Source organism: Panthera pardus, unplaced genomic scaffold (assembly GCF_024362965.1).
Source record: "Panthera pardus isolate Hobbes unplaced genomic scaffold, ASM2436296v1 HiC_scaffold_13, whole genome shotgun sequence".
Taxonomy (NCBI): Eukaryota; Metazoa; Chordata; class Mammalia; order Carnivora; family Felidae; genus Panthera; species Panthera pardus.
The window spans coordinates 21,532,103-21,820,460 of NW_026526688.1; the positions used below are offsets into that span (position 1 = coordinate 21,532,103).

The 288,358-nt window shown below is 37.8% G+C and overlaps 4 protein-coding genes, 1 long non-coding RNA gene and 1 pseudogene across 18 annotated transcripts; 3 read left to right on the top strand and 3 right to left on the bottom strand.

Annotated features, from left to right (window-relative positions):
• Positions 1–5,913: 5,913 nt before the first annotated feature.
• On the bottom strand, positions 5,914–52,213 carry VPS37A (VPS37A subunit of ESCRT-I). 2 transcript variants are annotated; one of them, XM_019466738.2, is made up of 12 exons: positions 51,800–52,213; positions 31,875–31,949; positions 29,885–29,999; positions 29,180–29,280; positions 19,844–20,069; positions 17,846–17,916; positions 14,213–14,340; positions 14,073–14,131; positions 13,927–13,995; positions 9,778–9,921; positions 8,748–8,828; positions 5,914–7,167 (listed from the first exon to the last, which is right to left on the bottom strand). In XM_019466738.2, the coding sequence occupies exons 1-11, from the start codon at positions 51,922–51,924 to the stop codon at positions 8,748–8,750; spliced, it is 1,194 nt and encodes a 397-aa protein (XP_019322283.1). In that variant the 5' UTR covers positions 51,925–52,213; the 3' UTR covers positions 5,914–7,167. The 2 variants fall into 2 exon arrangements, with proteins under 2 accessions (XP_019322283.1, XP_019322285.1); XM_019466740.2 differs by lacking the exon at positions 51,800–52,213 and adding an exon at positions 46,828–46,848.
• Positions 52,214–52,308: 95 nt separating this feature from the next.
• CNOT7 (CCR4-NOT transcription complex subunit 7) lies at positions 52,309–69,413 on the top strand. 5 transcript variants are annotated; one of them, XM_019466744.2, is made up of 7 exons: positions 52,311–52,469; positions 54,019–54,233; positions 56,076–56,269; positions 61,061–61,222; positions 64,114–64,258; positions 66,550–66,660; positions 68,227–69,413. In XM_019466744.2, the coding sequence occupies exons 2-7, from the start codon at positions 54,117–54,119 to the stop codon at positions 68,353–68,355; spliced, it is 858 nt and encodes a 285-aa protein (XP_019322289.1). In that variant the 5' UTR covers positions 52,311–52,469; positions 54,019–54,116; the 3' UTR covers positions 68,356–69,413. The 5 variants fall into 5 exon arrangements, with proteins under 5 accessions (XP_019322291.1, XP_019322289.1, XP_019322290.1 ...); XM_019466745.2 differs by lacking the exon at positions 52,311–52,469 and adding an exon at positions 52,749–52,769; XM_019466746.2 differs by lacking the exon at positions 61,061–61,222 and having other exon boundaries at positions 52,309–52,469.
• Positions 69,414–73,717: 4,304 nt separating this feature from the next.
• Positions 73,718–142,407, bottom strand: ZDHHC2 (zinc finger DHHC-type palmitoyltransferase 2). Of its 2 annotated transcripts, none has more exons than XM_019466741.2 (13): positions 142,052–142,407; positions 118,264–118,290; positions 117,079–117,173; positions 106,505–106,625; positions 99,271–99,340; positions 98,488–98,520; positions 89,840–89,960; positions 87,248–87,380; positions 84,690–84,816; positions 84,299–84,391; positions 80,503–80,615; positions 78,162–78,236; positions 73,718–75,680 (listed from the first exon to the last, which is right to left on the bottom strand). In XM_019466741.2, exons 1-12 carry the CDS (start codon positions 142,176–142,178, stop codon positions 78,196–78,198), a joined length of 1,101 nt encoding a protein of 366 aa, XP_019322286.1. In that variant the 5' UTR covers positions 142,179–142,407; the 3' UTR covers positions 73,718–75,680; positions 78,162–78,195. The 2 variants fall into 2 exon arrangements, with proteins under 2 accessions (XP_019322286.1, XP_019322287.1); XM_019466742.2 differs by lacking the exon at positions 142,052–142,407 and adding an exon at positions 127,540–127,683.
• A 3,304-nt stretch (positions 142,408–145,711) lies between these two features.
• LOC128776496 (uncharacterized) lies at positions 145,712–159,475 on the top strand. Its single transcript, XR_008421560.1, has 5 exons — positions 145,712–145,790; positions 154,767–154,894; positions 155,421–155,569; positions 158,095–158,177; positions 159,363–159,475. It is a non-coding gene; the product is annotated as an uncharacterized LOC128776496 (long non-coding RNA).
• A 12,220-nt stretch (positions 159,476–171,695) lies between these two features.
• On the bottom strand, positions 171,696–282,187 carry MICU3 (mitochondrial calcium uptake family member 3). Of its 8 annotated transcripts, XM_053900914.1 has the most exons (16): positions 253,947–254,031; positions 253,331–253,444; positions 232,499–232,652; positions 225,464–225,495; positions 219,650–219,728; positions 215,821–215,868; positions 212,889–212,971; positions 210,232–210,303; positions 207,070–207,108; positions 196,172–196,267; positions 190,285–190,385; positions 189,645–189,816; positions 179,637–179,745; positions 177,422–177,579; positions 176,309–176,377; positions 171,696–174,599 (listed from the first exon to the last, which is right to left on the bottom strand). In XM_053900914.1, exons 3-15 carry the CDS (start codon positions 232,545–232,547, stop codon positions 176,309–176,311), a joined length of 1,107 nt encoding a protein of 368 aa, XP_053756889.1. In that variant the 5' UTR covers positions 232,548–232,652; positions 253,331–253,444; positions 253,947–254,031; the 3' UTR covers positions 171,696–174,599. The 8 variants fall into 8 exon arrangements, 6 of the variants coding, with proteins under 6 accessions (XP_053756889.1, XP_019322295.2, XP_053756887.1 ...); XM_019466750.2 differs by lacking the exons at positions 253,331–253,444; positions 253,947–254,031 and adding an exon at positions 281,589–282,181; XM_053900912.1 differs by lacking the exons at positions 253,331–253,444; positions 253,947–254,031 and adding an exon at positions 277,856–278,209.
• Positions 253,948–255,308, top strand: LOC109277377 (chromobox protein homolog 1-like; annotated as a pseudogene).
• Positions 282,188–288,358: the final 6,171 nt, after the last annotated feature.

Below are 288,358 nucleotides of genomic sequence, written 5' to 3' on the forward strand. Positions count from 1 at the left end.
ATTGTTTACTCAAAAAATTAAAAATGGAACTACCAGAAGATGCAGCCATTCCACTTTTAGGTATTTATCTGAAGGAAACAAAAACACTAATTGGAAAAGACATGCACTCCCATGTTCACTGAAGCATGATTTATATTAGCAAAGATACTGAAGCAACCTTAATATGCACAATATATGGATTGAAGAAGTGGTATTTATGTGCATGCGTGTGTGTATTATGTGTGCATATATCTATATACACACACAGCAGAATATTATACAGCCATAAAAGACTGAGATCTTGTCATTTGTGACAACTAGGATAGACCTAGAGGGTATTATCCTAAATGAAGTAAGTCAGAGAAAAACTAATACTCTATGAATTCAGTTATGTGTGTAATCTGAATAGCAAAACAAATGAGCAAACAAAACAACACAGGAATAGACTCATAGATATTGATGGTTGTAGAGAAGGGGGAAGCAGATAGATGAAATAGCTGAAGGGGATTAAGAGGTACAATCTTCCAATTATAAAATAAGACAAGGGATGTAATGTACAGCACAGGGAATACAGTCAGTAATACTGTAACAACTTTGTATAATGACAGACGGTAATGAGACTTACTGTAGTGATCACATCATAAGGTATATAAATATGAAATCACCATGTACACCTGAAACTCAACAATACTGCCTGTCGATTATCATCAACTAACATAAGTACAAACTGTCCTTGAAAAAAAAATGAACCACCATATGATCCAGCAATTCAATTTCTGGAAACAGATCCAAAGGAAACAAAAACACGTAACTCTTAAAGGTATCTGCGTCCCCATGTTCACAGCAGCATTATTTACAACAGCCAAGACGTGGAAATAACCTAACTGTCCAACGATGGATGAAGAAGGTGAGTATATATACACAATGGAGTATTATTCAGCAATAAAGAACAAATCCTGCCACTTGTGGAAACATGGATGGACCTTGAAGGCATTACTATGCTAAGTGTAATAAGTTAGAGAAAAGCAAATATTGTATGATCTCTCTCATATGTGTTATCTAAAACAAAAAACAAAACAACTCATTGAAAAAGAGATCAGATTTATGGTTACCAAAGGTGAGGGTGTGGGAAGGGGACTTGGCAAAAGGTGGTGGAAAGGTACAACCTTCCAGTTACAAGATGAAGAAGTACTAGGGATGTAACACACAGCATAACGAGTATAGCTAACACTGCTGCATGATATATATTAAGACAGTTAACCCTTAACAACTCTCATCACAAGGACAAATTTTGCTGTTTTTGCTTTTTTAGTGTAACTACTGTAGATGAGATGATGGATGCCAAGTAAACTTATTGTAATCATTTCACAATGTATATAGGTCAAACCATTATGCTATATATCTTAAACTTACACAGCCATGTACGTCAACTTCATCCCAATAAAACAGAAAACAGAGAAAGGGCAAGAAAGCTACATCGCTGAAATCTCTAACATGAAAGGTTTGGAGGCGATATAGCAATATATTTAAATAAAATAATACAGTATTCAGTTGACCCTTGAACAACATTAGTTTAAACTGCACAGTTTCGGGGTGCCTGGGTGGCTCAGTCGGTTAAGCGTCCGACTTCAGCTCCAGTCACGATCTCGTGGTCCGTGGGTTTGAGCCCTGCGTCGGGCTCTGTGCTGACAGCTTGGAGCCTGGAGCCTGCTTTGGATTCTGTGTCTCCCTCTCTCTCTGCCCCTCCCCCACTTGGGCTCAGTCTCTCTCTCACTTTGTCTCAAAAATAAACAAAAAAAAAGTTTTAAACTGCAAAGTTCCACATATATGTGGAATTTATTTCTATGAATACAGTACAGTGGGGTAAATGTATTTTCTTAATGATTTTAACATTTTCTTTTCTCTAACTTACTTTATTCTAGGAATACAGTATATAATATGTGTAACATACAAAATATGTGGTTATCTATGTTATCAATAAGGCTTCTAGTCAACAGTAGGCTACTGACAGGTAAGTTTTTGAAGAGTCAAAACCTGTACGTGGATTTTTGTGCAGGAAGTGGGCACCCTTAACCTCCACATTGTTCAAAGGTCAACTGTAATTATTTATGTATTAATCATTTAAAAACAAAACTTTAATACGTTAGGGACTTGTAATATAAAAGTACTGTTAATGTAAATAAAACACGTATAATTCCTTAAGAAAATGTGAGCATGCTCTGAGGAATATTTGTTCATTTTCTGCAACTTACTGTATGTAGTAAGAATACTGTGTTAATGATACTTAGGATATACTTGTAATGGATCTTGCATTTTTATAACACAACTCACTACATGCCATTCTTGTAGTTATCAACTCTTAGAAACTTCTTTGCCTAATATCGAGGATGAGATTTTAATTTCTTCTGTTTGGCAGTTTATATCTACAAAAATACAGAAATAAAGAAAAATTAAAAAAAAATTTTTTTTAATGTTCCTATTTTTAAGAGAGAGTGAGTGAGCAGGGGAAGGGCAGAGAGAGAGGGAGACACAGAATCCGAAGCAGGCTCCAGGCTCTGAGCCATCAGCACAGAGCCTGACACGGAGCTCGAACTCACGGACCGTGAGATCATGACCTGAGCCGAAGTTGGATGCTCAACCGACTGAGCCACCCAGGTGCCCCCAGCAATAAAAGAAAATTTTTAGAAATGAGTAAATAGGGGGCATCTGGGTGGCTCAGTCAGTTAAGTGCCTATTTCAGCTCAGGTCATGATCTCGCAGTTTGCCCCACATCGGGCTCTACGCTAATGGCATGGAGTCTGCTTGGGTTCTCCCTCTCCCTCTCTCTCTGCCCCTTTGCTGCTTTCTCTCTCTCTCAAAATAAATAAACTAAAAAAAATTAACAAATTAGAATACGTACACAAAACTATACATTTATTTTAAAATACAAATAGTATGTGATATTTTAAAATGTCTTTAATGTGATGCCTTTCACATCAGACACAAACTTTTTTCAACCTCCCCATTTTACAAGATACTGTAATTTACACAATATGTTCATTTAGACTACTTATTAGAAGTTAATCTAACACTGGTATTTATACAAAAGGTTACATTTATTGCATATTAAAAGTTTATTATGCTTTCACAGGGTCTTGAAAGAGTATGGCTAATCCAAGACTAAAATCGCTAATGCTGGAGAGGATGTGGAGAAACGGGAACCCTCTTGCACTGCTGGTGGGAATGCAAATTGGTGCAGCTGCTCTGGAAAGCAGTGTGGAGGTTCCTCAGAAAATTAAAAATAGACCTACCCTATGACCCAGCAATAGCACTGCTAGGAATTTATCCAAGGGATACAGGAGTACTGATGCATAGGGGCACTTGTACCCCAATGTTTATAGCAGCACTCTCAACAATAGCCAAATTATGGAAAGAGCCTAAATGTCCATCAACTGATGAATGGATAAAGAAATTGTGGTTTATATACACAATGGAATACTACGTGGCAATGAGAAAGAATGAAATATGGCCTTTTGTAGCAACGTGGATGGAACTGGAGAGTGTGATGCTAAGTGAAGTAAGCCATACAGAGAAAGACAGATACCATATGGTTTCACTCTTATGTGGATCCTGAGAAACTTAACAGAAACCCATGGGGGAGGGGAAGGAAAAAAAAAAAAAGAGGTTAGAGTGGGAGAGAGCCAAAGCATAAGAGACTCTTAAAAACTGAGAACAAACTGAGGGTTGATGGAGAGTGGGAGGGAGGGCAGGGTGGGTGATGGGTATTGAGGAGGGCACCTTTTGGGATGAGCACTGGGTGTTGTATGGAAACAATTTGACAGTAAATTTCATATATTAAAAAATAAAAAAATAAAAAAATAAAATAAAATCGCTAATAGCATAATTTCATTAAAAATTTTTTTTTTTTAACGTTTATTCATTTTTGAGAGACAAAGAGAGACAGAGCATGAATGGGGAAGGGGCAGAGAGAGGGAGACACAGAATCTGAAACAGACTCCAGGCTCTGAGCTGTCAGCACAGAGCCCGACACGGGGCTTGAACTCACGGACCGCAAGATCCTGACCTGAGCTAAATTCGGACACTCAACTGACTGAGCCACCCAGGCACCGCTAGCATAATTTCATTTTAAATCAAACATGAAGAGTTTTATTTAGGGCAACTGGTTTAAAGCACAGGTAATAAACCAATGTAAAACTGACTCAAAGCAGATTACTTCCCAACTAGTAATATTCAGAGCTCAAGTGACTTGTTATTTAGTGATATGGTTCAAGAAAATTTAATGATATGAAGTAGGTAAGAACTCTGATCACAATTTAGCAATCAACAGAGGAACTTTTTTTAGAATAAAGGTAGGTGAAGACAAGGGAAACCTTAGCATACGATTTTATTTTTTAAGACCAGTTTACATTCTTGCCCTAAAAATGAATTCCAATTTTCATTGAAATTCCTTCAATTTAAGCATATGTAACTTGTGATCAAACTTACCTGTTAAACAACCTCTACTCCAATATAAATGTCCTAGTCTAGTTTATTCCTAGAACATCTTCCAATTTGGAGACAGGTATATTTTTTTTTTTAATTTTTTTTTTTAAACGTTTATTCATTTTTGAGACAGAGAGAGACAGAACATGAACGGGGGGAGGTGCAGAGACAGAGGGAGACACAGAATCGGAAGCAGGCTCCAGGCTCCGAGCCATCAGCCCAGAGCCCGATGCAGGGCTCGAACTCACGGACCGCAAGATCGTGACTTGAGTTGAAGTCAGACACTTAACCGACTGAGACACCCAGGCGCCCCGGAGACAGGTATCTTTACTGGACATCCTATTTATTTAGAAAACTTTCTTCTATTTTGAGATATCAGTGTTTAAATTTCTACCCATGACAAACCTCTACTCTGAATATTCAGAGTAATAATATTCTGAATTTAATATTCTGAATAATATTCAGAATAATATTCAGATTTCCATCTGGTCTTCTATTATATGTTAAAGTAAAACCAGAAACTGCCTTGGCAGCCATTTCCCCCCCCTGTTATGACTTCTCCAGATGACCAGTTTTTAGAAGAAAACAACATGGCCATAAAATTACCCCCCAAATCACTTACTTTCCATTGCAAAAGAAAACCAAAGTTCAGAGAATTATTCAAATGCAGACTTTCTTCTATCTTGGACAACTTACACAACCTATATCTGAACTAAACTGTCTGTTGGTTAAATGCAGATATTCACCATCAAACTTTTTTGTAATGACTAGGTTGTAAGGAGGCTGTCTAATTTTGGAAGGAGAAAGCAAGCTATGTTAACTGGTAGAGAATGAAACTAGGCATTTTGGCTTAAAGAGTAAGAAACACTGAGATGAATTATGTAATTATGTAGAAGAAATTTACTGTATAAGAAAACTTATGTTTTTTGTTTGTTTTTGTTTTGTTGTTGTCTCTGTGGAGGGGAAAGGAGATGAGCACCCAAGCACCTAAACCATGTTTGAGTGGCTGTTTTATAGTATTTCCACAGGGACTTTTTTTGAATAGATGTTTAAGTACATTGGTAGATCAAATGGACTGATGTCCCTTCAGAATGACTGTGGTCTGCGGGTCTCTTGCTATGGGTTCTACAGTTTCTAAGAAAGCTACCCGATGGTCTGCAAAAGACAATTATGTCCTCCAGTGCAGTGACTGCTGGGACAACTGGAAGTTCTGCTGGTCTGTGTGTAAGGAAAGGTTTCTAAATACCCAGAAGGCTGCCACAAATTTAAGACACTTACCTGAGTTCTTTCGTCTACAAATCCTTAAAAATAATGTCTGGTCATTTTGAAGATTAAACAGCATGCCCTTAGTACAGCGCCAGTGAGACAGGCAATTAATGAAAGTTAATTTATTTATATATTTATAGTCCATATGAATACTTGCTTTTCCATAAACACAGACTAAGAATTAAGTATTTGTCAAGTCTAAGAAAATAATTTTATTCTTCCTAAAGTTCTATTGCCAGAACATGTAGAGAAAGAAAAAGAATGAAGAAAAAAAACACTGTACCAAATACTGGCATTTGGAATGACAATACATACTGGGATGAAATTTAAATGAAAATATGTGTTAGGTTGTTTTGTGATTTAGATACCCTTACCAAAGCCTCAGATACATATAGTTCCAGATTTTCTCCTTTATTAGCTTTCACAGCTACCTATAAAATGTGTTCCTTCTATAACATTGTATAGAAGCAAACTGCTGAACGTAGCACAATTTAAAAGGAATTTTCAGTAAAATTAAATAAAAACTAGATTGCCTAAAAGTTAAATATTAATTTTATTACTAAAGCTGTTCTCTATGAAAAGCTAACTCACAGTAAAGATCAAAAGAATTCATTGACTTCTGTGTCTAGAATTACTACTTATCAACAAAAAGATTTTTTTTCACATTAGGAATTCAGAAAGTATATTATTATCCAATCACAAACCTATTAGTTACTTATATAAAAACATTATTATGAAAGGTTGTTGGACTAGATGAAGTGGAAGGCAATCTTTTTCTATTAGGTAAAATATATATTTACTTGTATTGCTTCTTAAATGTATCTTTAATTTTAAAAATTAAATCATGTATGAGCAGCTGATGTATTCTTTTCATTTAGTGTTATTAAAAGTTACCTTTTTGAGACGGCACATTTGTAGGCATGGTGTTTCCTGAAATTATGAATATTTAAAAACAAATGTTTTTTGAAAATTTATCATCTGGAAAGAAGGAAAAATAAGGCTTTCTACAGTTGAAAATAGTAATTTTTCAAAAAGGTTGACAGGAAAAATATCTAAACAAACCATTCTTGATAAAGAAAGGAGGCAGTTTCAAATTAAAAATATAAATTTAAATGAGGCAATTTTTATAAAATATTGATACTAGCTAAAATCACATGCATAGGTACTTAATAACAGAGGACCAGCAGTGAAACTTAAATATGATAGGATTTATCAACAATAAATAAACATTTATAGTGCAAATCGTGCAGAAAAATTTCTCAAAGCAAAGACCATAGCAATCATTCTAATCTGTACAAAATCAGTCTCAGTTCTGTATACAATCTATACAGGGTATCTATGAATTCAGTCACTGTGATGAAATACCAATTTGCAAATCATACATATTAATTTGCTTATTAGTCTTGTGTCATTTCTGTCTTGGTAGGTTTTCAGGAGAATCTGAAAAGAAAAGAACATAGAAAACCCTAAGATTTAACTTAAGATGATAAATTCTCATCTCTTGATATTCTCTTCCAATTCAGACATGTCTATAAGAAGATAACTGGACTATGAGGGAAAAGAGGTGGGGAAAGGATTCTAGCATGTTCACATAAACAATTACTCAGTGCCCACTCTCTTCTTAAACTGTGATATGAAAAATCAACCCCTCCCCAAGGGAGTGACAGTATGATTTAAAAAACAAGATATAAAACAAGTCAATGTTGGCACTAACGTCACGTACAACTAGATGAAGAGAAGGGGCAGATGAGTTTGAGGTGGAGAGAAGAAATTCCTGCCATTTCCCTCGCTATAAATGCTCCCAGGGAGGTTCCCATGCTCCCTTCTCAGAGTGCACTGCTTCAGCCCACCTGAATGAGCACAGGACCACAGACATGACGCTAATCTGCTGGCCAAGCTGCTGCCGGGTCAGCCTATCTGCTGGGGATTTGTAGTGAAACCCCGGTTAGTCGCCATGAGCTACTTGAACTATCCTAATATGGTCAGGCCTGTGGGCGGCAATGGTGGAGCATGTCTAAGTGTAACAAAGAAAGGCTCTCTGAAGAGCAAGGTGGGGGAAGCACATGAGAGTGAGAGACAGAAAAGAACAGAGATGCGAAAATGAGAAACAAGCAGCCTTGGCAAGGGTGTGAGAAGAAGCCTTTGGTTATTACAGCCTCCTGCCCTGTTTTCAAGCTCAGCATCTGAGCTGTCCTTTCCTACATCTTGGCTCTACAAACTATCTCTGCATTGTTCAATAACACAAGCTTTTACTCAAATTTGGTGGGGTGGGCAATAGTTTTTACAACCAAATCACTCCTAAAACTAGATAGATGGAGAGGAAAAGGAAGAGAGTGTTGGGACTGAACAAAGACACAGTAATAAGAGAAAGAACATCAAATGGAGAACATATGGGGAAAATGGAAAATTAAAGTGGGTGCTCTCGAATATATGCCAGATTATAGAGGGCTTAAAACCAGAGAGAAATTTAATAGTGATACTGCCATTGCTAAATTCTAGAGCAGAGAAATTATACCATTGGCTGGTTTTAGGAAGATCATTCTGTCAGTGCTCTATAGGAAGGGGAAAGCCTCAATTCAGGGGACTGGCAAAACATTTACTGGAATAATCCTGGTGTGAGATGGAAAAGAGACAGACTGGAAGTTCATCTAAAAGGAAGAAATGACAAAGGAGACTAGTGAGAAATGTCAACTAAGTGATACGGTTTACTCCATATACCAGCTAAGAGAAAGATACTAATCATAGATATTTATAATTCTACATACAGAGCTGTCAAACACTAAAAAACAAACAAACAAACAAAAAAACAAAAAAGAAATTCATTTAAGGCAACAGCACAGTGACAAAATATCCAAAAGATTTCTATTGGTTAAATGCTTATGTATATAAAATTATACATAATGTATAACACAGAGCATTTTATATGTTGCATGTAACACAAAAGCTAAGACAGAACTCAACAGGCACTGGTAAGAATACTTCACTTAAAGAATACTCAAACTTTCTGGAAAACAATTTACCTATAGTGGAGCATGGAATTGGCTGTGCGTTGTTATTGCTTGTTGAAGTTTCTCTTCCTTGGCTCTTCTACAGTGGCAAATCTAGAAGATTTAAAGTACCAGTCACTTCTCCAATGATTTACTTACTGCTTCCTACATTAGGACAGAATTCATATAAGTATCCTTTAACTTGTTGACATTTTTTACTTTTGAATGTTTAAGGTAGCTCAGAATTTAAAAATCATCACCCCACAAACATTGAATTGTATTTGGAAGATAACCTTTGCCTGTAAACTTCCAGAATGTAAAATAAACCTCTTTATATCAATTCTCTGATTATGTAATTTCAAATATCTGTGTTTTAAAAATATAAAAATCCTACTGTTGTTAATCAGGAAGATTAATAAAAACTTCAAGGTACAGTTATATAATATCAAAGAAGAATAAACTAGAAATCAACGCCTCGCAAATGCTATAACCATAGTTTTTAATGTGCCTAAACTTCAATTTTCTCTGATGGAAAATGGGGATAACAAAATCTGGCCACGTTCCTTAATAGGATATGCATATATATCATACACATTTTATAAAGTTTATTAAGAAAAGGTTACTTTTAAAATGTGATGTTTCAGAGAAATTAGGTAAATATTTAGAACTTTATCGAAAGGCAAGATACTGTTAAATAGACTTTCTTGATCTTTCTTTAAATGTAATGAAAATCAGAACAGAAAAGAAACTATTCCAGAATGTTCTCAATAACATTTACAAGTTTTAAAATAACTAAGTATACATTATTCCCTTTTGAAACAACTTGTTGAACATAAGAAGGTGCACAGCCTACAACCATTGACTAGACTTTAGCTGATATAGTAGCTTTAGAACAAAATCATAGTAAGATGCTGCTATCATTCTTAAAGAACAGAGGTTCTTTCGTCTCTTCTCATGGCACTCAAAACTCCAGCTCAGTACTGCGCTAACGTTTGCTCATGAATACAGTTAAGTAATTGGATATTACACTGTCCCTTGTCCTCAATTGAAGAGTATTACATACTGTTCTCTTTTCCATGAAGCTACTGAGAAAATCATCTATTTCGGTTTTTCCCTCTAAGAAATCTTCAGCAATATTATCAGATTCTTCCTCAGCTTCATGAGCAGCTACTTTCAATCTTGCCTGCAAGGCACTCGCACTACAGCTCTGAAAAAGAAAATCAAGCGCTCAGTTTATTTACACCGCTCAGAAAAATGAGACGGGAAGGGAGGAGCAATTCATTGTACGCCTTATGTTGAGTCTTTTTGAGGAAATCTGCTACCACCCAAGTCCTCAGCTTTTGGAGATAAGGGTAGATACCTACCACAAAAAAACCCAATCCAAAGCTGCAAACCAGTAAATGAGGGAAACTGGGCCAATCAATGTCTTCTGGGGATTTAGGAATTAGGTCATTGTGGTAGGCACCCTCTAAGAGGACACCTAATTATCCCCAGCTCCTGGTGTTGCTGCCCTTGTGTAAATCACCTTCACTTGAGGGTGGGCGGCACACAGGGACACACTTCTAATGAATATGGCGAAAGCGATGGGAATAAATTCAACCGAAAACGCACAAGACCTGCACAAACACTGCTGAAAAAACTGAAGAAGTCATGAATAAGCAGAAAGACATCTCGGGTGCATGGACTGGAAGACTTAATACTGTTAAGATGACAATACTACCCAAAGTGTTCTACACAGTCAATGTGATTCCTATCAAAATCTCCATGGCATTTTGGCAGAAAAAGAAAAACCCATGCTAAAATTCATCAGAATCTCAAGTGACCCCAAATAGCCAAAACAATCTTGAAAAGGAAGAATAAAGATGCATATTTGCTGACTTCAAAACTTATTACAAAGTGACAGCAATCAAAACAGCGCTGTACTGACCTAAGAGACATGTAGACAAATGGAAGATCAAGCCCCAAGATACACCCTCACATACATGGTCAAATGTTTTCAAAAAGTGTGCCAAGACCATTCAGTGGGGGCAAAGACAGTTTTGGACAAATAGTGCAGGGACAACTGGATCTTCACATGCCAGATGAAGGTGGACCCTTATTTTACCTCACATATAAAAGTTAACTCAAAAAAAATTAACTTAAAGTGGACTGAAGACCTAATTGACAGAAAGAAGACTATTTTTAATAACAGTCATGCTAGTGGGTGTAATGTGGCAACCCACTGTGATACATCACGTACACGAATGAACCGTTTTCTTATCACCCTTGCCAACACTGGTCATCTATCTTTGCAAGTCTGGCTCACATGGATGATGTAAAATTTGATTATTTTTATCACTGACAGGCTGAATGTCTTTTCAAACGTTTCCATTTATTTATTCATTGAATATTTATCGAGTATCTACTATGTGCCAAGCACTGGACCCGGTACTGGGTATATGGGGGAATACAATACGGCATGTTTCTGCGCTGATTGCAACAACGGTCTAATGAAATGATTTGTACGCTTTAGAGTGAGAAGACTGACTCATCGTCCCCAAAGACTCTGAGTGAGCACATCGAGACACAAGCGTAGGAATCAAAGTTGTATTTTTTAAGTGTTTCAACAATCATTTCAAGCAATTATAAGTGGCACAGAAGACAGAGTATACCCGTAGGCTTATTGGACATTCATATTTCTTTTTGAGTTTCTTTTTCTTTCCTTTGCCTATTTGTCAGGACTCTTTATGGGCCACTGGCATTCGTACGTGCTACATATGCTACAAATATTTGTTTCCTTTTCTTTTAATTTTGATATTATAATCTTCAGTATATGCATGTTTTAAACTTATAGACAGATAAACAAAATTAATTTTTTTTATGCTTCTGCCTCTTGTATGATACTTGGAAAGCATTTTCCCACCATAATCTCATAATTACCTTTCATAATTCTGGAATATTTTAAGTGTGTATGGTGTGATACAGGGATCTTCTTTCTAAATGGACTGCCAATTAAATAATTTATTAAACTCTCAATTTTTTCTAACCCATTACTCATATACACAAGTCTATTTCTGAATTGCACAGTCCGCTCCATAAAACTATTTTTCTCTTCCTACAAAAATAATCTTTTAAATTATGAGGTTTTATAGTGTTATTCTAACACCTGGAAAGCGGGGGGTGGTTTCTTCCCCCATTGATTCTTTTTGTTCAAGCTCTTCCTGACCACTTTTAACCATTTAGTTTTTCAGATGAACTTTAGAATAAGCAAACTGAAAAAACAAACAAACAAACAAACAAAAAAAAAACAACTCGGGATTTGACTAGAAGTACATTAGAGGCACCTGGTGGCTCAGTCGGCTAAACATGTGACTCTTGGATTTTGGCTCAGGTCTTGATGTTGTGGGTTGTGAGTTCGAGCCTGACATCAGGCTCTGCACTGAGAATGCAGAGCCTACTTGGGATTCTCTGTCTCCCTGTCTCTGCCTCTTCCCCACTCGTGCTCCCTCTCTCAAAATAAATACATAAAATAAAACTTGAAAAAGAAGTAAATTAAATTTTTTGGGGTGCCTGGTTGGCTCAGTCCATGCTGAGCATGGAGCCTACTTAAGATTTCTTTCCCTCTGCCCCTCTCCCCTGCTCACGCACTCTCTCTATAATAAAATTTTTTTTAAAGTAAATTTTTAAGTTATTTTGAGAAGAATGAAATCTTTATAATAGTGGATTCACCCCATGAATATTCTAGGTTGCTCCATTTACTCAAGTGTTCTTTTTTGTCATTCAGTAAAGTTTCCTAACTTCCTTCACCGGGTTCAGTTCTAGGTATTTTACAGTTCTGTTGCTATTGTAAATGAGTTTTTTTCTCTACCTCACTTTGCATTAGTAGCTGCTGGAATTTCGGGGGAAACTTTCTCAATATGCTAGGATTTTTGCTTATTTGATTTTTGCTTGTTTTTGGTAAACAACTATTTTATTTTTTCTTTTATACTGTACCTCTTTTTTCTTGTCTTGTTGCAGTGGCCTGAACCTTTCCAGCATTGCTAAACAGGAGTTATATTGGGGCATCACTGTCTTATTCCTAATGTTAAGGGGATCTTGAAAATGTTTAGCAATTCAGATTTTTGCTGTTGGTTTCTAATATTCTTTATCAAGTTAAGGAATTAATTTCTATTCTTAGTTTACTAAAAATTTATAAAGAATCATAGGAATATTGTGAAAAGCTTATTCAGTATCTACTAAACTCTAATGTGCATCCAAGAGTATTTCATTGGATTCTCTCAGATTTTCTGGTTAAGAGGGAGGACAGTTTACATTTGATTCCTGACTCTGACACTTTCTATTTATATGACATCAGGGAAGTTATTTAATATCCCTGTGCCTCAGAATGCTTATCTGTACTATGAAAAAGTAGTACCAACGCCTACCTCCTAGGATTTTGAGGGAACAATGGGCAATATATGAAAAGAACATAGTGCAGTGTAAGTTGAATTTTATAAATGCTTCAAGTAATTTTATAAAGTGATTTTTATTTTTTATTTAATTGGATTTCTAGCAAAGAGTCTACTATTTGTGGTGAGTTAAACTTTATAATTTCATGTCTTCCCGTTTGCTAAGTTTTCATTTAAGGTATCTGTACATAAGCTTAAAAGTGAGACTAAAGTTCAAGTTTTTTGTTGTTAGATTTTATTATAGAAGGTAAACTGGCATTATAATAACATTCCCAGAAAAGTTATTTATGGGGCTTTTTGTATTTTTCTGCTTTGGAACCAAATATGCTCTTGCATCAGAACAAATCATTTATAATGCCCCATAACTGAGAGCTATTCATCTCACTTAAAGGTATCAAACCTTATAAAGAAAGTCACCTAATAAATGCTTTCTGATAATGAAAGTAAGAATGTGGCTCATGCATATTGAGATTAAAAATTCCTATGGGGTTCCTGGGTGGCTCAGTTAGTTTAGCGTCTGAATCTTGATTTAGGCTCAGGTCATGATCCCAGGATCATGGGATCAAGCCCCATATTGGGCTCTTTGCTGAGCATGGAACTTAAGATATTCTCTTTCTTTCTCTCTCTCTCTCTCTCTCTCTCCCCCTCCCTCCTGCCCTCCCTCCCTCTCTCCCCCCCTCCCCCCCCCCCCAGCCTCTCCCCAGTCTTGCACTCTCTCCCTTAAATAAATTCATTAAATGTAAAAATAAAATCTTATGGTAAAGGAAAAGAGCTAAACATCTTACCTCACTAAGTTCATGCTGCCTTTGCATCTTCTTTTCAAAAGTAGATTTCAGTTGTGTAAGCAACTCATACTAAAAGATTTTAAAAAAATGTTATTTGATTATATTTTTAAGTTGTATGAATTTCTTTAAAATGGTAACTAACTCACCTTATCTAAAACAATTTGCCTTTTGGCTTCCAAGCTGGGCTCCAAAAGAAGATTTTTTCCTGTAAGATAAATTTCTGGTTTATTTCTAGGTTAAAGATCATATTCTTCTCAGACAATTTAAGAAGTAAGGAAAGACATACTTGCTAGCTCTTCAATACTTTTTACTAAGTCATCCTTGTCGGTAATGATCTGTTTTAGTTGAGGCAAAGTCACAAATTGTTCCAGTAATATCTCCTCTTGTTCATTCATATCTGTAAGCTGTGATACACTGGCAACACAACAGAAAAGTTCATGAGTGTCAGTCATCTTGTTTTCTCCGTGATGACATATATTCACAATTTTTCCATTTTATTCAGTTGACAGGGCTCTAAATAATTTCTGAACTATCAGTTTTTATATATGTGTGTAAGAATGCAAATTATGACCTTAAAAGCAAATAAAGTATCAACCAACCACAATGGAACACAAATTAGTCCAAGTGTAGCATCCAATCATGACAGGAGAGTAGGGTTCATGAATAGTCACAACAAGTTAACTTGTCTGTACCTGTTTAGCTAAAAGGTGTGGGGTTATCATAATAAAAGATGGGTATTTGCATATGTGTGTGTACAGATGCATAAAATATTTAAAGAAAAGCAATCATGGTGGACTAACCAAAAGTCAATATCCATAGGGTGAAAGCGGGAACTGGATGGGTGGATAGGAATGGAAGCTAAACCTTTATTAGTTTTGACTAAAACTTTATTAGTTTGACTACAAGGATTAGTTTAAACCTTGATTAGTTTTGATTAGTTTTGATCCATATTAAAGCATTATATAATTTAAAAAAATAAATTAAAAGAAGTCTATAAAATTCAGAGTAAATAGAAATAAATGAAACTGGCTTTTATTAAAGCATTATATAATTTAAAAAAATAAATTAAAAGAAGTCTATAAAATTCAGAGTAAATAGAAATAAATGAAACTGGCTTTTTTCTAAGTTACATACCATCCAGAGAAGTATTATTCAGAGACTTTAAAAAATAGTATTAGGCTGTACATTTCAGCCACAAAAGAAATACAAAAACACAAAAGTATAAAAAACAAACTCTTATCCTGAATTCAAGAATCACAGTAATAATATTGATACTGTAGTTTTGAAAAAGAACAAGTGCCTTTCAGACAAAGGACTTTAGGCCTGAGAAAATAAATTTCATGATGATCCCATGGCATCTTTGTTTTGTCAGAAAGGACACAGAAGCCAATGTCAAGAATTTGCTAGTGACTAAAGACAGAATGTTTAAGTATCAAAAAGAATAATGACTGCAATAGACTGAAACATATCAAATACAGTTTTAAAAAAATCTACGAATTCTTAGTAGAAAGTAGATTCTACTTTAAATTCTTAGTAGAAAGAACTACTTTCTGAAAGAACAGAAACAACTACAGAAACAAACCAAAACCTTTGCGTATCAGAAAGTTGGCAGCTTGTGTGTGCATCAACTCAATATTCTGAAAATTGATAAAAAACCAAATAAGCATTTGTCTTTCTGTTCCTATATGAAGTGTATTTAAATACAACTAAATAGTTGATTAAGAAAGTTCATCTTCCTGGGGCTCCTAGGTGGCTCAGTCGGTTAAGTGTCCGACTTTAGCTCAGGTCTTGATCTTGTGGTTCATGGGTTCGAGTCCTGCGTCGGGCTCTGTGCTGACAGCTCAGAGCCTAGAGCCTGTTTCGGATTCTGTGTCTCCCTCTCTCTCTGCCCCTACCCTGCTCACGCTCTCTCTCTGTCTCAAAAATAAATAAACATTAAAAAAAAAAAAAGTTTTTAAAGAAAGTTCATCTTCCAGAATTCTGGCCTTTTCTGGAAGTAGAAAATCACATTTGCAACCTTTAACAAAATAACGGAGAGCCAATAATTTAGATGTTTCAACCTGTCTCAGTCTTAATGTCACTAAAAATAGGGCAACCAGACATCATCGTTGCCTTATATAAATGATATAAAAGGAAGTATGTACTAATTATGATATAAGTATTCTTGCCAAAAGAACTGAACCTAAATCTTTTTTTTTTTCACCACTGAGGTATAAGTGGCATATAACATTGTATGTGGTTAAGGTGTACAGCTCAATAATTTGATAAAACTGAACCTAAGTCTAATTAAAACTCTATATCTAGCTACCAAATAGGGAAATAGGGAAATAGAAGAACATCTTCACTGGTACTACAACGATGCAATTAGGCAAAAACAGGATATAGGAAATTCTATAAGCCAAATAACCAATTTCTTCAACAAATATATAATAACATGACATGTATATAACTTATATTACCACATATATGTATTTACATGTGTATATGTGTGTGTGTATGTGTGTGTGTGTATATATGTGTATATATATATATGTATGTATACATATATACATATATATATATATATATATATATACACACTTACATATATACTGATAAAAATGGGGGGAAATGGTTCACAACTAAAAGAAACATAATAAATATGGTAATCAAATATAATAGGTAAACCTTGTTTTGATCCTGATTCACCTAAACTACCAATGAAGAGATTTAATTATTAAGATCCTGGGGTAATGAGATACTATTAAAGAATTATCATTAATTTTGTTAAGTATGATGCTATTGGGGTTATGGTAAACACAAAATCCTTACCTGGTAGAGAAATTTAGTAAAGAATTGAGTAAAAATGCTATGTTTGGGATCTGGTTTAAAATAATTCTGACCCATACCCACACTTCCCAAAAAGGGCTACAACGGTATACGATGCAAGACAAGCAAAGAGGTTCACCTTTTTGTATTTGTGACATTTTCATAATAATTTTTTTTAAAAGAAGAAAAAAAAGAATCCTTTATAACATGGGAAGAATAACAGTACCTACTTTATGGGGTTGCTGCAAACATTACAGTGCTTAGAAAACCTTAACATGTATGTAATATAATATAAATCTTCACTATTATCAGCAGAAAATAATAAATCACTACTTCCTAAAAATGACTGAAACACTGAGTCAATTATGGTAAACATTTTTTTTTTTTTTTTAACTGTAGGATTTCTCATGGGTATCTGGCTGTACATCCCTGGTAGGAGATATCCCAAAGACAAAAAGAACTACAAAAACAGATTTTTGATTACATTCAGAAGCATTAGTAATAACAGTCTTATGCATATTATAAATCTTCAATGCGGTATAAAGGATGTAACGTTTCCCAAATTTGAGTGGCCACAAAACAATTTTTCATGAAGTGTCTGAGAGAAGCAGTGTTCCATGAAAAATAGGACCTTAAACTTGAATACTACAAATTTATTTCCCATCAATTTGAATACAATTTGGCTTGTAAAAACACTGTGCTATTACTTTATGAGAACATTAATATGTTTCTCTATGTACAAAGTTCTACCTACAAAAGGAACAATGAGAAGGTCTAAAATAGGCCAAGAAATATTTGAAATCGCTGGAGATAATGTACTGAGAAATAATTTTCACAATAACGTAAGCCACAAAAGAGAAAGGACATTGTTATCCTGGAAACTATTATATCATTCCCAGTATCTAGAAAAATCCCTGGGTACATAGTCAATAAGTTCAAACTACAAGACATAAAAGTGATTTATAAAACTGTCCCACTAAGACAACCACAATACAGAAATAGTGAAGATAAAAACAACCCAAAAAACCCTTTTTCTTTAACATGGATAATGACTGTGATGATCTGGTCAAATAGACAATGAATACTAACGTCACTCTCCCAAGATTTTTACCTTAGTTCTGAGAGTTCTGGAAATGCATCAGGGACGTCCGGCATCTTGTAACCAAAACCATTTTGGCTTATCTAAAGAGAGTTTGAAATGGTATTAAACTTTAGCCATCTTTTTTGACTGCTCCTATTTACTTATAAATGTAATTTTTAATGGATCACATCTTACAATTATCACCTTCATCTTCTCATCTTTGCACTTTACATTGTCCTTATTTTTCCCCCTCCTTTTTTTTTTTTTTTTTTTAAAGTTTATTTATTTTGAGAGAGAGAAAGAATGTGGGCAGAGGGGAGCAAGAGGCAGAGAGAGAGAGGGCGCGAGAGAGAATCCTAAGCAGGCTCTGCTCTGTCAGCACAGAGCCTGATGCAGAGCTTGAATTCATGAACTGGGAGATCATGACCTGAGCCAAAGCTGGACCTTTAACCGACTGAGTCACCCACGTGCCCTCCCCTTCTTTCTTTATTTTCTTATTTTTCAGCATACCTTGTATATATAGGGTTAATTTTTTTTTTCTTTCGTGGGATCATGTGAGTAGCTCTTTCCTGGGCAAGTATATGACTGCTAAATAAAACTTTTAACTGTATCTGTAACAAGTGCAGAGAATTATCTGTGGATTTCACTGCTACATAAGAATACATTTGTCTCATCTGAAAGACACTGAATATAAACAAAATTTAGTAAATTGGCAAAAGTCTAAATAGTTGCATAACTAAGTTCCACAAGACAGTAGGGGAGATAATAGGCAATCTGTTGTTTAAATTAAAACAACTTTTTAAAATTGAGGATCCTTGGAAAGTTCTCTTGTAATTTTGTTAATACTAATTATAATAATTTTCATGATATTCATAATACTTGTTCCTAATATTCATTAATATAATGATGAAAGGTATCAGAAAAACAAAGTCCACTTGGGTCTATATTCTTAATTATTTACAAACACCACAACTAGTACAGTTGAATAAAGTTCTACAATATTTGAGTATTACTATGGGCGAGACTCACTGAAGGTTAAAATGAAGGTTTTTAAATCATTTTATATGTGTTATTCACATAATCTCTCAATAACATTCCACATGGTAACAGGTACCACTTAATTTTTTTTTTTAATGTTTATTTAGTTTTGAGAGAGACAGAGACAGAATGCACGTGGGTTAGGGGCAGAGAGAGAGGGAGAGAGAATCCGAAGCAGGCTCCAGGCTCCAAGCTGTCAGCACAGAGCCCAACGCGGGGCTCGAACTCACGAGCTGCGAGATCGTGACCTGAGCCGAAGTCGGACGTTCAACTCACCGAGCCACCCAGGCGCTCCCAGTTACCACTTAATTTAAGAACAATTTTTTTAAACCAGTGAGACACTTGAAGCCCTTAGCAAGGTAGAGAGCAGACCCTCCACAGTCTGAGAACTACTTCTCTTTCATGATCACTTCTCGTGCCTTCATGTCTATTTCCTCTGTGACAGCTAGAGAGATCTATTAAATGCAGTTTCACAAGAATGCAATTTGGTTTATGCCTCCAAGACTTTGTCAATACTAGTGCCTTTTCACAGAAAACTTTACATAACCCCTCTCGTTCTGACAAATTCATTACCATCTGTCAAAATCTGGCCTCAAACATAAACAAATACATTCACTTATCTGCCCCATTTTAATTGAGCACCTACTCTGTGTATCAGGGGTGGTTTGAGGCACTAAGGACAAAGTGGTGAAAAAGCAGAAACACATTTCTTATAAAAGCATCGCTTCTAGTTCTACCTCAGTTTCTAGGAGTACTGTATCTTCACCGTAATTCCAAACTACCTCTTCTACTCTACTGGAAGTTTCATATTTGCAATTATTTGATAATTTGCTGGTCACTTCTGAGTTTGTTACTTGAGCTGAAAATGCGATTTAATCTTTTTATCTTTTGTGCTTTACTTAGTGGCTGCCACAAGAAGGCATATGATAAATATTTGTTGACTGGACGATCTCAAGGATACAAAATGTCTAGAAAACTGAAGATACCCACCGGTGCTGAAGTGTCTGTTGTGGGAACAGGTAATGGCAGATTTGAAAGGACGCCAAAAGAAGGAGCAGCGGGTTTGGCTGTTGTGTAACTTGTTGTTGAAGAAGAAATAGTGTCAGCAACAGACAAAGAAGTGATAGTCCTGTTAGCTTCTTGTGGCGGATATGGAGGAAGAAATGGAAAACCCTGAGATGCGTAAGGAGGCATCCCACTTGGATTACTGTATAGGCTAAAAAGAAAGACAGAAAAAACATTAGATTAGACATTAGGGGTAAACCTATAAAACTATTCCCACATGGTTCTAAATAACAATGGCCATGCAACAGAGATAGAATCTTGTTACTATAATCATATAACTGACTTAAAATATTATATAAACTGATAAAATATGACGCCACCCCAATAAATGTGGTTTCCATGAAAAAGCACAATGTTTTAGAAAGCATAATATTCAACCAGTCAGAGAAGAAGTGAACAGACAGGCTCTTTTTGAGTTTGAGCATTCCGTTAGCATTAATCACTATCTTCATAAGAAGAATGGAGGACGTTTAACCCAGAAAACGTATTCAAGACAGGTTGCTTGGATCGTAGCTCTCATTTTATCTGGAAAAATATGACTGCTTTTCTAAAAGATTTCAAAGGAAAATAGTTCAGTGCAGAGAAGAACTGCTAAAAACAAATATAAAACATAACTCATTTTATTGCGCTTCACAGATACTGTATCTTTTAAAAAACAGTGTTTACGACAACCATGCATCGAAGTAAGTCTAGTGGCACTATTTTCCTAACAGCATCTGCTCATTTCATACGCTGGCATCACATTGTCATAATCCTTGCAGTATTTCAAACTTTTTCATTATTATTTTTGTTATGGTGATCTGTGATCAGTGATCTTTGATGTTACTATGGTAACTGTCTTGGGGTGCCATGAAGTGCACCCGTATAAGACAATGAACTTAACTGATAAATGTGTGTGCTCTGACTGTGCCACTGGCAGGCTGGTCCCCATCTGTGTCCCTCTTCCCTGAGATGTAATATTGGAATTAGGCCAATTAATAATCCTACAATGGCCTCTTAAGTGTTCAAATGAGAGCCACAGGTCTTTTACTTTAAATCAAAACCTAGAAATGATTGAGCTTGGTGAGGAAAGTGTATCAAAAGCCAAGACAGGCAAAAAGCTAGGCCTCTTGGGCCAAACAGCCAAGTTGTGAATGGAAAGGAAAGGTTCTTGACAGAAATTAAAAGTCCTATTCCAGTGACACACGAATGAAAAGAAAATGAAACAGACTTAATGCAGACGTGGAGAAAATGTTAATGGTTTATACAGAAGGTCAAACCAGCCGTAACATTCCGTTAAGCCAAAGCCTAACCCAGAGGAAGGCCCTAATGCTCTTCAGTTCTACGAAGGCTGAGAGAGGTGAGGAAACTGGATTAGAAAAGTGGGAACTCGGCAGATTTTGGATCGTGAGGTTTAAGGAAAGAAGCCTTCTTCGTAACACAGAAATGCAGGGTGAAGCAGCAAGTGCTGATGTAGAAGCTGCAGCAAGTTCCTGAGAAGATGGAAAATAACTAATACAGGTGGCTACACCAAAGAATGGATTTTCAATGCAGACAAAACAGCTTTCTGTTGGAAGAAAATGCCATCTACGACCTTCTAAGGTAGAGAAAAGAAGTTGAAGTTGATGCCTGGCTTCAAAGGTCCAAAGGACAAGTTGACTCTCCTGTTGGGGGCTAATGCAGCAGGTGATTTTAAATCACCATTCAAAAAAAAATCCTAAGGCCTTTTAACAATTAGGTGAAATCTAGATAGAGAGTTAAGATGGAAGAGTTGTATGGAGACTTTGAGCTTGTCTCATCCCTGAAACACAGATCAGCATCAAACAATTTTGAACACCTAGGAAAATGATCTGAGGATTAATCCAACAATCTGTGTAATGTGAGCCAGAGAACTTGGCAGGTACATGGTACAGAGAGGTGAATTGGGGGAGAGAAAAACCATGGAGCCATACAGGGTAGGGAACCATATTCACGCAGAGAGGACAGAGAGACAAAGAAAAAGAAGAGTGCAGCACGCTGAAATGAAGGAAGAAAACAGCTGGAGAGAAAGAGAGAAATAAAGAGTGAAAGCACTCACAGGGGACTGCACAAGAAACCTGTTCCTCAAAGCCACTGACGGGGAGAAAGGAGAGGGTTACAATAGGGCCAGGATTCTAGAAACAGTGGAGCACAGAGTCTGAAGTTTCGGAGCTCAGGGCCTGGAGGTGCCCTGGTGAGGAAGCAGGACCAATCCCCAGGAGCAGGCAGTGGGGTCTGAGGGTTCCGTGTGCCACACAGGGAGAAGCAGTTGCCCTACCTACAATGAACTGCATACTGCCATACGTTTTCGCCGAGGGCAAAAGTCCCAGCAGACCCCAGAGTGCTGCCACATTTACTGATATTGGAACAGAGATGCCAGAGTGCAGCAAAACCTGGCGCCAGCTGTGTGTTGTGATTTACCGTAAACTCTTGAGCCTCTGCCACTGCGTGATCGGGCAAATGTTTTCTGGGACAAGATGGCACCTGGCCATTGCTTGATGAGACCCTTCCCCCAGAGAATCAGCATGGGTCCAAGTAGGGAGGGTCTCTGAAGTGTGGGTTTTGAAATGCAGTCCCATGTGAGATAAAACTCTAGAAGGAGACAGCTTGGACACAGACAGGGTAAAGGCGGGGAGTGGACGGAAACCTGAGGCAAAGGAGCGGTGCTTGAATGTGTGTCTGTAAGGGCACAAAATGCCCATGCCAGAGACCAAAGAGCTGGGTGAAGCCATTTCCACCTTTAGCGCACACGTATACACACTTAGGAGCTGAGCAGTGCCACCAAATGGACAATGGAGCCGTTACACCAAACCCCACCCATTTGTAGTCTCCAGGCACATGCCCCAGAAGAGCAGCACAAATCCCTTCAAACTGCTTGGTCTACTGTTCCTTTACTTTGCTTCTGTTTTTGCCTCTGTTGTTTTCTTTTTTCTTTCATTTTTTTTCTCTTTCACGGGTAAAAAGAGTTCTATTTTCTCTTGAAAATTTTGATACTACTTTATTTTATTCCATTTTAATATTTAAAAATTTTTTTAAACTTTTTTTTTTCCTTTCTCTTTTTTCTCTTTTCTATCTAGCTTCTTTCAAAAAACAGAATGAAACGTACCTGGCATTGGCTTCCTTTATTTGATTTTGTTTTGTTAATATTTTTTTAATTTTTACTTTTTATTTTATTGTTTTTCTTCTCCTAAAATGACAAGACAGAGGAATTCACCCCAAAATAAAGAACAGGAAGAAATGATGGCCAGGGATTTAATCAACACAGATGTAAGTAAGATGTCTGAACTAGAATTTTAAACCATGATTATGAGAACACTAGCTGGGGTTGACAAAAGTATAGAAGACACCAGAGAATCCCTTTCTGAAAAAAATAAAAGAACAAAACTCTAGTCAGGGAAAATTAAAAATGCTAAAACCGAAGTGAAATATTGAATGGATGCTGTGATATACGAAGCAGAGCAGTGAATCAGTGATATAGAAGATAAAATTACAGAAAACAATGAGGCAAAAAAGAGGGAAAATGGGCAAAATATTGTAACATAAAACTTAGAGAACTTGACGACTTATTAAAAAGGAATAACGTTTATATGATAGGAGTCCCAGAAGATGAAGAGAGAGAGAAAAAGGGGCAGAAGATATATGTGAGCAAACTAGAGTGGAAAACTTTCCTAATCTAATAAAGGGCACAGACCTCAAATTCCAAGAAGAACAGAGAACTCCCATTAGATTCAACAAGAATTGACCATCAACAAGGCATATTGTAGTGACATTTACAAAATACTTAACAATTTAAATGCATATTATTTATTTTTCTTGTCTGATTGCTGTGGCTAGCGTTTCCAATACTATGTTTATTAAATAAAATTAGCGACAGGACATCCTTGTTTTGTTCCTCATTTTAAGGGAAAAGCTCTCAGTTTTTCACTACCGAGTATGCTATTAGTTGTGGGCTTTTCATATATGGCCTTTATATTTCGTGGTATGTTCTCTCTAAATCTACTTTGTTTAGAATTTTTTTATCATGTATGGATGTTGTGCTTTGTCAAATTATTTTTCTACACTTACTGAAATGATCATATCATTTTTTATCCTTCCTCTCAGTGATATGATGTACCATATTGGTGGAGTTTTAAATATTGAACCACCCTTCCATCCCAGGAATAATGCCACTTGATCGTGGTGAATGATTTTTTAATGTATTGTTGGATTTGGTTAGCTAGTAGCATTTTATAAAGGATTTTTGCATCTATGTTCTTCAGAGGTCAGTTCACTTTTTTGTGGTGTCTTTTTTCTGGTTTTCTGATCAGCCTAATGCTGCCTCAGAGAATAAATTTGGAAGTTTTCCTTCCTCATGTATTTTGTGGAATAGTTTGAGAAGAATAGTTATTAACTCTTCTTTAAATGTTTTGTAGAATTTGCCTGTGAAGTCAACTGGTCCTAGATTTTTGTTATGTTGAGTTTTTTGATTACTGATTCAATTTCCTTGCTAGTAATTCATCTGTTCAAATTGTCTGTCTCTTCCTGTTTCAGTTTTTGTAGGTTATATGTTTCTAGGAATTCATCCATTTCTTCTAGGTTGTCCCAATTTGTTGGCAAATAATTTTTCATAATATTCTCTTACAATTGTTTGTATTTCACTCATTTGTTATTTTGTTTATTTGGGTTCTTTCTCTTTTTTTTGATGAGTCTGGCAAGAGGTTTATCAATTTTATTGATTTTTTCCAAAGACCCAGCTCTTGGTCCTGGTTTCATTGATCTTTTCTACTGTTTTTTTGTTTGTTTTAGTTTCTGTATTATTCACTTCTGTGCTAATCTTTATTATTTACTTCTTTCTTCTGGTTTTGGGTTTACTTAATTCTTTTTTTTTTTTTTTTTAGCTTCATTAAATATAATGTTAAGTTGTTTGAGATTTTTCTTCCTTCTTGTGGCAATCTGTACTGCTATAATCTTCGCTCTTAGAACCACTTTTGCTGCATCCCGAAGACTTTGCATCATTATGTTTTCATTTTCATTTGTTTCTATGTAATTTTTAATTTCTTCTTTGATTTCTTATTTGACCCATTCATTGTTTAGTAGCATGTTATTTAACTTCCATGTATTTGTACTTTTTCCAGACCTTTTTTTTGTGGTTGACTTCTAGTTTCACAGCATTGTGGTCTGAAAAGAGGCATGTTATCAGTTCAATCTTTTCAAATTTGTTGAGACTTGTTTTGTGGTCTAATATGTGTTCTAGTCTAGAGAATGTTTCATTGTACTTGAAAATAATATGTATTTTCCTGCTTTAGGATGCAATGTATCTATCTGTTAAATTCATCTGGCATGGTGTGTCATTCAAAGCCACAGTTTGATTTTCTATGGATGATATGTCCATTGATTTTAGTGGGGTGTTAAGTCCCCCACTATTACTGTACTAGTATCATTTAGTTCCTTTTTGTTTGTTGTTAACTGTTATGATTTGGGTGCTTCCATGTTGGGTCCATAAACATTTATAACTGTTATATCCTCTTGTTGGGAAGTCCCCTTTATTATGATATAGGACCTTCTTTATCTCTTGTTACAGTCTTTGTTTTAATGTCTATTTTGTCCAATATAAGTATTGCTACTCCAGCTTTCTTTTGACCTCCATTTGCAAGATAAATGTTTCTCCAACCCCTCACTTTCAATCTGTTGGTGTCTTTAAATTACTTTTTTAATGTTTATTTTTGAGACAGAGACAGAGTATGAATGGGGGAGGGTCAGAGAGAGGGAGACACAGAATCCAAAGCAGGCTCCAGGCTCTGAGCTGTCAGCACAGAGCCTGATGCGGGGCTTGAACTCACGGACCGTGAGATCATGACCTGAGCTGAGGTCAGACGCTTAACCGACTGAGCCACCGAGACACCCTTGTTGGTGTCTTTAGGGCTGAAATGAGACTCTTAGAGGCAGCAGATACATGAGTCTTGTGTTTTTATCCATTCTGTCAGCCTATGTTTCTTGGGGTAATTAGTCCATTTACATTCAAAGTAAGTGTCAATTGTATATGTATTTATTGTTATTCTGTTACTTGTTTTGTAGTAGTGTCTATTGTTTTTCTCTGATCCTTTCTTGTCTTGCTGTTTCCTGGTTTGCTGGTTTTTGTTTTTTTGTTTTTTGTTTTGTTTTTTTTTTGTGATATGCTTGGATTCCTTTCTCCTTATTCTTTGCTCACTACTTTCTTTTTAATATTTATTTTGAGATAGGGTTGAGGGATAGAGAGAGAGAGAATCCCAAGCATGCTCCATGCTGTCAGCTTGAGGCCCAATACAAGGCTCAATCCCACCTACCGACAGATCATGACCTGAGCCAAAATCAAGAGTTGGAAGCTTAACAGACTGAGCCATCCAGGCACCCCATCTATTACTGGTTCTTAATTTGTGGTTATACAAAGCATAGGTTTAAAGGACATCTTCTGGATATAGGAGTCTGTATTAAGTTGATGGTTGCTGATGTTTGAACCCACTTACTCCTCTTCCCCACGTTTTAGGTATATGGTATCATATTTTACATCCTTTTGTGATCCCTTGACTGATTTTTACAAATATACTTATTTTTCGTATTTGTAGTCTTTCTTTTCCACTCAGAGGGTTCCTTTTAATATTTTTTGTAGGGCTGGTTGAATAGTCATGAATTACTTTCGTTCTTGTTTGTTTGAGAAACTATTTCTCCTACTATACTGAATGATAGACTTGCTGGATAAAGTATTCATGGCTGCAGATTTTTCCCTTTCAGCACTTTGAATATATCATGCCGCTCCCTCTGGCCTACAAGGTTTCTGCTGAAAAATCCACTGATACCCTTATGGGTTTTCCTTAGTATGCAACTGTCTTCTTTTCTTTTGCTGCTTTTAACATTATTATCTCTTTCTCACTACTTTCTGCCATTTTAATTACTATGTCTTGGTATGGATCTCCTTGAGTTGATTTTTAGAGGGGATCTCTATGCTTCCTGGGTCTGGAAGTCTGTTTCCTTCTGCAGATTAGGGAAGTTTTCAGCTATTATTTCTTCAAATAAATTTTGTCTCCCCCCCCCCCCCCTTTTCTTCTGGAATCTCTACAACGTGAATATTCTTATACTTGACAGTCATTGAGTTCCCTAAGAGTAGTCCCAATTTGCATCAATTTTTTTTCTTTCATTTGTTCAGCTTGGTTACTTTCCGTTACTCTTTCTTCTAGATCATTAATTTGTTCTTCTGCTTCATCTATCGTGTTATATATTCCAATAAGTCCATTTTTAATTTCACTTATTGTGTTCATCTCTCAGTGGTTCTTTTTTATCTCTTTGTTAAGGGTCTGATGTCCTCCACTCTTCTCAAGGCCAGCAAGTATCTTCACGATCAATACTTCAAATTCTCTAACATGCCTACTACTCATATCTGTTTTACTTAGGTTTCCTGCTGTGGTTTGGTCTTGTTCTTTCATTTGGGACATATTTCTCTGTCTCCTCATTTTGTCTAACTCTCCGTGTGCTAGGAAGGCCAGCTACATCCACGAGATCCTGCAGTGTCTTGCAGTGCAGTGCCTCCTGTTCCTCAGGACCTGGCACTCGGGCGGGGGAGGGGGGGGAGGGGGGGAGGGAGGGCGGGGCGTGCCTCTGTGTGTTGTGTGTGCCCCGTTGTGTTCCTGCCACTTTTCCCTTCAGTCCAGTTTTCTGCAGTGGCTTTCTTGGTCTGCTGTGGGTAGTGTTTGGTCCCAGGGGAGTGAAGTGCACTGGTCTGCCTGCTAAATAAGACCTGGAGCCTCTGCTGTGGGGACTGAGCTGGCCTAAGTGGACCTGCATAGAGTGCTTGGGCAGGGCAGGCACTTTTAACATGTTTTGCTTTAGGCTTTTGCAGCAAATGCCTTAGGCTTTTGTGTATTGGGGTGCTGGCAAGGGCTGTGCAGGTCTTCTGGGGGAGGGAACTCACAGTGCTGGGGACTGAAGCAAGTGTGACTGGTGAGGGCATATCCAATGAAGCATGGGGCGGCAGGCCCTGGCATAAGCAAGTTACATAGCAAGTGTTGGTGCCACACTGGTTCCCACAGCTGTGTTTAAGCTGAGGGGACGGGCAGAGAAAAGACATGTGCTAGCTCCTTTTTTCCTAAGTGGGGCGGGGATGAGGGGTCCTGAGATCCCTGTTTCTCTGGACAAACTCTGTGATGAGTAAATCACTCTACCTTCTGTGTGCCCCAGGCATTTTTCAAATTGCTGAATCTGTGCTGTTTCTGTTCAGGATGTTTGGAGTGTTGCCTCTTTAAAGGCCGGAACTCAGCTTCCTAAGGACCTCTGGGTTCTCCCAGAACAGAGCACAGATTTTTACAATACCAGGCTTTATGTCCCACTGGTTGTAAGGGACTGCATACATTTTTGCATATAGGAGAGAAGTAAATTCTTGTTGCCAGAAGAACTGTGGCATTTTGTATTTTCAAAACATCTACAGATAGATTTCTTGACCTTTGCCACTCTATCAAGAGATGGGAGTCTAGTCCCCTCCCCTTTGAACCTGGATGGGACTTTGTGACTGACTTTAACTGCCAGATGTGAAAATTAAGTGAGCCTTCAGAGTATTTCAATCCCTGGATTTGCAACCACAACAGTTAATGCAAAAGATGAAACAAAGACGAGCTGTCTCTAGTAGTCTCTAGTCAAACTGCAGATTCACAAGGAAAATACATGTTGTCAAGGTTTGATGATGTGTAAAAACGATTTGAAAGGTATTTTTCAGAGCTGCTGAAAGATGTGGAAAATTAGAAAGATAAAATAACCAATGGAAACACAGAATTATCATCTCCAAAAAAAAAGCAAAAAGTTGTATCATAAAAGAAATGTAATCATGACCAAGTACATGACTTAGCAACAGGGAATATTTCCAGAATCAAATTAATGAAAATATCAAACATGCAATTTAAGTAAAAATCATGACCTCAATCACTGAGAGACTGGAAGGAAAGGAACGTTTGTGAAAGATAAAGTCTCATCAATCATAACAGAAGGCTGATACACCTAAAATGAGAGAATTAAGAGATGTGTGTTTATATTATATTTACATTATTCAGAAAGATGAAGGTAAATATTAGAGAAGCAGCTAAAAGAAGAAAACGCAGCTGCCTCTCAAAAGTATAAATTTGTCTGTGTGAAGGTGGGAATGTGGAAAAAAAGAGAACTGCCTTTTAACATCATTTGAAATTTTAAACTGTATTATGTGCACTCCGATAAAAATAAGTAAAAATAAATATATACATATAGGTTTTTTGTTACAAATATACTTACTATGAAAATGCTGTTGAAGAAGGAGCTAAAACTGGAGGATTCTTCCAAAACTCATCCAATAGACTCTGAATAATTTTTCCAAGATCTGAATGCATTGTAAACTGAAAGTAACAGTATACAGGAAGATTAAAATCACTTTCAGAATAAGTCTTATTAGGATAATGTCATCCTAAAACTTAATCTTAAATCCCCTTCTGCAAGTCAGGAAGTAAATGAAAAACAAAGGATATTGTGTCAAATGACCATATGAGTAATCTACAACTTCTAATATTTTCCTATACACTCGATACCATAAATCAGGTTAAAAATCTATTTAACCAATAATGGAGCTAAAATATTTCCACACTTTTAAAAATAATTTTAACGTTCAATGATAAATTCTGAGAGTACATATAAGTTACAGTTCCTCACATTAATCAATTATTTATGTATCCTAAGAACTTGGAGGCATATTTGAATTTTATCCCCTCCTGACAACTATGGAAGATCTACTATGAACCAAAGTTCTAATATCAACAGGTCCTCATCACAGAAAAACAAATAACTTTCAAATCAATATTATCTATTAGATATAGTGACTTTTTTTTTCTCGGAATTGTACTGATTCCAAATGAGATTTTAAATGCATTTTAGATTTCTGAATATACAGCAGAAAAGTAATACACCTGTTATACTACTCTGAAATAAATTATACTGTATACATACGTTGTTTACTAATGGAGAGGTAACATAGACTCCTTGTTTATCCATTAAGTGATGTCGTATTGGTGGATAAACACTGATCACTGGTTTTTCCTGAGGAAACTGTGGAGGGAGCAATCTGTTCAATGTAGAACAGATGAAAAACAAAAAGACAAGGGTTATGTTATATAGTCATTAATGCTAAAACAAAGTTAAAAGCAAATTAAATTTTCATACTTTAATTTGGATTAATTATTCACAGTAGTAAGTGCTCTCTTATGGTTGTTGATTGAAAATATACAAAAGGATCTACTTTGGCAACAATATCATAAAGTAATTCAATATAGTAAAACCTTCTTAATGTGGAATATGGATACCCTGAGTTATAGAATGTTCTTTACACCAAGTCAATTAATTGCTTTCAAACACAATAAACCAAGCTACGTAAAATCTCAGATAAAAGTCAGATCAGGCTATTTGTACGAGGTGAACCACGGTAACTCAGTCTGGCTATCAGCTGGAGCACAGTTTCTGTCCATATAATTTCCTCGTGGTTTTCCTACTTTTGAAATACTGCCAAGAATTATTTCACCATCTACTGAATTTTTAAAGAGTGAATAGATAAAAGCCAAAGTACTACAATTAAAACACTGTAGCTATCATCATGCCTTGGTTCTATAAAGTTCTCTTCTAATTGTCCCCATTAACACATCTCTCCCAAGTCTGAGGTCAATCACATGGTTTCAAGTAAAGAACAGTAAACTCTCAATACAAAAAAAAAAAAAAAAAAAAGGTGAAAATCTGAACCTTTCTGAACTACCACAAATTTAAAATCAGAGATCGAAGTCTTAAAAAATGGGATTTTACTGGATATGGATACTGATTTCCAAATCTCTCAAGGAAGAATATGTCCCTTTAAACGGTCTCTCTGTTCGCCTGCTGGCTCAGATAACTATTTATTTTATAGCACTGTCAAAAAGAAAACTGGGTCCTTTTTGGCTTTTCCTACTAAAGCATATGGGGGACAAAACTACTTCATTTATATAAAGACGTTAAAGTAGTTTGGTAAAAAAGGCAATGAATGGTCTTTGAAGCACAACCGATCTGGGTTTGTAATCCTGACTATGCTGTTCACTACCTATGTGTCTGTAATTTGCCCAATTTGCAGGACTGTTGTGAGGATTCAAAAAGCTCCTCTATATCAAGATAAGCCAGCATCATGCTTGGGACTGTTATACGTTCACACTTTCATTCACTTATTCAACTAGGATTTCACAAGGCCTTTTCTGTGCTGGCACTGTGCTAGACGGTGAGAATATGAAGATGAATAAGCCATGCTTCTTGTCTTCCAGTTAAGTGCTTCTTACCCACAAACACCTGCTCCAGCACCCAGCCCCCTACTGCAATCTGAGAAAGTAGTAACTTAATACTTTCATGCTGAAGACTAATAACTGCACTTATGGTTAAATGGGGAATTCAGCAATCATCCTGTCCAATCTTTTCTCTCACGAAGAAAATTTTTAACTTGATTTTTTTTCTTTAATCAGCAGATCAAATTGAGCCTTGAACTTTTCTGGCTGATGTAGTGTATCTGTTGCTGAAAACTAGACTATTTTAACTTGTTTTTGATATAAAGCTGAATAGATCTCTAATGGTTTTCGATACACAATCCCTTTGATTGTCCTTATCATTCTTTCTTTCAGCCTACCTCCAGTTAAAACTTTAGTGCAAATCAATAAAAATAATTATAGTACTAAAAATCATTACATCTTTTCATTGCATTTCTTTCTTCTTGTATAGTTTTTTCTTACAGCAATATCATTATAATGATGTCTTTAAAAAATTTTTGTTTCACGAAATTGCATTAACTTTTTTAGAAGTTACAGTTACTAGAAAGGGAAAGGTTTAAGCAAGTTTACTTTAAGCAATTTACGTCTAATAACTAAGAAACAAAATAATGAAAAGACTTTTAAACGCACTATTACATAAAAATATAGGATACAATTCTACTCACATATTAATGTTAATTGTCAGGTTGTTTACGGTGAATGGCAACCTGTATTCCACATCTTTCTGTATTTCAGCTATACTGTAAGAGAAAATTTGAGAAAAAAGTTTACCTGAAGTTACAAAACCATTAATGTTAAAAAGAATTTTATATGTTTTTAGAGCCTACTAAAACTATCAATTTTAATCACAGAATCTAGACAGCCAATATAACTCGCATCTTAAGGGAACAATTATCATAGAAAGATTTATCAAGTAAGCAGGCAAAATATTCTGAGATATCCAAGTGTGTGTGGATACAGTGCAGATAGATGTTGAGGCAAAATAGCAGAGAAAAACTCCTATTAATACTAGATTGATTTACTATAATTTTATCTAATTCATCATTACTATAAGCAACTGTTATCCTCTGGTTAACACAGGTCAACAAGACATCTGGGTTCTGATCGTAACTCTGCCACTATTCAGCTATATAGACAGCTAGGGAAGTCTGGGTCTTAATATCTTAAACTTAAGTCTAGATAAGATGTCTCCTACAGTCTTATGACAGACTGCTGGCCATTTTCCTCCCGTTCTTCCTAAGTAAGAGAAGTCTAATTTTATTTTGAGTAGCAACATTCTAGCCTTTTTTGGCAGCTAGTTGTTGGTACAGACTTAACCTCCAAGATAGACATAGGGAGGTCGTAGGGTCAAACTACTAGGAAAGCATCTAAAAGAGGGGACAAAAAAAATGAGTAAGAGTCTATTTGCCCTTCCTGCCTGGACCTGATAGCTGCACTTCCAACAGCCATATTGGACCATGAGTGACCGTGAGAATGGAAGTCATACACTAGGGAGAGCTGAGCAGAAACAAAGAAGTAGCTTGAGTCTTTAATGACTACAGTATTGTCAACTGAATTTCTTTTTTGTGAGAGGAAAAAGTTTTATCTTGTGTAAGTCAGTATTTTGGGAGTTTCTGCTGGTAGCAGCAGAATAGAACTGCCAACTAATATAATTTCCTTACACTTTAATGCTCTATACTTAGAATTAATTTATTATTAATTGTAGGGACACATTATTACAACTACAATCTAGCAACCAAATCTTTTGGAAGCTCACTTCAAGTCCTAATGAACATTCATAGTATTTCCAAAGGGAAAAATGTGAAGTAGTACTAATGAGTTAAAGTTAGGAAGAATCTTAATATTCAAAAAGGCATGAAACTTTTCCAAGCATTAATGCTACTAAAAGATCTAGCATTTACGTAATAATTTACTTTTTGTTCTTTTGATTGCTTCAACTAAAGCTCTGTACTCTGACATCCTATGGAATGGGGTTAGAATTGAGAAGAAGAAACAGCTGAGAAGAGACTCAAAAAGATATTCAGTATTAGGACTTAAACAGTGTTAGACAGGTTTTTCTTTGGGATTCACGTTTGGACACTAGGATACTGACAACCTCCTCAGTTGTAGGAAAACTGTAGAATCAATTAAATGGCTTCAGTTTTCTATTCCTCTATATTATTTTAAGACCCGAAGGTGTAACTGCTTCAAGGGAATGCTGGTCACAAAAGCATCCATCAGTTTTAAGCTAAGTAGAGCATCTTCATGGTTAAAAGCATGACCTCCAAAGTGAGGCTTCCTGGGTTCAAATTCTCCCTCTAAACCATTTACTTGTGTGACTATATGCAAACTACTTATCTCTCAAATGGAAAACAGGGATGTTTAAAGTACCTATCTACCGAAAACATTTGTTAGATTAAACGAGAGAATACACGTAAAGCCCTCCACAAAATACCGTAATTGTTCAATACATGTTAACTATTATTAACTATGCGTTTTGAACATGCATCACAGTTGCAGCCTGTCTACATTTATAGTACCGAAGTTTTAAGTCAGTTTTTCAGTGTATTTTTATAGAAAGTAAATTAATTTGATTAAAATAATTTTCACTTAATTCAATGGCTTAGAAGTGTTCAATGCATTGTCCTGATGATTAAAGTGTTGACATTATTATTAAGTTTTGGCAAATTTCCTTCACAAATGAGGTATAATAGATAACTGAAAGCAATACTCGTAATATTAGTGAAAGCTGAAGTATGAGTAAACAAATTCCAACACAAGTTAGTCATGGTAATTGTTGGAGTTCAGGACATACTACTTCAGCATCTTGATTATTTTCAGCCAAAGGAGTTTGAGAAAATGTGAGAAGCAGGAATGTTACTCTAACCTCCTCCCTGCCCCATCCTTCTTCCTTGAAACATCATAAAACCCTCATATGACATATGCCCTTCTTATATCAAGAGGAAAGGAACATCCTTACCTCCAAAGACAAAGGGACACCAAGAAGAACAGAAACAAAGAAGCCTGGCGAAGCTGGCCCCCACCTTGTGTACTACAATTACCTCGTATTCTTTAACCCATCATATTCCTCCATTACTGTGCACTCTTAATCAATCCTAGCATAAAATACTCAGGTCTAACTATTTCTTTGGGTCTTCACTTCCTTTTTAAGTTTTCCATCTCATGTAAAACTTCTATTAAATAAGCTTATATACTTTTCTCCTGTTAATCTGTCAGTTTAATTTTCAGACCCAGCCAGATATCCTGAGAGAGTTGAGGACACCATTTTCCTCTCCTGCACTAGCTACATTAGACAATATGGCAAATATCTGTTTACTTAAGTAAAAGAAGAATCATTCCCTGAATATTCACAAATGTGATTTTTGAAGTTTTTGCTATTTTAAATAACTTTTAAAAAACTTATTTTAAAAATGATTCATTTTCATTGGGAAAAAACAAAAAGAACAAGCAAGGAGAACATAAAAATCAATCCACTAACACATTGGTATATAACCTAATCTTTCTATACTCAGAGCCTTATGTAAAATGCAACTGTACTGTCTACACAATTTGTAACTTGCTCTTCTTGAATCAGTAAATGCTATTTTACATTGTCTTTTTTTAAATGGCTGTATAATGTTTTACTATCATGTTTAATCTACTTTTTATCAATTATTGAGATTGTTTCTAGGTTTTACTGTTATAAATCACACTTTGATAAACATTCTTTGCAGACTTATCTTTCAGCTAACAGGCAGTAGCATTCTGGATATAAACACACACACATATTTTAAAGTAATACTGTAATCACACTACAAGAGCAAATTTGAATGACCTTCCATTAATATTTTTATGTTCTAGGTTCTCTCAGACAAGTGAATTACTGTGGTTTTCAAACTGAAACAACAAAGAACTCTGCTAGAATGTATGATCAAGTGGCATCCTCATTTCTTTGATAGTCCCTAAAACTATAAACAAATAGACCTTGAAATGCAATATAGGCACCAGTTATGGTAAAAAGATTCCTTTACAAAACGATCATTTATCTCTGACTATATTTTGGACTTTATATTTTGTGTACAGTTGGACTTCGTAAGACTTAGTTCAATCGAACAGCTACCATATAGCCGCCATCTTGCAAAGAAACAAATACAGAAATATGTGTGGTCTTTGAAGGGGCGCACAGCATGAAGAAAAAATCGAGGGACTAAAAAAGACCAGTTCAAGCATGCATGTCCCAGAGTTGAGTAAATCAAGAAACGTTTACAAGTGAACCTTGCAAATAAAGGATGCAGATGCTTAAAGATGGTAGAGATTAGACAACTTCCCTTTCCCACCTAAATTTCTAGACAATATCACAAAAGCCTTTAAAAAAAACCCAAAGCTGTAACAGTGCTTTGCAAAGAGTAAGCAGAGAAGAAATTCTGAGGAATCCGTAAATGATAAAAAGATGGGATTAGATTTAAGGAAAAGGGTGATAATAAGGAAAAAGGCAAGAAAAAGTTAGTATATACAGGAACTAATGACAACCCCCCAAAATAAGACCAATGCAAAGCAGGAGTAGTCTGAAGGTCCTGCAAGCCCTTGAAGAAAGCCAATGCAAACCCAGAGTGTGGAGGGCAGGGCAGAAACATTTCCCAGGGTAATGAATGGGAAGGTGTGTGGAACAGAAGGTAGGACAGATCACTCTCTTTTCCCTGCTTGTTCCAACCAACAGTCAGTCATCTCTGTATCTAGAACAACACGGTGAGGCAGCAGTGCCTTAGGAAGGTGCTGACTTCCAGGTAGCCTCCAACGCCCAAAGACAAGTATCAGCTTGTCCCATCTTGGAGCAAATCATTCTTTTTTTATTCATCATCAGAGGCAGGCTATCATAAACAGAGTTCAATATCTACCAACAAGTCAACAAGAAATCTCCAATACAGAAATGAACACTTCAAAAGAGGCCTGAACAAAACAAAACCATGCAAGGCAGGCACCAAACTCAACAAGCCCAAAATACAAAAACTTAAGGAAACAGAGTTAATTGAGCAAACAGAAGACTCTAAATTTCTGTAATTTATATTCTTAAAGTAACAAAAGAAAACAACACTTGCATTCACATACACACAACACAGTTGACATGAAAATGAAAAATTAAGAAACTGAAAATTTAAAATAAATAGCTCAAATAAATGGTTCGGCGCTCTGTTTGGAAAATGTTTCATACTACCTTCTCTTCTTGGAGAATACTGACACGTTTTTAGCATATTAAAGGCTTTGGGAAATTCTAAAGCACTCGATTTTCTTTTCTTAGTCTGTTTGACACGGAGCATGTATTTCACAGTACTCTTTGAACAGTGTTCTGTGGAACACAGGATAATGAAACAGAGGTGCAAAGAGCTAGAGGAACACAGAAGAAAGCACCTAACCTAAACAAGGGTAGGGGTGGTAGGGTCTTCAGGGAAATAATATATCTGAACTACAGTTAAAAGTCAAGTAAGAGTTAACACCTAGGAAAGAGAATCAGGGAAACAAAGTGGACACTCTACACAGAAGAAACACCACGGGGAAAAACTTCAGGTGTGAAATAACACCGGGGCTCTAAGTATTCACATCCTTTGCCATTGAAAATCTCACACCCCCGCGGTCTCATTAAAAAGAAAAAGAGAGGCCCAAAATACAGACACTTAGGCTAAGTCACCATACTAGGTCTTAATACCTAACCTGACTGTAGCCTCAACCTCCTCAGAAATTTGTCTTAACCAGTCAGGAATTTTCTGAACAGCACTAAATGAGATTATCTGTCACATGGGCCCCCTCTATCACTTCCAAGATGAGGTAATCCACCTAATTAGACCCCCTACTCTTAACCCCAAGGAAAGGTGACCTTACCTGGTACAATCCTTTTCTTTTATTTTGCTAATAACTTCTTTGCTCCACCACCCTTCCTATAAAAACTTTCCATCTTGTACAACTACCGGGAGCTCCCCTTATTTGCTGGATGGGATACTGCCCAATTCATGTATCATCTAATGAAGCCAACTGCATCTTCAAAATTTACTTGGTTTTGTCTTTTAACAGACTGGGTGGCAGCAACAGGATCCGAAGAAGGGAATTTCCAAGGACAAGTGGAAATAAAAAGAAACACAGGCGTGGCACTTCAAGGACCTTTGGTGAGCTCCTCTCTCTTTGAGCTCCACCTTCTTTGCATTTGAACTTGGATCTAATTGGTTTCCAGTACAGAGTTAATGAGTCAGTCTGCACAGACAAGAGGCTCTCACAGAACTCCAGTCCTTTGCTTGGTTCAGTCTACAATTTCATATTGAAATCCCTTTCCCAGTTCCAGTCTACAGTCCCCACTGACTGGCGTTTGCTGGGTTTGGTACTTTCCCCAATTCTAACCCACAGTCTCCATTTACTAGCGTCTGCTGGTCAGCCTACGGTGGCAACTGGTGGTGGCCACTGGCTGGGGTTGGTGGCCACTGGCTGGATCTGACTTAAGAGCCAGGCTGGGCCTGATGTGAGCTGGACTAGGTCCAGTGTGAGGCCTCTGGTGTTGTTTCAAATAATGGCTGATAAGAAAGTCTCAGAAGCCAGAAATAAGGCTGCAAACATTGGTGGCCATGGGTCAAGCATTTACATTCAAAGGCTATTAGAGCACTCACCACCTCAAGAAGACTTCTGTGATAGAATAAGTTGGTCACATTCATGGGTTAGAACTGACACTAGGTCACCCACCAACCTGAAGGCAATTTCTATGCAATGAGGTAAAACACCGCACAATTCCCAACTCCATGTCATGTCTCTCTTAGGTATTAGTTTGACTTCGAGAAATCGAGAGGCTTAGCTAAAAAGTGGGATCTTTTATACGTAGAGTTGACCAGGCCACATTCTGGCATACACCTGCTTACTGTAGGTCTAAAAACTGTAGTCCCAGAAGTTGCAAATATTTAGTCAAATAGCAAGATCTTACTAAAACCAACCTAGAATTACAATGGCCATTAAGGTAAATACTCCAATTAGAGAAATAATTTAAGAAGTGTTCTTGGGGCGCCTGGGTGGCTCAGTCGGTTAAGCGTCTGACTTCGGCTCAGGTCATAATCTTGCAGTCCGTGAGTTCGAGCCCCCCGTTGGGCTCTGTGCTGACAGCTCAGAGCCTGGAGCCTGTTTCAGATTTTGTGTCTCCCTCTTTCTCTCCCCTCCCCCATTCATGCTCTGCCTCTCTCTTCTCAAAAAATAAATAAATAAATAAATAAACTTAAAAAAAATTTAAAAAAAAGTGTTCTTGAAGAACACTTGAAAGTATTCTCAAATAGAACGGGATACCTATTTTAATTGGTAGGCAGAAGCCTTCAAAAGGTTTCAAAATTCCAAAAGTTTCATTGATTCACTGTAAAAGGACAATGAAAAAGAAAGGCACCTAAAACAAAAGACTAACATATAAGACTGACATTACTTCCTATGGCCCTCTGCTCTCCTTTATTTGAGTACTCTTTCTAGGAATCCTCTATCCGAATTGCCTTTCCATTCTGAAGAGACTATTAGTTACTTTTTAAGATAAAGACCATCCCAGGATGCAGGCAACCCCTACAGTTAACTAAGGGTCATAGTTAAATAATTTCTTAAACCCATAGAGGATTCTCAAAAAGTTTTGTAAATAAATTATGTCCTGAACCCAGTAGAGAGGGGAAAAAAAAAAATCCCTTTCCTTTCCAAATCTAGAACAATTGGTTATTGATCCTTGTTCTCCCAGGGATAGCTACTGCCTTCTTGATGGTCTCGTTTTACATCCTAAGAATTTGGCTTGGCTTTCAGCCTGTCTGGGACATGCAGGTTCTAGATCTTATAAAGACAGTATCTTTTGTGCCCTTTTTGAGGATGCGGCTAGGATCAATGAGGTTGTTTAAAACTGCCAGAAATGTTAACTGTATGTCTTGGCTGAGACTTGACAAGATACTTGAAAGGATTTCCTAACTCTATGATCAGAAATCTGTCCAAATTAGAAGCTGGTATTCAGAACCTGAGAAGAATTATTAATTAATTAATTAATTTTTTTTAGGACTTCTCTAAGCTAAATGCACCCAGAGCAGGAAAAAACACTCAAACATAAGGGGATGAGTATGAGTATCCTTTGATATCATTTCGGTGGCAACTTAACTCTTTGAGGAATTAAAAACAGCTACACTTGTTTTAAATATATGTTATCACCTAATACCTGTTGGAACAGCTAAAATCAAAGACAAGAAATAACAAGTACTGGTAAGGATGTGGTGAAAAAGGAACCTTCACGCACTGTTGATGGGAACGTAAACTGGTGCAGCCACGGTGGGTATGGAGGTTCCCCCCAAAAAGTAAAAACAGGAATACCATTTGATCCAATAACTCCACTACTGGGTACTCATCCAAAGAAAACAAACACTAATTTGAAAAGACATGCACCCCTGTTTACTGAAGCATTATTTATAGTAGCCAAAATATGGAAGCAATCTTAGTGTCCACTAACAGAAGAATGGATAAGGAAGTTATGGTATATGTATACAAGGGAATATCAGTCAGCCATAAAAAAAAAAAAAAAAAAAACAAAAAACCGAGACCTTGCCATCTGAGACAACATGGATGAATCAAGAGGTTATTATGGTAAATGAAGTAAGTCAGGTTGAGAAAGTTAAGTATCGTATGATTTCATTCATATGTGGAATCTAAAAAACAAATGATTAAAAAAAAAAAGCAGAATCAAACCTTTAAATACTCAGAAATGATGGTTGCCAGATGGAGGGAGGCTGGGAGAATGGGTAATATGCATGAAGAGGAGTGGAAGGCTTCCAGTTTTGGAATGACTAAGTCGTGAGAATAAAAGGCACAGCACAGGGAATATTGTCAATGATATAATAGTGTTTTATGGTGACAGATGGTAGCTACACTTGTGGGGAGCACAGCATAAGGTATAGAGAAGCCGAATCGTCATGCTGTAGACCTGAAATTAATGTAACATTGTGTGTCGACTATACTCAAAAAACTTCTTTCAAGTGTAAGAATTCAAACTTTCATACTATACTAAAATTCAGCCCTAAAATTAAAAGATAATAAAGAAAGACTGAGCTGCAGCTTTTTTTTTATATGTAGTGAATTTTGTTTCTGCACTTATATTCATGGCAACAATTTAAAGCTATAAGCTATGAGGTCTGCGTCTGTGTTTATGTGTCTCTTTCTATAGAGAGAACTTGTAGTAAATGTGTGGTATTTTCTATCTCCAGTTGGTGTTCTTAAAATTAATTTGTAAATTTAGTTGGCTTAAAGATCTACTTAATTGGTTTAGGGAAAATTAAGTGCTTATCTAATTAAATTCTCAGAAATATAAGAGAAACACCCAAATGTTTTTGAAGTTCTAGGATAATCTTCTACTAAATTAAAGCTAGTTTAGATTCATCAGTTTAATTAAAACAGGCATATCTTTAGAGTTATCAACATTGAATACAATGAAGATAAACATTTTATTCTACCTGAATTACTAGTTTATTACAGCTGTTGTAATTTGTCAGCAAAAATAACTTAGAACGATGGCTCATTGTGTCTAACGTCTCAAAGTTTTGTGGGTAATCTAAACTTGATTGCTGGAGCAAATGATTTAGATGTAAGTGGCATAAGAGCTTACATATAAAATAATTATATTTTATGGTAATGTGCTTAAAAAATTTTTCCAAATCTCTCTAGCTGGAAATTTTAGGAGTCTTGCTAAATTAAATTAAATGAGGGAATGTACTGAATATTTACATTATTTCCCAGTAAGATAAAATACTGTTATTGAACATAGGCTTACCTACTTTTGGCTATTACAGAAAAACTAAAAGATATTTAGTTTTGTTAATTCTTCATTGGAAAACTGAAAAAAGCACATACTTCTAGAAATTATGAAATGTATTCATAATTTGTTCATCTAAAAAATGCTGGTATGATAGTTCAAAATTCCTTCTTAGTTTTGACTAGAAATTAAGATTTCTAAGGGTTAAGAATTCTATTTACTGTTATTAAAGCTACTAGAAATAAGGGAAACATCTTTGTATGTAAACAAAGTAAAATGGTTAAGAGAACGTGTAAGAAACGGAGATGCATTTTTTTGTTGAGGGAAAAGAAAGTAATTTTGTCCTAAAGAGTTGGTTCTTTAAATTTTTTTTTTTTAACCTTTATTTATTTTTGGGAGAGAGAGAGACAGAGTGCGAGTAGGGGTGGAACAGAGAGAGGGAGACACAGAATCTGAAGCAGGTTCCAGGCTCCAAGCTGTCAGCAAAGAGCCTGATGCGGGGCTCGAACCCACGAACCGTGAGACCATGACCTGAGCTGAAGTTGAACCCCCAACCGACTGAGCCACCCAGGGGCCCCAAGAGTCGGTTATTTAAAGAGAAAGAACAGGACAAAATCGGAATGTGAAAAACAGAAAACTTATAAAGCTTGTGAAAAAGGAATTTTTGGAAAGGAACTTTATGAGTGGTCAGGCCTAAGATTAAAATGAGTTAAGTTTTGATAGCAATAGTAGGCTGATACAAAATTAGAATTTGATTTTCTCTGTTAAAAGAACAAAGTTTTTTTTTTTTTTTGGACTTCCAGTCTGCTTTTGATAACAGATTGTGAACATTTCTTTACCTTCTGAGTATTAAGTCTCATAATGATCTGTGATCCTATTTAGGCAAACTTTAAAACCCTTTTTTGATATTTTGACAAAGTTCCCAAAACCAAATTCTAAATGAAGGCTTTTTTGACATGTAAGAAATTTTGGAGTTCTTCCAGAAGTGTTCTTCGAACACTCCAAAAAAATAATTAAACTAATTAGATTTCTTTGATATATTAAGTTACGTGGGAAGCATTATCAAGTAAGAATACTATGTCTTCTTTATATTGTATTTGTAAGATTGTGGCATGTGTGCATGAAGTTCATTTTGCTTCTATAAAAACTGGCCCCCACATGGCCAGATTTTTGCCATCCTAATGACCTTGTAACATGGCAAAAGTCTGCTCCTGAATCAGAGAAATTAAGATGGGTCAACAATGGCTGTAAGATAAGTCAATAGATGGGGCTATGGGAAACCAAAGTTGGCTGCTTGGTAATTCCCAGCTCTCAGGCAAATCCCATTTTTTGGTTTTTACATTCCTTTACCCACTAAAGTACATTTAAGGTGACTGCAATTATGAATCAACACTGGTAGGCAGACTTCTACTTGTCAGGTCCATAATCCTGGAAAAACAATTTTTGTCCCAAAAGGCCTCAGACCTCCTCTCTCCGGACCCTTTGAATACCTGCAAACTGATGTCATTCAACTGCCTCTTAGTGTGGGTTATCAATATGTTCTTGTTATTGCACATGTTTTCTGGATGGTTTGAAGCCTTTCCCTGTTGCAAGGCTAATGCCCCCACAGCGGCAAGGAAAAAAGAATATATTTCCCAGATAGGCTATACCTTCCACAATATCCAGTCAGTGATCAAGGCACCCATTTCACTCGACAAATTATACAAGCCTTCATGAAAAGTCTGCAAACTTCTTGGAATTTTCACTATCTCTATCACCTTCAATAAGGCAAGGTCAAAAGAACTAATGAGATGCTTAAATTTAAAATTTCCAAACTTGAAACTACTGGACTTCCCTAAGGTACTGCCTTTGATCCTGGGGGCTATTCACAGTACCCCATCTGGAAAACAAACTCACTCCACATGAGACAGTCACTGGTAGACCAATGCCTACTGGTATACAACATTCTGTTGATCCCTTGTCTCATGTTAGTATAACCGACTACTGTAAACCTCGAATGTCTTACGCTCAACCTATCATTAACACGTTAAAAAATCTTTTCCAGATCCCAATTCAATGGATCCTATCCTAAAAGCATGGTGACTGAGTATTCTGAAAACAACATCAGAGGAAGGTAGCACTTAAGCCTTGTTGGAAGGATCCTTACTAAATGCTCCTGACCAATGCTCCAAAACTAAAAGATGCTGGAGACCTCAGAATCAAATTAACAAGAAAGCAGCTGACACTGAAGGAGACTGCTTCTGCCCAAGGCAACATACCAAAACTTACATACTTTAAACATGAAACCATGAAACCCTTTCTCCTTTTCATTTCCTTTATTCTGGCATTTGCCTGCAAAGATAACACCCTCATCTGTATCTGCCTGGTCACTACTAATGGGGGTAAACCTCTGAAATTTATAGCAAAATTTTATTTCAGGCTAGGAGAAAATGTAACTGTGCCCCTAACTTTTCACAATCAAAATAATACATTTCATTGGTTGACTCCCCTGAATTTACACTGTTGAGTTAGAAAGGACCTACCAGGAGGCTTTCATGATTCAATGTTCACTCCTTTTGGCAGGTCCCTACCACCCTGGCTAGGGATAAATGTAAATGAGATTATGATCAGGAGCTTCCTAATTCCTGAAATTGCAGAATCCACTGCTAAAGCAATAGCTGTCCAGTAAAAATCCTTGCATTCTCCAGCCAAAGTTCTTCCCCCCCCCCACCCCCAGAGTTCTTAACAATAGGATATCCCATGATTATCTTTTAGCTGAGTATGGAGGTTATCTGCTGTGGCCAACTTCACCTGCTGTATGTGGATTAGTACTTCTGGGAAAGTTGAAAATTATATAAAATCACTGAGCAAACCACTTGTCCTAAAAAGGGAGATTCCTTCAACAGGGTCTTTCTTTCTTTCTTATTATTGTTTTTGTTTTGTTTACTTATTTTTTGAGAGAGAGAGAAAGAGAAAGAGAAAAAGCATGCTCGTGAGCAAGCTGGGGAGGGGCAGAGAGAGAGGGAGACACAGAATCCTTAACAGGCTCCAGGCTCTGAGCTGTCAGCACAAAGCCCAATGTGGGGCTCAAACCCATGAATCGTGAGGTCACAACCTGAGCCGAAATCAGAAGCTTAACCTACTGAGCCACCTAGGTGCCCCCAACATGGTCTTTCTTTGATTGGTTTGGGTTTTGGGGAACATGGCTTCAAAGTGTAATCCAAACACTGGGAATTATCCTGTTTACAGTTATTATAAAAATCTCTCTGGTGAACTGTATCTTCTCAAAAGCTTTAAATGCATGTTTGTGGTTGCTAAGTACCAAGTAGATGATCTCCTTGAGACTGGAACCTTGGAGAAGTGAAGAGAAAGACCCTGTGCCCTGTTAATACTCTAGGCAAATAGTTAGGAATCCCTGGAAAAACAAAGATGAGACATAGCTTTGGAGACAAAAGAAAAGTCATTTTAGGCCCCCACCTCTTTTCGTGACCTGTACACCATCAACAAGCTCTACTTGCCCAAGGAGCACTTCTTGCAGAACTTCCTAGAAGGCACTTGGATTGCAAAGGAATGCAAAAAACCTCAGTAGTTAAGGATTTTAAGGAAAGAAAAGCGAATGCAAAAAGCAACATTCTCTACCAGGGAGGAAATAGCTTAACCAGATCAGAGACAATAAATCAACCTCCCAGTGTTGGTTTAAAAGTACAAAAAAAAGTTGACTGAAGGCACATTCTTTCTTGAGTCTTCGTTTTTTGTTTTTTTTTTTTTTGCAGGATTTAAAGCTTATTTATTTACTTAGAGAGAGAGAGAGAGAGAGAGAGAGAGAGAGAGAGAGAATGGGGGGGACAAGGGGAGGGAGAGAGAGAGAGAATCCCAAGCAGGCTCTTTGGGGCTTGATCTCATGAACTGTAAGATCGTTACCTGATCCGCAATCAAGAGTCGACCGCTTAACTGACTGAGCCACCCAGGTGCCCCTTTTTTGCAGTGTTTTACCTCCGCGTTGAGCACTGGGACAGCAGACTAACTTGGAGCCAGAGAATTAATGATGCTGACCCTTGCTGGTCCTCGTAACTTCAATCAACTTGGCCTCTGTCAACTTAGGGTGACTTCTGCCAATTCTGTACTGAACTCTCCTTTGATGGGCTCCTCCACCAATACGCACGCACCCTTAGCTTAAAACTTTCTTAATTTTGTTGTTCAGACAGACACTGCTTTGGGAAATATCTCCAGTGTCTTCCTTATGTGTTGCAAATAAAATTCTTCCTTTTCCACTCTTTCAGGTGGTTCTATCTTTTTACGACACCCAAGAGGTGAGTTCAGTTTCAGGTTACAGTAGCAAGGTGTTAAGCAAAAAAGCCAAGACCTGTGGATGTCACAAGAAGGAACAACAAAAACTTCTTGAACTTCAGAGCCACAGCTGAGAGAGGCACTAATGCCTTAAATTTTGACCACAACTCCTGGTTAAGCTGAGAATTTGATCAAAAAGGGAATGATTGTTAAAGTAATCTACCTAATAAAACTCCTTGCCCTTCCACCTAAGGGAAGGTGACCGTACCTGAAACAGTCCTTTCCTTTTGCTACTAACTTACTTGCCCCACTCTCCTTCATATAAAAACCTTCCATTTTGTACAACTCCTTGGAGCTCCCCTCTACTTACTTGCTAGATAGGATAGTACCCAATTCATGAACTAAATAAAGCCAAATAGATCTTCAAATTTAACTCAGTTGAATTTTGTTTTTTAACAATCTGTTGACACTTTCCATCAGTCACATCACCATCTTCTGTGAAAACTAGGCATTAAGCTAAGGAGGTTGGGCTTTTCTGGGCAAGAATCAGGAAACTACTGAAAGGAATATACGGTCAAATTTGAATTTTAGAAAGGTTATTCTTGGGGCCATGTAGAAGAAAAAAATTAAAACTGAAATCAGAAAAATAGTTAGAACCCAGTGTAGTAGGGATGGACTGAGTGATGGATAACCAGGTTTTTGACTTAGGGAGCAGACAGTAGACAGCTTGGAAGGAGTTCAGGGGGAGAAAGGGAAGAGTGGATGTGGCTGGATTTAACTAGCAATAGGGAAAAAACCGCATGCTTAATTTTTTAAAACAGGTATGGACTGATGCTACTAAGGGGAAAATTAACTAGAGGGAGTACTTGAGCTGTTACGATCCACTCAGGAAAAATTTTCTTAAATAGTATTATGATGCATTATGTCATATACTCTGCAACTGTAATTTTTAATCACTGGTTATAAATGGACTATGTCAGATAATATATCAAATTAAGATTCATTTAATTATGGGACTATTTGCCATACATCACTTTAAAGTTCATTGTAAGAGCTCAATGTTTCTTTATGGAGTCACAGAGTTCACATTTTATAGACCTCTGCAGCTTCCATAGGCTAAGGCATAGCAAATTCTTGTAGGATTTTTTATTGTAACAAGTTATTAAGGTGATTTTCTTCCATAAGAAGTTTTAATCTCAAGTACTTACAAAAGATAAAGTACCATCGCTTGTAGTACAATAGGGAGTAACTGTAACCCGGGAAATGGAGACAGGAAAGCCCAGGGAAGGAGGCACCTACTCCCCAGGTCAAAGCAAATGTTGCTATATGGAAGAACTATTGTCAGATCTTCCAGATCTCTTTATTTTAAAAGAAAAGTTGGAGGGGGAAGGGGTTATATAGCAAATCTCTAAATCTGCTACTCAATTTTGTCATGAGTCTAAAAGTGCTGTATAAATAATGTCTTATTTTTTTTTTGAAAGTTGAAAATTTGGGTATTTGAATAAAAAAATCTCAAATTATACATGCCAGCAATGGACCCATATTTTAAAAAATACGTAATACTGAAACAGATTAAAAACACATACACATACCCTTTCATTATAGATTTGTTGTGTTACCAAGTTCATGTAGGAGTCCTTCTGAGCCAACACTTAAATCCATAGAAAAAAATTACGGAATTTAGGTTTACTCAGACACCTATGAGGTTAGAGGAGAAAGTCTTATTAACTGTGAGCAAGGGGTTAAATTTAACAGTTATAGGGTAGAAAATTATACAGTGGGAGACTCTCCAAGGAAGTTATAAGGCTAAAGGTTTGGGCAATCAGAATAATGGTATCCAGGGATTGGCAGCCAAAGAAAATTTCAAAATAATTTTCAAAGACTATGTAGACTGGCACCATCATTTTTAAGAAACAAAAATAAAATCATTGTCATTTACACAGTACCTACTAGTTTCCTTACATGTGATCTATCTAAAATCCTTCAAAACAGGTACATTTCATTTGTGAGGAAACTATCCAAAACGGACTTGCTTACTGAATGGCAAGTCAGAAGTATTCCTGACAGAGGCAAATGAGTTATAGGTGGGCTTGTGAAGGATTCACAAACAATAAGCTGGCAAGACGCATACAGGCTAAGAAGCAAAGGTTCCATGCATACTGATTCTATGCGGTAGAAAGCAAGAATGTAATTCGCCGTAGGCTCACATTGTACCAGGTACTCTAATAAATGTTCATATAAAACACTGAAATATTAACACTCTTTCATTCATGACAGGAATCACAATTCCTGATTTTACAGATGGGAACTGGAGGCTCAGAGAAGTTGAGTAACCGGCCAAAAGGTCACATTGCCATTGTGTGTTAGAGCCAAACTGGAATCCAGGTCAGTTTGATGACAAAGCTTTCATGCACCTGAGTCAGGCTGCTTTTTCCAATGTCAATGACTTTTGCGTACTTCCATTTATGTTGCTCAAATTCATTTTGTCTTTTATCTCTAAGACAGTGTTCGTATCCAGGAACCTGAGGAACCAACACAGACTTTCACAGCTGGGCAGGGCAGTAAGAGATCAGGCAGTTAATCCTCTTACTTCAGGGGTCCCTAAGGCCTATTAAGGTTACACGAGCATCCAGTGTTGCAATGCTGTTAATGATCTATCAGTGACTCCTAACTGCTGGTTCAGAGCCTCTTTCATTAAGACTATTCATCATAATATAGGGAAAAAGAAAAAAAGCAATTCTGACAAACGTAATAACTCCCAATTAGATTTTCTTATTTAATATAAAATAAAAATAGCACCAGAATTACCATGTTATTATTAAATGAATGCACAAGTCTTTTACTTGAGAGACCTGATATCCCTAACTAAAAGGTAATAAAGAAAGATTACTATTTGTATAACTTTGAAATTACATAGTTAATTACCATTTCCAACACCCCTCCAAATTATTGTTTTAGAGCTAAAGAAAGAAAATAGCTAATTAACTTAAATATTGTTAAGAGAGGAGAGACCAGGATAGTTAGAATAGTTAACTGTTAAGACCATCAGTTTTCAGTATGTTCTGATTGTGGTACAATGCAGGGAAATAATTAACAGCTTCACTCTTGAAGCATCTTTAAATATTGGGATTAGAGAGTATCACTTGGGATAGTTTCAATTTCAAGTCCTGTAATTGAAAACCCAGGTTGAAAGGGGCTTAAACAGTAAGGGGTCATTAATCCTGAAGAAGAGTAAGTCCAGAGTCATCACACGTTCCAAAATTGGTTAATTCAGCATCACAGTATTATTATCATGAACATCCCATCTTTCTACTCTACCACATTCAGTAGTTAACCTGCCTTTCGTGATCCAAGCAGTTCCAAATGTCCCATGAAGAGAAGAATTTCCTTTTAAGACATCTCTATTACTCAGAAAATGTTTTGAGCAGCTCCCCAGCCGACTTCTCCAACTCCTGTGGAGCGAGATTAGGTCAAGAGTCCTGCTTCCACAATAACTTGCAGGGTAAATGATTGGCTTAAACAGTCATTATTTGCCTCCTGGAGTTGAAAGAGCACAGCCTCCCTTAAGTATGTGATCCTGCAGACTGGGAAAGCAGATTAAAACTGTTGTTCTTTCAATAAGCAGAGGGGGGTGGATTAGGGTGGGAAACCAAAAGTTTCCTTCGGAGTGTGCTTCTTTAGGAAGTAGAAGAAACAACAGAATTAATTCTACTCCTGCCCACAAAGATAGGAATGTTAGTGGTAAAATGAATACTGTGATCACTGTTATTCAGAAGGTGGAATCTATTACTCGAGCCTAGCCTACATAACTTCCAGTTTCCATTTTCATACCAGACAAATGTTATTATGCTTTGGTTAAAACTTTTGTTTGTCATCTATGACAGTTTCCCATTTGCCCTGACTTACCAGTAAGATTAACATGAGGAAATACACATAAAATGCAGCCAAACTTTAGGAGAGGCCTGAGAAAGATGAGGTAAAAATTTCCTAAAGTACCTAAAAAAGGAGTTTACATTCATTTAAGGAAGGGAATCAAACAGACTATTTCCTGAAACGGAATTTTTTTAATTATAAGGAGTTAAAAAAGAAGGTAAGAGTTGGAAGGTGTAAGAAAGAACGGGGTTACTGAGGAGGGCAGAAGCTGGATACTTTCCTTGCTAGGAAAGAGCTGCTGACCTTATATCTGAAGAAGGGATAGAGTACGAAACATTAGGGAAGTGGGCCTAATCTCGCATGCAACGAGATATTGATATTCGTAATTTAGGAAGCTTTTGTGTTACTCATTAAAATATCATCTGAGGGGCACCTGGGTGGCTCAGTCGGTTGGACGGCCGACTTCGGCTCAGGTCATGATCTCGAGGTCCGTGAGTTCGAGCCCCGCGTCGGGCTCTGTGCTGACAGCTCAGAGCCTGGAGCCTGTTTCAGATTCTGTGTCTCCCTCTTGCTGACCCTCCCCTGTTCATGTTTTGTCTCTCTCTGTCTCAAAAATAAATAAAACGTTAAAAAAAATAAAATAAAACAAAATAAAATATCATCTGAAATACTCTTTCAACTTTTGCAGAGGGCACCTTCAGATTACCCAATCACAGTGTCTTACTGAACAAAAATCTTTATAAGTTGTAGTACTGAATTTGGCTACTGAAGCGACATATTGTCATATACTGCATAGACAGATCATTTTCACCAACTAGCTTTAAAATGTATGTCATGAGTTCAAATGGCAGATTTAACAAGAACAGATGGATGACACTTTTTTCTGGCACTGTACTATTCTCTGAAAACTGGAAATACGTGACCTAATCGTCCCCAGAATTATCCAAGTATAGTTTATAAATGTGAAATATTTCAATAAAACGAAACTACAAGTATTTTTATAAAAGAACTTAAAAGCTTAAGCCAATTCCAGAACTCCTTAGATTAGCAAATCTTATTTTAGAATGTCACCTTATTTGGGAGACCAAAAAAACCCACAAGAAACTTCAGATCAGTTACTTCCCTTATTTACTGCCCTTGGCAGCAAGAGGCTTTAGAGTATTTTAAAAAGTCAACGCCAACCTCAAAGAATAAAAATTTGCCAGCAGTGAGAATATTCAACGGTATCTATTAAAGACTTTAAAGTAATTAATTCCAAGGTGTGGTTCTACTATTTTAGCAACAGTAGTACTGGTTCAGTATATAGACAGTCTTCCAATGTGATACTAAGAAGACAAGCTTTAGTTATGTTCCTTCAAAATGAGTCAACTTATTTTATAAGCATATCTTGTAACAGCAGCTCTTACAGGTTAAGACAGAACACGAAAATAAGGCTGATTTGAAAAAAAAATTAAGACTGATTTTTAAGAACTCTATGACAAAGCCACCACTCAAACAAATGGCATGACACTCTCTTCTGTTCAATACCATATATTTTCACCTTTTGAAAGTTCTCAACAAGAGAACAATTGAGACAAAGAACTGAGAAACATCTGAAGTTCAATCAGCAATAGCCCTTAATTTAGCCATACTAATTTTGCTGTGAATTTTTCTTTTAACAACATATTTAATTTAAAACTACTCTACACTGTAACTTCCTTGCTTGGGAAAAATTATTAAAGTGACAGAAAAAAATGGCCCTTAAGAGCTCATTCAACAGGAATTAATTTTATGGCCTCATATATTTTTTAAATGCATGAAAAGTCCATTTAAAGAAGACTTGGGTTTGACTGATGTTGGCATCTTTACATTAAAAGACATGTTGTGACATTGTTCAGTAACGAAACTTGCACAATTCATATAAAGAGGCAGTTCCAAATTTTGTAAGCCATTAGAGGTCACAAACATTTGCAAAAGGCTGAAGTTTACAGTAAAAAACCTCTGAAATAATTTGAATTGCAATATATTTCTAACCTGACCATGCTGAAATGACAAACTCATAAGAAGACAAATTAACATGAATAGAAGGCAATTCCTGAGTGTGGGAGCAAGAATAATAAAGTGACAGATGGAGACTGGAAGTTTGTCAAATTGGGGGAGGCTGTGGGAAGAGGGTAAATCTTAACGACTTAGGACGATCGAGTTTGTCATTCCCAGCCGAAAAGAACTCACTAAAACCTTTGGTTTCTCTTTCCTTTTGTTACTTTTTTTTTTTTTTCCTCCAAAAACTTTTACACTTTGTGAAACCTGGAGATTACTCTTCTTTTTAGCCAAGTAGAGTACTTTGACAATTCTGCCAACGTGGCAATCAGATGGGCAAGGGGAAAGGCTAGTGAGGAAGCAAAGAAAGGGATACTGGATACAGAACATAAGACAGATTACAGCCAGCAGTGATGTGTCAGGAGGGATGAGTAAGTCGGAATTGGAAGGGCTGAGCCGTGGTGAGGCAAGAGAGAGCAAGAAAGGGTCCAGAAGGAAATCCTGAACATGGGTCAGGGATAGGAGAGCAAGGGGGTGACTCAGGACAAAGGGGAATAGGTCAAAAGGAGGCAGCTGGCGGGCAGTAGGCCTGAGAAGCTGTGAGTGTGGCGAGAACCAGCCCACCCTCCCGCCCTACTTTCTCCTCCGGTCGGCGAGGCAGCGACCAGTCACCTGGAGTGTGAATTCCGGAGGGACTCTATGAGGCGCTGCTTCTGCTGCTGGAGGCTGGTGAGGCCACCGGGGGACCCGGCTGCGGAGGAGGAAGCGCTCTTGGTCAGGGGAAAGAGCCAGCTCATCCTCCACGGGTCCCCGGGCCCGAGGCCCTAGACGGCTCTGGCCTGCTTCTCCCAGCTGCTCAACCCGGCGGTTCCCCAGCGGCAGGAGGAGCAGTCCGAGACGCCCGAGTCCCAAGTACCGGGCGGCCGCGTCTTCTCCTAAGCAAGCCAGCTGAGGGGTCCTTGCGTCCTGGACGAACCACTATGACTGTGGGCAGCTAGAGGAAAGTAGCCGCCCGGGACAAGCAGCGCTACCTTCACGGTCCAGACACCCAAACCAATCAGCCCGGCAGCCCGACCGCTCGGTGCTCCACCACCCCTGCTTCCGTCACCAGCGTGCTCCGCCCCCTTTGCGTGGCGCGTCATCACCTAGCGCCCCCGCCAGGACGTGCGAGAAGCGACGGCGCAGCACGGAGCGACGCAGCCCCGGCTCCCCTTTCCCCCTTGCTGGGCGCGAGGTGTCTATGGGGCACCCGCTGCTGCCGCCGCTACCGCCACCGCCACCGCCGCTGGTTGCTGTCTCTATGGCGAGGAGGAGGAGGAGGAGCGCGAGCTCAGCGACACAAGTAGATCTTGCGTCTGCCGGGGGGAGGGGCGGATTGGGGAAATCGAGAGGGGGCGGGAACGATGAACCGGAGAGGGTGAGAGATGGCGCCAGCTGGAACGCGGCAGGCGAAGGAAAGAGCTAGGCGGCGGGTGGAAGGGGGCAGGGTAACGGACTGAGGGTATGTCAAGGGGGTGGCGCGGGGTGATGACGTAAAGGCTTTGTACCTGGGGCTTCGACGCTGTTGGACGGAAATTGGGAGTGGAGGGCGGTGGCCTAGATCCTCAGCTCCTCGTATTTCTTCTCGCAACAGTTCTTTGGAGTCAGTCTGGCTCCAGTAAATGGTTATCAAGCACCTTCACACTGGCCCTCTGCCAGGGAAGAGAGTTATCTATGACTTGAATGCCTCTGTGCTGTTCTCTCGTTTCTTTGGGAGGCTGCAGTACGGAGATTCTATCCAGTAATGAGAAGGCCTCTGGTGCCTCCTCGGGGCTTCTGGAATTGTTGTAGAGAGAGAGAGGTGGATTGAAAGCATTGTTAAGCCACAGGGTCTTGCTGAAGTGTGTGTGTGTGTGTGTGTGTGTGTGTGTGGCTGGCTGGGTGGGTGTGTGTGTTTAGCGGAGGGGGAGGGTAATATAGGAGCGGGGGGTTCCCTGGATCTTTAGTTTTCTGTTCTTGCAGCAGTCCAGGTTACATTTGTGACTGAAATGTTGGCGGGGGTGGGAGGGGGCGATCATAATTCCCTTTCTTACCCTTGTTTGTTAGGATTTTTCAAACTACTGTGAAAAAATTAAGGAGCATTTGTAATTTTCCTGTCCCCAAATCAAAATGTTGGTCTGTACTCTATCATTATGTACTGTGATACTGTGTTTATGGACCAAAAACGTGAGATGTGTGTTTGGTAACCAGGGGAAAAAAATGCTGTGGTTTTAGGAAATTAGAAACAATTTGAAATGCATATTCTCTATTGGTCCCTCTCTTTTTCCTTCCTGCAGTTATGGACATTCAAATAGTTTCTGTGGCTATTAGTTATTTTTCAGATAGATTTTGTTTGTTTTCGTTGTTGTTGGTTTACTAAAAAGTCCCTTCCAATCTGACTTGAATAAATGCCAGTAAAGTAGATTTTGTAATCAAATCAGATTTTGAATGTTCTATTAGTAAAAGCAAACACTACAGTTTTCCTAGTGACATCTGATCTTGTCACATGTGTATCAGTATTTAGCTTTTCATTTTTTATCTGGAAATGGATGTCTTTATAAAATTTTATCCAGGGAGTGAGTTGAATTCAAAGCAGTCTTCAATTAATGGAAAGTTTTTAAAAATGACTAGTATGTAGACATAAAAAAATACTGTTTTTACTTAACATTGATATTAGAACCAGAAAACCTATGTTGTGGTCCTTTTTTCCTTACCGATTAGTTATGTGCTTTTAGACAAGTCACTTCCCAAACTGATTTACATATGAGTCAAAGACTTCGAATAAATAATCTTTTAGATTTGTATCAACTCAATTAGTCTGTGATTCAGATTTCTGATATTGCTGGTTTTTATTTTGGTTTTTATTTTGACAGGTACAAAAATAAAGGATACAGTATTTTATGAAACAAACAAATCTTCAATCAAGTATAACATTTTGATGCTTGGCATCTAGACTTCTTGTGCCCTCACTATGCCAGCAGCAACTGTAGATCATAGCCAAAGAATTTGTGAAGTTTGGGCTTGCAACCTGGATGAAGAGATGAAGAAAATTCGTCAAGTTATCCGAAAATACAATTATGTTGCTATGGTAGGCCTTTGATCAAATCCTTAAAATGTTTCTTATAAGAGGGGAAGAGGGTTTTGAAAAGTCTTGAATTCAACCCATCTGGTTGATTTTTTTTTTTTTTAGGGCTTAATTTAATTATAAAAAGAAATTTTGTCCATTTCGTCCAGCCACAGATCACCTGGAACACATCTGCAATGGGACAAATTGGGTTTATTACTCATTGCAGTGAGGGAAAATGCATACCACTGGAACCATGGGACATTTGAGTAAGAGTGTTAGAAAAGACTTACAGGATTTGGGCTTGTGTCAGGTGGCTTTAAGGATTAAGGAAGCAGGGCCTTGCTCTGAATTGGATGCTGTTGGGAAGCTGGGATAATTTTGTGACAGGGTATCTTAATAAGGCCAAACTAGAATGAGAGAAGACTAGAGTGAGACTAAAGCTATAAAGAAGCAGCGGTTACTTATATTAGCCAAGGTAGAAGAATGTTTGATCAGTTTTGTGGTTTGGACAATGTTTATGTTTTTGTCTGTGTTCAGTCATGATTAGAGTGGTCTTGCCTGGTGTTAAAGTGTGAAACTGTTTATATTCAGCAGAACAGTAGAACCTAGCTGTGAGTGCCAGTTCAGCTCCTAGCAACACTAAGGCTAACTGATAATACCAGATGAGCACCGCACTCAAAAGCTTGGGAGCTCCTGCATGTCTTTCTGAAAAAAAAAAAAAAAAAGATCTCCCAGTGAAATATTACTGACCTGTGGTTTTTTCTTGTTCTTGTTGTTTGAATCATCATTGGAGTTGCATGAACACACTGTGCTGTTAAGCATCTCTGCTTTTGCATTTATTATTCAATCTACCTAGATCGTCTATTCAGTTAGTTTTGCTGCTTTACTACTGTATCTTGTCCATATGTTAGTTATTGTACTGTTTTCTAGATTGTAAGTTCTGTGAACAATGGGTTATTCTCTTAGTCATCCTCACAACACACACAGCATAACACATAGCGTCCAGTAAAGTGGTTGTTGAGTTGGACTAAATTTAGAGAGGTTTTAATTTCTTTACTGTTTCTTAGGGACTTGATATTCAGATTTTTTCTTAGGTTTTCAGTTTGAGTTTTAAAACTAAAGTGATGTATGATAGTATCCTCTTCTCAGTATTTTTAATGCAAATAAATAAATGCGTTTGTGTGTGTAGGGGCAGGTTGACTGGTAAAAAAACAAATATTTGAGTGAACACATATAACCTATTTAATAAAGGTGTATTTACCCATAATTAGAAATGGTTTTTTTTTTTTAAGTCCCACAAAATAGAGACATGATAACATGCTACAAGAATAAGTGGCTATCATGCAGTTTTTGATGACATGCTTTCCCTAGAGTATAAAGACGGAGTACTGTCTTAGCCCAAGAAGGGACAGGGTTTTGGTGTTTAGACAGACCTTGTCTGAGAGAAACAATTGGAGAGTGTGATGAATTTTCCATTTTTATTAACCAGTTCTTCATTGATTTTAATGCTAGCATTCTGCGGGCATAGTTTCACATACTCCTTGAAAAACATGAATGTATGATTTTTTCCTTTTCCTTGGGAATAGAGTACTTGGTTGCGTTGAGCATTCATATCTTATATGTAGTAATTTTTTATGGATGTGATATTTAATATTAAAAAAAGCCATTAAATTTGTAGAGTTTTACGGTTTTAAAAAGTAACAATTTTCATAGTTAAAAGGTAATTTGTAATTGAATATGAATGTATAGAATATTCTCTAGAATGGGATTCTTTGACTTGTACCAAAAATGATTTATTCTAACAATCTGTGGATTGTGGTTTTGACCATTTAGTAAATAATGAATCTTAAAACTATTTTACAGGATACCGAGTTTCCAGGTGTGGTTGCAAGACCTATTGGAGAATTCAGGAGCAATGCTGACTATCAGTACCAACTATTGCGATGTAATGTAGACTTGTTAAAGATAATTCAGCTAGGACTGACATTTATGAATGAGCAAGGAGAATACCCTCCAGGAACTTCAACTTGGCAGTTTAATTTTAAATTTAATTTGACGTAAGTGGGAAATAAATATAACCCAAACTTTTTTTTAGCTTAATTGTAGAAACTGATTTCCCTCATGTATGGTGAATGAAATGCTAACTGAATTTGGCTCAGTTATCCTATAAATATTTAAAGCTTAAAATTCAAAAGATTAGATTTCTTATGGGACAAAAAAATTAGGATACAGGAGACTTAATATTCAAATACTTTGAATTATAGAGATGTTATTTGAAAAGTATGACTACCACTTTTTTTGAAATTTGGAAAACCTTGGGTATTGAACATACTTCTTGATAGAAAAAATAACGTTGCATTAGTTTTACTTTTAAACTTTGTGCGCAGTTTGAAATGTATATCTTTGTTGTAGTGGTTATCCCTGTGAAGAGATTTTTATTACAGTCAAACTCCAGTTTATGAATTGATTACATGTTAAAAGTAGTAAGACATTTCTTGGAAACTTGGGTGCATTTTCCGGTGAAATCGGTGTTATATAATATAGTCCCAGATCAGCCCAAAAAAACCTCTCGTAGCTTACCTATTGGAGAGAGAAAGGTATCCTTGAACTTGGTATTTCTTTCAGAAACAGTTCAGAATCTGCAGTATTCTGAATCTAGAATCTGAATTCTGACTCAAGATTTAGGTTAAAACCCAGTTTCCTTACTTGTAGTACTTCTGTATCATTTGTAAGAGTAGTCTTGATAGCTTAGGGAAGTTTAGAGTGGTGTTGGGTGAGGGCAGATTGTTTACAAACTTAGTGTGAGGTGGGGAAATGTTTAATATGTTCTTACTAAGTTACGATACTCTAGTATATCCTTCTGTTTGACAGCTTGTACTTGCGTAATATGATCTTATATCTGGTTTAAAAAATAGTAAAAGAAGCTGTGGGACATTTAATGGTACTGCCAGTGTAAGAACCTCCCGTTGTCTGTACAATAATCTGATAGTTAGCATATCAGATCTAAAAAGCAGGGCTGGTGATTTTAGAGTGTAGGGTCAGTGGTATACTATGACTTCTAATTACATAATGTTTAGCCTCACTCTTTGTTTTACTTTGTTGGATTTCATAATGTATGCCAGAACCTTCTCAAGGGTAAAAAGTACTCCTGTCTATTCAAACTGGTAATAATCTTTTACAAGTACTACAAAAGATAACTGTTTTTAAAATTAGTTCTTAGCCATTTCATTTGTTCCATGTTACTTTTTCCCCAAGCTGATCATTAGGACATTGTTTTTTAACTAAGTTATTGTTGTGATGCAAATACATGAGTAGGAAGTAACCCTTCCCTGTCTTAATTTTGGTAAAATTGACATTTTCCTTTTTTAGAAACATCTTTGTCATAATAACAACTGCCTTATTGCAATCTTTGAAGGACTTTTTTTCTTATACAGAGAGGGCTGCTTGTTATCAAATTTATACTAATTTATTCCATGTATACTAATGTTAATGTCTGAGAAGTTGAAGGAGAAGAATATAGTGAATCATGTTATTTAAGTAGAACCGATTAATTGGAAGGTAAACCTGGGACTACCTAATGTGGAGATAGAGTACCATGAATAGAATCTTGGATATTTTAAAGAAAGATGAAAATTGACTTTTTTTATTGAGTGCCTAGATGTGTCAGCTGTGCTAGGCATCAGGGATATAGTGTTGAGGAAAGTTGCTCGGGGTCTTTATAACTTAGCGTTCCTGTAACTTGGCTGTCTGCTCTCCACCTGCCAAAGTCTGAGAGTCAGAATTGTTAGATAATGATCAGTGTATGGGAATTCTCTCCAAACTGAATTTGGAGTTGATACCTAGAATGACAAATGAAATGAGATACTGACGAGCTGTGCAGAAGAAAAGCTCTCTCAAAGGAGATGGGAACGAATTTCTAAAAAGTCATCAATTTGATGGTTATGGTAATTCTTGGTATTTGAGAGAATCATTTTAATAGTGTAGTAGAGGTTATAGGAGATTGTGGGTTCAGTGGCAACAGAAAGGAAGGTGATAATTCATTTAAGCAAAGTGGCAGTGAAAAGGACAAATAGAGACCACCGTAAGTAGACAGGACAGCAGAATCAAACAGGGTGGTTTTGATTTTGTTTGACAGATAGTGCACAGGCATTTGAAAGCAAAAGAGCAGTTGTCAGGTGTGGACATGCAGGCTCTTCCTAGTGTCTTTCAGGTAGCCTTTGCAGATTTTTAGAGCGTATTATGTGTTCTTGGTTACTAAACTTAAATATTAAGTCTAATAACCCTCTGTGTACTTGTGACAATCTGTATTCTAGTTTGCCTTTGCTCATTTTAGTGTAAGCTTAAATATTAAAGTATGCATGTTTTAAAATGTAAAATACATGTTGAACCAGGAATGATTGAGGTTGGAAGGCATTTCCAAATTGAATCTTTAATCTGCTGTGTTTAAAATTGTGAATTTGTGTAGTAGGTTAAGTTTATACTTGTAGGTATGTCAAAAAAGTAGGGGCACCTGGTTTGCTCAGTCAGTAGAGGATGTGCCTCTTGATCTCGGAGTCATGAGTTCAAGCCCCACGTTGAGCATGGAGCCTGCTTTGAAAAAATGGTGAAAAGATAGATATTTATTGAATTTAACATACCTAGTTAAGCTAGTTTCTGTTTTTAGGATATTATTTGAGATGAGTAGCCTTGTATCTGCTTTTTGGGAAAACCTTTTTTAGAGATTGGTACATGACTTTTCATTCCTGTTCAGTTATTAAAACTGGCTATTTTGCCACCTTAAACTTTGATAGTGTTAGGAGAAATGACATTACTGTTCATTGTTGTTCTGAACAGATTGCTGTAATCAGTAAGCCAACCCTGCACCTGCAGCAGTTCTTACAGTTTTGACTAGACTGTATTTTAACTACTTTCTTGAGATTTGCATATTTTAATATTTTTCTATGCTTACTGGGATTTTTGAGGGTGGGGAATGATTTCAAAACTTGAAATGGATACTGTGGGAAAGGGACAGTCTGTTGATTTGGAGAATTGAGTTGTAGCAATTATGAAGCTTCCCTTACCAACAAGAAATTTTCTTCATCCTATTTAGAGATTTATTAGTCTACCTGTATGGAACTTCCAGCTTTCTCTCTAATGAGTTGGGCATTATAAAACATAAAATAGGTTCCAAATTTTAAAATACTTATCCAAAGAAATTAAATGACACTACATTAACTTAATCTGAATTGTGTGAATTATACAGAAAAAAAGAGATGATTTTGGTTGATTATAATTTGCTAAAGCATGCCTCTCCTTGCAAGCGTCAGAGGTTGATGAGTGGGATGTTAGTTGTTTAGAGTACGTATATTTATTTTTTAGGATTATTTTTTATTTACTTATTCTGAGAGCACACATGCGAGTGCAGGGAGGGGCAGAGAGAGAGGATCCCAAGCAGGCTCCGTGCTGTCAGCACAGAGCCCGACTTAGGGCTCAGTCCCATGAACCATGAGATCGTGACTTGACCTGAAACCAAGAGTTGGATTCGTAACTGAGGGAGCCACCAAGGCTCCACAAGGTACACATTTTTAGTGTAATAAGGCCAATAATATCTGCTGTTTAATGAAAAAACTTTGTGGTAGATTTATTCAGATAGAAATTTTGACATAAAGTGATGATTGCGGTTCCCCCCTTTTTTAAATGTTTCAGTGACTACTTTTGCTATTTTTTAAAAATGTTTATATTAAGGTATAGTTCACATACAATGATATACTGATTGCAGGTGCATAATGTAGTGATTTGACAATTCTGTCACCACAATAAGTGTAGTTACCATCTGTCATCTGTACACATTTTGTTGTGTTATTTTTCAAAGACATTTAGAAGCAAACTGATTTCTACAGAATAGACCATAAGAATACTTTTCACCTAAGTGTAATGTTTTGTGTGTTTTTTTTTTGGGGGGGGGGGTTAATTAGTTTTCTTAAAGCTTTTAATAAAGTGATAGAAACCAGTATTCTTGCAACTAAAAAATAAATAAAAATTTATTGCACAAGATACTTTTCATGTATTTTCCGAAACCTGTACCTTTGTTTTGATCCTTTAACATTTTGGATACGTATGTGTTCGTACTTAGAAATTAGAGATTTCTTCTTGGCTTAAGTAAAATCTTGAAGGATTGGTTTATGTTTAGATTTCCTGGCTTGATTTTTGGAAGGTAATTTTCTAGGATTAAGATTGTTAGAAGAAATTATTGCTGTTACAGCAAAGCCTTTCATTTTAAATCTTTTACTGGTTGTTGGAGCCGTTTGAATGGCTCATCGTTAGTGAGGGAAGGGATCTCCTTTTTCTTGCCATTGGAATGTAGTTTTAACTTAGCCACATCAGATATTTTCCTCTTGGTCTCCTTTCTGGTGCTGCTGGGAGCATAGGAGATGGATACAGGCTGTCACCCCTGTGGCTACAGCTCCATCTGGCAGCAATAAAAAAGGCTGCTGAGACTGAAAGCCCCTGAAAAGAACATGTCTTTTACTTTGAGTGGTAGCCCCTGGTGAGTAGAAGACCTTTTTTTTCAAACTCAGCTAAATTTATTTAACTTGTGAAAGGCTAGTGAAATTGAGCTGTAGTGAAGATTAAAATCTCCCCCTTGGACTGTTTCTGAATGAGGCTTTACTGAATACTTTTCTAAAATAATAATCTTCACATTTAAATTGTATTTTCCTTCATATCTGTGAAGCACTGGAATAATTGGACCCAAGCCAATCTTCTGTTTTGTTCTTTCTGGCCCCATAGCTGTTGGATGTAAGTGGGAGAAAACCAGTTTGTTTGAAGAATGGCACTTTTGAAGGTTGTCTTTCTTTTTCTCCTGCCAGGGAGGACATGTATGCCCAGGACTCTATAGAGCTACTAACAACATCTGGCATCCAGTTTAAGAAACATGAGGAGGAAGGAATTGAGACCCAGTACTTCGCGGAACTTCTTATGACATCGGGAGTGGTCCTCTGCGAAGGGGTCAAATGGTTATCATTTCATAGGTAAAAAGATTGCACTGAAAATGGCATTTGTGCTTGCGTTTATTTCCTAGCTGCTTCACACCTGGTGTGGGTCACTGTTTCAGCAATTTCAGGCTTAATACCACAAGGAATTGGCTGCCACATAGCAGTCTCCTCTTTTAAGAAGCTAATGTCGGTCTCCTTAAGGTTTAATGTAAAGATACGTGATTCGTTTTTGCCTATGAGAGCGACGGTATGGCATAGTGGGAAGAGTAAGGCTGGAAAAGTAGATCTTGGTTTAAATCCAGCAGTGCCATTTGGAACCAGTGTTACCAAGAGTTATTTAACATTTCTGAGCCTTAGAATGAAACCATTCCTGGGGCGCCTGGGTGGCTCAGTTGGTTGAGCATCCGATTTCCGCTCAGGTCATCTCATGGCTTGTGGGTTCGAGCCCCACATCGGGCTCTGTGCTGACAGCTTCGGATTCTGGATCTCCCTCTCTCTCCCTGCCCCTTCCCCTGCTCACGCGCTGTCTCTCTCCTCAGAAGCAAATAAACATGAAAAAAATTAAAGAACAAAACCACTTGTTAAAAAATTATTTAATGCTTACCAGACCAGTGCCAAGCACAGTGATGTAAAATTCTAGGAATTAAGCTGTGAATAAAACAGACCAAAATCCTCATCCTCATGAAGTTTATATTCTGATGGGAGTTGGCAATTTTTTAAAATGAAGAAATTTATATTGTGGTTTGTTAGATGTTAATAAGTGCTATGAAGAAAAAAGCGAAGAGAATGCTAGGGGTGGGTGGGTGTGGTGGATTTTAATTTTTTTTTCAAATAGAGTGATCAGTAAGACATCATCTAGATAAATATCTTGTTTTAATGATCAATAATAACATATTTTGAGCATCTGGTTAAAAGCTTTGCACACAGTAAATTCTCAATAAATGGTCATTTTTAATTCTTTGTTATTATAAAACTGGATCGTTGAAGAGAATTTCTAGGAAGGGAATTAGTTCATTTTGTACAAACAGACTTCCAGATAAGACAAAGAGTTTTCCTATCTAGGTGAACTAAATTAAACTGGAAGCCAGGGAGTAAAAGTGGCCTTGGGAATGATTTTCTTTGACTTTAGCTATGTCTTTAAAAAGGATTGTATTATGCAGACATTAATATTCTTACATTGGGTTCATTTCACACATATTTTTAAAAAGTCAGAGTCTCCTGTGTGCTTTAGAATTTCTAGCTCTGGTTTGTGTGGAATGACTTTGGTGAAGGAGTATTCATATTGTAAACTCTGCTATAGTACTAAGCAGTAATTTTTGAGTTGGGGGTATTGAACATGCCATTTCTTACCTGTTCTCTCTTCTCCATTTGAGCCTCTACCTCGGGAGACCAGACCCAAGTCTTTGTTAATTTGAGGAATGTTTTTTCAGTTCTTTTTTTTTTTTTTTTTACTTTTATGGTCATGACTAGAAAGCATCGTCATGTCCTTTTGCTGTATATGATCTATTCTTTGATTCAAAAAGTACTCTGAGAAAATACTGTGTGTTAGGCAGTAGGCATATTGAAATGAACAAAACCAGAAAGGGTTCATGTCTTCTTAGAGTGTGGAGTCTAAATTAGACTCTGGTATTTGTCCAGATTTTATTCTAAATGTCATTAACTGTTTTCTTCACATTCTAGCCTATTTCTAGGAGATAAAGACTAGTTTAAGAAATTTATAAATTCCAAATTTTAATATAATCTTTTACTAGCAGTAAACGCTGTATTGACTTATATTTAGTTAGATAGCAGTTACCTCCTTGCCAATTACCAGAAATGTAAAGGTTTCTGCTGTCGGTATTCATTAGTGGTCTTCAATGGTAAAACTTCCTTCTTTTAAAATTAGAAATAATTCTGAACATTAAATAGAAATTTTGTTTGTATCCCCCCACAAGATATGTTAATAGCATCTCTCATCAAATATTTACTGAGTTCCAACTATGTGAAATAAAAGATTTTTTAAAGATATATTTTAAAATGTGATTCCTACCAGACTAGTGGAAAACACAATACATGTATTTTAAAGGGTAGTACAAGAAAACAATCTGTATAAGGAATCACGGGGAGCTAGTCTCTTCAGGGAAGGCATCCTATAAGAGGTCCTTGAAGAAAAGGTAGACAGGCCAAAAAGGGTGTGTAATTGTGGCACAGGAATGTAGGGAGATACAAAGCTGTGGAAAAAGTTAAACAGTTGAGATAGGAGATCTTGATTGAAAATGTGGGAGTTGGTATTTTATTCTTTGGATAACAGTTCTCAGTGTTTACTACTTTTACTTCTTCCATCTGCAGCATTTCCCTTATTGTATCTTGAGGAGTCATAATGAGATAGGAACAGAATTTTGAGGGAAGAGGATGATTGATGAAGTCACTTAAGGAAATAAGATATTTCATTAGGGAATTACTCTTTGGATTTTTAAGTATATGACCTCTTTATGTAAAATATGGGAAGATTTGTAATCTTTTTGCCAGTTCTACCTTTTGACCTTTTTAGCCAGGTTTCCATTCATCTTTGTTTTTCCACTTCCATAGTTACTTAAATTTTTTTGAGACATCCATGGGTGGTTTGATACCCTTCTAAAAGAATTCTCCTTTCAGAGGTCATCAGATTGTAATCTAGTGACTGCAGGCTCGGGATGCTAGTATAGATCTGTGTATTGATATCTCTGAATGAAAGTGACATGTTCTTATTACTGTTGGTAAGATGATGGTATTTTCCTGTTACCATTATAAACGTATCTGTTATTCTTGTGTGCATTTTTTTATTTTTTTGGTTGATTCCTTTTTTGACTACAGTTGGGACTCACTTAAAATTTGTATTGGGAAAAAAAATTATTTTTCTTCATCTCTGGTATTTACGTGCCTCTGTTCTGTATTTAACCCTTTTGTAGTGGTTATGACTTTGGCTATTTAATCAAAATCCTGACCAACTCTAACTTGCCTGAAGAAGAACTTGACTTCTTTGAGATCCTTCGATTATTTTTTCCTGTCATATATGATGTGAAGTACCTCATGAAGAGCTGCAAAAATCTCAAAGTAAGGTTTCAAGTGGCTTTACCGGTAACGCACACACGATTTAGACCGAGTGACTGATAAATGAGATCCTAGCCTGGGATGTTTTTAGCCATATTTTAAGTTTTGAAGTGCAATTACATTATCTTGTCATTTGATTCTATTTGTTGCATAAATAATTCATAAGAAATCCCTTTTCAGAGCTTCAGTATAGGGGCAGAATAAGTTTTCAACAAAATTCAAACCAAGAGTCAGATTTTCATCATTGCCAGATTGAAAATCCTAACCTACATGAAAATGTGAGGGCTAGTGAGTTCTCATGCACAAAGATGCAAGTTCTTACTGCCCAACGTGCACATAATCTATCCATGCCAGATAAATCTGAGGTGGCCATCAACATGCACCTGTAAATGTGACAGAGTTTTCCCTTCAGCTCGGAGAGAAATTATTTTGTTGCGTCTAGTCATAGGATCATGTTCCTAGGATTACTTTATGTGGCTAAAAAGGTCGCTTTTTTTGTTGTTTGTTTTTCCTGGCCCCAAAGAGGTTAAGTTGTTAGTGGTAAGTGCTAGTAAATGTGTAGGTCCTGTCTAGACAGTAGCTTACATCCTGACCCTGCTGAACGTGTGTGTAATAATTTGTTACTTGTGAATAACTTCTTCCCAAAGGAGCATTTCTTTAAGAAGTAGAAGTAGAAGTTCCTTCCGTTTGGGAATGAACTTTATTTTGGGAATGGGCTTTATTTTTTTTCAGGGGTGTTTGTATTTAAGCTGCAACTGAAAAGCACATTTCGGTAAAGTGGTGGCTTCGTAGAACCTACGTGAAGGCTGATCACATTTTCTTACCAGGTTTTTAGAAGTGCAAATAAAGTTACACTTTTAGGAGATGGTAAAAACTTTCAGAGCTTTACTTTTAGCCAGAAAGAAATAAGTTAGGAGCTGAGTAAGGAAACTTTGCTTTTGACAAGTGAACTCAAAATCAGAAGAAAAGTAGCCTTTTGGCCAAAGTTTGCTTCCTTTTTTACAGAATACGGCCTATAACTGGGGACATTTTTAAGGAAGGTTCCTTCATGTTTGTAGCACCCAAGAGCAGCAGAATTCTGTGCAGTTTGAAGAGACTTGTAGCTGTGACTCTAGTGAAGTTGCAGCAGGATAGCCTTATTGCTGTAGGAGCTCAGTCCACCCCCGAAAGTTGCTGAGAATCCATGGCCTCATGGCCATGTTCATTAATCTGGCTTTGGAAATGCTTTTTAAATGTTCATTAATCTGGCTCTGGAAATGCTTTTTAAAATTTGACGTATCTCTACAATGACACTTTTCAGGAACAGAATGAAATTATTGCTCACTGTGTGTACGATATTGGAAAAGTTCTGCACATAGCGGATAATTCTGAATATGCCCTATGTGAGCTGCTGTATTAAATTTAGGTTAACGACAAAGGTGCTTTTTGACCTACGGTCAGCCTTGCTGAATGACCCTATTCTGTTGCCCTTCTAAGCAGCTGCTAATGATACCTAATCCTCATGTTATTTTTAGCACAGAAGCAAGTCCCGTCTGTGCACGGCACTGTTTCACGCTGTGAAACAGAGGAGGGTTAGTAGGAATTTGTGCTGCTTTTGTTGTCTGACCCGATCTTTCTTTCATTACTCTCCTCCTACTCTCCCCCCATTATTGTGCTTCCCTCTCTTCCTTCCTCTGTGCTTTTTCTCTTCCTTCTTTTCACTCTTTCTTTTTTAAGCCTGGCAATATTATCATAAACAGATATTTAGCAGACCCTTCGAAGGACATATAACTGCATGCTCTTCTTTTTCACAGAACCGTAATTAAGCACTTAGTGAATTTTTAAGGATTTGGCTAGTTATAACAGCTTTGTTTTGTACAAATTATTTAGATGAAACTATTTAGAGACTGGTAAGAAGCTTAAGAGAATTTGATAGGAGCTGCCGATGGTCAGTTTTCTATTGATGGATGGATTGACTGTGCAGGTACTTAATAAATGTCCCCCAGTATACCTGTTCCCTTGTATAGGATCTTCTCCCCCCATAGTTTCAGCAAAGTTACTTGCCTGTCACATGACTTAAAGCATATGATGAAGATAAATTTTCCCAATTAGGATCTCATTTTCTACTAAATCAGAAGTTTCCCCCATACTCAATGAATAATTTGTAATTCACAGTCTCTTTTTTCTAATCTTCATGAGGTCCATCTTTACATGCTAAAGTCCATTCCTATTTTGGTCAGTGTCTAAGTGATGTAATGTGTGAATTTGGGTATTGTACGGTTTCTGTTTTGACAGACAAGTTTTCTTTCTTCTAGGGTGGTTTACAGGAAGTTGCTGAACAGTTAGAGCTGGAACGGATAGGACCACAGCATCAAGCAGGATCTGATTCATTGCTCACAGGAATGGCCTTTTTCAAAATGAGAGAAGTATGAAGACATCAGTGCCTTTTTCTCAGTTGGTTGTTAGGTTGAGAACATTAAAAATCTTATGGCAAAAGTTTTTGGGCAATAAGTGTTATTAAATGAAGATACAATTAGAGGTACCATGGAAGTTGTGTCCACCACGCTTGAATGAAAGTATTCAAAAATAAGTCCTCTTGAAATGTAGTTCAGAATGAAATGAAAACAGATGAGTTCTTCATAGACTGGAAAATGAAACAATTTAAACTACTTTAGGAGTCATGTAGGTCCAACTATACTATTTCTTAGATGAGAAAACTGAAGCTAGAGGCTAGTAACTTTTGTCCAGAGTCTCACACACAATACTAGTGGGCAAACTCCAGCATTCTTTCTGTAGACCACGTCAGTGCTGCTCTGCCGAGTCCAGGAGTCTGTTCATTAGGTTTCCCCAGCATTGTCTTGTCCAGTAAAACACCATTTGCTTATGCCCTTTTTCAGCACTTGGAGGATTTATAGGGTAGTGCTTATATAGTGCTTTTAGTAGACTGAGTCTGACAAGAGGTTCTGAATTCTCAAGTGGTTGAGTAAATCTGAAGTAGTTGTAGAGTCAAAAAGCGTAATTGAGCAGAGCCCTAGAAGTGGCAACAGACAGACCAAAGCTAGGTATGGAAGAGTGGGATTGAATGAACCCAAGTCTACTCCTAGTTTATGTAATGAAGTGATCTACGCAGGTATACCTCACTGTAAATTAAATGCAAAGAAGAGAAAGTTTTCCTTTTTGCAAAATAGAACTGTAGAATTCTTTTGAGTCTATCTTCTTAGACACTAAAGAATTGACTAAGAACTATCTGGAAATTTAAAACTTTTGTAGTAATGTGTTAATAATAGCGTAATAGTTGTTTGCCAAGTATTGACTCAGAAGTGATTTGGAATGTCTATTCGTGACAAGTAAATACTTTGTTTTGTACTTCTGCCCAGTGCTACATTAGGGAATTAAAACAACCTTTTGGATTTTCAGCTTCGCATTTTAGAAATACCTTAATGGTTCAGTGAATGGTGGATTCTCTGCTACTAATTTGTTATCTTTATTTTTCTTGGCTTCTTCAAGAATAGTAACCTAGTGTGAATGTTCAGATTTTACCGTCCAAAACATGTTTAGGGTTTGATTGTTTTCAGCCAACTCAGCCTTGTATGTAGACAAGGCTACTTGCCTGATGCCTAAACTTTTTCTCCTATCATTGGCTATATTCATTCATTTTCACTGTTAAATTGTTGAATGGAATAAAAATGCCTGCCGTTTTCCCGTGATGACAAATTCTCATTAAATTGGTCTAAATGTTAATAGGAAAGACACACATTTGATACATGTCTTTGTAATCTTTTTCTTTGGTTTCTTTTGAGCTCCGTACTTCTTGAGAACATTAGTCTTACTCATTGAATTTGAAATGTGTGGCCTCAAAGGAGCACCATAGGAAAGAGCTATCATTTTAGTTAATGAACAGTCAGTACTTACATTGCTGAAATATAAGTTACCAGTGGTACCTTTTGGTTAAAATTATCTTTTTTTTTTTTTCCCCCAAAATTCCTTTTTAGATGTTCTTTGAAGATCATATTGATGATGCCAAATATTGTGGTCATTTGTATGGCCTTGGTTCTGGTTCATCCTATGTACAGAATGGCACAGGGAATGCATATGAAGAGGAAGCCAACAAGCAGTCATGACATGAAATAGTCCTTTTATTTTTATTTGAGCTACACACAAGCTTGGATATAGGTTTTATCTCTGGTTGAATCCCTTGAACGATAGATGATACTATTTTTTTTTTCTTTCATAGCCCATTTTATTTTCTGCCTTCCAGTACTAGTATGACCATTCCTATCTCAGATCTTAATAACTAGAAAAGCATTCAGGTTAAATTTGGCCTTAATATACTTGTTAGCAGGCATGTGTGACAGAGAGTGGGGAAAGCTGCATCATATTGAGTATTTTGATAAACTTTACCTGCTTGGGCTTGGTTTGTTTTTCCCCCTTCGTAAATTAACTAGCACTGACTGTAATTTATTTCCCTGTTTCATGTCTCCCTTCCATTCTACAGGAGTTTTAGCTATTTTGAGATTGTGGACCATCAATTTTGCACTTTAGAGAGTGATTCTGACTCAAATCCTCTGTTTTATCAGAAATTTTGGCTTTTCTTGCTCTTAGCTGGAAAAATGACCATCTGCCAATCTTATACAGTATTTACTTGTTTTTGACCCATGGAAATAGCACACGCATTGTGCAAACGGTTGATTCAGCAAGACTACAAAAAAAAAAAAAAAAAAAAAAGACAAAAAAACTACTGAGGAGCTTAGTAACTGCTGTTTCTGTACGTAGTGTTTCATCTTCCAAGCACATCTAGTGTCTGTCAGTGTCTCATTGGCATGTGTAGGCTGCTCTGACCGAAGAATTTTTCAAACCAGCTTTACACCCTTCAGGAACAATCCCTTGTGATTGGATATTTAGTGTCTGCCAGGAAACTGGTATCCAAGATATTGAAGCTGCAGTTATTTTATGATAGCACACTTCCCTTTGATCTGCTTCTTTTTATTCTGTCACTGTTTACCCTGTTTTTAATTTTTAAATAATTGTATAGCCATGCTTAACGACACTCTTACTTTGTTGATTCCACAAATCAGTTTCTTTAAAGTCCAAAGATAGCAAGTCTTTAGGTATATTTTGTACCAGATTAAATTAGAAGAAGAAAAAATTGTGCTTTCATAGTTGTTACAAAGATGAATAATGCAGAGATTTGGTGCACAACAACAAAATACAAAAATATATTCTATATATAAAGTCATATATATACATACATACATACATACGTACATATATATATGTACATATATATACATATGTACATATGTACATATATATATGTACGTATGTATGTATGTATGTATATATATGGCTATATATAGCTAATAAAATGACCTGAGGAGTGTAATGCTTGTTTATTTTTTTGTGTATATCTTTGCAATCTATTTTATATATATTGACAAGAGAGACTGTGAAATATTTAGCCATGCAGAATATGTGACCAGACCAGAGCATGTGTAGGAAGACATTTTGGTAATCATTAACTCTGCCCTGAAATGATAGACTACAAGTTACGATGTGTGTTATCTACATTTCAATCAGTAATACTAGCAAATCTCCACATGTTAGCCACATTGGTTTGTTTCCTTTGTACATTCTTTATTCATGATATTAAAATGCTGTAACTGGGTGGTCCTTTTTAAACAAAACGTTATTTGCAAAACAGAGGGTATTATTTGTTTTTAAAGCTTTTGTAAATAAAGGCTTCGGAAATGTTTTCTTATATATGTTGATGACTGGTGATTTTCAAAAATATTTGCGGGATTTTTTTTTTTTTGAGCAACAGAGCTCAGTAACTTCTTTAAATATAGCTAATTATTAGTCTCTTACTTGAGCCTTCTGCAGTGCAACACTGTTGGCTTATTCTTTACGAATACCTCAACTAGATGTTAAAATTCGTATTTATCTCCTTTCCAAGAATGCATTTACTCTTATTCTGAAAGAGTACATTCGGTATGATTTACTGTGGCTTCTTTTTAAAGCTGACACAATATAGCCGATAATCTGGTTGGTTTCCTCTTATTTTGATCTTCACCTCTTTAAAAAAAATAGGAATTACAAAGATTCCCTTTTGAATAGCCACATAGTTGCTGAATTTCAGAGTCTGTGTCAATTTTGTTTATTGTCTCTTAAGAGGCAATGATATTTTATAACTTCTGTAAGAGGAACATTATGATCTTTACTAAATCTAGCTTTTGGATATAAGATATTTGGCTGATAGTTTTGTAATGTTCCTGAGCTGTTCATTCTAGATTCCCCATTGTGTTAAATTCCGTTGGGGCAGGTCAGCAAACTGTGGCCTGCAGGCCCAAACCAGCCTGCTGCCTGTGTTTCTATGGCCAGTGAGACGGGAGTGGTTTTTACAGTTTTAAAATGGTTGGAAAAAAATCAAAAGATTAATACTTACTGACCTGTGAAAATTACATGAAGTTCAAATTTTAGTGTCCATAGATAGTTTTATCAGAATGCAGCCAGACTCATTGCTTCCGCACTATGGCTACTTGTGCGCTACAGTGGGAAGGCTGAGTAGCTGCTACAGAAACCGCTTATGGCATTCTCATCGTTTCACATTCCTTCTTGGTAAGCGGATGGAGATCCGACGTGCCTTGTGTATCTGTACAACAACAGTTTATTATTTCCTCTCTTACCCGTTCATATCCATCATGTCACAACAAGAAAATTGCACTTTGCATGATGTGCCTAGAAGGCACACTGGAGTGTGGATTATTTTACCTCATTATATGGGAACATACTGTTTATTATGCAACGACACTGTAACTATGCTAAAAAATACAATATATGTTGACAAAACCACACCAAGTACTCATCACAACATACCCAACTACTGGGGAAGCAACAATTAGAAATTGTAAAATGGAATAGTTCATCACATCATGATTTCTTCACAAAAGTAAGAAATGAAAATGAGGCTATACCCAAAGTATGTTTATGACTGGCCCGGTTGTTAGTCAAGCAAAGCTATTATTTTTTGAAGGCAGTAGCCCAAAGAAATGTGTCTAGAGAAAATTCACAGACTTAGCCTTTGGGGAAAAACAGCTGGATGAAGAGTGAGGACACCGGGCACAACATCAACAGTTACTTATAAAATGACAAATGATTTTGATATTTTTCTTCAGCTCTTAGGTCAGATGTTCTAGTACTTCACCGGCTATTATTCTTCATTTGAGAAATCAATGCTAAGTTTGATGTGACCAAAAAATTTGTTTCTTTTAGTAGCCTGTGTGGAAATACAGGTGAGACTGTTTTCAAGGAAGTTGGGAAACCACTAAGTTGGTGCAACCTGAAATTTAAGATGTGACAGTAACTGTGAAATACGTAAAAATCTGCAGGAAACAGGAAAAGGTTTAGTTGGTCAAACTTGAGACCCTGTGAGAAAACGTAAAGCATTGTGGTTTGACAGGCACCCATTTCACTTCTGTCATGCGCCTTTGTTTCCTTTTCTTCTAAACAAGAATAAACACTGTTAGGAGGTGTCTCAGACCAGCGCAAAGACCCTGTGGAAAGTAAACTAAAAAATCATAGTTGAGCTATACGTATGTAGCGAGACTCTCCTCCAGGTGATTATAGCCATTCTAGGGCTCACCCATATCCTCTCCTTGCCTCAGTAAATTTTTTAAAGAATTTTAAAACACATATGCATGTTACACTAAGATGAGTGTGTAATTAAAGTTGATTTTTTCTAATAATCACCTTTCACAATAAATGTTTGGTTAAGTCATTTAAGATGCTTTTAATACCAGACCTTAGGGGGCTCTCCTTCCTGACAGAAAAAGACAGGAACTCTACCTGTGACAACAGCCTCGCTTTCATAGTTGAATAAAAAACAGAAGAACTGAAACTTTCTGTGACAACAGTTTTAATTCAGCATCAACAGAATTCTTTGTAGCATTATTTTTTTTCTCATTTTAATGAAGCACCTTTATCTGTCAAACAAGAACTATTAAGTATTAACAAATTCAGGTCAGGAGAGCTCCTTACACTGGAAAACCTTCCCTGGAAGATGCAACACAAATGATAGTTTTTAATAAATCATAAAATAGTCCCGTCCTTTCCGAGTACCGAGGAGCTCCTTCACACAGCACAAGCCAGAGCTTAAAATCACTTATCAAGAGGCCCCCTTTGGTTTCCCTGGTACTCAGAAATAAGTCCACTCAAAAGATGAATCATCTTAACAGACATTGTCCCCCCACCTGTAAGCTGACAAATACGAAATACTGGTTGCAAACAAGAACATCAAAGATCTCTCTGGGCATGGTCCCCGGTTTTGTTTTCGCTCTCACGTTCCTGCCATGAGAAAAAGCTGCAAGCGATCTGCAGTTGTCTTTTGCCCAAATGGTCACATTTGAATTTTTTGTTGGTGTAAGAACAATTAAAGGATGAGCTCTTAGTGACCTGGAGTGTATTATGGTAAGACATCCGTGTATGTACATCCTCTTTTTTTTGAGGATGGAAATACACTGAACATTACACCGGGGGACAGATGTATTTCAAAAGAGGGGAAATCTGCTGGTTTATAATAGAAGGGAGTAACAATTTTTTCACAGGTTGTTTCCTTGAAGCATGAATCACACGATGACTACCTTCATTTTTTAAGAACATGTTTTATAAATCCTGCGATTTCTCTAGAGAGGGTAGTTTTTGTCAAACATATGTCGTGTTTCCCGTACTTAACTGTTGAATGCACCGTACTCAAGTTTTACAGTCTGTTTCTAATTGTCCTCAGAATCATTTTACTAAGAGATCATGATCTCATCCTGTCATCCACCTCTCCTCAAAAAGAGCTTTGTTATGGCCAGGTTGTAGACCAATTTTGTCTGTAATAGCTCTGGTAGACCATTAGGAAAAGTGTATCTTGAAAGCAATTTCGATTGTCAATGCAAAGGCAAATTCATATAGACCGCTAATAATGGTGATCAACCAGACTTTATTATGGTAGAACAGGAGGGAATTCATGGATAAGCACTGCCTTGAATGGCTCATCGTTGTATTTAGATGCAACAAAGTTTTATCTTTAAAAAACAAACCCTCTCCACTGCACAATGGCAAATAGTTAACTGAAGTATATGAAGTATTTGCACAATATTTAAAAAAATTCTTAAAAATTTTCTCTCTATGGTAGAATTTCTAAAAACAGGAAAAAATCAAAATTATCAGTTAAGTGGACTATCAGGACAGTGGAAGTATAAGTGTCTTCAAGTTTCAGTTGAGCAATTAAATTTTTTAAAGCAAAATGTTTAAAATGTTTTTAAGGTACATTTTATAAATATGTACAAAAATGCAGGTCTATCTGATGCTTTATTCACTCAGGTAAACTTTATACTGCATATCTAATGAGATATGCCATCATCTCTAAAAATTCTAACCACCTAGATTAAAAACAAAACCCTTGAAAGATTATTCACTGTATGAAAACAAAAAGGGAACCACTGCAACTTAATGGAAAAAAATTTATTCGTAAAAATTTTTTTCGAATGATTCTACTGTGTATCAACTCATCATGTATATCAATAATTACACAAAAGACCTAAAGGGGGAAATTTTAACAGTACTCTCGCAAGGGAAAGAATAAAAACCCCACTTTTTTTCTTAGCTTCTATTTTGACAAGAAGGAACACCTCACAAAATCCTGTCCACAAAAATGGCTATAGTACTGTGCTTTGAAAAAACCTGGCTGCATATATTTCGTAATACATCACGTGATGCTGTTGCCCTTAAGACTCGTAGCAGTAGCTATAGGTTCCAACCTGGCACTTCAGGTAATAAAAAATGATGACCAAAAAATGCTTTAAAAGTAACAAGTAAAAATGCATCATATCTTCTGAGATTTCCTGAAACGGATTGTCAGATCAAAGTCTTCAGGTTTAAAAAAAAAAAAATCGGAAAGAGTATCCCTGTATCTTTAAATGGACTTGGCTGACATTGGTTCTTTCATAAAACTCATTAAAATGTAAGCTTTATATTTTTAGAAAGAACAAGTAACTGCAAGGATCTTTCTACTCCATTATCCTCCAGTCTTCTGGTCTCTTCAGTGTTGCATTTTTGTCTAACTCAGATTTTGAAAAGTGTAATACCATTGTCTCTTTGATTAAATACTGGTTCCTTAACTGTGCACGTTTTAAAAGATAATCTGCTTTAAATTCTCAAAATCAGTACCAAAAACTGTTTAAGCTTATTCTAATCTCTAACATTTACAAAACTTACACTCCACTCAAAAAAAGAATAAAACTTTTTCAAATAGTGCGTACAAGGCACAAGAGCTTCCTAGTATATTTACCGAAGCCGAACGTTTTGGCATTAACAAACACACCACATTAGTGTACCTTAAACTCAATTTCCAAACAGCACGCCATTTAGTTCAGGTTGAACTAAATTTCTGAAAGTATAGGAATTGTTTTAATGATTTGCATAATTTAGTCTTAAGTATTTGAAGAACTATAAAGTTAAGTGTCATACTTTTGATGAGAGGGGACACAGAAAAAATATAGATACCAATGGAGGATTAATCTATTGGCCCATTGGCGATGCTTAACAAATTCAATATGTTTGCTGTGTTCAGTAGAACAAATAACCTAAAAAACAGATTTTCAAAAAAGCCATACTGGCAAAATAACATCATAAACCAATCATAATTGTTTTTGTATAGATTTTCCCCCGGTTTAAGAAGATTGGGAGAGATGAAAAATATATCTTGGATGTAATAGAAATGTATTAGTTGTGACAAAACATTTGCTAGCTAGTTGCTTATCAGTGAGCTCAGTCTTCAATCAATGATCACACTTCTTTTCCAGCAGGGAACAAAGGCTAGAATTAAAGTCTGGCAAAAAATGATGGCAGTTTTCAAGTGTGGCCCAATTAAAATTTGCAATGAATTCATAGTCATTAGAGTTCACTCAGTCTGGGGCCAGATTTACAGCAGAGGGAAGAAGCAAGTCTGACAGGCTCCCTCCACCTCACAGGTAACTAACAGGTTTTATGAATAAAGCTCTCATTATACTGTAATTTGAAATCTTTTAAACTTCAGTATCTTAATAGTCTCAATTTTCTGAATCAGAAAAATCAGATGATTAATGGGCTTTTTATGTGTATACATTGTACAACCCAAATATTTGGGTGAAAATAAGCCCACGAATTTATTCCAAGTTTTTATGATAGAAGATATTTTTGTCCTTGATTCATAAACCATAATTACTTTTAATATTTAACAGGAATTTGTGTTAGTTGAAACAATCTCTATACTGGTTTTTTTTAAAAATGTGTTATATTTTAAGCAACGGCTTGGAGAGAACTAACCAATTCATATTCTGCATATCCAGCCAAGAAGAAATGGGAACCAGGGGCCCGTGGTGCCTTCCTGTGGGAAGCCTCTGCCATCCACCTGCAGCACTGATACCTTGAAATGAAACAGAAATCATGAAATTATTGTGTTAACTATAAAAAAAAACAAAAACAAAAACAATTCATTCAATGTTTGTTGAGTAACATTCCTTGCTCAGAAGTCCATGTTTTCTGTGCTGGAAAGCTCAGATGTGTTCTTGAATTCAGACCTCTACATCTGTCCTTCTCAAGCTATAATATGCGTATACAAGGCCAGAGGATCTTGTTAAAATGCAGAAAATGCAGATTCTGATTCAGTAGGTCCAGGGTAAGGTTTGGGGCCCCAATGCCAGCGGCAGGACTGCTAGTTCTTCATTTGTCTGAAGCCAGGAGGAGTTTAGAAGTGCCAGCTAAGCTGGATGGGGATGTAGGAAAATCATATTGAAACTTCATGTGCATAGAAGCACAGCATTTTTTTTTTAAGTTTATTTATATTTGAGGTAGAGAGCGAGCAAGCGAGTGGGGGAGGGGCAGAGAGAGAGAGGGAGAGAGAAAGGATCTCAAGCAGGCTCCACCCTGTCAGCAGGGTGCCCAATGCAGGGCTTGAAACCACGACATGTGAGATCATAACCTGAGCTGAGATCAAGAGTCAGATGCTTCACTGCACCTGAAGCACAGCATTTTTTCTTTGTATAAGAGGGAAGGTTGAAAAGGCTAAATTTACTTACACATCAGTGCTACTATGGGCCTAGGGACATAACGATCTGCAAAGTATGAACTAATAAATATTTTATAAAAAGCCCACAAATAATTTATTAATGTACTTCAAAAAGAGAAGAGATGAAAATATCATTCAGAATATAATTAAATTAAGCCTATCAATATCATGTGCGCTGCACAAATTGCAAGTTTGAGATGTAAAGCAGGAAAAACTATTTTTAAATATTTTAAAAACAATTTGGCATATTAGCTACTTTGGGAAAATTCAATTTCTAAAGACACATTTAAATGTCCCTGGTTATGTCAATATATAGAACACTTAACACATATGACCTCACAAACAAATGGTAATTAGAACTAATGGTTCAAAATACTGAAAAAACATCCTGTGAAACTTTATATACTTTACAGAACTAGTATAATATTTTATTTGTAGTATTACTTAGTAATTCAATTATTGTATATTCAGTTACATTTTAAGAATTCCCTCTAGAGAGGCACCTGGGTGGCTCAGTTGGTTAAGCATCTGACTTTGGCTCAGATCATGATCTCACAGCTCGTGAGTTTAAGCCCTGTGTCGGGCTCTGTGCTGACAACTCAAAGCCTGGAGCCTGCTTTGGATGATGTGTCTCCCTCTCTCTGTGCCCCTTCCCCATTCACGCTCTGTCTCTATCTCTCTCAAAAATAAACATTAAAAAAAATTCAAAAAGAATTACTTTCAGAAATTTAATATTGTCTTTTTGCCATTTAACCAAGTGAAGATGAAATTTTCACTATCCTAACCATAGTTATGATTAATCTGATCTACTCTAAGATCATCCACAGTCATCCAAAACCAAAACATTAGTCAACTGGCAAATTCCCAGATCAGTTTTTTGCTGTTAGTACATAGCTACTTATCAAAACCAAAACCAAAGAAAGAAACAGATTTAAAAAAAAAAAGAAAGAAAGAAAACAGATTTAGAGGATTAAGATGGGTTAAAAACCAAAGAAAACAACCCAGATATCCATGAAATATTTTGACACAAATGATTTTGTGTTTTAGATTCCATTCTCTTGTTTTTAGACCTCAGGATTCTAGATTGCAGTTTTATAAATAGAGATTTGTCTTGATAACCTTACTGTTCAACTCTATACTGTGTTTATTATAACAGCACATACAATTTTTTATTTTGTTTAGATGATTATGGCTTTGTTCCAAAGCTGCTCTTTATTGTATTAATTGCAGGCTGGCTTATAAAGAAATTACCTTTTAAAGAAACTGATTTAGAACAACAGGTTTAAAAAAAATTATGGTTTAAAGAAAATGATTTGGAACACTTATTACTTTAAGGGTAACGCATGCCATGGCGTGCTACTGTAACCCAAAACTGGAATGCTAGAGGTTTGCACTAACAAGATATAATTGTCTTGTACTAAGACCCAGTGGGATTCTACTGACAGATGGTCAAGGATATAACTGCTGTAATCTGGAAGGATAGAAGAAAATAAAAAACTCCAGGATCCTACCATCTGACAAGATAAGTGTCAAGTAAAGTTCAATATTTTAGGAGTAATCCTTGCCATTTAGTGCATTGCTATAAAAATGAATTTCATTTATCAACTTACTCCAATTATTTGTCAAGTTACCCTACATACAGGCTAATACCAAAGCTAGGTCCACCTGCACATGTGTCCAACATGATACACGATGGGATCCTCAGGGTTAATTAAAACATCTTCAAATTTCAATCACTCAAAAATAAATAATAACATTTATGGGAACTATTTGCCCTAAGAGAACTGGAAAATTGTTAAAAATACAAAGCATAACAATTAAGAAAAAAACGTATCTTACTTTCATAAAGTATGAATTTATTTTGTTTGAAGAGTTAAGTCTCATTCTCCATGGTTAATGCAGGATTGCTCATACCTTCAAGAAAGAGCATAAATTAGCATTTTGTTTTGGGGGGGCGTTGCTTTTGAATAAATAGGGACTAGTTTTTTCATCCCTGATTCCCTCCATATGCTTCCAAAGGTGCCTTGCATGCAGTACAGGTTTGTAAGATGATCATACAGAAACACACACACACACACACACACACACACGATACAGTGTTGACCGCCCAGAGTGTCACAAAAATAGCACTTTAATGTTCATTTATTTTTGAGACAGAGACAGAGCATGAACGGGGGAGGGACAGAGAGAGAGGGAGACACAGAATCGGAAGCAGGCTCCAGGGTCCGAGCTGTCAGCACAGAGCTGATGCGGGGCTCGAACTCACAGACTGTGAGATCATGACCTGAGCCAAAGTCAGATGCTTAACTGACTGAGCCACTCAGAGGCCCCACAAAAATAGCACTTTAAAAAGAGATATACACCTGAGGAAGTGGGCGGGGGGGGGGGGGGGTGGGGGTGGGCAGGAACAAAACATCAAAGATAACATTGGATTGGGCACTTCTCACGTCATCTTAAAGTACTCTTCCTAATTCTACATTTACCTACTACATCCTGCTGAAACTCATCTTGGAGCCCTCCCTCACCTCATCCTTCTTACATTTCTTTTCCTTCTTTTACATCATCCTTTAGACTTTAAATATTCATCCATCCAAGTAACAGAAAATTAATCTAACATGCCAAATAAGTAACAGCATATAAAAAGGAAGAAATCCTTCTATGTTAATGCAGAACTGTACGAGGAAACATGAATTCCTTCTGAAAGAAAGGGAGCTCTTTGTCTTTCCACCCCCCAAAAATTGACCCCCGACTATACATCACTTCTTTGCCTCCAAGAAAACTGAGGGATTCACAGGGCTAACAGGTGTCATCAATTTTTGTTTAGGCAATATCTAGCCCTTCCCACAGACTGGAAAATGGAATGGCCGGTTTGAAGGTGGGAGAAAGACAAAACCAGGAATACTCAAAGGATGGGGATCTTTATCTATTCCTTAAGCACAAAACTGTTTAAAGAAAGCCTATATTTTAGCAGAATATGACTGATTGTATATTAAATAATGACCTTAGAATTTTTTAGTTAGAACTGTCATGTTTTACGATCACTAAATCCCAAAGAGATTTGAAATAAAACAACAAACACTTTAAAGTGAAGTGAGCCAGGGTGCCTGGATGGCTCAGTTGGTTAAGCATCCGACTTCAGTTCAGGTCATGCATGATCTCACGGTTTGTGGGTTCGAGCCCCACGTCGGGCTGTGTTCTGACAGCTCAGAGCCTGGAGCCTGCTTTGGATTCTAGGTCTCCCTCTCTCTCTGCCCCTCCCCCACTTGTGCTCTGTCTCTGTCTCTCGAAAATGAATAAACGTTAAAAAAAAGTAAAAAAATAAAATAAAGTGAAGTGAGCCAAAGTCTGGCAGCACTAGGAGAGAGTTTGAAGAAAGGACTAGAAATGAAGGAGAAGATTTTCTGGCTAATGGTGCTTTCATCATGCATGTATGATTTTATAGTCAATTATAAGGGACACCACACGCATCCATATATGCTGGCATGCATGATCACATGCTTTGATTAATCCTCACCAACCCTGAGAAATAAGTAGCATCTTAAGAAAAGAAAGCTAAGTCTAAAAGAGATTAGGTAACTACAAATCTCACACACCAATCAGGTGTCAAAATTGAGATCTGAAATCAGGTCTAACTTCCAACCCTTTGCTGATAAACTATACTAACTGATGCAGTCACAGATTAAAATCAACAGCAATACAATAGAAATGTGAGTGGGATTTGAAGAAATAACAGCTGAAGTTATGGCAATCACGCAATCACTTTACTCTGACATTCTGAAACTGGATAGAAATCTTAGAGTAAAAGAATTACATTAAGATCTTTTTCACTGGATGTTTTTCAATCTGTTGCCTGAGTCGATTACTTTTTCCATTAAACATTTACATTTTGAGTATACTTACATCATTTTATTTAATAGGCAATAGTTAATATTTGGTTCTTACACTGGGATAAAAGCAATGTAGATCTTTCACAAAATGATCTTCTTCAGCTAACATTAGACATTAACCAAAGGCCTTTACAAAAAAAAAGTTCCTGAAAATTAATTCTAAATTTACAGTGGGAATCCAACTTCAAAATGTTGTAGGTTATATGATGGGATTGTTTTCACTACCTTCACCTTTTGTTAAAGGTGCATAAGCACCTTAATTAAATAAAGCAGTCAAACCAGGACACCCTTACCAGCTTTGCCTTTTCCTGGGTTTGCAGTGTTCTCAGTCCAAGACTGGGAATCCGTGAGAAGGTGACTCTGGGACTCTCTCAAGGGCTTTGCAGGGAACTGATGGTTTTCAGGACTGAATAAGAATAATCATCATCATAATCACCATGTTAATTCTTGATCGCGTTATGTTGAGTGTTTCTCAAAGTACAGAATTCAAACAACTTCCCAAGGGAATTTGGGGAACAGGGAATAAGGCATTAAATGGCACTGACTCGCAATGAGAAAACCGTTCTCCCTTCCATTGTCTCGTCATTCTTCCGAATGTAACAAGGTGACAGTCCTTGACTTTGGCGTCTCCATCTTTGACAGAACAGGCCTCCGCCTCTGACTTTAGCAGGTGAGGGATTCTAGTTAGAGTTTAATAGTGTTTAATCATCAATTTTATTTTTTAAAGTTGTATTCTATTTATGGCAATTTATCGCAGTTTTCATTTATGACAGTGAGGTACTGTTTGATTTAAAAATAAGCTTCGGTGCCAATTTAAATAAATATGTTAAATAAAAATATTAGTTTTATGTGGTATGTGGATATGGAAAACATAGATATGAAGGTGATAGCAGAAATAAAAGTTGGAGAAAAATTGGCCTAGTGTTTCTAAAGTGGCCTAACTAGTCTTAAACAAAGACTTCTCTATCTTCCTCTCTTAAACTGAAACAACAAATTTAAGTGCTATCTTGTAAAAATGTTGGAAACATCTGACAACATCAGGTTTTACAAACGTTGTTTAATTTGGAGAATGAAGAGTCTTCAAAGAAGAATTTAAGTTTTAAAATTTAAGTACACATGCTACATATCAATCTATTGGGTGGCATGAAAAAATAAAAATTAAAAAATAACATTTCACTCAGAAAAAAATATTGGCATAGAAACTATGTAAGTGTAGTTTTAGAACACCCTGAAATAGTAATTATAATCATGTTCAGAAAAAAAAGTTCAATTTCTTCCAAGAATAATTTCACATATGTGAGTTGACTATACTATATTTTTTAAAGGATACGCTTTTGCTCCTTAATAATTACCTCATATCTAAAACTGGAGAATATTTTAATTTTGTGCAGCTTTAACATCCCTTTATTAAAATTTTGGAGATAAATCTTTAAAAATAAAGAGCATGTCTCCTATTTATATGAAAAAAAACCCAAATAACTCTTGTATTCTAATTTTTATTATTCTTCAGGAAAGGGACCATACACCTGGTTTAGCATAGTAACCAGGTCCTGGTTTAGGGAATCCTTGCAGATTCATTACTGCCAACAAGACTAACAAATGGCAAGGAAGGATCCATTCATCAACTGTATTCAATGAGTACCTATTACATCAAGGAATAAAGTCTTTGATCGCACAGAAATTTCACTGTAACTGAGGAAGAATAATAATAAATAAGCGAATATGTAATAAGTCAGGTGACAGGAAGAGCTGACAACAGAAAAAGAGAGAGTAAGGGGAAGCGAGGGAGCAGGTCCCTATCTTACAAAGGGTTTTCCAAGACAGCCTGTATTGTGAAGTTACACCTGAGCTGGAAGTGAATTAAGAAAAGGTTGAAGAGCATTCAGATAGCTGGAAAAAAAAATGGGTAGGAAGAGGAATTGGCAAGTACAAAGACAATAAATAAGGACATGCCAGGTACATTTGGGGACCAGCAAGATCTGTGTGTCTGAGGACCGTGAGGGATGAGAAGGTGGCAAGGGATGACATTAGAGAGCTACTGGGGCCAGATTAGACAGGACAAGGTAAGGACACTAATTTGTTTTATGCTGATTAAGATGGGAAGCCAAGGGAGGGTTTTGAGCACAGGAGTGACACAATCTGATTCTTAATGGAGAGTAGACTGAAGTAGGGCAAAAATGGAACCAGAAAGACCAGCAAGGAAGATGTGGAAGTAATCCATGTGAGAAATGATGCCTTGGACCGGAAAGCAGTCTGAGGGTGACAAAAAGTACTCGGATTATTGGCATATTTTGAAGGGGCATCTGACAGGATGTGCAAATGGAGTAAATACAAGGTAACGAAAGAGGAGTCTAGAATGATGCATGGTTTCTGGCCTGAGCACCTGGGAGAAGGGGGTCACGTATACTGACATCCAGAAGGATGGAGGAGAATCAGATTTAAGCCGAAGGGTGTTGATGGTTGGAAATCAAGATATCCGCTTTGCACCTGTTCAGTGGGAGATGACTTTTAGACATTTAAGTGGGAATGTTCAGTAGACAGTCAGACATAAAACTCTGCAGTAGAGGAGAGACAGCCACTTGCCATAACAATTTTATATGGGCTCATCAAGGAGGAATTATAGAATTACGTAAAAGACAATTTAGCTGTCAAAATCCAATCCCAAAATTTAAAGGAAAAGGAAGTTGATAGTGGTTACGTGACCCCTTCAAGATCACCTAGCAGGGCAAAAGTGCCAGAATTAGGATTTCTCCGAGGGTCTTTGGTACACTTAGTAGAAGGAGAGATACCATCTCTGACAACCAAATCTTCTTGGACTACAAAAACCACTTAAAGGGTAAAAAACGTTACTGAAAACTACTAAACTTTATAAAAGCTTGAAAACATTCTAAATAATCTATTAAAGTGATATTTTTCTGCATGAAGATACAAGGAAAATCGTTAAGATATAACTCTGTTAAATTTTCAAGCCCAAACTCAAAGGGGACATCCCACTAAGACTCCGGTGCCTTTGAATGTCCCTGGGAAACACATCAGAATGGCCTCCTCATTAACTTGTTCAGTCTCCTGTGTCCAAGGTCACGCTGGGGATGGGGTGGCAAACAGGTTTCATCTCGTGACAATTTAAAATGGCTTTGGAACGGCTACCAGGGTCACTGCCTCAAGAAGAATTGTGGGGTCATGACAGGCTCCACCAGAGGACGTGCTGTGATCAATAAGAAATGGAGACAGCAGGAGCAGAGGTACAGGTGTTATGTACGTGGCATTCCAGCAAAGAAGAAACTCTCTAAAATTTCAGAATATTACAGTTATGCTCTTGCTATTGGCTTCCCCTTAAAAATTAGAGGTATGGCCATATTCAAATAAATCTGTCTTAAAGATGTGAAAGTTAGTGTTTTAAACTTAAAAATTCATACATAGCATTTAAAAGGTTTAAGTAGTTTTGCCTTTTGCCAGTTAATTGCCAAGTTAGAATCAAATTTCAAGGTCTTCCTCAAATTCTTGACAAAGCAAGGGCAAAAGTCTCCAAACACTAAATTTCTAGGGCCCCTTGCCTTTCCCTTCCACTGAAATGGCCCAGATAATGTTTACTGGTCTTTAATAAGCATTAGGAAATGTGGTGCACTAGCAAGCAGGTGTCTGGGATTCCATTTGATCTCCAAAAACCTAATCCAAGGAAGTGCTTCTTATCTCTTTATAATGTTATAGGTACCACAGAAAGGACCTGGGGGGTCCGAGGGCACGTTTCCTGTCTGCTCACCTGATCACTAGGGGAGCTAATTTGGACTTACATGCTCTTCTTTTAAGCACTACGTTTTAAAACTCGTAATATACTTCAGTCAAGCAGCATGTATGGAGAATTAACACCTGTTTATCCAGAGCAATAACAGAGTTTGACAAGTATAATTAAAGCTCCCTATGTACCCCTCCCCAATCATACTTTCCTATCTCCCTCATTCCAAGCAGGAACCATTGTGGTCAAGTATCCTAGGTTTTTAATTTTTTTTCCCCAAGAAATATATAGCCCAAGGACACAGGAGGAGAACATATATTATTTGAAAGTAAAATAGAAAAAAAATACGGGATTACGTTTTCAATGTTGAGTTCATTCCTGCAGGAGTAGATGGTTGTTCAGGATCCTGATTAACAAGGCAAGTTGGAAAGGAGCAGCCATCACCTAGACTAGAATCAAAACGAAAACTTACAACTGAGCGGTAAAAAAGTCCATAGTGTGAAACCATTACAATGTGATGTTTGCCAGCGGAACACAGTTATGCTACGGACAAAACGGGTCTATCAGACACTGGCTTCAATACAGCATGTTAAGGGAGAGGCTGAGTTAACTGACTTCCACACTGATATAAGGGTGAACCACGAAATAATTCTTCTCACAAAAACAGGAATTCCCATGCAGAATTATAGTTCTTCTGTTGGGTTGCTTTCATTGGTTTAAAACCCGAATACTTTCACAACAAACTACCTTGAAAAAACGGGTAGCAGCCAGTACTTCTTCTCATCACCAAAAACTTGTCGCATGTTTTTACTGAAACCCAAGCTGAATCCATTCTTATCTGTTCCGTGTCGAAATACAGGACTTCTAAACGCCTCTGCCAAAAAATGGGAGAACAATCACATGAGTAACACATCTAGTAACCCCCACATGTAGAAACCACTGGACTAAATGAGGGAACTCTAAAAACCAATGGCTAGCCCCCTGTGAACGCACAACTCGCGTACCTATCAAAAGCTCTGCCACATAGATTGCCTATTCTGTTTTAGAGGATGTGATTGCATTCATTTTCATTTTTAAAGAATCCTTCTATTATTATTAGCACATGTGCATTGCAAAAGAAAATCAGAAAACACAAATAAGCAAATTAAAACTTTATAAATTCTGGATCTTTTTTAGATAGATGTGTGGACGGATAGATTTGAGGATCAGCTTCGCCATTTCTGCAAGAAAGGCCACTGAAATTGTAATAGGGATTACACTGACTCTGTAAATCACTTTGGGTCATACTTAAAAATATTAAGTCTTCCCATATATGAACACAGGAAATCTTACCATGTATCTGCGTCTCTAATTTCTTTCAGGCAAGCTTGGTAGTTTTCAGTGTACCACTGCTGTACCTCCTTGGTTACACTTATTCCTAGTTATTTTATTATTCTCATGCTTCTGTAAATGGAATTGTTTCCTTAATTTCTTTTTGGATGGTTCTTTGCTCGTGTACAGAAATACAACTGATTTTTCTGCATAGTGATGTTGTGTCATGCAACTATTAGCTCTAATAGTTTTTATCGTGGATTCTTTAAGTTTTTTGTTTTTTTAATATAGAAGATCATGTCATCCACGAAGAAAGATGGTTTTACTTCTTCCTTTCCTATCTGGATGGCTTTATTTCTTTTTCTTGACTAATTTTTCTGGCTAGATTAAACACCACTAGGGAAAGTGGCCAATCTTGTTTTGTTTCTAGTCTTAGGGGAAAAGTTTTTATATTCACCATTGAGTATGATATTAGCTACAGATTTCTCATTAATGCACTTTATCATTTGGGGCTTGAGGAAGCCCCTTGTGCTGAAGAAATTCTCGTTTGCCTCTAACTTGTTAAGTGTTTTTACCCTGAAAGGGTGTTGGATTTTGCCAAATACTTTCTCTGCATTAGCTGAGTTGATCATGTGGTTTATTTTCCCTTCATTCTATTATCGTGGTATATTACCATTGATTGATTTTTGCATATTGAAACACCTTTGCATTCTTAGGATAAATCTTTCTTGGCCACCATACATAATCCTTTTAATAAGCTGCTGGATTTGGTTTATTTTATTGAGGATTTTTGTATCTATATTCATAAGGGATACTGGGCTGTAGTTTTCTTGGATGTCTTTGTCTGGCTTTGGTATTAGGATAATCCTGGCCTCACAGAATGAGTTACAAAGTGCTATCCTGTCTTCTAATTTCTGGCAGAGTTTGAGAAAAATTGATGTTATTTTTATTTATTTATTTATTTTAATGTTTGGGAGAATTCACCAGTGAAGGCATATGGTCCCGGGCTTTTCTTTGTCGGGAGGTTTTTGATTACCGATTCAATCCCTTTACTTGTTACAGGTCTGTTCAGGTTTTATATTTCTTCTTGAGTCAAATTAGTAGTTTGTATGTTTCTAGAAATTTGTCCATTTCATCTGGGCTACCTAATTTTTTGGTGTTCAGGGTATTCACTTATAACCCTTTTTATTTCCGTAAATTCAGTAGTAATATCCCCACTTTCATTACCGATTTTCATTAAGTCTTCTCTATTTTCTCTTTCTCGCTAATAACTTGTAAAATTTGTTCATATTTTCAAAGACCCAGTTATTGATTTCACTGGACTTCTATGTTTTAAATTCTTGATTTCTGTTGTCTCCTTTCTAATCTTTATTATTTCCTACCATTTGCTGGCTTTGGGTTTCCTTTGCTCTTCTTTTTGTACTTCCTTAAGATTTAAAGTAACTGATTTGCGATATTTCTTTTTTAATGGAATCATTTATAGCTAGCTGTGGATTTCCCATTAAGTACTGTTTTAGCTGCATCCCACCTCTGTAGGGCTTTTGAACATACTGTTTCCTCTGCCTGAGATGTTACGGCTCTTACCATGACAGACTTCATAGGTTATATACTTGTTGCTTTGATAAGCCCTTCCCTGGCCACTCTAAGTAGGTTCCCTTCCATCGTCCCAGTCCTCGATTCATACCTCAGCATCCTGTTTGTTTCCTATATAACACTTGACAGTTTGTAATTACTTTTATGTTTGGTTACAGATTTTCTGTGCCCCCCATAGACTATTTTGCCCTTGCTCACCACTGTATATACACAATGCTTTACACACAATGGACAGTCAATAAATATACAGAACGAGTGCCTTTGTAGGTGGCTAAGTGACCCTCTCATACAATGGGGTAGGAAATAAAAATGATTTTTACCACGTCAGGACAGGTTGGCATTTAATCATATGGCAACTTTTGATGCGTTTAAAGTTCTGTTAACTACAATTGAATACTCACCTAATGTAGATTTATTTTTGCTGACTAGCCAACAATGATAGCCAAACAGAGAAGACAAGCTGACAGAAAACATAGCTGCGGCAAAGAATAAAAACATAATATGGAACTTGGCTTGAGTATCGGGTAGGCCATTCTATAAAGAAAGGAAGAAAATAAAATGTTTTGTCAAAGGGATATGTATTCCCCTACGTTTGTAAGTAAGATTTTTTTTCTGCTCTATTTTTTTAAAATTTAGATATGGAGAAAGATACGTGGCTTTCTGTTAAAATGTTGAGGAAAAATATGTCATAAGATTAAAAAATGTTTGCTATTAATTTATATAGATATTAAAAAGATATTAAACTTGGGATATTTGTTTTTCATAACTGATTCATAGAAAAGTTGTGATACCATATGTGTAAACTATAACACTAGGAAGCACGATAAAAGGAACTATAAAATAGTTTTTAATTTACTTCTCAAAAATGTTTTGTTAACATACTACAGCTTTACAAATGTTTAAATAGTTTTATTATAAAGCCTGAAAATGAAGGTTAACTGGCACAATTACTATTCTTATCGGTGTTTTACATTACTACAAACAACAGCATCCACTACAAGAACACATACATTGACACGTCCACAGTAAGGCTTCGAGCTATTTTGAGGAACAGCATCACAGAAAAGATCAACACCAGTGCATAACACTGACCTAAAACAAGCCTTACGATATGCATGTGATTGAACAGGCCATCTCAAAGCAAAACCAGTTTGTCTCTCATTTTATGTATCGCCCACTCTGGAAGGCCAGGCTTGGGCTATGGAAACTGAGTGAAACACCAGATCTGCTAGGAGACGTCCCCTTCTGATGGAAGGTCATACTGTCTCAATATCATATATTAGCACAGGTCACCGGATCTCACTGACAGCTTTGACAGCAGAGTCCTCAGAGTAAAAACTGGTCATTCCATATATATATATGTATATATGTATGTGTGTGTGTGTATATATATATATATATATATATATATATATATATGTATGTGTATATATATATGTATGTATGCATACATACATATATATGTATGTGTATATATATGTATGTATGCATACATACATATATATGTATGTGTATATATATGTATGTATGCATACATACATATATATGTATGTGTATATATATGTATATATGTATACATAATACACATATGTATATATGTATACATACATATATATGTATATGTATACATATATACATATATATATATACACATATACATATATATATATATATATATATATATATATCCACATACACACATATATATATGGAATGACCAGTATACGGATGTATATATGTATATATATGTATGTATATATATATATGTGTGTATATATATGTATACATATGTATATATACATATACATATATGTGTATATATGTATGTATGTATATATATATGTGTGTGTGTGTATATATATATATATATATATACATATATATATATAGAATATGGTTTGCAGCTAAAACCATCCATAGGAATGAGAAGCAGTGAGGTATTATCTCTCAGACATTCATTCGAGGCTATTCTTCAAGCTGGACATTGGAGTATCTTGCATGCTAGGAGCATGTCCATATATATGCCTGTGCATTCCTAGTGCTTAGGGATGCAGCTGGCACATGGAGGCAGTCAATAAACCTTTAAAAGCAAATGAGCTACTTAAAGCCTAATCAAGCAATACCTAATAAAATTTCAGGATATTCTAGACATAATACTTTTAAAAAATAATCTTTACATATGTAAAGAAAACATTTCAATTTTTTTAAATACCAAAAAAAAAAAAAATCTTCTAACAGAGTCAATTCTCATTATTCACTGTGGTTATGTTCTATAATGGTGCCATGAACACTAAATTTGTGGCTATGGATCCAATGCCAAAGGCAAAATAAAGGGTTAGGTTCCTGCGAGCCTCTGGTCACCATATTCTCAGCAAGTGATCAATACACAACCTCGTTTGATGTGTGTTTCTGCTTAAAGACACCTTGCTGACATCTTATTTAGTACATATTGTTGATTCACAGCCAAAAACAGCGTAAGTCATGCCTGAAGGAAACTTCTCTAACACATGTATTTTCTCCATAAGGCACATTCTAGTCTTCTTTTGCTTAGAAACACCAGACAGCAAGCACTTCGGCACTACATTTGAAATAGCAAAATCACCAACAAAAAGTACAAAGTGCAAAAAATGTGACACTAATCAGAATGAAAAGCATACTTGTTTACAGTAAGGGGGAACAAGAAGGCCAAACAAGAAAGCAGCATGTTGCCTTGTTTGATCTCAACTGGGAATGTGCACACGGGTCGAGTCAAATTTTTCCCACTCTCAGCATGTCTGCAAATGACCACAAAAGCTCTGCGAGTACTGACTTTGGGATTACAGATAAATTTTAGCAAGCAGGAGAATTCACAAATACAGAATCTGTGAGCAATGAGGATTGACTATACAGAAATGAACTCTGTTTTATGAAATCTGTGTCTGAAATAACTTGATTACTGAAAATCTATTATGTACTTTTATATACCACAAAAAGACACCAAGGTATTGACTTACTGTCCAAAATTTGATAAAATACTGTAAATCTGTAGCAGCAATAAAAAGGCAGTACAGCAGAGAATAAGCCAAGAAAAGGAGGAAAAATTTATAATTTGAAAATCCAACACAATTGTTCACCCTGTTAAGAAAACAAAAACAACAGTTTCAGTCAGTTGTGCACGTTCAACCTAGGTATACATATGCTCATCCTGAACACAGTATTTGGTTTCCTGTCATTTAAAATTCATTGGCATTTCTTTAAGCATGACTCGTAAGATTTCTTTCCACATACAACCATTAAAAAATCCATTTCACAAAAGAATTTGTTTAGATTTTTTGCTTTAATCAATCATGGACCGATAGCTGTGTATCGTGTCCATTTATGCAAATAAGCACATGCCTAAAAACACAGAGCTGGGGAGAAACCGAATGAAGTCAGGCAGACAAGAGGAACATGCTATGTTCTTTTTCTTTCTCACCTTTGGATTTAATTTCTAACTATGATTAAGTAACTTCAAATCTTTCAGGTTTTCCCGAATTAGATGAAATATCTTCACAAACTGCTTGCATGCCATCAGCACACCACTGAAGTAAACAGATTATCAAGCGGAGGTTTAAGAAAAGAAATAGGATTGAGAACCAAACTGCGGGGATCATAACGTAAAACTGCCACTTGACAATTATGTGGCCCTGGCCAAGTGGAATAGTCTGCGAGACTTTCATTTTCCTTATCTGCAAGATAAACATTCCGGAGGTGGGCTTTATAGCCTTTGATTCCAAACATGGAGATTGATAATTCTCAGTTCTCACGCTAAAGTATATCTGGGAGGAGGGGTAAGAATTCAAACTATTATATATCAATAAACATAAATACAAATACAACTCATACTTCATAGCCACACTCTTCTATCAATTTTTCTAATTTTTTTATTATTATTTTTTTTAATTTTCAGGCGCCTGGGTGGCTCAGTCAGTTAAGCGTCTGATTCTTGGTTTCGGCTCAGGCCCTGATCTCACAGTTTCTTGACTTGAAGCCCTGCGTCAGGCTCTGTGCTGATAGGGCAGGGCCAGTTTAGGAGGCTCTCTCTCTCCCTCCCTCTCTCTCTGCCCCTCCCCTACTGGCGCTGTCTCTGTTTCTCTCAAAATAAATAAATAAACTTAAAAAATTTGTTTTATTTTCTTTTTGATAAAGACAGGGAACTACAGGATGATCTCGTTGTAAACGTGACACAACCCCTAAGTGGAAATGGCTGGCATCTTCAATGGGTGAGTTAACTTTGTTAACTGGTACAATAAACCCAGTGCAAAGAACATACATGTATTGTTTCCTGGCCTCAAATGTCTTTTGCTTACTCTAATGTTAGCAAAGTGACCTCATTCTCTGTTGACTTTGCTAACAAACTAAGGCATTTTTCTTTTTAGATTTTTAAAGTAGAAGTGTACATATGAAAAATGTTTACCCAATTATACAAGATAAATAAGCCCCAGAGGTCTGTGGTGAACACTGTACCTATAGCTAACAACACTGTAGTGTGAACTTAAGAATTTGTTAAAAGAGGGGCGCCTGGGTGGCTCGGTCGGTTAAGCGTCCGACTTCAGCTCAGGTCATGATCTCACAGTTCGTGAGTTCGAGCCCCGCGTCGGGCTCTGTGCTGACAGCTCAGAGCCTGGAGCCTGTTTCAGATTCTGTGTCTCCCTCTCTCTCTGCCCCTCCCCTGTTCATGCTCTGTCTCTCTCTGTCTCAAAAATAAATAAACGTTAAAATTAAAAAAAAAAAGAATTTGTTAAAAGGGTAAGTGTTGTGTAAGTGTTCTTACAATTAAAAAAACTTTAATTAAAAAAAAGTAAAAAGGTAAGCCTTTATCTGGCTTATGAATAAATGGAAAATTTGGGGGGGGGGAAGAAAAATGTTTATATCGTCTACCTCAAAAATCATAAGGTAAAGGGAACGGCATTAGAGTTAGTAATTCTGGAACATAAAGGTATTGTATATTGCAAATAATTAATAATGAAGGCAAAACTTGTGGGTGCACATTGTATGAAAACAGTTATGATTCTAGTGTGAGTGTAAACCAATTGCTGAGATTGCCTTTTGTGACATCTGAATGAAACAATGGCAAGAAATAATATTGCAGAGAGTTCCAAACAAGCCTACTGTAATTGCATTCTGTCAAAAAGGATGCAGGATAATCCCTTAGCTTCCTTGTGTTGGTTTCTAGAGGAGAGAATGGTTACATGGAAGCTGGGGTGCCTTAATACTCTGGACAATGGGGGCAAAGACAATGACTCTTTTGTGGACCAGGGGAAGATAAGAAGGGATAGGAAAGATTGTTTCTTTTCCTATGGGAATGTAAGAAGCAGGTTTGGTATTAAATGGTACATAGCATTTTTATGAAAAGTAGAAGATTTTATAACATTGAATTTAACTTACTTTGACTTCTACTTAGGAGCATGATGAAATGTAACCTTAACTGTCACTTAGGAAACAGAAGAGAAAGTCAGTAAACAAAGACCAAGTATTTTAGAGTTTGATATGTACTTTACACTTTAAGAAATATAGTAATAAAATGTCTCTTCATAACAGACAGCTTTGATGAAATGTTTTAACTCTCTACTCCTTTGTAGACTCAATTTGAAAAGGAAGAGAACGTAACTGGACAGCAACATGCAGAAGAATGAAACTAGACCACTTTCTTACACCATTCACAAAAATAAACTCAAAATGGATGAAGGACCTGAATGTGAGAAGGAAACTATCAAAACCCTAGAGGAAAAAGCAGGAAAAAACCTCTCTGACCTCAGCCGTAGCAATTTCTTACTCGACACATCTCCAAAGGCAAGGGAATTAAAAGCAAAAATGAACTATTGGGCCCTCATCAAGATAAAAAGCTTCTGCACAGCAAAGGAAACAATCAACAAAACTAAAAGGCAACGACTGAATGGGAAAAGATATTTGCAAATGACATAGTGTGTAAAGGGCTAGTATCCAAAATCTATAAAGAACTCACCAAACTCTACACCTGAAAAACAATCCAGTGAGGAAATGGGCAGGAGACATGAATAGACACTTCCCTAAAGAAGACATCCAGATGGCCAACTGACACATGAAAAAATGTTCAATATCACTTCTCATCAGGGAAATACAAATCAAAACCACACTGAGATACCACCTCACACCGGTCAGAGTGGCCAAAATGAACAAATCAGGAGACTATAGATGTTGGAGAGGATGTGGAAAAATGGGAAGCCTCTTGCACTGTTGGTGGGAATGCAAACTGGTGCAGCTGCTCTGGAAAACGGTGTGGAGGTTCCTCAAAAAATTAAACATAGATCTACCCTATGAGCCATCAGTAGCACTGCTAGGAATTTACCCAAGGGATACAGGAGTGCTGATGCATAGGGGCATTTGTGCCCCAATGTTTATAACAGGTCTTTCAACAATAGCCAAATTATGGAAAGAGCCTAAGTGTCCAACAACTGGTGAATGGATAAAGAAATTGTGGTTTATATACACAATGGAATACTACTTGGCAATGAGAAAGAATGAAATATGGCCTTTTGTAGCAATGTGGAGGGAAATGGAAGGTATTATGCTAAGTGAAATAAGTCAGGCAGAGAAAGACAGATACCATATGTTTTCATTCATACGTGGATCCTGAGAAACTTAACGGAAGACCATGGGGGAGGGGAAGGGGGAAAAAAGTTACAGAGAGGGAGGGAGCCAAACCATAAGAGACTTGGATACTGAGAACAAACTGAGGGTTGATGGGAGGTGGGAGGGAGGGGAGGGTGGGTGATGGGCATTGAGGAGGGCACCTGTTGGCATGAGCACTGGGTTTGTATGGAAGCCAATTTGACAATAAATTATATTTAATAAAAAAAATTAAAAGGAAGAGAATGTATTCTGTGTCTGAATGATTTTATATAGAGAAATAAAACATGATTGTGGTAAATATCCTTTGTGTGTTGTTTAAAATTCAGTGCAAACAGCTGTTGGCTCTGATTCAGAAAAAAGACTTTCTGATTCTAAATTGGAAAAAGAACATAATATAGAAAAAAGAAAAAGGAAAGAACGTGGCCTTTGGAGTCCAACAATCTTGCCATGGGACTTTAAGCCCACTCTTTAACTTTTCTGAGCCCCACTTACCCCTCCTCTTTAAAATGGGATAAATAATTTCTTTACAAAATTTTTTTTTTAAAGAAAGCAAGCAAGCAAGTCGGGGAGATGAATGGGAGCGGGGGGCGCGGGGTGGGAGGGAGAATCTTAAGCAGGCTCCACACTCAGCGCAAAGCCTGACATGGGGCTTGATCCCATGACCCTGAGATTAAGACCTGAACTGAAATTAAGAGTTGGACACTCAGCCAACTAAGCCACCCAGGTTCCCAGGGACAAATAATTTCTATAATTTCTGTGATTATTACAAGAATTACAGATTATATATATGTGTGTGTGTGTGTGTGTGTGTGTGTGTGTGTGTGTGTGTGTGTGTGTATACGGTCTCTAGCACATTATAGGTGCTCAACAAAATGAAGCTAAAATTATCGAATTTAATTAGCATTACCTAATCTTTGGCAAGCATGTCAAAACAGATCATTAAGAAAATAAACATTAATGAAAATTTTATATTAAAAGAAAAAACAGTTCTGGGGTGCCTGGGTGGCTCATTCGGTTGGGCATCCGACTTTGGCCCAGGTCATGATTTCGCAGTTTGTGGGTTCGAGCCCCGTGTCAGGCTCTGTGCTAACAGCTCAGAGCCTGGAGCCTGCTTCTGATTCTGCGTCTCCCTCTCTCTCTGTCTCCTCCCACACTCATGCTCTGTCTGTCTCTCTCTCAAAAATAAATAAACATTAAAAAATTTTTTTAAAAGAAAAAAACACTTCTGACTACAAGATCCATCGCTGTTTCAGTTAAAACAGAAGTGTGATGTTGAACTCCAGCACCCTTATGGGTAATCTCAACTGGCCACAGCAGAGAAGCTGAAATCATTGACGACAAACAAGCATAGTTTTCTGATTTTTCAGATGCTCAAAGTTGACAGTTACTGCACTTCAAAATTATATACAAGACCTGCCTAATAAGAGTTTGGAACATCCTGAAGATCTTTTAATGAATGACTGTTGTATTCCCAAAATGACCATAAAAAAAGGTTATTTATATACGGATAGGGAAAATTTTCCAGGATATATTAAGTGGAGAGAAAAAAAAAAAAAAAAAAAAGGCACAAACCCAGTCCTTAATGGAACCACTTGTGTGAAAACAATGTGTAAAATATTTTTACGTGTGTACAAAAACACGTAACGCACCCACCTCCACATTTATGTCAGAAATGTGCACGTGACGTTTAGCAACACGTTCTTGTAAGCAGGAGCAGAAAGGGGGAGAGGGCACTGAGAAGAACACTTGTACTTTTTTTTAATTTTTAAATTGAGTACCATGAGTATGTATGTATCACCTATAAATTTTTTAATTTAATTTTTTTAAACGTTTTTCTTTATTTTTGAGACAGAGAGAGACAGACCATGAGCAGGATAGAGGCAGAGAGAGAGAGGGAGACACAGAATCGGAAGCAGGCTCCAGGCTCTGAGCTGTCAGCACAGAGCCTGACACGGGGCTCGAACTCACAGACTGTGAGATCATGACCTGAGCCCAAGTAGGATGCTCAACCGACTGAGCCACCCAGGCCCAACCCCCACCCCTCCACCCCCCCCCCCCTCCCGCCCGAGGGAATCTTAAGCAGCTGCAGGGTCCCTCCTCAATGTGGAGCCTGACATGGGGCTCGATCCCACAACCCTGGGATCATAACCTAAGCCTAAAACTCAACTCAAATGGTTGTTTAAGCTTGGTTAAATAAAAACAGCTTACATAATGGAATATCATACAACCAGTAAAAAAAGAACCAGACAGCTCCATATATATCAGTAGGTCCAGAGAGTATTTTTTTTTTAATGTTTATTTATTTGAGAGAGAGAGAGAGAGAGAGAGAGAGAGAGAGAATGAGTAGGGGAAGGACAGAGAGAGAGGGAGACACAGAATCGGAAGCAGGCTCCAGGCTCTGAGCTGTCAGCACGAAGCCCGACGCGGGGCTCGAACTCACGGACCGTGAGATCATGACCTGAGCCCAAGTAGGACGCTCAACCGACTGAGCCACCCAGGCGCCCCTAAATTTTTTAATTTAAAATTTTAATTTGAAATTTAAAGTACGTAAATGAAATGACTGCTCCATGCAGCTGGCACCAGACAAATACTAGGCCGCTGGCACTCATCCCTTCACAAACCGACCTGGCTACTGCTTGCTGCAAGGGTGGGCCCAGAGCTAAGGCAGTGGCTGTGACAACGGTGGCTATCACAGGAGACACAACAGCCCAGAGAAGCAATGACACAGAAGTTGACAGGTACTGCGGCCGGTTCATTCAACAGCTTCCACGTGGCCATGAAGAGTGAGCATGATAACGCGGAGGTACAGCTACGCAATCCGAGCCCGCTTTTAAACCCTCCAGAGTCCTTTGCACTGACGGCTCAGAGCCTGCTTGTGATTCTCTCTCTCTCTCTCTCTCTCTCTCTCTCTCTCTCTGCCCCTCCACTGCTCGTTCTCTCTCTCTCTCAAAATAAATAAACTTTTTAAAAAAGATAGTTTAAAACCTCCAGAGCTTTAGATCTGTTCCCCTTCACTTATTTAACAAGATCTGTCAAAATGTGGAAGATTGTCAGATTGTGCTAGAAGCCTCTTACAAAGCCAAATTAATTGCAGATTTAGAAAAAGCTGCTATCATTGCAAATTATTATTTCCTATTTTTGTGCTGTAGTGAGGATAGCAAGAGCGCGGTAAGATTTATAGGTGTGCAAAGCTTGGGATTAATACGGATTGTTTCCACCTTTCCATCCATTACCATCACAATCTCCTATTACTTTAGGTCAGAAAAATCAAAGTCAACTCTAGGTCCCTGAGTTCTTGCCCACCCTGCTAAGTTTTCCCTAGAATACATAGCTATTCAGAAAAGAGGGGTATCTCAGTACGGGCTCCCCCGAGAGCAGCCCCTGGACAAGAACCTGGATACAGTGTATTTGAAACAAGGAAGGGAGAAAAGCCAAGGCACCATGTGTTGATGGCCAGGCCCTTGCTGGTTGAGGGTGGCCTGTGGGTGCATGAAAGGCCTGGCACTTGGGGACTGTCCAGCTTAGCAGCCGAATCAACCCCCTCAGGTGGAAAAGAGCCCTCAGGCGGAGAAGAAAAGAAATTGCGGTGCTTGAGGCAGGGAGCTGCCACGGGCAGGGGAACTATTCAGGTGCAGTGAACCCGCAGACAGGTTGTGGGGATGTGGTGAGGAACTGACAACATGACCTACTAGAGGGATCAACAGAGGAATGTAAGGAAGATTAAGAAACTTACAATTGAGGATATGCGGGGGGCGGGGGGGGGGGCTACTTGCTGAGAAAGAGAATACAACGAATGAAAGAATGAGGAAAGCAAAAGAATGGCTACAAATGAACATTAATATCAGGGGAGGCTATTTACTGGGATCTTTCCTTGAGAAGAACATTATTCTCACAGGCATTAACTTGCCTTAACATTTGAAAGAAGAAACCCTAGGTGGAGAAAAGGAAGAGGTATTTAGAGAGAGAAAGTACCGTGAACCTGACATTTCCCAGAGAGAAAGTACCGTGAACCTGACATTTCCCTATGATTTCCCGCAGCTGAATCATTCCTTGAATGTTTCCACCAACACCTGACAAACATTGGTGAGCATGTCTACCTTTCTCTGGGGGTCACCCCTGAAAGAAGACAAGGCTTGTACAGTAATCATGCCTCGTGTCCAAATCCAAGCCACTGGTAACCTCAGTGTAGCTGTCACAGGTATGTGCACCTTGAGAAGAAAAATTACAGAGAGGGGTAGAAAAAAATCAACCCTCATTACTTAATTAGACCTTTCAAATAACCCTTTGTTCAGCTGCCTGATCTAAAATTATTTTCTAAAATATTAATGCGTTCTAAGTAGAAACACTTGTTTACTTTAAAAAAAATTTTAACGTTTATTTTTGAGAGGGGGAGAGAGAGAGAGAGAACGAGAGAAAGCAACTGGGGGACAGAGGATCTGAAGTGGGCTGTGCCCTGACAGCAGAATCCGATGTCGGGCTCAAACGCGTGGACCGTGGGCTCAAGACCTGAGCCGAAGTCAGACATTTAACCGACTGAGCCACACAGGTGTCCCTGGAAACCCATATGTGTATATTTGTGTATTTGCTATTCTACTCCTCAATGTCAAGTTCTAGTTAAAATAAATTGTTAAAGTTTTAGATGAATTAATTCATTATTCAAAACTTCCAGTGAAGTATTGTGTATAATTTATGAATACATTTTGGTGTAGTTTCTGGGAAGTGTTTCAGGATCTCTGTATTTAGGCATGTGCATACAAAGAAAACCATTTGTTCTAAGCAAATATGACTAACTTTTATACTGTTTACCTACTAGTTTTGAAGTTATTTCATGGAAATTCTTCCGAATAAAAAAAGCTCCCTTGAGCTAATTTAACAAATACTAAAAACTAAATCTGAAAGTACCTCCTGGGTCAGCTAAGGCAAGATTTATAAGAAGATTTAAACAGATAAATGATTCAATTTATTAAGTTGTAAGGGACAGAAACCTGTTTGAATACAGATCTATACTCACCAAGGGCAATGATGATCCATCTTCAAAATACATCTAAAAAAACACACACACAAAACTTAACACCATAAAATTTTAGCCCCATTAAAGTATAAAAAGCAAATATAAAAGTCATATAAAAAAGAGTTGTGGCAAGTAAAATACTGCAAAATTGCTTACTTATCTAAAAGTTGAATAATAAAGTCTTCAGCTCAAATAAACATGACAGCCAATTTTAATTATGATATAATTATAGAACTTTAAAAATATACACGCTTTAAAATACAAATAAAATACCTCATTTTTTGCAAACAATGCAATATGTTAACACACAAGTATCTTAGGTTAAAGAAAGTGCAAAATGTCAACAGGTTTACAGAAAGTCTGGATGAACCTTTTCCTTTAATGTCAATCTTTAAGATAAGGAGCACTGTCCCTGTGGTGTAGTAAGAATCTATAATATCTAATTGTCATGAAGTCAAATGAGCTATCTCTATAAAGATGATAAAGAGTCACAGAAGCATTTGTTAAACAGAACTAGCCAAGTCTGAGCTGTCAAAACTCGTGTACTTAACTCACATCCATGTGAATCCGGGGCGGGGCGGGGGGGGGGGGGCAGGGAGGGACAATTAAGTGAGTGTGGCCCTAGCCACACTCACATTAATGCAAGTGATTATACTGGTTCTATTTCCTAAATAAATCAGAAGCACAATTAAAGAAATGATCTGGAAAACAGTAAGGAAAGAAACAGTATTAATTAAGAGGAACACCACATGTAGACATTTCAGAAGTAAAAGGTTTTCTTACTTGTCACAGACAGAACAGTGATGGCAGCGGTCTGGTTTTATGAGTTGGCATCTATCACAATATCGGATTGCTAGGGACAAAAAGTTCCACTTAGTCTTAGATTTACCACTGAATTGAATATACAATTAAACAGCTCTTATCATCTATCCAAATTTAACTTCTAAAAAGCATAGCGAATTTGAATTTGGTAAAAATGAGATGTTCTCTTGTGTAAATACAAAAATAGGATGAGTTGCTTATAGCCCCAGTTTTCTTTCTTTCTTTTATTCTTTCCTTATTCCTTGCTCCCTCCCTTCCTTCCTCCCTGCCTCTCTTCCTACCTTTCTTTTAAAAGTAATTTCTACACCCAATGTGGGGCATGAACTCACGACCCCGAGATCAAGAATTGCACTGTCCACCAACTAAGCCAGTCAGCTGCCCCCGGCCTCAGTTTTCAAAAGAGATTTCTCAAGAATACAGAATCTTTGGGGGGAATTTTTCGAAGACTTTCACAATTGCTAGTAATGATAGGAAAGCTCACAAAGGGTGCAAAAATATGTCCATTTCTATCCAAGTAAACAGAGTGCATACCACAGGTAAATCAACTTATTTCCTGTACCCCACCAGGATAAGTACGAGAGGATACAACCACATTTTAGTTTTATGAGAAACACATTTTAGAAATATGTGAATAAACTCTATTAGTTGTTCAAATTGTTCACTGTTGTGAGATACAAGATTAGAAGTGAGTACTAGAAGTACTTCCAATTCAGAATTTTAATTCTTGTAATAGAAGTCCTGATCCTTTCTTCTCTAATATACACATATCAAAGACAATGATGGATGTCTGATCTGGATATGCTATTTCAGTACACAGACATCTTACAAGATGCAAGCAGTCTACCAAAATTACAGGAAGACAGTTATTAAGTGGGTCACAGGATCAGTAAAACCAAATTAATGCATTTAAAATTTGGAAAAAGTCCTTGCAACAAATAATTACCACTGTTATATTCGTTAATGTGATCTCTGAAACAGGAAACAGTTGCTATAAACTAAGATTAAGATGAGGCTTTTTTCTTCTTTATTATTATTATTTTTTAATGTTTATTTTTTGAGAGAGAGAGAGAGAGAGCGAGCTCAAGCGGGGAGGGGAAGAGAGAGAGGGAGACACAGAATCCGAAGCAGGCTCCAGGCTCCGAGCTGTCAGCACAGAGCCCGATGCGGGGCTCGAACCCACGATCTGTGAGATCATGACCTGAGCTGAAGTTGAATGCTTAACTGACTAAGCCACCCAGGCGCCCCAGATGAGGTTTTTTCAACAAGGCCTATTTGGAATTGTTTTCAATACTGAAATAAGTTCTCAGTCATCCCCTTACAACTCTTTTTTTCAGACACCACAGAGATTAATGGCATGGCAGCCTCAGCTCCTAAATGAAGAAGTCTCACAGCAACATACTAGGGAAAGCTACACAGTATCACTGGCTCATGCAAAGCATTACAGTGGAAGGCAGTATTATCCAGCAGAAATATAATGTGACCCACATGTATATTTTTAGATTCTCTGGGAGCTATGTTAAAAGACATGAAAATATGGGGCGCCTGGGTGGCTCAGCTGGGTGAGCGTCCAACTCTTGATTTCAGCTCAGGTCATGATCCCAGTGTTGTGGGATCAAGCCCCGCATCGGGCTCCATGCTGAGTATGGAGCCTGCTTGAGATTCTCTCTTTCTCTCCCTATGCGCCTCTGCCTGGCTCTCACTATCTCTCTAATCTCTCTAAAATTTTACAAAGACATAAAAAGAAACAGGGAAATTAATTCTAATAAAATACATTATTTTACCTAATATATCAAAAATATTATTTCAACATATAATTAATACACAAATTTAATCACATATTTTACATTTTTTAATGCCAAGTTTATATTTTTTACACTTATAGTTGAATTTTAAGTGGTAAGTTTGGGGGACAATGCTAGGTTCTCTCCAGATGGTGATTATCTCTATTTTAAAATATGCTGGGGGGGAAAAAAAACAAAACTCTCAAATCAAAGTGGGTAAATAATTCATAGGAAATCAAAACAATGTAGAAATAAGATTTTTGTTTATAATCTTTCATAAACATAAAGTTAGTCTTTAAATTAAAAAAAACCCCACAATCCCATTTAAAATTGCACCAAAAATAATAAGATACCTAGGAACAAACCTAACCAAAGAGGTGAAAGACCCATATTCTGAAAACTATGAAACACTGATTAAAGAAACTGAAGATGACACAAAGAAATGGAAAGTCTTTCCAGGTTCATGGATTAGAACAAATACTATCAAAATACCTATACTACCCCATGCAATCTACACACCCAATGCAATCCCTATCAAAATACCAAGAGTATTTTTCACAGAACTAGAACAAACAATCCTAAAATGTGTATGGAACCACAAAAGACACCAAATAGCCAAAACAAAGCTGGAGGCACCACAATTTCGGACTTCACATTACATTACAAAGATGCGGTGATCAAAACAGTATGGTATCAGCACAAAAATACACACACGGATCAATAGAATAGAACGGAAAACCCACAATTATTTGATCAATTAATTTATGACAAAGGATGCAAAAAATATGCAATGGGAAAAAGACAGTCTCTTTAACAAACGGTGTTGGGAAAAGTGGACAGCTACGTGCAAAAGAACGCAACTGGACCACTTTCTTACACCATACACAAAAATAAATTCAAAATGTATTAAAGATCTAAATGTGAGAACTGAAACCATAAAAATCCTAGAAGAGAGCACAGGCAGTGATTTCTCTGACATCAGCCATAGCATTTTTTTTCTAGATAGGTCCTCTGAGGCAAGGGAAACAAAGGCAAAAATAAACTATTGGGATGACATCAAAATAAAAAGTTTCCGCACAGCAAACGAAACAATCAGTAAAACTAAGAAGCAATCTGTGGAATGGAAGAAGATATTTGCAAATGACATATCCAGTAAAGGGTTAGTATTCAAATTATACAAATCAACACCCAAAAAACAAATAATCCAAATTAAAAATGGGCAAAAGACATGAACAGACACTTTTCCAAAGAAGACATCCTGACGGTCAACAGACACATAAAAAGATGCTCATCATCACTTACCATCAGGGAAATGCAAATCAAATTACAATGAGATATCACCTCACACCTGTCAGAATGACTAAAATCAACAACACAAGAAACAACAGGAGTTGGTGAGGATGTGGAGAAAAAGGAACCCTCTTGCACTGTTGGTGGGAATGCAAACTGGTGCAGCTACTGTGGAAAACAGTATGGAGGTTCCTCAAAAAGTCAAAAATAGAACTACCCCTACCATCCAGCAATCGCACTACTATTTACCCAAAGAATACAAAAACACTAATTCAAAGGGATACATACACCCCTATGTTTACAGCAGCGTTATTTACAATAGCCAAGATCTGGAAGCAGCCCAAGTGTCTGTCACTGATGAATGGATAAAGAAGATGTGGTACATATATGCAATGGGATATTATTCAGCCATAAAAAAGAATGAAATATTGCCATTTGCAATGACATGGATGGAGCTAGAGAGTATAATGCTAAGTGAAATAAATCAGTCAGAGAAAGACAAATACCATACAATTTCACTCATATGCGGAATTCAAGAAACAAAACAAATGAGCAAAGGGGAAAAAAGAGACAAAGACAAACCAAGAAACAGACTCTACTATAGAGAACAAACTAATGTTTACCAGAGCCGGGGGGGGGGGGGGGGGGGGGTGTTAACCGGCAATGGGGATTAAGGAAGGCACTTGCCATGATGAGGACCAGGTGATTATTAAAATAAAAACTTAAAAAAAAAATTCCATGTGCTACATTACATTCAACTAAAATTATCCTGCTATAATTTAAAATGAACTATCTGATTATTATTTAAAAACTGTTAACAGTCAGGAAGAATTTTAACTGTCTTGTTTGAATTTTTTCAGAGTTTATTCTTATATTACTTTACTTATGTAATTTAAAACCTTTTTGGGTAATGTTGAAAAACAATGTTATCAACATCTGTGTGCAAAAAGATAAGTTCCATCACCTCTAGGTGTTACCTTCTTACGTCAAAATCTACAAAAAAATTTTTTTGTAGGAAAAGATCAAGGGCAAGAGAGAGCTGAAAAAGCAAAGAGTCCTCACTTAATAAGCATAGAAAAATATCTACAATAAAGTTTGGTGATCCCTGTAAGAAAACAGGAGATGGTGGGATCAGAAGAAAGCACAGAACAAACAGGTGACATCAACAGTCCTGTTAATACCCTGCTTTACTATGCCCCACATTCCAGTCTGTATGTAGGTGAATTTTTCTCTGTGTAGGGCAGCTTAATCTAGGCAGCTGGACTTTTTCTCTCTGGGGTTTGGAGGAAGTACTGTGGATTTAGAAGGGATACTAAACTCCTTAATTATATTACTATCACTTTCTTCAATTCTCTCTGAAATACAAAGTGCATGAACACTGCATCTTTCAGGTGCTTTAGTCAATTTCTCAGGGGGAAGAAGGAAGTTATCCAAAGAACCCAAGGGTCTTTGCTGGGGGTGAGGAAGGAAGGACCCCCCACCCCCACATCCTGCCTTGGTGGTAGTGTGGTGGCTCCTCTGAACATCCATTCCGCAGTGTGTTTTCCTTTACATTCTATACATTCCAGAGGGGGATCAATCACACTGACATAATCTATTTATTATACTTAGCATAATTTAACTTAGTGACTCTAGTCAGTTAATATTGATTTTAGCATGCATCCCAAATTTTTGCACTGAAAATATAAACAAAGATTACATTAGGAGATCCAGATTGTATTCTGCACTGTCACAAATATTAAGAACCGTAAGTTCATCTCGGGATAAAGGTATCCAATACTTCAGAGGGATAAGAGCCTTAACATTATATAAACAACACGAGGAGATGACTTATAAATCCAAAGTGTAGTTATTACTAATGGAAATTAATACTTTGTTAAAGTAGGACCTACGCTTCCTCCCTTTCTCTTGACCCAGTGTTTCAAGGGATACCGTAGAAAGCACTGCCCTAGGAATGTGGAGACTAGATTTTTGCACCTTAAACTGTCACTGTCATTAACCAGTTTTGGAAACTGGTGCAGTAATCTATTTTTAGAGGGCTTAAATTGAGTATTTGCTTAGGCTTATGTCGTGTCAATATACATAAACATACACAAGCACATCTCTGTGGAATAGAACGAGTGGCATTAATATTAAACCAAAGAATTACCACTTGCCCAGGGAAAACAAACAGAAAAAAATTGCAAGACTTTGACTTAGACTTAGTTATGATTCTCAGGTGAGTTAGAAACAAACATAAATAATATAAAAATATTGATGAGATGGTTTACATTCTCGTTTTCATACTAAGCCTCTGAAACCAGTTGTGTATTTTATACCTAAAGCACAACTCAATTTGGAGGGGTCACATTTTTTGTAAAGTTTATTTATTTATTTTGAGAAAGAGAGAGAGCATAAGTGGGGGAGGAACAGAGAGAGAGAGAGAGAGGGAGAGAGAGAACCCCAAGCTGCTCTGTGCTCTCAGTGCAGAGCCTGACTCGGGGCTCCATCTCATGACCCTGAGATCATGACCTGACCTGAAATTAAGAGTCAGAAGCTTAACCGATTGAGCCACCCAGATGCCCCAGGAGTTGCCACATTTTAAGTGCTCAACAGCCATATGGGGCTAGTGGCTACCAAAGTGGGTGGCACAGGCCTAAAGTCACAAAATTTCTAGGTGAGTCTTGGTGGGCAAGTATCAATAGTCATGTGTGTCCATTTTTAAGACAATTCTTTAATCAGATTGCTACTAAACTACCTAAAAGTTCTGACCCAGGTAAGTGAGATTTATTAACTGAAATGCATTTGTTATAGCAGCACTATCAACAATAGCCAAAGTATGGAAAGAGCCCAAATGTCCATCGATGGATGAATGGAGAAAGAAGATGTGGTATATATAAATGGAGTTATTACTCGGCAATCAAAAAGAATGAAATCTTGCAACTACGAATGAAATTTGCAACTACGTGGATGGAACTGGAGGGTATTATGCTAAGTAAAATTAGAGAAAGACAAAAATCATATGACTTCACTCATATGAGGACTTCAAGAGACAAAACAGATGAATACAAGGGAAGGGAAACAAAAATAATATAAAAACAGGGAGGGGGACAAAACAGAAGAGACTCCTAAATATGGAAAACAAACTGAGGGTTACTGGAGGGGTTGTGGGAGGGGGAATGGGCTAAATGGGTAAGGGGCACTAAGGAATCTACTCCTGAAATCATTGTTGCACTATATGCTAACTAATTTGGATGTAAATTTAAAAAAATAAAAATGAAAATTAAAAAAAAGGAAAGAAAATTACCATACATTTTAAATATAAAGAAATTGTATCAATCCCTTAAGTTTTATATACTTTATACAATTACTTCTTTACATTTATGTAAAATTGTCAATGTTATGTTCATTATAGATATTACTCCCTTAAATTAAATAATAGGAAAAGCCTATAATTAAAACTTTAAAAAAATTAGGGGTGCTTGGGTGGCTCAGTCAGTTAAGTATCCGACACTTTACAGAGGCTCAGGTCATGATCTTGTTGTTTGTGAGTTCAAGCTCTGGGTCAGGCTCTGAGCTGACAACACAGAGCCTGCTTGGGATTCTCTCTCTCCCTCTCTCTCTGCACCTTTCCCACTCATGTGCATCAAAATAAAAAAAACATTAAAAAAAATCTTTAGTCCATTAAGCATCTGACTTCAGCTCAGGTCATGACCTTGGGCTCTGTGCTGACAGCTCGGAGCCTGGAGCCTGCTTCAGATTCTGTGTCTCCCTCTCTCTCTGCCCCCCTCCCACTCCCACTCTCTCTTTCTCTCTCTCAAAAATAAGCATTAAAATTTTTTTTAAAAAATTTAAAAAATAAATCCAACTACAAATTAGTACTTCAGCAGTTCTAACATCTCCACTGAGTCCCAACTAAGTGACTAGAGAAGTCACGAGGGAAGTGAGGTCAGTGCTGATGTGTTTGAGATCTTTGTGCCACACACCGTTACTCAGGTGTCTGTTTTATAGAATCGTATAGGAAAGACTGAATAACCACCCAAGACATAACACAATCTATTTCAATGAGTGTTCGACAGTTTCAAGTATATAAATATGCTGAGGGTCACCACAAGAATTGTGCCAAAGCACTCATTATCGTGTACCTCCAGACATGGTCCTGGTATAGATGGGGAGATCTTTGGCTGCTCGCCGAAGAACTTCCTGATGGGCTTCTCCTCTTGGCTCTCTCTCCAACAATTCTTTCTCCGCATAAGAGAGATGGAACTGTGGAAAAAATTTACATTTCAGTCAATGTTCTCAAGAAATACCATATTGGTCCGAAAAGTTATTTATAAAATATTAATCAGATCTATTATATATACTGAGAGTGATGACAGAGTTTGAATCTGGGCATGTCTGTTAATCTAGTGGATCATTAGTTGATGCATCTAGAAAAAGGGAATAATAATACCTACTTCCTCAGATGTTCATGAGACTCAAGAGGAATAAAGTATGTAAAATTGTCTTATAGAGTTCCGCTCCACTATTAGTTATACTAATAAATGAAATGACAAAATAAACAAATTTGGCTCATTGGGTAAGTTTTTCAAGCGGATATTATTAGGAATAAAAATAGAAACAAAACTATCAAGCATTTTTTCTTATCTAAGTGAATTTTAACTTGAGGATAATCATGACATGAATTTCCTAGCACTCAAAAGAACTAATCATTAATTTTACTTCTTACACTGCCAATTTGGTCCACCCAATTAAAAAAATCCTTATTTGAGAAAAATCAAATTTGTTTGGGCTATACACACACAAAGAAAACCCCAATCACACACACACACACACACACACACACACACACACACACACACACACAAAACCAGTTGTAGAAGTCTATAAAGGTTTAAATGTGTTCCAGGAGACATGTACAAGGATATTCATAGCATCGTGGTTTGAAATGTAAAAAATTAAACCCAACGCAAATGTCCATCAAAAGGATAATGGATAAATAAGTTGGAGTATGATATATCCACATAACTGAATCCTATGATGCACTGCATAATTAATGAACTTGAGCTGTGTTCAGCTCTCTGTGTTCAGCTCAACAAAGAATCTCAACATACTGTTGGACAACAAATCATTTTATAGCACATAGTATGATTCCATTCATACAAAGTTTTTAAAACCAGAAAGCTATACACTATCCACATATACATACACATATATACATATATATGAATTGTAAAGAAAAACAAGAGAATAACTAACACAAAACTTCAAGATAGTAGCTACTTCTTGAGGAATGCAGGGAAATACAATGCGGAAGAGTACACAAGAAATGCTGAAAATATAAATGTTTTCTCCGATACTTGGGTGACTGTTTAGGTCTTTTCGTTTTTCTATTCTTTATTTTGTTATTATTATTATTATTATTATTATTATTATTATTATTATTAGAGAGAATGTGCAAGTGTGAGCAGGGAAGGGGAAGAGGGAGGGAGAGAATCTTCAGCAGGCTCCACGCTCAGTGCACAACCTGATGTGGGGTTCAGTCCCATTAGCCTGGGATCATGACCTGAGCCAAAATCAAGAGTCAGATGCTCAACCAAATGAGCCACCCAGGCGCCCCTTATTATTCTTTAAACTATGCATTACAAATGCTTCTTCTGTATGTAGGCCATGTTTTTCAATTTTTTTTCTAAGTTTTAAAAGTAATCTAAGTAGGTCAATGAAGGAAAGAAAAACAATTTGTTGAAAATGAGGTGATGATATTTGAGCCTAATTCTTTGTCTTTGGAGAAATAAAAGTATTTGTTTAGAGGTTGACAATTCTAACGAGGTTATTTTAAAAAGAAAAATAAATCTCCAGCTTCCAAATGTAAATAAATTTTGGGGCACCTGGATGGCTCATTCGGTTCAGTGCCAGACTTCAGCTCAGGTCATGATCTCATGGTTTGTGAGTTTGAGCCCCGCATCAGGCTCTGTGCTGATGGCTCAGAGCCTGGAGCCTGCTTTAGATTCTCTGCCCCTCTCCTGCTCGTTCTCTGTCTTCCTCTCTCTCAAAAAATGAATACACATTAAAAGAAAAAATGTAAATAAGTTTTAAGGTACCATAAGATTCCCATATGCATGACACATAGTTAAATATAACTGTAAAATTTCAGCCCCATTAAGGTAAAGAAACTAAAAAGAAGTTTTCTATAAGTAGAAATGTACATAATACAAATTATTCTAAATTAGCATATTAAATTTACTGGCATTAAATTAGTAGATAGGTTATAGTTAGGTCTTTAAGAGTTTCTAAGGTAATTTAAAAAAGTATTCTCTACATTAAATATTCCTCCTGTTATAAATTCACAGCATTTACTTACCTCTCAATTCATTTCATAGTTTTTCAAATTACACTTCAACCAGTCCTTTCTCAAATGAATACAAATAACAAATAAATGAAGGTCACATTTGTGAAGGCATAGTGTGTTCTTTCTATCAGTTGCTCTCCACTTGCTTGCTACCTTAAATCTTAGTTTAAAAACCTGAAACATATTCACACAAGTATTCTGATTGGTTGAATATATAAATGAGGGTGGTGAGTGGCCGTGAACAGTGTCATTTCCAGCCTGGCAAAGAAGGATGCTGCAGACTGATCCCAGAGGCTGGGGCAGGAGAAACAGCAGATTAAATATCTTGGAATCAAAAAAAGTTCAGGAACCACATTTCCAGAAGGTAGACGACTATCTCCCAATTGGATAATAGATTCCTAGAATTCATTCCATTGTTTCAAAGTTACTCTAAAAAAGAACTTTGATAGAAGGCTGATACAATGAGAATATTGTAACTCTTCAGGTCATATTTAAATCTAAGAGCTGACAAAGAAAAATTCAAATTGTTTACTGATCCATCATATGCGGTTGTATTGGTTTATCAGGGGATTTGCCAGATTTTCTGACTTATTTAATAATTCCAATATTTTTATTTAATGGTTCAACAGTGTGCATCATGCACCCGTTGATATTATCTTAACATTTAAAATGTTCTGTTCATTGTTTTGAAAGAAAAGAAAAATAAGGACCTAAAGGAAAATGGTCTCAATAGAACTACGCATCTTGTTTGGAAACATTTAATTGGTATAAAGGGTATAACATCCAATGATGTCATAATGCTGTAATAGTCAAGAAAAAGAAAGGGTCATTGTAAAAATGTCTATTAACTTTGCACATGCAGATTCCTCTCTCTAGAAGGCTAGTCCTCGCACTGTATAGATGGCTCCTTCTCACTTTGCAGATTTTAGCTTAAATGCCATCTTCTCAAAGAACTTCCAAGATTCCTTTACTGGGTAGGTACCCTGAAAATTCTGTCCCTTCCCCCTGTCATACTCTTCCCTAGGTCCATACAGTCCTTCTTTGTATTATGCACCACAATTTAAAATTATTTTGTTTGTTCATTGGTCCATTGTCTAACTCTCCCACAAACATGTAATCCCACACGGGCAGGGATCAAATCCTAGCACAGATTCACCATTCTCTTAGGATTGCGAAATGGACAAAGGAACACATATCAGTAGGCCTGGGTCAGATCACTGACTATCAAGGAAAAACTTGTTTTATTTTTAATTTTTAAAAATTGTTTTTATTTATTTTTGAGAGAGAAAGGGACAAAGCGTGAGTGGGGGAGGGGCAGGGAGAGAGAGAGGGAGACACCAAATCTGAAACAGGCTCCAGGCTCTGAGCTGTCAGCACAGAGCCCGACACGGGGCTTGAACTCGGGAATGGCGAGATCATGACCTGAGCCGAAGTCGGATGCTTAACTGACTGAGCCACCCAGGCGCTCCAGGAAAAACTTATTTTATATCTCAGTCCCCAACATTCCATTCTCAGAATCCCACCATTTAGGCAGATATATCTCCCCTCTGTGTTTCTAAAATTAATTTAAAACCTAGCACTGAAAATCAGTTTAGTAAAGACTTAATAGTCAAAAGGATTAAACCATCAACATTTTACCACATTTTCTTATGGAGTTCTCTGGATCCTTTTTACCTTAGAGGAAAATTCCAGTCAGTGACAGAACTGAAAGACTCTTTAGTATGTTTAGTGCTTTTATTAATAAGTAAACAACACATTGCATCAGGTCCAGAAAACCAAATGCAGGTTGGCAGAATTCTGACTCGTGTCATACAGATTCCAAATATCTAATTCTACTTTGGAATGCACCAAATACACAGTCCTTTCCCCTAGAACACTTTTTATTTTTTAGATTTTATTTTTAAGTAATCTCTCTACCCAACGTGGGGCTCAAACTCACAACCCAGAGATCAAGAGTCACATGCTGTTCCCACTGAGCCAGCCAGGTGCCCCTCCCCCAGAACACTTGTACGTGCACAGGTATGTCACAGATTTGAAGAGAGATGACGTTTGTTGACAGCTGATGGAATGAAGATCTCCCAGGGTGGAACAGATAACATCGCTGACCTGCCACCAGTCTGAAGGGTATGGCAGTCCTCTGACCGGTTAATGCACGCTGTTTTGTTTGGTTTAAATAGTTGTATCCATTTTAAAACATTTTAGATTTATAGAAAATTTGAAAAAATATGATACAGTTCCCATATAGCTTCTCACCCAACTGTCCACATCATTAACATCATATATTAGTACATCAATGAATCGACACTGATACATTATTAACTTAAGCCTATAGTTTATTCAGATTTCGTTAGGTTTTACTGAATATCTTTTTCCGTTTCAGGATCCCATCCAGAATACCACAGTCCAGGTTAAAGAAGAGTACGATTTTTAAAGGATATACAAATTAAGAAAAAACGTGAAATCTAATAACCAATAGAAAACTCATGGAATGCATTTCCTTTCTTGCTAGCTATTTTTCACTTAGGACAAAAATGAACATGTAATCTCACCAGTATCTAAAATGTACAAATTGAAACATAGAATTTAATTGACGACCAGCAGCTTTCTCAATGGCAACAGGCAATGCCAAAGGTCTGATTGAACTGGTGGCACTTTATGTTGCTACCATTCTTTTTTCAAACAATGTGGCAAGTAACTTAAATTTCCTTGGTCTAGGCATGTGACTTTTGAGAATTTATATTAAGGAAATAATCCAAAATATAGGTAAAACGTGTATACACAATATGGGCAACCATGTTAACAAAATTATTTATAATATGAAAAGTTGGGATCAGCCTAAAATTCCAAGCTGGGATGTGACAGAGTAAACTTTTACGCATTTCAGTGAGAATATTATGCCATGATTAAAAATCACAATAAACCAATGATGGACAATTATGTGGGGGGAAAAAACTGGAATCTGTGCACGCTGAATACAAGTAGGAAAAATAACTCGAAGGAAATTCAGCCTGTAAATTGGGTAAATTAGCATGATTTTTTTCCCTTCTCTTTTTGCCCAGTCTCCATTTTCACAATGTATGGTTTTCTTACTTTTATGGGAGAAAATCTTATAAATTGAAAAATGATTAGCAATTTAACAATCCTGTTATATAAAAAGGTAAATTTTAGTTCCAGATTTCTCCTGATTCTCTCAAAAGTAACAAGAAAATATTAACATGATTTTCTTATTGCCTCTTTCCCTGCTATTTTAGTCCCATTTTTTCAAAGATTTTTAGCAGCTGAGAGCACTCTATTGTCAATTTAAGCGGAGGACCCCTCATTTTACAAGTGGGAGTGTCTCTGGCTGCTGATCAATTAAAAGATTAGGGTGAGATCTTCCACTTTATTAATGGAATAACTCAAGATTCTTTGCCAGCAAGCGAGGGCTCTTTCTTTCATAAAACAGTGGTCTCCAAACTCTTCTGATCATGGACCCATCAGTAAAACAATAATTTGAGACTGACATGCATTTTTATTTGTATTAGCTAATAAATATATTATATATGAAAACTTATATGTGAAACTTTATACGCATTTATATATATTTTATACTTTATATATATTTCTATGCCTTCTATTGTAACTTTAAAAAAAAGAAACATTAAAAGAATAATATGTAAATGGAAGTGCTGCTATTTTTTCTCCATGTGCCAAGCGATATCCTGGCTACACCCACCCACTGTGGTGTCCACTCTCCATGCTAGAGCGTGGTACACTGCCAAGAGTGTGGGCTTGATGGTCAGAAGAACTTGGCTTTAGGGGCGCCTGGGTGGCTCAGTGGGTTGAGCAGTTGAGCCTCTGACTTCAGCTCAGGTCCTGATCTCATGGTTCCTGAGTTCAAGCCCCGGCCTGCGTCAGGCTCTCTGATGGCAGTTTAGAGCCTGGAGCCTGCTTCGGATTCTGGGTCTCCCTCTCTCTCTGCCCCTCCCCTGCTCACACTCTGTCTCCGTCACTCTCTCTCAAAAATAAACAGATGTTAAAAATATTAAAAAAAAAAAAAAAAAGAAAGAAAGAAAAAGGGGAACTTTGCTTTGAATGTTAGCTCTGTCACATGCTAGTTCTTGATGCCCTGGAGTAATTAGCTAATGTTCAGAACCTACTGCTCCATTTGTAAAATGGTAATAAATAGTATCTATGTCACACAGTTGTAGGACTCGAATAAAGTGAATGTTTTTTTTTTTTTGTGGAAAAATCATCCAACAAATCATGGGATAGCTGTAAATTCACTGTCCTCAATCTCGACTGCTCCCTCAATACTGTGACATTTCTTTTCTCTTTTTTTATAAAATTTTTTACCTTTATTTATTTTTGATAGAGAAAGACAGAGCACTAGTCAGGGAGGGATAGAGAGAGAGAGACACAGAATCCGAAGCAGGCTCCAGGCTCTGAGCTGTCAGCGCAGAGCCCGACATGGGGCTCGAACTCACAAACCGTGAGATCATGACCTGAGCTGAAGTCAGATGCTTAACTGACTAGGCCACTCAGCCACCCCTTATTTTATTTTATTTTATTTTATTTTATTTTATTTTATTTTATTTTATTTTATTTTTTTAATACTGTGACATTTCTTCCGTGTTTCATCATTTTATTTTCCTCACTCTCTCCAACCACTATTTCAAACCTCTGCTTTCCCACACCTCAATTAACCTACCTCCCTCTCATTCTTAGCTGATGATCTCGCATATAATTTTTTTTAATGTTTATTCCTTTTTGAGACAGACAGAGCATGAGCAGGGGAGGGGCAGAGAGAGAGGGAGACACAGAATCTCAAACAGGCTCCAGGCTCTGAGCTGTCAGCAGAGAGCCCGACACGGAGCTCGAACCCACGAACTGTGAGATCACGACCTGAGCTGAAGTCGGACGCTTAACTGACTAAGCCACCCAGGTGCCCTAATCTCACATATAATTTTAGGGAGAAATTAGAAGGTACTTCAACTTCCACCAAGGCTATAAACACAACCTGCATCTCTACACATAACTACTTGTCTATATCAAATCATTTAGCAAATATTTATTGAATACCTTTAATGGGTCAGACACTGCTCTAGGTATTGGTGATGGGTCAGTGAACAAAACAGATAAAGTTCATGCCGTTGCAGAGCTTACGTTCTAGGAATGATATAAAATGAATATGGAACGAGTTACAGAATGATATGCTATGGAGAAAAATATAGCAAGGTTAAGGGTTATAGGGCATTCCAGGAATAGTTTACCCATTTTATACAGAGTGATCATGGAAAGCCTCAAAGATAAGGTATCACTGGAGCAGAGACAAAGTAAGTAAGGGACTTGGTCACACAGTTATCTGTGGGAAGAATGTTCCAGGTCAAGAGAAAATAATCAGGTTTTGAGACCCCTGAGGGAAAAAATATGCTTAGCATATTATGGAACAATATGCAAGGAAACTAATGTGACTAAGGCAGCACTGAAGAAGGTCAGAGAGGTGGTGTGGGGCCAGACCTTGTGCAGCCTTTTAAACTACAGTAGAGAATTATGTTTTTACTGTGAGTGAGCTCGGGTATCAAAGGGATGTGCTAAGCAGAAGAATGATATGATCTGCTTTCTATTTTGAAAGGATCACTGTGGATACTTGATGAAAATATACAGAAAAAGGAAATTGGTTGAAGGGTTACTGCAACATACAGGCATGGGATGTTGGTGGCGGGGACCAGGGGTGAAAGTAGCAGTTGGGGGGGGCGGGGAATGAGCTCCCGCGGTGCGTGCTTTGAGGGTATGCTTACAGACTCTGCTCAACAGGACGTGACGGGGTCTGAGAGCAGAGGAGTTGCCGGCGGATGCCTCCCAGGGGTTTAAATGGAATTGCCATTACTGAGCTGGGAAAACTTTAAGAACAGGAAGATTCAGAGAGTGGGTGGGAAATCAGAAGTTTGATTCCAGGTACTTTGAATTTAAAATTTCTATTAGATGCCAAATACATAGCTGGAAATGAGTCTGGAATCCAGAAGAAAGGACCAGGCTAAGAATATTGGTTTTGTTTTTTTTTTTTCAGTATTTATTTATTCTTGAGAGAGAGAGGGAGAGACAGAAAATATTAATTTGAAAGCTGTTGCAATGAGATGATACATAAAGTCATAATGTAGATAAATAAGAGAAGTCCAGGGATTGATCTCTGGAACAATCCAATGCTTTAAAGTTCAGGAGATAATGAGAAATCAGCAATGGAGACCAAGATGGAGCTGCCACCATGAATAAAAATGGAATTATTTGGATGAGAAAGTAAGTAAAAATATTCTGGAAAGAAAATAATGGCATGGTATATACAGGAAAACACATGCAATTAAAAACCACTAGAATATAAAGTGGGAAGCCAGAAATTTAGACAAGACTCATGTGTTGCCAAACGAGGGAGACCGGCCTCTGGCCTGTGGGACACGTAGAATAACTGAATACATAGAAGACATAGAATCGAAGAGTTAAAGTTGATTTTAGACCTCCAGCTTCAGGGTGAAGGATGGATTTTTACAGCGCTCTGGGAAGGGAGTGTAGGCAAGAATGTAAACAGTGAAACCCTATAGGAGACTGCAATGTCTCAAACAAAAGAGATGATTGAGATCCTGAATTAGGGTAATGATAAGAAAGAAGGAAAGAAAGAAAGAAAGAAAGAAAGAAAGAAAGAAAGAAAGAAAGAAAGAACATAAGAGAAACAAAGAAAAGAAAAAGGGGTTGGAACCAAAAAAGAAAAATTAGGAAGTAAAAACATCAGCAGGATTTAGATATTGAGGGAGGGCCAAGGAAGCCAGAGAACTCTGGCAAGGCTGCCAAGCTTCCAGAAAGGTGGAGAGTTGGAAGGTTGAGCTGGATGGCAGTGGCATTAACCAGTAAAAGAAACAGATGAGTCATGGTCTGGGAAGGGAGAAGGGGGTGACTTCAGCTTTTGATGTGCTGCATTTGAAGTCTCAGTGGATTAAGGAGCCATGTTTGGCAGGGAGATATGTAAGTTTGCAACAGGAGAGGTCAGAGCTGGAAGGAGATTTGGGAATTGTCAATACAGAGGTTATAGATAAAGAACCAGAAAGGATAAGATCATCCAGGACAGGAGTCAGCATTCTCCTTCAAACCTACAACTAAGGCCAGGATGGCAGTAAGAGAGATAATAGGAAAGAAGCAACCATGGCAGGGGGAAGGAAAAAGGGGTAGGAAACAAAAATAGGTAGAGAGTAGAAGAAAAAAAAGGCTGTATGTACAGCATTTTAGGCCAACCATACCATTAATTCTGTGCAAATACCTGTGGTTTTATTTTTAATATCCTTTCCCAGGTCACACAGCATTTTTACCAGCCTTCTGACCACAGTTGGCATTTCAAACAGATTACTTCCAGGAACAATTTGCAACAATGCCTAGACCTATCTTTTTTTTTTTTTTTTTAAACCTGGCCAACTAAAACCACAACATTATTGCTGGAACAAAGTTTATTTCAGTTCAACAAACATGTACTGACTAAGTGCCAACGGTATAGAAATAAGTAAGGCATAGTCCTCTGCACCCAACTTTTAACCAGGGTGAAAGACTTAGAAACAAATACTTAGTCAGAATGATCTTTTCACAATATAAATTTGACACTATCACTCTACTTAAAATCTTCCGTAGCTGAGACTGCTATTTTTCCCCCAATGTCCACAATTTCCTTCTTCTGACATGGTTAATATGGTTAACATGGCCACTGAGAATAAAGACTAGACTCCTAACCTTCTGTGCAAGTAAATGTGGCCATGTAACTAAGTTCTAAACTAAGTGGAAATGGCATTGCAACTTCCAGAAAACATCCTTAAAGGGAAGGATGCTTACTTCTACTCCTCTATCCTACTTTTTTTGACCTGCTGTCTGGAAGGTAGACATGATGGCTGGAACTGGAGCACCCATCTTAGGCCAAGAGGTGATGTTGGAAACGGAGGATACACAATAAGCTGTGGACTGGCTACAGACTTTGAATATAGAGAGGATTAGTTACATTGTTATTTTGTTATTATTGTTTCTGGCGCGAACAGCCAATTAATATACTGTTAGTGTGATAATTATAATATAGCTATGTCCACCTTCAGCTCTATCCATTCATTCATCCACCCTGCTGTCTGACTCTTAAGTAGAAATGGAACACACCACAGAATTAGGATCAGAAATATAATACTAACCCAGTGCAAAAATAATATTTACAAAGTGAAAATTCAAGTATTTACCAACAGACACATTAATGTAAACAAAGCAATACGCTCACTAAGTGCAACATTAACAAAAAGACATAAAGTTCATTCTTCAGACATCAGTATTATTGATTTCCAACTTCAAGATAACTTTACTAATATTTTAACTTACTTCTTTTGAAGGATTCATTGGTAATGTAAAGATAGTTTTCCAATATGACCAGACGAACATTGCAAAAAGTAGATGATAAGCAATCAGGCACACAACTAAAATGAGAAAAACATAATTATCATTAAAATATGCAAATACACATTAAAATCATAGTATTCACAAAAGATCTGCTTGTTCTAAATGAACCAAATTCTTCAATAACTTAATTATTTCATATCCCATGATCAGAAAGCTCTCATCTGTAGACACCCCCAATCTATTAGCCAAATGGCTAGAGAGACCTTTCCTATATTATAAAAGTCAGGCAGCTGTGCCTTCAACTTTAAATAATAAACACAGCATTAAAAAAATGTTAAAACTTCAGGCTTAAAGAACTTCACGGACGAAGAATAGCAAAACCAGTTCCTATTTGAGGAGGTATTTGCTAATTTGGCTTCGATGTAGTCAAATCTGTTGGCACCGATTGTTCTAATAACTATATATTTAAACAGAGACCATCTGGACAAAGAGAGATTTCCTCCAACAGGAGTTCAAGTGTCTTGTTTATCACATGGGACAACTTTTAAGAAAAGTATACTTTGTTCAAGCAATGTATATAAACACACTTTGTATGGTGTTTTAGTTGTGAAATACTGTATTAGGCAAGCACAAAATATTCTGTATGTGGTGATAATGAACAATTCTGGAAAATACACTAATATATAAATAAATTCTATAAGATACAGTTGAATAAAATGTTAGTTTAAAATACAGCATGCTTGGTATTTTAAGCTGTATGACAATTTCTTAAAGCATGATGATACACACAGAATCATTTAAAAATTCAGTAATCCAATGAGGCACTTAAATCAGTGTGAAATGGCTGCAGCTAATGATATTTTCCATGAACTATATGGATGACTCAGGAATGGGGTAATACTCTGAGTTGAAACAGGAGATTGTTGATATTCCTGTATTTTGAAGCCACCAAGAATCTTTGGCACAATGGCTACCATTTCAAGGGAGAGGTCTTTGCCAAATGTCTAACAGAGTTCAGTCTGGGGACTGAGAGAAGTCTTTAACCCCACCATGACTCCACATTCTCAAAGTATAATTTATTAATTCCAACCAACTCTACAGGAATACTATTTTTAAAAAACTACTTTTACAATTTCACATCTAAAACAATAACAAAACATATCTTACCTTGTTCTCCAACGTTTTCCATGGACACTATAGAAATAAGCAGAAAACAGAGATTAGTAGTAGATTACGACATTTACGGCAAACAACAGAGCCTGACGGAGACATAGGTCACTTGAGTAGGTTAATAATTTGGCTCCGCTTCAAACCAACATCGTTAAATATTTGTTCAATTTTATTTAGAGGAGAGGTGACTACTGCTGGGGGACAGGGTGGAGAAGGAAGGCTGGTATTGTTGGTATTTCAGCCCTGACGCCACACAGAAAACAACCCATCAGGCGTCTCCTTGTGGGTCTTATTCCTATATCAATTACTTTCTTAGCCTTCCTCCCGAATCAGGGTTCAGATAAAAGCAGTGTTCTCCATGTGAGGACATTTTCAGAGGCAAGTATTGTTCTTTACAAGTTGGCAACTGCCTTCAGATAACTCTCCAGGAGACTAAAATGTTGGATCCATGGCACACGCTCTGGTCAAATTTCTAGAAGTGCAAATTCTTATGCCCAATGGCTAATGGCTCCCCAGTGTACAATGAGAGATGCAGGGAATGTGCCTGAGAGGCTGTCATCTTTGAGGGGCTTATAAATGCCCCAAGGTAGATGAGGTCGCTAGATTAGGGACCGTTCAGCTGAAACGAGCTGGGACAAGAAACAGTATCTAGAAATAACCCGGGCACTTGTCCTACCTCCTATATTGTGTGCTTGTTTTGTTTCCCATTTGGTCTTCCTCCATTTGTACTAAAGTCCATTTTGGAGGTTTTGGCCTATCTCAAAGTTGGAAGTTGTAGCCAGCAAAGATTTGGTATTTCCTGGAATTTAATTTCATTGCCTTAAGAAGCACTGGAACCAGAGTGTAATGTTGTGAAAGATTTTTAAGATTATCTGATCCAACAAACATCCTTCCCAAGAGAGCTACTGAATGTTAGTTTAGGGTTTCTAGAGGCAGCAGGAGCCCATGGTTTTGGAATAAGTCCATTCCATTATTGGACTGCTCTAAAGAATGATTACAGCATTATAGTGCTGAAATTAGTCTCTTTGTGGCTTCTTCCTATGGTATCCAGGCTTCTAACATGTAGCATTAAACAGAAAATCTAAATGACAGACCTTCACGTATTTAAAGTTATTGAGTCTCCGTGAAATTTTCTCTTTTAGTCCAAATATTACATGACTTCCAGATCTCTCGCCAACCTTGATGTGGCTCCTTTAAATACAGTACTTCTTTGATTCTCAATTTTCTTTAACATTTTTTAATGTTTTTTAAAATTTATTTTGAGAGACAGAGAGAGAGAACACACGCATGTGAGCAGGGGAGGGGCAGAGAGACAGGGAGAGAGAGAATCCCAAGCAGGATCTGTGGTGACAGCACAGAGCCAATGCAAGGCTTGATCTCACCAAGTGTGAGATCATGACTTGGGCCGAAATCAAGAGTCAGATGCTTAACCACTTGAGCCACTGAGGTGCCCCTCCTTTAACATTTCTGATGCCCAGAATGGGACAGGCAGACAAGATGGTGACCATGCGAACACCTTCAATATTATCACTATGGGTCACAATTTTAATTTTCACTTCAAAACTTTATTTGCCTAATTTCATCTTGCATTAGCCTAATTACTTTCTGGTCTGTACCCTACAGTGGTAATATTTTGCTTTAGAGATTTCTAACTTTCCAATATCCCTAGGAATTTAAACCTCTTCCCCAACTAACTGCGGTACAACTAGGCAACAAGGACTCCGACTTGTTGAAAAAGCCTAAGGAATCCCCACACTTTCTTGGCACTGATGGCATACAGGAAGAGAGCAAGTGAGGATGGTAAATCATCATCCGAGTTATCAAAGATGTTCCTGTTTGCCGCGAGCACAATGATGGCCTTCAAGGATTCCATCTTGGAGTCTGGAACCAGCCTAGACACCGCAAGGCTGGCGGACTGGGTCACCAGTTCTGTTTTCCAGATGCCCTGTCCTCCTAGCGCTCCCCTCCCTCATTACTCATTCCTCTAAGAAATGGAATGAGGCGTCCGAGAAAAGGCTGAGTGGTCAGTTATCAGTTCAGAATTACTAAGAGTGAGACTTTCTGTTGCAGTATTATCTTTAAAAAAACTCTTGGGTAAAAATAAAACGTAAAATCCAGGTTGAAGATTGAGACTATGGGCCAAAGCAATAACCCCTAATACACAAAAGGGTAACAAACTGCTTCTTGATTCAAACCTGGCTTGAATAAACATTCTTAAAGATGTATGCTAAAAAAAAAAATGCATACCCTCCCTTATCTCTTTTGCATGCATTATCAAGCAATCATTTAATACAGGGGTCAGTAAACTACAGTCCTGTTCCAAATACAGCCAGCCCCCTATTTCTGCAGACAAGTTTTTACTGGAACACAGACACACCCATTTGCTTACGTGGCTATTTTTGTGTTATAATAGCAGAGTTGGGTAGGTGTGACAGGGACAGTATGGCCGTATTTCCTAAAATATTTACTGTCCAATCCTCTATAGAAAAAGTTTTCCAACCCCTGTGTATTAGAATTCTTCAGAGAAACAGAACCAACACACCCACACACACACACAACACCCCCCCCCACACACACACACAGTGAGAGGAAGAAAAGGGACCTACTGAATTTAAGGAACTGGCTCACATGATTATAGGTATTGACAAGTCTGAAATCTGAAGAGCAGGACAGCAAGCAGAAAATCCAGGAAAAAGTTAATGTTGCAGTCTTGGGTCCAAGGCAACCTCAAGGCAGAATCTTTCTTCGGGAACCTCAATCTTTTCTTTTAAGGTCTTCAACTGATTAGAAAAAGTCCACCCACATTATGGAAGGTAATGTGCTTTACTTAAAGTCTATTGATTTAATGGGGCGCCTGGGTGGCTCAGTCGGTTAAGCGTCCGACTTCAGCTCCAGTCACGATCTCGCGGTCCGTGGGTTCGAGCCCCGCGTCGGGCTCTGGGCTGACGGCTCAGGGCCTGGAGCCTGCTTCCGATTCTGTGTCTCCCTCTCTCTCTGCCCCTGCCCCGTTCATGCTCTGTCTCTCTCTGTCTCAAGAATAAATAAAAAACGTTAAAAAAAATTAAAAAAAATAAAGTCTATTGATTTAAATGTTATTAATCACATCTAAAAAATACCTTCATAGAAACATCTAGACTGCTGTTGAACTAAACAACTGGCCATCATAGCCTACCCAGGTTGACACAAAATTCATCATCACACCCTGATGTTATAATTGAGTCTTATTCCAGAAATCTACTAAGAATATATGTGTTGATCTTTTATATCATTTCTCAAGTGGTTACTATTTATTATATGATTATTATTTATTATAAAGCAATAAGTCAGAACTACATATAGCAACATAACTATGTACCTCCTAGAGAGAAACTAATAATAAAATCCCTTTTCATACTCTAAAAACCCAACTACAAATAATCCCATCCAAATTAAGTTTACTTATACATCCTTATGATTGTTTAGGATGCTATCAAATCCTATTCTCTAAACAGCTCTAAAAATATTAGAGCAGATTTAGTCTCAATTGATTTAAATTCAATCTTGATTTAAAGCAGGGAATCATGTGATTCCTTTGGTGATTATACATTTAAGAGTTGGTTATCAAGAAGCATATCTATTGATAAGAAGCAGCCCAGTAAGCTGCTGTTAACTTAAATCTAGTTCGACTTTCAGTCATAAGTACCTCCAAAATCCAAAACTTCAGATACTAAAATACGCCTTCATAGTAGGAAAAAAAAAAAAAAAGTACTTTCCCCCCTTAAATTAGCAAAGAACAGTTATGTAATTGTTGCTAGAACAATTTGGTTTTTAGGTACTTTCACTGCAGATGTATGCTGCTGTGATCTTTCTATTTCTTAGTCTGAAGTTTATTTGTCTTACCTTCAAATTCAAACTCTCTTTTTTGGAAGAATAACTTACCTACACTGCATATACACAGTAACTTTTCTATATAAATCCACAGCACTATTTCCAAATTCAGTTCAACACAGATACACCTCAGACCCATGTATGCAGTCTAATAATGAAGGATGCCAACCAAAACTAAAAATCTGGTTCTAATGAATGAACTGTAAGAACAACTTTATAGCCAAGCTCTATTTTTTTATTTATTTATTTATTTTTTTTTTTGGCGGGGGGCAGGGGCGGGGGGAGCTTATCTTTAACTCATTTATTGAAAAACATCCACTAACTACTCTATGCTTACACTATTGGGGATAAAATAGAAAATGTGATTCCATCCCTGTGCTCAAAGAACTTAAAGTTTATGAGATCATTTTAATTGAAAGTTAAAACTAACTGAAAAAACAAGGAAAGTTTTTAAGGCATTGTGAATTAAGTCATCGAAGCAGTTGAAATCAAAAATAGTAGTAGCAATACAAATATGCTTTACTATCTCCTGTCTGAACCAAGTCTCTCCTTTGACCTCATATCTCGGGCAGCTATCCCATTTTTCCGGACTTTTCACAAGAAAACTTATTTAAAAATTTTTTTTAATGTTATTTATTTTTGAGAGAGAGAGAGAGAGAATGGGAGAGGGGCAGAGAGAGAAGGACACACAATCAGAAGCAGGCCCAGGCTTTGCACTGACAGCAGAGAGATTGACGCGGGGCTCGAACTCACAGACCACAAGATCAGAACCTGAGCTAAAGTCGGACGCTTAACTGACTGAGCCACCCAGGTGCCCCACAAGAAAACTTATGTTAGCGATCATCCCAATGCACTGTCTCTACCCCCTCTAACTTCCTGTTAGTTCCTGAACCAACTCCAGCTGGCTTTTCAGCCCCGTATTCTACTGCTATCATTCCTGTTCAGGTCACCATAGCCCTCCCTTGCTGCTAATTCTCAATACTCAAGTTACTCTAACAGAACTAATTATGCTCTTTTTGTTTGCCAAATTGACAGTGAATTCTCCGACTAAACTGGCCGGTGGGAACCCCTTGACGTGGGATCCTTTGTTCCTTCAGCTACTTTCCAAGAAGATCTAGCTTATTGTTCGGGTTATTACAGATCAGAACGTGGGTGGTAGGAGGTACATGACAGATCATTCCTGTGAATACTAGCGACACTGCTACCAGACCAGCTTAATGACAGACCTAAGAAAATACAGTATTCCGATCAATACTTCCAGCTGAATTCCAACTGCATTCCTTTCTTCCTAATAAATGTGTTCTAATTAATTTCTTTATACCAGATCTACTTACATTTTATGTCTTTATTAAACTGTGTCTTTCCTTTGTTATCCTCAGATGTCACTGTGATTTTATTGACAACCGCAGTCCATGCCTTCCTCGCTGACCTCATCTCATGCCCCCTCCCCTTCTTGGGCAGAAGGCTTCAGCCACTCCAGGCTGTCTTGCTTCTTGAAAGTGCTAACATCGTCCCCTCTCTAGATCCTCTGCACTTGCATTTAACTGGTTGGTAGGAGACCCGGACTCTGGTCCAATCTTCCTAATATGTGTGACTTTGATCACGATATTCAGCTGATCTGTGCTTTGATTTTGTTGTTGAAACAAAAACTTGTACTTTACCTGGACAGTTCCTCTGGCTCTAAAATTATCCTCAGTCCTACACTGTCTGATGTATTCTGACTTTTAAAAGACAAGGAGAAAAGTCACTCTTCAAATAAATTTATCAGTGGGTTTATGTGAACTGTTTTGTCAAGGACAGAGTGGTAGCTTCAGAACAGAAACGAAGAGAAAGGATAAGGCCTCATAAGGCAGAACTTCCCAACACATGGCTTCCAACTGGGCTCCAGACTAACATCCTAACAGCCCTAACCACAAACATCATGCCAGGCAGTCTGCAGTCCTCCCTGGGTCCCCACACAATTCCTTAAAAACTCATTTTATAATAGGAAAGCCATCATCTCTTTTAAAATGGAAACTGATAACGTCATCTCACTAAAAACCCTCCCATGGCTTTGCACTGAATTTACAATAAAGTCCAATCTCCTTTACATAGGCCTCCATGGTCGACCGTGATCTATCTGGCTCCTACTTACGTCCCCAAGACCACTTCTCCTCACTCATCCTGCTGCGCACCAAGCTACAAACAGGCTGGCCTTCTCTTCCTAGAACATACTAAACCTTACTGTCTTTACCCTGTCTGCAAAGCTCTTCCCCAGCTCCATTGTTGGCTAGCTCTTTATCATCCTTCAAATTACGATTTCCATGTCAGTTTCTCACAGAGGCCCTCCTGTCCAGTTCACCCCTGCGATCATCACAATATACTGTTTCTTTCTTAGCACTTAGTGCAATCTGTTAGAGGTTTCTTTCCCATGTCTCTCACTGAGGTCTGAGTCCTGGCTCTGCCCCCTGTTTGAGGTTTTATCTTGGCCAAGTTACTTAGCCACTCTGAGCTTTATCTCAATATTTATCCCACTGGGCTGTTTTATGAATTAAACTACATGAGGTACATAAAAGCACCCAGAATAGAACCTGGTGTTAAATAGCAGGGCTCGATAAATGTGAGCTGAATATGGAACGTAAGTATCACAAAAGAGGGAAGTGCCAGGAGTATGCGTTCCCCAAAGTTTGGTGTTAACTGCCTTATAAACAACCTGGAGTAACAAGTATACACTGCATTTTTAGCTTGCAGGAATGCCACAAATTTCTGGAGGATGCAATGAGAAGTTGAGGGAAAGAAGTTGCTGGAAGAGTTTTTCAGTGCGAATAAGCAGAAGAATGCAGGTGAATTACAGTGGGGGCAAATTAATATGAGAAAAACTAAATCGGCTGTTTGTTAATTTTTGTGTGTGAGAGAGAAAGAGTGCAAGTGGGGGGTGGGGGAAGGGGCGGAGAGAGAGAGGGAGACCCGGGATCTGAAGCAGGCTCCAGGCTCTGAGCTGTCAGCACAGAGCCCGACAAGGGGCTCGAACCCAAGAACCATGAGATCATGACCTGAGCAGAAGTCAGACGCTCAACCGACTGAGCCACCCAGGGGCCCCTAAACAAGTGATTCTTTAAACTATATTTTCTTTTCCTGCCCCTTCCAGAGCTCCTTTCTTGCCAATGTGTCCCCACCTGCACCCCGCCCCCACGCCCACCATGCCCTGTCCAGGTTCTGAGAGAGCCTGACACACATCAGAATCTCTGTATCAGGACTGGAGCTGCATCACTGTGGGGAAAGTCAGCCTTCCCAGGTGGTTTAATACATTCCTCCTGCCTCTAACCCAGAATTTATTTCTAACAAACTATACTGAGCTAAACCATGTGCTAGAAATTACCAAAACAACCACGCAAGACTGGAAAACCTTTCCCAGAAAATGGCACAATGCAACCTCAAAGACAAAAGATGAACCAGAGTCAGCCAGACAATATAAACCACGAGACAGGAAGTCTCTACCTTAAAAATAGGATACAGTCCAAAAGGTTATGCAAGGCGTTTGTCATCTGGGTGGTGAGGCTTCCGTATTAGCCATCAAAAGCTTTTCTAATGCATAACCCACCTGCAACTATATTGCAAAATTATAAATGAACAATGTTACAAAAAATTAGAAATTCTGTGGAGAGAAGCCTTTTGAACTGCAACAACCACACTCACTTCCTTTCCACAACTATAGACAACAGCCAGGAGTCCTGGATTAGCTGGTTTGGGAAAGTACCACACACTGAGAGGCTTCAACACCAGAGAACTGTTTTCTCAGTTCTGGAGACTAAAAGTCCAAGATCAAGGTGTTAGAAGGATTGGTTTCTCCATAGGCCTCTTTCCTTGGCTTGCAGATGACCATCTTCTCTCTGTATTTCACATCATGTTACCTCTGTACATCTGTATAACCAAATTTCCTCTTCCTAGGACACCAGTCGGATTAGGACCCACCCCAGTTAACTTAATTATTTTAACCGAATTATTTCTTTAAAGGCTCCATCTCCAAATACTGTCATATTCTGAAATCTTGCAGGTTAGAATTTTAAGCTATGGGTTGTGGGGAGACACAATACACCCCCTAACACTCTCCAAATAAGACTGAAGTTCAAGCAGGGTGAAGTCTGGTGAGAGTGAGAGGGCATCGGCGGGCTGGTGAGGGGCAGGAGTCCAATGTTAAGGGGTGAGAAGAAACTAAAGGAAGGGACAGTATGCTGAATGCTTACTATATGCTGGGGATTGTACTAATATTTTTTAAATGTTTCTCTCATTTAAGCCTTATAGCATCTGTCAGGGAGGTATTATTATAATTTTAAAAGTCAGGAAGATAGTCTTACAGAGGTAAAATAACTTTTCTAATGTTATTCAAGTCATAACATATGGAGCTAGGATCTAAATATAAGTCTGCCTGACTCCAAAATTCTTTCAAGGATTCCACGTGGCCTCCTGGGCTCTGATTACACACCCCCTGGGCTTCTCTGTCCAGGACAGCCGTTCCTCCTTCGTCGCTCTCACATCCTACTGGCCTGCTTAATACCATGTGGCTCCCTGTCACTTCTGATTCGGGACGCACTGGAGAGCAGGGTTTAAAATGTCCTCTTTGTCACCCTTCTTCCAGCAACTAACTTAAACACAACCTAGAACCAGATCGTTTTACAAACTTTGGACACAAATAACTTAAATATTTGGTCATATTTCAGGGTAGTAGTTGGACCTTGGCTTTCCTGAGTTCTCAATTCAGGAACTGGGGAGGACACTGAACCTCGGGCCCCTAGGACAGGAGTGAGACAGCGATGCAGGAAAGATTAGGAGATGGAACAGGGGTTTGCTGATCCCTCGTCAGCAGTAGCGGGAAAGAAAGATCATTTTTGAGGTCAGCACTCCCCAGCGCACACACCCCTATGGTACGTCTCCCACTTGTAGAAACTGGCCATGAAGACAGGCACAACTTTCATCTCTCCTGAAATGGTAATTTGTATTTCTTACACATCAAAATCCTCCCAGTTAGAAGTATTTTTCTCTCAACCCATGGGGGAGGGGAAGGGAAAGAAAGAAAAAGAAAAAAAAAAAAAAAGAGGTTAGAGTGGGAGAGAGCCAAAGCATAAGAGACTGTTAAAAACTGAGAACAAACTGAGGGTTGATGGGGGGCGGGAGGGAGGGCAGGGTGGGTGATGGGTATTGAGGAGGGCACCTTTTGGGATGAGCACTGGGTGTTGTATGGAAACCAATTGGACAGTAAATTTCATATATTAAAAAATAAAAAATAAAAATAAAATAAAAAAAAAATTAAAAAAAAAAAAAGAAGTATTTTTCTCTCTCTCAAGAATCTATTTTAGCAACTTGACCATATCACTGCTCCAGATAGCTAAGAAGCTCTAATCTACAGAAACAGTATAAAATGCAACTTACCCAACTAAAAGCTGGGAACACGCACTTGAATCATTAAGAATGTGTAGGTCTTTCAATACATCAATTTTTAAAGGGAAGTCCCATGATTTTAACTTTGTCCCATGATTATGGCCCTGAAAAACTTACTGCCACTTTCCCCTTGGCGAAGAGGAGGGCGACTCCTAAATCACGGACTGTACTAAGCAGTGCAGTTAAATAAGGAAATCTGATCTCAGGGTTGGTCCCTTGATCTTTGTGTCCTCCTTTCAAGGCTTACTCAGTGGAATCCTATAATCCCCAGTCTCAAATTAAAATAGAAGAGATTCCCCGTGCCAGCAAGTTGTGCAGATCTCAGTGCACACAGAGTTACTCATCCTGTTAGAGAGAATCGTATGGGCCCTCCCTCTTCCACACATGGCCATAATCACCTCAAATACCTACAGTGCCTGGGTCTTTTCAAGACCAACTGCCTCTCTTTCCAATTCCAGACGCCCTTGTTTGGGTTGGGCCTGGCAGGCATGGCTGATTCCTGTGAACCATGCAAGGCTCTAGGAGACACCACACCCCCTGCAAAGTCCCACCTGGTTCCCGAATAAGGGTTGTCCACTATGAGGAAGACAGTCAAATAGGGATTTCAGATCCTGAAAACGTTTCCTACACTGGTCAGAAACAAGGCTGTCAAGTTGGAGGGGCGTTCATGATTACACTGTCCAACGTAAACTATCACCTTTCCTACACGTTTATATACATATTTATTTATGGGTAGCAAGCAAAAATGCCACTCGCGGTGTGGTTATTTCGGCACTTAAAAATGCGTATGATAATACAGAGATAATTGTTGTAGTATATCTTTAATGTCATTAGGTCAATCTCATGATCTGGTAGAATCATCACAGAGGACAATACTGAGAGTGTTTTGTCTTCACTACCAACCATTAGCTGTCTTGATTAAGTAGAAAAATTAATGCTTATTTGCTTCTACAAGGAAACGGGCAACCTTCTAAAACCTCCTACAGTTAGCAACTACATGTCGAGTACTAAATGACCAGGGTACCTATTACACAGTGCATTAATACGTTTAAAAATTGAACAAATATTTCTACGCTTGTGTAAATTCTTTGGCATTTATGCAGTACTCCAGAGGAAGGAACCGTAGAAAGCTGTGATTCCAACCTTTGTGTCTACGAGGCTCATCAGAATAGAATTCACAGCAGCACCCCTGAAGGGAGAAATCAAAAGATTTAAAACAACATCAGCACCAGCAACAATTCCTGCAGTATTGCACTGGGTCACAATGTCTATTCGCACACGCAAGGGTATCAAAGGGGGACTCATCCTTCAGTACTGAGTCACTGGGAAGCACTATTTTCTCTTGTAACTTCACGGCCACATATTCACATAGTAAACCCACACACACAATCTTTCTTTGATCTCAGCTTGAATTAGTACTTCCCTTCTTACTTGCAAGCAGCCATCCCTTTGCCCTAGACTGCAATTACTCACACGGCACCAGCAGTCTCCACCCGACAGTAACTGCAGCAATGTATATTCAGTTGCAGCAAATTTGATACAATTTGACATCATCATAAACTGGCAGTCCGCAGATGAAAAATCTTCACTGCCTCTGCTGTATGATCCATTATGTTACAATAGTGCAATAGTATACAAATACCGCCAATCATATGGCAGACATATTCATTCATTCGTGTACGTAGGAAGTTCTAAAATTTGTGTACAGAATTGAGTAAGACAGTCATCAATATTTGGACTGAGTCTCTTCCTTGCTCATTGTGTGAGCTGCATCCTGTTTCCTGCCTGGATCTCTCCCCAGCTGTACGTACTGATTTTCGCTTCTGTTTGTAAACCATTTTCACTTACCCTAGACCTGCAGGCAATACCGATTCGTGAATTGTGTAGTCCCTGTATGGTGGGTAAGGATCTAGTTCATGATTAATACCGTAGGTTACTGAAGCATCCATAGAAACAGGTAAGTTTCCCCCACTTCTCCCCGCCAACTCATGTTACCAAGTGTATATACCATTTACACTTGTGAACGTGTTGCTTTTTAAAAAGATAAAATTTCTACCAGTTAGCATTAATGCTCTGGATACTCAAAAACTGTTGGTGAATTTTAGACTATGTACAGTGGGCCAGCAGCTCTCAACATCTCTGCCTTGGGCGGACCTGATGGCCAGCATTTCATGAGGGACACACTCTCCAGGAATGAAGCCTGCCTCATGGGCAAAACGGGATTATTCACAATTCCCAGACCACCAACTTTCCTGCTGGGCCATAAGGACAAGGCAGTTAAAAACTGTTACAGTGACATTGGTGTGGACCTCACAGACACCTCTGGAGACTTTCAAATCTGGATGTTTACAAGGGCATACATATACAGGCTTCTCTGGAATCACACTTCCATAAAAAATCACCTGCTAGGAAAACTGTATGCTGATCCTCAAAAAACAAACAAACAAACAAACAAAAATTAAACTACCATATAATCCAACATTACATTTCTGGGTGTATACCCAGAAGAATTGATCTCAGGGACTTGAACAGGTATTCACTTGCACACCCATGTTCAAAGCAGCATTGTTCAGAACAGCCGCAAGGTGGAAACAACCTAAATATTCATCAACCAATGAATGGATAAATAAAACGTGGTCTATACATACAATGCAATATTACTGATCCTTAAAGAGGAATGAAATCCTGACACACGCTGCGACACGGATGAACCTTGAAGACATTATGCTTAAGTGAAATAAACAGACACGAAAGAACAAATACATGATCCCACTTATGTAAGTTACCTAGAAGAGTCAAATTCATGGAGACAAAAAGTAGAATGATGGTTGCCAGGAGCCAAGGGGAGAATGGGGACCTATTGCTTCATGGAGACAGAGTTTCAGTTGGAGAAGATGAAAAAAATGCTGGAGATGGATGGTGATGGCGGCCCAGCCATGTGCATGCAATTAATGCCACTGAACAGCACACTTAAAACTGTTAAAATGGCAGATGGCGGGGCACCTGGGTGGCTCAGTCGGTTAAGCGTCCGACTTCGGCCCAGGTCATGATCTCACGGCTCATGAGTTTGAGCCCCACATCGGGCTCTGTGCTGACAGCTCAGAGCCTGGAGTCTGCTTCGGATTCTGTGTCTCCTTCTCTCTCTGCCCCTCTCCTGCTCATGCTCTCTCTCTCTCAAAAATAAACAAACATTTAAAAAAATTTAAAAAACAAATAAAATAAAATTGCAGATGGCTACAATAGTACATTTATTATGTTATAAATATTTATTTAACATATATATATTTAAAAAATTTTTTTAAGCTTATTTATTTATAAGAGCAGGGGAGGGGCTGAGAGAGAGAGAGAGAGAGAGAGAGAGAGAGAGAGAGAATCCCAAGCAGACGAGGGGTTCAATCTCACAAACTGTGAGATCATGACCTGAGCCAAGATCAAACTGGACCCAACCTACCAGCCACCCAGGAGCTCCTGAGTTATATATATTTTACCACAATAAAAAGTTTTAAAAAATCACTTGCTCTAGAGCCTATACTCAAACTGAGAAATTAAGGTAATATCCAACTCGAGCTAAAGTTTTCTTTCTCACATCTGGCTGTTTCCACAATTAAGGGTTTTTGTTCTTTAATCTTTTCAGAAAAAGGAACCTCAGAAGTGGTAAACAGAGAAAAAACTCTGCTGAGACGTAGATGTCCGGCTAGGCATTTCCAGTGAAATGCTTCATTCATGAGCTTTCCCAGATTCTCAGTGCTTGGGATTCAAAAGAATGTCTGGGCAAAATTACAAATTCCACTCCTTCTCGACCTTCTCAGTCAATAGGAAGTGGATGAAACTGTGAATGAAAATCCAAGGACCTCAAGGGTCTTGGACATCCACTTCATACACGTATCGGTCTTGGACTGTTAGCCTTAACTCAAAGTTAAATTAGGTGCAGCATACTCTGTTCAACAAGGGGGGGCGCAGGGAAAGGGGAGTTGAAACATTTAGAAGATCTTCCTTTTTTTAATCTAAAAGGGATAAAAAAAAATGTCAGCATGTCACGGGGAGATTTCAGTCATCTGAAAACTATTAAAACAGAGTCTGAGGGCTTCGAGCAAAATGCATTTCACTCTTCAGTGATTATTTTAACTAGTGCTAATATTTTATATGTTCTAAATTATTTCTAATTGCTCTTTTAAATTTTCAAATGGATTCTACAATTAGTTTTATCAAAATTCTTATTACAGATGATTATACTTCAATATCCAGAAAGGGGGGAAAAAAAAAGGTATTTGATTGTTGAATTTGTGTCTTAGTTTGCTAGGGATGCCGTAACAAAGTGCTGCTGACTGGGTGGCTTAAACAATAAAACATTTATTTTCTCAAAGTGCTGGAGGCCAGAAATCTGAGATCAAGATGTCGGCAGGCTGGGTCTCCTCCGAGGCCTGGCTCCTTGGCTTGTAGACAGCCATCTTCCCCCTGCATCTTCACACGGTCTTTCCCGTGTACCTGTGTCCAAACTTCCTCCAACGAGTATTAGAACTATCCTAATGACCTAATTTTAACTTAACTACGTCTTTAAAGGCTCTCTCTCCAAACAAAGTCAGATTCTGAGTTACAGAGGGTTAGGGTTTCAACATGAATTTGGGGGGAGTGAGGGAGGGAATTCAGCCCATAACTTGAAACCATAAAAATATTACAAAGCTGTTTACGAACATCTGAGTGATCAAATAATAAAAAGGTAAAAGAGATAATACTCTCATAAAGGATTCACGTTCTTTGATGCCTAAAATGTCTACCGGGCTCACAAAAGGCTCAAATAAACACGTTTAATTTGTCTCCTTTCATTTAAGCAAAAGTAAGTATCGAATACTATTGTCTACAATCCTCTGTGTCAGGGAGACATTGTTAGGGTTCTCATTAAATTTTCTGTGGATTATCTACATATAATAAGAAAGTTCAGCTTGCCTAATAGAGTAAAGCCTTCTTAAAATTTGGATTGAATAATTTCAGATCTCCCAGCAATCCACACCCTGGTATATAGGTTTCTTTTTGATAAACTTTTAAAATTTGGGGTCTTCAGAGTAGAGTCAGTAATAAATTCAAAATAAAAATTCAATATCCACATTATTAAATTCTCAGTTCTTATTTTATGTGACATGTATTTGTTGATTCCTACCTGCTCTCTAAGACCCCTTTCCCCCTTCCTCACCTCCCTTCCCCCCTCCCTCAAGCTTCTCCTTCTCAGTCTTCTTTGCTGGGTCCTAGTCATCTCTTGAACTCTCAATGTTTTGTCTCTACTCACTTTCCATTTATTACCCCAGGTGGGACAAATGTATCCAGTGTTAACTCTCCGAATCCATTTATATGCTGAAGATTCCCAAATGTATTCCTCCAGTCCAGACTTTCTCCTAAATGCCAAAGTCACAAATCCAAATGCTCACTCCACATCTCTATTTCAATGTTAACATACCCACCACTGGTCTAAGATCACCTCCTTCTACCTGCAATTTTTCCATCTCAGCTGACTGCCATCCTTGAGGGTGTTTAGCCCCAAAACACTGGAATCCTATTTACTCTTTTTTTTTTTCCACAACTCAGGTAAATAGGTCTGGAAATTCTGTGGTTACTACTTTGAGAATACATCCACTACCCCCATTACGGTCTGATATACTATTTTTTCTCACCTGGACTGATGAAGTAGTCTACTTGTTACACAGCAGTAGGAACGATCTTTAAACATAAGTCAGAGTACGTCACTGTAGTACTCAACATCCTGCAATGGATCACTTCTCTCACCCCAAAATCTTCCCAGTGGTCTACGGGGCTTTATATAATCTCTGCCTTTTCCACACCCCTTCGACCTTGTCACCTATGTCTCTTGCCCCATTCCCTCCTCTCCAGGCAAAATGATCTCCTTATTCCTCCTCTAACTGCTTGCAGACTCCTGTCTTAGGACTTTCAGCTGGACTGTTCCATCTCCCTGTGATGCATTTCTTCCTCATACCAGCATGGTTCAATCCCTCAGCATCTCTAAGGTTATTGCTCAAATTTCATGAGCGCCCTTCCCCCCACTGCTACCATATTTAAAATGTGAATCTTCCACTGGCATTCCCAATCCTCTTTGCCTTGCTTTTTGTCATGACACTTGGGTCATAGAAGCTACTTGTTTAGGTTTCTTATTTGTTCTCCCTACCCCTGCAACTAGAATGTTAACTTTAAGAGCAGCAAATATTTTTGAATGAATGAATAAATTAAAAGGGCATTCTTTAAATCATGGATGGTTGAAACGTACTCAAGTCTTGGATTTGGTAATTATTTGTTAAATGCACGTTTGGGGGGGGCCTATAATGAGTCCCTACTCCTTACCCCCTTCCGACTGACATCCTGCTCTCAGTTCTTAGCTTTTCGTATGTCCTAGTCCTGGAATAGGTGACATTTCATTAAAAATATGCTATGATCCAAGCCTGATTAAGGCAAACCGGTCTCTCTCCTTCACCCCTGCACATTCACTGACCTCCCTAGAGATGCCCTGGATAATCATTGGTCGTAGTTAAGTACATAAATCTCTTACTGTCTTTCTTCCTAAAACATGTCATATGGACTTGCCTACTTAGAAATAAATTCGATCACAGATTAGCCCCTGAAGTTTGGAGCAGGCTTATGACTTCCAGTTCGCAGCTCATAATAGAAATCTCTTACCTTGTCTGTAAGTGGTATCAGGTGTCTCTCATGACACCTTGACGTCAGCTGTTTTGCGGCAGGCTGCTTTTCCCATTTGTACCCCCAAAGTGAATAACATGTGCGGTAGAGAGACTATATTTTAAGGCACACCATCTTTCATATCCCTGCAAATTTGGTGAGAAGCCACACTTCAGATTCATCTACCTACAACTTTGAGATGACTCTTGGGCCCCCAAAAAGATCAGGGACAGACTCCTGTCTGAATTTCAAGACACCTCGTTTGAAACACACCCTTCAAATACGGTGAAAATCCAATGTTTACATAACGCAACTAACACAGAGGCAGAAACTTGATTTTTTTCTCTCTATAAGAAAATACATAACCATGACAAAGCATTTCAGTTTTCCAAATTTCACTGAATTATAATCCAATAAGCCTATAAAGTTCTTGGAAATACATGAACTGCTTTTTACAAGGATTATATCTACCATAAGATGATCATGAAAACAAAGTGCCTTAACACTGCTGTATTCTTAGGATATTGGTTTTAAAGGACATTTAAAGAACAAGTTTTTTTTGTTTACTGGTGTTTATTTTGCTGATGCACTCCTCTGCTCCTGTAGGGTGGCAATGCTTGTGGATAAATCCAGAGAGGTCAAATTAAGTATAACAGGAATGCTTAATTTACACTTCACAGGAGGGGAAATTTCGGGATGCCGCGGAGAAATACTGACAAAGAAATAAAACTCAATCATCTATAAAAGCCCTTCTCTGTCATTTGCATTTTTAAAATGTAATCACCAACATGTCTAAAATGAACTGCCATCAAGTACGCATTTCAGAGTGCAGAGAAGCGCTAAATGATAAATGCGGCATGTAGTTTTCGCTGAAGAGTGCCTCCAAATAAAAATGGATTTTGTAACATTTCTGGCACTAATATTGATAATTGAATTTAAAAGTCGCAGTCAGATGAAAAGTCAAGTGAGGGAAAATGCTACACAAACGTTTCACAATGTGACATAATTCTGAAAGGAACAATTTCAAGCAGTCGTGGTTTGTTACTTTACTGCTACCATATGCTTCTTAAGAAATCAGGTCACCTACCTCCTCCCTGCTGCCCTCGCCCCACCCCCTGCCCTGTAAATTCCACCTTTTTGCACTCTCAGCTTTGACTGAGATAAAAATTAAGATCTTACGATAAATTACCCTTAAGGGAATTGAAAGATATTTCAACGATTTTCTAACGAACTATGAAAGAAATTAATTCAATTATGTCCTACTTTTATTATTAGTTCCCTGTGGTACCTCTAAGTGGTAATATAAAATCATCGGGTTCCACATCATATTGAGACTGTCTTTCCAAACGATCTTTCTTTGGAAAACTGTTTTCCCAACAGAGAACATTAAGGATCTCTGCCATGTTCTAATATATCATTCTGCAAGTTAGTATTTCTACAGTCATGACAAACAGTGCTGGGGTCTCAGGGGACTCATGAACTCACCGCTTCCTAGAGAAAAGGAGGCTGAGGGATGTGATACAGCCATCAAAATACATGAAAACAGCACTATAAATTATAAAATGTAAGTCATGCTTCCATCACGAAAAAGCACAAATTTCCCATCAAGACAAAAAGTAAAAGCAAACAAAAACATTCATGAGAATTTTCTCACTGAGAACTCATCCACGTTCATTTCTGGGATATGTGACTTTTTTTTTTTTTTTTTTTTTTTTTTTTTTTTTGGTCTTCCTGGCACTTCTTCCTACCGTGGAAGCCAGAAAGATCAAACACCTGCTCTTGCTGAACTCTGCTGCCCGGGACACGGGCACAACAACCTCAGCTCGGCCAGCCGATGCTCCTGGAATCATCTTTACAGAGTCCTAGCGAGTGGTGGTGGTAGTTCCTGCACTCCTTGAGGGCTGTCACCAGGATGGCGGCTCCCACAAAAGGCCATTCCTCTGGTACAATGTCAGCTTCGCTTCACCCACCTGTTCTTGGGTTTTGCCTATTTTCTAAGCTAGTTTCTACAGTCTTTCCATCAATGGAAAGGAGTTGTTTTCAGGAAGTTCTCTGCTTCCTCAGGTTCATCCACCACATCACATGCCCTGAGCTGGGAGCACAGTAAAAGCTGCCCAGGCATCAGGTAGGAAAGGACGGAGCTGAAAGAGCCACATAGTTCATAGCAGGAGCAGGAACTGCTGGTCGTAATTCTACTCTGAGATATTTACATGTGGTCAGATTCATAATATAATTAGAAATTCATTACTACCGAATGCTCTCCATCAGCTCTTTTTTTTTACCTACTTTATTGATTATTCGTTCATGCTGGCCCAGCAACCAATTCGTAGGCTCATAGGAGCAGGGAATTTTGTTTTCCATTTCTGCTTTCCTACCTCTTGGCTAGGGGGGTGGCATTCTGAAAGGGAATAGCCCCTCTCCTTCTGCCCAAGCCAGACAGAAGGGTTCAGGGTTCCCCACCCCTGCCCCGAGGTACTTTTTTTCCTAGCTATTAGGAAAAGATCTCCATTAAGTTTTCCTCTAAATCACCTCCGTAGGGGAAAGGGCCTGGCACATAACACGATTCAATAATGCTTTTGAATGAACCCTACTCAAACCCCTCTGACGCTGACTTCTTTCTAATGTTGCGGAAATGTTCCATCCCTAGAGACGATTAATTGCCGTGATTTAAGAAAGCATCCTTTTAGCTTTTGTTTAATTACTGGAAACACTGGAGCACGTATTTAATTTAACGGCATGGGTGACATTCTCAGTAAGCACTCAACAGTAAACTTTCTACACCAAGCCTTAGTTTAAATTGACTTTTTACTGCTGAATCCTATTCTTTGACTCATTTACATTATGCAATTGTGTGTTTATACATGAAAAATGGATAGAATAAGACTTATTAAAAATCACAAAGAGATCACTTCATCCAACAATTATGGAGCACCTCTACATGCTAACCACCACGATGACTGTTGTCTCTATCATACAAGACATGTTCTCTCTAACAAGATTTAATAGCAAGCAGTAATGCTGCGTCACCGAATACATCAAAAGAAAAAGAATTTTCTGACACACTAAATGGAACCAAAAAGGCATTAAGCAGAGTCTTCTTTTCTCTTACCTTCCCAGGGACCATTTATATGAAAGCCAAATGGTAGCACCGATCAAGAATTTGGAACATACACATTTGATTTTAGATTTGAAGAAATGTTGAGTTTTTAATCCCTCTTTCCTATAATTTAAAATCTTCAAATGATTTGAGATGCCCAAGAAGTCACACACCTGATATTACTGCGTCATTATTGTCAATGAGAAATAGTTTCTGAGTGATTTATACATTAAATATTTACATCAGTTTTCTACAGATGTACCCTCTGTGTCCTTTAAAGCTATTTTAGTAATTATAGATGGTAACACTTGTATTCACAAGATCATCTACCTGTAGTTTTTTCAAAAAAAAAAGCTTTAGTGTTCTGTAATTTTTTTCAAATGATAGTTTACCAAAAACAAGACCACACTTCTATCTCTGTGTGGCTCAAATTCAACTCATGATGGAAGGTAATTTACAGCCCCATTCAGTCTCCATCCTTGAGCTTGCAACGACCTCGAATTAATGGTCGCCCATAGCTTAAGAGTATCCAAGTATTAGATTTTATATATTCTCTCCTTAAGGATGTTTGTTTAAAAGAAGGAACACATGACTGTGTATCTCTCACACTGATCTCTAAGTATGCAGACTAATTCATCTGATTCTTGGACATCTTCAATAATCACTGTGGAATATAAGAGAATGCAATCATTTCTGAGGATTGCTTATTAATCAAGACTTGCAAAACAGTGAGTAAGCCCCCAATATTCTAATGGGCTCACTTCTTAACAAACTCCAGACTAAGCAATCTCCTGCCTAAGAGCCAAGTCTAGCCAGCCAACTATTTTTGTAAACAAACTTTCATTGGAACAGTCATACCCACTTGTGAAGGTATTGTCTGAGGCTGCCTTTTTGCTGCAACAGCAGAGTTGAGCAGTTGTAACTATCTGGCCCAAACTATACATCATTCTAAAGATCTGAAACCATTTTGTAAAGGCTGTTGGCTCACTTTTCAGCTGTGTTAACTCTTATTAAACGACAACAAAGTTTAACAGAGTTGCTAAATAACTCTAGAGAGATCTGGTGGGGGGTTTGAAGGGAAAGCGAGACATTTTAACATTTGTACCAGGGCGGCTGAAGTCACAGCTGACACCTTCATTGGTTAATTTGGAGAAAGGACACAGAGCTCCAACATTTACCTTCACCTACAGATGCCGGAGGGAGGGGGTTGGCCTAGATAATCTCTAAGCTATTCAAGCTTCATGATTGCTTCAAATGACTTAAGTAAAGCCATAAGCAAACTCAGAACCATGAGTACACAACTGAATAATAAATGTTTCATGGCACCTGCCTGAAGTGACAGCAGGGAAGTAATACATTTTAGAAAAATGGAAACCAGGATGGCTAAAAGAGGGTATGTGGAAGTTTCTCGTATTCTTCCTGAAGCTTTTCTGTAAGTTTGCAATTGTAACAGAAAGGTATAAAGATAGTTAAAACCAATTTTGCATGTTTGCACTTAAAAGGGAAAATTTCTGTTACCCTCCTCAACAAGCGAAGTTAACACAATAACTGCCATAATGGTTTTGTAAAACATACAAAGCATGTCCGGTACGTCCATGGAACCACGCAGGGCTGAGGCTGCGGACCACCCTTATTCCAATTCTGCATCCTAAATTGTACCCTTGGTACCTGTCTTACTTTATGGAAGCTGAGCTAACTAAAACCAAAGGGATCAAAATACAGAATAGACACAAAAGAAGCCGAGGTGGAGAGAACAGTAGGAAACAGAGGGAAGGAAAGAGGAAGCAATACTGTGAATAAAAGATCCTAGTTAATCAACAAACTATATCAACACGTTCCGACTGTTCACAAGTATTAGCAGACCTCTTTGATGTTTTCTTTGGCAGAATAGGAAGGAAACTTACTGAGAACCCTTGACTCATACAATATAAATACATCCTACGTATTTTATATGTGCATATTCCAAGAAGAGATAGGACTTTAATTTTATAAAATACAAACATCACGCTAACTGAACAAGTGCCTAGAGAGCCACACACATTCACATTGTTAAATATAGAAACTAACTGTAATGAGAATCATTATCTCCGGTTTCCAAGGATACCAAGATAAGCACTACTCCTAAATTGCAGTTCATTCAGCAAAGGGCACAGAGTAATTTATATTCAGGGTCATCCTCAGCTGACAGCAGATGTAAAAGGGGGACTAGGGTAAATCACCCGGTTTATATTATTCTATTCTGTTGCCTACTCCGGTTTCCAGTTACCACCACCCTCTGGTCCCAACCCTGGCCAATGTTTTCTAGGTGAAATTTGGAAAATCTGATTGTAAATATCAACTTCCCACAGGAGAAGAACCCACAAAGGGCAGGCAGTCTGAGATATGATTAATGCGGGGGGGGGGGGGGGTGGGTGAGGAAGGCTGGAATTCCCACTTGCTTTGTTTATGGAAAGGAGAGGAGGCTGGTTTTGTGTGTCTGTCTCACCAGTCGCCACCCCTCCCAGTGCCTCTAAAGGAACTGTACAGTTAATTTCAACTTCCCACTCAACCAAGGCTGTCTATCCAAGCTATTAGAGCTTACCACTCCTAAACTGCCATAGTTTCTAGAAGGAAATTCACCTTCAATTTGTTCTGTCTTCTAGACTCCACAATGTAGACTTTCCTATGATTACTGTTTTTGTTTCTATAGTAACAAAAATATAAAAACTACTTTCTGACAACCTCAGAGATATGGCCTCGGCATCATTTATTTGTTTATTCAAGACCATTTATTGATTGCTTTCAACATGACAGGCATCGTACTCGGGCAGACAGGCAGTGACAAGAGATGATAGGAAACTTCACTTTGGATCACCTGGGAAATAATAACAGGCCATGTCATGTAGGCAGTTTAAAAAGAGGGATTCCCCCTCTTAGTCAAACTTTCACTTACTACAATGGTGATATAGATTTCATGGACATTTTAGATTTATCTTAAACTATCAGAAAGTATATATAAAAATCTGATCCCAATGTAACTATGATTTTTTCATCTATTCTTCCCCTATTACCTATCTATCCAATACGGTAAGACGTCCCACATAGCACTTGAGCCAGGATGGAGGTAGCTGCAAGGAGAGAAAAGGTCTGCCTGCCTTCACAGGCTTCCTGCTGATGGATACGACACAATGGATCAGGCTAAGCTTCTTAGCTTAATGTGATGATGGAAGGAAATAAGCGCCTGTTTTTTGTTGCTGTTGTTTCTTACATGTTTATTTATTTTTGAAGGAGAGGGAGACAGAGCATGAGCAGGAGAGGGGCAGAGAGAGAGGGAGACCCAGAATTCGAAGCAGTCTCCAGGCTCCGAGCTGTCAGCACAGAGCCCAATGTGGGGCTCCAACCCACTAACTGGGAGATCATGATCTGAGTCAAAGTTAGACACTAAACCAACTGAGCCACCCCGGACCCTCCTTTAAAAAAACAAACTTTTTTTACTACTCAACCGTTTTAAAAAAAAGATTCACTGCTTTTGTACTGAAATCATTTTCACACTCAATACATAATAGTATCACATTTAAAAACTATACGAAATGGGCAGTTAGTCTCAATTCTCTTAAAAGTTGTGTCAGTCGTTATTTTGGCATACTATCGTGACACCTATTTCTTACAAGGAGCAACATTTTGAGGTAAGATGGCTTCAGACAAGATTCTATGAGTCTTGAAAGTTCTGAAATGCTTTAAGTTGATAAGGTCGAATTAAACAGGCCACTCTTTAACCTTTCTCCTTGTCCCACCAGAAGCTAGAGCTCTGTATGGCAAAAACGTAGGCACTTTCTCTGGTGAAACGACAAACACAAAAAAGCATTCACAAGTCCCCGGCAGAAAGGTCATCCTCTTTTAATACCTCTTCTGACAGCACAGACCAGCTTTCACAAACCTCTGAAGGCAGAAGCCTGCTCACGGCTCTGACTGTAACGTCTAAACTACGGTCTTGCGTATTGCACACGTCTTGGAGAACACTTTCTGATGGCTCGCCCGCCTTCAGCCTCCTGAGGACTAGAAAGTGTACAACTGGCAATCCCCAAATGATAAAAGCAAAAACAAAAGACAAAAACAAACACCCAAAAGCCCCTGAGAGCTGTCACAAATTTTTTTTTTTTTTTAAGTGGATTAAGGACAACCAGGAAAGGACAGCTCTGACACCCGAGGCCGAGGCCACCATCCCCCGCGCGGGTCTGGCGCAGCCCGAATCCTGGGCCCAGCCTGGAGCCCTCCAGCCTCCAGCGCAGCCTCCGCGGGCCTCACCTCTCGGCGGAGGCTGCTGGCAGCGGGCACCGCGGTTCTCCCCGGTGCGGTCCCGCCGAGGTAGGGGGGTGTGGCTGGGGTGGCCGCGGCTAGCGGAAGGCGGAGGGGCGGCTCGGCTGCGTACTCGGCGGAGTAGAGGTGACACCGTAACCGGAGTTGTAAGGGGGAGGCGAGGGGAGCGGAGCGAGGCTGCCCGGACGCCGGCTTCGGCCGCCGTGGCAGCGCCGGGGTGGGGGACGCGGGGGCGCACGGGGGTCTCGGGGTGCGGAGAGTGTCAGCGCCGCTGGGTGCGTCGGGGTCCCGGCGTCCCGGGACGGTCGAGGTGGCCGCGTTGCGGACGGAGGGCGCGCGGGGAGGCCGCCCACAGGTCGGCGCCCTCCCTCCGGGGACCGGCGGGGTGGGCCGGGGGCGGCGGGGGTCCGTGCGGGCGCGGCGCGCACTCACCTATGCACAGCTGGATGGCGTAGGCGTAGTAGGACCAGCCGAGCAGCAGGCTGATGAACACCACCGGGATCCAGTAGAGCACCCGCCGGCACCGCCGCCTGACGCTGCCCGGGCCCGAGGGCGCCATCTTCCAGCCGCATCCACCTGCCCAGCTCCGCCGCCGCCGCCGCCCGCGGGCCTGGCTCCGGGGCGGGCTGGCCGCGCCCCGCGCTCCCGGCGGGACGGGCCCGGGGGCGGCGGCCGGTTGCGCTGCGGCCACTGCCGCCGCCGTGGCGCTAAGTCCCCATCCCGCAGCCCCGAGCCAGCGCCGCGGACTCCCGGCTCCTCAGCCCGGGTGGAGGCGGAGGCAGCGAGAGGAGGGCGAGGAGGAGGAGGAGGAGGAGGAGGAGGTGGAGGAGGAGGAGGAGGGGCGGGGGGGAGGGCGAGGAGGGGGAGGATCGGAAGGAGGAGGCGGGAGTCTCCGCCCCGCCCCCGCCCGTCCCCGCCCCTCCGTTCCCCGGCTGCCTCCTCCCGCAGCGCCCGCTGCGCCCTCGGGCGGCCACCCCTGCGCCCCGGGGCCCCTCGCGGCCCCGCGCCCCCTCGCCGCTGCCCCCCCCCCCACCACCAGGGGAGCCCGCGGTGGGAGTGAAGGAGCCCATCTCGGCCCTCCCGCCTCCCCCTTGGAGCCTGGCTTCGGGGTAGAGAGGAGGAGGCGGGCGCCACGGCTCGGGTCGGCGGCACTGGCTGCGGGCGTCGGGCGAGGGGCGAGGGAGCCCCCCCAGCCCCCGCTGGCGCCCGCAACTCGGGGCCCCGTCCGGGAGCTGCAGCCGCCACACTTCGCGCAGACACGCGCGCGGGGGAGGGGAGGGTGACAGAACCGACCCGGGAAGCTGGCCTTGGGCGCACGGGACCCCTCACCTGCCGAGGCAGGTAGGGAGCCAGTGGCCCACCCGGATAGACGCGCCACTAGAAAGCCTTCAGGCGCTGAGGCAAGGGACCCTCCCGGGCGTGGAAAATTCTCGCTTCAACTTGTGGGTCCGGGTAAACAGGCAGAGGGCAGCAAGGGCGGGGCCGATTGTCCAGACCTGCTGAATTGTCGTTTTGGGGGGCGACGAAGCCTACTTTGCTACACGGTTTTGGGGGGACGAAGGGGGGCCGCGTGCACCCCTCGGAAGGGTTGCGGGGCTGTCTGCTGGCGTGCAAGGGGACCGTGGAATGAGGAAGAAGCCCTGTGGTTGTGCATCCAGAGATCACCGGAGTTAGAATCACAGATGACTTGCTCTGGGAATCTGAACTCTTTTGTCACGTTACTTAGTGATTATGCATCACCATGCCCACCGCCGCCTGACACCGGAGTCCCGGGGTCCTTCCGTGGACTCTTTCCCCCCCAGCCCATTCTTCACTACCATGCGTTCTTTTGTGGCGGCAATTCTAAATTTAGCATGTAGCTGGGTCTGGAGTGGTTGCTGAAAATCGTGGAGGGAATTCTAAAGGCAGTGAGACCAAAGCCCTAAAACACGAATGCTTTTGAGATTGTTTGCTTTTTAGCCTTGCTCTGATTCTGAACGCACCGGTTCCAAAGGGAGACACCTCAATAAATGTACTGCATCTGAATTATATACATAATGACCATGTCTAGTGTGCACAATTTTACTTAACATTAAAGAATGTATGTATTTAGGCCACACAGCAACCATATGGAATGAAAAAAAAAAAAAAGGTTCTGAATGGCATAAATTCAGTCAAAGAAATTTCAGCAGTTCTGCCTTTGCGATTATTTTTCTGTTGATTAAAAAAGCAAGCTACTCTCTCCTGAAATAGCTACTATATCACACACACACACACACACACACACACACACACACACACACACACATCTCTTCACACTTCTATTCAAAAGTGCAGAGAAAACGCCAGTCAAGTTTCTGTGGGATTTTAAATAATTGAAATGAGAACATTTCTGTCCCAGTGAATCATTTTATTTTGGTGCAGCACCTAATACCCTTTATTCGGTACCCTGTAGGGTAGATTAGTATGAAAACATAACTTCCCTGGAATCTTTAACTTTTCCCATGAATAGCAACCCTATGCTCCCACCAGAAGAATCTAAAGACAAAAAATAAAAGTCCCTACCAGTGAAGTGAGTAGCCGCATTTGGACAGCGAGACGGTAAAAACGGACTCAACAGCCGCCGCCCCCGCCTGCCGTCCTCCCTGATTGCCTGCGTGTGTCGCATTAGTAGCAGCGTGTTGAGGGCCAATTTTAATGCCGTTTGCCTCATTATTAATGTCAAAGACTCCTTCGTGGACTCCACCCCACCAAGACTAGCAAATCTGTGATGGAAGAAGGTCACCGATGATTCCTAAGGAATGAAATGCAAAGTCACATTTCCCATATGGGAGCAGTAGAATAAAATACAAACTGAACCTGATTAGGTAGTAGATGCTGTTCCTCTCCTAATCGTTTTACCAGGGTCTGGAGGTCCAAAATGGAATAGGATCACACAGTTGACATATCTTTTATCCCTTTGGAAGAATGTGTAGGTGTAACATCTTTGAAGGAGCCTACATTGTTACTACGTATCTAAAATGTTAAGTGTTCTCATTTGTAATAAATATTTGCAGAATAATCCCAACCTACTTTTAGCCATCTTAAGAATACTACTATTACTGTGTTCTTCAAGGATATCACTCTTACCTTAAAAAAGAAAAAAAAAAAGAATGTAGCCCAGGAATAATCATCTCCAAAGTCACACGATAACAAGACTTATCTCTGCCTAGGTTCTAATTAGGCAGGCATAAGCATGCATTCACAAACGTAAGCTTTTGGGTTGAGTACCCAATCTCTAGATGTTAGGATCTAGTAAGAGTGGAGGTGAAGCTTTAATTTCAGAATAGAGAGGCTTTGATTTTTTTTTTTTTTGCCTTATTTAAGGCTGTGCATCAACAGGAAGACAATTTGAAGGTCATAGACAATTAAGAAACTTCACTAGAGACTCTTTCACTAGAAGTACAGAAGGTTCAACTCACAAATTTTAGATATTCAATCATTACATCAAATTGTGAATTTCATGTGATAATTTTGATAAAACTGCTGTGGCCATTTATACAAAAGAGAGTCAGCTACAGCTAAAGAAGGAGAGGGCAACACTAACGGAAAGGGAAAGGCCAGGCAAGCAGGAAGCCAAAGGGGGCACACAAGAAGAAGAGAAAGGCTTCCTTACCAGGCCCAGCCAGACCCTAAGAACGCTAATTCCATTCTTACCAGGCCTCTGCCTAGATGCTCCACCCACTCAGTAGTTTATCAAAGTCATTCACCTCCAAAATTTCAAAATCTCTATTATCAGACCCTGTTCCCACAGAGGAAACTTGATTTTCCTCTTCTGTCTCCAGTCAAGTACTTTGAACCACTCCCCCCCATTCTGTAGTCCCCAGTCTCAAATCTATTTTACTATCATTGTTAAGACTCCAAATCTTCCTCCTTCTTCCAGAGCCAGATTAAAATGTTCACTTGCTTCCTTTCAGAGTGTGAATCAAGAATAACGTGGCAACCAAGCCTGGGGAGCCATGGACCCATCCTGAGTCTCGGGCCACCATTCATGCTGTCTATCCTCTACCACCCTTAAGTCATCTTTTGAGCAAAACCACGCACCAGAAACGTTATTAGGTCACTGGCTTGATAGTTTCTCTTTGCTTCCAGAAGTGTTCTTGGAGGGAAACATTGCATCTTTGAAGTGTAAAGTCGATTTTATTACTCTCAGGTATGTGAGAAATGGATTGTATTGATATTGCTATTAGGATATGGTACGTGAAAAATACTGCCTCCGAAATTTACAAGGACAGAAAGGAAGGAAGTTGAGATCTGGATGCATTCCTTTACTTAGGATTTTTTTTCCCATCCTTCTTAGAGCGGTCAGCAAAAATATTGATGATCCTCTTTCATTACTTTCTTAAACTAAACTTAAATCCTTTTGTAAGTTATCAGTCCGTGACATCAGTGACGCTAGTGTTCACTAGCACTTTTATAATAGTGGCCAAGATACTCCCCGTGGGAGAATGGTAGCCTGCCCAAACCACATGTTGTTTCCGGACACAGGTAAAATAAAAGCCAATTTTAGAAAGGGAACCTGGCTCAGGGAATGCGGTTACAAAGTAGTGCCAAGAGACACTTTGGCTCCCAGAGATCGACAGTTTGCAGTTAGCACGAAATGGAATGGAATATGATGAAAGATAACTGCAAAGGCTTAAGAAATAGGTGGTTGATTGGGTCGACACATTGGGGAAACTGTGAAGCGGGAACAACTGGCAAACTTGGCCTTTCAAGCGCTCTAGGATCTCTATGGTGGTATTCACCTGTCTCACCACTAGATGGCAGGCGCACACCAAGGCGGTATTCACCTGTCTCACCACTAGATGGCAGGCGCACACCAAGCCGTGCGGCTCGGAATTTTTCAGATTTCAATAGCAGCGACCCTTAGCTTCACCAAGGCAATTATCAATTACGAATTTAACTTCAATGCACAATTGTAACTAATTATAATTATATTTTAATTCCACAATGTATGTGATACTTTGGTGGCTAATGATTAATTACTAAAAAAACAATATTTGGAAAATTGAAAAGAAGTAAGAGAACATTTTTCTGTATAGCGAAGTCATTTTGATCATGCTTACTTACACTTCTTTACAGTTTGTGCTAGGGTTAATTTTGTTTTAGAAACAGATCAAAAGTTTTCACTTAAGTGAATGCTGGGGCCTACACTAACCTCCCTCCCTTGCCCCCAAATGGGAAGAAGGCAGTGTCTGTGAATCCAAAAGGTAGGCAGACTTTTACACCTCATGGGCTGGCAGCATCTTTAAGGAGTGACACAAAGACAAAGCTTCAATTAGACATTACTTGATGTGGCCATTGTGGAGTTGAAAGGTCAGTGGCTAGCAGACCAAGGGCAACAGAATCCCGCATTGTGCTGGCAAGTGTCCAGCGCCATCAGGGCAAGTAATGGCATCCTCCGCAGACTGTTCTTGATGGCAGGATCTTGGCCACGCATCAGATTCTTCTCTGCTAACTCAAGCTTCATTCTTCAGGCTTCCTGTTGATTCTGCGGGGGGTGGGGGGGGTCCGTAGACGCGCAAAAACATTTTCGTGTGTGTGGGTCAACTGGCACTGACTTGTGTTTGCAACCAGGAGTGTTGACGGGATCATAGTTTTAATTTTATTCTGTATCCTGTTTCTTAAAGGATCAGTTTCAGCTCACGGACGCTGAGGCACTATGAGAAATTAGGGATACAGGAAGTGGGGACAGAGGAACCTCCTTGGTGCCTTTCAAGTCATCGTGGCTAGACCTGCACTGTCCAATAAGTAGCTGCTAGCCATATGTAGCTCTTCGAACTTAAATTAATTTAAATAAAATAAAAATTAAAAATTCTATTTTCTCAGTCATAGTAGCCACGTTTCAAGTGCCCGCACTCATTTCTATCTAGCAGCAACTGTACTGGACAGTGAAGGTCTAGAACATTTCCTTCATCAAAGGAAGTTCCACTGGATAGAACTGACTAGACATTTTATCTTGTCTGAATATTCATGAGTCGGGCTTTAGATTTATAAATGCAGCAAACAAAAAAGTTCCCTCTCTAATTAAAGAAACAAAAAAATGAAGGGTAGCAAAAAGTTGAAAACATTTTTAGGCTCACAATATTAGGAGCTTTCTTTCTTTTTAAAAAAAAATTCTTTTAGTGTTTATTTTGAGAGAGAGAGAGAGAGAGAGAGACCATGCACAAGTGGGGGAAGCGCAGAGAGAGAGGGAGACACAGAATCCAAAGCAGGCTCCAGGCTCCGAGCTGTCAACACAGAGCCCGAGGTGGGGCTGGAACCCAGGAGCTGGGAGATCATGACCTGAGCTGAAGTCGGATGCTTAATTAACCAACTGAGCCATCCAGGCACCCCTAGGAGCTTTCTTTCTTTGAAGATGTAAGTTTAAAGATAAGGAGCCAGAAGGATCATAACAGAGGGGAAAGAGGTAACACTAGATATTCTTCAATCTGAAGCTTGTATACAAATGATTGCTTTCAAAAGATACGCAGGGAGAAACTTATCAGAATACTGTACTCAAATTCCTATACAAAAAACTGAATCTTGGATTTAGCTTTTCAGCCAAGGGTGCTTGAAGATATAGCTTCCACACTAAGGAAAACTCCAACCTGTCTGTCTTCATCCACTGGGCATCAGGACCCTTTGTCTTTTGTTGGTTGAGCAGATAATCATTGGGTTGCTCAAAGAATTGCCTATATTCAGCTCTGTCTTTGTCAAGCTGTAGGGTAGAGATTTAATGTGTCTTGCCCAGTGGTCTGTACAAACCCACATTAGCTCTGGTTCAAGACACCCTCTTCTCCATAAATAAATAAGTAAATAAATAAATATTAATTTAAAAAATATTTAATGTTTACTATTGAGAAGCATTTTTAGGTGTTGTGCAAAGACTTTAAATGTAACTTGAAGATCAAGCTCGGAGTGTGGTTTATAATTGTGGAAAGGAAAAAAATTAGCCAGGTTTTTTTTGGGCTATGAAAAGAACAGGGAAAATGACTAATAAATATTTAATGATGACATTTAACAAAAAAAGGCATGTTGGCTCAGATTTGTAGTAGAAAAATTTTGATCATCAGGGGTTCTTCCAACAGTTAGAATTTATCCAGTGTAAATTATGCTTTATGCCTTAGGATCTTTGAGTCTACAATTATTTTCAAGGATACTTAGACACTCCATATTCTGAATTTCTTTGGATTATTTCACTGGTTGATGACACTTTTCTCTGTTTGCTCACATGTCAGTCTCTTTGATAATGGATCATGCTATGAAATGCTAGCTTCATGGTGGAATATCAATGACTTTTATATCTGGAATATGAAGTGATGTAAGTTTTTGTTTCTCAAACACTCAAAATGGTGGTTGAGGGTTCAAAGTCCAAATGATCAGAGATCTTGGATTTTATGCTTTGAGCCAAATAATAAGCTTGAATAACAAATGTTCATTCTTTTAAGCATTCCCTTGAATATTTTTAATGGATAGAAATATTTTTAATAGATAGATAAGTTAAATTGGACTTTATTTATATATGATGTGATAATGAAACTTTTCCAGTGGTAAAGATAGTGACCTATAGGAATTTATAATTATTCTTTAATTAGAAGCATCTCAGATACAATAAACTACACATATTTGAATACAGATTCCAGTGACTTAAACTAATGTTATAAACATCAATTTTCCATTATTTTGTTAAATATAGCAAGCACTTCCTCCAACACTGGAATAAAATATCTGGTTTGGCTGAAAGTACTAATTAATTTTCTTTATAAAAAGGTCAGTTATAACTACAACCCTTAGAAAATAGCTGGAGTTTCCGATATGTTTACAAAATTTAAATATCATGAAACTGTTGAAGCTGCTTAAACATCAGCCGTGAACTTTTCAAAATTCATGTAGTGTATTATTTAACAAATGTTTATTGATTGCCTACTGTATGCTCAGGTACTGGGGATATTTAAACTAAATAACATGGTCTCTAGCTTCAAGGAGCTTATGGGTTAATGTTTATTTTTGAGAGACAGAGACAGAGCATGAGTGGGGGAGGGGCAGAGAAAGAGGGAGACACAGAATCCGAAGCACGTTCCAGGCTCTGAGCTGTCAGCGCAGAGCCTGATGCGGGGCTCGAACTCAAGGACCGCAAGATTATGACCTGAGCCAAAGTCGGACGCTCAACCAACTGAGCCACGCAGGTGCCCCTTGGAGCTTATGGACCAATGTGAGACCAATGTAAAAGTACTTTCAATAATGATCTAACTGTACATTTAGTACTGTGCCAAGCACATCGTGCCTGGAATGTGCCTAGAAGAGTAACAAAAACGGAATTTGTGCTAAAGTGGAAAGGATAAGGAAGAGTTTGCATCACGGAGAAATGAAGGGATGGTTTTCTCGCACAGGGAATGCCTTCTTCTCTTGAGAGGCCTATTTTGGGAACTAGAAAGGAAGGGAATAGATTAGTCATGATCCAGCCAGAAAAGCAAAACCCACACCAGGTAGTTCAGTGGGAGGAACTTAATATGGGAAATTAAATTTAAAAAATGTTAGAAGATTGAAAGAGCAACCATGGTGAAGTGAGACAAACACAAGATTGGCAACCGCAGGAGGTCACTTGCTCCCCAGAACAAGGGGAAGGTGGTGGTGCTACGGCCCACGATGATGGGTTGCCTGGTAAATACCGGGGGCCACTGAGGTGATGTAGCCACTGCTGGGGGCACAGTGGAGGGAGGGAGAAGAGAGAGAGAGAATGAGGGGGAGAGAGAAACACGAAATTTAGTTACAAGCCAGATGGCAAGGGAGCCTGGAGAACCTTGGTTTGCAGAACAGTGCCCTGAGCATAAAGCAAAACAGAAGAAGGATGAGGAATAATCTAAGACCAGACAGGCACTGACCAACAGAAGGGAGCTTAGAGTAGAGGAACAGTCAAAGATAAGGTAGGTGTCAGCTCATTAAGACAAAAGAAAAAGAGGGCACCCAGGGTGGGGGGGGGGGAGGTGGCTAAATTGCTTGAGCGTCCGACTTGGGTTCAATCATGATCCCACGGTGTGTGAGTTTGAGTCCTGCACCAGGCTCACTGCTGTCACCCTGTCAGCTTCAGATTCTCTGTCCCCCTCTGTTTCTTCCCCTCCCCAGCTTGTGTGCTCTCTCTCTCTCTCTCTCTCTCTCTCAAAAAATAAATAAAACATTAAAAAAAAAGAAAAGAAAAAGATATTGGGATGTTTGGATGGCTCAGTCAGTTGAGTGTCCAACTCTTGATTTCGGCTCAGGTCAGGATCCCAGGGTCATGGGATTGAGCCCCGTGTTGGGCTCCATTCTGAGTGAGGAGCCTGCTTAAGATGTTCTCTTTCTCTCTCCCTCTGCCCCTCTCTCCTGCTTACACACACACACACACACACACACACACACACACACAACTTTCTCTGTCAAATTAAAAAAAAAAAAAGGTCTTGTATGCTATTCAGAATTTGAATTTTTCCTAATAGCCACTAGAGAGCTTTCGAATAATTTAAAACAAGAGAACAAACTCTGGGTATGAATTCCAGTTCTGCCACTTACTAGCTCTTTGATAGGAGAACAAGATGCTTAATTTACATTAGAGACATAATTCTGAAAGCACTATAGTGGATAAAGTGGAAAGACAGAAAAGAAAAGATTAGAAACCCTTGTTCTCGACCCCTTGCAAGAAAATAAAATCCTGACCTGGGACCATGGCAAAAGGGATGGAGAGGAGGGGAAAGAGTCTAGGAAAAGCCAGAGGGATCTGAATAGGAAAGAGCAGATTTCCTAGATTTTGGAGTCTGCAGAAAGGGAATCTGGGAGAAGGCCCAAGGGATGGACAGGTTCATAACCCCCACTAGGCTCATCATACACCATAGCAGGGCCCAAATCCATTTTTGAACTTCCGAGATCTTGATTTTCAGAATCCCTCTTCATGACCTCCAGTCTCCACTCGACTGCAGTCACCGAGGAAGAAAATGGCTCTGGCTGCCTCCACTGCCATTCACCGTGACTTCTGAGAAGATGTTGTTTCTAAGTAACGTGCATAAAAGATCACAGAGTTAGAAAGGTGGAAATGGTTACTTCTTTCTCCTTTGGAGATGCCTACACATACCCATTCCACGTAGGTAACTTAGGGCATCTGTGAGGTTTTCTTTGGAGATTTTATCTGAGTTACACCTTCATGTATAACGCTTCACACTCTGGTCCGGTTTGGTGTCGTTTAGGTTTGCTGCTCACTCAGTGTTAGGGGTGCAGCTCTGAAAAGTCACTTCCTTGTCCTCTGTGTTTTCGATGAAAAAGCAGAAGCAGTAAAGAGATCAGACAACTTGCCCAAGGTCATGCTGTGCTATCCGAGAACCTGAGTCAAGGACCCAGGCCGCCTGACTCCCAGCCTGCTGTTGTTTGCTGTCCGCTGCGAGTATAGAGTATAAAGGAACCGCCTTGGTGTCTTTAAAACTCCACACGTCGCTAGTTTAATTTAAGAAGTGAAGCCCCGGAAGTTAAAGGTCACAGGGGAACCAGTAAAATGCCATTGCTAGATTCCATTTAAAGAATATTAAATATGCCTGGGATAGGAAATATAGTCAGGTAGAAGATCTAACCTAGCAAAAGTGGAAGAATCACTTAGGGGCTGAGATGCTGTTGGCATTTTGGGCAAGACAGTTTATTCATTGCGCGGGGCTGTCCTGAGCACTGCGGCTCATTCAACATCCCTGGTCCCATTGCTCCCTAAATGCCAGGACCAACGCTCCTAGACATTCTGACGAAACCATCCTCTCCCTGGAGACACTACCACCTTCAAGACAACCACCATTAGACTAAAGAATAGTACAGAAGCTTCTATCTTTATTTTTTATGTTTATTATTTATTTTTTCAGAGAGGGAGAGACAGAGACAGAGTGTGAGCAGAGGAGGGGCAGAGAGAGAGGGAGACACAGCGTCTGAAGCAGGCTCCAGGCTCTGAGCTGTCAGCACAGAGCCTGACGTGGGGCTCGAACTCACGGCCCGTAAGATCATGACGTGAGCCGCCGTCTGATGCTTAACCGACTGAGCCACCCAGGCACCCCCAGAAGTTTCTATCTTAAACAGATAGTGGAATGTAGGATTATTTTACCATAATGTCCATTTGCATAGAAAAAGAGTACATTTATGTTAAACTATATAATGAAACATCCTCATTTGGAAGAACGTTAAGTTTATTTCCAGAGACATCGAAGAAAAGATGAAGTTTTATCATGTTTGCATTGCATGAGTGTGGTCATATCTCAGGCCAGATATTAGAAATATAACGGAAGTACCTGGGTTAAAGAGTTCCGTTAGCTTCAGGCGGTTGCACCAAAAAATCTGGGTGCAAATTCCAGTTTTACCACTTACTAGCTGTTTGATCTTAAGCAAGTTACTGAAATTCTTCGACCTTTCTTAAGGATATTTCTTGTTTTCTCAACAAAAAAGATGGAAAAGCAACACGTGAAAGCCCTTTAATAAATCCAGTCATTCATCCACTCATTAAAGTTTGATGGGTTCCTGAGTTTGAGGTATTGTGATAGGTGATGATACATGGTGAGCCAAAAAACCACACCAAACACAACAAAGAACCTGCCTTAATGAAGTTTATAATACAGCTAAAGAAAATGTCCACGTTTGCAGCTGCCTTTTGAATGGGGATAACTTTATTAGGAGGTTCACTGGTGTGTACATCATCAAAAATATCCCGCTGGTTTGTATACTGTGTAAACGCACATAAAACCTGTTCAAGACATGTACTTCCAGATTCAAGAATTGATTTGGATGCCATGACCTACGATGTGGGCCGTCTGTTTGTGTCCAGAAGTGAAACTATTCATAACCCGTGTGGTATCTGGACATGTTCATTTGAACAATTGGATGTCATAATGTATATTCCTCAAACTTCGAAGTCCATTTTTAGTATAAAAGCATAAATTTTACTCAAGATCTTTGGGATCTTCTCACCAAAGCAGGGCATCGTCCAGCTACTTTAAATAATCTCCCATGCCGGGTATTTCCATTTGCCCTTTCAGTTCCATTCTCTACCCTTCTTTGTGTTATGGGTGGCTCACCTTTTAAGATTTATAATCAAGGGACTCCTTCAAACTCTGGATTCTTGTTGGCTCAATCAGTCGGAGGCAGGCAGGTGATGGAGAGGGCTAGAGAATAAAGGGGGTGGGGGTTAGTGTTTGCTTCACTTCCTAGATGTATGAAGATCACAGCTTCTGTGACTAAAGCTACCCCCACTCTTTGTTTCATCAGACCTGGGGCAGGGCTAGTACCTAACTCCCTGGGGTGCTCGACTGTACTCTGTTGTTTCCTTTTAGTAGATTCTTCTCAGTTACCACTCTTGAGTATGTTCTCTTCCCTACCTCTTCCACCACTGATATGACCCTTTGCAAGACTGTCTATGAATCTGAGTGGTCTATTTTTTGCTGCATAAAAAAAGGACACAAATGCCCACTGAATTCTCACTTAGAAAGTCAGTATTATGTTTAATTGCCTCTTGCAAAATAAAAAATCATAGACTTATACATTACCGAAAAATACGTAACAGAAAATTTGGAGACAGAGAAAGACAGAAATCTCCCATGATATCACCAACTACCACAGCCATTATTGTTATTTTAGCATGTTCTCATCCGGTCTCTCTTTGGTGCATATTTTTCCAACATACAATTTTGTGTTCTTTCATAAATTTATCACAAGTATTTTTCATATTACTCCATGGGCCTCAGAATGATTTTAAACAGTTCCGCAGTATTCAATTCTGTAGAAATACTATAATTCATCAAAGCATTCCTCTGTTGCTGAATATTTAGGTATGTTTTCTAAGTTCTCACTGGCATAACATAACATAAATAGCTTACCCAGCTCACATACTATTTCCCTTATATTTTGTTATTTTCTTTGGATAGATTCCCAGAGATGAAATGAAATGAAAAAGTCAACTTTGAAAAATTATGCAGCTGTAGTAACTTTAAATATGTCCACAAATTCTTTGATATTCCTCCTTTCAGGAAGTGGAAGCTAATTCTCCTCTTGAGTATAGACTGGACTCACTTATAACGAATAGAATAAAGCAGAATTGATGGTAGAAAACTTCAAAACCTAGGTAAAAAAGTCACCATGACGTTCTCCTCTCTCTCAGATCAGCCCTATGGAGAGACCCATGTAGCAGGGGACAAAGCCTCCATTGAACAGCCATGAGAGCGAGCCTTCTTGGAAGCGGCTACTCTGGCTTCAGCCATGCCCACAGTGTCTCAGCAGATGTCCAAGGTAGAGAAGGTCTTATCTCCAAGACATTCATGAGTATGGCATTTGAATAGAGAGAAGCCAATAAGATACATAGGAGAGCCACAACGTTTTAAAGGGAAATCTACTCATAGAAACACTACTGGAGACAGAGATAGTAGTAGTGAAAAGGGTCCTTTGGACTTCCAAATTGCTTTAAGTTGGACACCTTGGAGGAAATCACACAGCTGCACATGTATATTACACTCTGAGGGATGACTAAGATGACAGAACCAAGAGCCCAGAGAGCAGCCCAGGGCCGTAGAGAAATTATTCGTAGGCAGGAAGAAGACTGAACCTTAATGAAGGACCTTCCAGCCTTTCAGCAAGGCTACAAACCACTGACTCCTTTATTCTTCCCAGCTTCCCGCCTTTTAAACAAGAATGTCTTGTTTAAATGGTTATCCTGTCTCTGTTCCACCATTGTATACTGGGTGTGTGTGTGTGTGTGTGTGTGTGTGTGTGTGTGGCAGGGACAGGTAACTTGTCTCTGTTCTTCACACATCTTCAGGTTGAGAGAAGCTCTACTGAAGGACTGTACCCAAGGAGCCTCATCCATACCAGAAACTAATTTAGATGATGAGATTCTGGAGTTTGAGCTGACGCATTAGATTTTGTGGACCTTATGAAGAGTGCGTATATTTTACATGTAGGAAGAATGTAAGTAATTTGTGGACAGAGGATGGACTATGGTATTTTTAAATATGTCCCCTCAAGAGGTAGAGTCCAATCCCCCCCCCTTCATGCGAGTGTCCATGGACTTAATGACTCCTTTCTAATGACTAGAATAAAGTAGAAGTGAGAGAGGGAAACTTGTACAACTAGGTTGTGCAAGCCCCTGTGCCTCTTCCTCGGTTATTCTGGGAGAAGTTAGCTGCCATGGCACGAGCAGCTGAATGGAGTGGCCCACGTGGCAAGAAACAAGAGTCCTCCAAGAGAGCCATGTGCGGGAGCTTTCCCGGAAGTCAATCCTCCAGTTGCAGTCATGCCTTCAGATGACTAGTCCTAGCTCACAGCTTGATTGCAACCTCGTGAGAGACCCTGGGGCCGGATCACCCAGCTAAGCTGCTCCCGAATTCCCCACTCTCAGGAACTGCGTGAGATATTAAATGTTTTCTTAGGATTCTGCACTTTGGGTACTGTGACTGGCAGCAATAGATAACTAGTATAGCACAAGGGGAAATATTCTTTTGTAGCATTTGTCAAATAAGTTCAAATATGAGGCACTTAGCGAACTTCCCAATCTCAGATAATCATGGCAAATTATTGCCCCTTGAGGTACAGGGAAAAAGCCAGTGAGACACAGAGGGAAAGTAAAGAGGAAGATAAAAGAAGAGAGGGCTAAAAGAAGGAATAAAAGAAAAAATAGCAAGAGAAGGACACAGGAAATGTGTCCATATTTCCTAGTTTACCCAGGACAGTCCCAGTTTGTAGTGTTGTCCTAATACAATTATAACTAGAATCCCCTTTCCCTTTCAAGGGTCTCGGTTTGAAGGATAAATTAAATGACTCTAGCTAGAGGCCAATATTTCAGTCTTCCATTCTCACTGTTTTTTGCCTTAATATTCTATCTTTTTCCCATGGCTTGTTGCCCCAGCCTCTTTCCAGTCTGTTCTGATACTAGCCCAGAGTCCTAACTTTCCCACCAAACCACAGCCTGTCACTGGCACCAGCTCCAGGAGTTAGAGGTCACCTCTGTCCACTCCCTCGTGTTCTTTCATCACGGTAAGCAGTTTGTCACGGCAGCAAAGAGATCAGTGTAGGAACTAGACAAGGGTCTGGATCTTGGTTGTATACCTGCTGGGGGAATTATTAACTTCTTGAAGCCTCAGATATAAGCTTCAAAATAGAATATTATCTACTAGCTTATAGGGATGTGGAAGATGTTAATGGGATTGTGTACATAATGTGCTTAGCACAGTGCCTGACGTATATATGCTGGGCACTGTACCTTTAAGCATTTTATATGCATAATATATTTGACGAATATATGTTAGTTATAATCTTAACTTACTGTCACAGAAAACAAAGTCATCTCGTTGAGGCTGAAGCACCTTAGGTGTCGGGACATGTATTTTACTGGGGAACCCTCAAGTACATGAGTACTTGTATTTATTAGTTTTAATGTTAGAAGGCAGAGACATGGTTAGGAAATGTGTTTAGGAGTAAAGTAAAAGTCAGGCAAAGACTATATTTGCTTTTCAGGCTTGATATGTTTTACTTTGCTCATTCATTCATTCATTCATTCATACATTTAGCCACTTGTTCTTTCAACAAAGATATATTAGTTATCTACCAGATCACACGCACGATGCTAACCACAGGATTGAGCAATGCTTTGCAACAAGAATAAAGCTGTATTCCCACTTCTTCCAGGAAAACATTACATTTAAAAAAGGTGTTATGTGGGAATATGAGTGACTAGTGATCTGAAGCCAAATTAAAAAATATATATACACACACACACACACGTATGTTTTTCAGGGTGACTAGATTTTATTTTAAATTAGTTTTGAGCAATAGAAGCAATTTGCTGCTATAAAAAGGAACGGGTTTTAGCTTTTGACTTGATTTTTTTTTAAACTAAGAGTGGGAAAATGCAAATTATGTGAATATATAATTCGGAATCCTGGTGATGGGAGCAGAAGGAGCTGACAGGAAGACAGAATTCTTTTTTTTTTTTTTTTTTTTTTTTTTTTGCCATAGACAATCCTTTTCTCTGTTTTTAGGAAAAAAGAAAACTAGTAGACAGAAATAGTCCTAGGCACATGGATTATATATTTCATATGCATAGCATAAAATATTCAGTAAAGTTAAGTAGGTGTCTGAAAACCAAGAAACTTCAATACATGAAGGTGACGACAACAATTAAAGTAGGATGCCTTCAACCTATATGGTAGGTTTAAGGCATTTGGCAATATCACTTTTTTTTCATTTTTAAAAATATATTTTCTTTTCACTATTTTTAATTCCCTTTGACAATGAGCACCGCTTTATACTTTTCAATAGCCCATGGATTTTTACCTCTGTGTTCATCTTCAAGGTCAAGTTTATGAACATGCTACAAATAAGCTAACTGTAAACGAGTTAGGGATGTTTTTTAGGAGTAATAATAACCAACATTTATTAAGTGTTTGTTAAATTCAAAGCCGTACAGGCCATTTCCCCTCTAATTCTCACAACAGCCATGGGACTCCGCCACTGTCATTGTCTTATCCCACATGTGAAAAAGGCATGGAAAGTGGAAGAACCTTGCTTGACTACAAAGGTAGGTGGTGACAGAGTCAGGATTTGAACCTGGGAGTCTGGCTCGAGACCCATGCTTAACCACACTATTTTGAATGGATGGGCTAAATGTTTTTCACCTGTTTATGGATATTTCCCAATTAGTCTCTTTTGAAAACGTTATATCTTCTTGGGTTCTCTTTTAAGTCCTTGCCCTTGTCTCTGTTCTATCCAAGGATCATTTAACCTGATAAATATGCAAGTCCGCACCTGTCTGCATGATGCACTGACTCATTCATTTAGCTGAAAGGTAGAAATCAAATTGGTTTTTAAAAATACATAGGAATCTAATTGAAAAATTTCATGAATCACCTTAATGAGAAACCAGTAGCAGAATCTCAAGTACAGAGAGCCTCAGACAATTGCTTTTTAAAAGCCCTGGTCAACTATACATATTCATCTTGAATGAAAATGCCTCTCTAGCAAGACATTGCATGGCAGTAGTAATCACTGAAGTTTAGGATGTGAAAACCATCTCAAGTGATTTAAATTATTGTTCCTTATTCTTCTGTGTTTGAACATCATGATGTGTCTCCTTAGTATTGAATAGTGAGGTGGCCAGTATTCTTTCCAGCACTGGGTAAATTAAAGACAAACAAAGTTGATAACATCTCGCTCTTATTTGTTCTTTATAAATTTACATTCTGCCGGATTTATAAGCTTCACTTTGTACCTTTTTCTTAAAGTTTATGTATTTATTTTGAGGGGGGTGTGTGGAAGAGGCAGAGAGAGAGGGAGAGAGAATCCCCAGCGGGCTCCCATGAACTGTGAGATCATGACCTGAGCCGAAATCAAGAGTAGGTCACTTGACCGACTGAGCCACCCAGGCGCTCCGACTTTGTACCTTTTGAGAGTGCAGCCATTTGGAATTTGGTTGTTAAGGAGAGTCCCTAAGTTGTGTTGCTGAAATGTGAGGAATCCCTTCAGACGGTTCGCCGCAGCTCGCTGGGTGTCACTTCTCCCAGAGCGTAACACCCCGTGTTGCCCAACGCTGTGAGGGCATGAGCAGGCCGCTTATCATCCTGATGGCTTTTCTCCTGCCCTTTTTTCCTAATGGAAAATCATTTTTCCCATTGGAATTTTGAGACAATCAATATCCACTTGCAAACAGCATAAACTATTCCTTTTTCTTTGTTTCTTACCACCCTATATCCCACCAAACCCACAGATGCCTTTGCACACTGGCCCAAATTTCCACAAACCAGGGCAAGAATGGCTGCATAAATTTTGGACCCTTCTGCAAAATGAAAATGCAGAGCTTTTTGTTCAAAAAAAAAAAAAAAAAAAAAAAGCCAGGAAAAAACTAAGGTAAAGCCTAAGTTTTTTTTCTTCCATGCTCTCTCTCGCTCAACTTGTGATGTTTTCTGTGTGCTATTTCTGTCACGTCCAGTAAATAAAAATTAATAATGTTAAATTATTAACGTGGCTTTCACCGTTCTTCATATTCTGCAATGCCAGTTGTGAATGCAGCTATCAGAGCATTTAATGACCATGTGGAATCATCAAAATTACATAATTCCTATTTCATGGGACCCCTTCCACTTGGCCAGAAGAGGCATATCCAAGTTACTCAGGAAGGTTGTGGAGGAAGAGAGAGTTCATCCAGCACAAAGCAGGCTGAGGTAGACTCCTTCAGGCATCGAGACACTTGCAAGGTGAGCGTGGGCCTTCACGGGTGCCCTGAGACCTTCTCCCATGACTCCGGATGCACATGCATTTGTCCAGGCCTGACGGCTGCCGGTCCCCTCTCGTGCCAGCTGCTGGCCTGATGCGTCTCCACGCTTAGGTGGAGAGCACCCTGGCGAAGTCCAGACAGACGTCTCCGCTTTCCACAGGCCTGATACTTCAACCCGCGTGGATAGGCAACCCCCCAGGGGACTGCAGGCTCTGAGTTAGAAAACTGTAAGTACTTAGAGGAGGATTGGGTCAAAGGCTCGTCTCCACTGAGCTGTGGCCTCTGGCTGCCTGCCGGCTCCTGATGTCTCGTGGCACTGCCAGTTAGGGCAGGATGTCCCCCCCCATCCTATGCCCCAAAGTTTCGCTGGATGCGGATGCCCCTCCCCATTTCTACCCATACCTTCACCCTTGTCCCTGCCAGGGGGCTGGAGGTTAGGCAAACACTTGGGCAACGGTGGGGAGGGTGCGGCTGGGCAAGGCGGAAGATAGCCAAGAACCCACCGTGGGGAGGCGGGGAGGAGGTGGGAAGGAGAACTGTGTGAGCGGAGGCTCCAAGCCCCCTGGGCAATCTCCATTGTCTCAATTATTTCACCTATAAATCAAAAATTCAAAGATAACATTATTAAGAATTCGAAGGTGGTGACCACAGAGCATTAGACCTCAAATGTCCTGGGCTTTGTGCGGGGACACTGATCACATGACCATGAAATCAGTCCTGCTCAGGAATGTTATGAGGGAGTTAGTTGACCCACAAGGACGTAGGAGTCAACAAACAACATAGTCTTAGAATAAAGAGAAAATAGCTTTCTGTTGTTCCTTCCCATGATTCGTACCTGAAAAATCTTAAATACCTATTTTATGTTCTTTAAGAAAATTTGACAAACCTCCCACTGATGCATATAAAAAAATCGACAGGAAATACAACTTTCCCCATTCAAACCATATTCAGTGTTCTTGGTTAATAGCAATAATAATGGTACTACTAGCTGAACATATCTAGGAGACATTGTGCTAATTAAGCACTATATAGTTCTTAATTTTTAGTTCTATAAATTTACTTTATCGAAATTATCTCATCTAATCCTTATAACATGGGGCAGATACAATTTTTAGCCCCAATTTGGAGATGAGGATCTTGATGTAGGAAAGTCAGCCTGTCTAAGGCCAGGATCCAAAAAGAATGCTCTACCATGATCAGACTTTATTACAGTAATGTAGGATAATTCAATACTTAGAAGCCTATAAAGCAGATATAGCTCATATGGAGGTCAAATTCAAAAACTGTGTAATCATCGCTGGAAGCTGACAAGGGATTTGAGATGATTCAATGCTCATTCCTTTTTCCAGGCTCTTTTAAATCCAGGAAATAAAGGATACTTTGTTAACAAGATAAAGTATTTGTGTCCAATCAACAGGAAAATATTATGCTTCATTGAAAACATTAGAGATAACCTTATTAAACAAGAACTCAAGATTTCTGCTGTCACAATTAGTATTTTACATCATTCTGGAAGCTATAATCGGTGCAGTAATACAGGAAATAGATATTAGAGCAATAATACAGGAATGGGCAAAGACACATTTACCATCATTTGCATATGATATGATTTACCACCAGAAAACTCAAAAGAGTCAACAGAAAAAGATGTCAGAACTACTAAGAGTTTAGTTAAGTAGCTGAAGAAATCAATTGTTGTTCTATATACCAACAATAATCAGACAGAAAAGCCAATGGGAAAAATTCCCATTTTTAACAGCAACAAGTATGGAATATCTAGAAAAGACCTTCTTAGATGTAGTATGACTTAGATAATGAAAGCCATACATTTTGAGGATACACTACTGAGATAATTGTTCCTGGATAGGATAAAAATACTATAAAGGTGGTGTGGTGGTTATTTCGCGTCAACTTGACTGAGCCATGGAGTACCCAGATATTTTGTTAAACATCACTCTGGGTGTTCCTGTGAGGGTGTTTTGGATGAGATTAACATTTAAGCTGGTAGACTAAGTAAAGCAGATTGCCCTCTCTAATGTGGTGGGCCTCATCCAGTCCATTGAAGGCTTGACTAGAACAAAGGAATGCCTTCCTAGAGTAAGAGAGGATTCTTCCTGCCTTACTGCCTTTGAACTGAAACATTGGATCTCGAGCCTGTCAGCCTCAGGACTGGAAATAAACCATCAGTATCCTTAGTTCTCAGGACTCAAGATTCAGATTGGGACTAGACCGTCAGCTGTCCTGGGTCTCAGCTTGCTGACTCACCCTGCAGATCTTGGGACTTGTCAGTCTCTGTAATCTGGTAGGCCAGTTCCTTCTAGTAAATCTCTCTCTGTATACATGTACATCCTATTGGTTGTTTCTGTGGAGAATCTGACTAATACAGTGTCCATTCTTTTGAAATTAATTTATCATTTTAAAGTGATTCCAGTAATCACTTGGGAGGAGATATGGTAAGATGACTATAAAGTTCATCTGAAAGTATAAACATGTAAGAATAGTTAAGAGGGGCGCCTGAGTGCTCAGTCGGTTAAGTGTCTAACTTCAGCTCAGGTCATGATCTCACCTCCGTGGGTTCGAGCCCCCAGCATCAGACTCTGTGCTGACAGCTCAGAGCCTAGAGCCTGCTTCACATTTTGTGTCTCCCTCTCTCTCTCTGCCCCTCCCCTGCTCACGCTCTCCCTCTCCCTCTCTCTCTCTTTCTCTCTCAAAAATAAAAATAAACATTAAAAAAAAGAATAGTTAAGAAAGTTTCTGAAAAGAAGAATTTAAGTGTTGTTGTTGTAGGGGGATGTAGACTAGTCTTATGGAATATGAAAACATAAAGCTACAATAATTTAAAAAATGTGGTTACAAGGATAGACCATCCAAAGGAAGAGAATAGTATCTTAAAACTGATTCAGGTATATAAAAATATTTAAAATATAATTTGCTTTACATTATGTGGCAAAAAGAATTATTCTGTAAATAGTGCTGGATAAATTGGCTAGATATTTGCAGGGAAATATAGGGTTAGGTCCTCACTTTTTTTTTTTTTACCATTTCACAAAATTAATCCTAGTGAATTTTTTAGTTAAATGCAAAGAAAATACAAACTATAAAAATATATGACAGAGTAGTTACCAAATTGGAAGAAGAATTTCTAAGCTTAAAAGCAATGGAAGAAATGGGATATTTAAAAAAATCACATTCGAATACATAAAAATGAGAACCTTTGAGATTATATATATGTATATCCCCAACAATACATTGGAAGGTTATTCACAACTTATATGAAAAAAGGGCTATATTTTTATACACAAAGAAATCAAATGAAGAGAGATTTAAGGAACTAAGACCTGGGGGCACCTGTCCAGCTCAGTCAGTTGAGTGTCGACTTCGGCTCAGGTCATGATCTCGCTGTTTGTGAGTTCCAACCCGTGTAGGGCTCGCTGCTGTTGGTGCAGACCCTTCTTCATAGCCTCTGTACCCCCCCCCCCCCGCCCCTCCCCTGCTTGTGCCCTCTATCAAAAAAGTAAATAAACATTAAAAAAATATTTTAAAAACCCTAAGCCCTCAATATTTGTGACAAAGAACATGAGCCGACAATGTGTAAATGATAACAATGTCAGTGGTAAGCAAACAGTGCCAAAACAAAGGGATTTTTCGCTTCTGGTAATGGTGGGACAACGTGATCAGACTAACTCTCCCAAAGAGAATAATTCTGTGGTACTCTCTCCTGCCACAGCTAGAGCATTTGGGTTCAGGAATCCAGGGGCAGAAGTGAGAATGGCTCCTGTCATTATTATACCTACTACCCACTTAGAGAGTATTTTGCTTCTCATTCCGGCATCTTTGAGCTCTGCTGGTCTGGAGACCTTAGTCCTTAGAAGGAACATGGTTCCACCAGGGGACATAAAAATGCTTCCATTATTGGAGAAAGAAGAGATTGCCATCTGGCTACTGTGGACTCCCATGCCACTGAACCAGCAGGCAGAAAGATGGGTTGTTCTTCTAGGTGGAGTGATTAGTCCCTATTACCAAGAAGAAACTGGGTTCTGCTACCCAGTAGAGGCAAGAAGGACTGTGTATGGAACCCAGGATATATTGTGGGGTTTCTTAGGACTCCATACCCAGTAGGAAGGAAGGGTTAACAGAAAACTAAAGGGACACACACACAAAAAATAGACCTACCCTATGACCCAGCAACAGCACTGCTAGGAATTTACCCAAGGGATACAGGAGTGCTGGTGCATAGAGGCACTTGTACCCCGATGTTTATAGCGGCACTTTCAACAAAAGCCAAATTATGGAAAGAGCCTAAATGTCCATCAACCGACGAATGGATAAAGAGGATGTAGTTTATATATACAATGGAATACTACTTGGCAATGAGAAGGAATGAAATGCTGCCATTTGCAGCAATGTGGATGGAACTGGAAGGTATTATGCTAAGTGAAATAAGTCAGAGAAAGACAGCATGTTTTCACTCATATGTGGATCAGGAGAAACTTAACGGAAGACCATGGGGGAGGGGAAGGGGAAAAAAAGGCAAACCGTAAGAGACTCTTAAAAACTGAGAATAAACTGAGCGTTGATGGGAGGTGGGAGGGGGGAAAGTGGGTAATGGGCATTGAGGAGGGCACCTGTTGGGATGAGCACTGGGTGTTTGTTGTATGGAAACCAATTTGACAGTAAATTTCATGTTAAAAAAAAAAGAGCAGATAGTGGAAGAAGTCATCGATAACAATTAGGACCTTGTGACCAGTTACAGAAATGACTGTAGTTGCTTTTCATATTTTCCTTTTGCTTCTTATAGGTATGTGCTTATGGGTACATGTCAGCAATATTCCTCTTCTCTTTCCTTTCCATTAAAAATGTTTCTATACAGATTGTTGGAGCTTAATTTTATAGTTTAGTCATTAGGCAACAGAATACTCCGTGGAACTGGCATGGATTTTGAGGGGTAATTGATAACAGCCACAGTGGTGTATCGAGGGATTGTTGGGCTCATAATTGAGTTTCACTTGCGTATGGCGTTCCAGAGCGTGTAGAGGTTACATATGAAAGCTGAGTGTCAAAGGGGTGGATTATGCTTTCATCAATTAATTTCCTTTTAGCTCCCAATTCCCCCCTTTTGCCTGCTCTGTCATAAAGATGGGCTTTGTAAATGTTTCTGATTTGCCAGCCAGCTTGGTGTTAAACCTTGTCAGTTACGGGGTTCTGGAAGGACACCGGAGGAGGAAGGGATTTTCTCCTCCTGGCGTGGCCCAGTCTCTAGGCTCCCAGGCTCCACCTGTTCCCTGTGTGGTCTTTCCAGGGCTAAGTTCCTGCGGGATACGACCTCCTCTAGGATTTGGTGACCGCCTGCCTCCCCCACTGCTCAATTCAGGCAACTGTGGTATATCTGGGATCCCGATAGCGATAGCGTGGGACCGGGCCCTGACCCGGATCACTGCTCCCACATCCTGTCTTCGGCCGGGGGATCCCAGGGCAACCTTGGAAGTGTGCCAGACTTGGGCAGAAGGCGCCTGCTTCTGGCTGTGCCCAGCCACCTGCAGCCCTGGCCGGCACCTGATGAGCCCCAGGGCTCACCGCGGACGCTGTGATGACCGAGGGCTCGACTGCTCTGTAGACCGTCCTCTCCGGTACCCCAGACTTCCAGCAAGTCTCACTTAGGAGGCACCTCAGCATCTTCACCATCTGGTGAGTCAAAGCTGTGCCCTTTTCAAAGTCTGTTTCTTTAAACCCTTTAGCATATTTGTAAGCGCTCTTAAACTTTCTATCTGCTGATTGAAGCATCAGGGCCACCACTGGGTCCGTTTCTAGGGTCCATTTTACCTCTGGCCAAGGGTCACATTTTCCTGCTTAGGGTATAGAATACTTTTGTTTGATACTGGCAGATCAGCTTGTGCCTATTGTGGATTAATTTTCGGTTTTATTAGGATGGGTTTAGAATTGCTTTTAGAGTAGAGTTACTCTCTTTTCTCAAGTTTATTTATTTATTTTGAGAGAGAGAGAGAGAGAGAGGGTATAAGCCAGGTTGGGGGGGGGGGGGAGACAGGGAGAGAGAATCCCAAGCAGGCTCCACGCTGTCAGCACAGAGTCTGATGTGGGGCTGGAACTCACAGACCGTGAGATCGAGCCGAGGTTGGACGCTTCACGGACTGAGCCACTCAGGCGCCCCCAGATAAGTCTTACTCTTAAGGCATGTCTTTCATCGAATTGTTGGGTTGCTCCCTAAGGTCTTCACATCCTGCTGGTTTGAACTCTGATGCCCCCGGCGCAGCGTGACCCCCAGTAGTGGCCTTCTGCCATGCAGCCTCGTGGAGTCTAGCCCTGCGTATGTGCGGCATGATAGAAGGATAGAAGGATAACTCAGCCATGGCTGGACCCCAAACTCTAAATTGAGGTTTTGAGTCCAGCAATTAAATATTTCTAGAAATTCTATCTGGCAAGTATATCTGTTTAATCCCAATGTTTTGTGTTGTTGTGAAACTCATTTTGGTGACTTCAGCTTGTTTCCTAAGGAGCCCTGGTGCATTCTGGGTTCAGTTCCAACGTTTGATTTGTTGGGGTCTAATTTGCGGTCTTTGTTGCTTCTCACAGTGGCTGGCCGTGTCTGGGTTTGCCTGCCTTTAAGAGGTTATGACTGTAACCCAGGAGAGTCCTGTTGGGTTCTTCTTTCAGCCGGTGTGTGTCCCTGGGTGGGTACAGGGGTCTCAGGACCCTTCAGGGCCTGCCTGAAGGTTTTAGCCCAGAGGAGGGGGCCTTGGATTCAGGTTCTCCTCCTGCCTGCTGTTCCAAGGTTCCATATGCTCACCTGCTGGCAGTACAGAACTCTGGCCTCAGGCCAATCCTGCCCCTTCACAAAGCCTGCAGGCTCCCTCCTCTTCAGGTTCCAGGCACCTGCGAAGTCTGCTGCCCTGGCTGGTTGTTCCTGGTTGTCACCTATGTTCTGGGTTATTTCTAATTCTTCACTCTGGCTACTTGAGGGACAGGTCTTGGAGTTCTAAAAATTTATGTTTACCTTTTTTTTTTTGAAGGGAAAAATCCCTGGAGATGAGAAATGCTTGTGCGTGTTGTAACTGGTGGTCTAGCTATTGTGGAAGAGACATTTACCTCTGACCTTTTGGGGAACAAAAACACACGTATTAATTTTATAATCGGGAGAAGAACAAAGAAGTCAACAGCTATCTGTATCTGAATTAGTAATGTACATATTTATGCGGTAAATAATCACTATGAGAAATTATTGGTATAACCTGTTTTGCATTCTCGGGTTGCCTAATTTATTTCTCGAGTCCAAACACTGGCTAAAGGATACTTTCGGCAGACTGAATCTTTGTAAGTTTTAGAAAAACACATTTAAGTTGACAAATGAAGACTGACATTTTGCTATGCTTTAATAGGCTGAACACCAAGCAAATCTTTTTTCCTTTATTTGTTCATTTTGCAGTAAGTCTTGACATCACCTTCTCCTCTTTCTTAAATTTGCTTACTTAGCAGGGCACAATGCAGTTTTGATGTACAATCTGATTTCAAAAGAATCTTTGAGACAGCTAATCTGTACACTCACTGTAATAAAATATTACAGCACAAACGGTATATAAGATACTTTCTTGAGAACCTCTTAGCACCAACGAGCAATGACATTAAAAAAGTATAGATTTTCAGAGTGTTGTGTATGGTTTTTTTTTTTTTTTTTTTTTTTTGTAGATTTTCCAGCTTGAATCTTTAACTCTTATAGCACCCAGAGCTTGCAGAGTAAAGCATTCTATGCCACAGACTGGAAGTATCTTTATTCATTGCCTTCCATTCCTAAACTCATTTTATCTCCGTTTAAAATCTGCTAGTAGACTGATCTTACTTTCAAGCTGCTCGCTTCATCCTTGAAAATACACGATAGAAAATGTCATACTGAATTAGACTAAGAGCCAAGTTCAGTTCTTGGTCTCTTATGGCAAACATCACTAAAATATGTTTTGTGAGAGAGCATGGCTGCGATCTTCGACTTTTTAGGTCTACTGACTGATTTCCACGGTCGGCCCTTATCAACGAGTCCCTTTCCCATTCCCACCATCCAAGCTGAAATCATGCGATGTTCCATAAATTCACAATCATCATTATCCTCTCATTTTTCTTACAACCATCTCTGTCTACTTCAAGAAGTAACTTACCTAACTCTGGATTTGGTGAATAAATCCCCCCAAATCCTGACCTTCATGGTTTATTCCGACTTTTTCTGGACTGAGAACCTAAGTTTTAAAAAATGTGCTTTTCTTGACAAAATAAACAAAAACATGGTAGAAACACCGAAACAGTCCAATAACAACTTATTAAATATATGAGCGTATGGTCCCCTTCATTTAATAGACCTGTGGCCCCATCCTCACAGGTGACCATTGTTCAGTTCTGTATGGGGACTTCCCGATATATTCTAAGTATGGAGGTTAAATATATTCTTTTGGACACACCTTTCCCCCACTCCTTCTTGAAACTGTATAAAATGGCAGAGAAGCATAGCTTTCTTTCTCAAGGACAAGAGAGTACAGGCACACAATTTTCAAATCTCGGAAACAGATGGTAATTAACTTCTGGACCAAAGAGAACTTAAAAGATTGCAACATAGACACCCCTGAAAGAGTCAGGTTGACACTGCAGAGTTCCAGAAAGGCTTCAGAATGGAAGGATCCAGAAACCTCTGAAGCTGGCACTGTAAATGGGATTGACTGCAATTCTGTTTATAAAGCATTTTGATCTCAAGCTCCCTCCTGTACCAATCCCCTCTCCCCTCACACACCAGGAGAAACCTGTTCAGAGGTCAAACCATGGGTATTCCATGTACAGAGAGACTAGTACATTTGAAGGAAAGGGTATTAAATAAAGCACTCCTTCCTTTACACAACTCAGAACAAAAGAGCAGCTAGGCTTTGCACTGACAGGCAGAAGAAATTGGACCAGAGAGAAAGACCCATCAATACTCTAGTCAAGGTCATACGAAGTGACTCAGCCAGAAAAGCAGTGAGACTCACCAGTCAAAAGTTAATTCCATATACACAGAGCTTGTAATTTGTTTTAAAATATGAACATATAGCAAAAGATGACCAGATATTTGAGAAAAGCCCCACATATGAGACACCCAAAACACAAACAGAAAAAAAAAAAAGAGTCAATGAAGAGAAGAAAATTTAAAAGAAACGAAAATAATCAGAGAGCATAAATGCTACTAAATAAACAAAGTAAGAACAGGAAGTAAATTTGAAGAACAAGTTTAAAAAATAGGACAGAATAAGTAAAAAGCTCAAGAGAATGGACAGTAAGGAGGTTCTCAAAAAATCTCAAGAAATCTTTTAAAAGGTGACGATAGAAAGATAAAAAGATTAACAGTAAGAAGGAGTAAAGGAAAATTACAGACAGAATGTAGGGGACTGAGTATCAAATAACAGAAATTCCAGAGAGACTGGACAGAGAAAATAAGGAGGGGACAAAGTTCTCGAAGAAATTATTGCTTTGTTATTATTTTTGCAGAACTGAATTAAGATTTTAGATTGAAAGAACTGTGGAGTGCCCAGCACATCAGTGAGCAATGATCTTTACCAAGTTAGATCAGTGTGAAATTTCAGAACAGTAGGGACAAAAAGATTCTATTAACTTCGAGAGGGGGGAGGGGGAAGAGAGAGAGAAAAGACCAAACAGGTCAGGAATCAGAATGATATGTGATTTCCTGAGAAAATTATTGAAAGTTGGAGGACAATAGGGCAATGCTTTCAATGTTCTCAGGGAAAAGATGTGCCACCCTAGATTCCTATCCCTGGACGACTTGTCATCACGCAGGAGGTAGAGTAAACGCATTTTTAGGCATACGAGATCTCAAACATTTATCGTGCAGCCTTTCTCAGGAAGTAATGGAGGATTGTGTTCCACTCCAAAATATGAAGATTAAAGGAAGGCCAGGGATATGGAGAAGGTAAAATAGAATCTTCAAGACAGAGAAGGGAAATCCTAAAATGTTCTGCATCAGGACTGGAAACAACCACTGTGGAAGGAACAATAAGATGGGGAGTCCCAGGAGGCATTTCTAACATTATAATTAAGAACTTACATATTACCTGATGTGTTGCAACGTATTAACAATATATGTTTATTCTGGAGAGGAGTATGGGCATGATTAATGATGGGTCGGCACATGAGAAGTATATAAAAAATGAAGCAAACTGAAAAGGAGAAAATTTTAACTCTATGGAAAGTAAGAAGATGTAGAAGAAAGGAAATATAATAATTGATGATGCTGTAATAATTGATTTAACTAAAGTTATGCTTTACATATACTAAAAGGATGGGGGAAGGGAAATGTGTGTCTTAGCGGGGGATTGTATGAGACAGCCAAATCCCCACCTTCCTTTGTAGGAAGTCAACAGTAATCTAAAAAATGAAATCAATCAAGAAATATCAGTATAACATATTAACCTGAAATAGGAAGGGAGACACCAAAAGAAACTGCTACAAGATTGGAAAGTGACAGACTCTGAGAAGCAGAAATGAGGGTTGATGGGGAGAGAGATGCTGGTTGTTAAACCCTCGAGAGTTGAGTTTTAGAAATATGTATATATATTATATCGTCCATCTATATTATATATATAATATATATTATCCATATATATATATATATATATATATATATATATAAAGTTTATCCTTTCCAGACAACTTTTATAACAAGGTTTTTATTTCCTCTAAGCATTGTATCTGTATCTATAGATACATTAAAATGTAATTCTATGCAATTAAATTATGCTGTGAACAGAAACAGTATATTGTAGACTCCTCCGTACTTTGCTGTGCTCTTATAAAATACCTTGCAGATCATCTCTGTCAGTATCAGCATGAGCAGCGGACTTCATTCTTTTTCACAGTTACATGCAATTTCATTGTGAAGATGTATTTGGTGACATGCAAACTTGTGAATGGGACAGTACAATCCCAGAAGTAAAATTCTAGGTCAGAACTCGGAGGCATGACTCTATATTAGCCCTCTGAAGATGCTGCACTCAAATTTCTAGCCTCACCAGCAACTGCTACACACGCTTAACCAACACTGCATATTCCAAACCATCCCATCTCCTCAATCTGGTATGGGAAAGGATGTATTGCCATTATTGATTTAACTTGAATTCCTTTAAATTTATTTTCCTAAAAACTGTCTATTCAATCCCAATTGAAAAATCTGTCCTCATTCCAATCCCTTCTCCAGTCTCTTCTTACTTCTCTATTCCATTTCTCATAATTGTTTGTCCTTCTCTTCCTTTATGACACTGGAAAAAGTTTATCTATTCCAGAAAACTTTTATAGTAAGGTTTAAAAAAATTTAATGTTTATTTATATTTGAGAGAGAGAGAGAGAGAGAGAGAGAGAGAGAGAGAGTGTGAGCTGGGGAAGGGCGGGGGGGGGGGGGGGAGACACAGAATCCGAAGCAGGTCCACGGAGCCCTATGTGGGGCTTGAACTCATGAACTGAAAGATCATGACCTGAGCTGAAGTCGGATGCCTAACCGACTGAGCCACCCAGGCGCCCCTAAAATAAGGTTTTCATTTCCTCTAAGCATTGTACATTGATGTGCTGACAGTCACAATTATAGCCACAATCCTTGGTTTTCAAGATGCGTGCCAAAAATACTGATCGCGACCTAATGATAATCACAAAGATATAAAGAGAATTCTTTGTGCTGATGTTCATCATATGGTATTTCACGGAATATAAGATGTGACTGATTGCAGGACACACAATTATTTCATGAACTACTAAAAAGTAACAATGCTGCCAATTAAGAGAAAAAAAAACCCACAATGCTTTCTTAACACTTACAATTTTTATTTTATACTTTGTGAATATTATACAATTCATATTTTTACATCTATGGAAGTAAAAGCACTATGTAAAACTGTTAACACATTATAGACTATAAAACATCAGGTAGAGTGTATTCTGAAAACTAGTAAATTTCTAGGAGCTGTCTTCGTAAAACAATGCCTACAAAATGCCAACATCGGTAAAACGGGGGCTGCTGTAGTGTTGGCTTAAGGATTTTAAGCCATTTAAACAATCAGTTCTGTAAAGCAAAATTCATACTCCATTATGTCACCATGAAAAACTTTCTGAAAAGCTTTTTAGTACCCATGACTATAATTCTATAATGTATGAATTCCTATTATACACTTTGAGAAGCTTTATGGCTCTGTGATTTATTTACACCTATTAAAATGTTGATAAGATTAATCTCACTGGCATGTATTACCATACCAGAGGGACTAAGATCAATGTCGGTTTGGTAACCAACAAAAATTTTCAAAGTTTGAAGAAAGACATTAATCCACAGATATATGTACAAACAAAAAACTAAGTTTCTTGATTCAAGGGCAGGTACATTTATTTTAAGATACTATAAGAATGTACAACAGGTTGCTTTACAATTATATTTTATAATAAGAACAATGAACTGGATAAATTAAATGAACTTCTTAATATGAAATGATACTGAGAAAATAGCATAAACTTTTTACCATGTAGGCTTTCTGTAGAGTACGATACTAAAATTTATGTATAGTTTCATGTTTCTAAAGAATAATTTGTAGAAGGAAATACTGAGAATAACGGCATACATGTATTTCATATGTTACTATTAAAGCATTAAAAATTTTTAATGGATGTAAACAACAATCCAGTGAGATATTTTTACCTCCCAATTTACAGATGATAAAGTTCAAGGGTAATAATATATAACCACTGTAATTTGTTACTTTTTCATTTTAATTTATCAGAATATTTTATTTATTCCCTTTTTAATATTATGTTGCAGCCTTATAAATAAATATTCATTTATACTGATAAAAAATAAAGCCTGCATACGTAGTGTGCCTTGGGAGAGTGACAGAATTATAAAGAATTTTCATGAGCTAATTCATTTTTATATCTATACTGACAGAAGTGTTCCAAATAGCAATTTCTCCATGTGTGCAAGATAATATAACTTTTAGTCAAAGATGAAAGTAAATTGCATGTCTTCAATTATTTTGGATAGCAAATAATTACTATTGAGAACATTCAGTGTAAGGTAGACTAGACTTTGGACATGTTAAATGAGTGGGTTGGCATTTTCATTTAGTCAATCAACTGAGTCAACCTTCAAAGCAGGTGAAATTAAATGATTATACTGCATGGAATCTTCAAATCCATGAATCATATATATTTCTAGATCAATGTAATAAATAATGCCAGATAAAGAATGTACAAAGTTTAACAAATACATAGTCAATGCTAATCGTAACATTTTCTTGGAAATAACAGTACTTTTATAAATAGGCGGATGCAGAACTACCAATTTCACATTTATAACTTATAAAAACAAAGTCCGTATTTCCTATTTTCATATGCAAAAGCAAGGTGATAGTTGGAGTGTGTGCAATTTACATTAAATACATCTTAGAAAAGAAGATAAATGAACTTACCTTCCACATACAATATATAAATATATTAACTTAATTTCGTTGTTCTATTTTTGTACAGTATCCTTTTATAAACTATACGTTCTAACTGAACAAACTTCCATTAAATGCTATCAAATTATTTTCTCCATGTGAAAACCTAATTTTGTTTCTCTCTAGAAAGTTTTTCTTTTCTCTTTAAGTCTTTTGACTTAATGAATTTGAAATATCATTTTGAAAGAATTAATTTACTTAAGTTATTCATTATGACCAGCTGTTTGGCATCACTTTTGCACGTGGTCCTTTTGCAAGAAACAAAATCTTAACTTCTACCAAAGACAGACATCACTCGTGTACGTCTTACATCCGCACCGTGCAACACTCCCGAACAGCACGTCACACGGCTGCAAGACATCACTGCGACTGGCGTTACGACACATGCCATCTGCTGTCAGGAGCAGCGGCATGTTAAAGGCGGTCACGACAAGGACAGTAGGTACTGTAGCCACCACGGTTTCTACCATGAAGATGTGACTTTTTTGGAGAAAAAAGAATCTGCATTTGAAATTGCTTTACCACACACGTAAAAGAGTATCAGACATTCTGATGACTTTGGCCAATAAACAAAAACTTTTAAAAACTTTTACTTGATTCACACAGTGTATGTAAAGTACTTTTAAAAGTTAAAAGTACAATGTAAACCATCATATTATATTTATATAGTAGCTTAATTTCTATTTGTTTTTCAAAATTATTTTAATGTAATTAAAAACCTGGTAATAATGGGGATTCATCAACAACTCTAAGGGCCTAAGATAAATCTCAAGTAATACTCATTTTTCTGAAAATAACTTCACAGTCTAAAACCAAAGAAAATATGTTGTTGCTATTAATTTTTAAGTGATCTAGATTCCAGGAGTCATATATTATTTTGAAATCAGGTAAATTTCTAATAAATAAAAAGTATTTAAAATACATTCTTACATAGTCATTGGAAGTATCTATATACTTCTGAAAGGAATGAAAAAGTACAGAGTTCAGTAAATCAATGCAAAAGCTCAACTTGATAACACATAACATTTACAGTTAGTGAGAAGATGCATATTATCTGTCTTATGTTCAAGAATTCAATCAAGAAAAACTATATTTAGTGTTTCTTCTTTTCCTTCATTTCTACATGCTGTGATCTGAGACCTGCTTTTACTCTGAAATTTTTGCTTCTTGGATCATCATATAGATAATAATCCTTTAAACTTTGCTTTAGAAGTACCTAATGAGAAAAAATATTAGCAATATTTATTTACGATGAAACCAAAAGGTGATGACATTAATCAACTATTATTATAATAATGTGAAACAGTAAGGCACATAATAAAAACACTCGACAATATAAGATTCAAAGACTTAACATAAGACATTTCGTTTAACTTAAAATTTCAGCATTTTGCTAAGTAACTTGGCTAACCGAAAGGTCTAGAATAAAGGTAGTCGTTTTTATCTAGGGTTCCATGTACTACTTACTACACAGGATTAGTAGTGTCAGCGTGGCACTATTTTGGGTTGGTGGGGAACACTACCTATATGAACAAAGGGTACGGTCCTACTTGTTTTTTGTTTTAATGTTAGTGAAGTTTCTAAGGCAGTGGAAACTTCCTTAAAATAGAGAGGAGGGAGACCTGACTTCTTTTGCTAGCTCAACAGTTACCACCGTAAATAAATAAGCCTACTTGCCACTGAACATGTTAGAGCCAAAATGAGTTTCCCAAATGAGTTCCGTACAAAAAAAAAAAAAAAAAAAAAAGAAAGAAAGAAAGCTTTGTAAAATGGTGAACACTTGGTTTTCTCTCAGAAAGACACATAAATAGTGGCATATTAAGATCTGATAAGTTCTAAGGGGGAAGAAACCTACTGTATCATGTTAATTAGGATACTTCTCAAACTTAATTGATTGGCTAAGTAGATTTTTGTTGTTGTTGTTTTTTTAGAGTAATACGCATTGATATCCTATGGAACCGCTTTGGGAAATATTGCTAAAGACAAATACAAATGTTTCAGGCTTGAGGGAAACAGCGACAATGTATATTGACAAGCATATATAAACGAACAAAACTGTTACTGATGAGACCTAACTAATAAGAAATCACAATAAACCAAAATTTTGTAGCTACAATAGCACACTTTTAAAAGGAAAAAAGAAAAAGTAAACCTCTCATTCTGGAGATCAGCAACAAATAGGAGTTACTTCTTTGGGTCGACACAAACGGAAGGAATCTCGGGCATCTTCCTCAACTACGGCACTCGATGGTGATGGTTAGTTAACAGTAAGTAACACGGCTATGCCATGAGACAGAATGAGGCTCAAATCCTAGCTGGCCACTTACCAGCAAGTTATCTTGGGCAAATTACTCACTATGTCTTTATTTTCTCTGCTGTCACATGGAGTATCCAGCCGTGAAGATTAAATGAGATACTACATGTACAAGAACACCTATTAGAGGGCCAGACACCTAAAATAATTCTAAAAAAGTCAGCTGCTATTATTACAGCAGATGTTTGGACATGGTCCTATAAAATAGTTAACTAATATTCCCTTAGACGCTAATGGTCCCAGATCATAAAAATCCTATTTGGATTCATATTGTATCTGCTCACACACAAAATTGCAGGCTTAACAGAAAATTTTTCATTCAAGACATCCAAGAGAATTCCAGTCAGATGAGTATTTATTCTAGTTCCTTTTTGGATCACAGTGTAATAGTTGCAAATTCATGCTTTGTCATAATGATTAATTCTTAAATTAAATTACTGGTCTAAAATGAAATCATTAGAAGTGTAATTCTTCAACTGAAATAATGGGCTAAGATACAAAAATAAGTTCTAAGTCTATTTCTTTCAGCTATTTCCTAAGTGTCATAATAGAAAAATAAATTATGATTCTTTGTTTCTGAACAAATTTAGACAAACAGGGAAGCTACATACTTATCTGCTGTGAAGTTCCTTCTTTAAACAGGATTTGAAAGTGGGATACTTCTGAACTGTTTTATAACCCTGCGGAACAGAGGATTATCAGTATGTAAATGTACACAAAATATTATGGGGCCACAGGTATGCAATAAATAAATAAAGCAAAAATAAAAACATATAACATTTAAGAGATAAACACAGTGATTTGTAGCATAGTTTATATTTTAATCTGCTTCTGCTACTCTAAAATTTTTGAGGAAAAATAAATGATTTTCAATGTATGTCCTTTCAGGTATTTGTGACCTCAGTTGGAAGTGTTAACAGCTCACCACTAGGTGGCAGTTAAGTACACAGTATCTTTACCAAATTTAAAAAATCATTAAAAATCTTTAAAAACATTGTTTAAGATGAAACTCGATTTTTTTATATATAAATTTTCTCTTTTTAGATGTACAACATTTAGGGGTATTCTTACCAAAGACAGAAGATTGAACATTCTGGCTGTTAATAGAAAAATTTTTTTTTTTTACCTTCCGTTTGTGGCACATCCACAAACATGTTAAATGTGCAAACATTTGTTGATTCATGCTACATTTCATTACTTAAACCATGTTTCTGAGAAAAAAAAAATCACTAAATTTCTAGTAATTTTCAGTAGAAGATGTTAACAGGAAAAAATATTTCAACAGACAAAACAAAGGTTTTTAGTGTATTTTCCATTTAAAAAGTACTGAATATGCAGTGACCGAAGAGCCTCAAATTGCCTAGTGGAAATCTGCATCGTACAAAATGCTATGTCTTTGTCTAGTACCAAGTCTGAACTGCCTGTGTGCAGACTGAATTAATCGAAAAATATTTGACATTTCTCCCCGCAAACGGAGAGGAACATATTAACTGGATATGAAAGTGAGTTACTGAAATTCAAACTGATTTATATTTTCAAAAAGCATTAACTTTAATCATCTCAAAGTGTTTTTGAAAATAGGTATGACCTTATGTGTTTTCTTTTCAAATATGACATTTCATGTTTCTATACTTAAAAATTTGTATAAATTGCTTCTGAAACGGAGATGAGTTTTTTCTTTCAGTTTTTAAAAAGGATATCAATAGGCTTCAAATTTATTTTACCCGGAATCCTCTATGGAGTCTGTCTTTCATAATTCCAATAAATTCTTTATAACTTAATTGATCATCTTTGTCAACGTCAAAAATCTTGAAGACTGTGTTCACTAAATGTGGTGAAAGTTTGAGGCCAGTAGCTACATAGACGGCACGCTTAAATTCATCTGGATAAATGTTACAGAAAAGGAGGAAATAGTTAATATTATTTTTATAATATATGTTAACTACTAGAAAGGTTAAAAAAGAAGTTTTTCTGACCATGGGTCATGACTTTATGTAACACGCGACTTTTCATCAATCATGCTATCTTTTAGGGAACAGAGAATTTATGTGGTTTGAATTAAAAAGGCCAAGCAGTAGCTGTATCTTAGGTTAATAATGCATTCATATTTGATGCTGTTTAATGAACACCTACTATCAGTGATAGACGTACTAGAAATTAAGCTGAATAAGTTACCAAGAAACCTACAGTTCAGACAAATGACAAGACACCTGTCCAAATAACCGTTACACAGGACCACACAAATATTAATGAAGTGTATGAGAACTTGGACAGAGTGACTACTTCTGTCTGTAGTGTGGAGTCGTAAGGAAAGGAAAGAGGAGCAGTGATTAGGAAAGGCTGCAATTTGTATGTGAGCTGAACCCTGAGGGATGGATGAATTCTGCTTGTGGAGATGAGGGAAATGGCAGAGGAGGGGACAAGAATGAACACAGGCGTGGGGGGAAAGAGGAGAGTCTCGGGCACGCTGGGAGGGCAACAAGTGGTCTGGTCCGGACAGAGCCCAGGGGACACGCAGAAGGTGGAGAAGCTCTGCACAGGGACTCTGAGGTGAGGAGCCTGGACAGTCTTCAACAGGCAAGTGTGGAACGGAGGAGTTTACACAGCAGGCGTGTCGTAGAAGGGATCACGTCTTAGAGAGATCACTGTGTGAGCTGTCTAGGAAACATCAGAGAGGAAGGTGGATAATGGCAGGAATACCACAGGGTTGGCCACCGCAATGGTCCTTCTGAGAGGTAAACACCTGAAAGTAAGTGCTAGCAGCAACAGCAAACAAAGAGAGACGGATTCCGAGCACCTGCCAGGGCACACGTTTGATTGCTTTCATTCCTAGTTCCATACAGTAAAAGAGCAACTTTCCATTCTGAACCAGGTAAGCAGATGCTGACTTTTTTTTCCTCTCAAGGTTGACTAGTGGGTTCATCATGGCAGTAACTGCCGGTCTGTGAAAGCAGGGCTCCCAAAGTTTTGGTTTTCAAACACAAAAGTAGTTGAGCTGAGATGTCTTTTTTGAACATCTGCACTAGACAAGGGTGAAATAGGACAAATTTTCAGGTTTCTCTAACTCAGCGAGTACATGAATGAAGCTAGGTGAGGGATTCAATATCTATGTTTTGGGGGGAGACAGAATTTATGAGCATTTAGGGACTACAGTTTGGCTTCTCCCCAGAACTTGGTAATAGAAAAACAAGACTGTCCTCTGAGATTTAAACTTGGGAATTAGCACTTATTAGATTATGGCAGACACAGGTAGAATTACCTCAAAGACGTAAGTGGCAAGTCCTCATATGGCAAGAATGGTAAACAAAAGACACACTAGGGAAGGGAAATTGGTCCCAGCTACAGAATCTTAGAAAACGGACTGGACTCGTTAGTTTGTCTACAAGGAAAGAATGAAGCTGATCCTGAGGACGACAGCATTCTGAATTCTATGACAGTGTATTTCTTTGGAAATTAAACAAAATCAACATACAATTTTATATGTGATTCTTAAAACTTGATTAACATAAGTCCACAGCAAAGAGGGGGCTCTGTTGGCAAAATTCAGGCTTCTCGATCAGCAGGGACTGAGCAAAAGATCAGAAATACAAACATCACCCTGTGATGACGTTTGAGCGTGGCCAGCTGGCTCTTCCATAGGTGCACACGCACTGCACAATGCTACCAGCGGCCATGAGGTTTCTTCCTCTTTGAATCTTTACAAGCATCACTAAGTCTTCTCTATAAGATGAAATGAAGGCCAATAATAAATTTAATGGAAAAATTTAGCATATTTCCCTAAACTCTGCTGGAAAACAGATTTCCCATCAAAGTATGTATCACACTTTCAGGTGACTTGATGGCTAATATGAAATACTTTATTAATTTGTTATCGAAGCTCCTAGAAACAAGATAGGATCATTATTTTTTGCCTCTAAATACTGAAAGACGATTACTTACCTTGCCCTATAGAGCGACTTGCAAAGTTATACATATTCAAGGCTATTGCAAAGTCTTCTAAGTTGTTCAGAAACTGGAAAAATGACCTGAATTCATCAAATGTGATGCCCTATATTGGGAGAATACATGGAAATATATTTAGTATTGCCAAATTTATTAAAATAAGCATCTGTACTTACTAGACATAAATAGATTAGGCACTTGCCATATCTCATGTAGGTAAACATTTCCAGGGCACATTCTGAAGCCTCCTTCCTCAAAATGGAATGTAAAATTCACTCAGATTTATTTCCACTGCATAGGGTTGCTACCATTAGCATGACAGGTGAAAATATTTTTAAAACACTGTCATATCTGCACAAAGTTTCAAAAATGATACAATAAAAATGAATAAAACTTTTACAACCACTTTGGAGACCTCTTTGGTTGTTTCTTATAAAGGTAAACAAACAGCTACTATATAATCTAGCCATTCCATCCCTAGGTGTTTGCCTAGGAGAAACGAAAACACACGTCTCCCCAAAGAGTTGCACACAAATATTCACAGCAGCCTTATTCATAATGTCCTAAAGCTGGAAATACCCCAGATGACAGGTGAATGCATACACAAGTAGTGGTCTAACAATACCAAAGGGCCCAGCTATGGCTTGGCAACATGGATGAAGCTCAAGTGAAAGAAGCCAGACACGAGACACCACATGCGATATAATTTCAATATACGAAATTCTAGAACAGACGAGAGTTATGTAAAGTGACGGCAAGTAGATCAGTGGCTGCTGAGGGGCTGCAGAAGGGCAGGTGGACAGGGAAGGGGCACAACGCAACAGTGCACTTTTTTCAGGTGACAGAAGTGTCCTAGGACTCTGGCTTCTAGTCTAGCATGAAAGAAACTTGGAAGCAGCCACTCTGTCCTAACAAGTAAAAAGCTGAATAAACAGAGGGGAAAAAAACCCAAAAAGCTTCAATTTTGAAAACTGTACTTTAGGCCTAAGTTTTTTAAACCCTAAGAGTAAGTACGATGATTAAGAAGAAAAACACGAGAGGAAAACCACCCCTAGAACACCAGTTTCTCCTGTACACGTATTCCTTAAATATAACTCAGCATTTGGCCATTAATGTCTGTAACAATGACAATGCGAAAATCAAAATGCTGAACAGGCCAGAGGCAGGGTACTTTCACTTGTTTCTGCCACGATAACTCTGCCAGGACAGCACGAGGAGGCCCCGTGAGTGCACACTTACAGTTCTGGGCCCACGGAGAGGACCCCGGAACGTCATCTCCATAAACTGCAAGGACTACCACCGCTACCAGCTCAACGCACCGTGTATCTCAGACAATGTACATTTGGCCATGAAGAGCTACATTTAAATTGTTATGTTCTCAGCAAAACTAATACAACTGACAAAGTAAACAGAAAAAGGGCATAGGGCTAAGAGCTTAGGCTTAACAATTTCTCACCTTAACATACATGAAAAGGGAAAGGGAAACTAACGAGGCAGCATTGGAAAGGCAGGGAAAGAACCAGAAAAGTCTACTTTCATATAAGCCAATTACTGATTAAACGATTATCAGAATCATATTCATTATCAATTTATTATCAAAATAATAATACCAATTTTTGGTATACATTATTTCCACTTCACCTGCAATGCTTTTTACCTGCAAGGAGAATTCTCACTGTCTTTTCTCTTCACTATTTTCTCTTCCTCTTTTCTTATATTCATTTATGGCCACTCCAACCCTGGATTTTGTTTTGTGACCTGATCCCAATTGCCATGTTTTCCAGGAAGGGCTGTTTGAATCAATTAGGGGGAGTGAGCCAGAAGGGGTTTGTCTTGATGTGGAGAGCTTGTTGCTAGGGAAACTGGTCACTGTTCTGGTTCTATATCAGTTTATGCTGTGGCCAGCTGCCACAGCAATTTTTAAGCAAAGTGTAAACAAAAATGTCAATTCTTTTAGGGAGCATAAGATTAAAAAGCAAATCGAGGTATGACAGAATACAATGTTCACCATCTGAATCTTTAGATTTTTCAGAAGAGTGATGTCATGTTTCAGAAAGATAGGTCAGATTCAACACCATATAATTATTCTTCTGTGTAGATTAAATTCTTTGTGTTTGGAAATAGAGAATCATAAACTTGAAGAACAGGGAATTCATTTTGATAATTTAAAGCACTCCATTTTTAACAGTAGCGAGAGAACGATAGTGTCAGGAGGTAGAGTCATTTCTTCTTCATCTCACCACCAGAATCACTTTTATAATGAACCATTTGGACTTGAAAGGAAAATGTCCTAACTGTGAGAAGTGGAATGAAAAGAAGTATCTTACATTGTAGCAAAAATAACATGATGATAATAACGGAAAAATTTAAAGCATCAAAAAGACATGAACTGAGAATCAAGAAATAAACCCAAATATCTACGATAGAATGATTTTCAATATGAGTGCCAAGGCCATTTATTGTAGAAAGAACCTCTTTGTTTTTAACATCTTTTTAACAAATGGGGCTGGGACAACTGTTTATTTACACTAAAGGAAAGAAGTTGAACTCTTATTTCACTTCATAGACAAAAATGAACTCAAAATGGGTCAAAGACCTAAATTTAATAGCTAAAATTATAAAAATCTTACAAAAAAACAGAAACAAAAACTTCATAACCTTGGAACTGGCAATGGTTTCTTCCTCTTGTTTTTTTTTTTTTTTTTACATCAATATATTCTTTATTTTCAAAGAGGAAGAGCTGTTGTATTTTCTTCCTGGTAATAGTTTCTTAATATGACACCCAAAGTATGAGCAACAAAAGGAAAATAGAGAAATGAGACGTTGTCAAAAGTAAACATTTTTTGTGCATTAAAGGATACTATCAAGGAAAGTAAAAAGACAACACACAAAATGGGAGAAAATACTGGCAAATCATGTATCTGACAGGATTCTAGTATCCAGAACATATAAAGAACTCTTAAAAATCAATAACATAAATGGGAATGCAAGCTGGTGCAGCCACTCTGGAAAACAGTATGGAGGTTCCTCAGAAAACTAAAAATAGAACTACCCTATGACCCAGAAATTACACTACTAGGTATTTATCCAAGGGATACAGGTGTGCTGTTTCAAAGGGACACATGTACCCTCATGTTTATAGCAGCACTATCAACAATAGCTAATGTATGGAAAGAGCCCAAATGTCTATTGATGGATGAATGGACAAAGAAGATGTGGTATATATACACAATGGAGTATTACTCGGCAATCATACAGAATGAAATCTTGCCTTTTGCAACTACGTGGATGGAACTGGAGGGTATTATGCTAAGTGAAATTAGTCAGTCAGAGAAAGACAAATATCAAATGACTTCACTCATATGAGGACTTTAAGAGACAAAACAGATGAACACAAGGGAAGGGAAACAAAAATAATATAAAAACAGGGAGGGGGACCAAACAGAAGAGATTCATAAATATGAAGAACAAACTGAGGGTTACTGGAGGGGGTGTGGGAGGGGGAATGGGCTAAATGGGTAAGGGGTATTAAGGAATCTACTCCTGAAATCATTGTTACACGAGATGCTAATTTGGATGTAAATTTAAAAAATGAAGAAAATAAAAAATAAAAGTAAAAAAAAATCAGTAACATAAAGACAACACGATTAAAAAATAGGCAAAAGACTTGAATAGATATTTTTCCAAAGAAGATAGACAAATGGCCAACAAGCACAGGAAAAGATGCTCAACATCATTATTCACTGGGGAAATGCATATTGAAACACAATGATACCACTGCACATCCACTAGGATAGCTAAAATTAAAAAGGCAAGCAATAACAAGTGTTACTGTGGAGAAAAATGTAGAAACATTAGAAACTTCAGACATTATTAATGAGATTATAAGATGCTGTGGCTACTGTGGAAAACAGTTTGGTAGTTCCTTAAAATGTTAAAAATTAAGGATGCCATGTGACCCAGCTATTTACCCTGAAGTATATATTTAATTCTCTGACAGTTCAAAACACATGTCCACATGAAAAAATTGTATACGAATATTCATAACAGCATTATTTGAATAGTCAAACTGGAAACAACTCAGAAACAATTCACCAACTGACAAACAGAGGAAATGTGATATATCTATATAATAAAGTAGTATTTGGCAATAAAAAGGAATGAAGCGCCATTATTTGCTAAAATATGGATGAACTTTGAAAAAGTTATGCTAAGTTAAAGAAGCCAGACATAATGGATTACAAATTATATGACTGCACTTTTATGAATATCCATTATAGATAAATTCATAGAAACAAAGCAGATTAGTGGTTGCCATGGGCTAGGGGGAGGTGAACTGAGGAGTGACTGCTTAATGGGTTATGGGGTTTCTGTTTAAGATGATGAAAAAGTTCTGGAACTAGTATTAATGATGATTGTATAACACTGTGAACAGAATGCCTCCAAATTTTACTCTTTAAAATAGTTAAAAGGGAGAAATGGTAAATTTTATGTTATGTGTCTTTTATAATAAAAATTTACATATACTATTGAAATATGTCATTCAGGATGTGAACAAGCATGTGTAAGTCCATTTGGATGGAACTGTGGCAAGGCCTCAGTGAACAAAACCGAGAGAGTTGGTAAGACATAACTCAATCAAGAGACAAACTAGAAAATGCTGTAGATCTCAAGCTGCAGTGTGATTACACTGGTTGTACTGGCAGATACCATGCTCTATCTGCAGCCATGATGGAGCTCCCAGTGTGTGCACCTGTTTATCTTTGGTTGAGGTACACAAGCGTGAAATAATTATTAGAAGACTAGGACGAGACTGGGGGGAGTCATGCCATGGAAAATGGCAGGGTAGGGTGCTTAAAAAATTGGTCCCTCCATTGAAACAGCCATTAGCTGGGAAAGACTGACAGGATTAACTTTTTTCAAACTCTGGAATCTAATCCATAGTTGATAGCAAGGAGGGGACTGGTTAATGAAGAGAAGGGTAGCTGGAATTCAGGGAGAGAGCACTGTGGTGTTTCTGTCCACTGAACTACCATTTTTATCTTTCGGTGCTGTGGGATAGTGCTGATGTTCCCGGCGTGGCTTCCTGGTGCCAGAGGGCTACTATGGTATGCGATTATTAAATGTTGTGTTATTTAATATAAAATGTATTGGTAATTAAAATGTTGTTATTAAAATGTTACCACATGCGATCTGACCTGTATGGTAGTTCTCTGAGGGACTAGTGAAGAGGCTGACTTTTGTTTTGCCCCTCCCTCCTGGGCTTTCCTGGGGACAGTGACATCTATCAAAAGATTTAAAGACATGCACACTCTGTGCCTGCCTGACACAAGGGGTGACAGATGGGACAGGTGGCAGACAGAATCCAAAAACTTGACAAAGGGAAGGCTGAGGAGAATGGTACTAGAATAGGGGCTAACAGGGACACTGTAGATACCTGGGAAATTAAACGTAACCAGGAACTGCCACATGCTTTGAAAATACCTACGGATGTTAGGTTACCACCTCTTGCAGATCTGTGGGCTTTGTGGAGGCAGGAGAAGAAGGCAAAGGAAGAGGCTTCAGTAGCCTGGGTTAGTGCAGGAGGAATGCTCCAACTCAGAGCTGAGTTGCAAAGAGAACACTCTATGTTTTTCTTCCTGGCTCTGGGATGTAAGGATCTCTGTCAGTTCTCTGGCTAATCACTTAGATAACAGAACAGAGTCTTCAGTGACTATACATGACAAGAAATGCACTTTCCCCCATTCATTTAGTGACTTCGCCAAGCTATTTTGCGTACACAGCTGTACGGGAGAGTTTGGTTTTTCAGAGTTAACACAGTATAATATTCAAAATGGTTAGGTTTTAGCAAAAAATTATAATGCATACAAAGAATTAGGAAAATATGGCCTATTCATCAGGAAAATACATCAACAGAAACCATCCCTGAAGAAGTCCAATCACTGGACTAAACAGACAAAGACTCTGAATCAACTAAAAAAACACTCAACTAAATCAACTAAAAAACACTCAAAAGAGCTAAAGGAAACTATGGATAAAGAACTAAAGGAAATCAGGAAAACTACCTATGAACAAATTGAGAATATCAAGATAGAAATTGTAAAAAGGAACCAAATAAAAATTCTGGAGCTGAAAAGTACTGTAACTGAAACACAAAGTTGAGTAGGTATTCAGCAACAGATTTAAATAGGCAAAATAGAGATTCTGCAAACTTGAAGATAGAATAGTTAAAAGTATTCAGTCTGAGGAGCAGAAAGAAAAAAAAATGAGGAAAATTAACAGAACCTAAGGAACCTGGGGACACCATCAAGTGTACCAATACACAAATTATGGGACTTCCAGAAATAAAAGGGGAGAAGACAACAGAAAGAATAGTTTTACAAATAATGATTGAAAACCTCAAAAATCTGATGTACGACCTAAGTCTACACGTTCAAGAAGTTTCATGAACATGAAGCAGGAAGAACTGAAAAGATCCATACCAAGACACATACTCAAACTGTCAAAAGACAAAGGCCATCTTGAAAGCAGCAGGAGAGAAGTGATTCTTCATAGAGAAGGGATCCTCAATAAGACTAACAGCTGATTTCTCATCAGAAACCATGAGGCCAAAAGTAAGTAGGACAGTTCAAGTGTTAAAAGAAAAATACCCGACCATTCTGTATGTGGCAGAATTCTGTATGTGGCAGAGCTATCCTTCAGAAATGATTAAGATGTTCTCAAGTAAACAACATGTGGCAAAACTATCCTTGAAAAATGAAGAAAGTAAGACATTCTCAGATAAAACTCAAGGGGGTTCGTTACTAGCAGATCTATCCGACAAGAAATGCGAAAGGGAGTCACTGAGGCTGAAAAGAAAGGAAACCAGAATCTAACTCAAAGCTATATGAAGAAATAAAGAATTCTATTTAGGGTGAAGGTAATGGTAATTACATAGATACTGCTTCATACTCGCTGGGATGGCTATAACTAAAAATTTATATATATATATATATATATATATATATATATATATATATATATATATATATATATATATAAAACATACATACATTGGAGCATAATTCAGCCATAACAAGGAATGGAGTACTGATACAAGTTACTACATGCATGAACCTCAAAAATATGATGAAAGAAGCCAAACATGTAAGGTCACATATTGCATGATTCTATTTATATGAAATAGTCACAATAAGTAAATCCACTGAGACAGGAAATTGACAATGATTACTAAAGGCTGGAGAGGAATGACATAATTTGGAAGTCTATACACTAATGACTACACCCCTAAATGCTAGAGTCACATATCCAATTGCCTACATAACTTCTTCATTGAGATATCTCATAGGAATCTCAAACTTAAACTGTCCAAAATGAAACCATTCATTCTTTCCTAAAACCCCAAACTTGAAGTCTTGCTTAGCTCAGAAAATGGTACTGCTGTTTCACAATGTGTTTCAGGCCAAAACCCTAGGAATTCTTGATTCTTCTTTTTCCTTCACATTGAAATCTAATCCAGCAGCAAGTTCTATCAGCTCTCCTCTTTAAATGATCCAATTTCTCACCACCTTTCCCTACACTCACCCTGGTCCATGCCATGCTCATCTCTTGCCTGCACTCCTATAACAATATCCTAACTTGCCTCTTCCTTTCAGAGCTGGGCCAACTGAAGTGTACTCTGAATATACCAGCCATGATGATCTTCTGAAGGAGGAATCAGATCATATGTGGCCCATGAGTCACATATTTAGGTGTCACAGCAGACAGTGAATGCATGCTGAATAAATACTTGACGGATGAATGCACACAGGCCTATGTTCTAAAGCAAGGCTACCAAACTTCCTAGAGTAGACCAGAGGGGAAGTATTTTTATTTGTTTAGGAAATATAGTCTTTGCTGCAACTACTCAACTCTACTATTAGGGCGCAAAAGCATTCACAGACGATACATTCAAAGAATGAGTGTGGCTATGTTCCAATAAAATATTATTTCTGAAAACAGAGGAGGTAGGTAGTTTGCTGACTCCTGTTTCAAATTTTAATAATGTAGTAGTGTCCCATCACTCTTACAATCACCATTAGAATAAAATCTAAATTCCTCGAAGACCTAACCCATCTCAGTCTCTCCATCTCCTACTACTTTCCTATGCACTTACTTTACCCTATTTTGCGATTTCTCAAATAAACTCAGCTTTTTCTGTGCCCACGCCTTTGGTATTTGCTGTTTCCTCTGCCTCTTTGCATAGGTCATTCCTCACAGTCTTTCCTCCAAAGCTACCTCTTCAAAAAAACCTTTCCCCAACAGTCCATCTCCTTTTCCAGTCCTCATGACTTTTGTTTAACATCTATCATTATCTGGAAATAAATCATTTATTTATTTTTTGTTTACTTGTTTATTGTGTCTCTCCACTAAGAGGTATTTCCATGAGAAGGATTTTGCTGATCTTGTCACTTTATCTACAGTAGCTAGAATAAGGTCTCATAAATGGTTGATGCCCAATATCTGCTAGATACATGGATGAAAATTAAAGTATTTTAGAAATGTCAAGTGCTATCCAAGTAGCAGTACCTGTTATTCTTTTGGAAGGAAATGGATGAGAAATGAGAGGAAGGGAAAGATATAAGTAGGGCGTGGTAGGAGTATCATTGGCTTACAGTCTTGGGTTTGATTCCCTGAACAAGTGTCTAAGTATCTGAGAAGACTCGGCTTCACTTTTTCTAAAAGAAAAAATGTCAATATCTGGAAGTCTGTTCTAAGGATTGATGACGTAATATCAAACCAAACAAACATCAGGAGAATTGATGCTGGTTCATTTGCCAAATTTTCTTTCTTTTTTTTTTTTAACTGTAATGATTTGTAAAACTAAGATACTTCTATCAATTATAAGTTTTCAGAAACTGAATTTAGCCTAAAGGAAAACTTTTTATTTTCAGATAATTTTTTGATGTATAAGTTGCAAAAACAGTATAAGCGTTCCCATACACTCTTTACCCTGGAACTGAACTTTTTGAGTTACAGATTGCTGTTTCCATTTGGTAAAAGACGAAGAAAAGCAGATTCATTAAAGCTCTAAATATTCTAGCAGCTTGACAAAGTAGTACAATTTCCGATATTTATTTTTAGGGATCTGGGTATCAATTGGAAAAAATTCAGTTTATCATACAAAACAGATAAAAGTCCTCTAAGAGATTATGTAAACTAATGGCCAAATGCATCAAGCCTTTTTTTCTCATTCCATAGGAGACCTGGAGAATTGTTAGCACTGTCACAGTGTAGCCACTTTAAACAAAGTCAAACTATTTGCAAGTTTTTCTTGGATAGATTAACTTGATCCTTCTATAAACACAAATAGAAGGCAATATATCCAAAACATCTCATGCTTGAAGGGGTACTTGTAACACCAGTCCCATTTGGTTGCAATGATGCATTCAAATACCACTAGATAATGCGACTGCTCAGAATTGCTGACAACACATTTGCTGCTAAACAAATAGACAATCAGTTGTCCCAGGTTCTTAACCATTCGTGCCATCCAAACTCTTTGAAAACCTCACTTCACTTCCTGATAAGATCCCTCACTCATCAAAGGCTGTCTTCAAATGACCTTTTTTTAAGGATATTATGGAATAAAGCGTTACTGAAATGATGTCGATATAAACTATTTTATATGAGGTGATGTTGATGTGGTAGTCAAAGCATATAGCTCAGTAGAATTCTCTTGAAAAATGATATTCATAATTTGAATTACACAACTGCTAATAATCTTAAAGGTTTTCAGCATTTCTAAGAAAGACATGGATATTGACCCAGAATTTTACATTAATCAAATTTTGAAAATTAGCCAGAGCACTTAGGACACTGAGGAAAAAAGAATGAAATATATCCGAAATATCTATTAATCCATAGCAGAGAAAAAGAATTAAGAAAAGGACAATATATTTTATAGACCTATATAATTACAAGATAGTATCATATGTAACAAAATAGATATGGGTGATTAGATACCTTTTCTTCAGGTATACTGTAACGCACATTTTCCAAAAATACTGATGTATTTTCCACATTTGTATATCGTAAAAGAATATGAGCAAAATCTTCTTCACTGATAGTGTTCATCCCATTAGAGTAGGAAAGGAATTCTATTTCTAGAACTTCTGTTTGTAGGTTATCCATGAATCTATGACAAAATATATAAAGAATGAATACGATAAATGAAGAATGATGGTGGGGGCTTTGGCTTCCCCATCTGTGAAATGGGGATAACACAAAGACCTTGCAGGGGAGCAATGAGACTTTCGAGAGTTACTGTGCAGTGCCAGGCGATTACTACATTGACACTATATCCATGTTTACTAATGTGGTTCACTGAGACTAAGGAGTTGGGGAGATACCTTCTCAGGAATATACAGGACATAATCAATCCAGATATCCAGGCATTTCTTATCATTCAGCAACTTCCTATTACACTTATCAAGATAACCACTAGTATGCTGGTACTGATGGAAGTGCGTATTTGTTATAGAGATATATTCAGTTAAGGTGAAAGCAGCCAAGAGGTGAGTATTTCTGCACCAGATCGTTCCTAGAGACCTTTCTGACTTCAGCATGTTAACATTTTTCAATACAAATATAAAGGTAAGCTCACCTATAAAAATCTTCAAAGTTGAGCTCAGCTTTTCCTTTCTTTCCAAAAAAGTGCACAAGAAGTGTAGTATCTGTTACCAAACTTGTAATGTCATCAGCACGCTTAAAAAAATCACAATTTAAAGGTGAGCTGCAATAAACAGAGTAGGGATACCCAACATCCCTCAAAGAATTTTATCACCATATAGATACCAAGAACATACAAACATTAACATTAGAATGAAAAGCATAAGGGTGCATTAATAAATGCCATTATTGGCAAAATGAAGTTCAATATTTGAAAACAGAAAAATATGATTGAAATTGATCTTTATCCTCAAAAAATTTTAAAGATTAGGATAATATTTTAAGGAGTTTTCAAACTCAAAGTATACATATAGGTTATCTGTATTTTAAATTATCTAAGATAGCTGAAATCCTTTACTAATCACCTAAATGTTTTCTCACTATATAAGTCATTTAGTTTGGATTTTCCTAATCAACCCAAAAAAATCAATGTTTTTTAAGGATGTCAAAGGCGGTAAATTCTTCAGATGTACGAAACATGGGGCTGACAAAAGAACTGTCAGAAGCTTCACAAAATAGATTCCTTTAAGCATCACATTTTCCTTTTGTATTCCACATTTATGATACTTTAAATTGAAGATACTATATTTTGAAACTATTACTTTGGAAATTACACCATCTATAATTTTGTTTAAAATTCTTACATTATTTTTTGAATGGATAAGAAATTAATTCCAGAGGATTTTTTCCTGCAATTTCCAACAAGCGTATTCTTAAAATCACATAATTCTAGTCCTTATAAAGTTTACTGGCCTATGAAAACAGTCCTTTCCTTTAATGTAGCGATATCAATTTTCCTTTTTTTCCCCCTCTCTCCCCTTTGATTCTTTTCTCTTCCTTCTCTTCTCTCCTTCCTTCCTCACTTGGCCAATAACTCATACCTATCTTATAAAACTCAGGTATAAAAATTAAAATTCAAATGACCGTAACTCTCCCATATATTATCCTGGAAAATGTAAGAAAAATAAGAGGTCAAATAAGAACTACTATTTTCTGTATTAAAAAAAAAACACAGTCATAAATATCCATCTAAAAGTACATATCTGAAATATTCTTGGTGAGAATTTTGTCGGCATTTTATAGAAAACAGAAGAAATAGCATATACTTCTCTACAAAGGAGTAAGTTGTGATCTGTGTTCCCTGACAAAATGTCTCATCTTACCCATCTTCCACACATTAACTTTTGGTAATCCTTTGATTCTTTATAGTTCTCTTCCCAATCTTTCACGAAGACAGCAATTTTATCCTTCATAATATTTGTTGGATCTTTATTTCCCTTCTCCCTAGACCAACTATTATTAACTACTAATGACTAGTTCAATGTTATAGAGACTACATCTCGTGATTTGTCTTTTCCCTCCCACATGCCTTCTTTTAATCCCTGTTTTTCTAAAGTGGTCTCTTTGCTATGGTGATTACTCAGGTCTTTCTTAAAAACTCCAACATGTAGGTATCTTCCACTTTAAATGATCTCAGATTGGTGAAATTCTTTAGTAAGACTATAGGTCTTATTTATATTTATTTAGCTTGGATTTTCCTAGGTAATCCCTAGCATATAACCTCCTTTAACTGGTTTGAAAGATCTCTACTGTTTCTTAGTTTGCTGACAACTCCCAGGATTTTCAGGAGTTGGAATAACTTAGAAGTTTCCTGTAATATATCCAACTTCTTTGAAGATCTGATCGCCAGGGAGAAAACACCACAGCCTGGAAGCCAGGTGTCCCATACTATCTTTTAAATATACCTTATTGAACAAGCAGATGATGGATGTTGAGGAATATGAGTGGTGCCAGCCTTTCAGAACTCCCTACTGATAGTAGGCAAGTATAATTTTCAGTAGTGCTCAAAAGGCACTATTACCTCCACCAGTGGCTTTAGGTGGAGGAGGCAGACTGCCATAAGGACAGGATTTAAAATCAGAAGATCTGAGTTTATGGATCTTTTGACCTTTAGCTTCCTTATCTATACAAGAGGCACAAACCTACCTATGACAATGAATGTGAGGATAAAATTAGGGTATGAATGTAAGTCAAGTATACAAGTGTTATTATTGGCAGTCATAAGCTGCTTTGGTGTAAAGCATTAAGACTGTTGGGAAAAAAGAGATTTCTCATGTTAATTATAAACATTCTTTTGTGATTGTGTATCATCAAGTCTAATCCATCATTATCCATGGAACAGCTTAAGGAAGCAGGGGGAGGAAATATTTGAGAAGGCATGACTAAATGGAGCATCAAGTGGAAGCTCTATCCAATCAGAAGTCAGTATGAAGAACGGGGGTGGGGGGGTGGGGGGTGGGTATCCATCTAGAAGCTAGAGGAAGGGAATGTGGGGGAGGTATAAAGTGGGTAAAAAGAGGGGCCATGGTGTTCTAGAAAAAGCTGCTTACTTCACAAATAAGTAGTGGTGTGGTGAGCACATAAGACGGTGAGCTCAAGTGTCAGATTTCTGGCTTCGGATCCTGAATTTTAACCGCTTAGTTAGGTGACCTTGGGAAGTTAACCTCTCTGAGGACATTATTACCCTCAGGAATAATAATAGTACCTACCTTGAAGTGTTGTGAGGCTCAGGTAACACATGTAAATCATTTAGCACTATAACTGGCATACTGTAAATGCTTAACAAATGTTGGCTATTGTTTATTTTTGCCAAATCAATATATTTCAAGAAGTTGAAAAAGGACTAGACGAGACAGAAAAGATAATGTTGACGCTTAATGCAAAAAAAGTTTTACATGGTGCACTCTTACTTCTTTTGTTAACTGAAACTGCCCATATATGTTATACAGACCTGAAAAAAAAAAGCCTTCAAATGAGAACACCAAAAGTTAGTGAACTCCGATAACACCCTCATGAATTGTTTTCCTTTAGTGCTGTGATGTCCTCTACCTCAAGACCTGACACAGTGAAATGAGATGGCTTTGTTTTACACAGGTTTTAAAGAATGACCTCATTCTTCCAGCTTTTCTCATGCCCACTGAACAGAGCAGATCTTCGTTTACAGTCTTTCATCATCAAAATCTTATTAGACTTAGGTTGCACTTATCCAGATAATCCAGACCCACAGAGGCATAAGTAACAGTTTGACATTAGAGAAAAAAAATTAGAAAATGGAAATGGTGAAAACTTTTCTCCCCCCATTCAATGAAACAGAGCACTGTTGGGAGTCATTGAAAACTATACCAGTGCCCTTAGTATCCTGGCAGTGTTATGTAACTTAAATCACAGGGGAGTTGGGACAAAATAGAGACTTTATCCCTTTGATTCTTGTGCTCATTGTTAAAATAAAATGAATTCAGGTGTTTTCATAACAAAGCAAGAAAAAGCCACAAAAGAACCCTATGGCCATTTATGAAAGACCCTTATCTTCTGGGGCTTAAAAATTACTTTAAAAGATTTCATCAAAAATAAAATAAATTAATAAATTTGCATGGAATTAAAAATGTCAAATATTCCAAATTTTTAAAATATCTTTCAACATATTTTTACTGATTACAGTGGTATAATAATCTTATCAAACTCTATCCAAGGGTGGCGTATCAAACAGATTTCTAAGCTTTCTTTCAAACTAATGTGAATTCTGAAATACTGATACTATAAACAATTCGATGTACATTGGTATCAGTAGGAACCGATAAGGAATTACGATGAGCTGTAACTTAACTACAGTTAATTCTCAATTATCCTCTCTCATGTGGGACGGTAGTAACAGAGATAATCCCCAAATAATTATTTTACTTTAGAAGACAATATAAGTTTTGTTTTCTTCTTTCTTCTATCCGATTTACTTTCGTGATGTTTGAATCAATTCATTAAATAATCTAGCATCTTATGAGTGAAGTGTAGGTTGATCATAGCCAATAGTGTGCTAGTACACCAGCTCTTTAGGAAAAAAACCCCCAACAACCCCGATTTGTAGTGTTGGCCAATTTCTATGGTATTAATTCCTCTATCATGGCCACTTTCAAGGACCAACAGGATGTCATGGAATGTTGAATTGGGAAGAGATGTGCAGAATTAGCTCTAGGAAGCCATAAAATCTAGCTCCAGCACACCTCTGACGAGTGAAAAACATCTTCAAAAGGTCTTATGCATACATATAATCTTTGAGTATATGTAAGAGCTGACTGGTCTTCTGATATTAAACCTCCCCAGATCTGGATTAAATTCAACATCGAATTAGCAGATTGTGTCCACCTGTGGGAATTTCTTAGATTAAAGACAGGCTGGAGGCTGAGAGGTGGACAGTCTCTGATGGAAAGAGAGCAGGGACACGACTGTTAGTTTGAAGCTAGGTCCCAGTTGGGCTGTAGGGACTCCATGGCTCATGTCCCCAGTTGCTCTTATTTCAGGCATTTACTACCACGTGCCTGCACAAATGATTACAGAAGTAAGTACTTCTAACATACCTGTAAATGGAACATCAATTACCACTTTATGCCTTAAAAATGGTTCAAATTAAAAGGTAATTTTAAAGGGTTAATTACTGGTTATAATTACATCATATTTACATATCAGAGGTAAATTGGAGAAAGGGAAAAATGCTTTATTTATGTTTTTGTATTTTAAAATTGAGCACAATTGACAAAACTAACATTGCCAAGTGTTTGCCTAGCCTAGGGGTGCCAACAGAGTAACACTGTATATGGGTAACAGAAGTGACACCTGGATTCCTGTTCACGTCTTCAGATTTTTAGGTGTAATTTTTAAGTCAAAGTTTAGGGCTGCCTGGGTGGCTCAGTCGGTTGGGCGTCCGACTTTGGCTCAGGTCATGATCTCGCAGTCCTTGAGTTCAAGCCCCATGTTGGGCTCTGTGCTGACAACTCAGAGTGTGGAACCTGCTTCAGATTCTGTGTCTCCCTCCCTCTCTGTCCCTCCCCAACTCACACTCTGTCTCACTCTCTCTGTTTAAGAAATAAACATTAAAAAAATGTAAAAAAAAAAGTCAAAGTTAGAAAAAGAAATGAGAAGCTAACTTTAAAGAGAAAAATAATGAAAAATGTATCTCAGTATTTACTGAAAAGTTCTTTGTGGTAAGACTGACAGCCATTTCTAATAAAGTTCTTAAAAATTAATAGAAAATATAAAATAGTGGTTAATGTAAAAGACATAGCCCATCTTTAAAAATGACAAATCGCTAACAAAACAAAACAAATGAAAAAATCCCTAATAACAGCAGCATAATGAGTCGGTGGTGGGAGCACCCCACCTGAGTGCAGCAATAAGGTACATGTCTCTAGAGAATTCAAGAACAATAATGAATAATCATCAGTCCATTTTTTAATTTTCCATGCACTGGCAATCCTGAACAGTGTCAAGTTAAAATATCCCTCCCTTCCTTGACTGACTTCTCCTAGCATACCTCCTCTATCCCCCTTGGTAAGCTACACGCTAATATTAGGAAATTTAATATTGAAATCTACCATATGCTAAAGCATTAGCTATCCTTTACCAAGTTAAAAGTTTCAGCCTTCATGTAACATTGCAAATTATAAGGTTAAAAGATTCAGTGAAACAATAAAATAGTACTTTCAAATTTCCTGAAAGTGAGCCTTAAGTTAAAAATAGCAATATTTCTTTTTAATTAAGTTGGAAAGTCACAAGTTGATTTAATATAGACCACTATAGGTGGCTTTGCAGCCACTGCCAGCACAGAAGACATATTCGAACATACCGTTCGGACACGGGAATTATTGCTTTACTGGAGAAAAGGGAAAATATAAAATTATTGCTGGTTTCATCACTGTAACTCTGAAATGAAATGAAGACCAGATTTACAAAACGGCAAATAGTACAACGTCCTGCTTGAGGTTTAATTGTACCTCTGCGAGGTCTGAAAAGAGTGCTTGGCTTGTATTACGTCTCAGTGTATCCCAATAGCTTCTGGAGACCAGTTCCTCAGCATCTGTCTTAAGTACCTGTAGAAGTTTTAAGAAGTACATCTGAAATCTAAAGAACAGTCACAAAGAATGATAATTTATACACTTTAAGTCTCTTCTAGCCAACCTTGAAAAGAAAACACATTAACTTACCTGTTTTGTTTTCTGCTGCGCACAACAGTATTATATTACATTGCTGGTAAACGCGGGGTATTTTTTCAAAGGTGTAATGGTATATAACCACTATTTCCACGTACAATGTGGCTTTGTCAAAAAGAATCGCATTCCTCGGCCCTCCCCCATGCTGCCTACCGAAACATGCGTAACTTCTAAGAAAGTGTGAAATAAGCATTTTATTCACACCTTATGTGAATTCATTTGGAGAATATTTTGGTAATTTTGTAGCGATCTATAAAAATGATACTTAATTTAAAAATCAGTTATTGTTGGCTAGTGTACATTGTGTCAGTGCATCAAAGAGTCAAATGACCACATTCATATTTAGAGGAACAAAGCTGAAACTAATCTAAAACATATACAGAATAAATATGCCAGTTTACGTTAAACCACCTGAAGTTACTCAGGGATTTGGTAGCTGTGTCTATTGTGAATAGATGAGGGACTTCCTAATCTTCTATCTCAGTACTGGCTAGACTGAAGAAGGCGATGGATACCAACGGTAAGAAATGCAGTCTAATCTTCATATGAAAATGCAGAACTACAAGCTTAACTTGGGTCTCTGTAAACAAACATAATTACACGCAGTTTCTGGCACGGTTTATCAGGGAAGATTTCACAGGTGCTCAGGCTTGGTATTCTGGTTATTGTGAGAAGAAAATGCTGCTTGGTGTACTTAGGAGCGGCTGATGATTTTTATTTTTGTGTGTGTTAATTTTTAAGTCTGGTGCCATTAATAAAATCATAATGCATTTGGGAATTATTTCAACACACTAAACTCTACTTCATTATTAATTGGAAAAAAACACTGCTTACTGCTCATATTTTAATAGAATCTTAGATGTTAATAATAATGTATAATTTAGCAGAAATCACTTATATAAACATAGAGGTACTTATTACCATCAGTGTAAATGCAGCAATATACCAGAGGATCTGCTCATCACCCCCTCTAGTAACAAAATAAAATGTAACTAAGCAATTATAAGCCAAGTGAGTAAAATCAGCTGAATTTAGAACAAAGTCCGTGTCTTTATATAAGTATGGTAGAACCTCAGTAAATGTTAGCTAGATTAGGTACTCTGCAAAGATTATCTTAATATTTTCAACATGGATACATTTTTTTTATTGTAACTGAGAAGGTTATGGTAAAGAAAGGGATTGTTAAACCTATCAAACTAGAAAATAAGGCTTACTACCCTGTTATTTGGAGGGTAACAGGAATGATTCACTTTGTGAAGCCATGCCTCTCTCCTTCCAACACTGGTCACCATCGCCACTCACGCACATGCACACACACAGGCACACACACCAACACTGATGACATCAGAAGGACGTTCATAACATATTAAGGGATACAATTAGTTTGATAGACTATACTGATGTGGATCTCTACATTTTCTGAGCATAGAAAAGACGTAAATGTATTCAAACATACTGATTATCTCTGAATGATGAGATTGGGATATGTTTTATTTTCCTCTTTTTGCTACCCATATTTTAAAATATTTTAAGAATGTATATTTATCTATCAGGATAATATATTTTTCAATAAAAATATCTTACTTAGAACATAACAGCTTAATGGTCCCTCCTGTAGAAAGCTTTCACACTCAACATTTAGCTCCAAAGATTAAATTATGATAGAATATATAACTGAATTGCTATAACTGCCAATATATGTTGTTTTATCCATAGGCTTTTAGATTATAGAGTTTCTGGGGAAAGGGACAATATTCTTATAGCAATTATTGTCATTCCTCATATTAATATGTCATTCCTTGTACTGAGGGGGTAAAAGCTAATACATCAGTGATTTTCTTGGCACAGTCATAGGTGTGTATGTTCAGGAGACAGGATTTAATTTTTGATAATGACTCAGGGATTAATTTGGGGGATGAAATCGAGGGTAGATTTTCAGAACATGCAAAACTAGTAGAAAACTTTAATATCAGAAAAATATAACACAATATTTAAAACAAGTTTAAAGTAGCAATGAAAATCAGCCTAGATTTTAATAGCAAGAAAGGCAAAGCAAATACAAAACCAGAATATATGCAATGCAGACTAAGAAAATACTGAGAGGGGAAATGCCCAAATATAACTCACTAAGCATTGTGATGGTTCTTAAATAGATATCATGATGCTCTGATATGTAAATGTGGGAAAATTTGCAAAGACTTCTTGAAGTCTTCTCAGTGTCTCATTACTATATGAGCTTTAGGCCTCCTTACTAGAATGTTGTTAGGTGTAGAAATTATTAAAAGAGGTAACAGAAGACATAGTTCAGAAGAACTTAAAAAATGAATGGCAAAGGCAAAATGATACCCACATGTACTATACTTTTTAAGACTGATTTTTTTTTTTTTTTTTTTTTTTTTTGCTTAATTTAGAGCCTGTTATTAGAACTTCCTTAAACTTTGAAGTTTGGTCAAGAATTTCCTCTGTCTTTTTGAATGAGCCAAAGTAGCATCCTACTGAAGGCATTCCATGACATTAATGATACAAAGGATAGAAGGAAGGAAGGAGCAAAGGTCTGAAAATTCCTATGTTGAAATACTAACTCCCAAGGTGATAGTATTAGGAGGAAGTGGGGCCTCTGGGAGGTGATTAGGTCACTAGGACAGAGCCTTCATGAATGGGATTAGTGCTCTTATAAAAGAGGTCTGAGAGAGTTCATTAGCCTCCTTCCACCACTTGAGGATCCAGTGAGAAAGTGCTATGTATGAACCATGAAGTAGGCCCTCATCAGCTACCACACTGAATCTGTCAGCAACATCATCTTAAACTTCCCAGCTTCCAGAATTGTGAGAAATGTTTGTTCTTTATAAGCCACTCGGTTTAAGGTATTTTGTCATAGCAACACGAATTGGCTAAGACAGAAGGAAAAAAAGGAAGGATGGAAGGAAGGGCGGAAGGAAATAAATAAATAAAAGAAGGGAGAAAGGAAAGACAGAAGGAAGAGAAAACAATTTAGTAAAAAAGACGACTGATTTCAAGAAGGGAACATACCATTGTGGTAAGCAGAATAATGGCTCCCTAAAGTTGTCCACATGCAGATAGGCAAATACCTATATACAGTTAGGATCTGAGAAAGGTTATACTTAGAGATTAGGCAAACTGGAAAAACAAAAACAAAGCAGCAGCCCATGGAATCAGACAGTAAATTGTCTTTACTGTTAGTGATACTCAAAAACATACATATACATAGAAAAATAAAAGCAAACAAATAAAAAATAATCTGGGGCACTATGACAACTATGGCCTGAAAAACTATTATCCAAGAATTATAATTTAAAGTTACATAGGACTGGGGCACCTGGGTGGCTCAGTCAGTTAAGCGGCTGACTCTTGATGTCAGGTCAGGTCATGATCTCACGGTTTAGGAATTCGAGCCCCGCATAGGGCTCTACACTGACAGTGTGCAACCTGCTTGGGATTCTCTCTCCCTCTCTCTCTGCCCTCCTGTGCTCTCTCACTCTCTCTCTCTCTCAAAAATAAATAAACTTAAAAAAATAAAGTTACATAGGACTGCAGTTCTCTCCAGTGTATCACAGAATAACCCACAGCCGCACCCACACACATACAAATACACACACACGCCCTCCTGGAAAAAACACACACCTAACCCAGTCCTTAAAGAATCTCCACAGACACATTCCAACAAATCTGTACTCAAAATACAAAATTACTAAACACAAAAGAACATAAACCACCGTGAGTGAGACCCAGCAGAAACAACAAACCATAGAACAAAACCTGCAGACTTCAGATATTGAAATTATTAGGTATGGAATACAAAATAAGTTTAGTAAGTTTAAAGAATATAAAGCTGTATTTGAAAGGACTTTCCAGTAAGAACAGACTACTGAAAATGAATTGGCTGATCAGAAAAAAGAACCAAATAAAACCTCTGGACATTAAAGATGGAACCACTGAAACTTAGTATCATATTATACATACCTAAGGAGAAAATTAGTGAACTGGAATATAATGTGAATAAGTTATACAGAACGCAACATGAAAAGAAAAAAAATATGACAAATTATTAAGGAGTAGTTAAGAGACATAGAAGAGAACATTAGTATCTATAAAAGTTCCAGAAACCAGTAATAGAGAAAATGGGAAAGAGACCATATCCAGAGAGATACTGGCGGTGAATATTCAAGAATTGATGAAAAAATACAATCCCTGTATTTGAGAAGCCCAATACATTTCATGCTAAATAAAGGCAAAAAGGTACACTGTAGTCAAATCGTAGAATACAAAAGGCAAACAGAATTTTAAAAGTAGCTAGAAAGGAAAACAAGATTAACTACAAACTAATAATTAGACTCAGAACTGACCTTTCAATTTCAATAAAAGAAGCCAGGAAACTGGAATGATACCGTAATTTGCTGAGAATAAATGTCAACCTATACAACAGATCTAGTAAGGTTATTTTCCAAATAAGGGCACAGATATACGTGTGTGTGTGTGTGTGTGTGTGTGTGTGTGTAGATGGTTAAAAGGTATAAACTTCTAGTTATAAGGATAAATAAGTCCTGGGGATGTAAGGTACAACATGGTGACTATAGTTAATAACACTGTACTGTATAATGGAAGTTGCTAAGAGAGTAGTTCTCAGTACAAGGAAAACAATTTGTAACAATCTGAAGTGACAGAGGTCAACTAAACTTATTGTGGTAATCACTTTGCAATGTATACATATATCCAATTATGTCATACACATTAAACTGATACAGTGTTATATGTCAATTATATCTCAACAAAATTAGGAAAAAATAAGGGCAAAATAAAAACATTTCCAGGGAGACCCTCACTTGAAGATAATCTTTCTGAGATTAAGACTGTCAGATTTAGGAGGGGATGAGATTAAAAAGGGGATTAATAAATGGCAGATATATAAGTAACTCTAAGCTAACACTGACAGTATATATTTCAGAAGCCTAATTTGAAGGATTTAAAAAAATGACAAAAAACCAAACTTTGTACAAGTTCAAGTGTCCAGGCCAGGAGGGGAATGGGAGATATCAAAGCACTTTAAGACTATTTTTTAGGGAAGAGGTGAAGATATGGCATATCTAAGTCTTCATTACCATAAGTATACTTATGGATATTTATGGAAATATAGTGAATGTCTTCTCAACTAATATAGGAAAATAAAGAGGAAAAATAGTGAAAATAGAGGAAATATAGTGAATGTCTTTTAAACTAATATAGAGGAAAATAAAGAGGAAAAATTAACCTTAGTTAATTCAAAAGAAAGGTAAGAAAGGAGAAGAGTATATGGAATGGCTAAAATAAATCTAAATAAATTAATAATCCCAGTAATGTAAATTGACTGAAATTTTCAAAAGCACAAATTATCACCCCACATAAAAAAGAACCAATAAAATACATAAAATATATGCTTTTAAAAAAGACATATCAGGGGCACCTGGGTGGGTCAGTCAGTTAAGCATCTGACTCTTGACTTGGGCTCAGACAATGACCTTACGGTTTCTGAGTTTGAGGCCCACATTGGGCTCCATGCTTACAGGGCACAGCCTGCATGGGATGCTCTCTCTGTCTCTCTCTCTCTGCCCCTCCCTCCCTCTCTCTCTCTCTCTCAAAAATAAGTAAACTTAAAATAAAAAAGACACATCAAAATGTAAGGAGAGAGACTGAAAAAGATGTACTAGGCTTCCATTAATGACAGCCAACCTTCTCATTAATAACTGAAAAAGCTGGACAAAACACAAAGTAGATACGTCCTCTTACAAGCATTGTAGAGACATTATTTGTCTCCGCTGCTGTGTAGACTGATGGTGCCAAAGCAATGGTGGGGAGACCTGCTTGCTCGCTGCCTTAGTACAAGAGCAGCACTGGCACCAAAGACCAAAGTCATGACATTCTTCGGTTCCATATACTCACATGAAAAAAACTTCACTTAAGAATGTATTTGCTGTGAATGTATCTGCTGCACTTGCATATTAATAGTTATAAAATACAATTTTTTAAATTCACCTGTGAGCACACGTCTCTTTAATATTCACTGGGATGAAACTAGGAGCATAAAACACTTCTGTGTTCTCCAGCACAGCGGTTGTCTTGAGAAAAAGCATGTGTGCAAGGGTTTGTGTTGCAAGGTGAACTGGTCACTTTTTTTAGGCACTGTCATTTTTGCTTGAAAGAACAGTGGGTAGAAAAACTACAGTTAATCAGACCTTGGTATCTGGCAGACATTTTTTTGAACCAAGCACGCCTGTCACTTCAAGGGAAACGAATGATAGCATTTGTTGCCAAAACAATGCGACTGCAGCAGACTGAACGCAGAAGCAGCCACGAGAAACCAGCTGTCTTCTATTAGACCAGACACTACACAGGTTTGCGAAGAATGTGAAATACCACTCTCCTCACTACGTTTTTAAAGTTACTTTAAAAAAATGTTTGTTTATTATTTTTAAATGGATTAATAAATACTTTTAAACTTCTCGGTGTTAATTTCTAATAGGGCAAGTATGGATACAACCAACATAAACCAAAGCTCTTTCGGGTCCTCTATGATTTTCAACAACGTAAAGGGATCCCGAGAACAAAAATGTTCGAGGAGTGCTGCTTACAGCAACAAAAGGGAGTGAACTAGGACTGGATGCAACAGTGTAGATGACACCAACAATCTGTCGTGTCAAAGAAGCAGAAACAGAAAAACTCCTGTAATATGATCCCATTCATACGAGGCACAAAAATGGGTAAAACTAAACCACGTTGTTGAGGGTGCATTAAGTGGGTGGTAAACCCACACGGCAAAGCAGTGATTTACATAAAAGTCATGATTGTGGTTATCTTACGGAGGAAGGGGAGGGATTGTGACAGGAAAGACCTATGAAGGGGTGTTTGGGGGCACGGCAATGTTTTATTTACTGATCTGTGGGTTATATTTTTATTATTATTATTTATTTTATATTTACATTTTATTTGCCATAAGTTTCTGAACTAAAAAATATATTGTATTTTTTAAATTATTTTTTTAAGTTTGTTTTTATTTATTTTGAGGGAGAGTTAGAGCAAGTGGGGGAGGGGCAGAGAGAGAGGGAGACAGAATCACACGCAGGTTCCTTGCTGTCAGCACAGAGCCCGCTGCGGGGCTTGAACCCACAAACCGTGACATCATGACCTGAGCCGAAATCAGGAGCCAGATGCTTAAATGACTGAGGCATCCCTGAACTAAAAAATATATTTTAAAACTAAGGGAAAGCTTCATCATTACTACAGGAAAAAACAGAAAACAAAACAAAATATGGGGCGCCAGGGTGGCTCAGTCAGTTAAGCGTCTGACTTTGACTCAGGTCATGATCTCACAGTTTGTGAATTCGAACCCTACGTTGGGCTCTGTGCTGACAGCTGAGTCTGGAGCCTGCTTCAGATTCAGATTTTGTTTCTCCCTCTCTCTCTCTCTCTCTCTCTCTGCCCCTCCCCAGCTTGTGCTCTCTTTCTCTCTCAAAAATACAAATAAATAAGCTCAAAAAAATAGAAAATAATGCAAAATATTAATAAGACTAGAGGTGATATATTTATTTTGACAACCATATTGATTTTTAGGCAAAAAAAGCCACCATTTCTAGAGATCTGGGGATAGTATATAAAGAGACAATTCAATTAACTAAAAAGATGTAAGAAATCTATATTCTTGTGAGAGGCAGTAACAATGCTTCAAAATATATAAAACTTAAAAATAATAGAACTACAAGCAGAAATTAAGTCTATCGCTGTAATGTATAATTTAAAATAATAATTGACAGAGCAAGCTGACAAAAACATTAATAATGATAGAGGTTTAAAACACATATTAACATGTTTGATCTTACATAGAATACAACCCTGCACCCCATATTGGAGAATACAGAGACATTGTTTTAGTCATGTCAAAAACTGTATAAAAACTGGTGCATTTTCTGACTACAATGGAATCAGAGTAATTAAAACAATCTTTAAAAAAGTTTTTAAAAATCAAATAGGGTATTTCAAAGTAAATTATACTTGATTTTGCACTATTTATTCTTTCTCGTTTTTTACATTTATGTTCATTGCTGTGGCCAGATAATCAAGAGCTGAATATATGAGAAACGCGGAAAGAATCACAGATGTTTGCAACAGAAAAGGCAACAAGGTAACCATCTTCTTGGATACAAAGGAGTATGCTCAACCTTATAGGATGGCAAGAAATAATCTGACATAACACGGGCAGAATCTACTGTGAGGGTGATTGAATTTTGTAAGAGGCTCTTACAGAGGCCACAGAATCTCTCTATAGGCAAAGTTAGGAGGGTCCCTGCACCTTTCCTGAAGCAACTTCTTCCTGAGGTAGGATCTCCGGCGGTATTCAGCTCCATGAACTATACTCACACTGTGCACTTTAGCATTCCAGCTGATGTGCAATTTTGGAAACTAGCACATAACTGCCAGTAAATTTATAACATCGTACTAATACATTTGTGCACTACATGCATTAATGATATTTGATATAAATTTTCAGGCCAACTGACCTTTTTTTCTAATTGTAAACACATTTTCCTTGTTTGCTTGCATTGTTTCGAAAATAATCATACCTTTCTGAGCAAAAACTGCTCTATCAGAGGGGAAAAAAAGTCAGTTTATATAACCAACTAAGACTTAAGGGAGTTAAAAAGTCATGTAATCCATTTAATAAGACTGGATAAAAATGACACCAAGTTACACCACTTTAAAATATGTATTTTATATTACTAGATGGAAAATATTTTCAGTTAAAATATGTGATAAAAAAATTTAAAATATTACAATAAGATGAAAATCATATATTTGCTTTCTTATTAAATACACAAGCATAATAAAAATGAAATAGACAATTTAAATCTACTTCTCAATATTATTCAACCAATGTCTGAGTGATTGCAATTTGTATGTGTAGTTTAAACTAGAGCTATGTTAGTATCTATTTCTTTTTGACAAGAGTACTCTGAAAATCATCTATATGAAAATCATTTGAGTTTAAAGGAAAAATATAAAATGCCACAGTTGGAAAAATGGCTCATTCAATGACACATGAGATTAGAAAAATAAGTAATAAAGTCACAAGTATTAACATTTAGTAAGTTTCACAGTACATATAATCTGTGAGATTTTCCTCTCTCTTTACCTGTCTGCACCCCCCCCCCCCCCCGCGCTCTCACTCGTTCTCTTTAAATAAATAAACTTAAAAAAAATGGAGGCGCCTAGGTGGCTCAGTTGTTTAAGTGTCTGGTTCTTGGTTTTGGCTCACGTCATGTTCTCACAGTTCATGAGTTCTAGCCCCACATAGGGCTCTGTGCTGACAGTGTGGAGCCTGCTTGGGATTCTCTCTCTCTCGGCCCTTCCCCGCTCTCTCACTCACTCTCTTTCAAAATAAATAAACAAACTTAAAAAAAATAATCTGTGAGATTTTCATTTTATATATTCTTACAAAGCTTTGAAATGATTAACAGAGGAACATTAAAATTTTCAAGAAAATGGAAAACTGTATTTAATGGAAAAAGTAGTGAACTTTGTAGTAAAAATTTAAAACACTTGTAAGGTGTCAAAACAAGTAGTCAGAAGGGTCCCATGGACTTGGGTTGTTCTCCAACCCATTCTAGGTCCATTCCTTGTGACTGAAGCAAGATACCGTGGGTTTATTTTATGTTGAATCATCCTCCAGTGTATGGTCAAAGCTAGAACAGAGTTAATTTTTATAGTTTGGAATTCTGGCTAAGTCTCCGACACAGGAGACCGCACGCCTGCTTTGCACACTGTAACTCTAACACTTTCAGCAGGAGACGGAGTCAGTAACCCTGAACTCAGGGGCTTCTCTCAGGGGGACTTTGTTTACTGAAGGATCCTTCTAAATGACTTAAGGATCCTTGGGGAAACTAAATGAACTGTGCATGTTTACATTCAAAAGGGGCCATGGCCTATATGCTCCGTTGTTAGTAGCTGGGCTAACCAACAAGCTCTGAGTTTCCAGGAGGAAGGAAAGGAGAAGAAAACTGAGCATAAGCATATCTGGAAGATCCGTTGCAGAACTGTCAACTTTTTCAAGAAAAGAAGAGTCTGAAAGTGGTAATCCTCTTCGAGAAATAACATGATATATTAAACATGTCAAGTATCATACCAGACTTTTGTACAGACCACAGGCCGTAGGCAAGCATTCAAGATTTTAGAAAAATTTTACAGAAATACTGATGACCAAGAAAAGTCTATCTATTAATATTCCTCTTTATCAGAACTGAGAAAGACTATTATCAGATGGATAGATCTAGTACTTAAAATACCTGTGTTCTGCAGGAGCATAGCCTGAGAATCTGCTCCATAATTTGTATTTAACTCTTCAAATACTGCTGAAAAATATAAAATTTTGATTATTCTATCAGAGCTTTTGGTAGTTGTTCACTCACCTTTCCCTTATTTTAATCTAAAGTTAAAGATATACACCTGCTTTGTAAATTTTAGTCTTCTTATAAATCTAGGAAGGAAATAAAAAAAATTGGCTTGGCCGCACCTTATTATATTCAATAAATTCCTCAACATTTTCAATAGTAGATATAGCTGGATACAAAGAAATAACATCATCAAGTACAACAGGTGAGGGATATTTACATAAAGAACATTTAAAGTATTGTACATACACTATTAGTAGGAGAATGGTATCCATAAAGTTGAAGACGCTGACATAGAGCACAAAGGGCCAAATGAAGTGTCACATTTCAGAATGAACCCAAGTATAGCAAAAGAAAAAAAGAAAAAGACGACAAAATAATCAATTAGGAAGGGCAAATCATTATGCTACATTCTATATAGAGCACACACACAATACAAGTGGGATAAATGTTAAAGATGAGTAGCAAAGTTTTTCAAATTTCATACAATTAAATATTAAGTGAATCTGTGCTCATTTCAACCATCTTCGTTTTAACTTTCTGACAGAACTATGGCTTTGAGTAAAACACTCCTCTGAAGTACACGCTTTTACTGACATGCTTCAGCAATTCCATATGGATTAGGGGAAAACTCTAGATGTGGCAGCATGGCAGTGGATATGGTATGAGACACCTGCAGTGGAATCGTGTTCTGCTCCTTTTAGCGCCATGACCTGAGGCAAGTCAATGAAGCTCTCTAAGATGGCTTCCTCCTCTGGAAAACAGTATGACACTTACCTGCAGAAATGTAATGAGGACTAAATGGGAGCAACACTTACAATGGACATAGCACAGAGTGTCTCAAGATACGTTGTTTCCCTCTTGACCCCCGCAGCACAGTTTTATTTCATGAGGATTTAGTATATTTCATATACGGTTAAGCGGAGACATGTTTTAGCTCATTTGATCCCCATAACAATCACATGTGGCCATTACTCCTATTATCCCCATGGCACAAATGAAGAAACTGAGGCACACAGAGGCTAAGGACCTGTTCAAGGTCAGGCAGATAATGAATGGCAGAGCTGATACTCAAACTCTGAAAATCTGGCTCCTGAGCCTGTGCTCTACTGTCTCTCTAATGTAATCAATGTATTTTCACTATAAGCTAAATTTCAATTGCTTAAAGATTCAAAAATCTTACCAGTTCAGATTTGCATTATTTAAAATGTGGCATCTATTAACAATAGATTACCATAGAGAGCTGTATTGTCTTAGAGTGCTGTTTATTTAGTTCAGAGGCTGTCTAAAGATTATTTCTGAATTGCTTTAAGAAATAGTTCTGATGGCTAAATTATACAAATAAGTTTCAAGAGCACTAATTAAACTCTGTAAGGTAAATACCTATGAAGTATCTGTGGAGATCAATAGCTTTAGTGTTTCCTTATATATAAACAAGCTATACAGTATATTACTTGTAAGTCACTTTTATCTGTTCTTTAAAACAAGTCTCCTCCATGTATTTCCTAGAGGAAGCTTCACTGACCTGTATGCATATAAAATTATACAATTTAGGGTATGTTGATATAACTTAAGTTTCAAATTCGGATAGACTTTCCCTAATTAATAAAAGTTAATAAGGTTTTACTATATCACTATTATGAACTATTTTCATTAAACCAGCATTAAATTTACTATTCCTGGGCTGCAATAAAGCTCAGAGCCAAGCTTTGTGCTGACAATGTAGCTTTTCCCAGTGTGGCTTGTCTGCTGTCATTGCTCCCTTTTCTCTCTCCCTTTGTTACTTGACTTACGTATTTTAGTAAATGTTAATGATTAGAACAGCACTGTGTTTTCCTTGCAAGATTCACAAGCCCTTTCTGAAAGCAGTATAGATAAATAAATAAACAAAACTGTTAAATTTTTGAAACTAATGTAAACATTGTGTTTCAACTATACTGAAAAAAAAAAGCCAGTTAAATTTCTGTCCATTGAAATATGACCTATTCTGTTCCCGAGGTATAGCAAAAGGTTAATCAACGTAATTCAGCCTCCTAAATGATATTTTATTAACAATTTGCTTATGCAGTTAAATATAGCTAATCTATCAAAATTAAAATAACTTCTTACACTTTCCATATATTATCTACAGAAAATAAAATTTACGAAGGTATTTAGTTCTCTCATGTTATTGCTAATACTCTAAAAAAATGGCATTATAGAGCTAATTCACGTGGGATTTATGAATTATAATTTGAAAATCACGAGACCTGAATTAGAGAACTTGTAATGCCCCTTTTAATACCTGAGTAACATTATAACCAGCTCTTGATTTTGTGTCTTCCATAAGCTTTGTCAGTTAGAATACTGAGGGTGACTCAACAAAAACTGATAATTATATCACAGTCAAATAGCTTATGAAATAATAAGTATTCCATAATCCTGATAATCTGCTTTTATTAATTTAAATATAAACACACAATCTATTGGGATTAAATATGGCACCATCTGCTACAGATAATACATGTTTTTTAAAAAAACGTGATATATATCCTTATAGCAATGAGAATAATAAAAAATGTTGCAGCTCTGTAGGTAGACCAACTAAGCTGCTGCACAGGGCCACTAATTTAAAATGAAACAATCATCACTTACATCTCAACAAAACTGTGTTTCTGCTATCTAAGGACCAGACGAAGAAATAGGCTATAATGGTTAAAGTACAGATCTGGAGCTGCCCAACCATGGACTCAAATCTTAGCTTGCCATAATTACAGATAATAAGATAACTAATTTAACTGGTGGGCCGACAAGCATCCAGCACAGTCCCTGAGAGTAAGATCTCAGCACCTGTTTGTTATTTGTATTATGTGAGCCTGGGATACTGTCGGGCGGAAATACTTGGGACAAACAGAAAGAAGACTGGTAGGGAAATGGAGGCAAAGGCTGCTTAACTCTACCTTCAGAGTAAGTTGAAAACCTTACTCACCCCAGAAGAATCTCTTATTTCTAAGAACTCAAAAAAATATATTATTTCCTTGGTTTTGCTTCAACATCCATATTGTTACAGTGCCACTAAAGCCACTCACATGTAGAATTAAATCTTTGCAATTCACCTTTAAATTTTTTCATGCATAATGATCTGTATTCATCTATTATATGATATACCCTTCAAATCTCATGGAAAACAACAATATGGATGAAAATGAAAAAATGCATGTGATTATGGACACAGATGTTTAATATCAATATTTAAGATAATATTGATACAGATGCATAGAAATCTGAAGCAGTTTTCCTACGTAAGAACTTTAGGAAGCTTTCCTGCAAGGGATAGCTGTAAAGTTACCAACTGTAGTTCTTGTGTCTCAGCATGAATAAAACGACTCTCAGCTAGAAGGCCCACCTGAAACTACCATAAATTATTCTTACCAGCATTGCACGCTTTTCTTCATCTCCTTTAGTTTCTCTCTTTTCATTTTTTTTCCTGAATATCTCTTGAAGCTGACAAAGAAAGTGATCAAGAATCAAATATCCAGTGAGTTTCCGGGGCCCCACTTACCACCCTGTGCTAGGTATATTCTAAAAACATCTACCGAGAACATTCATACTGCTACAGATATATTTTCTGGTACCAATTTTTTTTTTTTTCCTGAGAAAAAGAAAACACACCCTTGGCTACTGGCAACCTATGGTTAAGTTAAATGTACAAGATTATAGCTTTACTTTATCTCTAAGACATACAGACAGGGAGTCTGTGACCCACAAATAAAAAAGCCTACTGGGGTATAAAGAAAACTGGAACAGAATTCAGGATTGTAGGTTGGAGCCCATCTTCTGTCACTAACTTCATGATGGTGAACAGGTCACTCATCCCTCACGAGGCCCCAGTTTGCTCACGTGGAATGAGATGGCCTCGGAAGTCCTTTTCAGGTAACCGAATGCTGGCGGGAGCAAGGGCTCTGCCTATAACCCCTTGAGTAAGTTAGTCTAATCATTCACGGAGTGTTTTCCACATCCAGAACAAGGAGGTAACTCCTTCCCTTACAGGAATATTTTTTTTCTCCAGCTTTATTGAGGTGTAATCGCCAGGTCTTGTAAGAATGTTGTGCAGAGTAAATATTACACATAGTTACTCAGCACATTGCCTGTCACAGAGTAACTTCTCAAGAGATGTCATTTATTATTATTAATGCTGTTATTTCCTCTTTAAAATTCTATCTTACAAAGGGAAGCCTAATCCTACCTCTATCACAGCTTTCTGGTGAGGTCAGTATTCTTGTCTGTGTAACCTGAACAGCGATCTCAACTCTTCATTTCATAAGGCAATAGTTGAAAGTCAGATGAAATGTATTACCTCCCAACATAGGTAATAACACAAATACAGTACATAATATAAATGATTTTGTGAACAAGTACATTTATCCCCACACTTTTTCTTTGTGAAAAGAGTTTTCAGCAAAGGTTATTAATACTCATTTCATAAATAGGCAGGGTAATCCTAGATTTTAGACTCTAACAACTAAGTTAGCTCAACTCTACCTCCTTCTTTCAGGACTTCTTTGCTGTTGACAAACAGACTAAAACAACAAACAAAAGCCATCACACCTGAGGCAGCAGTACAGCCACCACAAAGGCAAGGAGCACACCATCGCCTTCACAAGAGTAAAGAGCAGAAGCCGTGGTCCTGCATGAACGTTTTTACCTCCCGTCTCCACAGACAGCTTTCCAAAGGACATCTCTATACAGGCGACTTTCAATGGACTGAGTTCCAAAAGTTAATCTTTTAATCAATGGGGTAGAACTTGGGAGTTTCTACAGAAAGCTTACTAAAAATTATTTAGAGTACTAGGCCCATTCTGAAAGTCCTAAAATGGAGTTTTATGCTATCATAACAAAACCATATTAAACTAAATCTGTTGACTTTGGGATGGTAGGAACATATCTCTACCTTTGCACTGAACCTGAAAACTCTTACCCCCCTCCCCCCATCATCCTGGAAAACACTGGAATGAGGGGTCTGTTGTGGTTCCAATGGCCTGGTTCAGGGACTGTCCGAGCGAGGGCTGCATGGGTGTTAGAGGAAGCCATGGGACAGATCCCAGCAAGTAGTGGCTTGCTTCTTTTTGAATGGCTACTAATTAGCTTTCGACAAGGATTTTTATCTCTTCTCTTTCCTAGCACAGAAAAGAATGATTTCATAGTTTCTCTTCCATGTTCCAGCCTCTGAGGAAAATACTAAGCTGTTTAAGAGGTTTTTTGAGGGATTTTTAATGGCTGGTTACAAAGGAAAATATAAAACAAAATGGCTATTTATATGCCGTCTTTCTCTTTTCTTTTTACTAGGGGCTAAGGGTATATATATCTTGTTACTGGAAGGATCTCTACTTTGAGGGGGAAAAAACAGACATTTTTGACATAGAAGTAGATGCAGAATCCCTGGGTGAAAAGAAATAGAAGATTCTAGAAGTGGGAGGTGGTAAGATGAGTGGTAAGATGAGTGAGCAGCTGTGATGTTGCCACACCAGCACCAGTCCTGTGTCGGTCGGGTGAGAAAGACTGAAGGTGAATACCTAAGAACAATCTTACTCTCCCCACTTTACATCAGACCTCATTCAAAGACAGGAGAAGGGAATAGGAAAATGGGGACCAGACCGGAACATAAGGCAGTGATAAATGGAAGAGGAAAGCAGAAAGAAAAACCACAGATCCGATCATGAGAAGGAAGGGAAGTTCCTGTGGCAAAAAGCTGTGGTTGGGGGCACTGAGAAGATGGGGTCTGAGAAGAACTGAGCACAGACAACACCCCCAGACTGCTCGTTACCCACCCACTGGGAAATATCAGGCTCATTTCAAATGCTCAGAAAGCGTGTAACAACTATAATCACCTTTATATAATGAATATAATTTATATATTTTTTAATATGAAAATTATTTAAAGTACGTAAGAATATACTTCTTTATTAAATTAAGGTGAAAGCATAATTTTTTCACTCTTCCTTCTACATTATTTCAAATAATGCAAAAACATAAGAATATAAATATTCAATACTTAACTACTGATAAAATGCAGCATATAATATACATACCACCAAAAATTCCTTTTTGTCCACCATCTCATTACCATCGGTGTCAAACATGTTGAAAGCTATTCTAAATCCTGCATGTGGCTCTGCCAGAAAAAATAGAAAAGTACTTGTGAAATGGAAAAATGTTTATAAAGTACAGTTGTAAGCAGTTATGTATATACTGTACAAAAATACTTTCTTTAACCAAGGATTTAAAAGCAGCATGTTACTATTAGTTAAATATAATAAAAGCTTTATATGTATACATATTTCTGCTTCCTGTATTAGCACACTTAGTAACAAAATTGATAATACACTCTAGAAGTATTTGTGTGGTAACTGTTGCATAGCACAGACAGTAAAATTTAACTAACCTTACTTGCAAAAATAAATACTTCTTTTTGTTATCCAAAGTCTGTCAGTTTTTTTAAAAGGGAAATATCAAATCATCGCATATGTTCAACTACTTAGATTCAAAGAAAAAAGTTAAAACATGACACAATGGACCAGTTGTAATTCTTAGGGAAATTATTGTGCGAATGACCTATGAAAATAAATGTCAAGCACAAGATATTACATATCTGAGTTTAAACCTCTAGAAGCCTCAAAAACAGAAATATAAAAGAGGCTTGAATAATTCTCAATTCCCCCCAAATACAAGGAACAATTGCTTTTCTGAGAAAGACATACTTTTACACACTAAGAGCTGCTTTAATGTTATGAATCTTATAAGGAGGTTCAATATCTTTTCCCTTCTAAAGCATAAAGAAGAAAACTTGAACGTGTCCTTCAAAGAGAAGCTCAGTACACATGCCTTTTAGAAACATCTGACCCTTTCTTTTGAGATGACGTGCAAAAAGTTTGGAAGAGAGGCCTCCCACAGATACATTTGGTATTTACCTGTTGTAAAACCTTGAAGCTAGCAGAAGAGAAGCACGTTACCCTACTTTCTTAACTGGTAATAGCTGTCTCTAATGGACAGAAGCCAGTCTTATATGCAAGCTCATTTCTTGCTTATAGCTTAGGAATGTAAACTTACTTTCATTAGCATTCAGTTGAAAAAGAAATAAAAAATTTCATCATCCCTAATAACCAAGTCTTAAGCTTTGAGATGATCCTGAAAACACACAGACAGGAAGTCCTTACACATAGTGTTTGGAAGGGAAAATAAAGTTAAAGCAATAACAAGCAAAGAGGAGAAAACTACAGACAGGTAACACAGATTCCGTAGCCCACTTTGTGTCAGCTCTGTTTTCACGTTTGGTCTTCGTTCTAATCTAAAAAACATCCATAATTTTTCAATGAAATTCCTGCAAGTTTCTAAAATGGGTCCTGAACTCCAAAGGAAGATTCACTGTGTCCCAGGATCCTAACCCTTCCATGTAAGCACATCCACCAGGTGTTTTCCTTACACATTTAACCACACACCCTGTCCCATCTCAGTAAGTGGCTTCCCTAGCCAGTTCTGTTATATTCTTGCCTATCATTCTGCTGTGTTAGGTATTTCAAATGAATAGTTTTGCAACCAAAGTTGTTCTAGCTGACAATACAGCTTTTTAACAAGTCTCTGAGATACTGGTTGGCACTCCTTTGATTTTCACGGAGTATTCATCATTGACTGGGCTTGAATTGTAATGGCTTTCCAGTCTGAAACAACCTCAGACAGTTGTATTACTACTAACCACTAATTACTACTAACCACTAACCCTTAGTGTAACCACTAATACAACACTTCTCGTGCTTCAGCACCAACGTTTTAATTTTGAGTTCGGAAGAAAAAAATACAAAAAAGAATAAAGGATAATTTTTGAAACACACATACTCCCCCCCAAAGTTCCTACAATAGAACTCCAACATAACACCATTCATTAGTAAATTTAGAGTAACAAAGTGGCTCTGAATTTTCTAATCATAGAGGTACAAGGAATTTTATGACTTGTTTCTAATGACAGAGTTTCACTGATACTCTTGTTCCCATACATCTCCACATATCCCCACAAACAGAAATCCCTCTAGCGATATTCTTTCATTTACTCTTTTTCACTCATTCACCAACTAGTTTTTTGAGAGGTGACCATGTGCTAGACACTGTTCTTGATACAGAAATGGACAAAAAAGAGAAAACCTTTGCCATCATGGACCTTGCATTCAAGTATGGGGAGAAAGACAAGAACACATAAACCAATGAACGAATCCTTTCAAATAGTTTTAAGTGCTATGAAGAAAATAAAGCACGGTAAAGGGAGAAAAAGGGAGCGGTAGGAGAGGGAGGATGGTCAGGAAAGGTTCATATTTCACATTTCAAAAGAAACCTGGATAATGTTTATTATCACGAGGATCTTGAGGAGAGAAGCACTGATGGCAGAAAGAGCAGAGAGTACAAATTCCTGAGGTGAGAATTCAAGGAACACAAAAGCCAGGTGGCTGGAGCACAGTGAACTAGAGCAGGTAAGATCCTGCATTAAATGCAATGAAATTTAACTAAAAACACGAGTAAGCCCTCTGTAGATTTCATAAAAACTGCTGCATACGAGAGCAAGAGAGTAACAAAGCTGTTCTAGGATGATGATGGGTATTCTGACACACTCACTAGTTAAAAGACTCATTCTTTCATGCTAGTCTTAAAAAATATGTGATTTCTGTGAGGGTGGCAGGAAATTTACAAATTGCCATCTGACCTGATCTTTAGGCTTTCATGTAGATTAAACCACAAGGATTGATATATGACGTAAAATTTGTAATTTATGAGCACTTTATTACTATTCCAGAACCATAAAAATAGTTACGTTTTTGCCTCTTGATAGTGCTATGCTTAGCATTTGCTGATTTTCGCAAAATAACCATGGATAAACCTAAACTGATTTTCAGTAGTAAGAGAATCTAAGATTTGTTTTCCAAGATTCTGATTAAAAAAGAAAAATGGATCCAAAAATAGACTTATGAGTACACTTACTTGTTAAAATACACAAGAGAAAAAGATATTCTGTGTAAGAAATCACACCTAGAAGAAAAATAGTATTAGTAATGCTATATATAAAATATTACTTTATATTTAGCAAGTAAAATATTATTATAATATGCAATATTAATAAGGAACTTACCGCTTTAAAGAACATGCTAAGTACTGTTTTAAGCAAGACTAAACTATTCTAAAATCACGGCCAAAAAAACCCAAATTTTAATTTGTTTCACAATGCCTCTGTAGAACCCATGTAAAATTCCCATTAATGCTCCTAGATATTTTGACAAGGAAAGCAAAATTACAATGTTTACTTATAGCTAGCTGTAAACTTGCTGCTAGTTTTCAATGGATGAATCTAGCATAAAATAAAAAGGCTAAACTGTAAAGTGCTGAAACTTTCAGAAAAAACATTTAGATATTCTTGCTTACAAATCTAATTTCTGTATTGCTTAAAAAATGAAACTTGTCTGCTTTCAAGTTATCATTTATTATTCTTGACAAACTTAATGCTTCTATTAAATGTACTCTTAAGAAATTTTTGTTTTAATTAAATGGGTTACACTTTCTGAATACTGCATCCCGAGTTCTCTATAATCCCAGAATTACAAAGTTCGAAAGGTGTTCAGAGTAAATAAAGATATATATTCTGTTACTCAAATTCTTACTTTTGGGCACAGCACCCCAAACTAGAATTCATGCTTCACTGAATTTCCAAGAGGATCCTGAGAAAATCACAGTCAGGAATAAGTCAATTAACACTTCTCCAGATATCAGATAGTCCTAAAGTTTGGTAAAAGGGTATACAAAAATCCTTAAATAATCAGATCGTGAACCCTGAAACTCCATTTTCCCTGATGCTCTTTGAGGCTCCCCTCTTTGTTACAGAACAAAGAGGACAGGAGTCACTGTCAGGCAGTTTGTCAGAAGACTTGAAGGGAACTAGCTAGAAGCCCTGTGAAAGCATTCCCTTCTTTTGTTTATACTACAATATTGTGACCTATAGACAGATAGTTCTGGTTGACTGCCATGAATGTTATGGGAGAAAGATTCTGGAATGGCCAACGTATATAAAGATACAATACCTAGATTCCATAGGGATCCCTCATAAAAAAAAAAACAACAAAGAGAGAGAGAGAGAAAGAAAAGAAAAAAGAAGAAAGAGAAAAAGAGAGAAAGGGAGACAGGAAGAAAGGAAGAGAAACAGAAAGGAAAATGGGATGGGAAAGAAAGCTCTATGTCTTTACAATCCCATCTCACTGACTGTCGTTCTGATTGACCTGGTGGAATACAGAGATGCTGGTTGGTATAAAGAAGTCTAATAACTACTACACATCTTTTATTTGATAATTAATTCAAGGTTTCCCACAGGGAATGATTACTTCTTAACAGTGAGAGCACTCATCACAATTATCATGGTAGGTACCCGTCTGTAGGACCAAATGGTTTCTGAGGTGGTGTAATCCACAGGCATGGAGAACAAAGTGAAGCTCATGATATAATTTAATAAAAATGATCAAGGAAAAGAGAAAATACTACTAAACATGAACTGTAACTTCTTAATGCTAATGCTTTCCAATTACAAAAATGGAAAACTATTAAACTGGCCCTTCAATTTATTTTAAGGCCACCCAAGATCAAAAAGTAAAATAAAATAAATACATATGCTAAGCATATAGTAATGCTGTGATCTTTAAAAAAGAGGGTAAGAAAGATGCCAACTAGGTTTCTTTTGAAAATTCAACAAAAAAACTTCTAAGGGAAGTTCCTTAAAAACATTATACTATTTAGTTCCTCTATTATGACGCACTACAGTTGGCTGTTATGACTAAGTCTGGATAATGTTTTCATAAATGTTGCATTTCAATTAACTTTTTGTAAAACTGCATTTTCTTGCTGGGAAATATTTTAAGTAGATATAATTCACTTGTAAACTAATCTTTAATAGCTCTAAAGATTTAGCTTTAAAATTCCTTTGCCACTTAAACCTATATATAAAAAAAGCAAGGCTGCCTGTAACATTCTACACTTCGCCTAACCTAAAGGTTCTAAAACTTTTCGGGTATAAGGATTGCTTCAATAATCCAATCACTGTGACACAGCTCTGCACTGTCCTACAGGGTAGCCACTGGCCAGATGTGGCTACCTAAACTTAAAACAATTAAAATTAAACACAATAAAACATTTACTTCCTCAGTTACAATAGCCACATTTTCAGATCCTTAAAAGCCACATGGGGCTAAGGGCAGTATACTATGGGAGACAAGACAGAAATACAACATTTCCATCACTATACAGATAATTCTGTGGGGTAGCACTGAATAGCTCATGTCCCCTGAAAAACATGCTAATATGCATACATCATAAAGAAGATTAGGACAGGCCTAAACTTACGGCTTCCAGATTTAACGCTCTCCTTAACTACAAAGAATTTCCTTCTTCCAGGCATTTATTTTTCTTAGATTATACTTGATCCAATTTGTATTTTCCCACTAGAAGTATTAAGTAAATATTTTTAAATTTGCTAACTTCTCTTTCTGAGCTTTGAATTTTCCTGATTCTATCATCCCACCCTAAGATGTGAATGACCTTTAAGACAACTTCTAGGAAAAAATTTCTAAGAGCTTTAAAGATACCATGGCCCTAATTTTAAAACTCTAGTTATGAAAAATCCTGCAATAAAAGGTAAAGTGTCTACTCCTTTCAGATTCCATGTCAACTAGGTGAAAGCAATTTGAATTTCTAATTCTACTCAGATAAAATATATAGACTATAACTATTCCTTTAAAATATTTGTCTTCATACTAGAGTATACTATAATTATTTTCAAACCAATAATTGTTCATATAATTTCTTTAACATTTTAATTTTATATACTCTTATACTTGAGCATGTTAAAAAGTGTATTTTTAAGAGAAATTACTTTGTAAGATTAAAGAGATTTTGTTAGTGTTTTCTACAAATATGAACAAAAAGTACAGTGTCAAAGAAAACAGCAATAAAATCAGTATAATTTGATTGCAAGGAAGTGTATGAATCCATGACTTAGACAAATAGATATAGCTAAAATAGTATGATCAAACAGGTGGATTTTGCAGTGAGTGTTGTTTTTAAAAGAAACATGTTCAAACTGGGTGGCCAAAAGACATCCAATAAGTTTTTCATACTGATTAAATTTTTAAATATCTATAGTTGCCTGGAAGTAAAATGGAAGGAAGAAAAATAGTTGGAGATCAGTATTTTTAAAAAATGCTTTCTGTAAGTAAATATAACCTACATTTCTCTTTTATTTTAAACATTTTTTTTTAACGTTTATTTATTTTTGAGACAGGGAGAGACAGCATGAACGGGGGAGGGTCAGAGAGAGAGGGAGACACAGAATCTGAAGCAGGCTCCAGGCTCTGAGCTGTCAGCACAGAGCCTGACGTGGGGCTCGAACTCACGGACTGGGAGATCATGACCTGAGCCGAAGTTGGATGCTTAACCGACTGAGCCACCCAGGCGCCCCTAACCTACACTTCTCAATATGGTTAAAAAATAATTTTTTGTACTATGAAGGTTCACTTTGTTGTAAAAAATTTGAAAGACATGAATAATATATATAAAAATAAGAACCACCTTTAATCCCACTACCCAGAAACAATCAGTATTAATATTTTACTATTTTTCTTTTCAGTTTTTTCTCTATGCACACACACACGCACACACACACACACACACACACATATGAATAAAATTACTTTAAGTATGAGGAAAAAATATATAAATAGTATAAATAATATAGTGTCCATTTAAAAATGCATAAGTATTAAAGTTAATTTACCTCTTTCTTTAAGATTGCGAAAAAGCTTTGAGGATCCTTTCCAAACTGGTGGTGTTTCTGAGAGCATTTGATTTAATTCCTATGACATAAGGTATCACAATATTAATGGTAAACCACTTACTTATAAATACAAAGTATTTAAATGCCTATGCAAAAAAATTCTTCACTTAAAGGACCTGAGACATGGCTGTATTTATTCTATTCTATACCTGTGGTTCATTCAACCACAAAACTTAGTATTTGCCCACAGTCTAACCATAAAATAAATAATAAAGAAGCTAAGTTAAATTCAATTAGAGCTATCAAAAATTTAAGATAAGTTTAGCAACTGGAGAACTATATATAAAAAAAACAATTTAAGATAAAACACTGAGTTTCATGAAAGCCATAATTAAGGTGGATTTCCTTATCAAGGTCAGAGATGATGACCTGGCTTCACATACTGTCTCTTCTCTGTAGCCGTCTTGGATTTAAGGAGCTGGAAGAAGTAAATGGACAGAGGGTCATACTGGGAAAGAATGAGTAATATTTTAGTAGTGACTCAAAGAATGGTGACATCAGATGAAGCAGGAGTTCAAGGGTATTGAGTTATGGTGGCCACTTTCAATTTTTTTTTCTAATTTTAACTTAAATATTCAGTAAAAAACACAGACTGCAATTGCTTAGTCTGCCTTTTTAAAATCAAACTATCACAGCAGGTTGGGGAACTATTTTGAAAATTTAAACATTTGAATCATTGCTCAGACACCAAAGGAATTCTGAATTTATTGTTAATACTTAAAAATAATTAAATGAAAATTATATTTTGGTTAATTGTGAAGAAAAATTATTAAGGGATTTGGTAAGATAAATTGAAATAATCTGAAATAAAAAAGGTAGTTTGCTAAGTAACACACTGAAGAACACTAGAAACCACTTGTATATTCCAGACCTGATTCTTGCTACACAACGATGGTTCCCCAATACCCCAGGCATAACCTGGGAGCTTGTAAGAAAAGGAGGTCTCAGTTCCCAGACCTACTGAAACAGAATCTGTATTGTTAGTAAGAACTCCAGGTGATTTTTTTTTTTTTTTTTACACATTACACTTTGAGAAACACTTTAGACAAATCCTTCCTGATGCGGTTGTATCTAAAAATATTCTGTGACATTATAAACTTTTTTTTTTTCATTACAAAGCTGAGTTAGCAGGCAAATAAAGAATCCCTGGGAGAGTTATTTTTAGGGGTTTTCCCTGAAGTCCACCTGTGAACCCTGCTTTCATTTCCGTTGTGTAGTGTTATCTCTGCAGTGCAAGTAACAGATGCCAGCGGACAATCAGTAGTGTCTGAGTAGGGCAGCAACAGCACAGAGGTAAGAACTCAGGTATGAATAACAATGAGAAGCCACATATTTACTGCTTAAACAACAGTAAACTCATGAATATTTTTGTTAGAGCAAGAGATGAAAAATAACACTTTGCATATATTATATACACTTTAATGTATACCGTATCTATTAAACAAATATTCACTCCTCCATTTTAACTATTTCCATGTATTCAATTCCATCTCTTCTAGTTTAAACTCCACTTGAGTTTACAATCAAAAAAATCATAGCTACCTTTTTCTGAGTGCCCTCCATGTGCCTAACAATGGGCTAATACAATCTCTCATTTAATTTTAAAAAACAAACCTCATTCTGCATATTTTACTGAGACTTAAAAAGAATAAGAAATTCACCCAAGGTCACACAACTTCTAAATGATGGGCCAGATCCTTACTGACCAAGCAGTTTACTTTAGTAATAATTCATATTCTTCTGGTCTAGATTATCCAATTAACACATTGATCTTTGTCTCCTGTTGACTTTAAGAAGTTTGAAAATGTATTAAAATCTGTATTTCCACTCGGAATGTGAATCTCCCTCCCCATTCAGTGCCTATCTTGGTCTCTTATAGGTAGTGGTGCTGTGTAATAAATGCTTTGCTTGGCCTTTGCCCCTGGCTCCTAGGAGACTCTGAATCCTTGAGTCACACCCAGGGTGGGCTGCTGACTGCCAGAAGGAATCACCGTGGGATCAGAGAGTTGGAGCTTTGAGCTCTCCTGACTTCTGGGGTGGGGTAGGAAAAGGGACTAGAGATGGAGCTCAAGCACTTGGCCAATGAACCAATTATACCTAGATAATGAAACCCTCAATAAAAACTCAACGCCCAAGCTCAGTGGAGATTTCAGGTTGGTGAACACGCCGATGTGCGAGGTGGGGAGAGGGCACGGAAGGCGTGTGTTTGGGATCCTCCTATACCTGTCCGAGGAGTCTCTTCATATGGCTAGTCCTGACTTGTGGCACTTAGAATAAACTGTTAATAAATACAGAATGTTTGTCAGTTTTGTGTCAGTCTAGAAAATTACTGAACTTGAGGAGAATTACAGGAACCTCTTGGATTTGTAGCCAGTTGGTCAGAAGTGTGGGTGGCCTCGGGACCCTTGAACTTGCATGTGACATCTGAAATGAGAGCAGTCTTGTTGGGGACTGTGTCCTTAAATCTATGGAGTCTGAAACTAACTTTGGATGGGTAGCATCAGAATTATAATGCAGGGGCGCCTGTGTGGTTCAGTCAGTAAAGCGTCCAACTCTTGATCTTGGCTCACGTTGATACCTATAGCTCTAATGTATTTATTCACCATAGTTCTGTATTATACATTGAATTTGTCCTTGATATGCCTCGGTGACAATTCTTTTATTCATTTCTCAACTGACTAACATTTATATTGTTTTTTTTGTGTTTTGGCTATTACAATTAATGCTGCAGAAAGAAGAAAACAGAAAACATGTACAGGACTGCTGGTGTAACTATTTCTCTAGTATACATCTCTAGAAGTAGAGCTCTTGATTATATATTTTCAACTTTATTAGATATTGACAAATTTCTCTCAAAAGTGAATATACAAATTTGCATTCTACCTTGGTTCTTTCTTCTTCTTGTCGGTGCTAATTACTGGTATTGTGAGATTTCTGGCAGCTGATAATCTGACGGGTGTGAAATAGCAACATATTATTGGCTTAATTTGCATATCCCTGATTAGTAGCGAGGCTGAGCTCCTTTACATATATTATTGGCCATTCTATGTTTACTCATTTTTTTCTTATTGAGCTGGCTATCTTTCTTCTATTGATTTACAGGAGTTCTATATGAGTACAAGACACTCAATGTTTTCTGTTAATACACTGTAAGCATATTCTCCCATCTATCACACATCTTTTAGCATTGTTGACACTCTTTTGGTATGCCAAAATTTTTCATATTTAATTTAATAAAATTTGCCCAAATATCCTTTGAGCTTTGTTTTGTGTCTTATCTAAAGAATCCTCTTGTATCCCTTATTTTACTTCTAATATTTCAGAATTTTTGTTTGTCAAAAATAAGAACTTAATCCATCTGAAATTTGCTTTTGTGTATGGTGATCAGTTTAGTATTTAATTTGTTTGCCTCCATGTTGGAAAGACTATTGTTTCAGTATCTAAAGGTCAATTCATTCTCTAGCGATTTACAGATCTTTCCATATATGCATGGGTCTGTTTATGAACTCTATATTCTATTATTTTCATCTAATTAAAAAACTCTTGCAATAATACAATACTATTTTAATTATAACTCTATTATTAGTCTTAATATGACACAGGCCCAATCATTCTCATCCTGATGTTTTCCCCTCCTTCCTTTTCAGAATTGTTCTGAAAATTCTGGATCCTTACTCTTCCAAATGAATCATCCATGAACATGATCTATTTCTCGGTTTATTCATGTCTTTTAAAAAATATAACAATGTCTTGCACATCTTCTGTTAGGCACACAAAGTAATAGTTTTTGTTGCTATTGTGAAAAGTATCTTATTTGACAGTACAGCTTCTAATTGCTATCGCTGGTGCAGAAACATTTTATTAACTTTGGTTAATTGATCTTATACTCAGCAGCAACCTTGCTAAACTTTTACTAAATTTGAATACATTTGAAATCTATGTATTTTTACATTTTTCTCTCAACCATATGGCTTCCTACTGTGCTAATCCTTAGAACCTCTTTCTTTCTTCTTGTCATACTACATGTGATAGCCTGGATTATGTACACCTCAAATTTACATTTGAAGTCATAATTCTCAGTACACCAGAATGTGACTGTATTGAGAAAGGGCCTTTAAAAAGGTAATTAAGATTGTTAAGTGAGGTCATTATGGTGGGCCCTAATCCAATATGACTGGTGTCCTTATAAAAAGACATCAGGACACAGACATGCACAGAACAACAACATGTGAGGATAACAGAGGGAGAAGATGGCCACCTACAGGCCAAGGAGAGAGGCCTCAGAAGAAACCCATGCTGCCAACACCTTGATCTTGAACTTCCAGCTTTCAGAAACGTGAGAAAATAAATTTCTGTCATTTAAGCCACCCAAACTTTGGTATTTGCTACAGCTGCCCTAGCAAACTAATACACAGCATTAGCTTTGATCTGTAGTAAAACAGGGAGTTAGCAGTTGTGATAAGAGACATATTTATATCATATCTAATTTTATTTATATTATTATTACTATAATGTTAATTTAATTTTGAGAGAGAAGGAGAGCACAAGTGGGTTAGAGACAGAGAGAGAGAGTGAAGGAGAAGGAATCTGAAGCAGGCTTCAGGCTCTGAGCTTTCGTCCCAGAGCCTGATGCAGGGCTTGAACTCATGGACCATGAGATCATGACCTGAGCCGAAGTCGGATGCTTAACCGACTGAGCCACTCAGGCACCCCTATATCATACATAATTTTAAAGAGAATGTCTAAAGTTTCACATGTAAACATTGCATTTGCTACAGGCTTTGGGAGGGTTCTCTTTAACTGTTTAAAGAAGTTCCCTAGAATGCTATCCTAATACTGATTTTTTTAATATTGAAGTTTATCATACATTTAAAAGTACAAAAAGAATATATTAAAATTTAAAGTAGAAACTGTTGGGGCACCTGGGTGGCTCAGTCGGTTAAGCGTCCGACTTTTGGCTCAGGTCATGATCTCACAGTTCATGGCTTTGAGCCCCGTGTCAGGCTCTGTGCTGACAGCTCAGAGCCTGGAGCCTGTTTCAGATTCTGTGTCTCCCTCTCTCTCTGCCCCTCCCCTGTTCACGCTCTGTCTCTGTCTCAAGAGTAAATAAACATTAAAAAAATTAAAAAAAATAAAGTAGAAACTGTTAAGAAACAGAAAATTACCAGTACTTTATAAGCCTCTTTGTAGCTCTTACTTATGATATATCCCTCCATCTTTCCCAGAGGTAAATATTGTCTTAAATTTATCATTCCTTAAATTTATCATTTTCCCACCAATGACTGCATTCTTCAACACTATGATTTCCCCCCCTAGTTTTGTAATTTATATATTTTTCGATTGCTTACTTTGTCATTACATTTCCAAGATTCATCTAGTTTAAGCACTGGTATAATTCATTTGTTTTCACTCGGTATAGCAACTGCTGTATGAATATGTAAAAGCTTATTCATCACTTCTACTATTGATATTATATTGTAGTCTTTATGGTCAATTATGAATAATCTAATAGTATTCCTGTGAACCTCTCCTGAAAGCATAAGCTTCTCTATGTACACACATTAGTGTAAAATTACTAGAACACAGGGTATATTCAAGCTTAACATTACTAGTACGCATATGTATGCTGTTGTAGAACTGCTAGGTCTAGGGTATGTGTATCTTTAGTGTTAGAAGATGATGCCAAACAATTTTCCAAAGTGGGCATGCATATACATAGTGTGCATGTATATGACACCAAGAGCTTTAACCTACCTGTTTGGTAAGTGACTTCCACGTCTTAGCAACTGCAATAAATATAAAAGAATTAGATAATAAATATTTCATGCAATGTATATCCAAATTCAGTAACCAATCTACAGCCATAACTCATAACACCAGACTTTATATCTAACAGGCAATGTTTTTTTAACTTCAAGATGTAGATCCAAGATATGGTTTATTTATGTTATGTATTTGTTTCATGTACTATAAACTAGGTATAATAAATAATGTCAGTGGGGTAGTAAACATTTTCCATAATCATTATCTTACTTTGGGGGTTTCTGGATTTATAAAGTTAACTTAATCCATGTTAAAAATCTTTTAGGCTTACAACACAAATACTGATATTTGTTAAATATTCATACTAGAATAAAAATATTAACAGAGAATTTATAATTTCACTGTCCATGATCTCTGCTGTGCTAGTATCTCTGGGTATGATTCAGATGCCTGGTCTCTCTAGGGTGGAGTGGAAGAATGGGGGCAATGAGAAAAAGAGAGGAAGGAGAGAGCAGGTAATGTGAGAGGGGGACCCTCATCCTGTTTTCCATTTTTTCCCTGTATTTAAGATTCATTTCTGGAACAAGAGTGTTATAGTCGAATAAAATACCTAGAATCACTACTGACTCCTACTAAAGTAGGAACTAAAGTAGGTACTACTACCTACTGATTCCTCCTCACACCCTTGAAGACATAAAACACTATAAGTCTTATAATATTGGAATAAATGGAGAGTCAACATTATTATTTCCTTTACTCAGATTTGAAAACTGTGAATGCCTGCCTAAGAATCATCTCCAGGTTTCTATGTGATTAAGTCCTATAACACAGCTGCATTAGGAACTGGTAAATATTAATTATTTCAGCTACATTACAATAATGACAGCCAATAATTATTCTACATGGCAATGTGGCTATTTCTTTATAATTAACCACAATTATTATAAACAGTATATCAAAGTGAAGATTATGAGATAGGCAGTTTTTGCCATGTACCTTTCTCTTCTTTTAAACAATGTAATAAGTCATTTTAAGATTGGAAGGATAGAAATATATTCTAAAATTTAGCAAGCTGATTTTTATGGAGATAGATTTCTTCTCTATGCAGCAACAACATCCTTTCTTTACCTAAGATAGTTTATACAAACATGTAATCGAAAGATTAAAATCATAAATTTACAAAGAAGAATTCAGCATTTAACCTTAACTATAATACACCTATTTCATAAAGATATCTTCCTTTCCATAATGAACAGAACATTGTAAATAATATTTATTATTCTGTTGCTATTGAAATATGGCAAATGAGAACAGAAGAAAAATAAATGGTACAAAAGTACATGCACACGCTCTTATGCAATGTTCAGAAGCTATTTATCAGAAGAGGAAGTGACACACTCTTGAGCTCTGTAGGGTTTATGAGATTTCCAGGGTACATTATTCACAAAAGACATATTCATTCTGCCGGATGTGTTACCATGCTCAGTATTATTAGCTTTTTTTTTTTTTTATAAAGACTAAAGAGCCATTAAGATTGTTCTTCAAAGGATTTTCTGATTTTCGGAATTCCTTATTTCGTATTAAGTTACTACATATATAAATATAACTTGGGTGAAGAGGGACTTCAACTCTAATAGATGTATTTTATTTCTTCAGCTATAGGTTGATGTTCATTATATTTTTAATACTTTTATGTATATTTGAAATTTTTTAACAATATATTTTCTAAAACTAAAATTAAAATAATACTATGTGAAAGTAATCAATTACCTACTTTAGTTCCAGAAGGGAAATTTACCTTTTAGGTTCTATTTAGGTAGGTAAAATAAGAAATTTTCTAGATTTCAAACACAAAGCTATGATCAGCAATCAAATGTATATCTCAATTAACATTTATTTAAACTATAACTGTTAAGCAAATGTTCACACAGCATACCCCTTTTTTTCGTGTTGGTGTCACCATAAAATTGTATCAAAGATTTGTTTTTAATTATGATTATAGATTCAAACAATGACAATGATGGTGACAATGACAATAACAGCTACCAACATTTATTAAGTGCTTACTGTCTGTCTGGTACTATACTGAACACAACCAATATCACTCAATCCTCAAAAACCTTGTGAAGTTGCTATTATTTTTATTTTTATAAATGATGAGACTAAAGATTGAATAACAAAGTTTTCAAAGCTAGAAACTGAATGCTAAGGTTTAAATACAAGTCTGTCCAGGGGCGCCTGGGTGGCTCAGTCGGTTAAGCATCTGACTTCAGCTCAGGTCATGATCTCTGGTTCTTGAGTTGGAGCCCCACTTCAGGCTCTGTGCTGACAGCTCAGAGCCTGGAGCCTGCTTCGGATTCTGTGTCTCCCCCTCTCTCTACCCCTCGCCCGCTCACACTCTCTCTCTCAAAAATAAATAAACATTTAAAAAAATTTTAATACAAGTCTAATAAATAAACAAACATTTAAAAACAAGTCTGTCTCATCTTAATATGCCAATATATATATATAAATCGTATATATATATGATTTAATAATATTCAGTCTGTGAAACCTATTTTTTCTTCTGAGGCAAATATTTCTTTTTATAACCCTACACTTTAAAAAAAGTTTTTACAAATATCTTGATCTTTAGTGATTGTTCTTAACTATATTTTAAAAGTTCCAGTTTGAGGGGCACCTGGGTGGCTCAGTAGGTTAAGTGTCTGACTTTGGCTCAGGTCATGATCTTGTAGTTGGTGGGTTCGAGCCCTGTGTTGGGCTCTGTGCTGACAGCTCAGAGCCTGGAGCCTGTTTCAGATTCTGTGTCTCCCCCTCTCTCTCTGTTCCTCCTCAACTTGTGCTCTCAATCTCTCTCTCTCTCTCTCAAAATAAATAAATAAACTTAAAAAAATATGTGTTTGACAAAAATTATAGAATTTGATGCAAAAATGCCATTTGATATTTAAAAAATACATTAATAGTTTTATCAAATATATGCTAGCTTAAAAAAATCCACATTATATGACATCAATTAAACAAAAAAGTACAGAACACGTATATATTTTTGTATAAGGGTCTTTTCTACGTACAGTCTCTACATTTATGAAGCTTAAAATATTTTAAGAGGACAAAAGTATCAACCAATTCCAAGGCAAAATATGTATCTGGCATATGGTAAGTTCTCAATAAATATTTCCAGAAGGGAGGGAAGAAAGAGTGGCTAAAGGAACACAGAGTTCTAATCCCTACCACAGCCTTCAAATTCCTCAAAAAGAGTCCTACTTAATTTATAGCCTTCTCTCTGGCTACTACCTTACATATTCCCAAAGTGGACTACCGCTGACTCTCTTCATCTCAGGTGTTTGTTCCTCTCCTGTAGTGCTATCCTCAGCGTCTCCTGGCAAAATATTGCAGGATAAAAGCCTCTACTTCAACTATGATCTTTCCTTTCCTTTCTACTTCACAGCCAAACATCTTCAAAGAGTCCTTTATACTGCCTGTCTTCATCTCTTCATCTTCTACTCTTGCTATCTCTGGTCTTTGCCCTAATCATTACACTGAAACATCATTTTAAAAATCATCAATCACCTTCAAATTACTAAATCTGGTGGACATTTTTCTGCCCTCATCTAACTTGACGTTTCATTTGACCATTCTGTTCGTGTTTCTGGGCCTTGATGCCTTCATACTCCTGACTTTCTTCCCATGTCTCTGGATACTCCTAGGTGTCCTTTTGAGACTCATCTTCCAAGCCTTTGTACCTTCACCATTTAAAGTCTAGGAATTCCTCAAGAATTAGTCCTTGGTCCTCTGTATTCTCCTACTACACTGCCGCTTAGGCAATCTCATCCATACATACTGCATTAATAACCACGTACAGATGAACCCTAAATATATACTCTACCCAGCCCTCTCCCCTCATCTCCAATGGAAATAATATAAAGTATCAAAAATTAATTGATTAAAAGCTAATTTGCAAAGTAGCCAATTTGCCAAATTATTTAGGATTTAATTTTTTTGAACTTTTACAATTTTTTTTCACCTCACAGAGTTACTTTTTTGGTTACTGTTGAGAATGCTTAAGATTTACTTTCTTAGAAATTTTTATGATTACACAATATGGTATTAATCAACTATGTTTACCATGCTGTATATTAGAACTTGAGGATTTCATGTTAAAGTTTTGTCACATCCCTGTCTCTGAAGAAAAAACAAATGGCTATAATTTGTTGTAATATAACTTCAGGCATTTGTTTGGCAGTTTCAAGTAGATTATCAAACAACTGGTTCTTTAGTACACTGCTTTTCAAAGAACTGAAACGAATGATCAAAAGCCAGACACAACTGTGTCTTCAATATCTCCTCTTTAGATGTCTAAGGCATCTTAAATCCATCATGTCCACAGTTGAAGTTTAATTTTTCCCTTCAAACCTGGTCCCTACTGTCATCCATACAGTTAAACCAGCCAGAAATTTTTAGTACTCATTAGTCCATCATCACCATTGCTACCATCATTAGAAGCTTTTCAAGCCTGGACAAGAGTCTGCTCTCTGATCTGCTCACGCTCACCCTGGCCCTCTCCAATCTATCTCCACTCTGAAAAATCTTTTCAAAACACAATCTAATCATGGTATGTACCTGTTAAAAACAAGGCAATAGGTCCAACAGAGTTGCTTATGCTAAGACCCATGTCACCAAGCCAAAACTTAACTTAATTACAGTTTCTGCTCTGCCAGAAATGGAATCTTAAATCAGTCAATCAGCACTAGTTAGGTAATGTGCTTGACAGACCCCTGCCATCCTCTAAAGGGGAGTAACCTTGCGATAATCAACCCACATTTTTGCCTGGTATGACATCCCTATTCCTGTTCCTTTCTGCCTATATGTCTTTTGTACAGCTCCTTGGAGCTCCGTTCTGTCTGCTAGATGGGATGCTGCCTGACTCATGAATCACTGAATAAAGACAAAAAGGTCTTTAAAATGTAGTCAGTTGAATTCTTTTTTAACATACCAAATTCTTCTGCAGCTTAAACTACTGCCATGATTTTCCATTACTTTTGGGATAAAAACAGAAATGTTTAATATAAGTTTCCAGGCTCAAAGCTTTGGCACCACCCCACACCCCCAGCCGCACCTTATACCATATCCTTCCCTGCTCCTTGCCCTACAGCCTCCCAGATCGGTTTCCCCTCCCGTGTATCACATTCCCTCTTGTCATGGCGTCTTGATCCATGCTGTTTCTTCGGCTGAGATTGTCTACTCTCGGCATCCTACTTGCCTAGTTAACTCTTACTCACAATTCGTATTTCACGTTGATATTTATTTGCCCAGGGAGGATTTCCCTGAGCTACTCGACTACGTTACTTCTCAAAAATATACTCTCACAGCCTCGAGTATCTTTCTTTCGTGGCACTGAACACAGATACAGTTTGCTGTTGATTTGTCTATTTCACTGATCAGCATTGATTCCTTCTACCAGACTGTAAGCATCATGAGGGTGGAGGGCATTTATTTATTTTTTTGTTCCCCTCACCATTTTATCTCCAGTGCCTAGTGCAATACCTGGCATTTGATAGGTGTCTTTACATACATGTGATAACATGCTGTGAGATGAAATGGGAAGTGTGCATAAAGCACTTCTGTTGTATTCCAAAGTACTGTGGTTGTCTTGAGAACAAGCACTGTGACTCTGTGAGTTGCGAACTGAACCTTTTTTCATGGAACACATTTTTACTTGAAAGAACAAATGACAGATAAATTATGGTTATTTGGACTTCGGTATTTGGCAGGCTTTCTCTTACAAATGAACAGTCAGCTATCACTTCAGGATAACCACCAACAATATTTGTTGCCAGTCAAAACATTTGAGCTTTCAAGTGAAAATCAGAATTTGGGAAAACGTGTATATACCACCATGAGCTTTCCAATATGTAAAGATTTTTATGATAATATCCATGAATGTGATTTTTTAAAAAATTGTATAATAAATATGTCAACATTTAGAAGATCTGCATAACTTAGTGAACCAGTATCTTCCATTTGATGTTACAAGATTATAAGGGTAAAAGATCCATTCAAAGCACAATATAAACCACTGGATTTTAACATAACAGATGTCAAAAGTTTCAAACTCCACATTGCAACAAAACTTTAAGAAACTACCACTAGCCAAGTGTTGACAGAATAACCAAGAAGAATATTTACAAATATCTGAAAAAGCTATTAAAATGCTCTTCCCTTTGCCTACTTATCTGTGAGGCAGATTTTCTTAATATACTTCGTGAAAAACAACACACTGCAATGTACCAAATAAAAAAAGGAGGTGAGAATACAGCTGTCTTCTATTAATCAGACACTGATGAGATTTCCAAGAATGTACATAATGCCAAAGAGGTTGAGAACCATTGCTCTTAACATATGGAAAGATGAGTAACAATCAGTCTATATTTACAGTGTAGGAGCCATGACAAATACAGAAGAGGTACAGGTAGAATTCTTGGCCTAGGTCTAGCTTCAAATCCAGTCCTCTGAATTACTCTGTTCATGCTAGATATAAGAACTGAATAGGGAGAATATAAACCTATTATATGCGGCTCCTGGGTGGCTCAGTCAGTGAGTGTCCAACTCTCTGGCTCAGGTCATGATCTCACTGTTCCTGAGTTTGGGCCCCAAGCTGACAGTGCAGAGCCTGCTTGGGATTCTCTTTCTCCCCCTCTCTCTGCCTCTGTACTGCTGGAACTCTCTCTTTCTCTCTCTCTCTCAAAACAAATAAATAAATAAACTTAAAAAAATATGAAGAGTAAGGTGTTTTTAAGTTTGATGAACTGAGAAAAAGAAAATAAAAGTTTGTGAAAAGGAAAGAGATGCCAGTAGGAGTTTATAAGAAATATTAGTCTAGTAAGATTGCACAGCATCACGTCTTTTGAAATACCACATTACTTGGGTTAGTTGTTCTGAAAACTTATACTGTTCTACCCTTTTCCAAACTAGAGATAAGAAAAAAATCTTACAAAATGATTAAGAGAATTCAGAAAATATACTTACATTTGGGCTCATCTGTTGTAACAGCCAAAATAAAGTCATATGGAGTCATGAATAACTGTCCTTCACATTCTATAGAAGCAAACAAACGAAATCTTCTTTCCCGAGATGTAGCATAGAGATCTAAGTCTTCAATGTCTGTTCTGCTGATAGCAACCTAAAGAAAGCAGATAAATTTGGACTGTGGGAAATAACATCTTCTAGAAGCTAAATGCTTTTAATTATGTTGAAAGTGAATCAACAGAGTAAATGAAAAAGTGTGAAAATACTGTCTTCTGGAGAACTAAATCATTTTATAAATAAGTTACCCATACGAATAAAATGAATCAATGTGTGAAAGATCCAACAATAAATATCATTAAGGCCCTGAAAATTCTGAACTGGCACTTTAAAGGACCTGTGATTAAGTTTTACTTTCAGAGAACATTAGATCTCTGAGCTAGTAGCTTCTTTAGAAGAACACTAACTCTTGCTGAACGCCTGCTATGTGTTCTCTATGTAGCGTTATTTATCTAATTAGAAGCCTATTTGCTAGAGTCTATTGATTTTCTAAAAAGAAAAAAAGTTAGGGGCACCTAGGTGCCTCAATAGGTTGAACATCCGCTCTTGATTTGGCCTCAGGTCATGATCTCAGAGTTTGTGAGACTGAGCCCCACGTGGTGTTCTGGGCTGACAGCATGGAGCCTGCTTGGGATTCTCTCTCTCCCTCTCTCGGCCCCTTCCCTGCTCTCATGCACATACTTTCTCTTTCTCTCAAAATGAATTAACGTTAAAAAATATTTTAAAGAATAAAATAAAATGAGAAAGTGAAACCCAGAAAGCTATTCAGGGCTACCCCTAAGGAAACTACTTAGTGGCAGTGCTTAGATTAGATCTGAAGTTGGTAACTCTAGATCACAACAGTATAATTACCACCAATGATCATTCTGAATTCTACCTAAGGTTAAGATTTTACAGAATTAGAAGGAGTGGGGGGGAAGGAAGTCTCTTTTGTTTTCCTTAATTGCAAGACTGGTCCTCATAGATAAATAATTTTATCTTTATCACTGTTATTTATTTTCTCTCTGAATTACAGCAAATCTATTTTTAATAGGTTTTTTTTTCCTGATTACAAAAGTGATGCATAGTTATTGTATACGATTTAGAAGACAGAATTTTAAACATTTACAGATACACAGATTTTTCTTTTTTGGCAAAAAATGGGATTACACTATACTGTTCAGTTATCTGTTATTTTTAACTTACTAATATATCAAGACTATTTTCCCATGTCACTACTCTAGTAGACTATTTTTTAGTAGTTGTATAATATTTCATAGTGAATGTAGCATAGCACAATTAATGAATTGCACATGGTTGAATATTTAAGTGATTCACAGTATTTTACTATTATAAAACAATGTCATAATGACCAGCCTAAAATATATATATTTAAATATATCTACAAAGAGTTGAGATAAATTCTTATGAGTGGATTTGGTTAGTCAAACAAAACCTTTTCATACATATTTTCACTCTGCCTCTATGGAGTTAACAGCAATTTACATGATTATCAAAAATACAAAAATAACATTTTTACACATTTCATAAGAAATTCTTATTTAAGAGGGCAAGCTTATTCTCTTTATTGTCTCTTCTACGTCTACTAAGTCATAATGCTGATTGTGTATAGACTATTAAAGTTATTTAAGTATCTAATATCTTGAGAAGTCACATCAAAACAATTCATAAAAACTTTCAACAAGGAGACTACATTTTATATTTCTAAGTCATGCTTTATTAAATGAAAAGCCAGGCAAATGACTAATCTTTTCCCACTATTCTGAACACTAATATTTTTAAAAACATTGTACAAGTAGTCAAATAAAAACTAAAAGAAAGGTTCACGCCCTACTTTTTGATGGTATGTATAAAAGATAAGACTATATAGTCTCTGCCTTTAAGAAATATATAATCTATACAGAGGGGAAAAATACTAGTTGGAGAGACAAAAGGTACAAACATGGAAGAAAGGAGTGAATCCAGTTAGAGTAAACAGAAATAAAGCATTGTAAAGGTTGAGGTTAATAAGAGGGTTTCAGGAAGAAAAAAATATGAATTTTAATGTCAGGAAGAGATATGAACACTCTAGGTCTACACAACATATTTGAAAATGGTAATAACCTCCCTGGAGCAGAGGATTTGCATTCATGGAAAAATGATTTCTGAATGCCAGACTAAAGCACTGTAATTTAAAATGATAGACAACATGGCTTTAGAAGATTCTTACATAGAATCTTCTTACATAGAGCAATGACATAAAAATGATGCTTTAGAAGAATAAAGCAACTCAGTACCAGAGTTGGCTCAGCAATGTATTAATAACACTCAGGTGATCCAGAGGTATTGTGAAATTGTTTCGGCACTGCCATGGGTGAGAAGTGGGACACTGAACAACTTAATGTCAATAATGGGCAATAATCTCCTTCAATACTCCTCAGTGATCAGTTTAACATCTTAGGTCCTTTTCTACACATATATCCCAGGGGGTTCTTCTTCCTCTTAGCACAGGGAAATCAATCTTGTCTGTGACCACAGTTTACTCTCCTGCTTTCTTCTTGATAGTCTATTTCCTTGGACCTAATTGGCCATAATCAACCAAGACCCATTTCCAATGAACTTCCTGAAGGTCCCCTCTGTGTGGCGCTCTCATGGTTTCCGCACCACAATCTGAAGTCATGCCTCAGTCTAACACTCTGAACCACAATTTTTGCCTCTAGCATCTTTATTCGTTATGACCTAATATGGACTTGATCTGTGACTTCTGCCCTTACCTGCTGTTGCCATTACTGCTCATGATGTACCTGTGTTTTCTCATCAAACTTTCTTCCCTAAGCGGCTGTGACTGGTCCCAGGACACCAAACCTGCTGGACCACTGCAGCTAGGAATGGGATCCACCTTCCATGCCCTAATGCTAATAACTTCTCCCTCTCCTCAACTTCTACTAACAATCAATCAACAAAACCTATTGTTCTCCCTCTAATTTCTCACATCCACCCCTGCCACCATTTTTGTTTAAGCACTCACTACTTCTCTAAAATTTTACAGTAATGCCCTACCTGTGATTTTTACCTCTAATCCATCCTTTACTGATAGAAAGAGAAAACACAGTTTGAATCCTTTAACCACCTGAGTAATGGTATCAAAAGAAATCTGACCAAGAAGAGTTTAAGGTTTTCATTCAAACTCCACTGTATGAAACAAACTGAAGATGACACAAACAAAAGGAAAAACATTCCATGCTCATAATTGGAAGAACAAGTATTATTAAAATGTCTATGCTTTCCAAAGCAATTTACATACTTAATGAAATTCCTATCAAAATACCAGCAGCATTTCTCACAGAGGTAGAACAAACAATCCTAAAATTTGTACAGAACCACAAAAGACTGAATAGTCAAAGCAATCTTGAAAAAGAAAAGCAAAGCTGGAGGTATCACAATTCCAGACTTCAAGTTATATTACAAAGCTGTAGTAATCAAAACAGTATGGTACTGGCACAAAAACAGACACATAGATCAATGAAATAGAACAGAAAACCCAGAAATGGACCCAAAACTATATGGTCATCTAATCTACAACAAAGCAGGAAAGAATATCCAATGGGAAAGACAGTGTCTTTAACAAATGGTGTTGGGAAAATTGGACCGCAACATGCAAAAAAGAATTAAATTGAACCACCTTCTTACACCATACACAAAAATCAATTCAAAATGGATGGAAGACCTAAATGTGACATCAGCTGTAGCAATTTCTTACTAGATCCAGAGTCAAGGGAAACAAAAGCAGAAATGAACTACTCGGATTTTATCAGGATAAAAAGCTTCTGAACAGCAAAGGAAACAAAACTAAAAGGCAACCTTTGGAATGGAAGAAGATATTTGCAAATGACATATCTGTTAAAGGGTTAGTATCCAAGTTCTATAAGGAACTTAGCAAACTCAATAAACAAATAATCCAGTTAAGAAATGGACAGAAGACAAGAATAGACATTTTTCTAAAGAAGACATCCAGATGACTTACAGATACATGAAAAGATACTCAACATCACTCATCATCAGAGAAATACAAATCAAAACCACAATGAGATACCACCTCACACCTGTCAAAATGACTAAATTAACAACACAGGAAACAATAGATGTTGGTGAGGATGCAGAGAAAGGGGAACCCTCTTACAATGTTGGTGAGAATGCAAACTGGTTGCTTCCACTCTGGAAAACAGTATGGCAGTTCCTCAAAAAATTAAAAAAAAAAAACACGATACTACCTTATGATCCAGCAATTGCACTACTAGGTTTTTGCCTGAAGGATACAAAAATACTGGTTCAAAAGGATACATGTCCCCTGATATTTACAACAGCATTATCAACAATAGCCAAATTATGGAAAGAGTTCAAATGTCCATTGACTAATGAATGGATAAAGAAGTTGTGGTGTGTACACACACACACACACACACACACACACACACACACACACACTGGAATCTTACTCAGCCATCAAAAAGAATAAAATCTTGCCATTTGCAATGACATGGATGGAGCTGGAGTGTATTATGCTAAGCAAAATAAGTCAGCCAAAGAAAAACAAATGTCATGATTTCACTCATATATGGAAATAAAACAGATGAACGGGGGAAAAAAGAGAGGCAAACCATAAGACAGACTTAGACTTTATCTTTTTTTCTTTTTTTGTTTTGAGAGAGTGAGCAAGAGAGTGAGAATGAGCACATGGGAGGGGAAGGGGCAGAGAGAAAGGGAGAGGGAGAGTTTTAAGCAGGCTCCATGCCTAGGGCAGAGCCCAACACAGGGCTCGATCCCACAACCCTGGGATCACGACTTGAGCTGAAATCAAGAGTTGGGCGCTCAACCCACTGAGCCACCCAAGTGCCCTCTAACACTCTAAACTATAGAGAATAAACTGAGGGTTACTGTAGGGGAGATGGGCGGGAGGATGGGTTTAAGGGGTGATGGGCATTAAGGAGGACACTTGTTGTGATGAGCACTGGGTGTTATATGCAAGTTATGAGTCGCTAAATTCTATTCCTGAAACTAATATCACACTATATGTTAACTAACCAGAATTTAAATAAATTTTTGAAACAACAACAAAAAAACTCCACTGTATGAATTCTACCCACTGTTGCCTTAGCAATAATAGTACCCATCGTTTTGATAATGGCATAAGGTGGTGACTTCACGTTTATTTACCACCACCTTAAAAGAAGAACTGGGAAGTCGTTTGGAATGGTTTGTGCCCCAGACAAAAAAAAATATACCTTAAAAGGGAAGAACATGATTTATGTATAAGAGATAAATGGAGGGGCGCCTGGGTGGCTCAGTTGGTTAAGCAACCGACTTCGGCTCAGGTCATGATCTCATGGTTTGTGGGTTTGAACCCTGCATCGGGCTCTGTGCTGACAACTCAGTGCCTGGAGCCTGCTTCTGATTCTGTGTCTTCCTCTCTCTCTGCCCCTCCCTCTGCTTGCAGTCTGCCTCTCTCTCTCTCTCTCTCTCAAAAATAAATAAACATTAAAAAATAATAATAAAATAATAAAAAAAGAGATAACTGGAGCCTGGGTGCTTAAAATGGACCTCCTACTACTGTAGACTTGTTACTTCCTCCATTGCCTCTTCTCAGTTTAGTGTGATAAATGATATAGTGTAGTAATATATACTGGAACTACTCAAATGTAACATAAACTGGTAAAAAGTAAAAACTAATTTTCCCATGTTAACCCAGTATACTAGAATGATCCTAGAACAGTTTGGTTACCATCAACTGTAAGGAATGGGTTCATCTGGCTGAAGAATGCGATGAGATGAAGAACAAAACAGGAAATCAGTGCTTTCATTGGCTTTTTAAAAAGCGTATTATTATTTATTTATTTTGAAAGAGAGAGAGAAAGTGGAGGAGGGGCAGAGAGAGAGGGAGACTGAAACCCAAGCAGGTTTCATGTTATTAGCCCAGAGCCCAAGGCGGGACTTGAACCCACAAACTGTGAGATCATGACCTGAGCTGAGATCAAGAGTTGGACGCTTAACCAACTGGGCCACCCAGGCACCCCCTTTCCTTGGCTTTATATTCTCTATTCATTTCCACTGACTTACTTGTCTCTTCGTACTCAGTAATTACTATAGCATGTAGTTATGCTTTGATATTAGGTAAAGTGAGATTTCATCTTATTATCAATATTTTAAAAATATTCATGGTGATTGATACTCAATTTTCTCCTCTAACTGAACTTTGAAATCAATGTGTCAAGTTCTATTTAAATAATACCTCCAGCATTTTGTTGGGGATGACATTCAATTTTGGTATAACTTAGGAGACTTGATTTTTCCCATCTGGGAAGATGGAGATCTATTTATTCAGGTCTTCAACTATGTCTCTCAGTAAAGTTTCACAGTTTTCTTCATATAAGTTTTAAATATCTTTGGTGGATTTTTGGTACATTTTATAGTTTCTATGTAATTGTGAATTGTGAATGGAACATTTTATTCCTGTTACATTTTCAACTGGCTATTTCTAATGAATGGGAAAGCTACTGACTTTGGTATATTTTCCCTGTATCCAATTACCTTTTAAAATTCCTTCATTTTAATAATTTTTTCCTTGGATTTTCTAAGTAAAGAATCATAAATTCTTTCATAATAATGACAGTTGGTAGTTTTTCCTTTTTAAGATTTATAGTCGTTTTCATTGCCTTAATTATGAGAGGTCCACATCTCTAAATAAGATGTGGAACAGTTATCAGTAATAGTAAGCATTCTTATCTTGTGCCATGTTTTGAAGAGAATGCTTCTAATGAATTGCCACTAAATGCAATGTCTGCTGTTGATGTTGATCATTATCGTCTACCTGAAATCAGCAATGGGTGTTTACCTGTTTTCCTATGCTCCCTGGAAATAAATGTATTTGGATTAGAATGGTCGTCATGACCAGAGATCATCTGGTCTCCTTGCTTCTTTACCTTTTTTCTTAAACCAAAACAGAAGCATAAATATGAGTCCCCAAACAAAAATTTTAAATGTGCTAGACAAGTACAAGCATAAACAGAAATCCTCAAACAAAAACTCAAAAGTTATTGGACAAACTCTATTATTTATATAATCTTTTAACAATTTTGTTTCCAAGATGAGTATTTAAAATCAACTAATGAGCTAATGTAAATTCATTCATTCAATAGATACTTCTTGTGCGCCTACTATATGCAAATGAGTTCATTATAAAATAATCAGCTGGAAGATCACTTAATCTAAAACTGTTTTAGAGTCAAATATGAATAATCTTAGTTTGATCATGTTTTACATACATATATGCCTAATCACTTTCAAACCTTCCAACTGTCCATGTGCTTCTTTCTCCAGAGTTTATGAACAGACTATTTTCTTAATGAATGACCTAACGGCACAGACGAAGAATTTAGTAATTTTTTTCTTTTTTTTAATGTGGTACAATTCTAACCACACTAAATTTTACAGTGTTTAGGAGGTTGATAAGGAGCAGCGGTCCATGAATTACTAGAATCTCAGAGGAAAGGGACAGATTCATATTAGTAGATTCCCAAAATATGAGATAGAACTCTCAGACCTTTAAAAGATACAGCTTTGCTTTTGAATTTTCTAAAGTTTAGAAAATCTAAACCTTTTTAAGTTCTAACATCACTATTATAAACATTCAAAAATAAGAACCAATAAATAAAGGGAAAAATGAGATTCAAACCAGTTTACTAATCCTCTTGGAAGCCTTATTAGCTTACAAATGACGATGATCTTGTATCATGTTAATGTTCTGAGCATTTTAAAAAACAAATACAGCCATTTCCCTGTAGCAATTGGTGTGAATCTATGGATAATCCTGATATTACAAGGGACAGGCTAAGTACGTGTGTATTCACTGGCTGATCTACTTTAATACCTTTTTTTGCTCATCTCAATCCAATATATCTTTTTCAAGTTAATTCCTAAAGCTTAAAATTAACCTAAACATTTTTCATTACCATGTACTGTTTCAGTAAATAATACTTTTGCATCACAAATTCCCAGTAGAGAAAAACTCATTCATAAGTATAATGTACCTAAGGCGATTGGAAAAACTAACCTGAAAACCAAAAAACCTGAATTATATATCATTAGGTGTGAAAACATTACCAAAATGAAAATCTTTATTATCAATCCAATATTATGTACTTAAAAAATAAGCTTTCAAAAGTGGTAAAGTATAACTAGACCATCTGTGAACTGCAGGGAAAACACTGACAGGAGTTATAGAAGTCATGGTCATTTAAGAAAAATTCTTCATTTCCATAGGTTGATGGTCAAACTAAAAAACACACATTTGGGAAATTGAGGAAGTGATAGCCTTTACATTGCTAAGGAGTATTATAGAGAAAACCCTCAAGTTTATAATGGCTATAAGGGAAATGGCCTCTCCAAGAAGCTGGAGGGTAGCAGAAGCATACACAGAGCTGAAGACTGGTATGCTTCTACAAAATAATTTCTTCAAAGTAGACACAATATAAAGTTTCACACAAAGTTTCCATGTTCCATCTTTCCTGGAGATGCTTCTTTTAAATGGCTTATTATAAGGTGGAATACATCAGGTGAAAGATAGCTGCTGTTATCAGCAGACCCAATGAAGAAGCTCTTAAATCCAGGAGACTAAAACATAATTTTTGTTAGGCAGTAAGGAGCACATCAACCTGTGAAGTATATAGCTCATTATCGATTTCAAAAATTTGTTCTAATAAACAATTCTTGGAGATTAAATATAATTAATATTATTTTTACCTTGAAGATTTGGATGGTGGTGTCTCTTCTGTTCTGGAACCAAGAATTGAGCTTCCAATTTCCTTCCTGTTATCAGAACGCATCCCTTATTTCCCACTTTCAGTACTTGCGTTCCTGCCAACCTGTGCCTGAGACCTTTTCCTGAATACTTCAGTAGTTCCCCTGGGATTACAATGCATGCTTATCCCCACTTCAGTACTTGGTGTTAAACTGCTACTTTATCAGGTCTCCTTGACGATTTATTTTCGTGTCTGCTATAGAGATCTGCTAGTTAGCAACATGGCTGTCTACTGCCGCTACCTCATGGAACCAACTAAGCTAATAAGTAACCAACATCTGGTCCTAACCTGTTCATAGAAACAAGAATGAATCTAATTTCACTCTGTACCTGGGAACTACAATAGTCTCTGAGCTATAGTCAGCTCCCATAGTATTTTCAATTAGCTTCAGCTTCCTGTTCAGCTTTTCAATTTCTCTGGAAGTGAGTCCTGATACTTTTGCAGCTATTACCAAGAAGATGAATCTTTGCTCCATATCAAATGGTCTACGTGATTCTTCAGCTCAGACTCTCAGAAAGGATACCTGCCAGAAAACTTCTGCTGCCATGCCGTCTCTCCTAAGATACTGCACCGAATCAGTCCTAATTAATCACATCCCTTGTAATAACATGTCTGAAATTCTGACAACAGTGAGAGTGTTGAGAGTTCCCTGAGAGTCAATACTATACTTTCAAGAAATCCTAGTTATTTTCTTTATACATCCCTGGTCTGGTACTTGCACTCCTTTCCCCCAGTCCTACTGAGTTGCAACGATCTGTTTACATATCTGTCTCTGCCATTTAACCATGAATTCCTTGAGAGGAAGAGTAGTTCTTATGTTTATAAGGACTTAACCAGTGTTTAACATAACGCCTGGCACATCTAAGAGGCTTGGTAAATGATGATTGTGGAAGTAAACAAATATATGCTTGTGGATGAAAACGTGATTCCTTAGCAAAGGAATACTGACTGAGTCTGCCTTAGGTGGTAAACAAGGACACAATCAAAAGAGAAGCTTCTGATTCCAAACTAGGAATCCAGACAGAGATGATAAAAGATACTCTAGGGGCGCCTTGGTGGCTCAATCAGATGAACGTTCCACCTCGGCTCAGGTCATGATCTCGCGGTTTGTGGGTTTGAGCCCCACGTTGGTCTCTGTGCTGACAGCTCAGAGCCTGGAGCTTGCTTCGGATTCTGTGTCTCTCTCTCTGCCCCTCCCCTGCTCATGCTGTCTCTCTCTGCCTAAAAAATAAACATTAAAAAAAAAAAAAGATACTCTAAAGTTTTAGTGAGAAAGGTATGGCATAATTTATGGGTATCTGGTTTGTTTGTTTTCTATGTTTTTATTTATTTTTGAGAGAGAGAGAGAGAGACAGAGCACAAGCAGGGGAGGGGCAGAGAGAGAGGGAGACATGGAATCCGAAAAAGGGTGCAGGCTCCAAGCTATTAGCATACAGCTGGACGTGTGGCTCAAACTCAGGACCCATGAGATCATGACCTGAGCCAAGCCGGATGCTAAACCGAATGAGCCACCCAGGTGCCCCTACGGGTGTCTGTTTTTTAAAAGTTGTTCAAACATATCTTTAAAACTAATGCTGGTAGGGGCGCCTGGGTGGCTTGGTCGGTTAAGCGTCCGACTTCGGCTCAGGTCATGATCTCACGGTCCGTGAGTTCAAGCCCCGCGTCAGGCTCTGTGCTGACAGCTCAGAGCCTGGAGCCTGTTTCAGATTCTGTGTCTCCCTCTCTCTCTGCCCCTCCCCTGTTCATGTTCTGTGTCTCTCTGTCTCAAAAATAAATAAATGTTAAAAAAAAAATTAAAAAAAAAAAACTAATGCTGGTAAATGCTTAAGTTTAGCTGTTGTAATAAGAAGACATATGAGATTTTTCATTTTCTTATTTTAATAGAGTAAAAATTCTGGTTAAATGAATATCTTCTTAAGTAGGGATGCAGGCAAAAATAATTTGTGGCTTGAGTCTTAAAATGTAGAACACTCAATTTTCAGGCACCCCTCCCAAGTGACTACAACATATAAAAAACTGCATATTTGGATTTTAAAATGGTTCCACATACTTAAAATTTTAAAGTACACTTGACTCTTGAACAATACAGGTTTGAACCGCACACATCCACTTACACAATTTTTAAAAATAAATACAGTACAGCTCTTTAAGTGTACATTCTCTTCTTTATGATTTTAACATTTTCTCTAGCTCACTTTATTGCAAGAATACAGTATGTAATACATATAATACACAAAATGTGCGTTAATCCCCTGCTTATGTTATTGGCAAGGTCTTCCAATCAACAGTAGGTTATTAGTAGTTAAGTTTTTGGAGGAGTCAAAAGTTACATAGGGGCTTTCAGCTGGGGGTGGCAGTGGTGCCCCTAACCTCTGTGTTATTTAAGGGTCAACTCTAATTGCAATGTTACCAGCTGCCTATTACTTCACTTAGCGTTTTTCAGTACATATTACCAATTCTTTTCTACAATAAAGAATAATTTTTGCTTCTATAATATCTTTCCAAAAAGGGTTAATGAAACTCACAAATTATTCTAACTTTTGATTATAGGAATAAAAACAAATGGACAGTACATCTGGTGAAATTTTTAACAGTATATGGATTAGGGAAGGCCAGAGAGATGAGATTATAGCTTTTCCAATTTGAATGAATACTGGTAGTTATAACACAGAAGTATGTGGTAATTGTTGGAGAAAAACACAAATAGAAATATGATTTAGAAGATGCTCAAATTTGGTAGGTTACCCTTTTTGCTACATGAAGGACTAAAAGGAGGGTACAGCAGTGGAGGGAAGAGAAGCCAGAACAGAAAAGGTAAGGGAAATAGAGCATATGATTTATTTGGCATAATCCTGAACCCAGTACAAGACCCAGACTGTGGTATCTGCCAGGAATACAGGTGACACAGGCAGATTCAAGCAGCAGGCAAATTGGCCTAAGGCCATTATTTAAAGAAGAGATGAGTAGACCAAGTTAAGAGAAACCTGGATTCAGAAAGAAGAAATTTAGTCCCCAGAAAATTGGCATAAGGCCATTGGGGTATAAGATAGGAATCCATAAGACTAGAATTAAATCACAGAGATCACTTCCATTAATAAAGTCAAAAGTGGCCAATTAGCCATTAAGCTCCTTTGTCTTAGTGTCTGTGGTCAGGGTAAACCTAATAGGTGTCTAGTTAGGTGAGCTTTCATATGAGAAGAATATAGGAGACCAGTCCAGCTGACAAAATTAATTCACTTTCATCAAAAAATAATCATTTCCTCCCTTCTCAGTGATCAAAGCCTTCACCAATCAATCCTTTCTCTTCTGTGTAAGATAGGATAGGCTACATTCCTCAAATGTAATGGCTCAAACACAACAGAAGTGTGTTCATTACTCTCATAAGAGCTCAGGACCAGGGTTGGGGATGGGATCAGGGAACTCTGATTCAGAGACTAAAGATGATGTCATTATCACCTGAGGTGCGGGAGGGGGTGGGGGGTGGTATGCAAGAAGTTCATGTGAGAAACTTTTCTTGGCCAAGCCTAGAAGTGGTATAAATCACTTCTGCTCACATGCAGTTGAAGAGAACTTAGTCACATGGCCACACTTAAGTGTTAAGAGATGAAGGAAAATGAAGAAGAAACAAAACAAAACAAAACAAAACAACTGGGCATCCACAACCCTAACTATTTTGGGGGAAGAAAAGAGATTATGGTCAACAGCTTGCAGTCTGTCATACCAACTTGGGGTAACAACATCAACAACTCATGGGATATAAAGGACAAGGGAGAAAAATATTAGAATTATATGTACGTTTAACAAAGACTTGGAGAGATTCACTTCTAGAACAAGCCACTTCTGTAGGACTGGAAGCCTCAGGGGAGGGAACACTTCCAAATCACCTTTATCAATTTTGCAGGACACTAAACTGCTGTGATTGACTTAGGTTGACGGTTCCACACATTTTATCTCCTGCATTCTGTATCTCTTCCCAAAGTCTTAGACACAGCCGCTACTGGCTTGAAGTTTAATGTTTGCATGTGCACTCTCCCTAGCTCTGTATTTCCAAATTTAGCAAAATTTTTATGTATCTCTGACCTTTTCACAAAACACTGCAGTGAAGTTAAGAAAACACTGGGTCTGATCCTCTATTCTCGATGGTGGGAGCTGCTGAGTGTAAACAGATGCTTTGTGCTCCCCCTCCACAGATCTCCCCACATCATCTATGGGAGGCCAAAAAGTAATTACTGTCCTACAGTTTACTTTACAAAATCTGAACTGAATGATCTACAGGGAAAAATATAATGGTCTTCAAATTTTTGCTCTGCAATTCTAAAACTGAGTTATTCCTAAACTAAATTTGGTAACAGATAGCTATACTCAAAATACCAAAATAAAAAACCTAAAAACAAAATATACTAAAAATATCAAAATAAAAAACTCTAAATTGAAAGTCTAAGCAACAGAAAAAAAAATGCCTGAAAACCCCCCCACACACATACACGTTTTAAATTCTAACAACTTTCTTTCATTAATATAGTAAAATTCACTCCGAAAATAAAGTCTCATCAAACTTCAAAATAATGAAACTACAGCATATGTGACTTTGACAAATATTAACTGTATTAAACCTAATACAATTATGAATTCTTGGCTTCATGCGGGCCAAGGAAAATATAGACATTTTAAGTTTAAGGGAAGGCATCACTGCACAAGTTTTAGATATGGCAAATTTTGTGAAGATAATTGAATTTTTCGTGTCAAAAAAATCTTGTAAAACTGCTACTGAAAACTACCCAAGCACGGACCTCAGGGTTGGCCACACAAGCTACCTTATTTGTAAGCGCAAAGCCACAGAGCAGAAAAATGAAATCAGAGACACCTGAAGGTAAAAGAATTTAAATTTGCCTTTTCATTTTATTCCTCCTAGGAAATTATCTTTTATACCTCCTAGGAAATTATTTTATGGGAATTGCTAAATATTCTTTTCAAGTTTGCTAACAACATTCAGGGAATTATTTTTCTAACTCTAGAAAGCTTTGTCTTTTTGGTCTTACTGAAAAATTGTGAGCTACATTTTAATCTCAGTTTTCCTACTTATAAAAATGGGAGAGTCTACATGGAAATGAAAATTTCAAACACACCTATAAAATGAAATACATAATGTATTCATAAAAACAAATAATGATCACTTTTAGGTAACTTTGTGGAATGTCTGAGTCATGTTGACATGGGCAAGATGAGTGGTCTAAGAAGTGGTAGAAATGATAAAAGTTACATTTTTTAATTACCTCATCTTTCCAAAAGAAATAAAAATATTGTGTCAACGCAATTATCTTCTTTGGAATTTCCAAACTCAGACCTCTGCAACTAGTACTTAGATGTTACTTCTTAAGGTAGTGAAACAAGGGCCTGCAGGCAACAGAGTACATCATTATCCTTCCAATGAATAACAGAAAGGGAAGGTTCACTGCCAAGGCACAGTCTCATGTTACTTCAGGTCAGCAATTTGAAAATTTACCCTGTGGTAACGTCTGATTTTCCCAGGGAGGCAAGATTAAATGCCAGATAAAGGATTCACTACTTGACAATTAGAGAAACTGATGCCTACAAGCTGATAATACCCTAAAGAGGTAACTTGAAACAATTATATCAATTATCTAAACACTGTATAATGTATTACCTTTTAGCAGTGAGAAACAGCCATGAGAATGAAAAATGGAAGGAAAAATAAAAACCATTTGTATTAACCAAAATTATGTTGATTACTCATCCTTATTAGTTTCTTTAAAAAAACTGTTTGATGTTAAATCAAATCAATACTAATTTTTAAAAATAAAGAATGATTAAGCATTTATTTGATTTCATGTAGAAGGCTGAGTATTTGTTATTAGGTCGCACCTGATACTGGCAACTGTACTAACATTTTCATAAAACACCAAACAGCAAAGCTCTTTTAAATTTAGACTTTTATTTTATATTTTTTAGGATAAGAATCATGAAATTTTATTCACATCTATTTTTATTCCGGCTAAAAAGATGTTCATGGAAGTACTACACTTGGCTTTCTCAAATGGCTTGAGGCTCATTTAAAAGCTTCTAAGAAGATAAAAGGGGTAATATTTTCTTTGCTTGTTGGGTGGTCGAAAGGTTAAGTATCAAATTCCCAGTGTGGGAAAATCCCAAAGTACTCTAGGTGAAATGTTTTGATGCTAGGTACGTGTGTCCATGTGGAAGTACACACAGCTGAAGACCAGCCAATAGTATTTCCTGGGCCGAGATCAAACAAAGTTATAAAATTAAAAAAAAAAAAAGCAACTGACCACTTACTCTAAAGTCTCTACGTGTAGTTATAGTAGCGTACATTTTAAGGTTCTTTACAAGTTTACAAAGCACTTTCACAAATATTGTCTCAGTATTTTGAGGACGATTGATAGGAGGATGATGTAAGTAAGGCATGTCTCTAACGAGGCCATATGCGTCGTGGTTTACTGCGCACATCGCGTCTCTTTTGGTCTATTCCAGGCCTTTGCTCCAGCAATACCTCCCCTGCCCTGCCTACCTAACTCACTATTTTTCTACTACTGGGTACTTCCCTCCAGCATACACATGTTGGTATTCCTCCGTCTTAGCAGGCTTCCTGTCCCACTTCTCCATTTAGCTACCCTTCCCTTCTTCGCCACCTTCTCTCCTGCATTCATTTCCTGTCTCTGACTTCCTCTACTTCAGCAGGTTCTCCCCTCTACCACTCCACTAAAACTGTTTACCAAGGGCGTCAATGACCTCTTTGTTGCTAAATCCAAAGGCCAATTCTCAGTTCTCATCTTACAGCATCTGACACAGTTGATATCTCTTTTTTCCTTGAAATAATTGTCTCAGTTTCCAAGATACCACTCTCCTGACTTTCCTTTTACTCCTCTGGCAGTTCCTTCTTGGAGCTTCTCTGCAAGTCCTTGGACCTCATCTCTTTTGAAAATCTGTGATTACCCCCTTGATGATCTCATCTAGTTTTTACATATTATAAATACACTAACAAATCCAAAATTTTTACATGTACCCTTCTGAATTAATATAAATTCCACAAAGGCAGGAATTTGTTTACAGTGGTAAGCTTCTGCTTCTCCAAAGCCTACAAGAGTCTCTGGCCTGTAGCAGGTTCTCCAATATTTGCTAAATAAATGAATGGATGAATGTGGTTATAAAACTTATTATAATTGTTAAATAAGGATTCCTTTAAAATTAAAACACAATATTAAAAACTCAATAATCAGCTGGTATTAACAATGTAATTGACTTCAAAACTGTGCTGTTGGGAAGGCAATACAGTAAAATATGTTCAATAATTTGTCTTTTGTGGAATGGGAAATTTTTTGATATGGATTTATCCTCAAATTTCAGATATATAAATTAAAAATTTCTGTTAAATGTATCTGTAACCGGGGCACCTGGATGGCTTAGTCAGTTAAGCATCTGATTCTTGATTTCAGCTCCTGTCATGATCTCACAGTTTGTGAGTTCGAGCCCCACATCGGGCTCTGTGCTGAAAGTGTGAAGCCTGTTTGGTATTTTCTTTCTCTCCCTCTCTCTCTGCCCCTTTCCTGTTACCTCTCTCTCTCTCTCTCTCAAAAATGAATAAACAAAACAAAAAGCATGTGTAACCACTTGAAGACTAGAATTAGGATGTATAATTTTCAAGTCACTAGAGTGAGAGAAAAGAATCAAAAAAAAAAAAAAAGGACTAATATAATGTCAGGGCATAAGAGAAAAAAATTATACATGCTCATGTTATACAGCAAAAACAGATGCAAATATGTCAATGAATATAGGTGAGTTAAATTCTCATTAAAAAAGAGCAACTCTTGGGGCACCTGGGTGGCTTAGTCAGTTAAGCATCCAGCTTCAGCTCAGGTCACCATCTCATGGTTCATGAGTTCGAGGCCCATGTCGGGTTCTGTGTTGACAGCTCAGAGCCTGGAGCCTGCTTCAGATTCTGTGTCTCCCTCTCTCTCTGTCCCACCCCTGCTCATACTCTGTCTCTGTCTCTCTCAAATATAAATAAACAGTAAAAAAAAAAAAAAAAAAAAGAGCAACTCTCACATTGTATTTTTAAGAAGTCATATAAATGTTCCTTACAAGAGCCAGAATTAAACATTGCCAAGAATTCTTGAAAATGCACAAAATTAAGGGCCAAAAGCATTAAATGGGGCAAAGAAAAATTCACCAAGAAGCTATTACACACATAAGGCAAAATAGTTTAAAATTCTATAATGGAAAACCGGTTACAAAAATGCAATTTGACCAATTCACAATCATGGCTGAGATGTCAACAAATCTCTACTAGAAATGGATAGGTCAAATGACGAAACCATGTAAGAAAAAAATTTGTGTAACAAAACAAATAAGATGTTTATTTGTTTTTAATAAACAAAATATATAAATTGACCATATATTATTCTTCATAAAAATATCAATAAGATAAAAATGTGGAAGTTATATAGGCTCAATGAAATATTCATAGAGTATTAGAGAATAGGAAAAATAAATTTACCAGGAGTACCTGTATCAATACAGATAAGGTTTTTAAAGACAATATTAAGTAAAAATACAAACTGGACAAAGATACTATAAAATCAGTATATATTATTCAAGGGTACATTCACTTATAATAATATTATGAAAACTTGCACAAGAATGATAAAAATCAAGTTTAGAACAGTGGTTATCTCTTTGGGGAAGAGAGAATTATGACAGAGGTATATATGCTAACAGTTTATTTTTTAAGCTGTCAGTGCATCTATAGCTATGCATTATATTATCTATGCACTGTATTTTTGAAAGTTGGACATATGTCATTTTAAAAAATCATTCAAGTTTTATTCCTTCCCTCATATGGAAAAATGCTAAAAGTTATTAGCAAAAAACCCAACATAAAAAAGACCACTTTGGGAAATTTAAGATATACTATTACACAACTGGGAAATTCTTGGGTTAAAAAAGAAATTAAAACTGAGATTACAAGCTTTTTGAAAATAAATGACACTTAGGATTTACAATTAACAATCTGTGTAATTTGGTCAAAGCCATTACTGACAGGGGAAAATTAATAACCTTAAATGCATTTAAAGTAAGAATTTAAAATAAGAATTTAAAGTAAATAAACTATGTATTCAATACAATAAGCCAAAAAGTAAATTAAGATAAATTTGAAGAAAATAGAAGGGAATAATTACTAAAGATAAAAGCAGAAGTAAAACAATAAAACAGTAAATAAATTTAATTTTAAAAAGTATTATTTGAAAAGACCAATAAAATAAACCCCTATCAAATCTGATTTTTAAAAAGCACTGAAAATGAAATAAACAATATTAAACATAAATTACATTATATCCATAGTTTGGAATAGCACCTAAATATAAGATAAGAATCAGAGATCTATGATTTATCGATATAATAATCTCTTAATATAATATCGGTCTAAAAGGCAAGAACAATAGGGACAGTATGGTCACATATGTGTTACGAAGAAAATGATATATGTGTTTAAGTTTATAGGTTTGTAAATATATTTTAAAGGCCTGAGATGAGAGAAAACATTTATGATCTATAAAGTAGGAACAGGATTTAAATTTTGCCATGTCCTAGAAGTCAATAAAAAACAAAAATTGGTGAAGATATTAGAAGGCAATTCCCAGGAAACTATAAACAAAAAAATTCTCTACGTCACCAGGAATCACAGAAATGGAACTTTTTTTTCAGAAATGTAATTTGTAACAATCATGACAAATCATTTTTCACACTCGAATTGTAAACAATCAAATTTGATAATATTAAGTAAAGGGGACACTAGAAGTTCATGACGATCGGGATGAAGTATATTTGGATGCAACCATTTTGAAGAACAATTCAATAGTTGCTATTAAAATTTAGTAGCGATGGACCTAGCAATTTAACATGTGTGTCTACATAGAAACCTGATATTCACTGTAGCAATGTTTCTGATATTGAAAAAATAGAAACAATCAAAATTTCCATGAGTGAGATAACAGTTAAATAATGGAGTAGTCTATAGCTATTAAAAAAGGATATGGTAGATTAAGAGGTGATAGTACACTGGGGTGCCAGGATGGCTCAGTCAGTTGAGTGACCAACTTTTGATTTCGGCTCAGGTCATGATTCCTGGGTTGTGGGGACAGAGCCCCACATTAGGGTCCGCAATGAGCATGGAGCCTGCTTAAGATTCTCTCCCTCTCAGGGCACCTGGCTGGCTCAGTCGGTTAAGCATCCCACTTCAGCTCAGGTCATGTTCTTGCGGTTCGTGAGTTCAAGCCCTGTACTGGGCTCTGTGCTGATAGCTCAGAGCCTGGATCCTCCTTCAGATTCTGTGTCTGTCTTTCCGTCTCTCTCTCTCCCCCTCCCCTGCTCATGCTCCCTCTCTCTCTCAAAATTAAACACTTAAAAAAATTTAAAAAAAAAAAAGATTCTCTCACTTCCCCTCTGCCCTTCTCCCCTGTTTCTGCTCTCCCTCCTTCCCTCCCTCCCTCCCTCTCTCAAAAAAGGGGAAAAAAAGAGGTGGCACTATAGTAAGATTCAGAGGACACGTAAGTGGGTGAAATAAACCAAGTTAAGAAAGAATGGGTAAAAAAGAGAAACAAAATTCACACTTTAAAGAAATACACATACACACAGACTTTAGAAAAAGTTGTGGAATGGAGTATTGTTTTTTAAAAAGCAAACAGCACATATATTATTAGCCCAATTTTAGACAAGAGTTACTAGCTTTGTTTAGAGAAACCTTCCTAGAGAAACCGAGTCTAGGACCAAATCCAGTGTTCTTCTTTCTACTCTAGACAGCTTGGCACACTGGAATAAAAGTGCATTGTTTTGTACTCCTTCAGGCCTATGTTCACCACTTCCCAGTTAGGTAACCTTGGGAAAAATAAGGTCTCTGAACCTTAGCATTTTCAACTGTCAAATGGACAAATAAACACTAGCTCCACAAATTACAAAGACAAATGAAAACTACATGAGAACAATTCCTTCTCCCCTGGCCAACAGAAACAGTTCATCGAGAATCCTCTGTTAATCAGCAGGGTCCAGAAATAGTCTTAGGGCAGCTCAGCTCCATGAGTAAAGTTTGCGATGTCAAGTGCCTCTGTGGCACTGTCAGTTGGAAGTTTCTAAATATGTTCAAGATGATAAAACTATTCCGATGGCCTGGTATTTCCTTGAGGCTCCCATCTGCCTCATACTCTAGCACCTTTCGCTCAGTTTTTCTGGCTCAGTTCCAAACATCTAGATTATACGGTATGTGGTAGGTATTTCATTTATTTCCTAAGAGCGATGGCTGACCCTTAATGACAAAATCTCTAGCTGTGCACTAAGCCACTGTCTTCTAGGCCTGCCTACATGACTCTAAGATAGTTTTTCTAGGCTGCAAGTCAAAGAAATGAACATAACACACCATTAATAGTCTGTACTATTTTACCCTAAATGAATCACCTTGAACTTACCCAGTTGTATGAGTTAGCTCAGGCTGCCATAACAAAATACCACAGACTGGACGGCTTAAACAGAAATTCATTTTCTCATAGTTTTGGAAGCTAGAAGTCCAAGATTGAGGTGCCAGCACAGAAAGTTTCTGGTGAGAAGTCCTTCTGGATGGCAGATGGTCACCTTCTTCCGGTATCCTCACATGGCCTGTCCTCGGTGTGTGGGCACACTCAGAAAGTGTGAGTGAGCTCCCTCTCTTTGTGTCTCTTCTTATAAGGACACTTATCCTATCAGACCAGGAGCCTACCCTTATGACCTCATTTAACCTTATGACTTTCTTAGAGATGCTATTTCCAAATACAGCCACACGAGGGGCTAGAGTTTTAACATATACATTTCGGGGGGACACAAACATTCAGTCCAGAACACCAACCACAGAGTGACTCATCGGCCCTTTTTCTCTACTCACTTATACAGGTCTTAAAAATGTTCTGGCAGGTCATTTCCCTCAAGCTGGCATTTTATTCTGGAGGAACTCGAATACTGGGAGATCTGAGTTGGGAGGAACCCATTCTGTCGGATCCTTTATAAACAAACAAACAAACAAACAAGCGAACATTAAGTAAGATCAGTCCTAGAGTCTTTGGCCTACCTAGATCCCTGTGGAGGGGTTCCCCGCTTACCAGTCACAACTTCAAGTTCCCTGCCCACCAACCAGCCTTGGCCTACTTGCATCCCAGTGGGAGATCTCCTGCAAGCACATTCCACCACATGGTTCCCTGTCTGCCAACACTGGCCCAAGGGCACACCAGCAGGCGACTTCCAGGTTGCCAGTTCTAGCTGGTATCTCCCTGTCTGCCAGCCTCAGCCCAGCCACTGCGGAAAAGCTCTTGCTGTGAACACACTTTTTCTCACGAGGCCTAAATCCCAACCTGGGGAGGCAGCTGCCCTTCCACGTTTGTTTTTTCCTTAGGTTCTCTCTCTTGGCCCTAGAATATTCTTTTGAATTTTGATTCCTTCTCAGTAGCTTTCCTATCATAAATAGTTAATAATTCTTCATATTGAACATTATGCATTCAAATTACCATGTGGTTTCCATCTTCTGACTGGCCCCTGGCACAGAACAGCTTGAAGATGAGTGTCACTGGGTGTTTCACGGTGCTGCCCCAGGAACAAGAAGAGAGGTACGCTAGTGTCCGAGAAAGAAATCACTTCTCCTACAGTTCCCTGCTGCAAGCTCTACTGGCAAAAAAGAAATGTTGGCAAGTTCCAACACCAGCATTACAAGCAGGGCAATGAAGGGTAGATTTGAAGGTTATGTGACATAGTAACCGTGCTGCTATCCACACACAAAGTCCCTATCTAATTACATCAAAAAAAAAAAAAAAGTTAACACATAGCAAGACCTTCCTATGTGCCTGACCATTTTAAGCTCTCTTAATAATTCTGTAATGTAGGTACTATTATTATCCCTACTTTACAGATGAGGAAAGTGAGGCATAGGCATGTAAATTTAATTAGCTTTGGCAAGGTTCTGCAGTGAAAGACTTGAGATTCAAATCTAGGTATTCTGACTCCAAAGACTACATCTCAACCATCATGTTGTATTGACCTTTGTTTCTATTGCTAAGACAAAAACAAGCTTTAAAAAGTGAAGAGATTTGTTTCTTTTCTGGAGGCCACTTTCCCCACCGGCCTGACACACCACCAGTGTGGCAAAGTTTCCTCTCATGCTCTTGGGCACAGCTCTGAGCAGCATCATCCTTTAGACCAGAAAGCTGGCGGGCACTGTGGGGAAGAAACCAATTAAGAAGAAATTGGAGGAGGTGCTAGAAGAGGGGGAAGAATTCGTGGGTGTAAAAGGTTCCCAAACATGGAGTGGAAAAGGCAAAGTGGATACTCCTGAAGTGCAAGGGGTCCTGAGAGGAGGACAACACATGGGAGCCAGAAGACAACCCGGACTGCCCTGACCTCAATGCCCAGTTTCTACAGTCACAGAAAACAGTACGTGGGACAGATAAATCAGAGGAAGGCAAGCACAAAATTGACTCTGGCTCTGAAAATAAGGGAGAGAACAAACCAAAGAAGAAGAAAGAAGAGTCAGAAAAGCCATGGGACTTTGCCAGTGGTTTGGAGCTGGATGGAGCAGATGACTGGAGCTACAGACTCCAGCGGAGAACTCATGTTCCTGATGAAATGGAAAAAATCTGACGAGGACGACCTGGTCCCCACCAAGGAAGCCAATGTCAAGTGCCCACGGCAGGGGGCAGGGGGTCATACCCTTCTCTGAGGAAAGGCTGATGTGGCATTCCTGCCTTTCAGAGGATGGTAACAAAGAGATGACAAGAATGCACTCTCCCGAGTACCGGCCCCTGTCATACCTGACTGCAGGCTTCAAGTGGGGAGGAGGGAGTTCTACTTGCCTTGACACCACAGGAGTGGCTTGACAGGATGTCCTTTGAAGAGTCAGCACAGTGTGCTGTGCTCTACAGCAGCCCAAGTAAAGCCCGTCCACGCCATGGAGTTTGCATACCCATCCCAGTGGAGGGGAAGGGGGAGAAGTAGTGCAAGGCAGCTCATTCTGGGTTCTGCTGAGAAAAGCAGAAGGCCTTCCATGAAGGACAAAACCTGCAGAATGGGTGTGTGGGACAGCAAAAGATATTGTAGATCTTCAAAGACCATCTCCACACCCCACAGCCTGCTTCCCCAAAGTGCTAACGCTGCATTTTTACAGTGTAGCGTGTGTGTAGTGTAGTTTTTGGTAATCACTGGTATGTAATTTGTGGGTACAAGGGATGGAGTACGAAGGGAGGTAGGTAGGATCATTTTTTATTAAAATTTGGGGCCTGACTGGGAAAATGGTGTAACAACGGAGAGAACAACTTAATGATGATTTTGTTCTACGTCCAGAATATTTTATCGTAAAAAAAAAAAAAAAATGTCACCAGTGACCTAAATGAGGACTATAAGAAACTATTTAAAATGCCTGAAACTTATCACCCAAGGTGTTCCTTGCCTGAGCTTAATGCTATTCCCAGGAAAGAACTAAGTGAGTTAATAAATCACCAGCTGCCACTTGTGGGATGGAAACTGGTTGAGGAGGGAAAGTCTTCTATCGGAGCACATACAGGCCCACTGTTCTGTCTTAGCAGTGCTAACTCTTGATGTTGACAACACGCTTCTTTTTCAATTATAAAGTTATAAATAGCAGCTTGCTCATCCGAGCCACTGGCCAAGGCACTTGGGGAGGGGAAGAGGTGGTATAGAAAGTGGGAAAGTAGGGAAGAAAGGCCCATGCTCTCAGAATGGAAGAGTCTTGGAGCCTCTCTGTTACTTGAATTTTGAACCCTAAAGCCACTGGTCGCAGCACTGACAGCACAAGTTCACAGAAGCACTTTAAAAGTTGAATGATTTCAAAAGCCCTGGTCTCAGGACACTAAACATTCACACTGGCACAGTGGTTCACTTTAGAACACACAACAAGACTTTGTCTAATCCTAAGAATTACCTGATACCTGAAATGCTGTCTTCAATCATGAGATCCATTAGTTCTTGACACAGTCTAGACCTGCATCTAAAAATCCATTATAAAATCTTGCTAGGCATGTGTTAGGCTTCCTTGAAAACTTTGTTTAAATGTAAACTTCCTACCACATTGTCAGTTTTTGTCTTAAAACTATAGGTTTATTTAAAAAAAAGTGAAGAGAAACTCTATTAGAGGCCAATGTTCCTCAATATTGCTATTAAAAAAGATAGCACACATAGACAGTAGTTATCTCTGAAAGAAAACTAGAAAAAAATATCAAAATGTTAACAATTATTAATTCTGAGTGGTGGGATATACAGTTCACACCTGAACACAGGTTCACCAATACACAGATTTTTATTTCTGAAATAGCACTGTAAATGTATTTTCTCTGCCTTATGATCTTTTTTTTTAGTATGAAGTTTATTGTCAAATTGGTCTCCATACAACACCCACTGCTCATCCCAACAGGTGCCTTCCTCAATGCCCATCACCCACCTTCCCTTCCCTCCCACCCCCCATCAACTCTCAGTTTATTCTCAGTTTTTAAGAGTCTCTTATGGTTAGCCTCCCTCCCTAACTTTTTTTTCTTCCCTTCCCCTCCCTCATGGTCTTCTGTTAAGTTTCTCAGGATCCAGATAAGAGTGAAAACATATGGTATCTGTCTTTCTCTGTATGACTTATTTCACTTAGTGTAACAATCTCTAGTTCCATCCACGTTGCTACAAAAGGCCATATTTCACTCTTTCTCATTGCCAAGTAGTATTCCATTGTGTACATAAACCACAATTTCTCTATCCATTCATCAGTTGATGGACATTTAGGCTCTTTTCATAATCTGGCTGTTGTTGAAAGTGCTGCTATAAACATTTGGGTACAAGTGCCCCTATGCATCAGCACTCCTGTATCCCTTGGGTAAATTCCTAGCAGTGCTATTGCTGGATCATAGGGTAGGTCTATTTTTAATTTTTTCAGGAACCTCCACACTGTTTTGCAGAGTGGCTGCAGCAGTTTGCATTTCCACCAGCAGTGCAAGAGGGATCCCGTTTCACCAAATCCTCTCCAGCATCTATAGTCTCCTGATTTGTTCACTTTAGCCACTATGACTGACGTGTCCACCAGCAGTGCAAGAGGGTTCCCATTTCTCCAAATCCTCTCCAGCATCTATGGTCTCCTGATTTGTTCACTTTAGCCACTATGACTGACGTGTCCACCAGCAGTGCAAGAGGGTTCCCGTTTCTCCAAATCCTCTCCAGCATCTATAGTCTCCTGATTTGTTCACTTTAGCCACTATGACTGACGTGAGGTGGTATCTCAGTGTGGTTTTGATTTGTATTTCCCTAATGAGGGGTGACGTTGAGCACCTTTTCATGTACCTGTTGGCCATCTGGATGTCTATTCATGTTTTCTGCCCATTTCTTCACTGGATTATTTTTTTTTCGGGTATGGAGTTTTTGGTGAGTTCTTTATAGATTTTGGATACTAGCCCTTTGTCTGATATGTCATTTGCAAATATCTTTTCCCATTCCATTGGGTGCCTTTTAGTTTTGTTGTTTCCTTTGTAGTGCAGAAGCTTTTTATCTTGATGAGGTCCCAATAGTTCATTTTTGCTTTTAATTCCCTTGCCTTTGGAGATGTGTCAAGTAAGAAATTGCTGTGGCTGAGGTCAGAGAGGTCTTTTCCTGCTTCTCCTCTAGGGTTTTGATGGTTTCCTGTCTCATATTCAGGTTCTTTTTCCATTTTGAGTTTATTTTTGTGAATGGTGTAAGAAAGTGGTCTAGTTTCAAATTCTTCTGCATGTTGCTGTCTAGTTCTCCCAGTACCAATTGTTAAAGAGACTTTTTTCCATTGGATATTCTTTCCTGCTTTGTCAAAGATTAGTTGGCCATACTTTTGTGGGTCCAATTCTGGAGTTTCTATTCTATTCCATTGGTCTATGTGTCTGTTTTTGTGCCAATACCATGCTGTCTTGATGATGACAGCTTTGTAGTAGAGGCTAAAGTCTGGGATTGTGATGCCTCCTGCTTTGGTCTTCTTCTTCAAAATTACTTTGGCTATTCGGGACCTTTTGTGGTTCCATACGAATTTTAGGACTACTTGCTCTAGCTTCAAGAACGATGCTGGTGCAATTTTGATTGGGATTGCATTGAATGTGTAGATTGCTTTGGGTAGTATTGACATTTTGACAATATTTATTCTTCCAATCCATGAGCAGGGAATGTCTTTCCATTTCTTTATATCTTCTTCCATTTCCTTCATAAGCTTTCTATAGTTTTCAGCATACAGATCTTTTACGTCTTTGGTTAGATTTATTCCTAGGTATTTTATGCTTCTTGGTGCAATTGTGAATGGGATCAGTTTCTTTATTTGTCTTTCTGTTGCTTCATTGTTAGTGTATAAGAATGCAACTGATTTCCGTACATTGATTTTCTATCCTGCAACTTTGCTGAATTCATGTATCAGTTCTAGCAGACTTTTGGTGGAGTCTATCGGATTTTCCATGTATAGTATCACGTCATCTGCAAAAAGTGAAAGCTTGACTTCATCTTTGCCAATTTGGATGCCTTTGATTTCCTTTTGTTGTCTGATTGCTGATGCTAGAACTTCCAACACTATGTTAAACAACAGCGGTGAGAGTGGACATCCCTGTCGTGTCCCTGATCTCAGGGGGAAAGTTCTCAGTTTTTCCCAACTGAGGATGATATTAGCTGTTGGCTTTTCATAAATGGCTTTTATGATGTTTAAGTATGTTCCTTTTATCCCGACTTTCTCAAGGGTTTTTATTAAGAAAGTATGCTGAATTTTGTCAAATGCTTTTTCTGCATCAATTGACAGAATCATACGGTTCTTTTCTTTTATTAATGTGATGTATCACATTGATTGATTTGCGAATGTTGAACCAGCCCTGCAGCCCAGGAATGAATTCCACTTCATCATGGTGAAAAATTCATTTTATATGCTGTTGAATTCGATTTGCTAGTATCTTACTGAGAATTTTTGCATCCATATTCATCAGGGATATTGGCCTGTAGTTCTCTTTTTTTTTTTTTGCTGGGTCTCTGTCTGGTTTGGGAATCAAAGTAATGCTGGCTTCACAGAATGAGTCTGGAAGTTTTCCTTCCCTTTCTGTTTTTTGGAATAGCTTGAGAAGCATAGGTATTATCTCTGCTTTAAATGTTGGTAGAATTCACCTGGGAAGCCATCTGGTCCTGGACTCTTATTTGTTGGGAGATTTTTGATAACTTATTCAATTTCTTTGCCGGTTATGGGTCTGTTCAAGTTTTCTATTTCTTCCTGTTTGAGTTTTGGAAGTGTGTGGGTGCTTGGAATTTGTCCATTTCTTCCAGGTTGTCCAGTTTGTCGGCATATAGTTTTTCATAGTATTCCCTGATTACTGCTTGTATTTCTGAGGGATTGGTTGTAATAATTCCATTTTCATTCATGATTTTATCTATTTGGGTCATCTCCCTTTTCTTTTTGAGAAGCCTGGCTAGAGGTTTATCAATTATGTTCATTTTTTCAAAAAACCAACTCTTGGTTTCATTGATCTGCTCTACAGTTTTTTTAAATTCTATATTGTTTTTTTCTGCTCTGATCTTTATTATTTCTTTTCTTCTGCTGGGTTTGGGGTATCTGCTGTTCTCCTTCTATTTCCTTTAGGTATGCTGTTAGATTTTTGATTTGGGATTTTTCTTGTTTCTTGAGATAGGCCTGGATTGCAATGTATTTTCCTCTCAGGTATGCCTTTGCTGCATCCCAAAGCGTTTGGATTGTTGGATTTACATTTTCATTTGTTTTCATATATTTTTACATTTCTTCTCTAATTGCCTGGTTGACCCATTCATTCTTTAGTAGGGTGTTCTTTAATATCCATGCTTTTGGAGGTTTTCCAGACTTTTTCCTGTGGTTGATTTCAAGTTTCATAGCATTGTGGTCTGAAAGCGTGCATGGTATGATCTCTTTTATACTTATTAAGGGCTGTTGTGTGACCCAGTATGTGATCTATCTTGGAGAATACTGAACGTGCACTCGAGAAGAAAGTATATTCTGTTGCTATGGGATGCAGAGTTCTATATATATATGTCAAATCCATCTGATCCAATGTTATCATTCAGGGCCCTTGTTTCTTTATTGATCCTGTGTCTAGATGACCTATCCATTGTTGTAAGAGGGGTATTAAAGTCCCCTGCAATTACCAGATTCTTATCAATAAGGTTGCCTACGTTTGTGATTGTTTTATATATTTGGGGATTCCTGTATTTGGTGCATAGACCTTTATAATTGTTAGCTCTTCCAGATGGATAGACCCTTAATTATTGCATAATGCCCCTTCTTCATCTCGTTACAACCTTTAATGTAAAGTCTAGTTTGTCTGATACAAGTATGGCTACTCCAGCTTTCTTTTGACTTCCAGTAGCATGATAGATAGTTCTCCATCCCCTCACTTTCAATCTGAAGGTGTCCTCAGGTCTAAGATGAGTCTCTTGTAGACAGCAAATAGATGGGTCTTGTTTTTTTATCCATTCTGATACCATATGTCTTTTGGTTGGAACATTTAGTCCATTTATATTCATTGCTATTATTGGAAGATAAGGGTTTAGAGTCATTGTGATGTCTGTAGGTTTCATGCTTGCAGTGATGTCTCTGGTACTTTGTGGTCCTTGCAACATTTCACTCACAGAATCCCCCTCAGGATCTCTTGTAGAGTTGGTTTAGCGGTGATGAATTCCTTCAGTTTTTGTCTGGGAAAACCTTTATCTCTCCTATTCTGAATGACAGACTTGCTGGATAAAGGATTCTCAGCTGTATATTTTTTTTCTGTTCATCACATTGAAGATTTCCTGCAGTTCCTTTCTGGCTTGCCAAGTTTCAGTAGATAGGTCTGCCACTACTCTTATGTGTCTCCCTTTGTAAGTTAGAGCGTGTTTATCCCTAGCTGCTTTCAGAATTCTCTCTTTATCCTTGTATTTTGCCAGTTTCACTATGATATGTCGTGCAGAAGATCGATTCAAGTTACCTCTGAAGGGAGTTCTGTGTGCCTCCTGGATTTCAATGCCTGTTTCCTTCTCCAGATCAGGAAACTTCTCAGCTATGATTTGTTCAAGTACACCTTCAGACCCTTTCTCTCACTTCTTCTTCCTCTGTAATTTCTATGATACGGATATTGTTCCATTTGATTGCATCACTTAGTTCTCTAATTCTCCCCTAATACTCCTGGATTTTTTTATCTCTCTTTTTCTCACCTTCCTCTTTTTCCATAATTTTATCTTCTATTTATCTATCTCTCCTCTGTTTCTTCAACCTGTGCTATGGCCGCCTCCATTTTATTTTGCACCTCATTTATAGCATTTTTTTAGCTCCTCATGACTATTTCTTAGTCCCTTGATCTCTGTAGCAATAGATTCTCTGCTGTCCTCAATGCTTTTTTCAAGCCCAGCGATTAAGTTTATGACTAGTATTCTAAATTCTTGTTCCATTATATTGCTTAAATCGTTTTTGATCGATTCATTAGTTGTTGCTACTTCCTGGAGTTTCTTTTGAGGAGAGTTCTTCCGTTTCCTCATTTTGGGTAGTCCCTGGGGTGGCTCCAAAGTGCAGGGCACTTCCCCTGTGCTGTCTGGAGTAACTTGTGTTGGTGGGCAGGGCCGCAGTCAGACTGGATGTCTGCCCCCAGCCCACTGCTGGGGCCACAGTCAGACTGGTGTGTACCTTATCTTCCCTTTTCCCAGGGGCAGGACTCACTGTGGAGTGGTGTGGCCCCTGCCTGGGCTACTTGTACACTGCCAGACTTGTGGTGTTGCTTCGATGGGATTTGGCATATTAGCCAGGGTAGATTCGCAAGGTGCACAGGGGCGGGAGGGGCAGGCTTAGCTCGCTTTGCCCCTGGTGGTCCCCTGTGGGAGGGGCCCCGCAGCACGGGGAAAGAGGTAGGCCCATCGGAGGGATGGATCCACAGAAGCACAGCATTGGGCGTTTGCACGGTGCCAGCAAGTTTGGTGATGGGAACTGGTTCCCTTTGGGATTTCGGCTGGGGTATGGGAGAGGGAAATGGTGCTTACCAGCCCCTTTATTCCCCTGCCGAGCTGAGCTCTGTCTTCCAGGGCTCAACAACTCTCCCTCCCGGTGTCCTCTCGCCCTCCCCGCTACCTGAGAGCAGAGCTGTTGACTTTTAACATTCCAGATTTAAGTCCCGCTGGCTGTCAGAACTCACGGAGTCCAGCCCGTCTGTTTTTGCAAGCTAGACTTGGGGGCTCTGTCTTGCCGGGTAGGCTGCCCCTCCACCGCCCCGGCTCCCTCCTGCCAGTCCTTGTAGCATGCACTATCTCTCTGCCCTTCCTACCGTCTTCCATGGGCCTCTTGTCTACGCTTTCTCCAGTGAGTCCATTCTGCTAGTCTTCTGGTAGTTTTCTGGGTTATTTAGGCTGATGTGGGTGGAATCTAAGCAATCAGCAGGACACAGAGAGCCCAGTGTCTTCCTACGCCACCATCTTCCCCAGGTCCTTATGATCTTGTTAGTAACATTTTTTCTCTAGCTTACCTTGTTGTCAGAATAAAGTGTATGCATATTATAATATTTGCACATAATACATATCACATACAAAATATGTGTTAATCAACTATTTATATTATCAGTAAGGCTTCTGGTAAACAGTAGGCTATTAAGTTTGGAAGGAGTCAAAAGTTATATGTGGAATTTTGACTGCACAGGAGGTTGGTACCCATACCCCTGAATTGTTCAGGGGTCAACTGTACAATATTTACATACCTTTTAAATTTAGCAAAAACAACTTCAAAAAGAGAATAAGAAAAAAGCACTAAGTGTATAAAATCTTAAAAACAATTCAATTTTTCAATTGTAGAAATTATTATTGAAAAGGATTAACAAGTTTATATAATATTACTTAGTTTTGGCAGTTTATTCCCAACACACTGGCATTTTATTTTCTGAGAGAACGTAAATGTCCCTTGAATAAATAAGAATAAAAGCTTCAAAAGCATTATCTGGGACAAAGTTTATAAACTAATGTTTTAATTTATAAAACGGATTTAAAACATATATACAATGGAATATTGTTCAGCCAAATGAAATCTTGCCATTTGCAATGATATGGACAGAGCTAGAGGGTATAATGCTAAGCGAAATAAGTCAGAGAAAGACAAATACCACATGATTTCACTTATATGTGTTATTTAATAAACAAAACAAACAAGCAAAGGGAAAAAATAGAAAGAGAGAGATAAACCAAGAAACAGACTCTTAATTTTGGAGAACAAACTGCTGGTTCCCAGAGGGGAGGTAGGCAGGGGTGCGGGTGAAATTGGTGATAGGGATTAAGGAGTGCATTTGCTGTGATGAGCACCAGGTAATGTATGGAATGTTGAATTGCTATGTACACCTCAAACATTAATATAGCATGTTAATTAACGGAATAAAAATAAAAACTTCAAAAAATGAAGTTTAGAGAGGATTAAAAGATGGGAACAAGATTAAAGCAACTACTAGTAATAATCAAAATATTAAGAAGAATAGAGTGATGTTAAGATTAAAGAACTATATAGCTGAAATGGGCCTTACAAATTCAAATCAATCATGCTATCTATGACATTTCATAGAAATCATAGATTCCTGGGGCGCCTGGGTGGCGCAGTCGGTTAAGCGTCTGACTTCAGCCAGGTCACGATCTCGCAGTCTGTGAGTTCGAGCCCCGCGTCAGGCTCTGGGCTGATGGCTCAGAGCCTGGAGCCTGTTTCCGATTCTGTGTCTCCCTCTCTCTCTGCCCCTCCCCCGTTCATGCTCTGTCTCTCTCTGTCCCAAAAATAAATAAAAAACGTTGAAAAAAAAAAAAATTAAAAAAAAAAAAAAAAAAAAAAAAAGAAATCATAGATTCCTATGACATTCAAGAAGAGTGATAACCCTGAAAGGTTAAATGACTCAGTTACTGTTACAAAGACAGACTGTGGCAGAACACTAAAACTGAACCCAATTTTTAAAAATGTTTATTTATTTTTGAGCGTGAGCAGTAGAGAGGCAGAGACAGGGGAGACAAAGAATCTGAAGCAGGCTCCAGGCTCTGAGCTGTCAGCACAGAGCCCGATATGGGGCTTGAACTCCCGAACCATGAGATAATGACCTGAGCTGAAGTCGGATGCTTAACCAACAGCAACCCAGGTGCCCGGAGATATAAACATTTTTAAAGGCATAATTAATACATAGTTTCTAACTTCATTCCCAAGGTTTTATACTTAGAGAGTATTATATGAGATTCAGTTTCATAATCTAGGAGAAAGTTTAAACATTCCCATCTAGAAAGTTGCCTATGAAGAAAGAGTAAAAGGCTGATGCTCAAGGAAACAGAATAAGTTCTTCGCTATCCCCAAATTCAGAACTATGCAGTGTTTCTTTGCAGGAACCATAGCAGGCTCATAAATTTCTAGCACATTATGAAGTATACACCTGGAAAGTGGCTCCAGATCAGGTTCAAAGAGGTGGTGGTTGTAGATATTAAGCCAACGAATTTCTCCTACCACAAGGAAACTTGTAAGGCTTGAGGTAGGGAGGCAGATTCTCCTTTACTCTTTAGGTTTCATCAATGCAGTGACATTTATTTTTGCAGACTGCAATTTACTCAGATTACCTGAGAACAACATAAAATCTACACGTAACATTGTGATATTTAATATACATACTTTCAATTAAAATTCCATTTAAACTTGAGGAGTTAACAGTTCCTATAATGAGAATTAAAAAGTTTGAAGTAATTGGTGGTACAAATATATATTAATTATATTAATGAAGTCATTAATCCTTCTTCCTAGGCATACAGCTAGAGTACGTTTCCCAGGATCTCTGGCACTTAGATATGACCCATCTGACTCAGTTTAGAAGTGACACGTGCCACTTCCAGGCCTGGCCCGTGAAACTGTCCCTGCGTATTCCTCTCTGCTCCACCACCACCACCAACCACTACCACCACCTTTTTGGTTAACTCGTTTGTTGACACTCTGGGGAACCTTAGAAGTCACTTGTTGAAGACGGTAGAGTCACTATCAATCTACATCTCAGAATGACTGCATGAAGGCGAGCCACATACAGGAGACTTCTATCAACCTACACACAACCCTAGAAATATTACATAAACAATAAATAAGCTTTTATTTGGGTTAATCCACTGAAACCTGAAAGTCTACTTGTTAGTATAAACTAGCTTACCCTAATAAGATCATATTTGAATACAATTCTGTACATTAAATTGATCCTAAATCTTGGAGATGATGTGAATGTCTTGACAAGAAACAGAAAATGAAAGTTTATAATTAGATATTCTGGTATTTCTTTTTGGAGAAGGGTACATTACAAATGTGATATATTCTACAAATTAAGGAGAAGCTATCCAAGGATTTTATGTGGCCAAGGGTGGACTATTTTCATTTTCAAGAATCTTACTTAATCAGTAAAACTTTGCCTTAAACATACTCCCACGAGTTTAACATTCTTATGGAACTAAATAAATCTGGTCGCCTGTCTTCTATCAATTTTGTTTTTTTGTTTGTTTGTTTATGTATTTTGTCATTGAGAGGACAAAGGCCCTCTGCTCTTCTCTGCCACCAACTTCACTTAGGCACTAATATCTGGCAAGTAAGTTCTGAGTCACTAATACTGATGGAGGCAGATATGCCCTGGTTCTATCATTTACCACCTTGTCAATGGCAGCCTGTAGGCATTCCTCCTCACTTATTAAAGAGGACTCTAAAACCTAACTCATGATTTTCCCCACCACTCCAAATCATGTCAGAGAGAACTTCAACATTCAAGGAGATGGCCCCCTCTAATAACTTAGCCTCAAATCTGTCTGACTCCCAACTTCAAAACTCAAGGACAGAATTATATATTATCATTCCACCTCTTGGGCTACTGGGTACGGCTGGAGAAAAATCATAGACTGTAAACTCCTTTCTTTAGTTTTGCAGGAAGTTTCCTTCATTCCTGTTGAACTAGAAGTGAGGGACAGATAAAGGCATATTTAGTTGTGAAGAAGTGATAAATGAGCAAATTTACTTCTGATAGATCATTTCCTCTGTGAAAAATGGAGGTCATTCACTTGAGACAGGGCAAAGTGAGGTGTGCTGTAGGTAGAGAGAAACACATTTTCAAGTCGCTGTTGTGGCATTAAAAACTGAGGTGTTGGGGACATGTAAAAAACTGTTAAACATGTCTCCTTGTGCACAGGTTTCCGTTTCTCAAGAGTTTATACCTAAATAGAATTTCTGAGTTATTAGACATGTGAATCTCCAATTTACTATATAATGTTAACCTATTTTCCAAAGATTTGTATTCCTACCAAGAGAGTATGAGAATTTTTGTTGCCAAAAGTTATTGTCAGTGTTTTTAATTTTATCAGTCTAATTAATAAGAAATGGTACTTCAGGGGCTACCTTGTTTTAACTACTTTCAATATAATATTATTATTTTTGATGTAGGATGCAATGTTTAAGAATTACCTCATTTTTTTACCAATTTTTTTTTGGTCAAATCTTTACTTAAATTCTAGTTAACAGACAGTGCAATATTGGTTTCAGAATTCAGTGATTCATGACCTACATACAACACCCATTGCTCATCAAAACAAGTGCCTCTTCAGTACCCATCACCCATCTAGCCCATCTCCCCACCCACCTCCCTCCATCAACCCTCAGTTTGTTCTCTACCATTAAGAGTCTCTTGTGGTTTCCCTCTCTTCTCTCTGCCCCCCTTCTCATATGCTCTGTTTTGTTTCTTAAATTCCACATGAGTGAAATCATATGGTATTTGTCTTTCTGTGACTTATTTCGCTTAGCATAACACACTCTAGTTCCATCCATGTCATGGCAAAACTCAAGATTTCATTCTTTTTTAAATTTTTTTTTAATGTTTATTTATTTTTGAGACAGAGAGATATGGTATAGGTAGGGGTGGGACAGAGACAGAGGTAACAGAATCCGAAGCAGGCTCCAGGCTCCAAGCTGTCAGCAAAGGGCCTGACACTGGCCTCAAACTCACAGACTGTGAGATCATGACCTGAGCTGAAGTCAGACGCTTAATCGACTGAGCCACCCAGGCACCCCCTTTAATGTTTATTTTTGAGAGAGAGAGAGTGCAAGTGGGGGAATGGCAGAGAGAGAGGGAGACACAGAATCCAAAGTAGGCTCCAGGCTCCAAGCTGTGAGTTCGAGCTGCACATCGGGCTCTGTGCTGACAAAGTCCAAGATCATGATCTGACCCTGAAGTTGGGCGCTTAACTGACTGAGCCACCCAGGCAACCCAGGATTTCATTCTTTTTAATGGCTGAGTAATATTCATTGTATATATACACCACATCTCGTTTATCCATTCATCATTAGTCGACGGACATTTGGTATTTGGGTCTCTCCATAGTCTGGGTATTGTTGATAATGCTGCTACAAACACCAGGGTGTGTGTATCCCTTCGAATCTGTATTTTTGTATCCTTTGGGTACATACCTAATAATGCAATTGCTGGATTATAGAGTAGTTCTATTTATTTATTTATTCACTATTCCTTCTTGAATTTCACCCTTTATTTTATGTTAATTTCTTCCTCATATCCACTCTTTAATAGGTCTTTCAAAGATGATCCGAAACTGGTAAACTGTTTCAATCCTTAAAAATGAATTTATTTTATACTCATTCCTAAGTGACAATTTAGTTAGGTATAGAAACCTAAGATGGCAGTTACTTTCTCTCAGCATTTTGAAGACATATTATACTGTCTTCGGGCTTCTATCCATTGCCACAAATTAGCCTTCCTTCAATCAGGCCAACTACTATCCCTAGTATAAACCTGTCCTGCTTCTCTTTATCTTTGATTTTACAGTTTTCCTACATTCTGACTAAATACAGATGTATCTTTGTTTATGCTTTCTAAATCTGGGAATTAACATCTTTGTTCTTTTCTGAGAACTGTTTAACTATTTCTCTTAGGACACTGCTTCTCTCTCTCAGTCTGTAACCCCTTAAGAGACAAATTTTAGACCCAGTTTATTTTTCATGTCTCTCAAATTTTCCTATTTACCAATTCTTTAAAAGTGTGTTATATTCTGTGTAGTTTCTTCAAAATTATCTTCCAGATTACTAATTGCCTCTTCAATTATGTCCTATATGCTGCCTTACCTACCTAACCTTCAATGTCTATATTTCACATTTCTAGAAATTCTGTTTGATTCTTTATTGTAATCTACCTATTCTTTTTCATACTGAGTTTTCACTATCTTTAATCATTCTCAAATACTTAAATTACAGATTCAACCAAATTATCCTATTCTTTGTTAGGAATCCATTCAGTTTAACTTTTTTTTTTAAATAAAACTTCATATATTTTGTACCTTTGGATTATGAGTTTATCCTCTTCCAGACCTTCTCTGTAGGAATTACATATAGTTAATGTTCAAGGTATTTCCCTTCAAAAAAGTTTTGTATTTCTTTCTGTCAGCGACATCAGCTTTTTTTCTGTTTGGGTAACGTAAGTTCTAACTCTGAACCCATATGAGGTAGTAAGGGACCATGTTTATACATTCTCAGATTTTTTTTCCCATGTGGAGTTCAGGCAGACATCTACAGGTCTCCTTGTCATCAAAATGAGAGGAATGATATTTTTCTAGTCCATTCTTCTGATGAGGGCTCTAGGTGTCTCAGCTTCAACTTTTCAAGGTCTTGTTTCTATCCTTAAGTCGGCATTAAAATCCAAGTCCCTATAATTCTATGAATAATAACCCATCGCTCGCCCACGTAAGCCACAGCTCATGCTGTTCTAGTTAGTTTCCTCCTTATTTCTGCCCCTGGCAATTTCCCTTAATTTCCTGAGTACAGTAAGGTATTTAAAAGAATGCCTGAAATATTTTTATGACAGATTTATAGTATGCTGTATTACAAGAACCAGAAGTCTAAACCATTTATTTTATTAAATGGGCATTTCATTATTTATGAGCATTTTCATTTCATTTAGAAGTCAGTTTCAAAAAAAAAAAGTCATTTTCCTAATACAATATACTTCACACCTAAGAAAGACTGATAGATACCTATTACTCATTCTCTTTTTTCCCTACAAAGAGAACTCTGATTTTTAGCTAGGCACAATAGCACATAAAATAAAGGTAACATTCATCAGGCTTTGTTGCAGTTACATAAGCTAAAAAAAATGACTATTTTGACTATATTCTGGCCAATAAAATGTAAATAAAAGTGCTTTTTTGAGACTTGTGAAAGGCAATTAAAAGGTGCTGACCCTGCTATACAGGGGGTCAAGGTAAGTAAAGGCAAAGTCATTATCTTGACTCATTTCTCTTGATCCCAAGCCATCTGCTCTTTACTGTACCTTGTTTTCTCTTATTTCAGCCTATGTTATTTCCATATCTCTTTAATCCCTGAGTTTAAAGCTGTTGGAAAGGGCACTCAGAAGTAGCAATGAGTAAGCAGATCATTGTGGAGGGAGGAAGTGAGGGAAAAGAAAGGGAGGAAGCTCTATATCGTCCCAAGCTAGACAATTACATGAGGATCACAATCTCTTTTGGATTAGGATGTGGTGCTATGAGTGAACCAGCAGGATACCACAGTGCCCTCCTTCACCAATTTTTCTAGGTTAGGTACCTCTGACCCCTCTGTCTCACCATACCTTGAGTCCTAGTACTAGTACCACAGGAATTAAACTAACTCCCTAGGGAGCCACTCTGCGCTCCTATAATTAAGAAGGCACAGCTGCAGATGCTTGAATTTTACAGTACATTTAAGAATGCAGCTTTCTAAAAAAAAAAAAAAAAAAAAAAAAAAGCCACTATCTTTGTAGATTCTAAGAGAACTTCCTTAATAAAACACACCACCAAAAATACGAAAGAGACCCATTTTAAGAACTTCTCTATCAGCCTAAAATCAAGTAATACACTCCTGGGTACCTGAGTAACTTCTGCTCTTATTTACCTGACATTCAGATAATCCCTCTCTGGTTCACTTCTTCATAACCTTCCAATTTTCAATTTTCACCATTCTACTAAAGATCAGTGTGCAACCCAATCTCTGGCTTAAGCCATGTTCTGAATTCTGCTGGGCGAGGGATGCGGGTAAAACACCAAAGGCACAAAGTGCTACTCTCCTAGAATTTGCCAGCAAATGGCAGGAACCTTGATAAGTTTGCCCGCCTGCCTGCAGTTTTATAAAAATTTGACAATAACTACTATAATAATTCAGGATAAATTCTACGTTTTAAATATTTGGTGATATATATGTATTATTTTTTGATAATTAAATATTTAGTTCATAATAACATCCAGTATTTGTATTTCTAATAAAACTTAGAATATCAGATCAAAGTACGAATTAGAGATTTTAATCTTACTCCCCAAATAGGATGTATTCACTTTGATTAAGTCTGTGTTACAAAATACTTGAATCAAAACTCTTATCTGGCTTTCATGAGGATCACGTAATCACCAGGGCTGGCAGATCAGAGGAGAACATATGTGACAGTACATGTGCACAGCACTGAACCGGTACAGTCACTAGGACTGTATTCTCTACGAGGAGGACATAAAATCCTAATGTGACCCATTTATTTGGATATTTGGAATCAGTATGGAGAAAGCCATGTGACAAAGAAAGTTTGAGTCACACTGATCTCCTTTCACCACAAACCCTTGTCCAAAAGCCGCCTACCACTGCCCTTAGGGCTCCATCATTAAGGTTGACATAGTAATAGCTTCAAAACCTTTCTTAATCTCTTGGGGACGAAAAATGAATGTTGTTTGTATATAGAGAGAGAATCATAAGTCTCATCCCATCTTTAGAGTAGTAAAGTTTTAGAATAAAATTACAGTTGACCCTTGAACAACGCAGGACTTAGGGGCGCCAAACCCTGTGCAGTTGAAAATCCATGTATAACCTTTGATTCCCCCCAAACTTAACTACCAATAGCCTCCTGTTAACAGGAAGCCCTACCTATAACATGAAAAGTCGACTAACAAATATTTTGTGTTATATTATATGCTGTATTCTTATGATAAAATAAAGTAAGCTAGAGAAAAGATAATGTTTTAAGAAAATCATAAGGAAAATACATTTATGGTACCATATTTACGGGGGAAAAACCTGCATATAAGTGGACCTGCACAATACAAACCCCTGTTGTTCAAGGGTCAGCTGTAGTTGGAAGAAGTTTAGATGATCCTATTTGAATATAACTCATTTTAACAGGCTGGAGCTAGCTTAAACTGGACCTTAAACCCATGGGAACCTTTCTGACCTGATGTGAAGCTGGTTAGGAAAATTCATTTTGAATTGTTCCAAGCCGTTTGAATAATCCCTTATATCCCTTCCAGAGAAAGGGATAATCTAAATATCTCAACTACGGAATATTTACATTATCAATTTGATAGATATCATCCTTATCAAAGAGCAGAAAAAATGGAATCATTTGAAATTCTTTTATACACACTTGCTATATTCTAAATTCTGGAGATGGAGTTGAGTATTAAAATGAGTAAAATGTAATTTAGTGAATGGGGAATAAAGCAGAAAACCTGAATTCTACTTTCCCAATTTGGAAAAATAATTCTTCAATGAACACTTACTATGATAATCAAGTAATGATACAGCACTGAATTTCCACATTTTACTTAGCTTACATAATCTATCAATATGTCAGAGAATAAAGAGGTAAAGGGTTACTCAAAGAGGAAGATAAAAAGCATATCTAGAAAATCCTGTTTAGTACACAAATGACTAAGTGTTTTTTTTAATGCTAGATAATATCACAAATAAAACTTGTTTTATTTTTTTAAACACATTTTTCTTCAACACAAGAGTGTTTACACTAAACAAAGCAAAGTTACTCAAATTCTCAGTGTTTGCTACAACAATTACAGGAGATCAGTGAGAATTAATAATCTCCGGTTTAAACTTGCCCATCAAGTTTAAACAGAAGAATAAAATCTCTACTGTATTATAAGTTTGCTGCATTTCCTATGTGAGTTAAATATTACATCATGGGTAAAAAAAGTACTAATTAGATCATACTACTAAGGTTTATATATCTTAAAAAGTGGAATAACACAAAGAAGAATTAAAACAGCAAAAGCTGTGATCATGTAAAAATATTCATTGAAAAACTACATTTCATGAGCAAGTTAAAAACTCATTTTGTCATTTAAAAACTCGTATTTAACCTTGCAAATAGAAAACATGAGGAAATTAAAAGATTTCATGGTTTTCTAGTTGGTTTCTTGTTTGTTTGTTTGTTTGTTTTTTTAATGGCCATTTCAATATGCCACTCTCCCCCAAATCTCTATCATGGTTTCTCTACAAATTTCTATTATCTTGCTCTCAGAAGATGACATCATCTTCTATTTCAGAGCAAACAGAAGCCATCAGGCAAGAACTCCTTCAGGTAGTTGCCAGTGAACATGTATAATCTCTGCGTCTTCCCATCCCTTCCTCCTACACACTGGAAATGGCATTGTTCCTATTATCTAAGATTACATTTTTTCTTTTGGGCTTTAACTTTCATTTCTCATCTGTACCTTGGTCCCTGGCAAATCAATTATCCCCTCTTCTTCCTTGGGGTTTAGTGTTCCTCTTCTTTCCTTCAGCTTTTAAACATATTTAAGGATCTTTCATCCAAAAGCAAAAAAATCAATTCCACGTTTCTTAATCTACTACTGTCTCTCCTTCCTCCCCTTCAAGGCCAAATTTATAAAAGGATTGCCCACACATACCTTATCTTGCCCACATCCTCTTTTCTTTAACTTTATCTCAACTTCTCCAACTATCATCTGATTTTCACCTCTAAGACCTCACCAAGATCACCCATGATCGCATTGCTGAATCCAGTGAACACTTTCACTTTCTCGTCTATGAGGACCTCCTCTGGCTGAGCTCACTGAAACTGACTAGAGCACTTATCTGAAGTACTATCTTTTGTTGGCTTCCACGACTCTCCTGGCTTTACCTGTCTAGACCTTACTTCTCGGCTTTTTGCATAGTTCTATTTACTGACAGTCTTTTAAATCACTGATGCTCACCAGGACTCTTTCCTTACGTGCTTTTCTCTTCATGTTCTACATATTCTGAACAATGTCATCCATTCTTATGACTTTCAACACTTGATGATTTCCAAATCTATTGCTATAGTACAGATTTCTCCCCTGAGCTTCTGACCTATGTGTATCCAACTGGAGATTTCTCTTCTGCTGTCCAAAAGACACCTTGATCCACTGTACAAATTAAAAACATAATCCTTGCACACTCCCCCCAACTTTTCCCTCCTGAGGACCCGGTCTCTGTGAACTTGCTGCACAGTCCACCTAGAGCCCAAGACAAACACGTGAGTATCACCCCAGACTCTTCCAACTCTCTCATCCCTAAAATCCAATCCTGTTGATCCTACCTCCTTAATCTCTCTCCAATGCGGCAAATTCTCATTGCTTCATTGCTATTCTTCTACTAAAGTCATAACCATTTATTGTCTAAAGAAATATTACGGATAAAAACTGTCCAACACGCATTTTTTTTAATTAAAGAATATAGAGAATCATACCCTCTGACATTCTCATCAGAGAAGCAACAGCATCTTACCTGGCCTCCTCCTTTTTAGCATTCCATCCCTCCCTCTAATTCCCCATCCAGTCAAGTAATAGTCCAAAAAAGCAAATTTGATTATATCATCCTCATGCCTCATGCTAAAAATCCGTCAGTGTATCCTTATGCCTCTTTCTTTTTTAATGTTTATTTATTTATTTTTGAGAGAGGGTGAGCGCAGGGGAGAGGCAGAGAGAGAGGGAAACAGAATCCCAAGAAGGCTCCGTGCTGGCCAGCACACAGCCCCATGTGGGGCTCGAACTCACGACCTTGGAGATCATGACCTGAGCCAAAATCAAGAGTAAGCAACCATCTCAAAATAAGATAAACAAAGTATTTAATACTGAAAGACTAAGGACTCGAAAGAGAATAAATCTTCTGGCTTTTCATATGCTTAGAGCGAGAGAAGGAAACAAAAATGTATGTACTCTGCGTTTACTACTTCATGAAACTGAAATTAGTTATTAATTCACATCTACTACAAATGCTATGACTCCGTGTCCAATCATTAATCCTCACAGATAACACAATGAGGTAATACATCCATTATTTTATCTTGCACTAATTTTCTAATCTCTAAAGTCAAATGCAAATTTGCATGGATGAGATGATTTTGTAAAAGCAAGCTTTCTAAAGAACTGTAATCATAAGACATTATAACTTATTTCGGAATTTAGAATTCAGTCATTCAGTTATTAAATAAGAATTTATTAAAACCTTATGACCTACAAAGCTTATGTCCTGTATGGAGAATGAATGAAACCTCCCTCAATGGCACTTCAAAAATTTAGGACTAATATAATTGTTTTAATAATCTCAAGTGTCTTTAATCATTAGGTAGAAAATGGCATCCATTTTTCAAAAATTATTAAAGATAAATTATTTATTCAATCAATGAGAGGGAAGCTACATTTTACTTAGTACTCATAAACAGTCCAGTCTCAAATTACATAAACAGAATTACATGTGAGAATGTTAGAATCATTTAGGAAGTCACGTTAAGCCCAAATACTATTTACCTGAATTCCAATTCAAAATAGAATTAAATGTTTTTCTTTTTTTTTTTTTTTTAAGGGGAGATTATATAGATCAAAGGAAAATACCTGTATACACCTTCGTTCAAACTGACCGCTGTGCATTATTTGACAATTTCCAAGTCTTAGAAGAGAATTAGAGATGAGATTTTTTTTTTAAATTTAAGTGGAAAGTCATGACAGTTTCAATTCCTAATTCCCAGCGTGAATCTGAATAAAAAGATACCTATAAAATGTTGTAACTATCTTTCATTGCAACCCAGACAAAAGAGGCACATGGTTTTATAACTCTTAGTTTGATGTAACCAGAAAGAGGATATATTCTTTTTCAAATTCATCCAAATTTTATTCTGTGATTTACTTAGAAAAAAGATATATACATACACCCAAATCATAGTATGTGAATCTGTAACACAGGCCACTAGAAGGAATGAGGGTAGAATTTGGTGGATTTGTCACAGAGTGACCAAAGAGGGGATCAGGCACTTAATTTAGCCTTCTCTACAACAATGTTCTTCTACACAGAATTAGCCTATCTTCAGTTTTACATCTTTGTGGCTTCTCTCAGTCTATAAAAAGTTGGGAATCTTCTACATTTATACATCTAGCAAATTATTCAATATTCTGGGAAAGAATAAGCATAACCTCATGTCTCAAAATGCGTTACCTTAAAAAGAAGTTGGGAAAGATATACAGTGAAATAAATTAAAAATGCATGATTATTGGCAATTATTATAGAACTCTACCAAAGAGATACAAATATTGTTGTCTTCTCCATTTGAGAGTAAAACTAAATTAAGTTGCTTAAAACTTTTTAAGAGATGCAAGTCAAAAATAGATGTGTTCTGTACAATAAGTGAAATATGGATGAAAGTGTATTAAGCAATCTAAATTTTTTTACTCTGGACCTTAAACAAAAAGGCAGTTCTAGAACAAAATTTTTTCCCCTAATAAAAAATAATGCTTTTGTAAGGTTCTAAGCAGAATCTTGTCAACATCTTTTTATAATATTAATAAAGGCCATGTCTACTGAGAAATTTTGGCAGGCCAAACTTGCACAATTAAAATAAATAGTGTCACGTGATTGGTCTCCCAAAGCCTGGAATTTTGACCTTGACTAAAGTCTTCCCAATTCTAATGTTATAAATAACCAGCATTTAGTGGAACAAAATACTAAAACTATTAGTTCTCACAGAATGTGGTTGTGCTTTTCAGTGTGTGTGTCCCATGTAAATGTTTAGCATGGGCTTATTCACTTGACAAATATTTATTGTGTGTCTACCAGGGTTAGGCCCCGTACCAAGCAATGAAGATATAAAGGTGACCAAGACCAACACAATGCCTCTTAAAGGGCTAAAAAAAGCAGAGAAGACAATTAACATAGAATTGCAAAAGTCATCATCTGGGAGTGTAGGATAAGCAGGGGTATTTTAATAGAGTAAGGGAAAGCCTTCTGCAGGAAGTTGAGAGGCAATGTTTTAAAAACAAAAATCTTCAAGGTTACAGTAATAGAACTGTGGATCTGTAAGCTACTGCTGTTCATGCCTATCAGTTAAATTATACACTCTCATCACATGTACAGGTTAATTTATTGCTAGGCTTATATTTAGTGTAACATGATGAGTAAAAGAGGCTTTAAGCATCAACTTTCTTAGTACAGTTTTAAACCTCAAAAGGAATCATTTCTACTACCTCAAGAAATTCATAATAAAAGCATAATAAAAAAAAAGGGGGGGAGAAAAGCATAATAAATGAAGTGGCAACACAGGTTTAAAATATTTCTGACAAAATGGCAGACAGACCTCATGAGTTTCTTTCAACCCCTTCCTCTCTTAAACACATTAATATCACAGTAAAGGAATTTTTTTTTTTTTTAAGGTAGAAGCAGGGGCGCTCGGGTGGCTCATTCGGTGAAGCGTCCAGCTTCAGCTCAAGTCATCATCTTGTGATTCGTGAGTTCAAGCCCCATGTCAGGCTCTCTGCTGTCAGCATGGAGCTCGCTTTGGATCCTCTGTCCCCCTCTCTCTCCGCCCCTCCCCCACTGTCTCTCTCGAAAATAAACATTAAAAAAATTTAAAAAATTAAAAAAATAAAGGTAGAAGCATACATGAACTAAGCCAGAGAAAAGGAGACCAAAACGATTAAGAGAATTTATGAAAGTTTTATAAAATGGAGGAGATGCAGCAGTGATAAGTGAGTTAGACGAACAAAGGCAATACAGGAGTATCGTGGAGGAAGAGACCAAATGGAAGTAAGCTGATTCGAGTTACAGACCCCAGAAAGGGAAGGTCTTGGGAATCCAAGGAGCTGTGAAAGTAGAGGAAGTGATGGGGCTGCAAACAGAGCATTAGATAACGACAGGTAAGAACATCATTGGAGACTTCTCCAACACACAGGCTCTCACATACAGGTGCGCATGCACCTGCATCTAGACTACAGCTCCTCCAACCTTTCCTATTCTTTGAAGTAACTCAATGACACCAGAGAAAAGGACTTACAAAACACTGACATTTGGATACCACTCTATTAAAAAGTCTAGGTCACCAAATTAAAAGCCATCCTCATGTACAAATAGCTTCTGAGTACCAGTAACTCCACTACTAGGCATTTACCCAAAGGAAAAAGGTGCAAGACTAAAGGTATATGCTAACTCAAAAAGATACGTGACTCGTATGTTTATCACAGTGTTATTTACAATAGCCAAGACATGGAAACAACCTAGTGTCTACTAATAAATAAATACATAAAGAAGATGGGGCATGCACATATACATAATGGAATATTACTCAGTCATAAAAAGGGACGAGATCCTTACCATTTGTGACAACATGGTTGGACCTAGATGGTATTATGCTAAGTGAAATAAGTCCAACAGTGAAAGACAAATTGATATGATTTCATGATTATGTGGGATCTAAAAAACAAAACAAACAAATGAATAAACAGACTTTAAATACAAAGAAAAAACTGGTGGCTTCCAGAAGGGAGGTGGGTGGGAGGATAAGCAAAATAGTTAAGAGGATTAAGAGGTATAAACTTCTAGTTATAAAATAAATAAGTCATGGAGATATAAAGTACAGCATAGGGACTACAGTCAGTAAGATTGTAATAATGTATGGTGACAGATGGTGATTACATACACACATACACCCAAAAAAACATAACTCAATATACCTGGCTTTAAAAACAAATCATAGCAATCTAGAAGGGTTCTGAGATTACATTAGTTTACAAATGTACTTTGTATAAATGAATCTGGAAATTACAGGTGATAAATTATAGAAGCAATTTATGCAAAGATAAGGAGAACACCAATCATTTGATTCCTCCTCAAAGAAAATAACCTGATTTCACATCCAAATTAACAGAGGCATTTACACTTAAATGTTTTAAATTGATAAAATAAAATCTATATTATATATGTACTATTTCATAGCTCCCTGCTTTCACCAAAATTTTAAGTGGACCAATTAATTGAACATCTACAGTCCAAATGTGGTAAAGATGGCTGCAGTTGATGCTATACAAATTTATCTTGTGAGTATCTGTCTTTTTCTAGAAGAAGTTGTCCTTTTCTGCCATTCCAAGAGAAAAATCAACAGTGTGGAGTTCAAACAGAAGTGGGGTTTGGAAGATTGATTTTGTTCAATATAAAGGCATCAGGCCTAGAAGTCCAGCCTCAGCATTTGTGGGCCCCAGGAGAATCTCATGACCTTGTGAAGCAAGGAACACTTTCTTCTGTATGAAGAACATACAAGTATTAAAAACTATCTGCAGGATAAGGCAAAATTTAAATTCTGCACATTACTTAGTTTTGCATGTAAATGCATTTAATTGTGCTTGCTGCATACTCTATTCCTACCCAAACTCTCTTGAAATGATCAGCCAATGCTGCTGAATCCATTCTGAATAGTTCAGAGAAGAAAATATACTGACAGAAAGGAAGGTAAATTGTAAGTATATATATCAGCAAATAGACATCATGAAACAGCATTATAGACAAGCATATTAAGTTTTATATTCAATAATTTCTATGATTACCCCAATTTTGCTTTAGACCACAGGTTGACAGCATAAACATTTTAATGCACACACACACACAAAACAAATAGTTCTGAGTAGCTCTCATATATAGATAGGCAACAACCCCAGATATGTGAGGAAAACCTCCAAATTGAAAGTGAGGGCTTAAAAAATCAAACAAGAATAAAATCGAACCTAGAAGAAACAATACAATGCATAAAGGGTAAGAGAATTTAAAAACAAAACTATAATTAATATCCTTAATATAGATTATTAGCAGCCATAAATTTAGCAGCCAAAAAATAAAACAAAATGCTACACCACAAGAACATCAGAGAACAAAAAATAGTTTTGAATTTAAAACCAGCCTAGCTGAAATAAAACTCTCAACAGGACAGATAGGAGATAAAGTCAAAGATATTTCCCATACAAACAAGCAAGCAAACAAAAAGATTAAAAAGTCAGAATAGAAGATTAGATTAGGATCTGTTGGGAGGTGTAACTTCAAGCTAACAGAGGTTCCAGAAAAAGAAAACAGAGAAAATGGATAAGGCAAAATTGTCAAAGAAATAATACAAGAAAAGTATACAGAACTTTTAACATGAATTTCCATATTCTATTCCTCAAGTTCCAATACAATAAATGGGAAAAAAATGCCCACAGAAAGCTCATTATTGTGAAAGTTTCAAATACCAGGGGTAAAAAGAAATTATAAAAGTTTTCAGAGCAGGGAAAAAAGTCGATTACAAAAGGAGTAACAATCAAATTGTATGAATGGAGACTCGGGAAGAGTAAGACAAAAGGGCTTTGGTATTATTTTTACAGGAATTTTTACAAACACTAATTATGTCATAATAAATATACATAAGTAAATACATGAATAAAATTACAAAAACAAATTTACTGAACCCTCACTACATGCTAGTGTAATGCTCACTACAATTTTAACTAAAATGTATTAACTCATTTAACTCCCCTAATTCTATGAGGAAGACACTATTAAGCGTGGTCTTTTAAAAACTAAATGATACTGGGGCGCCTGGGTGGCTCAGTTGGTTGAGCCTCCGACTTCGGCTCAGGTCATGATCTCAGTTTGTGAGTTCGAGCCCCGCATCGGGCTCTGTGCTGACAGCTCAGAGCCTGGAGCCTGCTTCGGATTCTGTGTCTCCCTCTCTCTCTGCCCGTCCCCTGCTCACACTGTCTCTCTCTGTCAAAAAAAAAAAAAAACAAAAAACAAACAAAAAACTACATGATACTGTCTCTTAACTTTAAAAGGAATATTAATTTTTAAAAAGAAGAAAATACTGTTGTAATGCTCCCTACCTGCCCAATCTGTTCCCAGATCAACCATGGTTGATTAAAAATTCTGTCTTGGTCAATCAGGAGGAAGGGAGAAGAGGAGTAGGAGATGACAGTTGAGGGTATCTGCTGCTAGTATTTTAAATATTCATCGTATGAAAGTACTTTATGCTATGTATTTGTGATTTGCAATTAGAAGGTCCATACAGTAGATTCCTGGGTTTAAATGCATTAACAACTTCCACCAAAAGAACTAATGCACTTACATCATATAACCAACATATATTTGGGCAAAGAATAAAGCATCTATACCTTTCATTAAAGTTAAAAACAGAATAGCTGTCTCTTTTCTAAATTACTGTCATCTAAGCCCTTCACACTCTTAAGTCTTAAAAAGGAAATTTTCCTAGATAACTCCTAGTCATTTACATGACTATTAAACATACTGATAGGACAAAAAACAAAAACAAAAACAAAAAAAAACACATCGTACCCCTTTACTCACTTGTCTTACTCTCATCTTTACCTTATATTATTAATGACATAATGATACTTGAACATTTCCATTTGAAGATCTTCTGTAGGAGTTAGCTTCATTCAGTTTCCTATTTGTGCTGTCCTATACTTAAAAGAATTTCTGTCTTGAGGACGGAATTGGGGGGCCGGAAGTGGAATACCCTTGGGACTACTAAACTGCTATACAATAATGCAGCCGCTCCTAAGACCTCAGACCACTGCTTCAAAGCTCCTCCTACGGCACTGGACCTCCTGGATCATTTGCTGTTGTCCGGCCCAGCCTGACAGTTCCTATCTCTCAAATACCCAGCTCCCCACTTTCTGCCTGTTGACTTCTTGGCGGCCGTTTTCTCGTTTTATTTTGTCTTGGTTTGAGGTTTTGGTTGGCAGGTGGTACCTGCAGCCACCTTTAAGGTCCTGGCCTCGATGGCAGCATCATCTGTATCTTCCCAACAGCTGGGTGACCAACCCCTGGGCTGCCCGCCTGGCCTAGGTCTCAGTCTCACTCACAGGAGGTCCCCGTCTGCGGCCGCAGAGCTCACGCTGCCACAACCTCCGATGTCCGGTGTCACAGGGGCCCACAGTCCCCAGCGCACCGAGCATGACTGTCACACGTCCCCTCCCCGAGCTCAGGTGGAACACCTGGGGGCCCTACCCTCCAGCGTCACCTTCGGGGCAGCCCCAGAGCGCGCACGCGCTCACGCACCTACCGTTTCCTTGGCAGCCGCCACGGGGATGGGAATCAGCCCCCGGCCGCGGGGCGGGTCCTCCGGCTCTGAGGCCGAGCTCTCCGAGGGGCGCTCGAGGGCGGGTGTCCAGGCGGAGTCGGCCCTAGGGTCCCCGTACAGCTGGTAGCACACGAGGCCGACCAGACCCCCGCCGGCTGCCGCCGCGATGCTCAGCTCCCCCCAGCGCCTCCGCCGCCTCCAAGCCGCCTCAGCCACAGCCCCCTCTTCCTCCTCCCGGCAGGAGAAGGGCCGGCCAGGCGGGCCCGGGGCTATGCCCGCCGGCCGCCCCCACGCCCCTGGGAAGGGATGGTGAGGGGAGGGCGGAGGCGGGAGCCGCGGCGGCGGCCACAGGAGCCTCCGCAGTGCAGCCATTGCGGGAGCTGCCCGCACCAGAACTAGGAGCGGGCGGGAGAGGAGGGCGGGGGGGCGCCGAAACCTCGCGAGAAGTCGGTGTGCGGAGGTTCGATGCTGCCCGAGAGCGACCCCTACAAACGTGCGGCCTGGGGTACCCTGTAGGGGGCCTTCAGCTGGGGCGACCGGGGGGTCTCCGGCCGCGAGATGCCGGCGAAGGGGGCGGATCCCGCCTACTCCTCCGCCCGGCACTCGGGTCTCCACCCCGCAGTCACAAATAACTGCGCCTGCCCCCCGGCAGCACCTGACTGCGCGAGAACCCAACACCGCAGGCTACGGCCAAGTCAGCAGAACTTAAAAGAGCCCTCGTGGGCGAGGGTGTCCAGGCGTCCTTCCGCTACCTTGGCCCTTTGCCTTGGCACGCCGGGGTGGGTCTTGGATCGTCGGTAGCACCCCTCGGAGAAAGTCAAGGCCCCTGACAGGTCACGAAGAATTTGCAGTTGCACCTTCAGGTGTAAAATAAAAAAGAAGCGTGGCTCAAGTCGTCAAGATGGCAGATTAAGTCAAAGGCTGTTTTGACTACACGATGACAGATTCTGGACTTTTAATGGGGGGAATGCTAACGATTTTTAGTTAGGGTTAATAGGTGTTGTTGTTTTTTAAACATTACCATACCTTAATCCAACAAATCAGAAGTGTCTTGAAAAATACCCTTTTGTGAGGAGGCTGTTGGTATAAATATAAAAGAATAAGTGTGATTGTGTCATCTATTTTTGTTAATTGCTATACAAGTTGGTTTGCTACACTGGCAGTGTCACTATTGTGAGAAAGTGTATGTGACATTCTCATCACTTCCCCGCCCCTGAGCCCAATTTTGGCAGGCTGAGTAATGCTAGCTGTGGTCTCTAGACTCTGGAATGGTGCCAGGATCCCTTAAAATATTCTGGGTCTAAGGGTGTAAATGACAAAATCCAGTTGTCTCAATTGAACTGCGGTCCAAAGGGAATTAGATCAGTTGATTCAGGCAATTCTTATAAAGACTAAGGGCAAACAAAATGAGATTTTCTGACACAAAGCCTGCTATTCCCATTTCCCATGAACCCCTTGCCTATAAGTAATCCATAAGATACACCTCAGTAATATCTTGTTTTAATGCAGGCTAATGGAATTTTCTTAAAGTCACTAAACAGAAAAATCCTCTGTAGCAGATGAACAAAAACATGCTTATGTTAGGATGCTATCACGTTATGTTTCTTTTACTTCTATCCTGTAGTTCTTCAATAATGCTGTGAGGAAGGCTCAGTGCCTCCTTGTATTATCACCAAGATTCCTTCAATTCCTGCCTTCTCTGAATTTTGGGAAATTTTAGTATTCCTAAAGAAACATTTACTCTGTGGATATATAACACAGTTCTTTTTCTGGCATTGTTTACTTTGAACTGAACACAATTTCCGGATTTCCTCATAAATTTCCAACAGGGCCTAATGGCAGAATTCTTGGACAGACTGATGAATTTTTATTGCCTGCATATTAAAAGCCGAAGAGCTCTAAGGGGAATTAAGGTGGTAACACAGTAGCATCATATTACAGATCAGGAAAATGACAGAAAGTCTCCATCTACGCACTTCAAGTACGCATATATGTTCTTTCTAGCTCAAATAAATTTAATATAGCCCCTGCAAGTCATTTCTCTGGCTAGAAACCAAGTTCTGCTGTGAGAGGTGCTGGATTTAGGTTTGTCAAGTATCTGCAGGACTTTGGATAGAGCTCTCTCTGTATGCAAAAATTATTCTGTTTATAACTGTCCACAATACTTTCCCTCGAAAAGCAAAATTTCTTTTTTTTAAGTTTATATATGTATTTTGAGAGAGAGAGCACGAGTGGAGTGGGGGCAGAGAGAGAAGGAGAGAGAATTCCAAACAGGCTCTGAACTGTCAGTGCAGAGCCCGACACGGGGTTCAAACTTATGAACTGAGAGGTCATGACCTGAACCAAAATCCAGAGTCAGACGATGACCCAACTGAGCCACCCAGGTGCCCCTCTTCAAATTTTGTCAATTCTCCTGCACGTTAATGATATCCAAAGATGTCCCTACTCCACAGTGAGAGTCTACACATTCAAAAAAACATTCATTTATGTTCACTATGGTCTAAGCAGAAAGAAATGTTCTGAAGCATTTTTAAATGTTTACAACAGCAGGGATCAACCCAAAAGAAGGTTTTTCAAGGAAGCATATTTATCAATATAGAGTGATAAACTAGCCAGCAAAAGATTTGGACTCTTGATTTTGCTGTCTCAGTAATATAACCTTATAATGCTTTGGAAGACACAGTTTCCTATACAATAATAGAATTGAATAGGTGATCACCTTCCAAGCTCATGGTCCGAATTAACCAAAATGCTCCAAGCATACCAGTAAAGCATATATAAATACTTCAGAGCATTTTTCACATGTCATTTCTCTTTTCAAAACCTACAACTGCCCTACAATTGCTTTACTACTTCCCTATTAAAATTCCATACTATCACCTAGTTATTTTAACTTTTCACTACTTTTTAAATTGCAAAAAAAATGAGTGACTTTTACATTTTGGAAATGTGAACTTTAAGTGTAATATGTGTCATGCCTAGGCAGAAATGTCTTGCTTAACAAAACTCCTATTAAAATATTCCTCTCACCTTATGTTACTCACTCTGAACACTGAAATCTTGACTAGTTAAAAAAAGGAGCAGTTTTATCTAAGGTTCTACATCGGGGCATACGAGCCCCCTACCAGCAGGTGCACTCAATTCCGACAGAGGGAAGCTACCAGCCAAAGAGCAAAGCTTCAGGAAGTCCCTTGTCTCTTGGGAAAGTTGTCATACATATTGTCCCCATCTTCAGGTACAATTAACAAATTTAAAGGAGAAAGTGGTGGGAGAGATGTGTTTTCTGGGGTCACAGTGTTTTCTTGGTCTTTGGTCTTCATGGGGCTAGCCACTAGGAGTCTGGAACTCCATTCTTCAGCATCCAGTGCTATGAAAACAAATGACCCAAGTCACTAAGGGTCTGTTTTTTCTTTTGACTATCTTCTACCCCCAAAGACAAACTGACAGCGTTTTGTCCCCTGTTTTCCCCCTTGGTCTAAACTAAGCTGTGTCTACGTTCTATTAGGCCAGAGCATGTATTTAGTCCAGCTGCTGGCACAGAGTAGGGCCTCAATAAATGTTTATTAAATGAAGAAGGGAATTTTTTATCGTTGTAGGGGGAAGAGGCCAAGATGGAAAGGCAATTCAGAAGACAAGGAAATAAAGTACTTCATCGGAGGCTAAAGGAGCTGATAAACCAAGTTGCATATCTGGAAATACAATTAATGCAAACAGAAGACCGAAAGGAGAAAGCAAGGGGTTGGCAAGGAAGGATCAGAGATAGAGTGTGGTTGTGGAGAAGGGTTGATTTGGGAATAATAAATTTTGTGATTTGAAGTCCTCCTTGTACATATCATATTTTGGCATAATCCTGCTGGACTTCAAGCCTTAAAGCAACAGGGTTCCATCAGATTCTTTTGGTCTTCTGAGGAATCCCAGCACGATCCATGGCTGAAGGTCAGTGAATTGACCTTGATACTTCCTTTCCTTTTTGTTATTACAGATCTCACTGGTGACAACAACCAAGCTGTCAGTTGTACACATTTAAGTTCTTAACTTTAAGACAAGAAATAAGCCCACTTTGACTATTATATCTGTCCAGGCTGATTTATATAGTTTCTGACTTTATATGATTTCCAGGGTCTTTGCCAAGTGTCTCACTGTTCAATTCTTGCTGTTTTTGTCCTCCATTGGGTGGCAAGAACTTGTTTTCTTATATATTTGGGAAACAAGGAATAGCCGCTCAGACCTGCTATTAGCAAAGCCTTCTCGTGCCTGAAAATAAGTGAGGCCTTTCTCAGTTGCCCCATAGTCATTTCCATGCCTTATAGTGATCGAAACTTCTCTGCCCATTAAAAGCTGTCTTCTGAAAGAGAATACCCTCAGAGCAATATAATGACCATCCATTACACAAGCATGACTAATAATACAATCTTTCTAAAACTGTTGGCAGTAACTACAAGAGTTGAACACATGTATACCCTATCACCCATTAATTTCACTCATAGGTGAAACACTCAACAGAAATAAATATTTATTTGTACCCAAAGACACATAGAGAGATAGTAGTAAGGGGCCAAAGACTAAAACGTCTCCACATGTTTATCAACAGTGGCCTAGATATGGTTTCTATCTTTATTTTTTATTTTTATTATTTTTTGGATTTGGTTTTTAAAAGTGTGGTGTTTTCAAACACAACTGAATGCTATGTAGCAGTGGAAATTACTGAGCGGCCACTACATGCATTCATGTCGATGAGTTTCACAAACAGAAAGTTGAGTCAAAGAAGGTGAGCACAAAAGATTCAAGTATATTATTCCATTTATAATGTTCAAAAACAATAACAATATACACATATACATACATACACACACGTGGTATAAGAAATCATGATAGTGGTTTCCTCTGATGCAGAGAAGTAACTAGAAAATGGCTAAGTGGGATTCTGGAGTTCTGTTCATATTTTATTTCTTGATCTTGATGCAGAGTAGACAGTGTTTTCACCCTGAAAATTCATAAATCTGTCTACTTATAATTTGTATATACTTTTAATGCGTCTTATACTTCAATAAAAAGTTTATATGAAATAAAAAGTAGATTTTCTTCCTAATGCTCTTACATGAATGTGTTATATACTAGAGGACTGGCTCAATTATGAAGGGTTGATTGAAGAGTTGGAAATTAATGGAAAAGGTAGATAATTTTGATATAGCCTGAAGAGATTTAACCAAGGAGTATCTTACTAAAAGGCTTTTAGTGCCTGAAAACCTTTAAGAAGATGCTCAGTAGATATTTTCCTTATTTGCTAAGAAAATACCAAAACAAGAACTTTAAGCCACAACTCAGTGTTTTACCTTCTTTGACTTATAACACTTTCTCCTGTACAATGTCCATATGGACAGACCCAGTAGGTATCTGGTGGTACAACCACTATATACCCTTGTCTCTGGCTCTGATCCCAAACTGTCAGGTGTTGGATGGGAAATTGCTGAAAGGGCAGATAACCAAACAGAAGGGCAGCCTTCAGAACAGATGGGAAGATCAACACCAAGAGGGGACCATCAGAGAAATCAAATATAGCATAAAGTAAGTCCATATACATACATACAGAAGCTTAGTGAGATGGCAAACCAGTTTCATTTCTTGCCAAAGCCAATCGATTGGTATTGCTTATGCAGAACACTGTGCTGAGCAAAATTTTCAGATCAGGGCCAGAATTCACAGGAAGAAGTACGTTGGTAAATGAATATGTCTGTGCAAAGCAGGCTATCAGATTGGGCTGAGCTGTGTTATGGGACCACCTTGGTTTCCTTGCAACTCTCTAATCAGAGAAGACAGTATAAATAATAGAACAGAAAAAGTGGAAAATGTTTAAATGTTTCTGTAATATGCATGTGAACATTTTATATTTGCCCTTGAAAGATTTAGCAGACTGAAAAGAATGTAGAGATAGATTGATCTGGAAAGTTTGTAAACTTATAAAGTTCTTAGGGGTAGGCTGGGGAGTACCGACTGGAAACTGTCAAAAGAAATCTGATATAGAAACCCCCCAATACAAAGTAAATAACAGCAGAATGTTTCCAGCTGAACATAGGAGGGTGTTCAGACGTTGTGAACTTAAAGCCTCCTTCTAAACTCCCATAGCCAGGCCTGAAACATTTCTGTAAAATCTTAAACCTTAAAAACCACTAAAATGTCTGCAGTTTTAACTTTTTTCTGATGAAGAAATTGAGAGACTGTCAGTTAAAGAATCTTCTCTGGGTCACACAATCAGGACTTGCACCTTGATATTCTGCCCTACATCTATATAGTTTCTATACTGGAATCAGAAACAGAATTTGAAACAGTTTATTTTTTTTAAGGCACATTAACTTGCAAGAAATACAAAGAAATGTCACTAGTTCAAATAAAGACATATTTTTAGGATAAAATCATATCGCCCCAGGGAAAAGTGGTATTGAGTCTCAGGAAGTATGGTAACTAGATCAGCTCTAGAGACCTATGTAGTGAGACCTACGTGGTCCACTGCTATGAACATGAGTAGTACATTGTCATAAAGAATTTCCACTATACACATAGAAAGATATAATAGCTATAGAAAAATAATTGGGAAGTGATAAGTGTTTAGTACTTGTTACCTTTGATTTAATACAATGTATCTAATTGTAAGTTTATATATTTTAATTTTTAATAATGACTCGACCTCTAACAACTGGCTCACTAAATTCCCGAAAATTTAATAATCAGTTCTATCGAGCTGGATAGTTCTATCA

What these genes read in the sequence shown, in the direction of transcription:
- VPS37A (XM_019466738.2), bottom strand. Translation starts at nt 51,924, where the DNA reads ATGAGCTGGCTCTTTCCCCTGACCAAGAGCGCTTCCTCCTCCGCAGCC. An exon ending in CCTCTCCATTAGTAAACAAC is followed by an intron (nt 29,281 to 29,884) that starts GTATGTATACAG and finishes TGTTACTTTCAG; the next exon opens with TTTACAATGCATTCAGATCT. An exon ending in CCAGAACTCTCAGAACTAAG is followed by an intron (nt 14,341 to 17,845) that starts GTAAAAATCTTG and finishes TTGTGTTGCCAG; the next exon opens with TGTATCACAGCTTACAGATA.
- CNOT7 (XM_019466744.2), top strand. Translation starts at nt 54,117, where the DNA reads ATGCCAGCAGCAACTGTAGATCATAGCCAAAGAATTTGTGAAGTTTGG. An exon ending in AATTTTAAATTTAATTTGAC is followed by an intron (nt 56,270 to 61,060) that starts GTAAGTGGGAAA and finishes TTCTCCTGCCAG; the next exon opens with GGAGGACATGTATGCCCAGG. An exon ending in AAATGGTTATCATTTCATAG is followed by an intron (nt 61,223 to 64,113) that starts GTAAAAAGATTG and finishes ACCCTTTTGTAG; the next exon opens with TGGTTATGACTTTGGCTATT.
- ZDHHC2 (XM_019466741.2), bottom strand. Translation starts at nt 142,178, where the DNA reads ATGGCGCCCTCGGGCCCGGGCAGCGTCAGGCGGCGGTGCCGGCGGGTG. An exon ending in CAATGAATCCTTCAAAAGAA is followed by an intron (nt 106,626 to 117,078) that starts GTAAGTTAAAAT and finishes TTTTTTCCACAG; the next exon opens with TTCCATCTCTCTTATGCGGA. An exon ending in TACCAGGACCATGTCTGGAG is followed by an intron (nt 99,341 to 106,504) that starts GTACACGATAAT and finishes TTTTGTCCCTAG; the next exon opens with CAATCCGATATTGTGATAGA.
- MICU3 (XM_019466750.2), bottom strand. Translation starts at nt 281,978, where the DNA reads ATGGCTGCACTGCGGAGGCTCCTGTGGCCGCCGCCGCGGCTCCCGCCT. An exon ending in ACCATTCTCCTACTAATAGT is followed by an intron (nt 196,268 to 207,069) that starts GTATGTACAATA and finishes AAACTTCTACAG; the next exon opens with GTACTTAAGACAGATGCTGA. An exon ending in ACAGTATACCTGAAGAAAAG is followed by an intron (nt 179,746 to 189,644) that starts GTATCTAATCAC and finishes CTCCCAATATAG; the next exon opens with GGCATCACATTTGATGAATT.